We start from the raw sequence: 288358 nt of genomic DNA, 5'->3' as shown, positions 1-288358 counted from the left end.
GTTCAATTTATTTGATCCATTTACAAAAAGTGATCCTTAACTATAAAACACAGTTCAAACCCATCTTTTGTATATCCAACTACAAAATATAAGTAAAGTAATTGGTTACAAAAGAAATCCGACTTTAAGTTGTGTTTGATATATTTGATACAAATCTGTAACAAAAAATTATTTCTTTATAACACAAATGCTAGCACGAAAATTACTTAGAATACAAACAAAAAATAAATAAATTGCATGAGTAGGGCATTGCAAAAAAGATAATCATCACAAGATAAAAAAGTGATAGCGATGCTATTTCTAGATTGCTAGTGAAAGCAAAGATCTAAAAAACAAAATAATTTGAAGACATTTTTGGGAAAAAACAAATGAGGTAATTTAGCTGCTGGGATTCGAGCATGGGCGTTCAAGAACCCAATGCCAACATCTTACCACCACAATGCAGGAATTTAAAGTTAAAATATATTATATCTTACGTTTATAATATTTTTTATAAAAAGAGGCCTCAAAAATTTGGCAGCCTAAAGCCCTAGCTTTACTTGCTTAGCTTGTTGGGCCGGCCTTGCCAATAACGGTGACTGACTTACACGACAAGTAGTTACCAAATAAGTCATGTAATTAAAGAAGTACCCGAAGCAAAAACATATAACTTATAACATATAACGTGTGACGTGTAACATATAACTGAACTAGGATCGATCCGTACGCCCCTAAACAACCAAAGTACTAGTTAGAGATGCCGTGAACTTTTAAAAACACACTGTCACGAAAAGTGTTGTGCTCGGGTAACAGAGGACTAAACCTGAAAGGCAATATAACTACCTAAATATAACATATTAATACAAATTCGTATTATTATCCATATGAACATGCAATAATGAGTACGGGTTTATAAAATCTATTGCATGTTATAGGTATCTCTAACCAATACAGATAGCTAAACAAAACTATATTAAAGTTGACAACGTAAAAAAATGTCCAAAGACCAAACGGATCGTATCAATAGAGACAACTTGGTGGTACTAAAATATAAAATACCAAAAGTCCAAACAACAAAGTAACGGATTAGAATCTATACTATAAGTAAACGAAAACAAAGACCGTACTACAAAGTAACGGAATATAGTTAATATTATGAGTGAAAGAAACCAGAAACCGTACATTAACTTATCAAAGCAAAAGTAAGCAATTCGGGTCGTTTTCAAGTTGTTAACACCTACATTATAATTTCTTGAATTATGTTTATAAGTTTTGGTCTAGTTGTTCTATTCGTTTGCAACTTCGGTTCCAGCAACTTTTTAAGGTTTCCTTAACTTATTTTATTTATTTATTTATTTTAAAGGTTTATACTTGAAAAGTTCTGACGAGTAATAAGAAGTCCAAGCTTAGTTTAATATTAGTACCTTTGTATTATTCTTTTATTAATTAAACAAGTGCTACCAGCCTAGCTACTTTAGTTAGTGTTAATGGTGAAGGGTTGATTTATTTTACAAAACCTAGAATATAATAAAAGCTTATGTACATGTTCTTAACTAAATTAATTAATTAAGATAAGATTTTCAATTATAGCATTTATAAAGTATTCATAATGGGTAATTCTTTTGAGCTTTTTGTTCCGGCCAACAGTGGCTTTATTAAACTTTAATTTAGGATGAAAATCAGCATTTATAATGACTCAAGTGACTTATGACTGATCGGCATGGACCGATGTGTCTTATTCGGTTTAAGAACAACAAGTCATTTACATTCACACCGAACATGACTTCACATATAACTAGTATTATTTTTTCTCAATGTGACGATTCCAAATAACTAGGTCTGTATTGTCGGAATAAATCCAACGATCACATAAGTTACTCTTGAACAGATAAAGCATAAACAAAACAGAAAACGAAGGAACACATTCATTACATGATTTTAAGTTTTGGTTTTTGGTTCGTTTTTTTTTTAAGAATTGTGTACCATTGTTTTTAGATGCATGTTTCGTGCAGGATGATGATATTGCATGTCTTGTCAAGTAAGATTAGACAACATTTATCATATACAAAGATCTTATATGTTCATGTTCTACAACTTATATGTAATAATTACAAGTATGATACATTCATAGATGACGTGGGGCTCTCTGCTGGAACGGAGCTAGAATTGTGATTGGTTAGTTTGCATTCATCGTATTTATTTTGGCTATTCTTCGGAAGAGAGGTTACATGGAAGGAAAAGATAAAGAAGAGAAAGGTTAGAACATTATACATAGCCAAATCTAGTGTCATTCTTGGAAAATGAACTTTGATTGGGTTAGATAGCGGGTCAAAAATGTGTGATAGGTTGGGAGGTAAGATTTCGGTCCAGACATCACCAGTGAATAGAGTGTCATGGAGGCTGGTCGAATGACCTTAGGAGATAGTCAACAGACAATGAGCATGCCAACGTCGATTCAACCGTCTAGAGAACTTATATTTAAGACTTTGATGAACGCTTAATATACAAAGCACATAAAGTCTTAAAGAAGTTTAAACTTTTATACGTAATTTATTTACTTCATGTGTAATTATTTTAATTGATGCGTAACTAATTTACTTAATGCATAAGTATGACAAGGAAGGACTTTGATTGTAAGCTTAGTACAATAAGAAGCCTTTTTATTGGATTATTTGCCAAGATACGGATGTACAAATGTACATAATATATGATATAAGCTTGTTTTTATCAAATGCATACCGAAGTAACCAAATATTGCATAATAAGGTTGGACAGACCGGGTGCTTAGTACATGATATCTTCATAAATAATCAAATATTCAAAATTCCTATTATCAGACAACGACCGAGATTTTATTGTTTGGATTTTTGGTAAATTTCGGAAATTAAGATTTGAAAAGGTAATTAACATAATTGGTGGAACGATTGATTGATTGATTATTATTATTATTAGGGACCCATGAAACAACATTAACGATCATGTGATTCTCGAAAGGACTCATGAAAGTTTTTAAAAAAATCTGTCACATGAAAGTTTCAATTCTCAGAGCATGCATCTCCAGCCGGGGTTTGTACCCCTCGTTATGGAATGTGTGGCAGACAACAAACAAACGAGGAAGAAGTGGACCTTCACATTGTGGAGGATAAGTCCGTGGATGGCGTTTGGGACTGGAGACGAGAAGCGGATCATATCAGTGGCGGATCTAGACCAAAATCTCAAGGGTAATGTTTAATTTTTTTTTTACCGTATTTCATAGCGAATTTTTTTTGTCATATTTCATAAAATATATTTTTTTTGTTTGAACTTGGTGTTGGACCAATATGATCATTGTCTTGGAGTTTTTGTTTAAAACTATTGTTAATATGACTTTATCGTTTCATCTTCCAATTTCGTTAATTTTAGAATAAACAAAATTTAAACCATAAACACATAATCAACTCCAATGTACACATAAACCTAAATCCCTAATCAATTCCAATTTACACATAAACCCTAAATCTCTAATCAATTACAATTTTCAATTTACATTATCCAAATATCCAATAAACAATAATCAGTTATTAGAATATCAATTGCCATAAACGATTCCAAATTAATAAGTTTGTATAAACAAATTAGCAATTAAAAGTTTAGATAAAAGTAGAAGCATGCATACTTGAACTGAACAAGTAGAAGTCTAACCGTTCTTCAGCTACTTGGTTGCAGGTGTGGAGGTTCGATGACCAGAGGAACAAAGAACAATGGTTTTATTTGGTTTGGGCTTTGATTTGGTTTGGCTTTAAACTTTGGTTGGGCTTTTGGTTTTAGCTTTTAATTTGGTTGGACTTTAAACAAATAGGGTTAACGCTATATTTTTTCAGGGGTAGTGAAATACGAAACCCAACCAAAAAAATAAAATTTTGCACTATCGGTGAAAAGTTGAGAGGTGGCGGAGGCTACCCTAGTTATGAAGTAGGTCTGCCCCTGACACACACACACACACATATATATATATGTGTGTGTGAGTGTGTGTGTGTAATTTTAATCATTTTTGACAGGATTTATGGAGGTTTATATTATATAAGAATTGAGTGTTTTTAAATAAAGTTTGCAACATGATGTGGCGTCTAATGTAACGGTTTATAAGATTATGAGTTGAAAATGCCCTCATAGAGTTATTTAATTGTTAATAGTCATTGCCAACATTTAGTTGTCACACATTTTAGTTAACTTACACAATTAGCTCAGAATCGACTCTCACTCACATAACACACACACACACACACACACACAATTGTTACATCTATTAGGATAATTAAATAATTAACTTGCGTCACATATTAAAATAAATAATTTCATTTTACTTTGCTTCACATATGAACTCACACTATATTTAATTAATTGAATTGCAGGAGAGTGATCGTACCTCTTTACAATTCATTTAAGGAATGATGTTTTCAAATACAACAACCACTTTACAATGATGGTTTTGTGAATCAACAAATTCAATCAACTTTATATATTCAAAACACCAAAAGATATATATTGTGAATAAAAAACTTAACGTTCCTGATCAATCGTCAAGGGCATCGGCAATGACGTTCCCTAAAACGTCCATGACGGTATTCTAAATATCAAGAGTAACCTGGATCATTATGTCTTGAATCGTCCATTGGGTAGGCAATTTTAATGTAGGATAGAATGATAGGAAAGAACTAAAATTTCCTCTTTTGCTTTCTTTTTCTTTTACTAAAATAAATGGTAAATAGGATTTTAGGTTTTTATGAAAAAAGTTTACTTTTTTTTTTCAAGGAAACCCTCTTAGAAAAATAAATCTCTTTTTACACAAATACCGACATGCACTTTATGCAAATATCTAACTCCAAAAGCTTCTATAAATCCATAAAAAAACTCAACAATTCACATAACAAAATTAATATTTTCAATTCTCCATATATTCCACATTGTGGATCTCTCTCCTCAACACCACATGAAGGTGTGTTTCTATTTCTATACATGCAATATTAAAATTGTATTGAGATATTAAAAGGTGTTTAATTGGTTAGCCATAATCTTTCTTTAGGACTATATGGTTAATTAATAAACAACTAGATATCACTCGGTGTTCTAGTGATACGATGTTTACTCTAAACAAAAGTGGTGTGGCTTCAAATCATTGCAAAAGCAAGGTTACTTGGTATTTAGGTGTAAAAATATTTTTGTTAAAAAATAACTATTTAACAACTCATTTGGTTTGAAGTGGTTAGGTTGTTTTTTTTCGAACGACAACTTTCATTATTGTGTATATTACCGGTGGTATCATCTAACAACCAAATGATGAACTCTTTCATGGATTTGAAATGATCAGGGCCGTTGAAAGAAACCGTTTCATCAGTGGTGATCAAGCGACACCACAGTTGGCCGTTTATGTTGAGAATATGATGAAATATGAAAGTAAGAAGTTAGAGAAGGTGTTGAGTTATGATCATCATCATACACTACAAGGACCAACGAAAGTAGAACGCGGAAAAAGAACAACACTTTCAGAGCTGTTCCAGAAAACTAAAATCGCAGACGAAAAAAATGAAACTAAACGCAACATAGGAAAAAACAAGGAAAAGAAAACACAATCGGTAACAGATTCCGCTTCAGCTGATGAAAAAATGCACAAGGTGCATTATCATATCATGACATTATGAGCTCGTAGGAGCATCAAATGAATTTGAATTATTGATGCAATTAATCTAATGTTTGGTTCATATATATATATGTACAAATGCAGATTCTCCAAATGGTTCATCTTGAACCCTTGGCTATTGCTCAAAACATACGGAAATATGTGAAGAAAAACAGCGTAGTCACCAATGAGGAGGCGGAGGAGGGGTATAGAAACCGACATAATAATATGCTACCCAATGATGTTATTATGTTTCCTTGCGGGTTTTCTGAAAACCGGACAAAGGGCAAGGTGTCACATCCCACAAATGCGCCAAGTACCAATGGGAAAAGCGAAGGCTGGATCAAATCAGATGCAGAATGTAAGTATAGTGCACAACATTGCACCATCTGAGACAGACACAACTAATTTTGAAACATTAAATTATTACAGAACAAAACAAACATGCATAGTTTAATTTCAATCAACTATTGATACTTCTTAATATTGTGTTACTTGCATAGATGATACAAATGTACAGGCTCTATAGAATTATTCGTTACCTAACTAGAAACTTAAAATCAATGCATTTTCGACAAGCATAACTACAAATATGTATTACGTACTACATTCAGCACTTGCATCATAGTACTGATTCTAACAGCTCAGTGCTAATGTTTTGTATGCAGACCTGATATTGGAACTGTAGTATGTACAAGGAATCGAATAGTACCGTCTGTTGGAGAGATGGAAACCACGCGAAGACACTTTGGTTTTTATAAAACGAGTGATTAAGAGAAGGAGACGAATCAAACTAGCTTGCATGTTTTTCTAAGGTGAAATGAGATTGGTGGTTTACATATGGTACTGTCATATAATGAGTTTGTAAAAAAGTTGATAATAAATTAAGCTAGCGTCTTCGATCTATTTATATATAAAACGCATATGCTATGAATCGATCTCTGATCAAATGTAATTTGTATGCCTTGAACGTACTTGTGGCTGATTGTTTTTACTTGAATCGACTATTTAAACATGTGTAACAAGCAGTTATGTTACGCATTCATGTTGTATTGTAACAGTCGATTCTTTTATATACATGTAACTAAATAAGATGTGATCTCTTCTGTGATTTTTGAAGTTAAATTCTTCTTATTAAACACTTTCACATTCCTAGCTTAATTTCCATATAAATTACCAAAAATATTTAGTACAAGACAGCAAAGAAAAGCTTTCAGCCTCTAGATATATATATTAATAACATCAAATTTACCCTTAAATAGTTGCATCTATGTAAGATACCAGTTGAGTTAGAAAACTTACAAGATTTAATGATAAGGGTACTAGATGGAAAAAAATGCAGTAAACTACAATTATGCGTTTAGAAAGCGGACAGACATATCGGTGTAAATAAAATTAATTATGACTTGGACATTAGTTTGGGACCGACAGATCGAGGAGTAGGGATTCATGCTTCATCATTTAGCGCCACAATCCGTTACTCTAGGTCCAAAATAATAATCTTGTAAATAATTCAAACAAGTTCAACGCGACGTGCTGACTAAAATATACGTGTTTGTATGAGAGTTTCCGTCATGGTTTCCTAAATCCGGGGCCTAGACTATATATGATAGTAGATCGAAAAGCTCCAAGAGAAAAGAAACAAAAGAAACATGACAATTCATTGTGTTGTGATCAAAGTGTTATAATTTCTTAGTGGAATAACTTAACTTTTTCCTTTTGATTGAGTATGAATAAAGATCCCAATTTAAATTATGTTCGAGTTGTATGAACCTCACACGGCATCCATGTTCCTTGGGGGCATAAAAAGTTGGTTTTACACATCAATGTTCCGTGTACGTACCGTTTGCTTTTGACACCTTTGGCGCTCTCGGCCCTGACGCGGTTCAGTTCCTTAAGCGGGTTCAACGAGTGGTCAGCAGTAACTCCGCTCATGCTAAGGGGAGCATTGTGTTTAGTAGGGTAGGGTTTGCTATTTAGAAGGGAGTAGCGGCGCAGCTTGTTGCCCGTCTATCTTCCGTTAGTCTGTAATTGTCTCTGTTTTAATAGACAGTTAATTCATGTAAAAAAAAATCACAGTGGAAGTTACAATAAACGTCTTAGTCTTGTAAAATGAAATTACTTCATGATTTGTCTAATGCTAGGTATTTATGTAGTGTTTGTTACACATGAATAACAAGCGGAATGAAATGGACATCTGTAAGGAATTAAACAGGGGGTGTTTTGAGTCCGACTTCTTTTGAGTTAAAAAAGGGAGTAAAAAAAGGGGCACGCAGGAAAAACCTTCTCCGTTTATTGTTAACTTTTTCTTGAGTAAAAAAAACTAATGCATCTAAGTTCTTAACAAAAAAATGTTTGGTTGGTCGATATAATGAAATCAATGATTACATAAGGAATTGCATTCCATTGTTTTTTGTTCTTTGTTTTCATTGAATTCCACTTTCATCCGATGCCATCACCTGGCCACCATAGCCGACGTTTCCGCCACCACAACTTTTAAAAAGACCCTACATCCAGCTTATGAGGAATGCAACTTTTAAAAAGACCTGGTGTACATAAGCTTTTAGTGTTTGGTCTAAAGACCATATGACATTTTCTAGATAGAACACAACCAAAATCATCTCATTTACATGTGAACGTGCCTAAATTTACACCTTTAATAACTATTGACATAAATCAAATAAAATAATAGTTTGAAGCTTACTCGGTTTATCAATGACCTAGTAGTTTAGTGGTATGGTTTTGTCCCTTCAAAAGTGAGGTGATGAGTTCAAATTTTTGCAAATGTAAGGTTAAGTGATTTTAGATGAACATTTTGCTTAAATAAAAAAAAAATTTACCCAGTCATGTATGGTTTTGAAGTTCTAAGAAGAATTGGTGGTTGCGAAGATCTAGTGGGTCAAGAGAACTTTGAAAGGTTATGATGCTGGCTATACCCTCTAGCTTTTAGTGTAATACTTTAAACCGAAGCAGGCTGACGTGTTACTGTTACAGATATTATAAACCAAACAAACTCTATTTGAAAGAAGAAATAGAATCCAAACCAACAAGTTAAAACAAACTGAAAGAAATACTAAGTCTCATTTATATAAAGCTGAAATAAAAGAAAATAAATAAAGTCTTTATTCTTGAACTTCATTTTACTCTCATAACTGAATTCCGAATTACCTGTCTACAAATAAGATAAGCACAAACAAGAAAATACGGGTGAGCCAAAAGTTACACAGTAACAATAAGAACAATCAATAAGAACAATAGTAATGGCAATATGACTATAAACATAAGCAACATAATAACAAAATTTATCATAACCAAAATAAGTATGATACTGAAATCTGATACTTAGAACATATGACAATATAATACCAAAACAAAAACCGATACTAATCGTATTACTAAACCAATAACCAATGGCGGCCCAACCATTTCGGAGGCCTAAAACAAAGTAAAAATCAAGAGGCCTTTTGTATTGCCTTTATTCGATTAACTTTTGAAAGTGTTCAATTTATTTGATCCATTTACAAGAAGTGATCCTTAACTATAAAACACAGTTCAAACCCATCTTTTGTATATCCAACTACAAAATATAAGTAAAGTAATTGGTTACAAAAGAAATCCGACTTTAAGTTGTGTTTGATATATTTGATACAAATCTGTAACAAAAAATTATTTCTTTATAACACAAATGCTAGCACGAAAATTACTTAGAATACAAACAAAAAATAAATAAATTGCATGAGTAGGGCATTGCAAAAAAGATAATCATCACAAGATAAAAAAGTGATAGCGATGCTATTTCTAGATTGCTAGTGAAAGCAAAGATCTAAAAAACAAAATAATTTGAAGACATTTTTGGGAAAAAACAAATGAGGTAATTTAGCTGCTGGGATTCGAGCATGGGCGTTCAAGAACCCAATGCCAACATCTTACCACCACAATGCAGGAATTTAAAGTTAAAATATATTATATCTTACGTTTATAATATTTTTTATAAAAAGAGGCCTCAAAAATTTGGCAGCCTAAAGCCCTAGCTTTACTTGCTTAGCTTGTTGGGCCGGCCTTGCCAATAACGGTGACTGACTTACACGACAAGTAGTTACCAAATAAGTCATGTAATTAAAGAAGTACCCGAAGCAAAAACATATAACTTATAACATATAACGTGTGACGTGTAACATATAACTGAACTAGGATCGATCCGTACGCCCCTAAACGACCAAAGTACTAGTTAGAGATGCCGTGAACTTTTAAAAACACACTGTCACGAAAAGTGTTGTGCTCGGGTAACAGAGGACTAAACCTGAAAGGCAATATAACTACCTAAATATAACATATTAATACAAATTCGTATTATTATCCATATGAACATGCAATAATGAGTACGGGTTTATAAAATCTATTGCATGTTATAGGTATCTCTAACAAATACAGATAGCTAAACAAAACTATATTAAAGTTGACAACGTAAAAAAATGTCCAAAGACCAAACGGATCGTATCAATAGAGACAACTTGGTGGTACTAAAATATAAAATACCAAAAGTCCGAACAACAAAGTAACGGATTAGAATCTATACTATAAGTAAACGAAAACAAAGACCGTACTACAAAGTAACGGAATATAGTTAATATTATGAGTGAAAGAAACCAGAAACCGTACATTAACTTATCAAAGCAAAAGTAAGCAATTCGGGTCTTTTCAAGTTGTTAACACCTACATTATAATTTCTTGAATTATGTTTATAAGTTTTGGTCTAGTTGTTCTATTCGTTTGCAACTTCGGTTCCAGCAACTTTTTAAGGTTTCCTTAACTTATTTTATTTATTTATTTAGAGTTAATGGCCATTTTCGTCCATGTGGTTTGCTACTTTCGCCACTTCAGTCCAAAATTTGTATTTTTGTCAATTTAGTCCTCATAGTTTTAAATATTAGCCAATTACGTCCTATCCGTCTAACGGCATCCAGCTATGCCGTTAGTTTAAGGGTATTTTTGTCTTTCTTCTTTTTATTTTGAGTTATTGGTCATTTTCGTCCTTGTGGTTTGATACTTTTGCCAATTCAGTCCAAAGTTTGAAATTTTGTCAATTTAAGTCAGTTTTTTTTCTATAACCCTAGAGAGCATTATCCAAGCCCAAAACAAGTCTGCATTTACTCTGTCGACAACATTAATCATACCCCTCCTCTCGTATTTAGTTTCTATACGGTTCTTAAACTCTCCCTCATGGTGGAATTCAATGGTAAAGTGGTCAAAGCAATTCCGTTAAACCGAATTGTACGGAAAAAACTAAAAATTGTTTCTTTGATGAATGCATAATATTTAGGGTTTAGAGATTAACATATCATAACGAAAATCTGGGTCGTAATCAACTATTATACATTAATCAACAAAACAATTTTTAGTTTTTTCTGTATAATTCGGTTTAAGGGAATTAGCTTGACCACTTTACCATTGAATTCCACCATGAAGAAGATTTTAGGAAATGTATAGAAACTAAATATAAGGTGGGGGGTATGATTACTGTTGTTAACAGAGTAAATGCATACCAGTATTTGAGGTTGCTCGATGGTTTTGGGCTTGAATTATGCTCTTCAGGGTTATAAACAAAAAAAATAAAAAATAAAAAAAACTGAATTAAACTGAACATTAACTTGATAAATTTTCAAACTTTGGACTGAATTGGCAAAAATATCAAACCACAGGGACTAAAATGACCATTAACTGAAAATTAAAAGGAGAAAGACAAAAATACCCTTAAACTAACGGCATAGCTGGATGCCGTTAGACAGATAGGACGTAATTGACTAATATTTAAAACTATGAGGACTAAATTGACAAAATTAAAAATTTTGAACTGAAGTGGCGAAAGTAGCAAACCACAGGGACGAAAATGGCCATTAACTCATTTATTTATTTTAAAGGTTTATACTTGAAAAGTTCTGACGAGTAATAAGAAGTCCAAGCTTAGTTTAATATTAGTACCTTTGTATTATTCTTTTATTAATTAAACAAGTGCTACCAGCCTAGCTACTTTAGTTAGTGTTAATGGTGAAGGGTTGATTTATTTTACAAAACCTAGAATATAATAAAAGCTTATGTACATGTTCTTAACTAAATTAATTAATTAAGATAAGATTTTCAATTATAGCATTTATAAAGTATTCATAATGGGTAATTCTTTTGAGCTTTTTGTTCCGGCCAACAGTGGCTTTATTAAACTTTAATTTAGGATGAAAATAGCATTTATAATGACTCAAGTGACTTATGACTGATCGGCATGGACCGATGTGTCTTATTCGGTTTAAGAACAACAAGTCATTTACATTCACACCGAACATGACTTCACATATAACTAGTATTATTTTTTCTCAATGTGACGATTCCAAATAACTAGGTCTGTATTGTCGGAATAAATCCAACGATCACATAAGTTACTCTTGAACAGATAAAGCATAAACAAAACAGAAAACGAAGGACCACATTCATTACATGATTTTAAGTTTTGGTTTTTGGTTCGTTTTTTTTTTTTTAAGAATTGTGTACCATTGTTTTTAGATGCATGTTTCGTGCAGGATGATGATATTGCATGTCTTGTCAAGTAAGATTAGACAACATTTATCATATACAAAGATCTTATATGTTCATGTTCTACAACTTATATGTAATAATTACAAGTATGATACATTCATAGATGACGTGGGGCTCTCTGCTGGAACGGAGCTAGAATTGTGATTGGTTAGTTTGCATTCATCGTATTTATTTTGGCTATTCTTCGGAAGAGAGGTTACATGGAAGGAAAAGATAAAGAAGAGAAAGGTTAGAACATTATACATAGCCAAATCTAGTGTCATTCTTGGAAAATGAACTTTGATTGGGTTAGATAGCGGGTCAAAAATGTGTGATAGGTTGGGAGGTAAGATTTCGGTCCAGACATCACCAGTGAATAGAGTGTCATGGAGGCTGGTCGAATGACCTTAGGAGATAGTCAACAGACAATGAGCATGCCAACGTCGATTCAACCGTCTAGAGAACTTATATTTAAGACTTTGATGAACGCTTAATATACAAAGCACATAAAGTCTTAAAGAAGTTTAAACTTTTATACGTAATTTATTTACTTCATGTGTAATTATTTTAATTGATGCGTAACTAATTTACTTAATGCATAAGTATGACAAGGAAGGACTTTGATTGTAAGCTTAGTACAATAAGAAGCCTTTTTATTGGATTATTTGCCAAGATACGGATGTACAAATGTACATAATATATGATATAAGCTTGTTTTTATCAAATGCATACCGAAGTAACCAAATATTGCATAATAAGGTTGGACAGACCGGGTGCTTAGTACATGATATCTTCATAAATAATCAAATATTCAAAATTCCTATTATCAGACAACGACCGAGATTTTATTGTTTGGATTTTTGGTAAATTTCGGAAATTAAGATTTGAAAAGGTAATTAACATAATTGGTGGAACGATTGATTGATTGATTATTATTATTATTAGGGACCCATGAAACAACATTAACGATCATGTGATTCTCGAAAGGACTCATGAAAGTTTTTAAAAAAATCTGTCACATGAAAGTTTCAATTCTCAGAGCATGCATCTCCAGCCGGGGTTTGTACCCCTCGTTATGGAATGTGTGGCAGACAACAAACAAACGAGGAAGAAGTGGACCTTCACATTGTGGAGGATAAGTCCGTGGATGGCGTTTGGGACCGGAGACGAGAAGCGGATCATATCAGTGGCGGATCTAGACCAAAATCTCAAGGGTAATGTTTAATTTTTTTTTTACCGTATTTCATAGCGAATTTTTTTTGTCATATTTCATAAAATATATTTTTTTTGTTTGAACTTGGTGTTGGACCAATATGATCATTGTCTTGGAGTTTTTGTTTAAAACTATTGTTAATATGACTTTATCGTTTCATCTTCCAATTTCGTTAATTTTAGAAGAAACAAAATTTAAACCATAAACACATAATCAACTCCAATGTACACATAAACCTAAATCCCTAATCAATTCCAATTTACACATAAACCCTAAATCTCTAATCAATTACAATTTTCAATTTACATTATCCAAATATCCAATAAACAATAATCAGTTATTAGAATATCAATTGCCATAAACGATTCCAAATTAATAAGTTTGTATAAACAAATTAGCAATTAAAAGTTTAGATAAAAGTAGAAGCATGCATACTTGAACTGAACAAGTAGAAGTCTAACCGTTCTTCAGCTACTTGGTTGCAGGTGTGGAGGTTCGATGACCAGAGGAACAAAGAACAATGGTTTTATTTGGTTTGGGCTTTGATTTGGTTTGGCTTTAAAGTTTGGTTGGGCTTTTGGTTTTAGCTTTTAATTTGGTTGGACTTTAAACAAATAGGGTTAACGCTATATTTTTTCAGGGGTAGTGAAATACGAAACCCGACCAAAAAAATAAAATTTTGCACTATCGGTGAAAAGTTGAGAGGTGGCGGAGGCTACCCTAGTTATGAAGTAGGTCTGCCCCTGACACACACACACACACATATATATATATATATGTGTGTGTGTGAGTGTGTGTGTGTAATTTTAATCATTTTTGACAGGATTTACGGAGGTTTATATTATATAAGAATTGAGTGTTTTTAAATAAAGTTTGCAACATGATGTGGCGTCTAATGTAACGGTTTATAAGATTATGAGTTGAAAATGCCCTCATAGAGTTATTTAATTGTTAATAGTCATTGCCAACATTTAGTTGTCACACATTTTAGTTAACTTACACAATTAGCTCAGAATCGACTCTCACTCACATAACACACACACACACACAATTGTTACATCTATTAGGATAATTAAATAATTAACTTGCGTCACATATTAAAATAAATAATTTCATTTTACTTTGCTTCACATATGAACTCACACTATATTTAATTAATTGAATTGCAGGAGAGTGATCGTACCTCTTTACAATTCATTTAAGGAATGATGTTTTCAAATACAACAACCACTTTACAATGATGGTTTTGTGAATCAACAAATTCAATCAACTTTATATATTCAAAACACCAAAAGATATATATTGTGAATAAAAAACTTAACGTTCCTGATCAATCGTCAAGGGCATCGGCAATGACGTTCCCTAAAACGTCCATGACGGTATTCTAAATATCAAGAGTAACCTGGATCATTATGTCTTGAATCGTCCATTGGGTAGGCAATTTTAATGTAGGATAGAATGATAGGAAAGAACTAAAATTTCCTCTTTTGCTTTCTTTTTCTTTTACTAAAATAAATGGTAAATAGGATTTTAGGTTTTTATGAAAAAAGTTTACTTTTTTTTTTCAAGGAAACCCTCTTAGAAAAATAAATCTCTTTTTACACAAATACCGACATGCACTTTATGCAAATATCTAACTCCAAAAGCTTCTATAAATCCATAAAAAAACTCAACAATTCACATAACAAAATTAATATTTTCAATTCTCCATATATTCCACATTGTGGATCTCTCTCCTCAACACCACATGAAGGTGTGTTTCTATTTCTATACATGCAATATTAAAATTGTATTGAGATATTAAAAGGTGTTTAATTGGTTAGCCATAATCTTTCTTTAGGACTATATGGTTAATTAATAAACAACTAGATATCACTCGGTGTTCTAGTGATACGATGTTTACTCTAAACAAAAGTGGTGTGGCTTCAAATCATTGCAAAAGCAAGGTTACTTGGTATTTAGGTGTAAAAATATTTTTGTTAAAAAATAACTATTTAACAACTCATTTGGTTTGAAGTGGTTAGGTTGTTTTTTTTCGAACGACAACTTTCATTATTGTGTATATTACCGGTGGTATCATCTAACAACCAAATGATGAACTCTTTCATGGATTTGAAATGATCAGGGCCGTTGAAAGAAACCGTTTCATCAGTGGTGATCAAGCGACACCACAGTTGGCCGTTTATGTTGAGAATATGATGAAATATGAAAGTAAGAAGTTAGAGAAGGTGTTGAGTTATGATCATCATCATACACTACAAGGACCAACGAAAGTAGAACGCGGAAAAAGAACAACACTTTCAGAGCTGTTCCAGAAAACTAAAATCGCAGACGAAAAAAATGAAACTAAACGCAACATAGGAGAAAACAAGGAAAAGAAAACACAATCGGTAACAGATTCCGCTTCAGCTGATGAAAAAATGCACAAGGTGCATTATCATATCATGACATTATGAGCTCGTAGGAGCATCAAATGAATTTGAATTATTGATGCAATTAATCTAATGTTTGGTTCATATATATATATGTACAAATGCAGATTCTCCAAATGGTTCATCTTGAACCCTTGGCTATTGCTCAAAACATACGGAAATATGTGAAGAAAAACAGCGTAGTCACCAATGAGGAGGCGGAGGAGGGGTATAGAAACCGACATAATAATATGCTACCCAATGATGTTATTATGTTTCCTTGCGGGTTTTCTGAAAACCGGACAAAGGGCAAGGTGTCACATCCCACAAATGCGCCAAGTACCAATGGGAAAAGCGAAGGCTGGATCAAATCAGATGCAGAATGTAAGTATAGTGCACAACATTGCACCATCTGAGACAGACACAACTAATTTTGAAACATTAAATTATTACAGAACAAAACAAACATGCATAGTTTAATTTCAATCAACTATTGATACTTCTTAATATTGTGTTACTTGCATAGATGATACAAATGTACAGGCTCTATAGAATTATTCGTTACCTAACTAGAAACTTAAAATCAATGCATTTTCGACAAGCATAACTACAAATATGTATTACGTACTACATTCAGCACTTGCATCATAGTACTGATTCTAACAGCTCAGTGCTAATGTTTTGTATGCAGACCTGATATTGGAACTGTAGTATGTACAAGGAATCGAATAGTACCGTCTGTTGGAGAGATGGAAACCACGCGAAGACACTTTGGTTTTTATAAAACGAGTGATTAAGAGAAGGAGACGAATCAAACTAGCTTGCATGTTTTTCTAAGGTGAAATGAGATTGGTGGTTTACATATGGTACTGTCATATAATGAGTTTGTAATGAAGTTGATAATAAATTAAGCTAGCGTCTTCGATCTATTTATATATAAAACGCATATGCTATGAATCGATCTCTGATCAAATGTAATTTGTATGCCTTGAACGTACTTGTGGCTGATTGTTTTTACTTGAATCGACTATTTAAACATGTGTAACAAGCAGTTATGTTACGCATTCATGTTGTATTGTAACAGTCGATTCTTTTATATACATGTAACTAAATAAGATGTGATCTCTTCTGTGATTTTTGAAGTTAAATTCTTCTTATTAAACACTTTCACATTCCTAGCTTAATTTCCATATAAATTACCAAAAATATTTAGTACAAGACAGCAAAGAAAAGCTTTCAGCCTCTAGATATATATATTAATAACATCAAATTTACCCTTAAATAGTTGCATCTATTTAAGATACCAGTTGAGTTAGAAAACTTACAAGATTTAATGATAAGGGTACTAGATGGAAAAAAATGCAGTAAACTACAATTATGCGTTTAGAAAGCGGACAGACATATCGGTGTAAATAAAATTAATTATGACATGGACATTAGTTTGGGACCGACAGATCGAGGAGTAGGGATTCATGCTTCATCATTTAGAGCCACAATCCGTTACTCTAGGTCCAAAATAATAATCTTGTAAATAATTCAAACAAGTTCAACGCGACGTGCTGACTAAAATATACGTGTTTGTATGAGAGTTTCCGTCATGGTTTCCTAAATCCGGGGCCTAGACTATATATGATAGTAGATCGAAAAGCTCCAAGAGAAAAGAAACAAAAGAAACATGACAATTCATTGTGTTGTGATCAAAGTGTTATAATTTCTTAGTGGAATAACTTAACTTTTTCCTTTTGATTGAGTATGAATAAAGATCCCAATTTAAATTATGTTCGAGTTGTATGAACCTCACACGGCATCCATGTTCCTTGGGGGCATAAAAAGTTGGTTTTACACATCAATGTTCCGTGTACGTACCGTTTGCTTTTGACACCTTTGGCGCTCTCGGCCCTGACGCGGTTCAGTTCCTTAAGCGGGTTCAACGAGTGGTCAGCAGTAACTCCGCTCATGCTAAGGGGAGCATTGTGTTTAGTAGGGTAGGGTTTGCTATTTAGAAGGGAGTAGCGGCGCAACTTGTTGCCCGTCTATCTTCCGTTAGTCTGTAATTGTCTCTGTTTTAATAGACAGTTAATTCATGTAAAAAAAAATCACAGTGGAAGTTACAATAAACGTCTTAGTCTTGTAAAATGAAATTACTTCATGATTTGTCTAATGCTAGGTATTTATGTAGTGTTTGTTACACATGAATAACAAGCGGAATGAAATGGACATCTGTAAGGAATTAAACAGGGGGTGTTTTGAGTCCGACTTCTTTTGAGTTAAAAAAGGGAGTAAAAAAAGGGGCACGCAGGAAAAACCTTCTCCGTTTATTGTTAACTTTTTCTTGAGTAAAAAAAACTAATGCATCTAAGTTCTTAACAAAAAAATGTTTGGTTGGTCGATATAATGAAATCAATGATTACATAAGGAATTGCATTCCATTGTTTTTTGTTCTTTGTTTTCATTGAATTCCACTTTCATCCGATGCCATCACCTGGCCACCATAGCCGACGTTTCCGCCACCACAACTTTTAAAAAGACCCTACATCCAGCTTATGAGGAATGCAACTTTTAAAAAGACCTGGTGTACATAAGCTTTTAGTGTTTGGTCTAAAGACCATATGACATTTTCTAGATAGAACACAACCAAAATCATCTCATTTACATGTGAACGTGCCTAAATTTACACCTTTAATAACTATTGACATAAATCAAATAAAATAATAGTTTGAAGCTTACTCGGTTTATCAATGACCTAGTAGTTTAGTGGTATGGTTTTGTCCCTTCAAAAGTGAGGTGATGAGTTCAAATTTTTGCAAATGTAAGGTTAAGTGATTTTAGATGAACATTTTGCTTAAATAAAAAAAAAAAATTACCCAGTCATGTATGGTTTTGAAGTTCTAAGAAGAATTGGTGGTTGCGAAGATCTAGTGGGTCAAGAGAACTTTGAAAGGTTATGATGCTGGCTATACCCTCTAGCTTTTAGTGTAATACTTTAAACCGAAGCAGGCTGACGTGTTACTATTACAGATATTATAAACCAAACAAACTCTATTTGAAAGAAGAAATAGAATCCAAACCAACAAGTTAAAACAAACTGAAAGAAATACTAAGTCTCATTTATATAAAGCTGAAATAAAAGAAAATAAATAAAGTCTTTATTCTTGAACTTCATTTTACTCTCATAACTGAATTCCGAATTACCTGTCTACAAATAAGATAAGCACAAACAAGAAAATACGGGTGAGCCAAAAGTTACACAGTAACAATAAGAACAATCAATAAGAACAATAGTAATGGCTATATGACTATAAACATAAGCAACATAATAACAAAATTTATCATAACCAAAATAAGTATGATACTGAAATCTGATACTTAGAACATATGACAATATAATACCAAAACAAAAACCGATACTAATCGTATTACTAAACCAATAACCAATGGCGGCCCAACCATTTCGGAGGCCTAAAACAAAGTAAAAATCAAGAGGCCTTTTGTATTGCCTTTATTCGATTAACTTTTGAAAGTGTTCAATTTATTTGATCCATTTACAAAAAGTGATCCTTAACTATAAAACACAGTTCAAACCCATCTTTTGTATATCCAACTACAAAATATAAGTAAAGTAATTGGTTACAAAAGAAATCCGACTTTAAGTTGTGTTTGATATATTTGATACAAATCTGTAACAAAAAATTATTTCTTTATAACACAAATGCTAGCACGAAAATTACTTAGAATACAAACAAAAAATAAATAAATTGCATGAGTAGGGCATTGCAAAAAAGATAATCATCACAAGATAAAAAAGTGATAGCGATGCTATTTCTAGATTGCTAGTGAAAGCAAAGATCTAAAAAACAAAATAATTTGAAGACATTTTTGGGAAAAAACAAATGAGGTAATTTAGCTGCTGGGATTCGAGCATGGGCGTTCAAGAACCCAATGCCAACATCTTACCACCACAATGCAGGAATTTAAAGTTAAAATATATTATATCTTACGTTTATAATATTTTTTATAAAAAGAGGCCTCAAAAATTTGGCAGCCTAAAGCCCTAGCTTTACTTGCTTAGCTTGTTGGGCCGGCCTTGCCAATAACGGTGACTGACTTACACGACAAGTAGTTACCAAATAAGTCATGTAATTAAAGAAGTACCCGAAGCAAAAACATATAACTTATAACATATAACGTGTGACGTGTAACATATAACTGAACTAGGATCGATCCGTACGCCCCTAAACGACCAAAGTACTAGTTAGAGATGCCGTGAACTTTTAAAAACACACTGTCACGAAAAGTGTTGTGCTCGGGTAACAGAGGACTAAACCTGAAAGGCAATATAACTACCTAAATATAACATATTAATACAAATTCGTATTATTATCCATATGAACATGCAATAATGAGTACGGGTTTATAAAATCTATTGCATGTTATAGGTATCTCTAACCAATACAGATAGCTAAACAAAACTATATTAAAGTTGACAACGTAAAAAAATGTCCAAAGACCAAACGGATCGTATCAATAGAGACAACTTGGTGGTACTAAAATATAAAATACCAAAAGTCCGAACAACAAAGTAACGGATTAGAATCTATACTATAAGTAAACGAAAACAAAGACCGTACTACAAAGTAACGGAATATAGTTAATATTATGAGTGAAAGAAACCAGAAACCGTACATTAACTTATCAAAGCAAAAGTAAGCAATTCGGGTCGTTTTCAAGTTGTTAACACCTACATTATAATTTCTTGAATTATGTTTATAAGTTTTGGTCTAGTTGTTCTATTCGTTTGCAACTTCGGTTCCAGCAACTTTTTAAGGTTTCCTTAACTTATTTTATTTATTTATTTATTTTAAAGGTTTATACTTGAAAAGTTCTGACGAGTAATAAGAAGTCCAAGCTTAGTTTAATATTAGTACCTTTGTATTATTCTTTTATTAATTAAACAAGTGCTACCAGCCTAGCTACTTTAGTTAGTGTTAATGGTGAAGGGTTGATTTATTTTACAAAACCTAGAATATAATAAAAGCTTATGTACATGTTCTTAACTAAATTAATTAATTAAGATAAGATTTTCAATTATAGCATTTATAAAGTATTCATAATGGGTAATTCTTTTGAGCTTTTTGTTCCGGCCAACAGTGGCTTTATTAAACTTTAATTTAGGATGAAAATCAGCATTTATAATGACTCAAGTGACTTATGACTGATCGGCATGGACCGATGTGTCTTATTCGGTTTAAGAACAACAAGTCATTTACATTCACACCGAACATGACTTCACATATAACTAGTATTATTTTTTCTCAATGTGACGATTCCAAATAACTAGGTCTGTATTGTCGGAATAAATCCAACGATCACATAAGTTACTCTTGAACAGATAAAGCATAAACAAAACAGAAAACGAAGGACCACATTCATTACATGATTTTAAGTTTTGGTTTTTGGTTCGTTTTTTTTTTAAGAATTGTGTACCATTGTTTTTAGATGCATGTTTCGTGCAGGATGATGATATTGCATGTCTTGTCAAGTAAGATTAGACAACATTTATCATATACAAAGATCTTATATGTTCATGTTCTACAACTTATATGTAATAATTACAAGTATGATACATTCATAGATGACGTGGGGCTCTCTGCTGGAACGGAGCTAGAATTGTGATTGGTTAGTTTGCATTCATCGTATTTATTTTGGCTATTCTTCGGAAGAGAGGTTACATGGAAGGAAAAGATAAAGAAGAGAAAGGTTAGAACATTATACATAGCCAAATCTAGTGTCATTCTTGGAAAATGAACTTTGATTGGGTTAGATAGCGGGTCAAAAATGTGTGATAGGTTGGGAGGTAAGATTTCGGTCCAGACATCACCAGTGAATAGAGTGTCATGGAGGCTGGTCGAATGACCTTAGGAGATAGTCAACAGACAATGAGCATGCCAACGTCGATTCAACCGTCTAGAGAACTTATATTTAAGACTTTGATGAACGCTTAATATACAAAGCACATAAAGTCTTAAAGAAGTTTAAACTTTTATACGTAATTTATTTACTTCATGTGTAATTATTTTAATTGATGCGTAACTAATTTACTTAATGCATAAGTATGACAAGGAAGGACTTTGATTGTAAGCTTAGTACAATAAGAAGCCTTTTTATTGGATTATTTGCCAAGATACGGATGTACAAATGTACATAATATATGATATAAGCTTGTTTTTATCAAATGCATACCGAAGTAACCAAATATTGCATAATAAGGTTGGACAGACCGGGTGCTTAGTACATGATATCTTCATAAATAATCAAATATTCAAAATTCCTATTATCAGACAACGACCGAGATTTTATTGTTTGGATTTTTGGTAAATTTCGGAAATTAAGATTTGAAAAGGTAATTAACATAATTGGTGGAACGATTGATTGATTGATTATTATTATTATTAGGGACCCATGAAACAACATTAACGATCATGTGATTCTCGAAAGGACTCATGAAAGTTTTTAAAAAAATCTGTCACATGAAAGTTTCAATTCTCAGAGCATGCATCTCCAGCCGGGGTTTGTACCCCTCGTTATGGAATGTGTGGCAGACAACAAACAAACGAGGAAGAAGTGGACCTTCACATTGTGGAGGATAAGTCCGTGGATGGCGTTTGGGACTGGAGACGAGAAGCGGATCATATCAGTGGCGGATCTAGACCAAAATCTCAAGGGTAATGTTTAATTTTTTTTTTACCGTATTTGATAGCGAATTTTTTTTGTCATATTTCATAAAATATATTTTTTTTGTTTGAACTTGGTGTTGGACCAATATGATCATTGTCTTGGAGTTTTTGTTTAAAACTATTGTTAATATGACTTTATCGTTTCATCTTCCAATTTCGTTAATTTTAGAAGAAACAAAATTTAAACCATAAACACATAATCAACTCCAATGTACACATAAACCTAAATCCCTAATCAATTCCAATTTACACATAAACCCTAAATCTCTAATCAATTACAATTTTCAATTTACATTATCCAAATATCCAATAAACAATAATCAGTTATTAGAATATCAATTGCCATAAACGATTCCAAATTAATAAGTTTGTATAAACAAATTAGCAATTAAAAGTTTAGATAAAAGTAGAAGCATGCATACTTGAACTGAACAAGTAGAAGTCTAACCGTTCTTCAGCTACTTGGTTGCAGGTGTGGAGGTTCGATGACCAGAGGAACAAAGAACAATGGTTTTATTTGGTTTGGGCTTTGATTTGGTTTGGCTTTAAACTTTGGTTGGGCTTTTGGTTTTAGCTTTTAATTTGGTTGGACTTTAAACAAATAGGGTTAACGCTATATTTTTTCAGGGGTAGTGAAATACGAAACCCGACCAAAAAAATAAAATTTTGCACTATCGGTGAAAAGTTGAGAGGTGGCGGAGGCTACCCTAGTTATGAAGTAGGTCTGCCCCTGACACACACACACACACATATATATATATGTGTGTGTGAGTGTGTGTGTGTAATTTTAATCATTTTTGACAGGATTTATGGAGGTTTATATTATATAAGAATTGAGTGTTTTTAAATAAAGTTTGCAACATGATGTGGCGTCTAATGTAACGGTTTATAAGATTATGAGTTGAAAATGCCCTCATAGAGTTATTTAATTGTTAATAGTCATTGCCAACATTTAGTTGTCACACATTTTAGTTAACTTACACAATTAGCTCAGAATCGACTCTCACTCACATAACACACACACACACACAATTGTTACATCTATTAGGATAATTAAATAATTAACTTGCGTCACATATTAAAATAAATAATTTCATTTTACTTTGCTTCACATATGAACTCACACTATATTTAATTAATTGAATTGCAGGAGAGTGATCGTACCTCTTTACAATTCATTTAAGGAATGATGTTTTCAAATACAACAACCACTTTACAATGATGGTTTTGTGAATCAACAAATTCAATCAACTTTATATATTCAAAACACCAAAAGATATATATTGTGAATAAAAAACTTAACGTTCCTGATCAATCGTCAAGGGCATCGGCAATGACGTTCCCTAAAACGTCCATGACGGTATTCTAAATATCAAGAGTAACCTGGATCATTATGTCTTGAATCGTCCATTGGGTAGGCAATTTTAATGTAGGATAGAATGATAGGAAAGAACTAAAATTTCCTCTTTTGCTTTCTTTTTCTTTTACTAAAATAAATGGTAAATAGGATTTTAGGTTTTTATGAAAAAAGTTTACTTTTTTTTTTCAAGGAAACCCTCTTAGAAAAATAAATCTCTTTTTACACAAATACCGACATGCACTTTATGCAAATATCTAACTCCAAAAGCTTCTATAAATCCATAAAAAAACTCAACAATTCACATAACAAAATTAATATTTTCAATTCTCCATATATTCCACATTGTGGATCTCTCTCCTCAACACCACATGAAGGTGTGTTTCTATTTCTATACATGCAATATTAAAATTGTATTGAGATATTAAAAGGTGTTTAATTGGTTAGCCATAATCTTTCTTTAGGACTATATGGTTAATTAATAAACAACTAGATATCACTCGGTGTTCTAGTGATACGATGTTTACTCTAAACAAAAGTGGTGTGGCTTCAAATCATTGCAAAAGCAAGGTTACTTGGTATTTAGGTGTAAAAATATTTTTGTTAAAAAATAACTATTTAACAACTCATTTGGTTTGAAGTGGTTAGGTTGTTTTTTTTCGAACGACAACTTTCATTATTGTGTATATTACCGGTGGTATCATCTAACAACCAAATGATGAACTCTTTCATGGATTTGAAATGATCAGGGCCGTTGAAAGAAACCGTTTCATCAGTGGTGATCAAGCGACACCACAGTTGGCCGTTTATGTTGAGAATATGATGAAATATGAAAGTAAGAAGTTAGAGAAGGTGTTGAGTTATGATCATCATCATACACTACAAGGACCAACGAAAGTAGAACGCGGAAAAAGAACAACACTTTCAGAGCTGTTCCAGAAAACTAAAATCGCAGACGAAAAAAATGAAACTAAACGCAACATAGGAAAAAACAAGGAAAAGAAAACACAATCGGTAACAGATTCCGCTTCAGCTGATGAAAAAATGCACAAGGTGCATTATCATATCATGACATTATGAGCTCGTAGGAGCATCAAATGAATTTGAATTATTGATGCAATTAATCTAATGTTTGGTTCATATATATATATGTACAAATGCAGATTCTCCAAATGGTTCATCTTGAACCCTTGGCTATTGCTCAAAACATACGGAAATATGTGAAGAAAAACAGCGTAGTCACCAATGAGGAGGCGGAGGAGGGGTATAGAAACCGACATAATAATATGCTACCCAATGATGTTATTATGTTTCCTTGCGGGTTTTCTGAAAACCGGACAAAGGGCAAGGTGTCACATCCCACAAATGCGCCAAGTACCAATGGGAAAAGCGAAGGCTGGATCAAATCAGATGCAGAATGTAAGTATAGTGCACAACATTGCACCATCTGAGACAGACACAACTAATTTTGAAACATTAAATTATTACAGAACAAAACAAACATGCATAGTTTAATTTCAATCAACTATTGATACTTCTTAATATTGTGTTACTTGCATAGATGATACAAATGTACAGGCTCTATAGAATTATTCGTTACCTAACTAGAAACTTAAAATCAATGCATTTTCGACAAGCATAACTACAAATATGTATTACGTACTACATTCAGCACTTGCATCATAGTACTGATTCTAACAGCTCAGTGCTAATGTTTTGTATGCAGACCTGATATTGGAACTGTAGTATGTACAAGGAATCGAATAGTACCGTCTGTTGGAGAGATGGAAACCACGCGAAGACACTTTGGTTTTTATAAAACGAGTGATTAAGAGAAGGAGACGAATCAAACTAGCTTGCATGTTTTTCTAAGGTGAAATGAGATTGGTGGTTTACATATGGTACTGTCATATAATGAGTTTGTAATGAAGTTGATAATAAATTAAGCTAGCGTCTTCGATCTATTTATATATAAAACGCATATGCTATGAATCGATCTCTGATCAAATGTAATTTGTATGCCTTGAACGTACTTGTGGCTGATTGTTTTTACTTGAATCGACTATTTAAACATGTGTAACAAGCAGTTATGTTACGCATTCATGTTGTATTGTAACAGTCGATTCTTTTATATACATGTAACTAAATAAGATGTGATCTCTTCTGTGATTTTTGAAGTTAAATTCTTCTTATTAAACACTTTCACATTCCTAGCTTAATTTCCATATAAATTACCAAAAATATTTAGTACAAGACAGCAAAGAAAAGCTTTCAGCCTCTAGATATATATATTAATAACATCAAATTTACCCTTAAATAGTTGCATCTATTTAAGATACCAGTTGAGTTAGAAAACTTACAAGATTTAATGATAAGGGTACTAGATGGAAAAAAATGCAGTAAACTACAATTATGCGTTTAGAAAGCGGACAGACATATCGGTGTAAATAAAATTAATTATGACTTGGACATTAGTTTGGGACCGACAGATCGAGGAGTAGGGATTCATGCTTCATCATTTAGCGCCACAATCCGTTACTCTAGGTCCAAAATAATAATCTTGTAAATAATTCAAACAAGTTCAACGCGACGTGCTGACTAAAATATACGTGTTTGTATGAGAGTTTCCGTCATGGTTTCCTAAATCCGGGGCCTAGACTATATATGATAGTAGATCGAAAAGCTCCAAGAGAAAAGAAACAAAAGAAACATGACAATTCATTGTGTTGTGATCAAAGTGTTATAATTTCTTAGTGGAATAACTTAACTTTTTCCTTTTGATTGAGTATGAATAAAGATCCCAATTTAAATTATGTTCGAGTTGTATGAACCTCACACGGCATCCATGTTCCTTGGGGGCATAAAAAGTTGGTTTTACACATCAATGTTCCGTGTACGTACCATTCATTGAGAAAAGAAACAAAAGAAACATGACAATTCATTGTGTTGTGATCAAAGTGTTGTAATTTCTTAGTGGAATAACTTAACTTTTTCCTTTTGATTGAGTATGAATAAAGATCCCAATTTAACTTATGTTCGAGTTGTATGAACCTCACACGGCATCCATGTTCCTTGGGGGCATAAAAAGTTGGTTTTACACATCAATGTTCCGTGTACGTACCGTTTGCTTTTGACACCTTTGGCGCTCTCGGCCCTGACGCGGTTCAGTTCCTTAAGCGGGTTCAACGAGTGGTCAGCAGTAACTCCGCTCATGCTAAGGGGAGCATTGTGTTTAGTAGGGTAGGGTTTGCTATTTAGAAGGGAGTAGCGGCGCAGCTTGTTGCCCGTCTATCTTCCGTTAGTCTGTAATTGTCTCTGTTTTAATAGACAGTTAATTCATGTAAAAAAAAATCACAGTGGAAGTTACAATAAACGTCTTAGTCTTGTAAAATGAAATTACTTCATGATTTGTCTAATGCTAGGTATTTATGTAGTGTTTGTTACACATGAATAACAAGCGGAATGAAATGGACATCTGTAAGGAATTAAACAGGGGGTGTTTTGAGTCCGACTTCTTTTGAGTTAAAAAAGGGAGTAAAAAAAGGGGCACGCAGGAAAAACCTTCTCCGTTTATTGTTAACTTTTTCTTGAGTAAAAAAAACTAATGCATCTAAGTTCTTAACAAAAAAATGTTTGGTTGGTCGATATAATGAAATCAATGATTACATAAGGAATTGCATTCCATTGTTTTTTGTTCTTTGTTTTCATTGAATTCCACTTTCATCCGATGCCATCACCTGGCCACCATAGCCGACGTTTCCGCCACCACAACTTTTAAAAAGACCCTACATCCAGCTTATGAGGAATGCAACTTTTAAAAAGACCTGGTGTACATAAGCTTTTAGTGTTTGGTCTAAAGACCATATGACATTTTCTAGATAGAACACAACCAAAATCATCTCATTTACATGTGAACGTGCCTAAATCTACACCTTTAATAACTATTGACATAAATCAAATAAAATAATAGTTTGAAGCTTACTCGGTTTATCAATGACCTAGTAGTTTAGTGGTATGGTTTTGTCCCTTCAAAAGTGAGGTGATGAGTTCAAATTTTTGCAAATGTAAGGTTAAGTGATTTTAGATGAACATTTTGCTTAAATAAAAAAAAAATTTACCCAGTCATGTATGGTTTTGAAGTTCTAAGAAGAATTGGTGGTTGCGAAGATCTAGTGGGTCAAGAGAACTTTGAAAGGTTATGATGCTGGCTATACCCTCTAGCTTTTAGTGTAATACTTTAAACCGAAGCAGGCTGACGTGTTACTATTACAGATATTATAAACCAAACAAACTCTATTTGAAAGAAGAAATAGAATCCAAACCAACAAGTTAAAACAAACTGAAAGAAATACTAAGTCTCATTTATATAAAGCTGAAATAAAAGAAAATAAATAAAGTCTTTATTCTTGAACTTCATTTTACTCTCATAACTGAATTCCGAATTACCTGTCTACAAATAAGATAAGCACAAACCAGAAAATACGGGTGAGCCAAAAGTTACACAGTAACAATAAGAACAATCAATAAGAACAATAGTAATGGCTATATGACTATAAACATAAGCAACATAATAACAAAATTTATCATAATCAAAATAAGTATGATACTGAAATCTGATACTTAGAACATATGACAATATAATACCAAAACAAAAACCGATACTAATCGTATTACTAAACCAATAACCAATGGCGGCCCAACCATTTCGGAGGCCTAAAACAAAGTAAAAATCAAGAGGCCTTTTGTATTGCCTTTATTCGATTAACTTTTGAAAGTGTTCAATTTATTTGATCCATTTACAAAAAGTGATCCTTAACTATAAAACACAGTTCAAACCCATCTTTTGTATATCCAACTACAAAATATAAGTAAAGTAATTGGTTACAAAAGAAATCCGACTTTAAGTTGTGTTTGATATATTTGATACAAATCTGTAACAAAAAATTATTTCTTTATAACACAAATGCTAGCACGAAAATTACTTAGAATACAAACAAAAAATAAATAAATTGCATGAGTAGGGCATTGCAAAAAAGATAATCATCACAAGATAAAAAAGTGATAGCGATGCTATTTCTAGATTGCTAGTGAAAGCAAAGATCTAAAAAACAAAATAATTTGAAGACATTTTTGGGAAAAAACAAATGAGGTAATTTAGCTGCTGGGATTCGAGCATGGGCGTTCAAGAACCCAATGCCAACATCTTACCACCACAATGCAGGAATTTAAAGTTAAAATATATTATATCTTACGTTTATAATATTTTTTATAAAAAGAGGCCTCAAAAATTTGGCAGCCTAAAGCCCTAGCTTTACTTGCTTAGCTTGTTGGGCCGGCCTTGCCAATATCGGTGACTGGTGACTGACTTACACGACAAGTAGTTACCAAATAAGTCATGTAATTAAAGAAGTACCCGAAGCAAAAACATATAACTTATAACATATAACGTGTGACGTGTAACATATAACTGAACTAGGATCGATCCGTACGCCCCTAAACGACCAAAGTACTAGTTAGAGATGCCGTGAACTTTTAAAAACACACTGTCACGAAAAGTGTTGTGCTCGGGTAACAGAGGACTAAACCTGAAAGGCAATATAACTACCTAAATATAACATATTAATACAAATTCGTATTATTATCCATATGAACATGCAATAATGAGTACGGGTTTATAAAATCTATTGCATGTTATAGGTATCTCTAACAAATACAGATAGCTAAACAAAACTATATTAAAGTTGACAACGTAAAAAAATGTCCAAAGACCAAACGGATCGTATCAATAGAGACAACTTGGTGGTACTAAAATATAAAATACCAAAAGTCCGAACAACAAAGTAACGGATTAGAATCTATACTATAAGTAAACGAAAACAAAGACCGTACTACAAAGTAACGGAATATAGTTAATATTATGAGTGAAAGAAACCAGAAACCGTACATTAACTTATCAAAGCAAAAGTAAGCAATTCGGGTCTTTTCAAGTTGTTAACACCTACATTATAATTTCTTGAATTATGTTTATAAGTTTTGGTCTAGTTGTTCTATTCGTTTGCAACTTCGGTTCCAGCAACTTTTTAAGGTTTCCTTAACTTATTTTATTTATTTATTTAGAGTTAATGGCCATTTTCGTCCATGTGGTTTGCTACTTTCGCCACTTCAGTCCAAAATTTGTATTTTTGTCAATTTAGTCCTCATAGTTTTAAATATTAGCCAATTACGTCCTATCCGTCTAACGGCATCCAGCTATGCCGTTAGTTTAAGGGTATTTTTGTCTTTCTTCTTTTTATTTTGAGTTATTGGTCATTTTCGTCCTTGTGGTTTGATACTTTTGCCAATTCAGTCCAAAGTTTGAAATTTTGTCAATTTAAGTCAGTTTTTTTTCTATAACCCTAGAGAGCATTATCCAAGCCCAAAACAAGTCTGCATTTACTCTGTCGACAACATTAATCATACCCCTCCTCTCGTATTTAGTTTCTATACGGTTCTTAAACTCTCCCTCATGGTGGAATTCAATGGTAAAGTGGTCAAAGCAATTCCGTTAAACCGAATTGTACGGAAAAAACTAAAAATTGTTTCTTTGATGAATGCATAATATTTAGGGTTTAGAGATTAACATATCATAACGAAAATCTGGGTCGTAATCAACTATTATACATTAATCAACAAAACAATTTTTAGTTTTTTCTGTATAATTCGGTTTAAGGGAATTAGCTTGACCACTTTACCATTGAATTCCACCATGAAGAAGATTTTAGGAAATGTATAGAAACTAAATATAAGGTGGGGGGTATGATTACTGTTGTTAACAGAGTAAATGCATACCAGTATTTGAGGTTGCTCGATGGTTTTGGGCTTGAATTATGCTCTTCAGGGTTATAAACAAAAAAAATAAAAAATAAAAAAAACTGAATTAAACTGAACATTAACTTGATAAATTTTCAAACTTTGGACTGAATTGGCAAAAATATCAAACCACAGGGACTAAAATGACCATTAACTGAAAATTAAAAGGAGAAAGACAAAAATACCCTTAAACTAACGGCATAGCTGGATGCCGTTAGACAGATAGGACGTAATTGACTAATATTTAAAACTATGAGGACTAAATTGACAAAATTAAAAATTTTGAACTGAAGTGGCGAAAGTAGCAAACCACAGGGACGAAAATGGCCATTAACTCATTTATTTATTTTAAAGGTTTATACTTGAAAAGTTCTGACGAGTAATAAGAAGTCCAAGCTTAGTTTAATATTAGTACCTTTGTATTATTCTTTTATTAATTAAACAAGTGCTACCAGCCTAGCTACTTTAGTTAGTGTTAATGGTGAAGGGTTGATTTATTTTACAAAACCTAGAATATAATAAAAGCTTATGTACATGTTCTTAACTAAATTAATTAATTAAGATAAGATTTTCAATTATAGCATTTATAAAGTATTCATAATGGGTAATTCTTTTGAGCTTTTTGTTCCGGCCAACAGTGGCTTTATTAAACTTTAATTTAGGATGAAAATAGCATTTATAATGACTCAAGTGACTTATGACTGATCGGCATGGACCGATGTGTCTTATTCGGTTTAAGAACAACAAGTCATTTACATTCACACCGAACATGACTTCACATATAACTAGTATTATTTTTTCTCAATGTGACGATTCCAAATAACTAGGTCTGTATTGTCGGAATAAATCCAACGATCACATAAGTTACTCTTGAACAGATAAAGCATAAACAAAACAGAAAACGAAGGACCACATTCATTACATGATTTTAAGTTTTGGTTTTTGGTTCGTTTTTTTTTTTTAAGAATTGTGTACCATTGTTTTTAGATGCATGTTTCGTGCAGGATGATGATATTGCATGTCTTGTCAAGTAAGATTAGACAACATTTATCATATACAAAGATCTTATATGTTCATGTTCTACAACTTATATGTAATAATTACAAGTATGATACATTCATAGATGACGTGGGGCTCTCTGCTGGAACGGAGCTAGAATTGTGATTGGTTAGTTTGCATTCATCGTATTTATTTTAGCTATTCTTCGGAAGAGAGGTTACATGGAAGGAAAAGATAAAGAAGAGAAAGGTTAGAACATTATACATAGCCAAATCTAGTGTCATTCTTGGAAAATGAACTTTGATTGGGTTAGATAGCGGGTCAAAAATGTGTGATAGGTTGGGAGGTAAGATTTCGGTCCAGACATCACCAGTGAATAGAGTGTCATGGAGGCTGGTCGAATGACCTTAGGAGATAGTCAACAGACAATGAGCATGCCAACGTCGATTCAACCGTCTAGAGAACTTATATTTAAGACTTTGATGAACGCTTAATATACAAAGCACATAAAGTCTTAAAGAAGTTTAAACTTTTATACGTAATTTATTTACTTCATGTGTAATTATTTTAATTGATGCGTAACTAATTTACTTAATGCATAAGTATGACAAGGAAGGACTTTGATTGTAAGCTTAGTACAATAAGAAGCCTTTTTATTGGATTATTTGCCAAGATACGGATGTACAAATGTACATAATATATGATATAAGCTTGTTTTTATCAAATGCATACCGAAGTAACCAAATATTGCATAATAAGGTTGGACAGACCGGGTGCTTAGTACATGATATCTTCATAAATAATCAAATATTCAAAATTCCTATTATCAGACAACGACCGAGATTTTATTGTTTGGATTTTTGGTAAATTTCGGAAATTAAGATTTGAAAAGGTAATTAACATAATTGGTGGAACGATTGATTGATTGATTATTATTATTATTAGGGACCCATGAAACAACATTAACGATCATGTGATTCTCGAAAGGACTCATGAAAGTTTTTAAAAAAATCTGTCACATGAAAGTTTCAATTCTCAGAGCATGCATCTCCAGCCGGGGTTTGTACCCCTCGTTATGGAATGTGTGGCAGACAACAAACAAACGAGGAAGAAGTGGACCTTCACATTGTGGAGGATAAGTCCGTGGATGGCGTTTGGGACCGGAGACGAGAAGCGGATCATATCAGTGGCGGATCTAGACCAAAATCTCAAGGGTAATGTTTAATTTTTTTTTTACCGTATTTGATAGCGAATTTTTTTTGTCATATTTCATAAAATATATTTTTTTTGTTTGAACTTGGTGTTGGACCAATATGATCATTGTCTTGGAGTTTTTGTTTAAAACTATTGTTAATATGACTTTATCGTTTCATCTTCCAATTTCGTTAATTTTAGAAGAAACAAAATTTAAACCATAAACACATAATCAACTCCAATGTACACATAAACCTAAATCCCTAATCAATTCCAATTTACACATAAACCCTAAATCTCTAATCAATTACAATTTTCAATTTACATTATCCAAATATCCAATAAACAATAATCAGTTATTAGAATATCAATTGCCATAAACGATTCCAAATTAATAAGTTTGTATAAACAAATTAGCAATTAAAAGTTTAGATAAAAGTAGAAGCATGCATACTTGAACTGAACAAGTAGAAGTCTAACCGTTCTTCAGCTACTTGGTTGCAGGTGTGGAGGTTCGATGACCAGAGGAACAAAGAACAATGGTTTTATTTGGTTTGGGCTTTGATTTGGTTTGGCTTTAAAGTTTGGTTGGGCTTTTGGTTTTAGCTTTTAATTTGGTTGGACTTTAAACAAATAGGGTTAACGCTATATTTTTTCAGGGGTAGTGAAATACGAAACCCGACCAAAAAAATAAAATTTTGCACTATCGGTGAAAAGTTGAGAGGTGGCGGAGGCTACCCTAGTTATGAAGTAGGTCTGCCCCTGACACACACACACACACATATATATATATATATATATGTGTGTGTGTGAGTGTGTGTGTGTAATTTTAATCATTTTTGACAGGATTTACGGAGGTTTATATTATATAAGAATTGAGTGTTTTTAAATAAAGTTTGCAACATGATGTGGCGTCTAATGTAACGGTTTATAAGATTATGAGTTGAAAATGCCCTCATAGAGTTATTTAATTGTTAATAGTCATTGCCAACATTTAGTTGTCACACATTTTAGTTAACTTACACAATTAGCTCAGAATCGACTCTCACTCACATAACACACACACACACACAATTGTTACATCTATTAGGATAATTAAATAATTAACTTGCGTCACATATTAAAATAAATAATTTCATTTTACTTTGCTTCACATATGAACTCACACTATATTTAATTAATTGAATTGCAGGAGAGTGATCGTACCTCTTTACAATTCATTTAAGGAATGATGTTTTCAAATACAACAACCACTTTACAATGATGGTTTTGTGAATCAACAAATTCAATCAACTTTATATATTCAAAACACCAAAAGATATATATTGTGAATAAAAAACTTAACGTTCCTGATCAATCGTCAAGGGCATCGGCAATGACGTTCCCTAAAACGTCCATGACGGTATTCTAAATATCAAGAGTAACCTGGATCATTATGTCTTGAATCGTCCATTGGGTAGGCAATTTTAATGTAGGATAGAATGATAGGAAAGAACTAAAATTTCCTCTTTTGCTTTCTTTTTCTTTTACTAAAATAAATGGTAAATAGGATTTTAGGTTTTTATGAAAAAAGTTTACTTTTTTTTTTCAAGGAAACCCTCTTAGAAAAATAAATCTCTTTTTACACAAATACCGACATGCACTTTATGCAAATATCTAACTCCAAAAGCTTCTATAAATCCATAAAAAAACTCAACAATTCACATAACAAAATTAATATTTTCAATTCTCCATATATTCCACATTGTGGATCTCTCTCCTCAACACCACATGAAGGTGTGTTTCTATTTCTATACATGCAATATTAAAATTGTATTGAGATATTAAAAGGTGTTTAATTGGTTAGCCATAATCTTTCTTTAGGACTATATGGTTAATTAATAAACAACTAGATATCACTCGGTGTTCTAGTGATACGATGTTTACTCTAAACAAAAGTGGTGTGGCTTCAAATCATTGCAAAAGCAAGGTTACTTGGTATTTAGGTGTAAAAATATTTTTGTTAAAAAATAACTATTTAACAACTCATTTGGTTTGAAGTGGTTAGGTTGTTTTTTTTCGAACGACAACTTTCATTATTGTGTATATTACCGGTGGTATCATCTAACAACCAAATGATGAACTCTTTCATGGATTTGAAATGATCAGGGCCGTTGAAAGAAACCGTTTCATCAGTGGTGATCAAGCGACACCACAGTTGGCCGTTTATGTTGAGAATATGATGAAATATGAAAGTAAGAAGTTAGAGAAGGTGTTGAGTTATGATCATCATCATACACTACAAGGACCAACGAAAGTAGAACGCGGAAAAAGAACAACACTTTCAGAGCTGTTCCAGAAAACTAAAATCGCAGACGAAAAAAATGAAACTAAACGCAACATAGGAGAAAACAAGGAAAAGAAAACACAATCGGTAACAGATTCCGCTTCAGCTGATGAAAAAATGCACAAGGTGCATTATCATATCATGACATTATGAGCTCGTAGGAGCATCAAATGAATTTGAATTATTGATGCAATTAATCTAATGTTTGGTTCATATATATATATGTACAAATGCAGATTCTCCAAATGGTTCATCTTGAACCCTTGGCTATTGCTCAAAACATACGGAAATATGTGAAGAAAAACAGCGTAGTCACCAATGAGGAGGCGGAGGAGGGGTATAGAAACCGACATAATAATATGCTACCCAATGATGTTATTATGTTTCCTTGCGGGTTTTCTGAAAACCGGACAAAGGGCAAGGTGTCACATCCCACAAATGCGCCAAGTACCAATGGGAAAAGCGAAGGCTGGATCAAATCAGATGCAGAATGTAAGTATAGTGCACAACATTGCACCATCTGAGACAGACACAACTAATTTTGAAACATTAAATTATTACAGAACAAAACAAACATGCATAGTTTAATTTCAATCAACTATTGATACTTCTTAATATTGTGTTACTTGCATAGATGATACAAATGTACAGGCTCTATAGAATTATTCGTTACCTAACTAGAAACTTAAAATCAATGCATTTTCGACAAGCATAACTACAAATATGTATTACGTACTACATTCAGCACTTGCATCATAGTACTGATTCTAACAGCTCAGTGCTAATGTTTTGTATGCAGACCTGATATTGGAACTGTAGTATGTACAAGGAATTGAATAGTACCGTCTGTTGGAGAGATGGAAACCACGCGAAGACACTTTGGTTTTTATAAAACGAGTGATTAAGAGAAGGAGACGAATCAAACTAGCTTGCATGTTTTTCTAAGGTGAAATGAGATTGGTGGTTTACATATGGTACTGTCATATAATGAGTTTGTAATGAAGTTGATAATAAATTAAGCTAGCGTCTTCGATCTATTTATATATAAAACGCATATGCTATGAATCGATCTCTGATCAAATGTAATTTGTATGCCTTGAACGTACTTGTGGCTGATTGTTTTTACTTGAATCGACTATTTAAACATGTGTAACAAGCAGTTATGTTACGCATTCATGTTGTATTGTAACAGTCGATTCTTTTATATACATGTAACTAAATAAGATGTGATCTCTTCTGTGATTTTTGAAGTTAAATTCTTCTTATTAAACACTTTCACATTCCTAGCTTAATTTCCATATAAATTACCAAAAATATTTAGTACAAGACAGCAAAGAAAAGCTTTCAGCCTCTAGATATATATATTAATAACATCAAATTTACCCTTAAATAGTTGCATCTATTTAAGATACCAGTTGAGTTAGAAAACTTACAAGATTTAATGATAAGGGTACTAGATGGAAAAAAATGCAGTAAACTACAATTATGCGTTTAGAAAGCGGACAGACATATCGGTGTAAATAAAATTAATTATGACATGGACATTAGTTTGGGACCGACAGATCGAGGAGTAGGGATTCATGCTTCATCATTTAGAGCCACAATCCGTTACTCTAGGTCCAAAATAATAATCTTGTAAATAATTCAAACAAGTTCAACGCGACGTGCTGACTAAAATATACGTGTTTGTATGAGAGTTTCCGTCATGGTTTCCTAAATCCGGGGCCTAGACTATATATGATAGTAGATCGAAAAGCTCCAAGAGAAAAGAAACAAAAGAAACATGACAATTCATTGTGTTGTGATCAAAGTGTTATAATTTCTTAGTGGAATAACTTAACTTTTTCCTTTTGATTGAGTATGAATAAAGATCCCAATTTAAATTATGTTCGAGTTGTATGAACCTCACACGGCATCCATGTTCCTTGGGGGCATAAAAAGTTGGTTTTACACATCAATGTTCCGTGTACGTACCGTTTGCTTTTGACACCTTTGGCGCTCTCGGCCCTGACGCGGTTCAGTTCCTTAAGCGGGTTCAACGAGTGGTCAGCAGTAACTCCGCTCATGCTAAGGGGAGCATTGTGTTTAGTAGGGTAGGGTTTGCTATTTAGAAGGGAGTAGCGGCGCAGCTTGTTGCCCGTCTATCTTCCGTTAGTCTGTAATTGTCTCTGTTTTAATAGACAGTTAATTCATGTAAAAAAAAATCACAGTGGAAGTTACAATAAACGTCTTAGTCTTGTAAAATGAAATTACTTCATGATTTGTCTAATGCTAGGTATTTATGTAGTGTTTGTTACACATGAATAACAAGCGGAATGAAATGGACATCTGTAAGGAATTAAACAGGGGGTGTTTTGAGTCCGACTTCTTTTGAGTTAAAAAAGGGAGTAAAAAAAGGGGCACGCAGGAAAAACCTTCTCCGTTTATTGTTAACTTTTTCTTGAGTAAAAAAAACTAATGCATCTAAGTTCTTAACAAAAAAATGTTTGGTTGGTCGATATAATGAAATCAATGATTACATAAGGAATTGCATTCCATTGTTTTTTGTTCTTTGTTTTCATTGAATTCCACTTTCATCCGATGCCATCACCTGGCCACCATAGCCGACGTTTCCGCCACCACAACTTTTAAAAAGACCCTACATCCAGCTTATGAGGAATGCAACTTTTAAAAAGACCTGGTGTACATAAGCTTTTAGTGTTTGGTCTAAAGACCATATGACATTTTCTAGATAGAACACAACCAAAATCATCTCATTTACATGTGAACGTGCCTAAATTTACACCTTTAATAACTATTGACATAAATCAAATAAAATAATAGTTTGAAGCTTACTCGGTTTATCAATGACCTAGTAGTTTAGTGGTATGGTTTTGTCCCTTCAAAAGTGAGGTGATGAGTTCAAATTTTTGCAAATGTAAGGTTAAGTGATTTTAGATGAACATTTTGCTTAAATAAAAAAAAAAAATTACCCAGTCATGTATGGTTTTGAAGTTCTAAGAAGAATTGGTGGTTGCGAAGATCTAGTGGGTCAAGAGAACTTTGAAAGGTTATGATGCTGGCTATACCCTCTAGCTTTTAGTGTAATACTTTAAACCGAAGCAGGCTGACGTGTTACTATTACAGATATTATAAACCAAACAAACTCTATTTGAAAGAAGAAATAGAATCCAAACCAACAAGTTAAAACAAACTGAAAGAAATACTAAGTCTCATTTATATAAAGCTGAAATAAAAGAAAATAAATAAAGTCTTTATTCTTGAACTTCATTTTACTCTCATAACTGAATTCCGAATTACCTGTCTACAAATAAGATAAGCACAAACAAGAAAATACGGGTGAGCCAAAAGTTACACAGTAACAATAAGAACAATCAATAAGAACAATAGTAATGGCTATATGACTATAAACATAAGCAACATAATAACAAAATTTATCATAACCAAAATAAGTATGATACTGAAATCTGATACTTAGAACATATGACAATATAATACCAAAACAAAAACCGATACTAATCGTATTACTAAACCAATAACCAATGGCGGCCCAACCATTTCGGAGGCCTAAAACAAAGTAAAAATCAAGAGGCCTTTTGTATTGCCTTTATTCGATTAACTTTTGAAAGTGTTCAATTTATTTGATCCATTTACAAAAAGTGATCCTTAACTATAAAACACAGTTCAAACCCATCTTTTGTATATCCAACTACAAAATATAAGTAAAGTAATTGGTTACAAAAGAAATCCGACTTTAAGTTGTGTTTGATATATTTGATACAAATCTGTAACAAAAAATTATTTCTTTATAACACAAATGCTAGCACGAAAATTACTTAGAATACAAACAAAAAATAAATAAATTGCATGAGTAGGGCATTGCAAAAAAGATAATCATCACAAGATAAAAAAGTGATAGCGATGCTATTTCTAGATTGCTAGTGAAAGCAAAGATCTAAAAAACAAAATAATTTGAAGACATTTTTGGGAAAAAACAAATGAGGTAATTTAGCTGCTGGGATTCGAGCATGGGCGTTCAAGAACCCAATGCCAACATCTTACCACCACAATGCAGGAATTTAAAGTTAAAATATATTATATCTTACGTTTATAATATTTTTTATAAAAAGAGGCCTCAAAAATTTGGCAGCCTAAAGCCCTAGCTTTACTTGCTTAGCTTGTTGGGCCGGCCTTGCCAATAACGGTGACTGACTTACACGACAAGTAGTTACCAAATAAGTCATGTAATTAAAGAAGTACCCGAAGCAAAAACATATAACTTATAACATATAACGTGTGACGTGTAACATATAACTGAACTAGGATTGATCCGTACGCCCCTAAACGACCAAAGTACTAGTTAGAGATGCCGTGAACTTTTAAAAACACACTGTCACGAAAAGTGTTGTGCTCGGGTAACAGAGGACTAAACCTGAAAGGCAATATAACTACCTAAATATAACATATTAATACAAATTCGTATTATTATCCATATGAACATGCAATAATGAGTACGGGTTTATAAAATCTATTGCATGTTATAGGTATCTCTAACCAATACAGATAGCTAAACAAAACTATATTAAAGTTGACAACGTAAAAAAATGTCCAAAGACCAAACGGATCGTATCAATAGAGACAACTTGGTGGTACTAAAATATAAAATACCAAAAGTCCGAACAACAAAGTAACGGATTAGAATCTATACTACAAGTAAACGAAAACAAAGACCGTACTACAAAGTAACGGAATATAGTTAATATTATGAGTGAAAGAAACCAGAAACCGTACATTAACTTATCAAAGCAAAAGTAAGCAATTCGGGTCGTTTTCAAGTTGTTAACACCTACATTATAATTTCTTGAATTATGTTTATAAGTTTTGGTCTAGTTGTTCTATTCGTTTGCAACTTCGGTTCCAGCAACTTTTTAAGGTTTCCTTAACTTATTTTATTTATTTATTTATTTTAAAGGTTTATACTTGAAAAGTTCTGACGAGTAATAAGAAGTCCAAGCTTAGTTTAATATTAGTACCTTTGTATTATTCTTTTATTAATTAAACAAGTGCTACCAGCCTAGCTACTTTAGTTAGTGTTAATGGTGAAGGGTTGATTTATTTTACAAAACCTAGAATATAATAAAAGCTTATGTACATGTTCTTAACTAAATTAATTAATTAAGATAAGATTTTCAATTATAGCATTTATAAAGTATTCATAATGGGTAATTCTTTTGAGCTTTTTGTTCCGGCCAACAGTGGCTTTATTAAACTTTAATTTAGGATGAAAATCAGCATTTATAATGACTCAAGTGACTTATGACTATCGGCATGGACCGATGTGTCTTATTCGGTTTAAGAACAACAAGTCATTTACATTCACACCGAACATGACTTCACATATAACTAGTATTATTTTTTCTCAATGTGACGATTCCAAATAACTAGGTCTGTATTGTCGGAATAAATCCAACGATCACATAAGTTACTCTTGAACAGATAAAGCATAAACAAAACAGAAAACGAAGGACCACATTCATTACATGATTTTAAGTTTTGGTTTTTGGTTCGTTTTTTTTTTAAGAATTGTGTACCATTGTTTTTAGATGCATGTTTCGTGCAGGATGATGATATTGCATGTCTTGTCAAGTAAGATTAGACAACATTTATCATATACAAAGATCTTATATGTTCATGTTCTACAACTTATATGTAATAATTACAAGTATGATACATTCATAGATGACGTGGGGCTCTCTGCTGGAACGGAGCTAGAATTGTGATTGGTTAGTTTGCATTCATCGTATTTATTTTGGCTATTCTTCGGAAGAGAGGTTACATGGAAGGAAAAGATAAAGAAGAGAAAGGTTAGAACATTATACATAGCCAAATCTAGTGTCATTCTTGGAAAATGAACTTTGATTGGGTTAGATAGCGGGTCAAAAATGTGTGATAGGTTGGGAGGTAAGATTTCGGTCCAGACATCACCAGTGAATAGAGTGTCATGGAGGCTGGTCGAATGACCTTAGGAGATAGTCAACAGACAATGAGCATGCCAACGTCGATTCAACCGTCTAGAGAACTTATATTTAAGACTTTGATGAACGCTTAATATACAAAGCACATAAAGTCTTAAAGAAGTTTAAACTTTTATACGTAATTTATTTACTTCATGTGTAATTATTTTAATTGATGCGTAACTAATTTACTTAATGCATAAGTATGACAAGGAAGGACTTTGATTGTAAGCTTAGTACATTAAGAAGCCTTTTTATTGGATTATTTGCCAAGATACGGATGTACAAATGTACATAATATATGATATAAGCTTGTTTTTATCAAATGCATACCGAAGTAACCAAATATTGCATAATAAGGTTGGACAGACCGGGTGCTTAGTACATGATATCTTCATAAATAATCAAATATTCAAAATTCCTATTATCAGACAACGACCGAGATTTTATTGTTTGGATTTTTGGTAAATTTCGGAAATTAAGATTTGAAAAGGTAATTAACATAATTGGTGGAACGATTGATTGATTGATTGATTATTATTATTATTAGGGACCCATGAAACAACATTAACGATCATGTGATTCTCGAAAGGACTCATGAAAGTTTTTAAAAAAATCTGTCACATGAAAGTTTCAATTCTCAGAGCATGCATCTCCAGCCGGGGTTTGTACCCCTCGTTATGGAATGTGTGGCAGACAACAAACAAACGAGGAAGAAGTGGACCTTCACATTGTGGAGGATAAGTCCGTGGATGGCGTTTGGGACTGGAGACGAGAAGCGGATCATATCAGTGGCGGATCTAGACCAAAATCTCAAGGGTAATGTTTAATTTTTTTTTTTACCGTATTTCATAGCGAATTTTTTTTGTCATATTTCATAAAATATATTTTTTTTGTTTGAACTTGGTGTTGGACCAATATGATCATTGTCTTGGAGTTTTTGTTTAAAACTATTGTTAATATGACTTTATCGTTTCATCTTCCAATTTCGTTAATTTTAGAAGAAACAAAATTTAAACCATAAACACATAATCAACTCCAATGTACACATAAACCTAAATCCCTAATCAATTCCAATTTACACATAAACCCTAAATCTCTAATCAATTACAATTTTCAATTTACATTATCCAAATATCCAATAAACAATAATCAGTTATTAGAATATCAATTGCCATAAACGATTCCAAATTAATAAGTTTGTATAAACAAATTAGCAATTAAAAGTTTAGATAAAAGTAGAAGCATGCATACTTGAACTGAACAAGTAGAAGTCTAACCGTTCTTCAGCTACTTGGTTGCAGGTGTGGAGGTTCGATGACCAGAGGAACAAAGAACAATGGTTTTATTTGGTTTGGGCTTTGATTTGGTTTGGCTTTAAACTTTGGTTGGGCTTTTGGTTTTAGCTTTTAATTTGGTTGGACTTTAAACAAATAGGGTTAACGCTATATTTTTTCAGGGGTAGTGAAATACGAAACCCGACCAAAAAAATAAAATTTTGCACTATCGGTGAAAAGTTGAGAGGTGGCGGAGGCTACCCTAGTTATGAAGTAGGTCTGCCCCTGACACACACACACACACATATATATATATATATATATATGTGTGTGTGTGAGTGTGTGTGTGTAATTTTAATCATTTTTGACAGGATTTACGGAGGTTTATATTATATAAGAATTGAGTGTTTTTAAATAAAGTTTGCAACATGATGTGGCGTCTAATGTAACGGTTTATAAGATTATGAGTTGAAAATGCCCTCATAGAGTTATTTAATTGTTAATAGTCATTGCCAACATTTAGTTGTCACACATTTTAGTTAACTTACACAATTAGCTCAGAATCGACTCTCACTCACATAACACACACACACACACACAATTGTTACATCTATTAGGATAATTAAATAATTAACTTGCGTCACATATTAAAATAAATAATTTCATTTTACTTTGCTTCACATATGAACTCACACTATATTTAATTAATTGAATTGCAGGAGAGTGATCGTACCTCTTTACAATTCATTTAAGGAATGATGTTTTCAAATACAACAACCACTTTACAATGATGGTTTTGTGAATCAACAAATTCAATCAACTTTATATATTCAAAACACCAAAAGATATATATTGTGAATAAAAAACTTAACGTTCCTGATCAATCGTCAAGGGCATCGGCAATGACGTTCCCTAAAACGTCCATGACGGTATTCTAAATATCAAGAGTAACCTGGATCATTATGTCTTGAATCGTCCATTGGGTAGGCAATTTTAATGTAGGATAGAATGATAGGAAAGAACTAAAATTTCCTCTTTTGCTTTCTTTTTCTTTTACTAAAATAAATGGTAAATAGGATTTTAGGTTTTTATGAAAAAAGTTTACTTTTTTTTTTCAAGGAAACCCTCTTAGAAAAATAAATCTCTTTTTACACAAATACCGACATGCACTTTATGCAAATATCTAACTCCAAAAGCTTCTATAAATCCATAAAAAAACTCAACAATTCACATAACAAAATTAATATTTTCAATTCTCCATATATTCCACATTGTGGATCTCTCTCCTCAACACCACATGAAGGTGTGTTTCTATTTCTATACATGCAATATTAAAATTGTATTGAGATATTAAAAGGTGTTTAATTGGTTAGCCATAATCTTTCTTTAGGACTATATGGTTAATTAATAAACAACTAGATATCACTCGGTGTTCTAGTGATACGATGTTTACTCTAAACAAAAGTGGTGTGGCTTCAAATCATTGCAAAAGCAAGGTTACTTGGTATTTAGGTGTAAAAATATTTTTGTTAAAAAATAACTATTTAACAACTCATTTGGTTTGAAGTGGTTAGGTTGTTTTTTTTCGAACGACAACTTTCATTATTGTGTATATTACCGGTGGTATCATCTAACAACCAAATGATGAACTCTTTCATGGATTTGAAATGATCAGGGCCGTTGAAAGAAACCGTTTCATCAGTGGTGATCAAGCGACACCACAGTTGGCCGTTTATGTTGAGAATATGATGAAATATGAAAGTAAGAAGTTAGAGAAGGTGTTGAGTTATGATCATCATCATACACTACAAGGACCAACGAAAGTAGAACGCGGAAAAAGAACAACACTTTCAGAGCTGTTCCAGAAAACTAAAATCGCAGACGAAAAAAATGAAACCAAACACAACATAGGAAAAAACAAGGAAAAGAAAACACAATCGGTAACAGATTCCGCTTCAGCTGATGAAAAAATGCACAAGGTGCATTATCATATCATATCATGACATTATGAGCTCGTAGGAGCATCAAATGAATTTGAATTATTGATGCAATTAATCTAATGTTTGGTTCATATATATATATATGTACAAATGCAGATTCTCCAAATGGTTCATCTTGAACCCTTGGCTATTGCTCAAAACATACGGAAATATGCGAAGAAAAACAGCGTAGTCACCAATGAGGAGGCGGAGGAGGGGGTATAGAAACCGACATAATAATATGCTACCCAATGATGTTATTATGTTTCCTTGCGGGTTTTCTGAAAACCGGACAAAGGGCAAGGTGTCACATCCCACAAATGCGCCAAGTACCAATGGGAAAAGCGAACGCTGGATCAAATCAGATGCAGAATGTAAGTATAGTGCACAACATTGCACCATCTGATACAGACACAACTAATTTTGAAACATTAAATTATTACAGAACAAAACAAACATGCATAGTTTAATTTCAATCAACTATTGATACTTCTTAATATTGTGTTACTTGCATAGATGATACAAATGTACAGGCTCTATAGAATTATTCGTTACCTAACTAGAAACTTAAAATCAATGCATTTTCGACAAGCATAACTACAAATATGTATTACGTACTACATTCAGCACTTGCATCATAGTACTGATTCTAACAGCTCAGTGCTAATGTTTTGTATGCAGACCTGATATTGGAACTGTAGTATGTACAAGGAATCGAATAGTACCGTCTGTTGGAGAGATGGAAACCACGCGAAGACACTTTGGTTTTTATAAAACGAGTGATTAAGAGAAGGAGACGAATCAAACTAGCTTGCATGTTTTTCTAAGGTGAAATGAGATTGGTGGTTTACATATGGTACTGTCATATAATGAGTTTGTAATGAAGTTGATAATAAATTAAGCTAGCGTCTTCGATCTATTTATATATAAAACGCATATGCTATGAATCGATCTCTGATCAAATGTAATTTGTATGCCTTGAACGTACTTGTGGCTGATTTTTTTTACTTGAATCGACTATTTAAACATGTGTAACAAGCAGTTATGTTACGCATTCATGTTGTATTGTAACAGTCGATTCTTTTATATACATGTAACTAAATAAGATGTGATCTCTTCTGTGATTTTTGAAGTTAAATTCTTCTTATTAAACACTTTCACATTCCTAGCTTAATTTCCATATAAATTACCAAAAATATTTAGTACAAGACAGCAAAGAAAATCTTTCAGCCTCTAGATATATATATTAATAACATCAAATTTACCCTTAAATAGTTTGAAGAGGTAGGTCCTAGCAGAGCCCAGTTGGACCCGCAAGACTCACCTTGAAGAGGGACGTCTGCGCAAGGACCAACTGATTCCGCAGGACCCACCATGCTCAGAGATGAAGACCTTACGCGCAGTACGCCAGCTGTTCCCGCAGGGAAAGCCTCCCAATGGTGAAGTACCCCGCCTGTCCCCGCAGCTGCGGATACAAGCCATCAGGGAAGGCTACCCGCACTAATAGCAAGGCTACACGTACAAGGCACTAACTCTCAATAATTCAGTGTCACCTGAAGGAATGAGCAAGGCGGGAATACTCCCGCCCAAATGAGCCAGTCCGTATGCTTCTGGAAGATCTTTTGTACTATACCTGCCAAGGTATGGACAAAATAGACAAGATCTGACCAAAGCAGCCCATGAACCAATCACAGGGTGACAGCTCACCGACAACAGTACGAGGAGGAGCATGCTCTAGTACTGTTTGTCACTATTAGCCGCTGCCTACTCACCAACCCTTGTCGTGGCACGCACATAGCCTGCAGTTGGTGGAAAGGGAACAGTACACAGCCGGCCTTGTCACTATCAGCCGCTGCCTACCCACCAACCAGCATGGCACGTGCGTAGCCCATAGTTGGTAGAACAGGAATATTATACAGCTGGCTGTACCTGCTTGGAAACCTACCTTCGGCTATAAATACTCCAACACCTTGGAACGGTAGGATCATCTTGTATCTTATCTTCTCTAGCAATCTCTCTTTATATACACATATTCAGAGCAATCTAGTCTGATTCTCACGCCGGAGGGTGGTCACAAGGAGGTACCCCCCCCCCCTTCTAAGTGACGAGCTCACGGTGTCTGTTTTGCAGGTCACCAGAAGAACCATCTTTGCCGGACATAACCCCTCGTGGGAAACATCTATTTAACCCCCAGATTATCCGTAATCTGCCCGGGGTCGATTAGTGTTTCTTCATTGGCGTCATCCGTGCATAAAAGCTAGAACTAATTCTCAGTTTTTTCAAAACTTCTGAAAAATGGTTAACGTTACTCCGGTCCCAAGGCCAGTAAGTGACCAAGAAACCCCGGTAACCACAACCCCAGCTACTGGGGGGAACACCGGCGGTTACACAAATTTTACGAACACTACCCCGGTTACCCAAGCCGGGGCAAGTGCAGTAAACAATATTTCACTGGGGTTCACTGATGCCCAGTTGGAGAAACAGACGAGGCTCCCTCGCCAAACACTCGATCAAGTTAAGGCCTGGGCCGAAGCACGTCAGAAGGAATTCCAAGCTGAGTTGGATGAACGCTTGCGTTCACTCCAACAGGCTGACGAATTCGGAAGCACTCGACAACAGCTCAACATGAACAGTGAGTGCGAGTACTCGGACGATGATCGGGAGGAATCCGACACTGACGCGAACCCTCGCCATAGGGCGAAAGGGAAGCGTAAAGAAACGGACTTCCAACCAAGAAGGAATTTCGGAGAAACCTTCAAACCAAGGAACGCGGGGGGAAACCCACGCGACTTCTCTAAAACCTTTAGACCAACTGCTGCAAATGCGGGAACATCCAAGTTTGCAAGGGACATTGCGGAAGTAATCGCTCCGAGAAGTGCCAAACAGATGTCCAACATCGGCACTTATGATGGTCTATCCGACCCAGATGATCACTTGAACAGATTCATAGCGGGGGCAACCGTCAGTAACTGGACGGAACCCACGTGGTGTTATATGTTCCAGATGACGCTGGTTGGAGCGGCCAGGGCGTGGTTTGATCGTTTACTGGTCCACCACATCTATGATTGGGCGGACTTTCAACACAAGTTCAGCCAACACTTCAGTCAACAGAGGAAATATACTGAAGAGCAGTGGACGATCCTCAACTGCGTGAGAGAGGAAGATGAATCTTTACTAGACTTCATCACTCGCTTCAACTCCAAAAAGCTGAGTCTGGGCAACATAAGTGAAGATCTTGTTCGCGCCGCTTTCATCCAGGGCGCCGAATACCCAGAGCTTATCCGCACGTTGACGGGTAAGGACGGCATGCCATCCACATGGGATGCCATCATGACGGCGGCCAAGCGCTTTGCCGAGACGGATAAGCAACTGGGTAGGGATCTTCCCCAGAGTACACACCTCTACACGCAGAGGACCAGAGAAAACAATGTTCGGATCGCCCGGCAGAACAAAAAGAGGAAGCTAGGTATTTGGCAGTCAAGGGTAAACTTTGACACCTCATCCAGCTCTCGCCCTCTTGTTGGCGGAAGGGATAACACGCACCCTTCAAGCCGAAAACACCGGTGGACGCCACTCACCAAAAGCGTCACGTAGATATTTGCCACCGAAAAACTCCAATAACCAAAAGCTCCAATGATCCGGCAGCGACCTAATGCGGATCAGAGCAAATCCTGTGACTTCCACGGGACAAAGGGTCACAATACAGAGGAGTGTACATCCTTGAAGGATATTGTTGAAACATTCGTCAAGGATGGAAGACTTGCACACCTTGTGGCATCAATCAAGAATGGAGGAAGGAATGATAACCGGTATAAAGGCAACGGAGAAAGCCCGTTGACATCAGAATCCACATGGTTCATGGCAACATCAGAGGAAGAAAAAGACGAACGACAGAACCATGCGAATGGAAGGAAGCTGAGGTGCGCTTCCCGCGAGTGCCAGGAGGACCCAGCAAGGAAGGCCCTATCGTCATCAAAAGCCAGCTGGGGCATTACATAACTTCCCGCACTCTTGCTGACAACGGGGCCTTGTCAACGGTTATGTACAGGCAGTTCTTCGACAAGCTAGACGACGAAGACAAAGAACGCCTGGAAACGGTTTATGCCTCAATGGAAGGGTTCGACGGCAGCACAAACACCCCCTGGGTATCCTATCTTTCCCCGTCATTCTCACGGACGGGAAATACTCCCGCACAGAAGACGTGGACTTCGTCGTAATGAGGAAGCCACATCACACATACGACATTCTCTTCGGGAGAGACGGGATGGCAAGATTCAACGCCGTGGTATCTTCAGTCCACGGCATAATGGGATGGCCAACTGCTGAGGGTGTAGCGATGATCACCGGTATCCCCCCGGTATGCATCGCATCCGTCTCATCTAAACCCAAACCAAAGATGGCTAAACTGTAGGTTCCTGGACGGATCGTACACGGGATGTCGCTATCTGCGCAGGTGCGGAATCCCTGCGTAGGTAGATTCGAGCGTAGAATACGTATAAAACAAACATACGAGCAATAACCGAAACACGTTATATTGATAACCCGAACACGTGACACGTGGTCACTATTACAGACTCTGACTTGTAAACACGTAACTCTCGAACTAATCAACTGAAACTAACCTCGCGAACTCTCTCTAACTGTTACAGTGAACAGTATATATAAACACGACAACTTCGCCTCAGGCGAAGTTGTCCATAACTTCGCTTGTTCAACAAGTTCGCCTGAGCGAACTTGTTAACAACTTCGCTTGTTCAACAAGTTCGCCTAAGCGAACTTGTTGACAACTTCGCTCGTTACATAAACATAAACATAATCAAAAACATAATTACATTACAGACTCGATTACAAACGTTAGACTATGAACTACTGACATACATGTACCAACAGACTCCCCCTTGGCAGTAGCTTCATATCTTGATCTTCAAAGCTTGAGTCTTGTAATCTTGTATCTTTACGCGTGCGCTCCTTCTCTAACACATACCGACACCACCCTTTGATATTTCCTTGCTTGATCCTTCCAAGCAGGAATGTAGAAGATCTTCTTTTCGTTGAGCATCTTCAGATCAGCTTGCGATAGATTAACAAGATGCATCGGGTCGTAAACCCTAAGCACTTCCTGTTCATCCTCATCTTCCATTACCGCCTCCGCTGTTTCACAATCCACGAACCACCATTTTAGGTCTTTGAGCACGTCCTTGGGCATAAGCTTCATCGGTACTTCTTTAAGGCACCGGATCGGTTTATACTTCATAACCATCCAAGGCTTTCCATCAGCTCTCAAACCTCTATCCTTGTCTTCGACAAGTTTCCCCTTTTGTGGTTTCAGCAGCTCAAACTTCTTCTCCTTAATGCTCTCTTTCCAAACGATCTTTCCGATGACTCTAGCCATGTTATTGTCACTTCGATTTATCAACCCCAATCTGGCTAAGTCTTTAACCTCACATTCAGGTAGTGTGTTTAATGATCTCAAAGTTCTCCTGAAGTACTGAATCCCGTCATATCTTTTGATCACGAAGAGCCGCAGCTACTCATCATATATCCAGCAGATAATACCTTTCTTTGCTTCAGCGTATCCCTTAATATTGTAACTCTTTTTGAAATTTTAGGGACCGCCGGTTTCTTCGTCTTTACGAGCCATTGAGCACAACCTTCCTTCCAATTCGGCTGCTCTTCCCATTCAGTATCTTCCACAACTGTCTCATCACCCATATCGGGCATCTCAACCTCTGGAATCTCGTGTTCAATATCTTCATCTACTATCTCCCCTTCTTCTATCACATTTTCAACAATAATTTGCTCACCGATCTTCTCAATCTCATCACTCGGCAGCACATCTTCTTCAAGCATAAAATCATCATCATCATCTAGCTCTTTCAACGCGTCGATTACATCATCAACATCATCACCAGCTGCGCTTGTAGACTCCCCCTCAGCTGTGGAAGTACCAAGAGCTATAGAAGTTCTTGGCAGCTCACCACCTGCACCTTCCGGTGCATTGGGATCATCGTCATGATCTTCTCTCCGTTTTGTCCTCAACTCATCTCCCCTACAGCTCATCTCCCCCTGAGATGCCAAGAACGCTTTCATAGCGTCTATGATCTTCCCATGCTCGACCAGGAGGGAGGCCTGTAGTTGGTTTGCTTCCACTAGGCTTTGAATAGTCTTGGACTGCTCAGCTACTATCCGCTCTAGTGAAGCTATCCTTTCGGAGTCTGAAGTAGGCGTTGGAGTTGGCGGGACATCAGCAGCAGGAGTGACCGCAGGTGGTACACTTGGTAACCCTGCAGTAGTAGTGACTGTAGACTCAACAAATCGTGCTACTACCACCGATGGAGTAAGCAATTGAGGTGGTAGAGACACAATTGTTGGAGTCGACGTCTGGACGGTAGAAACCTGTGCTGTAGAAGGAATAAGAGACATACCAGACAAGGCAGGTGGAGCAAAACGTACCAGCCTTGAAGTTTCTCCAGCTCCCGAACCCATACCTGTCCGTTCTCTTCTTGAACGTCTGAGCACTAGCCGAACTGCTTCTTCTTCATCATCTTCCTCGTCATCGTCGTCAACCGTTCTCATCCTCTTCCCAATCGTTCTCTCCCTAGACACCATCAATCGTCTAGCTTCAGCAAATGTCTCATCAAGATCGGAGTCAGCTACCGAAGTAACTGCTCTAGTAACATCCATGGCCTGAGAACCCGAGACATCCATATCAAACAATCCTTGGCCGCTAAAAGCAGCATCAAGGTCGACGTCTTCAGCAGTAGGCACAGCAGGCGCAGCTGATACAGCATGAGGTGCTGCCGCCTGTTGTGGTCTTGGGTCTCTGAACTCGTCCCCACCAGCAGGAACATACTCCGGGTTGATAAGATACCCAAACAGTGGAGTATGCCTGGGACGCAGCTCAGGCTTGCTTCGTGCGATAGAAGTGCGACACTGAGCAAAGATACGCTTCGTCACACATTCAACGTATCTAATAGGGCGTCTCTGAGGTAGCAAAGGAGCCACATGATTGAGAATCATTTGTAAGAATCGAGGATACATAATAAATCGCTCACGCGCCACAGCCCTCCTCTGACGATCCATCTCGTAAAATATCAGCTGACTAAATGAATATCTTCTGTTGTAAGTCAGGGCAGTCATGGCAGACTGCATCGTCGCGCCCATTCCATCAGTTCCTGCCTTCCTCCCAGACATGCACACGATCAAGACGTGCATTAGGAAGCGCCACTGATCTAACAAAAATCCTTTTCTCCTCTGCGTGTCCCCCAACGGACCTGAATAACTCATCCTGAGAAATGCCCCATCACGAAAAGGAGCGACGAACTCCGTTGGGTCATCCCTCGTTTCTTCTCCAAACTGCAAAGCCAACCGTATATCTTCTGAAGAGAACTGCACAACATGACCATTTACGGTTGCTCGCATCACCGGGGGCTCAACCCGGCAATCATACTCTACCGACTGCCAAAAGTCTTCAATGTTAGGTAGTGAAATAGGCAGGGTATTCGTGATCGCATGGAAGATCCTTGAGCGCAGGAGAAATGTGATTATTTCCCTGTAGTCCTCCACGCCACTTGCGTCTGTGTCTAACATGATGTACTGGTTACGCGCTGGAAAGAACTGTCTTTGATCATTACCGTCATCACCACCAGCACTGCCAACAGCAGCCATATCTGCACTAAACGAACCAAGTTAGATAACTGTTAAGCAACTCACAAGTTCTCGTTATACCATGAGCGAAGTTGTGATTAAAACTGTATAGGCGAACTTAAAGGTGAGGCGAAGTTGGGAACAACTTCGCTTCATCTGTAAGTTCGTCTAAATAACTGTTAAACAAATTGGTTTAGGCGAAGTTGAAGATAACTTCGCCTTATCACAACATCGCCTCAGGCGAAGATAAGTGTTAGGCGAAATTAAGCTTCAGGCGAAGTTGTGGATAACTTCGCCTCAAGCGAAATTAAGCCCCAGGCGAAGTTGCTGATAACTTCGCCTAAACCCTAACTTCGCCTTCAACTGAAACGGCGACTGTTCAAATTCCAACACCGGAAATCCGGTGTTTTCGGCTAAGTCCGACAATCAAGGACATCAATACACATGATATTAAGGATGTGAAGTTGAAAAGGATGTCCATGCACACGTTAACACAAGTTTTTAAGATTTCGTTTTGAAGGTCCGACGACCCGAGGTCTTGAACCGGGTAAAAACGATCAAGAACGAACAAGTTTGTGAGAGATATCGACAACACATACCCTCAATGATAATAGAAACTAGAAGCAAAGATCGAAAACGGAGATAAACGCAAGTTCGCCGGAAATCTCTCAAGTTCGCCGGAAACTCAAGTTCGCTGATATAATAATGAAGTTTACTGTTTAGAAAATCACCTTATATAGGGTCAGAGTTGGTCAGGCGAAGTTAAGGCGAAGTTAAGCACAAGTTCGCCTGATTCAACAACTTCGCCTATATTTTCAGAATCAACCCTTTAAGTTTGAACATTTTGCAATTAACATTTGAAACTTCCAAAAAGAGTTAAACAAAAATGATCATGTCTAAGTAACCAGTTATAAAATAATACAACTACAAAAATAGAAAAACTTATAAAAATTTAACGAAATAAGGGATCAAATTTCAGTCTAGTCAGGGACACCACGTTTTAGAAAAGATCCTAACAGGAATCATACTAACTACGTGACTGTTACATAGATCCGTGTTTAGCCATATTATGACATAGAGAAACAGGTTGTAAGCATGTAAATAACTTAAATGGTTTTCATCGTTTCTGTGATACGGATTAAGGTTCAATTTAGCTCAAAATTTAAGTGGGCAACAACTCAGAGATAATGAAGCCTTCTATCTATTCTCAAAGCGTATTTGGCTATACCCAAGTCACCTCGAATTGACTTCGACCCATAGTGTCTGATTAACTTGTAGATACTCGTCGTCTGCTTCCCGTTCTCTTCTTACTCCAGAATTGAGAAGTCTTGAATGTTACAATAACTCATAAGTACTTAAAGATTTTTTTTTTTTTTTTTTTTATCCACACATACTTATAGACTTCGGAGTACTAAACCACTGCAAGTCCCGAATCCGGATCACTGCAGTGTCTTGAAATGCTTTCTTCACGGGAATCAGAACACTTACGGGCTCGTGTATGACTGGGTAGTCGCTTTTCTGCCTATCATTCGGAAAGAAATGCATGAAGACATTCAAAACTCTTAAGGAGTTTCCACGTAAAATCGAGTAATTTAAGTTAATATCACATACACTTTTACGCACCATAAAAAATTACCATGACATACAATGACTGTCCTAAAGTCTTTTAAGCCTAATAACTTCACTAGTTAAGCACACACAATCAGTATATATATCATTTTCCAAGGTTGGATCAACTTTCTGTTAAACATAGCACATTTACTTCATACGAAGTAATAGACTTGAAAAGTAATTTCATTTCCCAAAAAAAATTTTGACTTCAGTCACCCCGATCAAGTCAAAGTCTTCAGGTAAACGGCAATCCTGAAGATCCAATGGATCAACTGGACCGACCACATACAAGTATGTGTCCTTCTAACTATGTATGACCGACTAATTTTCAGCGACAGAAAGAAAACACATCATAACTGCCCCGGTCACTTTCAGTCATCTGGTTAATGGCGACCCTCATTTTCTAAGTAGAAACGAGGACCAAAACATATCCGTGGATATGTCCATCAAACTGAGGTAACCGACTAATTTTAAGCAATAGTGATTTTTTTTTTTTTTTTTTTAAATAAACACAACAACATGGTTACTCGGGATTGATCATCCCGTTCAGCTCAATTAGGTTTTGAAATCTGGATTTATCAAACGCTTTTGTAAATAAATCAGCCAAATTTTCCAGCGTATCGACCTTTTCGATCTTGATCAGTTTCTTCTCAGCACAATCCCGTATGAAGTGATGACGAATGTCAATATGTTTAGTTTTACTATGCTTCACGGGATTGTTAATTACTGAGATGGCAGCAGTGTTATCAATTAAAATAGGAGTGAGTAAGAAATTCAGACCATAGTCGCGCAATTGTTGCTGAATCCACAAAACCTGTGAACAGCAGTTGGATGCTGCCATATATTCAGCTTCACATGTTGAGATTGCAACTGACGTCTGTTTCTTGCACTGCCAGGAAACTAATCTTCCACCGAGAAACTGACATCCTTCTGTTGTCGACTTCCGACTCTGATTGCACCCTCCATAATCAGAATCAGTATAAGCAACCAGTTCCACGTCTCCTCCCTTCGGGTACCACAACCCTAGCTTCGGCTTGCCCTTGAGATACCGTAGTATCCTCTTTGCACCTTTCAAATGAGATTCTTTCGGATTTGCCTGAAAACGTGCACAAAGACAAACAGCAAACATTATATCAGGCCTAGAAGCAGTTAAATACATTAATGAACCTATTATCGCCCGATACAGAGTTGGGTCCACATCTGCGTCACCATCTGATTCAGCGCCCAATTTGTGATTGACGCAGATTGGAGTGCCATATGGAGAACTGTCCTCCATCTTGAATCGCTTGAGCACATCATGAACGTACTTCGTCTGATGAATGAACATCCCGTCCTTCTTCTGATCAACCTGCAATCCTAGAAAGAAAGTTAGTTCACCCATAGCACTCATTTCGAACCTTTTCTTCATGACATCCTCAAAATCTTGACACATGGAGACTCTTGATGCAGCAAATATGATGTCATCCACGTAGACTTGAACTAGTAGGAAGTCGCTTCCTTCTCTCTTCACAAACAGTGTGCTGTCAATTAAAACCCCTTTCAAAACCATTCTCGAGCAAGTAGTCCGATAACGTTGAATACCAGGCACGAGGTGCCTGATGTAATCCATATAGCGCCTTGCTCAACTTGTATACGTGATCTGGGAAGTCTGGGTCAGGAAAACCCGGAGGTTGCTCAACATACACAACCTCATCCACTTTCCCATTGAGGAACGCACTCTTCACATCTAGCTGAAAGACCTTCATCTTCTTGAACGCAGCAAACGCCAAAAACAATCGTATCGCTTCCAACCTGGCGACAGGAGCGAACACCTCATTGTAATCAATACCCTCTTGCTGATTAAAACCTTTAACAACCAGCCTTGCCTTGTTTCTAATGATAATCCCCTTTTGATCCCTCTTGCACTTAAACACCCATTTTGTGCCTATAGCATGCACATTCCTTGGTTTTTCAACCAAAGTCCAGACTTCCATCTTCTCGAATTGAGCCAACTCTTCTTGCTTGGCCTCGACCCACGAGCTGTCTTTAAGAGCCATTTGATAATTTTTCGGTTCAATCTGGCTAATAAAGCAGGAGTACAAACATTCGTTCATTATACCCGTTTCTTTAATGCTTGTATAAACACAGGTGTGCTCATTCAAGCTACTTCTGGTTTGTACACTGGAGGACACATCACCTATAATATTCTCCAATGGGTGATCTTTGTGAATTCTCGTGGTCGGAACAGCACCGACATGCAAATTATCTTCCAAATTTGAAGAGATCTCATCAATGGTTGTTTCTGGCTGAAAGTGAAATGGATTGATAAACTCATCTTCAGGTAAGGCAGCAGAGGTATCAATAGTGTTTGATGTGGAAGGTTGACTTTTCTCAATAAGCTGTCGTTGCAATAGATTCTCTTCCTCATCAAGTATCATCTTCGACACAATTCTTTCTTCTTCTTCAGAAATTTCCAAATTAGGGATGTTAAATGACTTAAACAGCTTAACATAGTCGAAAAGCTCAGCAGGTCCATTGCTTGGTTTTGGCGATTGGTAACTAGTAATGTCGGTGTTACACACCACCTCCACCTTGCAAGTCGACGTATTGAAGACTCGTCTGTTGGGAGTCCCAACAACATAACCGACTAAGATTCCTTCATCGGCTACTTCACCAAATTTCGAATTAGTCTTCAAAATCGAACAAGGAGACCCGAATGGTTCAAGACCGCTCAAGTTGGGCTTCCTTCCATGCATAAGCTCGTAACATGTTTTTCCAAGTCTCTTAACGGTTAACACCCTATTCAGAACATAGCAGGCTGTAGCAACTGCTTCAGCCCAGAATATCACAGGAAGTTTTGAATCTGCCAGCATAGTTCTGGCTCCTTCAATTAAAGTTCGGTTCTTCCTTTCAGCCACTCCATTCTGTTGCGGAGTATACGGAGCGCTGTATTGATGTTCAATTCCTTTCTGAAGACAGAAGATTTCCATTTCAAAGTTCTTGAACTCTGTTCCATTGTCACTTCTGATGTATTTAACTGATTTACTCATGACGTTCTCAACTTTTGTAATTAGATTCTTCACCATTTGAGCCGTCTCATCTTTCGATTTCAGAAAATATACCCACGAATATCGCGAGTAGTCATCAGTGATCACCAAGCAGTAAGAAGTACCTCCTAGACTTTTTACATTCACGGGACCGAAGAGATCCATGTGAAGTAGTTCTAGAGTACCGGCAATAGAGTTGACCTTCTTGGTGAGATGGGATTTCTTGTGTTGCTTTCCCTTCTTGCATGCTATACATTTGTCTTCAAAGTTAAAACTTTTTATGGGAACGCCCATCACAAGCCCATTCTTGACAATGAAGTTCATCTTCCGAAGATGAATGTGCCCCATTCTCCTGTGCCACAATTCAGACTCTGATTCGCTTGCTTTCGTCATTAAACAAGATTCTCTCGTGGCCATTTCAGTAGACCTCATATCCATCACATATGTATTTGTTTCACGTGGAGCTTTCATTACTATCCACTCGTCTGGTATCTGGAAACCAGGCTTCAACACGATCGCTTCATTCTTCGTGAAGTGGACAGTGTAATCTTTATCACAAATCTGCGACACACTCAGCAGATTGTGCTTCAATTCCTCCACAAAATTCACATTCTCAAGTGTCATCCTTCCATTTGACACTGTACCTCTACCAGTAATCCTTCCTCCGCTTTCACCAGCAAAACTAACTCTCGCTCCCTGAACAGGTTTTAAGTCTTGCAACAAGTGTTTGTTGCCCGTCATGTGCCGGGAACAGCCGCTATCTACAATCCAAAGACTGTGGGCAGCCCTGTTCAACTGTTCCTGCACAATAAAACAGAGAATTAGAATCTTGGGACCCAAGACCAATTGGTCTTGGATCGATACGTCCCGTACCCTGGCTTTCCAAAGTTAGAATCAGGATAATTCCTGTAAGTCCTGTTAGGAAATCTCCTTGAAGATTGAGTGTGATGCCTTCCAAACCTATGTGAATTGAAAGTGTTATATCTTGTGGTTTGGTTGAAAAACTGAGGTTTGTTTTTATGAAAACTTGAATTAGTTACATTTTGGCATTTTGAAAAGTTTTCATTTTTAGCAGTATCAAACTGATGCTTATTCTCAGTTTTATTTGGCCTCACACCTCTGTATCTCGGCGTCAGAGGGCAATCTGCAACAAGATGTCCTAATTTATTACATCTAAAGCAACACCTACTCTCCATTTTCTTTTCAAATGTTGGTTTGGATGTAGAGGCAGTGTTACCAACCGTTCGTCTCACATAAGGTGGGACATACGGGTTGAGTGGAGCACTCTTTTTAGAAGATTTATTTTTATCTCAACTAGTGGGTAACACTACCTTCTCTTTCGTCTTACCTGATTCGGACAACTTATCCGAATCCGATGAGACTGGACTCGTAACAGAAATATTTACACTAGAAACAGGCGAACTCGTTTCGCCATCACTAACAGTTGGTTCTTTACATGTAACCTTGATTGGAACTGTCTGAGGAACTTCAACATCCACAGATTTCTGAATACTAGGGTTGAAAGTGTAGTTGTGGTTATAAGGTGGTGGCACCTCGTGATAACCAATTCCTCCCCTCTTTGCAGAGGTACCTTGATCACTAACGAGGTGATCTAGAATAGCTGAGGAATTTCGGAACTGCTCGAGTTTTCGGTTCAGTTCCACCACTTTCACCTGGTGGTCAGCAATCTGCTTTTCACGTTCAGCAATAAGTTTAGTCTTTTCTTCTAAAACCTCATAACTTAGGTCAATTACATCAATTTTTTCAGCAAGTTTAGTTTTTAAGCTTTTGACATCTTTTTCACATGCTTTTATTTTAACTTTGTAACTGTTTTCTCTTGCCTTAGTAAAATGATGATCTTCTTTAAGAGTTTTAAATTCAGCATCTAAACGAACATACTGATCAGTTATGGTAGCAAGTTGCTCAGACAAATTCTCACACTTTGTACAAACAGGTTTAGAACTTACCTCGGAGGGTTGACCATCGTTATCTGCCATGAAAGCTTTCTCCTTACCAGTAGCTTTCTCCTCTCCAGTCATCTTCTCACAATCTTCATTTTCTACCTTAGCCATATTCGCCTGCTCACCAGTTTCATTCGCATGCAGGTTCCAGTTGTATTCACCGGCTTCTCTAGACAACATGGCATTGACTTCTTTACTAATCCCAGTAAGCTGTGCAGACCGGCCTTGACTCCGTTCAACTCTCTCGTTTCTGCATTCTCTAGCAAAATGCCCATACTGTTGACAGTTATAGCACCTCACTTTAGACTTGTCGAATCCGGGCCTACCACCAACAAACTTTCTCCCCGTCTTATTCATGAAACGCTTGACTCGCCTCACTATCATGGCCATTTGCCATTGCAAATCCATCTCCTCCAGATCATCAGCATCGATCTGGTCATAATCCTCATCCAAAACAGCAGGGTCCACAATATTCCCTTGTATGTAGTTCTCATATGAAGCAATAAAAGATGCATAGACTGCAAACTGCTCTTCAACAGATTTGACACTCATTGGCATCTTGGAATAGTTATTGCTTGAGGCACTGGGAGAGAAACTACTGTTGGATGTTTGAGGTTTCGAAGCACTTGAACCTCCAGCAACGAAGCAAACATCACCGTTCATGTTTACTGAAACGTTTCCTTCATGAGAAGAGTCAGAACCTGACTCTCCTTTGGAGTAGTAAGCAGCAGAGTCAGGCTTCGAACTTGAGCCTGAGTTAATTTTGGCACCATACATACCAGGGTCTTGAATCTGATCTGTTGGTGTCTCTTTACGAACCATATTAAGCTCAAAGGTTCTGAGCTTGTTTACTGCTGTCTCCAAATCACAATTAGGAAAGTCTCTGTCTTCCCTCATCAGAACTGTGTACATTTCCCACTTCGGTGGGAGAGCATCGAGAAGCTTTTCAACTATCTCCTCTTCTCTGTAAGCAATCGAATAGTTGTTTAGCTCTGTCGTTAGATGATAATATCGAGTGATAATATCATCCAGAGATTCGTTCTTCAAATATTTGAAGACAGAGAACTGAGTCTTCAACAGTTTAATCTTCGAGGCACGAATACCTACGTTCCCTTCGAATCTATTTTCAAGAGCATCCCAAAGCTCTCGAGCCGATGTATACTTTCTGAAAGTATGAAGGATCTCCTATGGAAGAGCCATAGTGATAGTTGCGTGAGCCTTGCTTTCAGCTTCGTACATCTTCTTCTCCTCTTCCTCCATCTTGCTGTACTTCTTAACCACATCACGACCTTCGTACACCATGGTCGGTGGGATATATCCATCCTGGATGCACACCCTCATATTTGCATCCTGGTATTTAATATACTGAATAAACCGATCCTTCCATGCAACAAAGTCGGTTCCTTTTAACAGCCTTGGGGCCTTAGTGGCTGACCCCGCTTCGACTTCCATTTTCACCAATTCAGAGATGTTAATTTGCGACATCTTTTCAAAAACCCGAAAAATTCAAAAATTTGTCCAAACAGTACTAAAGGCGAAGTTAAGAATAACTTCGCTTAAGTGTTAACTTCGCTGGAAAAATTCTTAAATACGTGTGACTCGGCGAAGTTGAGAATAACTTCGCTTATGGTAAGCGAACTTATCAGGTAAGCGAAGTTGAGGATAACTTTGCTTAGGTGAACTTAGCAGGAAAGCGAAGTTGAGGATAACTTCGCTTAGGCGAACTTATGAGGCAGGCGAAGTTGTGAATAACTTCGCTTAACCTTATATCTTCGCCGAAACCCTACTTTCAGTGACGGCAACTTCGCCTGAAGAACAGTAACTTCGCCCGATGAACACTGAAAATATTCAGATCTGATGTCGACGATTCTGCAGTTTCCGGTCGTTGTAAAGGCTTGAAAATGACTGTATATAGTGATTAGAACTCAATACGAACAAAAACTCGTCCCGTGAATAGGTCAAACGAGAAGTTTTCTACACCCGCGTGAAATCCCGAACCTCACAATCGAGCCGATGGCTCTGATACCAATTGTAGGTTCCTGGACGGATCGTACACGGGATGTCGCTATCTGCGCAGGTGCGGAATCCCTGCGTAGGTAGATACGAGCGTAGAATACGTATAAAACAAACACACGAGCAATAACCGAAACACGTTATATTGATAACCCGAACACGTGACACGAGGTCACTATTACAGACTCTGACTTGTAAACACGTAACTCTCGAACTAATCAACTGAAACTAACCTCGCGAACTCTCTCTAACTGTTACAGTGAACAGTATATATAAACACGACAACTTCGCCTCAGGCGAAGTTGTCCATAACTTCGCTTGTTCAACAAGTTCGCCTGAGCGAACTTGTTAACAACTTCGCTTGTTCAACAAGTTCGCCTAAGCGAACTTGTTGACAACTTCACTCGTTACATAAACATAAACATAATCAAAAACATAATTACATTACAGACTCGATTACAAACGTTAGACTATGAACTACTGACATACATGTACCAACATAAACCAACCATCACCGAACCAGAAAAATGGGCCCTCAATGGCAAATACCCTGACCAGGCTGTTACAATTAGCCCAACAATCACTGATCCTACGCGCACCTTGCTCAAACGCTTACTACAGAAAAACGCTGACATCTTTGCGTGGACACCAGCTGACATGACTGGTGTACCTCGAAGTAAGGCAGAGCATAAGCTCAAGTGTGACCCGGATTTTACGCCAGTCATACAAAAGCGCAGAGTAATGGGGGCGGAACAAGCTAACGCGTGTAGAACCCAAGTCAAGGAACTCCTTGACGCGGCATCGTACGCGTTAGTAGATATCAAACATGGGTTGCAAATCCCGTTATGGTACCGAAGGCTAACAAACAATGGCGCATGTGCATAGATTTCAAAGATTTAAACAAAGCATGCCCCAAAGATTGTTACCCGTTACCCGAAATTGACCTCAAAGTGGATTCATTAGCATCGTTTCGCCTTAAATGCTTCCTTGACGCATATAAGGGGTACCATCAAATCCACATGGCTGTAGATGATCAGGACAAAACCGCATTTCGGACGCCCGATGACACATTTTGTTATCAAATGATGCCATTCGGACTTAAGAATGCAGGGTCCACATACCAACGCCTGATGGACAAAGAGTTTCATGCCCAATTTGGGAGAAACTTGGAAGTCTACATGGATGATTTGGTCATCAAAAGCCCTGAGCCAGAAGCGATGTTGAAAGACATCGAAGAAACTTTCAACACGCTCAGAAATATAAACATGAAGCTCAACCCGAGCAAGTGTTCCTTTGGGATGGAAGAAGGGAAGTTCTTGGGAGTCATTGTTACTAAAGATGGCTTCAGAGCGAACCCTGAAAAGGTCGAAGCCATTATCAAAATGGAATCACCTACTACCATCAAGCAAGCTCAGACACTGAATGGACGCCTAGTCGCACTTAACCGCTTTTTGTCAAACCAAGCGGATAGGTCGTTCCCATTCGTGTCAACATTGAGAAACTGTTTAAAGAAAACGCACTTCCGCTGGACACCAGAAGCGGAAGCAGCTTTTCAGGAAATTCGGTCACTCTTGATCGAACTCCCAACGCTCACAGCACCAGAAGCATGGGAGGAATTAATCATATACCTTTCTGCCACAAATAGAGCAACCGGGGCAGTCCTGCTAGTAGAGCGAAAAGGTATCCAGATGCCTATTTACTATGTTAGCCGTGTCCTAACAGACGTAGAAACCCGGTACTCCACCCTGGAAAAATTAGTCTTAGCACTTGTACAAGCTTCACGCAGACTAAGACGATATTTCCAGGGTCACCCAATCACCATTCTCACCAACTTCAAACTCGCAAACGTTCTAGGCAAACCCGAGTTATCGGGACGTCTGGCCAAATGAGCAATTGAGTTGGGGGAATATGCGATAAAGTACAAGCCAAGACCAGCTATAAAAGACCAGGTCATGGCCGACTTTATTGCAGAAGTCCCCGCTTCGCGGGAGAAAAAGTGCCAGGAGGAGGCTCAACCCCCCCCCCCCCAGCACAAGACATCAATGATGTCTGGCGACTCTACACTGATGGAGCAGCCAGCAACGAGGGTTCAGGCGCAGGGTTGAAACTAACCAACCCAGCAGGCCAAGAATACACTTACGCTATTCGACTGGAATTTCCAAGTACGAATAACGAAGCCGAGTATGAAGCATTCTTGGCCGGGCTGAGAATTGCGCGTAAGATGGGAGTGAAAAACTTGGAAGCCCACGTGGATTCCATATTAGTAGCTAACCAAATAAACGGGACGTACACGGCCGTGAACGACACAATAGCCCTGTACCTCGCACAAGCAAAAACCCTTATGCGTGATTTTAATGATTGTAAAGTCATACACGTCAAGCGTAGTGAAAACAAATCTGCGGATGCGTTAAGCAAGCTTGCATCATTAGCCTTCACCCATTTGGGAAAGGACATCCGCATTGAACTCCTTGAAGCACCATCAGTCCCGCACAAGGAAATTTGTGTCATCCAAACCGGCACAGAAACGTGGATGACACCGATAATAATTTACCTTGCAGCAGGTATACTACCAGAGTCAAAAACACAGGCAAGAAAAATACGTTGTAAAGCATTAAACTATCAACTCATCGATGACATCCTTTACAGACGTAACTTTCTTGGCCCACTCTTAAGATGCGTGGACAACCAAGATGCTGACTACCTCCTAAGGGAAGTACACGAAGGCATCTGTGGAGTACACGCAGGTCCACGCGCTATTGTAGCTAAGCTAAACAACGCGGGATACTTTTGGCCGGGGATGCATATGGATGCGCTGGCATACATTCGAAAGTGTAGGGCTTGCCAGCTCTACGCACCCAACACGCATCGCCCGAAGAATGAACTTGTTCCAGTCACCTCTTCATGGCCATTTCAGAAATGGGCCATCGATGTGACAGGCCCATCTTCCACAGCAGCTGGAAACGTTCAATTTCTAGTGGTAGCCATCGACTACTTCACCAAGTGGATAGAAGCAAAACCCTTAGCCCAAACAACCGCAAAACATATTAAAAAATTTATTTGGGAATTTATTATTTGTCGTTTTGGACTTCCACAGACTTTGGTGAGTGATAACGGCACCAACTTTGCTGACAAGAAGCTACAAAAGTGGCTGGAAGAACTTCAAATCACCCACACCTTTACCTCAGTGGCACACCCGCAAGGTAACGGTGAGGTGGAAAGAGCAAATAAAAGCATCGTCGAAGGCATAAAGAAAAGACTCCTGGAACACAGATCCGGCTGGGTAGACGAAGTTCCACACGTCCTTTGGGCAAACAGAACGCTGAAAAAGGCCAGTACGAGAAAAACCCCGTTCAGCCTCACTTATGGCACTGAAGCCATGGTCCCAGTCGAAATTGGTTTACCCTCACCAAGGGTCTTGATTCAGCCAGAAGACAATGATGCGGAAAGACGGTTAGACCTTATGCTAACCGAGGAACGCAGAGACTTAGCCGCAGCGCGTGAAGAAAACTACAAGCGACAAATGCAAAAGTACTACAACACGCGGGTAAAACTCTGCAACTTCAATGTAGGAGACTACATATTGCGTAACAACGAGGCTTCAAACCAAGAGCGCCCAGGAAAACTGGCACCGGTCTGGGAAGGACCGTACATTATCAAAGAAGTTTTGGGAAAAGGCGCATACCGGCTCGAAAGGCTCGATGGCACTCCTATCCCAAGAACATGGAACGGAGCTCAATTACGCAAATGTTACATGTAGATCAATTCCAAACTTGTAAAGAAAAGGCCTAGAGCCACTTCTAATGGAAATGATTCTCCTTTATCACATTGTGTTGATAGCCTTACCTTTATACTTATGAACTTCCCACACTGATATGCCGGTATTCACCGCATAAATATAGGAAGAAGTAAGTCGTTGCGTGTGGAAGGCGGCAAAACCCGCATAAACACATAAAACGGTAAAAATTTCTAAGGAAAAGATAAGGAAAACCTTCACGCAGGTCAGCTATAGGTGAAGTTTGGTCATCCCAATAAATGAAAGTGACGGTCCTACCCGCACAATCATGATAGAGGAAACTGAACATTAACCTATTGGCAACCGCGCGTCGAAAGGTTAACTTATTCAAAACACTTAGAAAATTTCAAAGGAAAAGATGAGGAAAACTTCCACGCAGGACAGATATAGGTAAAGTTTAGCCATCCTACTAAGTGAAAGTGACGGTCTTATCCGCACAATCACGAAAGAGGAAGCAAAACTTTAACTTATTATCTGCCACGTTGAAAAGTTAACTTATCTAAGTACTCAAGAAATTGCTAAGTTAAAACAAAATATGCGCGAAATAAACAAGGCAAGGCATTAACAAATAATCTTTATTCCATCAACATTCAAACATTACAAGAATTGCTGGGTACATACCCGCATACAAGATTAGAAGTCTACAAACATAAAAATCTACTCTAATGGTGGAAAGGGATCTAAAGTATCAAGCTTCAGGACCACTCCCACTTGGACCCGCACCATCAGTAGAGTGTGGCGGTTCAAGGAAAGCTTTGAGGATAGCTAGCCCATCATCAGCAGCAGCAATCTCGTTTACCTTCTCCACCACCGGATGCGGGAAGGCGGCATACTGATTCACTGCTTGGTCATACGCAGCTTCAGTATCCACATTGTAAAGAGGGAAGTTGGAAGGCGGAATGCCTTGTTCAATAAACCCTAGTCCAAGCAGGAAGCCAGCATTTTCCCCATCCTCATGAGAAGCGTTGAGGGCTGCGCTCATCGCATCGTCATATGATGTGTTCGTGAACACCCGATGCACAACCTAAAAAATAGAAGTATATCAAAAACTCTTTTAAGGAAAAGCGTAAAGAAATTGTGAAACTGCGCATACCTGAGACAACGCTTCTCGGAGAAGCCATTCCTTGGTAACCAGAGCCTCCTGGAGGGCAGCTTGAGCTTCATTACGGGCGCGTTCGGCTTTGTTCTTTGTAAGGTTGGCAAGCAACACATCTTTGGCTGCAGCCTCTTCGACGCCCTTTAGCTTACGCTCAGTGTGGTCAAGCACCCCCCTCTGGTCCAAGATCTCTTGGAGCTTCTTGGCATCTTCCATGGCCAAGGCATCATGAGCCTACTGGAGCCTCTCTAATTTGGCTTTAAGTTCCTCATTCTCGATGCGTAGAGGCTCAGCAGCAGCTTCAGCCTTGGTGGCCCTCTCGGTTGCGTTCCGTGCAGTTTCCTTAGCCAACCGAAGCTGTTCATTAACAGCTTTGGCGGCCTTGGAACGGGCCTCGAGACGAGCCTGAACTTCAACCTCAAGGGCCTTGAAGGCCTTCTCCTTCTCCGCAGCAACGACGGAGAGCCTCCTGTTCTCCTCCCGGACAGCCCGCGCCTGAGCTACTTCTTGGATACGAGCTGCCTTTAACTTGTCGTTTTCACGACAAAAAAGCTCGACGCGCGGCTGCATCCGGGCTACGAGAATGCGGAGCTCATTTGTCAACCTACCCTCCTGGTAGCTTGACATTGCTTCCCCCAGCGCCCCACTTGGGGCTGTGTGGCGTGCCCACTCGACGCATTCCACAGGCGTCCGAAGGGTTGTTCCTCGGCGGATGTTCCATCGTTGAACATACACTTCATTGGAATCCGACACTGCAAAAGCAAAAAGCAGTTAGGAAAAGATGATAAAAAAAATATATAAAATAAAATAATAAAAGGCCAAAATAACCCTACGCACCTGTAGGGTCGACGACAGGCCTGTAGCCGCCAAACCCATCACCCGAACCTAACTGATATCCATCCAAGAGGTCAAGCAGATGGGAAGGAGGCAGAGATTGGCTTGACGCCCCAACCCCGGACATACCTGAAGGACCGGTCGTAGTCGCCGGCGCCGGAGGAGGCATAGCGGAGGCCGCCGTGGTAGAAACCAACGGAGGTGAACTCACCGGAGGTGAACTCACAACCGCGGCCGCGGCTGTGGAAGAATCCACAGAAACACTCACCGACGGCTCAGTGAAGGAATCAGTGAATATGGCACTGACAGCCGGCGGAGACGTCGTCACAGTTGGAACAGTTGGCTCAACCGGGTGAGCAACTGACCAACAACTGAAGCAGGCGCAGTCGCCTGGGTCATCGCCTCAGGTAGGTTGACCAAACCTACCGTCATGGGTCCGGAGGTGCTCCTCCCCGCTCCACCCTGGAATGCGGTAGCATCCACGCCTGCACAAAGAAGATATATAAGTATAATGGCGGAAAGTTATGCAGTTAAGTTAAAGGAAGTATACTTACGGGTCCTTTTGAGCTTGAAGGTGCGAACGGGCGGGGACGAAGCCGATGGAGCCGGCCTCTTCGTACCGGTCACCGTCGTTGTCCTAGGCTGCTCGGAGGTGACAGCCGTTTCAACCTCCAGAGCAGTGGTCTCAACACCACCCGGGCCCCCCGCCGCCTCTTCACTCTCGGTCTCCGACTCAGACCGGTTCGCCTGGTCGGCAGTGGAGGCTACTTTCGCCTTGCCCTTCCCGCCAGCCGCCTTCTTCTTCCGCGCAAGAAAAGGACCATCTGCGGATTCCTCATCAGAAGATGACAAGATTAGAGGAATTCCAGCAGAGGTTTCAGCATTCAGAGGGCGAGGGTTAAATAGTCTTTTACCTGGCCGCGTGGCGCTCAGTATTTCGTGGCCTGGCGGGTAGGCCTCCACAAACCGATCCGCAGTCTGCGCAAGGATGGGCAACTCGTTCTCGTCAAGAGCACGAGTACCCAACCGAGCGGGACCGTCAGCTTCCCGCGGATGCAGGAGGGACTGCAAGTCATTTCCCTCTGAAATAAAAAGAAAAACAGTTAGAAAAAACCTTAAATCAACAAAGAAGACGGAGCATACCGTAAGGGATAAAGTTCAAACCGTATTCAAGTACGATGGGAATCTGTGGCGCATCCGCCCCAGCATCCTTCCACACCCTGCTCATACCGAGCATCACCATCCCGGACTCCGGAAAGCGGTAAACCGGAGTCTGGATCCGGGAAATCTTGGAGAACCATTCCGCCTCCTGGTAGTTGGAGGCGTGAAGGCTGGGGAGAGCTCTCCGTTCTTAAATGTCATCGCTATAGGGACGACACGGGCAGAGATCTAAAAGAACTCCCGCTTCCAAGACCAAAGACTGCGCTCGGTAGCGCAGATCTTCAAACCCTTGATCCGGGTGACCAGGGTGTACCAGCCTTGGATGCACCTCCAGGAGTAGAAGGTCATCAGGCGGTCGACGTGGGGATCCACGCCAAGAATGAGGCACACCCACTCAAAATGGCGGATCTTGGCAATCGCCATTGGGTGTACCTCGGTCAGGTGCACACCGTGTCTATCCAGAACACGGTATACAAACTTCGTCAACGGGAACCTAAGATTCCCATAGACGAAGAAGGCGGCATATACCCCTATTTTGCTCTTGGGGGCATCGTACACCGTCTGGTGTGGCTCCGGAAACTCAGGCTCGAACGGCTCGAGCATGAACTTCCGGACGATGTACCGGTAAAGCTCGATGGGAAGAGCACACTGGCATTCGCCAGCAGTGCTCTTATCGTCCTTATCGGACGTAGACGTCGGGTTCTCGACATACAAGTCAGACTCCTCGACGGTAGCTTCTGGATCATGAGTAGACGACATGTTTTGGAGGTAAAGAACGATTTCAGGAGAATGCTCGACAGAAAGTTAGAGTATTCGCCGGAAATCGCTTAGAAGAAGAAGAAAGAAGTGAAAGTATGGATTACCGTGAAACCTCTCCCCCTTTATATACTCATCGCAATGAATGCGATGAATTTAATGCGCAGGAGAGAGAAAAGAGTTGGTGCAATGAAACTATGACACGTGGAAAAAGCAAGCTGGCAACAGCTGTTGACGGGACGCGCGCCGTAAAATCTGCACCCACGCGCCCGAAAAATCGCGTCCACGCGCCTGAAAAAGCGCCTGGAATGACCATATACTGTTACGTCGCCATAACTTCTTGCACGTCCTGACACTGTCAGAAGAAACCGTCGGACGACGTTTCAACAGTTTGGACTGTTCTTATCCTTTCACCAACTCTTCGAATTTCAAAAAGATTCAAAAGTAAGCGGGACTATACCCCTTACCTTGGCAACCAGGTAACTATAAGACAGGTGCGAGTACAGTGTCAAGGCAAAACCCTTCACATACTTAGCACCCGCAGGGAATGGACACCAAGAATACCTTGGAAGTAAGATAAATATAAGACGAGTGCGGGTACAGTGTCAAGGCGAAACCCTTCACATACTTAGCACTCGCAGGGAATTGAAACCAAGAAGGATCTTCTGGGCCATGCTTGCAGAAAGGGAAATAACATCCCTGCATAGTGGGAACGTTGAGAACTAGATTGTTTGAAGCTCCAGGATGGAATTGGTTCTATAACATAATTGATCAGTGTGTTTAAAACTACCAAAACCACGTGGAGAATCTACACAAGTGAAACTCAACGCTCCTGACTTGCGAGGAGGTTACACACCTACCCGCATCATACCCAAAGATCAAGCAGAAAAGTCGGGAATTTCTGCACATGACATTAGGGAAACCGCGGGAAGAATCCCCACGGACAACCTTAAAACTAAATCCTTTTCAAAACCCCTTGCTTAAGTCCAAAGTTCACCTCACTTATTAACAATTCATGAGAAGAACATTGGACTGGGGGGACTTGAAGAGGTAGGTCCCAGCAGAGCCCAGTTGGACCCGCAAGACTCACCTTGAAGAGGGACGTCTGCGCAAGGACCAACTGATTCCGCAGGCCCCACCATGCTCAGAGATGAAGACCTTACGCGCATTACGCCAGCTGTTCATGCAGGGAAAGCCTCCCAATGGTGAAGTACCCCGCCTGTCCCCGCAGCTGCGGATACAAGCCATCAGGGAAGGCTACCCGCACTAATAGCAAGGCTACACGCACAAGGCACTAACTCTCAATAATTCAGTGTCACCTGAAGGAATGAGCAATGCGGGAATACTCCCGCCCAAATGAGCCAGTCCGTATGCTTCTGGAAGATCTTTTGTACTATACCTGCCAAGGTATGGACAAAATAGACAAGATCTGACCAAAGCAGCCCATGAACCAATCACAGGGTGACAGCTCACCGACAACAGTACGAATAGTACTGTTTGTCACTATTAGCCGCTGCCTACTCACCAACCCTTGTCGTGGCACGCACATAGCCTGCAGTTGGTGGAAAGGGAACAGTACACAGCCGGCCTTGTCACTATCAGCCGCTGCCTACCCACCAACCAGCATGGCACGTGCGTAGCCCATAGTTGGTAGAACAGGAATATTATACAGCTGGCTGTACCAGCTTGGAAACCTACCTTCGGCTATAAATACTCCAACACCTTGGAACGGTAGGATCATCTTGTATCTTATCTTCTCTAGCAATCTCTCTTTATATACACATATTCAGAGCAATCTAGTCTGATTCTCACGCCGGAGGGTGGTCACAAGGAGGTACCCCCCTTCTAAGTGACGAGCTCACGGTGTCTGTTTTGCAGGTCACCAGAAGAACCATCTTTGCCGGACATAACCCCTCTTGGGAAACATCTATTTAACCCCCAGATTATCCGTAATCTGCCCGGGGTCGATTAGTGTTTCTTCATAGTTGCATCTATTTAAGATACCAGTTGAGTTAGAAAACTTACAAGATTTAATAATAAGGGTACTAGATGGAAAAAAAATGCAGTAAACTACAATTATGCGTTTAGAAAGCGGACAGACATATCGGTGTAAATAAAATTAATTATGACATGGACATTAGTTTGGGACCGACAGATCGAGGAGTAGGGATTCATGCTTCATCATTTAGAGCCACAATCCGTTACTCTAGGTCCAAAATAATAATCTTGTAAATAATTCAAACAAGTTCAACGCGACGTGCTGACTAAAATATACGTGTTTGTATGAGAGTTTCCGTCATGGTTTCCTAAATCCGGGGCCTAGACTATATATGATAGTAGATCGAAAAGCTCCAAGAGAAAAGAAACAAAAGAAACATGACAATTCATTGTGTTGTGATCAAAGTGTTATAATTTCTTAGTGGAATAACTTAACTTTTTCCTTTTGATTGAGTATGAATAAAGATCCCAATTTAAATTATGTTCGAGTTGTATGAACCTCACACGGCATCCATGTTCCTTGGGGGCATAAAAAGTTGGTTTTACACATCAATGTTCCGTGTACGTACCGTTTGCTTTTGACACCTTTGGCGCTCTCGGCCCTGACGCGGTTCAGTTCCTTAAGCGGGTTCAACGAGTGGTCAGCAGTAACTCCGCTCATGCTAAGGGGAGCATTGTGTTTAGTAGGGTAGGGTTTGCTATTTAGAAGGGAGTAGCGGCGCAGCTTGTTGCCCGTCTATCTTCCGTTAGTCTGTAATTGTCTCTGTTTTAATAGACAGTTAATTCATGTAAAGAAAAATCACAGTGGAAGTTACAATAAACGTCTTAGTCTTGTAAAATGAAATTACTTCATGATTTGTCTAATGCTAGGTATTTATGTAGTGTTTGTTACACATGAATAACAAGCGGAATGAAATGGACATCTGTAAGGAATTAAACAGGGGGTGTTTTGAGTCCGACTTCTTTTGAGTTAAAAAAGGGAGTAAAAAAAGGGGCACGCAGGAAAAACCTTCTCCGTTTATTGTTAACTTTTTCTTGAGTAAAAAAAACTAATGCATCTAAGTTCTTAACAAAAAAATGTTTGGTTGGTCGATATAATGAAATCAATGATTACATAAGGAATTGCATTCCATTGTTTTTTGTTCTTTGTTTTCATTGAATTCCACTTTCATCCGATGCCATCACCTGGCCACCATAGCCGACGTTTCCGCCACCACAACTTTTAAAAAGACCCTACATCCAGCTTATGAGGAATGCAACTTTTAAAAAGACCTGGTGTACATAAGCTTTTAGTGTTTGGTCTAAAGACCATATGACATTTTCTAGATAGAACACAACCAAAATCATCTCATTTACATGTGAACGTGCCTAAATCTACACCTTTAATAACTATTGACATAAATCAAATAAAATAATAGTTTGAAGCTTACTCGGTTTATCAATGACCTAGTAGTTTAGTGGTATGGTTTTGTCCCTTCAAAAGTGAGGTGATGAGTTCAAATTTTTGCAAATGTAAGGTTAAGTGATTTTAGATGAACATTTTGCTTAAATAAAAAAAAAATTTACCCAGTCATGTATGGTTTTGAAGTTCTAAGAAGAATTGGTGGTTGCGAAGATCTAGTGGGTCAAGAGAACTTTGAAAGGTTATGATGCTGGCTATACCCTCTAGCTTTTAGTGTAATACTTTAAACCGAAGCAGGCTGACGTGTTACTATTACAGATATCATAAACCAAACAAACTCTATTTGAAAGAAGAAATAGAATCCAAACCAACAAGTTAAAACAAACTGAAGGAAATACTAAGTCTCATTTATATAAAGCTGAAATAAAAGAAAATAAATAAAGTCTTTATTCTTGAACTTCATTTTACTCTCATAACTGAATTCCGAATTACCTGTCAACAAATAAGATAAGCACAAACAAGAAAATACGGGTGAGCCAAAAGTTACACAGTAACAATAAGAACAATCAATAAGAACAATAGTAATGGCAATATGACTATAAACATAAGCAACATAATAACAAAATTTATCATAACCAAAATAAGTATGATACTGAAATCTGATACTTAGAACATATGACAATATAATACCAAAACAAAAACCGATACTAGTCGTATTACTAAACCAATAACCAATGGCGGCCCAACCATTTCGGAGGCCTAAAACAAAGTAAAAATCAAGAGGCCTTTTGTATTGCCTTTATTCGATTAACTTTTGAAAGTGTTCAATTTATTTGATCCATTTACAAAAAGTGATCCTTAACTATAAAACACAGTTCAAACCCATCTTTTGTATATCCAACTACAAAATATAAGTAAAGTAATTGGTTACAAAAGAAATCCGACTTTAAGTTGTGTTTGATATATTTGATACAAATATGTAACAAAAAATTATTTCTTTATAACACAAATGCTAGCACGAAAATTACTTAGAATACAAACAAAAAATAAATAAATTGCATGAGTAGGGCATTGCAAAAAAGATAATCATCACAAGATAAAAAAGTGATAGCGATGCTATTTCTAGATTGCTAGTGAAAGCAAAGATCTAAAAAACAAAATAATTTGAAGACATTTTTGGGAAAAAACAAATGAGGTAATTTAGCTGCTGGGATTCGAGCATGGGCGTTCAAGAACCCAATGCCAACATCTTACCACCACAATGCAGGAATTTAAAGTTAAAATATATTATATCTTACGTTTATAATATTTTTTATAAAAAGAGGCCTCAAAAATTTGGCAGCTTAAAGCCCTAGCTTTACTTGCTTAGCTTGTTGGGCCGGCCTTGCCAATAACGGTGACTGACTTACACGAAAAGTAGTTACCAAATAAGTCATGTAATTAAAGAAGTACCCGAAGCAAAAACATATAACTTATAACATATAACGTGTGACGTGTAACATATAACTGAACTAGGATCGATCCGTACGCCCCTAAACGACCAAAGTACTAGTTAGAGACGCCGTGAACTTTTAAAAACACACTGTCACGAAAAGTGTTATGCTCGGGTAACAGAGGACTAAACCTGAAAGGCAATATAACTACCTAAATATAACATATTAATACAAATTCGTATTATTATCCATACGAACATGCAATAATGTGTACGGGTTTATAAAATCTATTGCATGTTATAGGTATCTCTAACCAATACAGATAGCTAAACAAAACTATATTAAAGTTGACAACGTAAAAAAATGTCCAAAGACCAAACGGATCGTATCAATAGAGACAACTTGGTGGTACTAAAATATAAAATACCAAAAGTCCGAACAACAAAGTAACGGATTAGAATCTATACTATAAGTAAACGAAAACAAAGACCGTACTACAAAGTAACGGAATATAGTTAATATTATGAGTGAAAGAAACCAGAAACCGTACATTAACTTATCAAAGCAAAAGTAAGCAATTCGGGTCGTTTTTAAGTTGTTAACACCTACATTATAATTTCTTGAATTATGTTTATAAGTTTTGGTCTAGTTGTTCTATTCGTTTGCAACTTCGGTTCCAGCAACTTTTTAAGGTTTCCTTAACTTATTTTATTTATTTATTTATTTTAAAGGTTTATACTTGAAAAGTTCTGACGAGTAATAAGAAGTCCAAGCTTAGTTTAATATTAGTACCTTTGTATTATTCTTTTATTAATTAAACAAGTGCTACCAGCCTAGCTACTTTAGTTAGTGTTAATGGTGAAGGGTTGATTTATTTTACAAAACCTAGAATATAATAAAAGCTTATGTACATGTTCTTAACTAAATTAATTAATTAAGATAAGATTTTCAATTATAGCATTTATAAAGTATTCATAATGGGTAATTCTTTTGAGCTTTTTGTTCCGGCCAACAGTGGCTTTATTAAACTTTAATTTAGGATGAAAATCAGCATTTATAATGACTCAAGTGACTTATGACTGATCGGCATGGACCGATGTGTCTTATTCGGTTTAAGAACAAGTCATTTACATTCACACCGAACATGACTTCACATATAACTAGTATTATTTTGTTCTCAATGTGACGAATTCCAAATAACTAGGTCTGTATTGTCGGAATAAATCCAACGATCACATAAGTTACTCTTGAACAGATAAAGCATAAACAAAACAGAAAACGAAGGACCACATTCATTACCTGAATTAGGGGTGAGCTAGAAAACCAAATTAACTGAACCGAAACCGAATTAACCGAAAACACCGAACTGAAGCATTAACCGACGGTTAATTTTTTGTTTTTTTGAAAAACCAAATTTTCGGTTTCGATTCGGTTTTCCATTTTTTGAAAAACCGAAAAAAACCGAACCGAACCGATTAATGGTGATGAAGAAGATTATGAAGACTGGGATTAAACTTTGAAGATGAAGAAGATGATGAATGAAGATTAGAACTAAACTTTTTAGTGTTTTTTGGTTAAGAACTTTGTTGAATTTTAAACTCTATTACTCTAGCAACTTTGTATACGTATGGTTCCACGTAACATGTGTGACATGCGTCAATATCGGGTCTCGTTTGCATTCGTTTATCATGTAAACGGACCCATTTTGTAAACTAAAGCTTATGATATAATCAAAATGATGGATTTTATGTTACAATATTGTTTTACACTTGTTGGGTCTTGAAAACATCCTTTTTAGCCATTAAAACTCCTTAAAAATGACTTAAACCAAACTTTGTGGACTATTATTTTTATTTACCAAAAACTTGTTTGACCATTTCAACCATCACATGCATCTTTACCCTATTTGTATGAACCATACTCTTACCATTATAAAAGCAAGGCTCCATACACAATTTTGGTTGTTCGTATTCTTCAAAAACTCTCTCATTTCTCCATAGATCCAAGGTTGTTTTATATATGAGTTCTTGAAGGTTTGACTTCCAAGAGTCAAACCAAGCTTCATCTTTCTTTCTAATTTACTTATATAGTCTTACTAATACTTAAATATGGTGGTACAACATATATATAATACACACCCCTTGTTTCCTTTGGTAGTTACTTCTCCGGTTCCGATCAGTTAAGTTTCGACCTCGTAAGGCAAGGCTTTATGAAGGATTTCGTGTTCTTGATATATATACACACACATAACTTGTTTGCACATATTATTTATGACTAACTTCTACTCATTTTAGTTTATTTACAAGTTCCATGGTGTGGGTTCTAAGAGTCTATGCTTCGGTTTAACCGTATATAGCTCTAAACCGGAAACCGAACTTTTGCTTACTAGTTTTGTTAAAAATAGTTGTTTAAACATGTTTAATGTTAGATTTGAGTTTCCAAAATCATTTTTACAAGTTCTTTGATATTAAGCATGTGGAATCCATCTATGAACTCGTTGGGAGATGGAAACCGAACCAAACCGAAACTTTTGCTTAAAAGACTTGTTGTTAACTTTTTAGTTGTAAACTTAAATATTTCTCATTTATAAATTATTATACAAGATCTATGATATTTGGGCATGTGGAGACCATCAAGGAACATATTGTGAGATGGAAACTGAACCAATCCGATTTTTACTCGCTTAAGACACACAAGTGTGGTTTTAGCTATCAAGACTTGTATATTTCTTTAAAAATGGTTTACAAACTGATTTTAATTATTTTCTTAAGTACTTGGAAATGTTGGATCCAACTCGATCTCGTAACAAAGTTTGGACCGACAAAACCGAACACTCGCTTAACGTGCGTTGTTAGTTCTAAAACAATAGATCTACATACTTGGTTAAGTGTTATTATGTTTTATTGAGTTATCTCATAATATTCATTATTTTGGAAAGTTGACTTTGGGTTTGACCAATTATCAAGACCCGAACCAACAACCCGAACACTCGTTAAATACCCGTTTTAGTATCTTTGTCCCAAAGGAACTTGCATTTAGCATTTTCTCACCTTATTACTTAACATAGGTTAAGTAAATATTAAGGTTAGATACTTTAACCCGGTTTTGAGCAAACATACATTTTTTAAAGGGTTATTATTATAAATTCTTAAATAGTTACATTTTAAACCTCGAACTTTAAATTGTTTACTTTTTGCAACAATTATTTTATTTAAAGATCTTCAAGGCAACCTTTTAAATCCAAGACTTCTTTTATTTTAGGCTTCATACGTTAACTCGTCGTTCCGGCAAATCTCCAAATAATCAAACTTTCAAGTGTATTACTTGAACGTGAGTACATTCATCCCCCGTTTTCCATTTTTTGTTTTGGGGGTGACATTTCATACTTATTCAAATTAAATGCTTTATATTTGAGTCTTAAACCACAAACGTTATTGTATACTTTACTTAAATAAATGCTGGATTTTGTGTTCTATGCTTACATGATTATATGCTTATGTGTTTACCGCTTTTGGAGAGTTGAATCATAAATCCGTGAACTATATGGTATTCTCTTATAGCACGGTGCTGTTAATGTATTCTTATTAACGACCTCATGAAATCCGAATCTATTTGGTATTCTCTAATAGACGATGCCGCTAATGTATTCTTATTAGCGACCCCATATTATCCAAATTATTGCTATTTATTTGTTGTTTCGTATACAAGATTGTGGTTTTTCTATTATATACATATATGCTCAAAAACTATGAATTGCTCACCAACCTTTATGTTAACAAACTTTATTTAATGAAATGTTACAGTTTTGCATCTAGGTTGATTTGATGATTGTGGAGGAAACGAAAGTCAAGACCTTTAAGTTATTAGCAAAAATGAACAATATTTGATTTGCTATATTTTGTTATATCTTGTTGTTGACTATCTCTTGAATATTGTTATGTGACATTTTCGATGTTGTGAAATGAAATGAGTGTGTTAAATATTGTCGCTTTAAATTAGTGTCATGCGCTTATGGGCAATCGTTACACCTCGGCATGTTCCGACGCCTTTGGTTGGGGTGTGACAACATGCGTCTAATTTTGTTTTTTGTGTTCAATATATTTGTGGTAGGGGTGTTCACGGTTCGGTTCGAAACCGTGAAACAGCCCAAACCGGTCATCGATTCGGTTTCATGGTTGGTTTTTTTTCTTAAGTTTCGGTCGGTCGGTTTCAAAATATTCAAACCGTAGCGAACGGTTTGGTTTACGGTTTATACCGAAAACCAACCGTATAAAACCGGACCGTTTTGTATAATTTAATTATGTTTAATTTCTTAAAATATCTTAGATTGTATGAATATATTTGTTAAACTAGTAATGTATATAATATATATTAACTGCAGACTTGCAATGAATTACAAAGTATGCTAAGTCAAACCGTTAACTTTTTGATGTATTTTGGCATATTAAAGTTTGTTCACATGATTATTTTAATATGTGTTTCGAACAACTTGTGTTTACACTTAGACCGTGAACATATCGTGTTTAAACATGTTTGATATTTGCAAATTATTGACAACTTTACTATAAATATATTATACCATATGTCGAACAATTTGTATAAAAACCCAAAAGGCCCAAACCGTTAAACCAAACCGGAACCAACCGTTAGTAACGATTTGGTTCGGTTCGGTTTAAATGTTCTACGGTTTGGTTATGGTTTGCAAAAACTAAAAACCGTTACTAACGGTTTGGTTCGCGGTTTGACCCTAAAACCGCGAAAACCGGACCGTGAACACCCCTAATTTGTGGTACTCTAATACACTCTTACAAGCTTAAAATTATCATCTTCATTTGTGTAATTATAATTTTTGCAATGTCTACACATAATTGAAATAAACCGATTATAACCGAACCGAAACCAAAAATAACCGAAAAATCGAAAACCGAAAAACCAAAACCGAACGGTTTGTATATTCAAAAACTGATGACTTCGGTTTCGGTTTTGCCTAAAAACCGAACCGAACCATGCACAGCCCTAACCTGAATCGTCAACAAAACGAATTCGGGAGCAAGGCAGCGGCTAATTAACGTACGTGTGATGACGGTTTACCGGCGGAATCGGAACGGGAGATCAAACGGAAGCCAGAGAGATTATATTGAGACGAGAAGTGAGGTCTTCATGATATCGTATGAAAGGTTGCAGGCCTTATAATATGTTGATCAAAGCAGCTGATAAGGGATTGTAATCCCATCTTTTCTAGAAATTCTTTCGTAGTGGATATGGTTTAAAGTTTTGAAATTTTGTTTCCATTAAAATAATATACTGCACTCAAATTCAACTTTTCCGCTGTGTTCTCGAGTCTCATTTAACAAGGGGAGGGGAAGGAAGTGGAATTATGACAGGAAAGAAAGGTAGGAGAAGGAAAATATGTGATTTTATTTCGTGTTCCCGAGTTTAATGAAAAGGAAAAGAAAGGGAGGGAAATTAAACAGTTTAGGTGTTCCCGAGTTAAGAGGAAAAGAAAAGAAAGATACATTTTCCTATTATACCTTTTAAGTAAACCATTAATGAAGTTAGATATAAGGGTAATTTAGGAATTGATAAAAGTTATAATTAGACATAAATATTTTCTCTCCTAATCTCTCCAATTTGGGAGGATGATAATATGCTTAAATATTCTAGCATTTTCCCTCCTTTCCCCTTCCCTTCCTTTCTACAAAAATCTCTGTAACATGAATTTTTTATATTTTCCTCTCTTTTCCTTCTCCTCCTCTCGTTAAATGAGACTCGGGAACACAGTGTTCGTGTTATACGTTGATGGATATATTATTAGATATCTTTTAATTATTTACCTTTTCTTCTAAAACTCAAGAGGTTTCATTTACGTTATCATCTAGATATTGGCTTCCGTTTAAATGGTATTTGAAGACGAAGAACCAAAATCAGTCGTCTTTCTCTATAAAAAAACAATAAACCTTAAATGCATAATTTTCAACACAAAATTCAACTTTATAGGTTAACCTAATAGTATCTAGCAAAGTCTAAACACATTACACATAAACATATAATGATATAAACTAGCAAAGTAGCAACACATACTTTTGCATAAAGATATAAATTGAACATCATATTGGAATTACCTTCGCTCAATCTGGTGATCGATTTGTGAATGTAATTGCCAATGTTAATTAATTGCTAATTAAGTTTAAAATGTTAATTGGGCCTAGATCTATTTAGTTGAATATTTAGACCATAGTTTGATTTGATATCTGGCCCAATTTATGGACATTACACTAATTGACTGATTCATTTGAGCCTTTTATTTTTCAATGATTATTTGAGTAATTTTTATAGTTTCGTTTTAGATTTTGTAAAAAAATATAAAGTAAAATTAAATTATTTACTAAATCATTTGCAGTCAATGGGTTCGTGATTTGAAACAACAGCGAGGTCATGGTTCACGGTTCTTCGCAAAACTCCAAATTATGACTAACGTTTAAGAGGACACTGACATTTTCGGGCTTGAGCATTGGATGACTAACATATAAATACATAGAAAAGAAAATAAATTTTCGGAGTCAAATCACTAGGAACAGAAAATAAAATTTTCTATTTTAAAACCTGTTCGAGAGTATCATTTATCATACCCGGCCTCTATTTTAAATTATGAAGCCAAATGCAAAATTTGTGAAAAGATAATTTTCCTGTCAATGTGTAATTGCATATCAAGTTGCAATTAACATTACATATAGTTTTGTGTATTAAGATATAATTTACTTGCTATTATCTTCTGATCTTGAAGATATCTTTTTACAAACAGTTTGTCCATGAGTAGTACTCAAATATAATTTTAAACGAAAGAGAATATCATATATTGAAACCAATGACTTCTTTTCCTTTATTAAAAAACATTTTGGGGAGCATTTAATAGATTATACAAGGACAAATTATTTATGAACAAGCTTTAGTTTCATTCAACTCTCTGAAAGGAAACTGATTTTCCCAAGCGTAGGTGAAGTGAATGCTTTCTTTAGGATATATTTTCCATCCATAGTTTAAGACACACACGTCACCTTGTTGAACCACGATATTCGGAACAATTCCTTTATGGGACTGGAACCCGCTACAAAATAAGGTTGCTTGTGTAATCGTACAAGGGCTTGTGTTTTCAAGTGTCACGTCCCACTCTCCGGGTGCACTTGTTGGCCCTTGACGGATGGCGAGGCTCAAGGCTTGACCATAAACATCTATACAATTACATACATTATATCAATGAACATATACATAATGAGAACATAAGAAATAGAAACAATGCATGTATAATTATAAGTATACCTCTGTACATAAGACAAATGAAGACAAGTAAACAAACGTGTTTGATCATGATGGCTTCTTTAGGGTTTTGGTGATTTTGACACTTATTTGATGAAGAAAACAATTTACAAACTCATGTATATATAGGTATAAAATCACTCTTCTGTTACAAAATGAATTAAATGATTTTAAGCTTTCAAATATATCAATTGTGTGTTTTAAATGATGACTTAAATGCTTTAAATTTTTAATAATGAACATTTAAAATACTATTCTTAATGAAAATAATCAATTAAATGTTATATTGAACGATTGGGTTAATCTCTGTGTAACTTCTAGTTTTTATTTTGTTTTTTTTAATGGCAATGTGTAGTAACTCGTAACTTTTGAAAGTATTCTTTCGTATAAAGTTTTAGTTTAAATAATATTATTAATTAGGGTATGTTTAGCACGAAACTTTTAGGAGCTTTTAGGATCTTCTACCTTCAAGCTTTTAAGAAAACGCTCCTATTCAAGCTATTTTACTAACTATATGTTAAGGGGGTGTTTGGCCTAGCTTTTTTAACTAAGCTTATAGTTTTTTTTAGCTTTTTTTATAAAATAAGCTTACCTTGGTGTTTGGCTTAGCTTTTTAAGCTTATGCTTATTAGCTTATATAAGCCCATTTGAAAAAGCTTATCTAAAAATGATTTTTTAGCTTATTTGATAGAAGCTTATTTGTTAACGGTGTAAATTACTCATTTATCCTCAAATGGTGATGGATTAGTAATTATTACTCTAACAAATTAAAGAATGTTGGATTTAACAACTTATTAAGACACATAATTAACTTGTAGAATATAAGCTAATCTAAATACTTAAAAAGAGCTTATCAAATAATAGAAAAAAAGCTATAAGCTAATTTTATATATAAGCATAAGCTTAAAAAGTGATCTTTTCATTATAATATTATAATATGACACAATGAAAGGCACTCAAAAGTGATCTTTTCATTTACACAATTACAATATTATATACAAATGTGATGCATGAAGTAAGGAGATAAGATCTCCTCGAATAACTCTAACTAATAACAAAGTTGACCACATTATCTTTCTTTTTGAATTTCAAATTATGTTGAGTGCCCTCCTTTTACCCCCCGTCAAGCGAAAAATGGTAGCGGACCAACGCGGAGCATTGTGCGGAAGCGTTCAAAAAGTGGTCTTGGAAGACTTTTGGTAAAAATGTCGGCTACCTGAAGCGTGGTAGGAACAAATTTTGTGTGAAGACGACCGGCGGAGACTAATTCACGAACAAAATGGTAGTCGATGTCTATGTGTTTGGCTCGTTTATGTGAAACCGGGTTTTGACTTAAAAATAAAGCACTTTTGTTGTCACATAGTAGAGTCGGGCGATCCGGTGGTAGAGCATGCAGTTCACGTAGGAGATGAGTTAACCAAATAATTTCAGCCGCCGTGTTTGCCATGGCTCTATATTCGGATTCACAGCTTGATCGTGACACAGTTGGTTGCTTTTTTGCACTCCATGAGACCAAGTTTCCGCATAAGTAAACAGAGTAACCATATGTTGAACGCCTGAGTTTCAATGCATTGAGCCCAGTCTGCATCTGAGTAACCAACTAAGGTTGTTTTTGTGGGTTTATCAAATGTTAAACCAAAGGATAGGGTGCCCTTGACATATCTTAAAATCCTTTTTACAAGCTGAAAATGTGAAGTGGTCGGGTTTTGAAGAAATTGGCCGCTTGGTTTACGGCGTATGAAAGATCGGGTCGGGTGATGGTGAGGTATTGAAGAGCGCCAACCAAGGAACGATATAGTGTAGGGTCATGAAATGGTGTACCGGTGGAGAGGAATGTATCAGTAGAGTTAAGAGGAGTGGTTGCCGGTTTGGAGTCAAGAAGACCCGCTCGAGAAAGAATGTCATATGCATATTTTGCTTGACTCAAGAAAAGACCGGATGGAGCGTTGGTTACCTCGAGACCAAGGAAGTAACTTAGAGAACCAAGATCCTTTATTTTAAACTCATTATGTAGACAATTTGTGAAGTTGTTTATAACATTTGAGTCATTACCGGTAATAATGATATCGTCTACGTAAACAAGTAAATATAGGAGAACTGAGTTGGTTTTAAAAATGAAAAGTGATGGATCCGCTCGACTACATTTGAAACCGAGGGAGGCAAGGAAGGAACTTAGGCGCTGGAACCAAGCATGTGGTGCTTGTTTTAGGCCATATAACGCTCGTTTAAGCTTGCACACATGAGTCGGGAACTGCGGGTTTACAAATCCAGGTGGTTGTTCCATGTAAACAGTTTCGGTAAGGTGACCGTTTAAGAACGCGTTGTTGACGTCAAGTTGACGAAGTTGCCAATTATAGATTGTAGCAAGACTGAGTACAACACGTATGGTGGAAGCTTTTACCACTGGACTGAATGTATGGGAAAAATCAAGACCGGGAACTTGAGTGACTAAACGAGCTTTGTAGCGATCAAGAGTACCATCCGCCTTATATTTAATTCGGTATATCCATTTGGAACCTACGACATTGGAATGAGTAGGTGGTTTTACAAGATCCCATGTGTGATTGTTCCGAAGAGCCGTTAATTCGTCGTTCATGGCGGCGACCCATTTGGGATTTTTAGAAGCGGTTTTAATACCTTTCGGAACATGTGTGACAAACAGGGAATGATGTAGCTGATTCGGTGAGATTTGCAAAATGTTTTGGTTTGAAAATACCAGATTTTGAACGTGTGGTCATGGGGTGGGAGGGAGGTACTGGTTGGGTTGGTGGAGAATTTTGTGGTGGAGAGGTGGGTGGGGTAGGGATGTTTGGATTATTTGTGGTTTGATTTTCGGTGGGAATAGGAATAGGAATAGGATAAGATTGAGGTTGAGTGTAGATGGGCATATGGGGCAAGTGGTTGGATGGCTTGAGGTTTGTGAACTGTGGGGCCATTAGTTAATGGATTTGAGGTTGTATGCTTGTGGGGTGATTGGTGTACGGATGTGGGAGCAGGAATAGAGTTTTCAAAATTTGAAACTAATAATTTGGTTTCATCAATCGGTGAAGTATTTCCAGAAAAAGGAAACGTGTCCTCATCAAACTTAGCATGGCGGGTTATGTATACCCGTGACGAGATAGGGTCTAAACATCTATAACCCTTGTATTTGGGACTATAACCAATAAATATGCATGGAGCACTTAGTGGTTCTAGTTTATGTTTGGCATAGTCTCTAAGATATGGAAAAACACGACAACCGAACACTTTGAAAGTGGAATAGGATGGGTTTTGATGAAAAAGTATTTCAAATGGGGATTTGTTATTGAGAATTGGTGTTGGTAAACGATTTATAATATAGGTGGCGGAGGTGAAGGCATCAAGCCATAAGTGGGCTGGAGCATGTGCGTTGAACATCATTGCTAACCCAGTTTCGGTTATGTGACAGTGTTTACATTCGGCACGGCCATTTTGTTGAGGTGTGTATGGGCATGATAACCTGTGTTGAATGCCATATTGTTGAAAAATATGTTGGACACGATTGTTTGTGAATTCCGTTCCACCATCACTTTGAAAAATTTTTACTTTACAAGAGAATTGATTTTCAAAAAAGTTTAAGAAAGTGGTGAGTATGTTGAAAAAATCGGATTTTGCTTTTAATGGATAAAACCAAGTAAAGCGTGAGAAATCGTCCACAAAAAGAACATAATATAAATAACCATCGGACGATAATATGGGCGCGGGACCCCAAAGATCACAATGAATCAAATCTAAAATATGTTGCGATCGTTTAGGATTTTCAAGAAATGGTAAACGATGCGCTTTAGATAATTGACAAGATGAACATCGGTAATATAGAAGTAACAAAAACATATCCAAGCTTATTTAAAACAGAAATAATATCAAACGAGACATGTCCTAATCGACTATGCCATTTATCAAACGATGCTTGGAGATGAGAAGCGGTAAGAGCCGCTACAAGTGACTTGTGACCTTGAGAGAGCACGTAGAAACCATTTTCACAAGTTCCTCTAGCGAGGACCGCTGCTGTTTTTCGATCCTGAATATGAAAGAAACTATTAGAAAACAGGACATCAACAGGTGAATCGTTAGTTAATCTACTTATAGAAAGCAGATTTTTTGTAAGATTAGGAACAACAAGTACGTTTTGCAAAGGTAAATTATCATTGATTTTTGTTGTTCCGATTTGTGTGACGGGTAACGATTGACCAATACCAAAGGTGACATAAGAGTTACCCGGGTCAGAAACAGGGTCCTCAAGGCCATTTGGGGTGCGAAGCATGTGGGTTGTAGCTCCGGAATCCACAGTCCAATCAGGGGTATTTTGGGCAATGTGGCACTGTGCTTGAAAAGCCTGTGCAAGATTTGCATCTAGAGGAATGGCTCGTTGCGCATAGCTTGCAAGATTGGGACAGGAACTTGCATAATGGCCCTCATTTCTGCAAAGTTGGCAGTAGTGTGACCTATGGTTTCAGTCATGGCTTCCTCCGTGAGGGAGGATTGCAAGAGAAGCAGGACCCGTTGGTCAGCCTCCTGCCATGTTGCAAAGGCAGGGTTGGGAGTCTGTTGGTTATTAAAAGTGATTGTGGATGGTGGAGCGATGGAAGTGCCATCAATATGATTTAGCAAGTTAAGGTAGGAGAGAAGAGGGTGAACTTGGTTTTTCCATAAGAGGTAGTTAGTTTGTAGATGAAAGCTTAATGGTGATGAAGAGGAGTAGTTGAAGAATCAGTGATGGAGGGGCTAGCCATACTGTCAACAAAGAGTTAAGAGAAAATAGGAAAGTGAAGGCTAGGTTGGACCTACTGGTATGATACCATGAAAGGCACTCAAAAGTGATCTTTTCATTTACACAATTACAATATTATTAACAAATTTGATGCATGAAATAAGGAGATAAGATCTCCTCGAATAACTCTGACTAATAACAAAGTTGACCACATTATCTTTCTTTTTGAATTTCAAATTATGTTGAGTGCCCTCCTTTTACACAAGATACTATGCTATTAGATAATGTATGATATGATATGATAGTACAAATGCTACAATAAATTTAAAATATAACCTTGATACCATATGATACGTGCAATATGCATATAATCAAATGTCATACGATACGATATGTCACAATACATTACGCTAAAATAGAATTATTAAGAATTTAGGATACGAATACAAAGTATTCGTCTCTGAACTAGAAATGGAGAAATGGCAACAACCACACAAATTTCATATGAGGAGTGATTATTTCTAGTGTTGGTGGCCACTCGGTCTTTGTCCTATGATTTGTTCATTTATCTAAACGAATGAATATGAACACACATTTTATTTATTCATTTATTTTCGTGAACGTTTCTTTATGTTTACGATCATTCATTTATATTTGTTTATTTAAGGTCACTTATTTCTGTTTGCTTATGTTTGCTTTAGTTTTAGTAAATACATAAGTAGTTATATTTACACAAATATAAACACAAAAAGGTTTGTTTAAAATAAATCATCTTGATCATTCACTGGAGTGTGTATTCGTGAATGAATTATGTATATTTAAATACTAATTTAGATGGGTTTTGGGTTGAATTGTACGTGTGGAGTGTGTATTCGTGAATGAATTATGTATATTTAAATACTAATTTAGATGGGTTTTGGGTTGAATTGTACGTGATGCATTAGACTTTTATTTGTGTTTTTACGCTTAAGTTTGGTCAGTTATGTTCATTTGTGTTTATTAATGTTTGTTCAATTATGTTTGTGTAAGTTTGTTCGTTTGCGTTCATTTAGATTCATGAATTGTTACTTTTGGTTTTAAATGAACAAACACGGAAATACTCATTTTCTTAATGAACAAAAATATTATTCAATGATATCTTCGTGTTCTGTTAAAGTTTTAAATAAGTGAATATGGCCATGTCCTCGTTCGTGTTCAGTCGGTTCATTTATAGGCGTAAAACTTTGAACAAGATTTCCCAAACACCCAATTGTCCAGCAACCAATTACCCGAATGCAATGGGATATTTACATTTACATGCAAAAATTTTACATGTTTGTTTGCCTTAAGGGGGGCATGAGATTTTTTGACTGTTGTGTCCATTGAAGGTTTTGAGCAACGGATGTCGGCAGTTGAATACAGAGTCATCCTTAAATACCGGCTCATGATTCCTATTTTCCCTCCAGACGAATCATGCCCCATTTGTAAAAAAACCTGTTTGGATAAATTTGGTGAGCATGTCCTCCACTGTAAGGAATTGCCGGGGGGTTCAAGTATCGCCACGACTGGGTTAGAGATGTCTTATGGGATGTGCTTAGGCGTACCGGGATCTCAGCCAAAAAAGAGACACCTGTTAACTTTCTGACTGATCCGAGAGTGGGAAGATCTACACCGCATCCTGCGAACGTTCTTGTGTTTGGCTGGGCAGGGGGTAAGCATGCGTGTGTCGACCTCACTGGGTTGTCCCCATTGGTGGGGCTGAGAGACAGTGGCTTCGTTCCGAGACATGCGGTTTTGAGGAAGAAACACTAATCGGACCCCGGGCAGATTACGGATAACCTGGGGGTTAGATAGATGTTTCCCACGAGGTGTTAGACCCGGCAAAGATGGTTCTTCTGATAACCTGCAAAACAGACACCGTGAGCTCGTCACTGAGAAGGGGGGGTTCCTCCTTGTGACCACCCTCCGGCGTGAGAATCAGACTAGATTGCTCTTGAATATAAATGTATATTAAGAGATTGCTAGAGCAGATATCAGGTATAATATGTAATACGAGATAGTATATGATGATAAGATGATATGATCATACCATTTGGGGTATTTATAGCCGAAGGTAGGTTTCCAAGAAGGTGTAGCCGGCTGAATAGTATTCCTGTTCTACCAACTGTGGCCTACGCACGTGCCATGCTGGTAGTTGGTGGGTAGGCAGCGGCTGACAGTGACCAGGCCTGCTGTGTACTATTCCTTTTCCACCAACTGCCGGCTATGCACGTGGTATGACAGGAGTTGGTGAGTAGGCAGCGGCTAATAGTGACATACAGTACCAGAGCATGCTGCTCGCCATACTGTTGTCACCATGCCTCCTCCGTCATCGGCAACGACGGCCGATCATTCAGGTATGCATGGGGCTTCTCGCCAACCTCTGCCTCCTTCCCATCTACCTGACCTCTTGGACGGATTTCCCTTGGGTTCAGGTGATGGGTTTGGCGGCTATCGGCCTGTTATTGACCCTACAGGTGCGTAGGGTTCTTTTGGCCTATTTTTATTTTTTTTTTATACATCATCTTTTCCTAACTGCTTTTTGTTTTTTGCAGTGTCGGATTCCAATGAAGTGTATGTTCCACGATGGAACATCCGCCGAGGAACAACCCTTCGCACACCTGTGGAGTGCGTGGAGTGGGCTCGTCACGCAGCTCCCAGTGGTGCGTTGGGGGAAGCCATGGCTAGCTACCAGGAGGGTAGGCTAACCAATGAGCTTCGGGTTCTCCTGGCCCGGATGCAGCCGCGCGTCGAGCTGCTTTGTCGTGAAAACGACAAGTTAAAAGCAGCTCGCATTCAAGAAGTAGCTCAGGCGCGGGCTGTCCGGGAGGAGAATGGGAGGCTCTCCGCCGCGGCCGCGGAGAAGGAGAAGGCGTTCAAGGCCCTTGAAGTTGAGGTTCAGGCCCGTCTCGAGGCCCGTTCCAAGGCTACCCAAGCTGTTAATGAACAGCTTCGGCTGGCTAAGGAAACTGCTAGGAACGCAACTGAAAGGGCCACCAAGGCTGAAGCTGTTGCTGAGCCTCTACGCGTGGAGAATGAGGAGCTTAAAGCCAAATTAGAGGCTCTCCAGCAGGCTCATGATGCCTTGGCGATGGAAGACGCCAAAAAGCTCCAAGAGATCTTGGACCAGAGGGGGGTGCTTGACCACACTGAGCGGAAGCTAAAGGGCGTCGAAGAGGCTGCGGCTAAAGAAGTGTTGCTTGCCAACCTCAACAAAAGTGAAGCCGAACGCGCCCATAACGAAGCTCAAGCTGCCCTCCAGGAGGCTCTGGTTGCCAAGGAATGGCTTCTTCGAGAAGCGTTGTCTCAGGTATGTTTAGCTTCATGTCTTCACGCTTTTCTTTGTAAATAGAAAAGGTTTTGATACTTGTAGGTTGTGCATCGGGTCTTCGCGGATACGTCTTATGACGATGCTATGAGCGCAGCCCTCAACGCTTCTCATGAGGATGGGGAAAAGGCCGGTTTCCTGCTTGGTCTAGGGTTCGTTGAGAAAGGCATCCCGCCTTCCAACTTCCCTTTATTTGATGTAGATACTGAAGCTGTTTACGACCAAGCAGTGAATCAGTATGCCGCCTTCCCGCATCCGGTGGTGGAGAAGGTGAACAAAGTTTCTGCTGCTGATGATGGGTTAGCTATCCTTAAAGCTTTCCTTGAACCGCCACGCTCTACTGATGGTGCTGGTCCAAGTGGAAGTGGCCCTGAAGCTTGATCCTGAAGATCCCTTCCCACTGCTAGGATAGATTTAGCTTGTATAGATTTATATTCTTGTAGGCGGGTAGTTACCCGGCCATTCTTGTAATGAATATTATGAAATATAAATCTTTGTGCGGGTAAGACCGCTATTTTCACTGGATTCCTTGCTTTATAAACGTTATATGTCTTGCATACTTTAGTTTAAATTAGCAATTTTCCAAGTGTTTAGAATAAGTTAACCTTTGAACGTGGTAGATAATAGGTTGAAGTTTTGCTTCCTCTTTCGTGATTGTGCGGGTAGGACCGTCACTTGCACTTAGTAGGATGGCTAAACTTTACCTACATCTGACCTGCGTGGAGGTTTTCCTCATCTTTTTAGAAATTTCTAAGTGTTTAGGATAAGTTAACCTTTGAACGTGGTAGATAATAGGTTGAAGTTTTGCTTCCTCTTTCGTGATTGTGCGGGTAGGACCGTCACTTGCACTTAGTAGGATGGCTAAACTTTACCTACATCTGACCTGCGTGGAGGTTTTCCTCATCTTTTTAGAAATTTCTAAGTGTTTAGGATAAGTTAACCTTTGAACGTGGTAGATAATAGGTTGAAGTTTTGCTTCCTCTTTCGTGATTGTGCGGGTAGGACCGTTACTTGCACTTAGTAGGATGGCTAAACTTTACCTACATCTGACCTGCGTGTAGGTTTTCTTCATCCTTTTGTTAGAAATTCTCTGTTTTGAATAAGTTATCCGTTCGACGCGCGGTTGTCAATAGGTTCGGTTTCCTCTCATGATTTGTGCGGTTAGGACCGGCACTTTCATTTAGTTGACCAAAGTTTACCTATGACTGACCTGCGTGAAGGTTTTCCATTTTTTGGGTTTATGCGGGTTTTGCCGCCTTCCCCACGCAACGACTTTTCACGTAATTATGCGGTGAAAACCGGCATATCAGTGTTGAATAAATTAACCGTTCGACGCGCGGTTGTTAATAGGTTAGTGTTCAGTTTCCTCTATCATGATTCATGCGGATAGACCGGCACTTTCATTTAGTGGGTTGACTGAACTTTACCTTTAACTGACCTGCGTGAAGGTTTGCCGTTTTTTGGGTTTATGCGGGTTTTGCCGCCTTCCCCACGCAACGACTTTCACACTTATGTATGCGGTGAAAACCGGCATCAGTGTTGGAAGTTCATAAAAGTATAAATGTAAAATCATCAGCGTCGATGTTCTAAGGAGCATCATTTCCATTAGAAGTGGCTCTGGGCCTTTTCTTTACAAATTTGGAATTGATCTACATGCAAACTGTGTAATTGAGCTCCCTTCCATGTTGTTGGGATGGGAGTGCCATCGAGACGATATGCACCTGGTTCGGGATCTCGTTGTTTGCGCAGTATGTAGTCTCCAACATTGTAGCTGCAATTTTATTCGTGTTTTCCCCAACTGGGGTTCTACACGCATCAGCCTGCTCAGCGTTCATTGCGCCACGAGGTGTGCGAGCGTCCCATCTCTGACAAATGCTTCGATCATGTCCTTTACGTCTGTGCATTCTTCAGTGTTGTGGCCTTTTGTCCTGTGAAAGTCACAGTATTTGCTCCGATCAGCATTGTGACGATGTCGGATTATTGGAGCCTTTGGCCATGGAAGCTCCTCAGTGGCGAATATCTCGGTGACGCTTTTGGTGAGCGGCGTCCATCTGGAGTTCTGGTTTGACTGTACGTTATCTCTTCCGCCTAACCGATGTTGCAAGCCGGATGAGGTGTCAAAGTTTACCCTTGACTGCCAAATGCCTAGCTTCCGCTTTTTGTTTAATCGGGCGGTAAGGACATTGTCTTCTCTTGTTTTCTGGGTGTAAAGGTTTGTGCTCTGGGGGAGATCTCTACCCAGTTGCTTCTCCGTTTCCGCAAAGCGTTTAGCTGCTGTCATGATGGCATCCCATGTGGATGGCATGCCATCTTTACCCGTTAAGGTGCGGATGAGCTCTGGGTCGTTCGCGCCCTGGATGAAAGCAGCGCGAACAAGATCTTCGCTAATATTACCCAAACTTAGCTTCTTTGAGTTGAAGCGAGTGATGAAGTCTAGCAAAGATTCATCCTCCTCTCGAATGCATTTGAGGATTGTCCATTGCTCTTCGGTATACTTTCTTTGTTGGCTGAAGTGTTGGCTAAATTTTTGCTGGAAGTCTTCCCAATCGTAGATGTGGTGGACCGGTAGACGATCGAACCACGCTCTAGCTGCCCCAACAAGCGTCATTTGGAACATGTAACACCACGTAGGTTCCGTCCAGCTACTGACGGTTGCCCCCGCTATGAACCTGTTCAAATGATCGTCTGGATCAGATATACCATCGTAAGTGCCGATGTTGGACATCTGTTTGGCACTTTTCGGGACGATTGCTTCCGCAATATCCCTTGCAAATTTGGACGTTCCCGCCTTTGCAGCAGTTGGTGTAAATGTTTTTGAGAAGTCACGTGGATTTCCACCTGTGTTTTTTGGTTTGAAGGCTTCTTCAAAATGCCTTCTCGGTTGGGAGTCCGTTTCCTTACGCTTCCCTTTCGCCCTATGACGAGGGTTTGCGTCACTATCGGATTCCTCCGAATCATTGTCCCAGTACTCTCCGAATTCGTCAGCCTGTTGGACGGAACGCAAGCGTTCGTCCAACTCAGCTTGGAATTCCTTCTGACGTGCCTCCGCCCACGCTTTAACTTGTTCAAGTGTTTGGCGGGGGAGTCTCGTCTGTTGTCTTTCCGCCTGGGTATTATTGAATCCTAGGGGATGGTTGTTTACTGCACTTGCCCCAGCTCGGGTAACTGGGGTAGTGTTCGTAAAATTTACTGCACTTGCCCCCGCTTGGGTAACCGGGGTAGTGTTCGTAAAAACTGTGTAGTCGCCGGTATCCCTCCCAGTAGGTGGGGTTGTGGTTACCGGAGTTTCTTTAACCATCTTTCCAGAAGTTTGAAAAAACTGAAAAGAAATGAAGTTCTAGCTTTTATGCACGGATGGCGCCAATGAAGAAACACTAATCGGACCCCGGGCAGATTACGGATAACCTGGGGGTTAGATAGACGTTTCCCACGAGGGGTTAGACCCGGCAAAGATGGTTCTTCTGATAACCTGCAAAACAGACACCGTGTGCTCGTCACTGAGAAGGGGGGGTTCCTCCTTGTGACCACCCTCCGGCGTGAGAATCAGACTAGATTGCTCTTGAATATAAATGTATATTAAGAGATTGCTAGAGCAGATATCAGGTATAATATGTAATACGAGATAGTATATGATGATAAGATGATATGATCATACCATTTGGGGTATTTATAGCCGAAGGTAGGTTTCCAAGAAGGTGTAGCCGGCTGAATAGTATTCCTGTTCTACCAACTGTGGCCTACGCACGTGCCATGCTGGTAGTTGGTGGGTAGGCAGCGGCTAATAGTGACCAGGCCTGCTGTGTACTATTCCTTGTCCACCAACTGCCGGCTATGCACGTGGTATGACAGGAGTTGGTGAGTAGGCAGCGGCTAATAGTGACATACAGTACCAGAGCATGCTGCTCGCCATACTGTTGTCAATGAGCTGTCGTATCTTTGGTCAGATCTTTTGCCCATACCTCGTCAGGTACAGTACAAAAGATCTTCCCGTATCGTACGGACTGGCTTATTTGGGCGGGAGTATTCCCCCTCCCGCCTTTGTGCGGGATTGTTCCCGGCTTTGCTCATTCCTTCAGGTGACAACTAAATTATTGAGAGCTGTGCCTTGTGCGTGTAGCCTTGCTGCGCGGGTGGCCTTCCCTGATGGCTTGTATCCGCAGCTGCGGGAACAGGCGGAGTACTTCACCATTGGGAGGCATTTCCTGCGGGAACAGCTTGCGTACTGCGCGTAAGGACGTCACGTCTCTGAGCATGGTGGGTCCTGCGGATCCAGTTGGTTTCTGCGCAGACGTCTCTCTTCAAGGGGAGTCTTGCGGGTCCAACTGGGCTCTGCTGGGACCTACCTCTTCAGTTATTAAGCATGAGGCAGCGTGTTTGGAGAATCAGCACGTGTTCATTCCATTTGCCTTCGACACATTTGGATCCCTAGCTCTCGAGGCGGTTCGCTTTTTAGAGCGGGTGCAGAAGGTGGTCCACAGTGACTCGCAGAGCCCGAGGAACCAAGGATTAATATTTAGTAGAATAGGTCTTGCGATCCAAAAGGGGATAGCGGTGCAGCTTGTTGCTCGCTTACTCATTATCAAAATGTAGTTTGGTTTGTTTTAAATGTTAATAAAAAAGTTTACAAGATCAAAAAAAAGTTAATAAAGATCACGCCTATTTGGTCTTGCTGTCGTTGACTTCGTTGTTGTTGTAAAATATAAACTCAGTTGTTGATTATGTTATTATTTTCGTTGTTGAACTACAGATGAACGATTGTTCAGTAAACGAATACACTTGTTAAATTATTTTCATGGTATAGACGGTTGAATGGTTGTTCGGTAATCGAATATCTTTATTAAATTATTTTCCTAGTATAGTCTAATCAAGTACTGTATATGTTACAAAAGTGTTATGTCGGCGATCAAAGTACTTCAAATTTAATTTGTTGCAAACTTTTTGGTGTTTTAAGACAATGTTTGGGTAGAAATGGGATGTGTCGCTTTCACGTGTTGAACTGTGTATACATTTTTCAATGTATTTTTTTTAATGACCAACTAAGTAACACCAGGTACTTTGCACGCAGTCTTCATTGGCTAAAGATAGTCCGAGCCGGCCTCAATGTATTGCTTTGTAATTTTTATTTTGTGATTTAATATTTCATACTAGCTTTTAAATTCGTGTATTACACATAATTTGTCAAAATATAAATAAGGTATTTATTTAAAATAAATGAACAAAGTTAAAAGTAAAAAAAAATGATATATATAGTACAAACAATAAGAAGTCTAAAAACTCAAATTTATAAATTTGAGAAAATCTCTTTATCTACTACCCTAATAAAAGAATACTGTTATGAAACAAGCCTAATAGCTAAAACATATGAGAATGAGATGTAGGGAGAAAGTGAGAGATTTGATTAATAATGTGTCTCTTACAATAAGATACAATAGAGTATATATAGGAGAGGGAAACTTGTAGAAGAAGCTAGCCTATTTTAGGTGTTGATAACCATAATAATAATAATATATATTCATAACACTCCCCCTTGGTTATCAACTTAATACGTTTGGAGATGCTGCCTCATTAAAAACCTTGCTAGGAAAACCCAGTGGGACGAAACCATAGCTAAGGGAAAAAGAGTGCAGCGCGTATTGTCTCCCCCTGATTTATATATCCGTTAAGAAAAACTAAATATGGATCTTCTGTGAAAGTTGCCCAAAACTTTTTTTAGTCAATCATTTACGTCTTCGTCTCTTGACATTCGAATTCTTAAGTTGAGTAATGTTGTATGAACTTCAGGTGAAAACTTCTATTACTTCATCTGATAGACACTATGATCCTGTTGTGTTTCTCTGCATAATTAAGACTAACCAAACTTGTTTGATGGGTTAGTAAAATATAAACACATATCTTTCATACCTGAAATATATGTTTTAACCCAATCTGATGTCTCCTAGCTGAACACATGCCGATAAAATAAATAAAGAAAATAATAATCATATATAACCAATAGTACGACATAATGCACATATGAATTTAATTATGGTACTTCCGAACCAATAATATTTCATATTCAGATAGAGAATGATATAGATTCATTGTTAGACATCCTTTAACATGCTAAAAGGATTAAATTTGCCCATGGTAAAATGTCTCACCATTTTCTAGATGCACTTTGATAGATTTATAAACATATACTCGAACTATAAGTCGAACAATAATCACATTGTGTCAATGTCTTTCAAAAAGAAACATCTCTTTAAAAGCTCTTAAGTTTCTCTCGGTGATATGTACAATGAAATCATTGTAAACTGTGATTATAATGACCTTTAAAGAGTGACATTTTGATAAAAGTATGACTAATTATATCCAACTTATCTCCCCCTTTATCAAAATATCTCTTGATTTGTGCCAAACTCAATTCGAATAATTTAGTCCATATGTAATATGCATAAATCCATGCATTCACCAATCCATCGTAGACTTCTTGTCAACTTGACAAATTATAGATACACATTCACTTTTTCGGGATTTTTGCTACATAAACTTGCTCATTAACACATAATTTTGTGTCACAAATCAAAAATCCATTTTGTACAATTTCTTTGTTTATTGAGATATTGTACTCATCATGTGCATTCTCTTCTATGTGTATGTTTATTGATGCACAAGAATTTCATCATTAATATGTATCAAGTAATGTTTCAAGTATACAACAACCTTAGGAAACTCTTCAGGAGTTCCATTTATGTTCAACATATTCAATAATCGTAACGTTTTCAAATATGACTATATACACAACAATAATCATTATGTTCTCGAGAACTTACTTTACATTATTTGATAATTCAAATCCTTCATAGATTTTCTTGTAAACTTTCAGTATCAACTTAATAACAATATTTATTAGACGCATATCAATTCTCTCTTTATATTACCAGACTGTTTTGTTATCGGAAAGTCATAGATTCCACCATTGGAGAATGTGTCTCCTCATAATTAATCATGGGTTGTTGCAAAATCCTTATGTCATCGATTTTGCCTTATATCACTTGATGAATTTTTTATAACTCATATACAAGACCCATTTGTATCTAACACATTTTACAACATTAGTCGTACGGACTGCTGGTCCAACAAACTTTCCGTTATTTAGAGAATTCAACTCTGCCATGTTTGCGTCTTTCCACTTTGGCCAATAATTTTTCATAGGCAGATTTAGAATCTTGATCCTCATCATCATTTCAAGCGCTAATTATATGTGTATAACGACGTCGACTTTATTTCGATTCCATATATCTTTATAGACATGATACAATATAATTTATTGAGAGCTCTTTGTTTTCAGGTACCTAAGGTTCCTCAAGAACCATCATGTCTAATCTCTTTCAAGAGACCTTTTACTGCACCTCGACTTGACCATCTTCATCACTTACTCCAATTTTCAAGGAAATTTTACATTTGGAACCGATCAGTCTACAACGCTACACGCGTGCGTTAGACTTATTATCAATACGTGTTTGTCCTTTTGGGACATTTATTAATTGGAGCCTTAGCAGTTCATATAGGTGTCTTAGTTAGACACTCTCTTTTGGTCAGTGAATCGTCTGGTAGATGATTCGTTAATCTTTATACATGAATTATCCTTTCAACTTTTAGTTCATATAATTTAGTTTGAGGATCAATGATAATTCATTCCAACTACTGCTTTCTATCTCCCCCCAAATGCTGGGAAAGTTGATTCACTAAAGTGAAAACCGATGAGCCTTAAACAAATATCTCACAATTGGCTCTAAGTATTTAATCAAAGATAATATTTAATACCCAACATAAATTCTCAACTTCCTTTGTGGTCTCATCTTTGTGTGTTATGGTGGATTAATTTCAATATATAACGCACACCAAATATTATTAGATGATAAATAATTGGTTCCTGACCAAAAACCAACTTTAATGGGGAGTAATTAATATAACTTATTGGCTTGATGTGAATTATGATATTGTATGTAACATACATGTACCCAAATGTAAACATGAATGCTCTTATAATCACTTGCTTTGAAATCAATTGTAGACGTTAAATAATTGTCTCACAACAAAAGCAATTTATTTGTGAACATAAAATATATGGAGTTCAACAATTATCCCAATGATTATTAATAACTTGGGAATCGAATTTATTATTATAACCAAAAATAAATATGAAAATCTAGAATTTTGTGCTTGCTATCTCATTAGCTAAGCCACAAATTACACAAATTTTAGGTTGTGAAATTGATAACCATTTAAACGATGCATCGATTTTGAAAACACTAAATGGTATCATGTTAGGATATGTGTATCATTTTCTCAATTCCATGACATTTAGGGGTTCACACCCTCCTTCATTTGGTAAATATATAACTCCATTGAGAGAAATATTACATTTATAGTTATTAGGAATAATCTTTTGGTTCTTCAATAAATTTCACATCATTGACTCGGTGTGGTCAAACCGATCATGCCAAATATATACATGATCCATAAACTTCAGGTTTATGATCGTATTTGTATCATGCTTCTTTAATACATGACTATATTTATGTGAGAACATTGTATCATCTTCTCAAGTGATCTTGTGGTTTCACTTATTTATTGTCATAATTTGTTCTCATATATGATCAATATCTTTGCCACTTCTGGTGGACGATCTCATTATTTACGTAAATATTTTTAAACTTCTGATGGTCGATCTCATTATTAACATGACCATCATTTCAGTTACTAAATTATATCCATGATCACAACGATTAATTATAGTCACAATCACTTCAGGGAATGATGTAAAACCAAACCATTTCCATTTTGAGGCATGAATACAAAATCACTTCAAACTTTTCATAGAAATATGGATATTAAATTATTCACACCTTGTACACTTCTTTTTTTATAATAATATGCTACTTCGGTAGCATATTTAGGGTGTGACAAACACCATTCATATTTTTCTTTTAAGTAATCTTCTATGCACATAATATAAAGTGAGAAGTGGTTACATGACCAAGTCACGTATGATGTCTCGGTCTTGAATCTTATGACCGTTTATAAATTTGTCTAAACATATTTGTACTTTTTTGTAAAAGTGATAATACATCCAGACTTTAGTTGAGTTGTTCTACTCAGAATTATCTTTATAAAAAAATGATAGCAATAATAACGATATAACTTTTCGCCATACAAAACTAATTATAATAAAACTTACTTTCATCATTGTATACAAACAAATATCTACATCAATTATGCATGATGATTTAATAATAGCATTAAATAACTTATGACTAAATAGTTTTATGTATTCATAAAAGCAAATTTTGATTTCAAGATATTCTTTAAATGCTAGAAGTATTCTTCTGACATAAAAGTATTTCAAATATTTAAATTTAAATCTTATACAATTGATAAGACTTTTAATGAAGTTTAAAATACAAATGCATATGATAACATGCACAAATATTATGGCATACAATTGATAACTTCTATAGATAAATAAAGGTATGCATTGAAGTTTCTCATATGTTTATATAACAACTAACATGATGGTTTAATTGTTCCATTAAATACTGCATATATATAAAAGATTGATAACATACACATAGTTCATTCTTTAAAAATAAATAATGCATGATCTTATAAGATGTCTTCATATAAAACAAGTTTTAAAACAGTATGAAAAAATATGTTCTTTGATTCATCTAATACAGGCAAATAAATAATTTATACATTATTTAAACTTTATATTTTGCTGATGTGTAACTAATGGAATATAGCTACTCAACTTTATTTGGCTCACATAATAACAAACCAAATAAACAAACAAATAGCCATATAGACAAATTTTATATGCATGTACGCGTAATTCAATAGAAAGGAAAATAAGCGGATAAAATTTTTTTGATTTTCGTTAAGTTTATTTTCTTAACTAGTTTTCAATTTCTTTTACTTTACTTAAAAGTAACAAGGTAGCGATATTCATGTTACTTATTATTCAAATCACTATTTTGTTCATTATTTAAACATTCACACAAAAGATATGCAAATACTTGCTAATTCTTTAAATATAAATCATCATACCCCAGATACTTTCTAATTCTTTAAGTGTTATATTAATCAAACAGATTAATAGCATAACTGATCATCACACATCAAATGAGGTAAATACAATAATTCAATCAATATTATTTATGAATGAACAAGTAGCACATTTTTCCTTTTTTCTTTGCTTTTATTAGAAAAACAAAAATTATTACAAAAAAATATCAATATTATTTTACAATATACATTACCAAAGATACACAATACCATGCTATCATATTTATACCATAATTATGATACATCTTTTAAAATATCAATACTATAATTAACTACAGAATACAATTACATAATACTTTAAGCCATAATTTATATAATAAAAAATAATCAAAGAAAGTTTAATACACATAAAAGGAATCACAAATAATCAATAAAATAATGCATCGTTTTAAATAATTAAATTTTGATTTATACTTGTAGTTTGCAAACTGTTAATAATATTAATTCTCTAATATTGCAAACATTAAATACCAATATCATAATGTATTACCAATCACAAAGCTGGCGATTAATAATTAAAATCTTATTGAACTCTAGTTTTTTTTTTATTTTAATAAACAAAGGTTTTTTATAGATTACCTTAAAAGACAACCATTAATGAGAAAGCAATCTGTAAATTAAACTTCAATGATTTAAGCATAAATTAAATAAATACCTGATTATATGATTAAAGCATCAACGTTGATTTTGTCACCATGAATTGGAAAACGATCCTACTTGATGGACGAATCTCTTATAGCAACTTTGATCGCCAAAGCTTAGTGGATAGCTTCGTGCTGATAACGTGTTATGAAACAAGCCTAATAGCTAAAACATATGAGAATGAGATGTAGGGAGAAAGTGAGAGATTTGATTAATAATGTGTCTCTTACAATAAGATACAATAGAGTATATATAGGAGAGGATAACTTGTAGAAGAAGCTAGTCTATTTTAGGTGTTGATAACCATAATAATAATATATATTCATAACAAATACCAATTTATGTCACTTGTCACTCTCTCAACCATCCTCATATTTTTAAACCCATTTTGTTATTTGGATCCCATGTGGGTCATTACCTAACCCAAAATAGTCTTATTCTTATGTTAAAGCAAGTGTGTTAATGTTTATTTATTTCTTTTTTTTATATTTTAACGTCATGTTTATCCTTAAGTAATAAAAAGAAACAATTTAGCTATAGAAAAAGAACATGCCAAATGGGATTGAAGTGGTCGTAACATTGCTTTATTACTATTATTATTATTATTTTTAGTATTTTCAGGTATATAAAATAAAAATCAATTAAAATACTTTATTCCTTAAAAATTTTCATTATACACATTTGAATACATTTTCATAAATTTGTTTATCGACATAGTAACCATTTAAATTTAATCTTTTGGTTTATTTTGAAAAGATAAAATCATGAAGCTCTTTTCTTAGCTATCATATATATAACTAGCTTTTATTCCATGTAATACGGAGTTGTTTTATATTATTCATTTCTAATATTAATATATTTTTTTAGATTTAAATTTTATTTATTTTAAGGAAATTATTAATATACTTAGGATTTGATGATGAACGGGTTTCACAAATAAATGAGATGTTATAACCCGGTTTAAAAGCTATATGATTTTGGTGAGACCCACAACCCGCTTTTTTTTTTACTATAAAATTGTTTATTAATTATAAATAATATTTTAAAAAAACGGATGCTATTTGTTAGTATATCCCTATTTTATAGGATTTTCATATCAAGTAATTGATGAGATTAATTTTTTATATATGAGATGTTATAACCCATTTAAAAGGTTGTCTGGTTTTTGTGAGACCCAAACTCGCGAATTTGATTTAAATGCATGAGAAACCTTCATTTACAAATGAAGCAATCTGATGGGTTGAGAGAATTTAATGAGACTTCATTTATATATATATTTAAGATAAGATTAAGATTTTAAACATAATCTTGTTTTAGTATTTATAGTTGGCTTGTACTTGAAAGAACATATGTTTTCACATGGGCATCTATACGTCGTTTTGTCAAGATTTACAGGCAAACATTAACTAAAAATTTTGATCATTGATAAACTAGGTATATTGACCAACACAACCGCAAACATAATGTACAAGGAAATTCTCTCTTATTAGTAAATATTTGTGTAATGTTTCTTTAGTAATTCCTATATTTTTAATATAAATTGTAATTTTATTAACAACATATGATAATTGTGTTGTCGATTGTATTTTGATAAATGTTCAAAATTTTAAAATTTTCATAAGTTCCCGTGTAATACACGGGGCTCAAACTAGTATCCAATATTTGTTGTTTATCACAAGTATTAACAGTTTTAGATTATGTATTCTTGTTACCCTGGATAATGCAAAATATGGTGTACATGGTAAAAAACTGGAGATCAAAGGAACAAACCAGCCGTATAAAAAGATTGTTATTGGCTATTTTTTACTTATTTAACTTTCATCTTTTTACTTGTTTGATCTTCAATAAATATTTTACTTTTAATTACATGACTATTTTATAATTCAATTGTCAAAATTGTTTTGACTCATGATTCATAAATAGCTAGGATGAATAACATGAGAGATTAAAAGATTATGAGAAGAAAGATGAAATGGTAGTGTGAAATTCATGATTTTTATTTATTTTATAATTAAAAAAACATCACATCAACAATATATACTAATGAGTAAAGACGTTGGGGTCCCATTAGTTTATAAGAGCATTCACAACACATTTTTCATCGATATTTATATAATTACATTAAAAATAACTATCTTGTCTCTTTCATTTTCAATTAAATAATATTTTTTATAAATTTCTCATTACCTTTTTTTTTCTCATTCACTCACAATGACTTTCAAAATATATTAAAAAAAATAAAATGGTGTGAAGTGTGAACAATATATTCTCAAATTTATTGATGAACCGTAATATTTTTTTCTCATTTACTCACAATCACCTTCTATGATTTACAAAGGCTCACATATATTTTTAGGGAATGGATTGAGAATGATCTTAGTGACAAAAGTAAGTCAAATGTGTTAGGTGATGTTTGTTTTTTTTAAATAGTCTGTGTAGGCTTTTTTGTCTGTGTCACGCTGTAGACTGTTTGTTTATTAGAAGACGCTTCATTATAACCGTCTATACGAACTCTTCTTAGTGTAGACTTAACCCATCTATTTCTAAGATCTTTTAAAATTTGCATATAGTTAAACACCACCACCTACCAACACCCACTGTCCACCATCACCCACCGTCCGCCGTCACCACTGTTCACCATTGTCGTCTACCACCATCACCGTCCACCACCACCACCACCCACCGTCCATCATCATCAGCACCACCACCACCACCGTACACTATCATCACCACCACCAGCGTACACCATCATCCACCACCATCACCACTGCCACCGTGTGGCACCACCACCCAGTACCACCATTCCTACACCACCACCAGTTTATTTTAACTGTCTATAGATGTTAAGAAACAAACAGTTTTCTTCTTACAGACTGCAAAGGTTTGATTCACCTCTTATTCTACAGATGTCTGCAAATTTGGTCCGCTGACTGCAGACATTTTACCTCTAAAAAAAAATAACAACTTAGTAAACATTTCGTTAGTAGAGAGAAAAAAAGTTGTAAGTGATGGTAAACATTTTGTTAATTGTAAGTTTTCCCTATCAATAAATGAAAGTTGAGATTATTTAAATCCAATAACTCTTAAATATCAAATGATTTCCATTGAAATATGGTTATCCTTGACAGTAAATGTAACATCCTAAATTTTATAATATTGAATAAAGAAAGTTACGTTTAGTGATTTCGCGTTATTAATTAATTAATATCGAGTTAAGAACGGATCATGGACTTAGATTAATTAAGGTGGACTAAGTGGTAATGGGCTTTAGGTCCATGGGCTTCAAGGGGTATAAATACCCTCTTAAACCAACCTAAAACCCTAAACCCTCATTTATATCCATCCAAATCTCTACACACTCAAAAACACACACCGCCATATTTCGGCCGAGAGAAAGAGAGGTGAGGTCCGAGCAAGCACACGCGATTCAAGATAGATACGAGATCTAGAGTTCCTAAACAAGCTAACCAAGATCGAACGAGCACAAAAGGTATGTTCTTGACCTTTAAAGTTTACGTTTTATTGAACGTTTAGCCTTGAAGCTTGAAACGGTGATAGATCGGGTTTAAACAAAATGTAAAGTAGCGAACTTGATTCTAGGACGAACCTAATAAACCCATAAACATGTACGGTTCGTTTAAGATAAATCGTAGATCTTGTATTGAACGTTCATGAAATTAAATGTCCAAACTTTACGTGTTTTCGGGTCAAATCTTATCCAAAAACGACCATAGGAATGATCGCGGGTTAGTCAAATACCATACCCATGGATTTCTCAGTAAAACGATGATGATTTTGGGGGATTAAGATTGAACAAAGGCGCAGCTGGGCAACTTCGCCTGCAGGCTTAACTTCGCATGCAAGCTAAGTTCGCCAAACCATAACTTCGCCTGCAAGCTTAACTTCGCTTGCAAGCAAGTTCGCCTAACTGATAACTTCGCTTGTTGACAAGTTCACCTATGATTAACTTCGTTGGACCCCAAGTTTGCTGATGTCTAACTTCGCCTGCAATTAAGCTTCGTCTGGTGATAAGTTCGTTTAATGTTAAGTTCGCTTAACACTAAGTCCGCTTACAGTAAGTTCGCTTAATGTTAAGTTCGCTTGATGTTAAGTTCGCTTAACACTAAGTTCGCTTAATGATAAGTTCACTGGAGTTAGCAAATTAGAAAATAAATTAAAAACCTAATGAAAAACGTGTTAAGACAGTTAATGGAAATAAAATTTTTCCAAGCTGACCTGGCAGCTTGACCCCAGCCAGGGGCTCTGCCCCTTGGACCCTGCTAGGGGCTACCGCCCCTAGACCCCGCTGCCAGGGGCGCTGCCCCGGACCCCCGTTCGTTGTGGGTTATATAAAGATAGAAATACAACATGAGTAGTAGTTAATTGATACGTGTAAATATTATACAGTTAGCCGTGCACAGCTCAAGAAGGGAATAACGATTAACGGAGAGCGTAACAGGATTCAGGTGAGTTTCTAGCCCCATTTCCTTGTTATGTTTTCGGGGCTGTGTGCATACTCGATGTGATAGTTAATACACTTATCTTAAGTGATAAGTGTATGCCTTGTATGATTTATGTATGATGATTGCTTGACGGTGCGTGAACGATCTTCGGATATTGCATGAACAGTCAGGTGGTAGTTAAGATATGATTGATAAGTATGATGAGAGATATGATGTATGTATGAATATATGATGTATGCATAATGTATGTATGTTATGATGATGGTACGTGAACGCTCTTCGGAGATTGCACGTATTGTCAAGGAAAGTATGTATGAACAGGTATGGTACAGTTACACGAAACAAAGGGACCAGACCCTAATAATATCTGTGATGTTAGGGACCAGACCCTTATAATATCTGTGATGTTAGGGACCAGACCCTTATAATATCTGTGATGTTAGGGACCAGACCCTTATAATATCTGTGAGGTTATAGGGCGAAAGGCTCTTTAAAACGTATGATTATGTATGTAAAGAAAGTATGAAGGTAAGAATGAAAGTATATGCACTTATGTGTGTATGAAAGAAAGTTAAGAGGTTAAGTATGAAATGTAAGAAGGTATTGTATGATTATGTGATTAACTAGAACTCACTCAGCGTAGCTGACTTTTAGTATGCACGCAGGTGAGTAGAATGAGGCAGGTAGCTTGAGGAGGACACATGGCAGAGTTGGACGAAGCTGGCATCTGAAGATTTTGCTATGATGTTTTATTTTACAAGACCATGATTTGTTTTTAAATGACTATGAATGCTCGATAAGACAAGAATTATGGTTATGGAATGTAATGGTTTGAATATTTTTAATGTTCCGCGAATGTTTTAATTAACTCTGATATTTAGAACTGCGTTTATGAGTAAATCCAACACGAAAGTAGGGCTACCGGTAACGGGGTCTTACAGTAAAAATAAAATTACTAGTGTAATCAGTTACATTGTCAGTATAGATTATTATTCTTAATTTTTTTTTGAACTGTGAACAAATCCTCTAAGTAATCATTCTGGCGGTCTCAAGTCCTACATCCACCAAGAACATTTCTTCCTTTAAGCGAAAAACTTCAAATTTGAAGGCCTTTCCACTGCCAGGCCGGCTTTTGGGTGTGCGTACGTATGAACCGTACGTCTCTCAAATTAGAGATCTTGGGACCCGGGAGAGCGTGCCATATCAACGTGTTCTAAGAGCGATCAATCGCGATCTGCTTCTACCATGTCGGGTCGGAGGCAGATGGGTTTGAGGACTCGTTGGTCAAAGGAAATGGGGTTACATATTAATCCTAGAAAATCTTTATAATTATCCTTTAAATTACTCATAAATATATCATATAATGGGCTATTGGATAAATTCATTATATCGGGATACACTCGTCTTCTGATCCGAAGAAAACCCTTCTAAAGGCAAGACAATGCGCTGAACGTCACCTAATCGCCTAGTCTTTTATTATTACACGGTGCTGCTGAAACTAAATAATAAGATCATAAATTAAAACCAAGTCACATAAAATGTTAAGTTTCTTTTTTACTACTATAACACCACCAGCTCATTGACATATGTAATATGTAATGAATAATAATAATAATAATAATAATAATATCAAGAAAATAAGAAAAAGAAATGGGCTTTTCACAGAGATCACACAACACATGAACGTTTCTCAATTTGCCACCAACCGCAACGCCACTGCCACACACACATATTCAACCCATAGATAAGGTAGCAAGTACAACTCTTTTCTTTTCCTTCATAAAACCAACTCTTTTGTCACTTCAATAAACCCCTTTGAGCCACTATTTATTCACATTCCAATTACACCAAAACCATATTTCTTGTCTTGTTTAACATATATCTTCTCAAGATTACACCTTTATGACTTTTTGGCAAATGGGGGTGTGGTTATTATCAAATTAGTGTAGTTTCCCAACTGGGTTTTTGATTTTATTGCATAAAGATTTGATCTTGGTGTGATTCAAGAAGATGATGCTGGCGACATGCCATAATCTAGAATTTGGTAAAACCGGGTTTGCTGATGTTGCTGCTTGTGGGTGTTCTTTCAATTCTTCGTTCGACCGGTTCCGGTCCAGAAATTATGCGCGGAAAGCGATTCGGAGTGGCCAGAGATTGATTTGTTGCCGCATGGATGATAATATTGCAAAGTGTAGAGTTGTGTCTACTGAGGCTGCTGGGACTTTGCTCAATGGTGGTTTTTGTTAATTAATTTGCATTTATGTTTACTGTTTATGATTTAATTTATAATTGAATTTGAATTAATATTGTGTTTTGTTTATAGGGGATGCACCAGGGCCTCCATCAGTGTTAAGTGGGAAGAAAGAATCGGCAGCCGATTTGTTCGAGATTGTTTCGGATGATCTTTTGACATTAAACAAGAATTTACAATCTGTGAGTTTGTTATCTGTTGTTTTTTTTCATTAGGTTTAGTGTTACTAATGTTTGAAGTTGAATGTTGTTGAGAATTTTGACTTTCTTGAGTCAAAGTTGTTAGCTTTAGGTACTTCAAGATTGAGGATGGTGAATTTGAGTTAGAATTAGAATAAGATATGTGTTTTAAGTGTTTAATAACATGCTACTAATAACTTTTCCAATGGTTTTGTGTTTACCAATATGTGAATTTGAATGCTGTTGAGAACTTTGACTTTCTTGAGTCAAAGTTGCTAGCTTTAGGTACTTCAAGATTGAGAATTGTGAATTTGGATTAAAATAAGTATTCGGTAACAAGCTATTCATAACTTTCCCAATGGTTTTTATTTTTTAAGGTTTATTATAAGCGTTTTGCTACGTGCGCGCTTCTTGTACATATCGGTCAAAAGTGGTCAAATATAGGGTCGGGAGTCGGGTGATATTTGAAAATGACCAAAAGGATGATTCGGATGAAGAGATAATGAATGGTTTATTTTATTAATGGTGTACATATCATAACTTTCTGAGGATATATTTTTTTTATGTTGTTTGTGTGTAGATTGTCGGTGCAGAAAATCCGGTTTTAATGTCGGCTGCTGAGCAGATATTTAGTGCGGGTGGGAAAAGAATGAGACCAGCCTTGGTTTTCTTGGTGTCAAGAGCCACATTAGCGATTACAGGTTTAGAGTAAGTATTTATTTTGTTAAATATTTATTTTTAGTCCTCAATGGTTCGATATTAATGTAATACGTTCGTTTGTTGTAACTCAGGGAACTCACGCGAGAACATAGGCGTTTGGCTGAAATCATTGAAATGATTCATACTGCAAGCTTAATACATGATGACGTGTTGGATGAAAGTGATATGAGAAGAGGTAAAAGCTTTTAGATACATACATATTTTTCGTGATTTTCTAAATTAAGCATTTTTTTTATTTGCAGGCAAAGAAACCGTTCATCAGTTATATGGTACACGAGTGGCGGTTCTAGCTGGCGATTTTATGTTTGCACAATCATCATGGTACCTCGCGAATCTTGAAAACCTTGAAGTCATAAAGCTTATTAGCCAGGTATATTATACTAATATTATCATTGCATTGTGTATACTTATAAAGTAGGGGTTTAAACGAGTCAAGCTGCTCGTGAGCTACTCGAGATCGGCTCACTAAACGCTCAACTAAAGCCTAGCTTAAACGTGCTCGAGCCTTAAAGTAAGATAGATAAATAAACGAGATCGAGATCAAAGCTTTACTTATCAAGCTCGAGCTGGCTTGCGAGCCTGATTGAGCCTATTATTCGTATAAGTTTTATTTAATGTATTAAATAGATGTTTGTATAACAATTATTATTGTTTATATAATTATGATAAAATAACAAAATAATATATGTTAAGGTATATAAAAATCATAACTAAAATATGCATATAAAATGTAAAAATACATATATAAATTAATTAATGAATGATAAGCGAACCAAGCTCGAGCTTTAGAAATAGAGCTTGAAATGAGCCGAGCTCTTGGATCGTTTACACCTCTATTCAAAAGCCTTGAAACCGTTAGAGCAACCAAAAACCGAAGCTAAGACTTGAACTATGACAGGTTATTAAAGATTTTGCTAGCGGTGAAATCAAGCAGGCGTCAAGTTTATTCGATTGCGACGTTAAACTCGATGAATATTTGATCAAAAGCTACTACAAAACCGCTTCCTTAATCGCTGCTAGCACAAAAGGGGCAGCAATCTTTAGCGGGGTCCACAACGACATCAGCGAGCAAATGTACCAATACGGGAAGAATCTCGGTCTATCATTCCAGGTAGTCGACGACATATTGGATTTTACACAGTCAGCAGAGCAGTTGGGGAAGCCCGCTGGCAGTGACCTGGCGAAAGGAAACCTAACCGCACCAGTAATATTCGCTCTTGAAAAAGAGTCGAAGCTGAGGGAGATAATCGAGACAGAGTTTTGTGAAACGGGTTCGTTAAACGAAGCTATTGAGATTGTGATGAATAGTGACGGGATTGAGCGGGCCCGGGATCTGGCTAAACAGAAAGCTGACGTGGCGATTCGGTGTCTGCAGTGTCTTCCTGAGAGTGAGTTTCGGTTAGCACTCGAGGGGATGGTTAAGTTTAATCTTGAGCGGATTGACTAGATTGTTGACTAGTTCGTGTGGGTTCGAGATGATGGATTGGGTTGGTGAAATGTTATGAAGTTATAGAAAATTTATATAATTGGAAGAAAGGAAATAAAAATTTATAGGTATTGTTGTATACTTGAATATATTCTTTGAAAATGATCATATTTTGTAAGTTCTTGGTTTCATAGAGCATATTATATGATCCATATATGCAAAGTTAAAACACAGTGTTATGACTTATGCATGGATATTGACCCATCAAGCAGTTTAAGATTTTAGGATATAAAACACAATGGTTATGAATGGAAATTAGAAAGTGTATTGAGATAAATCTTAGGGGTGTAAACAAGTCGAATTGTTCATGAACTACTCGAGATTAGTGCTAAAAACCCAAATCAAGTTAGTTTAAACGGGTTTTAGCAAGAGCTTTATACAACAAGTTTGACTAGGCGCAAGCCTAAAAGAGCATGCTACTTATAAAATAACATAATGTAATGTAATGTAATGTAACATAATGTGGTGTAATACAGTGCAGTACAACACAATACGATAATAATTTCTTATTACATAATAAACACCCTTATTGTTTCGGTATTTCACTATTTGGTACCAACTGAAAAATGTAGAATCTTGAGTATCAACTACCAGTGCTCGATATCAGGTACTAATATCCGTACCTTTCTTTCTTGTTTTTCTATCGAAATTGGCTTAGTTTTTGGACACTTTGTATGTTTTGGTTTTGATATTATGATTTCTTGATTACTAATGAGTTTGATATGATTTTTGGCTTCTCGATTACCCTTGGTTTCCAATGAATTTGATAAGACCAATGGAGATTAGAAAAAAAAAACCCAAAAGCAGTACCAAAGTGGGTACTGTACCGTATCAATACATTCAGAACCATACCGTGTTCGATACTCGTACTGTACCGATAACTCAATCCCATAAAATCCACTTTGTTATAGTTCAAACAACAACAAAAAAACTCAATTTTAGGTGTGAGCTACTTGAGATCTGCTTGTTTAAAAGCTCGATCGAGCCGAGCTTAATCAAGCTCAAGCTTAAAAGAAAGCTCGTTTAATAAACGAGCCCGAGCCTGAGCTTCACTTATCGAGCTCGAGCCGGCTCGTGAACATAAAAGAGTCTGTCATTTATATATAATGTTACGAAAAATAAAAACAAAATATATATTATTTTATACATAAATTTATAATTGAAAAAAAATATATTAAAAAAATAATTGATAGATAGTAAACGAGCCTCGCCCAAGCCGACCTCGGCTCGAGCTTGAAAATCTACTCACATGTCAAGTTTGTTTTAAGCTCGAAGCGAGTCAAGCTCAGGTTCGACTTAACTCGTTTCGTTTGCACCCTACTGAATCCCATAACTTTTGTCCCAAGCCTTACCCAATTTCAGCCAATTTGAAAATCCACTTTGTTATAATTCCAAAAAACAAACTCCAAACTTTAATAAAATTACAGTCTGTAACTTTTTTGACAAGCTTTACCCAATTTGCCAAAATACAATAGAAAGTAGATAACCATATCATTATTTCCCATTTGGATATTCATTCATTCATTCATTCATTCACTCATACAAATAACAAAAATGATGAAACAATTATTCGGCAAATGGTCCGCCATTGCTAAGGAATCAATCGACCGAGCCGCCATTGTTGCCAAACTCCTCTGCTTGCTTCACGTCACCAACACCTACATATTCTCACCTACTCTCGTTCGTACCTCTTGAATCCCTCAATATTATCATTATTATTATTATTATTATTATTATTATTATTATTTGTTGCAGGTGTACGGGCCGAGTATGCTACCGACGTTGAATTTGACGGGAGACGTTGTGTTATCGGAGTACGTGTCGCATAGGTTGGGGAAAGTGGGCCCCGGGGATGTGGTGTTGGTGCAGTCGCCGGAAAACCCTAGGAAGATGATTACGAAACGTGTAGTGGCGATGGAAGGTGATGCTGTGTCGTATTTGGTTGATCCTAGCCGCAGTGATAGATCCAGAACTATAGTGGTAATGTTTGTTTATATATTAATTGGTTGATTGAATGTTTGAATATGCAATTTAGGGCTTTTGTGATGAATTGAATAACTTAGGACGGTTTACGAACACCTGACTGACCGGAGTAATTTGTTTGTGTTCGTTTGTTTAGGAAATGAACTTGTTTGTGGATGGATCACTAACACAAATGAACACTAACAATGTTTTATTTTATTTGGTTAACTGAGAATGGTCAATGTCAACGGTTCGGTGCAGCTACTAGGGGTGCAAACGAGCTCGAGCTCGACTAAGCTCGGCTCATTTTACTTGCACAGAGCCCGAGCTTGAGCTTGACTTGTTTCAATCTTTATTTTTGAAGCTCAAGCTCGACTCGTTAAACTTGCACAGAGCTCGAGCTCGAGCTCAGCTTGTTTCAATGTATTTCTAAAGCTCGAGCTCAGCTTGTTTTGATTTGTATTCCTAAGCTTGAGCTCGGCTTATTAAACTTGCACAGAGCCTGAGCTCGAGCTCAGCTTGTTTCTATATGTATTTCTAAAGCTCGAGCTTGACTCATGAGTAGTTTTCCAAGCTTGGGCTCGGCTCGTTAAACTTGCACAGAGCCCGAGCTCGACTTGTTTTGATCTGTACTTCTAAGCTCGAGCTCAACTAATGAGTAGTTTTCCAAGCTTGGGCTCGGCTCGTTAAACTTGCACAGAGTTTGAGCTCGAGCTCGGCTTGTTTCGATCTGTATTTCTAAAGCTCGAGCTCGGCTCGTGAGGAGTTTTTCAAGCTCGGGCTCGGCTCGTTTACAATTTATTATTTTATTTTTATATATTTATTATTTTTATATATTTATAGTTATTTTTATATATTTTTTTCAATTAGAATTTTATAATAAACACATTATTTAGTTATTATTTCACAACATTATATATATTATAAAAATTATAAAAATGCTAGGCTCGTGAGCCAGCTTGAGCTCTCCAAGTTAAGCTCAAGCTCAGCTCGTTTATTAGACATGCTTACTTTTAGGGTTAAGCTCGGGCTCGTTTTGGCTCGGCTTGGCTGTTGGCTCGATCGAGCCTTTTCACGAGCCGGTCTCAAGTAGCTCGCGAGCGGCTTGGCTCGTTTGCATCCCCTACCTGCCACCAACTTACTGTTGGTGTTATTTAACATTCATATGTTAATATTCATATATATTTCTTTTATAGTTAATAATTTTGCTTTAATCTTTGTTATAAGACTAGGAAAGTCATAAAAACCCTTAATGAACACATTATTGAACATTCAGGAAAAACACAATTGAACGAAAATGGCATTTGTTCGTGTTCGTTTATTTATCAAACAAACATTATCGAACTTATCGCCGAACAGTTTGCTGAATCTACAGTTTGTTTGCTAACCAAACATAACATTTAGGGCTTTATATAACGGTGTATTGTTGATTCTGTGATTCATGTTTGTGATTTGAACATATAGGTGCCAAAGGGACATGTGTGGAATCAAGGAGATAACATTTATGCATCTAATGATTCCAGGAATTTTGGTCCAATTCCTTATGGACTTATTCAGGGCAAAGTTCGGTGTCGGGTGAGTGACTAATTTCATCGCTTTTGTGTTTCTTGATATTAATACGATCAACGAAATTCGGGCCGTGTTAATAGCTGATTGTGCATTTGCATGTGATACGAGTACAGGTGTGGCCACTTGACGGTTTTGGATCGTTATGACATCAAAATTGGCAGGATTTTTTGCGATATTAAGCATACCTTGGGAGTTCTAAAGGTATTACTTCTGTGCATCATGATTTTTAGGATATGCTAAAGCACTAGATTGAATGTAAGAACTGGAATAATCAACATTTTTTTAAGTACAAGGTTGTATATTTGAATAATAATATTTTGTTGTTGATAGTTGGTAGATCTTTTAATCTAAGTGCCTAGCATCTTTATCCCAAAGTTCATAATTTTGATGTCAAAATATAACTTGCATTTACTTGCCACAAGCGTACGGTTAGGTCCTTGAGTTTGGTCTCATTGTATGTGATTCGTGTGAATATGATCGCTGGAGAATATAGTCTTATAACTTCATATAGAAGTATCCGTGATCATCAATTTGCATTGATAGCATCACACCATCTTTTCCATGATTTTGCTTTGAATTGGCCATTTAGCCTACACTCGATTGTCGATTTTTTTCATCTTGTTCGTTTGAGTAGGTAAAACCTGCATATGTTTTATGGTTTTGCTAAGAACATTTGATTTTCATGGGGAAGAAACAACATTGAACTATTCTTTTTTGTTCTGAGATTCGTAGGGGTGAGCGTGAGTCGCTTGGCTATGCCTTATTGGTTAGGACTGAACTTATAACTTAAGTTTCGGTCTGGCGCTTTTTGGATGTTCAAAAAGGAATGATTTTGGTTACAACTTTTTGGATTCTAGGAAAGGCGGTCCGCCTGCTTTGGTTAATTGTCGTCGTCAATTCAGGCCCGTCCACTCCAACCATGCACTGCGGATCACAACTGGCGAAGTTAATGAGCTACATGAAACTAGGGTTGTTTCATAGTTGCATCAGGCTAACACAATCAACAACTAAGATCAAGAAACGTACATAACGCTTTACACGTTAATGCAGTATCCATCATCCACACTACAAATTCACTTAATAAGACAATCGACTGTATTGATTTCGCTTATACACCATTCAACTTCTTAGTTCTGTATACAACCACAAACGCCACCAGCTCATCACCTTGTAACGCCAAAAATCACAGCGAGTGTTCCAATAATAGCCTGCATTGCAAAATGACATATTTCAAAAGTTCGTCTAATCAAGGTTGATAAAAAAGCGTGTCCGCATAAAACTGGGGTTTCATAAACTGTGCAACCACCAAAGCAAGTCAGTCGCTTTGAGATTTGTGTCATTCGGTTTTGACAGTATGTAGGTTTATCGATCTGGACGTGGAACCGGTCATGTAAACCAAGCATGTTGTTCAGCCTTTATTTATTTTTTCATTTTGAAATATGTTATCATGTTTAATTGTTTTATGCATTATATTCATGGATCATGTTTATTAATTTTAAATTTTGATTCAAACAAAAGATTCAAAAAGATAAATAAGCCTGTCATGCAAATCCACCCAACTCAGGGCGGTTTGGTTTGTTGTTTTCCAAACAGTACTTAGAAAAAACCGACCGAACCAAACAGCAAACACCTCTACTAAAATATGAGAAATCTTACAGCAATTAGGCACGCAACATATCCAGGTTTCTCCCTGGGATCATATCGAGCACATATTAGAATGAATGCTCCAAGATACCAAGGGATTGCAGCTAAGAAGAAACCGATAATGAACCTACATGCACAAAAAAAATAGCAACATTAAGATCTTTGTTAAAATAAGTTTTTATTAATAAAAGGGATCACAAAAGTTTGGATTAAAAAGATGTATACCGAGACTCTACTAAACAACCCTTGTATCTACTAATATAAACCGAAATCTTTAGCAAGAATGAATAAATATTTGACTTCATTTAATGTAACAGGGAGATTATAACTTACAGGAACCATCCGATGCCAATACTGCAACATGGGAGACGAGGTTCATGTTCTCTCACAGGTGTTCCTTCAGCAATAGCATAACCTACAACACACCATAAACAATGTTATAAAAAAAAAGTTAACATATCCTCAATATTATTTTGATTGAGATTTGTGCAATGTGACCAGATTTATCCAAAATGCTATTCATCAACAATCTTCATTTTGTAACTCAAAAAAACTGATCCTTATTAACGGAGATTCTTTGAATTGATTGACGACCGTAACGGATGTTAGCCCAATCCGAAGGAAATTATGCGGAAGCTTTACATAACTATTATGAAGCTATGCGACTAGAAATTGATCCCTATGACCGAACTATAACATAGGACTTATCCACACAAGTAACGGAGAAAACACAAAAGCTTTAGAATATTATTTTCAAGCGCTCTAACGAAACCCATATTTTCCACAAGCTTTTAATAATATGGTCGTGATCTGTCATTACGCACGACTATCTTCACTATAGAAAGAAAAAAGTAAATACTAGAAAAAAGAGATTTCTACATAAGCATCGTCAAAAACAACGATTTTTATTAGCTGTAAAGAAGAAAGAAACTTCATAGAAGTTGAAATATGAAGAAAATTATATTATGATCATGCCTCTTTGGATGTCCGCATATTCCATTATCAAGAAGTGGAAGTGCAACCACAGTTTCTTGCAGCAAATTTTCCCTTTCCCTGAGATATTATTAATTCTTCTAGCGTAGCTATACTTGTTTGTTGTTAATAGGTCTTTTTTAATAGATCTGTAAGAGTATTATTCTGATAGATACCTCTTTCTTTAATATCCGAGGTCATTAGTTTATCCTCATCTGTATGATAGATGATCTCAGCTCAGAAGGAAGAATCGATAATAGACACAAAACCATCCATTTCACAATTATAATATTTTAAACTCCGCATACGATAGAACCTCTACAATTTAATACTCAGTAAATTAATAATGTCGATAAAATTAATAATTTGACCGCTCTCAACTTGGGGCTGGTCCAAAATCCCCTAATCAATAAAATAATAGTTTTTTTGAAATCCTAACGTAAATATATTGGTCCTAGCGAAACTATGAATTAATAATTACTAAGATATTCCAAAAATCTAGGATTGTCTAGCAATAAATGTATCTCTAGTCACTTGTATTTTTTGAACTTCAAATCTATATTGAGTTTATTTCATAGATCTATGTACATTTAACTTGACAAATTTATTAATGTGTGAATGACAGAATTTTAAAGGTCCTTGTTTCTATCTAATCTTAAATGGGTATAGTGAAATGACATTAAAATTTTCAAGGTTGATAGTAGCCTCGAGAATACAAGCCAACTCTTTAAATTAATAATTTATTAATTTATCGATACAACGATATCGATCTAAATTAATAAAATATCCCAGTCTCAAGATTATTAATTATTAATTTACAGAGGTTTTTACTGTATTATGATTTTCTTTTATACAAACTAATTTACTCCTAAATACTCTATAAATCACCTGCACTTTACGGGCTTTGACTTATTCGTACCTGGGACGCCTTGGTAGCCATGACCGTAAGGGTTGACCGGAGGTCCACCGGGTGCTCCGGGAGGCGGAGCAGGCTGAGGGAAGCCGGTTACCGGCTGAGGAGGGTAGATATGATCTCCTTGGAAAGTACCGTACGCATGAGGCGGTGGCGGTGGCGGTGGTGCTGACGGTTTCTTGCTATATGTGTCAGCTTCACTCATAATTTGTTGTTGGAGACAAAAGTACAAAACAAAAGAGAGTTTTAAGAAACACACAAAACAAGTTTTTCTAGGATTTTAGATTTTTGTAGACCCTGAAAATGAATCGTGATGAGTTTGTTTATGTTCAGAGAATTTATGTGTGTCAATTATTTGACGTGGACGCGTGGAAACCTAGCATTGGTTATTATTATTTTTTATTTTATAAATTAATAAATGTTATTAGTAAGTTTTAGTTGGTCATGTTTATACGCTAGTAATAAATAATATTATAATAATCATTAGATAATTTAATAACCGAAATGAAAAGCTTATATCAAGTGAGGTGGTGAGTTTCAATTTTTACAAGTATAAAGTTAAAGGAATTTTAGGTGGGAAAATTTGATGTTCAAACAGAGCCCGAGGAACCAAGGATTTATATTTAGTAGAATAGGCTTTGCGATTCAAAAGGGGATAGCTGCGCAGCTTGTTGCTCGCTTACCCATTATCCAGATGTAGTTCGATTTGTGTTATATATAAAAGGATTTACGGGATTAAAAAAAAATAAAATATTTTTAACTAAAAAATAATAATAATAATAATAATAATAATAAATAAATTAATGAGCAAATGTTTTATATAGATAGTGAAGAAACACTAATCGACCCCGGGCAGATTACGGATAATCTGGGGGTTAAATAGATGTTTCCCACGAGGGGTTAGATCCGGCGAAGATGGTTCTTCTGATAACCTGCAAAACAGACACCGTGAGCTCGTCACTGAGAAGGGGGGGTACCTCCTTGTGACCACCCTCCGGCGTGAGAATCAGACTAGATTGCTCTTGAATATAAGTGTATATTAAGAGAATGACTAGAGCAGATATCAGGTAATATATCAAGATATGAGATATGAGATAAGATGATACCATTCCAAGGTGTTGGAGTATTTATAGCCGAAGGTAGGTTTCCAAGCAGGTACAGCCGGCTGAATAGTGTTCCTGTTCTGCCAACTGTGGGCTACGCACATGCCATGCTGGTGGTTGGTGGGTAGGCAGCAGCTGATAGTGACCAGGCCGGCTGTGTACTATTCCTCTTCCACCAACTGCAGGCTATGCACGTCCTCCGACAGGTTGGTGAGTAGGCAGCGGCTAATAGTGACATACAGTACAAGAGCGTGCTGCTCGTCATACTGTTGTCAGTGAGCTGTCGTATCTTTGGTCAGATCTTTTGTCCATACCTCGTCAGGTACAATACAAAAGATCCTCCAGTATCGTACGGACTGGCTCATTTGGACGGGAGTTTTCCCGGCTTTGTGCGGGAGTGTTCCCGGCTTGCTCACTCCTTCTTCAGGTGACATTACTGAATTATTTAAGAGTTAAGTGCCTTGTGCGTGTAGCCTTGCTGCGCAGGTAGCCTTCCCTGATGGCTTGTATCCGCAGCTGCGGGAACAGGCGGAGTACTTCACCATTGGGAGGCTTTTCCTGCGGGAACAGCTTGCGTACTGCGCGTAAGGACGTCACGTCTCTGAGCATGGTGGGTCCTGCGGGCCCAGTTGGTTTCTGCGCAGACGTCCCTCTTCAAGGGGTTGCGAGTTTAGCCTTTGCGCAGACGTCCCTGTTGAAGGTGAGTCTTGCGGGTTCAACTGCGCAGACGTCCCTCTTTGAGGTGAGTCTTGCGGGTCCAACTGGGCTCTGCTGGGACCTACCTCTTCAAGTCCCCCCAATCCAATGTTCTTCTCATGAATTGTTAATAAGTGAGGTGAACTTTTGGACTTAAGCAAAGGGTTTTGAAAAGAGTTTAGTTTTAAGGTTTTCCATGGGGATTCTTCCCGCGGAAGTCCTAATGTCACGTGCAGAAATTCCCGACTTTTCTGCTTGATCTTTGGGTATGATGCGGGTAGGTCTGTAACCTCCTCGCAAGTCAGGAGCTTTGAGTTCCACTTGTATAGATTCTCCATGAGGTTTTGGTAGTTTTGGACATAGTGATCAATTATGTTTAAACAACAAATTCCATCTTGGAGCTTCAAACAATCTAGTTCTCGACGTTCCCGCTATGCGGGGATGTTATTCCCGTTTCCGCAAGCATGGCCCAGAAGATCCTTCTTGGTTTCAATTCCCTGCGGAGTGCTAGGTATGTGAAGGGTTTCGCCTTGACACTGTACCCGCACTCGTCTTATAGTTACTTTACTTCCAAGGTATTTTTGGCTTCAATTCCCTGCGGGTGCTAAGTATGTGAAGGGTTTTGCCTTGACACTGTACCCGCACCCGTCTTATAGTTACTTGTTTGCCGAGGTATTCTTGGCTTCAATTCCCTGCGGGTGCTAAGTATGTGAAGGGTTTTGCCTTGACACTGTACCCGCACCCGTCTTATAGTTACTTGGTTGCCAAGGTAAGGGGTATAGTCCCGCTTACTTTTGAATCTTTTTGAAATTCGAAGAGTTGGTGAAAGGATAAGAACAGTCCAAACTGTTGAAACGTCGTCCGACGGTTTCTTCTGACAGTGTCAGGACGTGCAGGAAGTTATGACGACGTGACAGTATATGGTCATTCCAGACGCTTTTTCAGGCGCGTGGGCGCGAGTTTTCGGGCGCGTGGCCGCGAAGTTTCCGGCACGCGTCCTGTCAACAGCTGTTGCCAGCTTGCTTTTTCCACGTGTCATAGTTTCATTGCACCAGTGTTTTCCTCTCTCTTCCGCATTAAATTCATCGCATTCATTGCGATGAGTATATAAAGGGAGGAGAGGTTGCATCTCAACTCACAGTTTCACCTCTCTTCTTCTTCTAAACGATTTCCGGCGAATACTCTAACTTTTCTGTCGAGCATTCTCCTGAAATCGTTGCCTTTCATCCTTCCAGAATGTCTTCTTCCCATGATGTTGAGGCTACTGCCGAGGAGTCTGACGTGTTCGTCGAGAATCCGTCGTCCACTTCTGATAAGGACGATAAGAGTACTGCTGGCGAGTGCCAGTGTGCTCTTCCCATCGGCCAGTATCAGTATATCGTCAGGAAGTTCATGCTCGAGTCTTTCGAGCCTGAGTTTCCTGAGCCACACTAGACGGTGTATGATGCCCCCAAGGGCAAAATAGGGGTGTATGCTGCATTCTTCATCTATGGGAATCTCAGGTTCCCATTGACGAAGTTTGTATACCGTGTTCTGGAGAGACACGGTGTGCACCTGACGGAGGTACACCCAATGGCGATCGCAAAGATCCGCCATTTTGAATGGGTGTGCCTCATTCTGGGCGTGGAGCCCCATGTCGACGCCTGATGACCTTCTATTCTTGGAGGTGCATCCAGGGGTGGTATACCTTGGTCAATCGGATCAAGGGTCTAAAGATCTGCGCAACCGAGCGCAGTCTTCGGTCTTGGAAGCGGGAGTTCTTCTATATCTCCGCTCGCGTCGTCCCGATAGCGACGACGTTTAAGAACGGGAGAGCTCTCCCGAACCTTCACGCCTCCAACTATGAGGAGGCGGAATGGTTCGCCAAGATTTCCCGGATCCAGTCTCCGGTTTACCGCTTTGCGGAATCCGGGATGGTGATGCTCGGGATGAGCCGGGTGTGGAAGAATGCTGGGGCGGAGGCGCCGCAGATTCCCATCGTCCTTGAATACGGTTTGAACTCTGTCGCTTACGGTATGCTTCATATTATCTGTTAATTTAGGGTTTTTGTTCTAACCGTTTTTTCTTTTGTTTTCAGAGGGAAACGACTTGCAGTCTCTCCTGCAGCCGCGGGAGAGTGATGGTCCCGCTCGGATGGGTACTCGTGCTCTAGATGAGAACGAGTTGCCCATCCTTGAGCAAATGGCGGATCGGTTCGTGGAGGTCTACCCGCCGGGCCACCCGATTCTAAGCGCCACGCGGCCAGGTAAGGAGTTGTTTAACCCTCGACCTGTCAATGCTCAAACCTCTGCTGGAGTTCCTCTAATCTTGTCATCTTCTGATGAGGAATCCGCAGATGGTCCATTCTTCGTGAGGAAGAAGAAGGCTGCTGGCGGGAAGGGGAAGGCGAAGGTTGCCTCTACTGCCGATCCGGTGAATCGGTCTGACTCAGAGACCGAAAGCGAGGAGGTGGCGGGGAACCCTGGTGGTGTTGAGATCACTGCTCCGGAGGTTGAGGCGGCTGTCACCTCCGGGCAGCCCAGTACAGCGACGGTGACCGGCGTAAAGAGGCCGGTTCCATCGGGTTCGTCCCCGCCTGTTCGTACCTTCAAGCTCAAGAGGACTCGTAAGTACAAACTTCCTTTACTTTTTAACTTCATATCTTTCCGCCATTATACTTATATATCTTGTCTTCGTGTAGGCGTGGATGCTACCGCATTCCAGGGTGGAGCGGGGAGGAGCACCTCCGGACCCATGATGGTAGGTTTGGTCAACCTACCTGAGGCGATGACCCAGGCGGCTGCGCCTGCTTCAGTTGGTTCAGTTGCTCACTCGGTTGAGGCAACTACTCCAACTGTGACGACGTCTCCGCCGGTTGTCAGTGCCATATTCACTGATTCTTTCACTGAGCCGGCGGTGAGTTCACCTCCGTTGGTTTCTACCACGGCGGCCTCCGCTATGCCTCCTCCGGCGCCGGCGACTACGGCCGGTCCTTCAGGTATGTCCGGGGTTGGGGCGTCAAACCAATCTCTGCCTCCTTCCCGTCTGCCTGACCTCTTGGATGGATATCCGTTAGGTTCGGGTGATGGGTTTGGCGGCTACAGGCCTGTCGTCGACCCTACAGGTGCGTAGGGTTATTTTGGCCTTTTATTATTTCTATATATATATATTTTTTTATCATCTTTTCCTAACTGCTTTTTGCTTTTGCAGTGTCGGATTCCAATGAAGTGTATGTTCCACGATGGAACATCCGCCGAGGAACAACCCTTCGGACGCCTGTAGAATGCGTCGAGTGGGCGCGCCACGCCGCCCCAAGGGGGGCGCTGGAGGAAGCAATGTCAAGCTACCAGGAGGGTAGGTTGACAAATGAGCTCCGGATTCTCCTAGCCCGGATGCAGCCGCGCGTCGAGCTGCTTTGTCGTGAAAACGACAAGTTAAAGGCAGCTCGGATCCAAGAAGTAGCTCAGGCGCGGGCTGTCCGAGAGGAGAACAGGAGGCTCTCCGCTGTTGCTGCGGAGAAGGAGAAGGCCTTCAAGGCCCTTGAGGTTGAAGTTCAGGCCCGTCTCGAGGCCCGTTCCAAGGCTGCCCAAGCTGTTAACGAACAGCTTCGGCTGGCTAAGGAAACTGCACGGAACGCAACTGAGAGGGCCACCAAGGCTGAAGCTGTTGCTGAGCCTCTACGCCTCGAGAATTAGGAACTTAAAGCCAAACTAGAGAGGCTCCAACAGGCTCATGATGCCTTGGCCATGGAAGACGCCAAGAAGCTCCAAGAGATCTTGGAACAGAGGGGCGTGCTTGACCATACTGAGCGTAAGCTTAAGGGCGTCGAAGAGGCTTCGGCTAAAGAAGTGTTGCTTGCCAACCTTAACAAAAGTGAAGCCGAACGCGCCCGTAACCAAGCTCAAGCTGCCCTCCAGGAGGCTCTGGTTACCAAGGAATGGCTTCTACGAGAAGCGTTGTCGCAGGTAAGGTTAGCTTCATAATGTCTTCACGCTTTTCTTTATACTTAGAAAAGGTTTTGATACTTGTATTTTTGTTTTGTAGGTTGTGCATCGGGTCTTCACGGACACATCATACGACGATGCCATGAGCGCAGCCCTCAACGCTTCTCATGAGGATGGGGAAAAGGCTGGCTTCCTGCTTGGTCTAGGGTTCGTTGAGAAGGGCATCCCGCCTTCCAACTTCCCTTTATATGATGTGGATACTGAAGCTGCTTATGACCAAGCAGTGAACCAGTATGCTGCCTTCCCGCATCCAGTGGTGGAGAAGGTGAACGAAGTTGCTGCTGCTGATGATAGGTTAACCATTCTCAAGACCTTTCTTGAACCGCCACAGCCAAGTGATGGTGCGGGTACAAGTGGGTTTGGAGGGAGTGGTCCTGAAGCTTGAACCTTTAGATCCCTTCCCACTGTTAGGATAGGTTTACATTGTATAGATTTATATTCTTGTAGGCGGGTAGATACCCGGCCATTCTTGTAATACTTGAATTATTATGAAATATAAATTTTTGTGCGGGTAGGACCGCTACTTTCACTGGATGTCTTGCTTTATAAACGTTATATGACTTGCTCATGCATACTTTAGTTTAAATTAGCAACTTCCCAAGTGTTCTGAATAAGTTAACCTTTGAACGTGGTAGATAATAGGTTGAAGTTTTGCTTCCTCCTTCGTGATTGTGCGGGTAAGACCGTCACGTGAACTTAGTAGGATGGCTAAACTTTACCTATATCTGACCTGCGTGGAGGTTTTCCTCATCTTTTCCTTAGAAATTTTCTAAGTGTTTAGAATAAGTTAACCGTTCGACGCGCAGTTGTCAATAGGTTAGTTCGGTTTCCTCTATCATGATTTGTGCGGTTAGGACCGGTACTTTCATTTAGTGGGATCACCAAACTTTACCTATAACTGACCTGCGTGAAGGTTTTCAGTTTATTGTGTTTACGCGGGTTTTTCCGCCGTCCACACGCAACGATTTCTTTACACATGCGGTGAAAACCGGCATCAGCGTTTTGAATAAATTAACCGTTCGACGCGCGGTTGTCAATAGGTTAGTTCGGTTTCCTCTATCATGATTTGTGCGGGTAAGACCGTCACTTTCCTTTAGTGGGAAGACCAAACTTTACCTATGACTGACCTGCGTGAAGGTTTGCCGTTTTTTGTGTTTATGCGGGTTTTGCCGCCTTCCACACGCAACGACTTCTTTACACATGCGGTGAAAACCGGCATCAGCGTTTTGAATAAATTAACCGTTCGACGCGCGGTTGTCAATAGGTTAGTTCGGTTTCCTCTATCATGATTTGTGCGGGTAAGACCGTCACTTTCATTTAGTGGGATGACCAAACTTTACCTATGACTGACCTGCGTGAAGGTTTGCCGTTTTTTTTTTGTGTTTATGCGGGTTTTGCCGCCTTCCACACGCAACGACTTACTTCCCCACTTATGTATGCGGTGAAGACCGGCATATCAGTGTAGAAAGTTCATAAGTATAAATGTAAGACCATCAGCGTCAATGTGATAAGGAGAATCATTTCCATTAGAAGTGGCTCTGGGCCTTTTCTTTTACAAGTTTGGAATTGATCTACATGCAGACTGTGTAATTGAGCTCCCTTCCATGTTCTTGGGAGTGTCATCGAGCCTTTCGAGCCGATATGCACTTGGTTCGGAATCTCGTTGTTTACGCAGTATGTAGTCTCCGACATTGAAGCTGCAGTTTTATTCGTGTTTTCCCCAACTGGGGTTCTACACGCATTAGCCTGCTCAGCGTTCATTACGCCACGAGGTGCGTCGGTGTCGGATTCCTCCGAATCATCGTCCAAGTACTCGCACTCATTGCTCATGTTGAGCTGTTGAGTGCTTCCGAATTCGTCAGCCTGTTGGAGTGAACGCAAGCGTTCATCCAACTCAGCTTGGAATTCCCTTTGACGTTTTTCCGCCCATGCTTTAACTTGTTCAAGTGTTTGGCGGGGGGGCCTCGTCTGTTGTCTTTCCACCTGGGTATCAATGAATCCCAGGGGAGGATTGTTTACTGCACTTGCCCCGGCTCGGGTAACCGGGGTAGTGTTCGTAAAATTTACTGCACTTTCCCCGGCTTGGGTAACCGGGGTAGTGTTCGTAAAATGTGTGTATTCGCCGGTGTTCCCCCCAGTAGCTGGGGTTGTGGTTACCGGGGTTTCTTGGTCATTCGCTGGCTTTGGCAACGGAGTAACCTTAACCATCTTTTCGGAGGTTTTGAAAAAACTGAATAAATTAGTTCTAGCTTTTATGCACGGATGGCGCCAATGAAGAAACACTAATCGACCCCGGGCAGATTACGGATAATCTGGGGGTTAAATAGATGTTTCCCACGAGGGGTTAGATCCGGCGAAGATGGTTCTTCTGATAACCTGCAAAACAGACACCGTGAGCTCGTCACTGAGAAGGGGGGGTACCTCCTTGTGACCACCCTCCGGCGTGAGAATCAGACTAGATTGCTCTTGAATATAAGTGTATATTAAGAGAATGACTAGAGCAGATATCAGGTAATATATCAAGATATGAGATATGAGATAAGATGATACCATTCCAAGGTGTTGGAGTATTTATAGCCGAATGTAGGTTTCCAAGCAGGTACAGCCGGCTGAATAGTGTTCCTGTTCTGCCAACTGTGGGCTACGCACATGCCATGCTGGTGGTTGGTGGGTAGGCAGCAGCTGATAGTGACCAGGCCGGCTGTGTACTATTCCTCTTCCACCAACTGCAGGCTATGCACGTCCTCCGACAGGTTGGTGAGTAGGCAGCGGCTAATAGTGACATACAGTACAAGAGCGTGCTGCTCGTCATACTGTTGTCAGTGAGCTGTCGTATCTTTGGTCAGATCTTTTGTCCATACCTCGTCAGGTACAGTACAAAAGATCCTCCAGTATCGTACGGACTGGCTCATTTTGGCGGGAGTTTTCCCGGCTTTGTGCGGGAGTGTTCCCGGCTTGCTCACTCCTTCTTCAGGTGACATTACTGAATTATTTAAGAGTTAAGTGCCTTGTGCGTGTAGCCTTGCTGCGCAGGTAGCCTTCCCTGATGGCTTGTATCCGCAGCTGCGGGAACAGGCGGAGTACTTCACCATTGGGAGGCTTTTCCTGCGGGAACAGCTTGCGTACTGCGCGTAAGGACGTCACGTCTCTGAGCATGGTGGGTCCTGCGGGCCCAGTTGGTTTCTGCGCAGACGTCCCTCTTCAAGGGGTTGCGAGTTTAGCCTTTGCGCAAACGTCCCTGTTGAAGGTGAGTCTTGCGGGTTCAACTGCGCAGACGTCCCTCTTTGAGGTGAGTCTTGCGGGTCCAACTGGGCTCTGCTGGACCTACCTCTTCAGATAGAAAGGGTCGTTTTGTCAAGGAACTATCATAAACTTTTATCCTTATCAGTCAACAGTCAGATACATATGTTCGATTTTGTTTTTAAATGATAGTGTTCTTTAATAATTCAAGACTTATAACTCGCTTGAAAGTTGAAATTCAAAACAACCTGAGCTCTGGTTTGCTGAAGCCAAAATGCCAAATAGAGCATTAAAAAGGTCCAACTTTAAAAAATATTCAGCTATATATACTTTTTGGTTATTAAATCTAAGTGATTTAATAAGTATTATTTTGTGTTTGTTATACTCGTCCATGTATACAAGAAATTTTATTTTTTTAGAAGTATAGAATTTGGTTCAAGCTTCATCCGAGCTCCAAGCTGATTCAATTTTAGCTTGGTTAAGAGTTTCCGAGTTGGCTCGGCTTGGCTCAGTGATCGTTAAATAGGTGGTCCTTAAGACGTTAACCTTGGGACTTGATGACCTTCGTTTGAGTCAATCAAAAACCTAATTATTCTAAATAGTTAGAGCAAGTAGGGTATCGTATCACAAGGAGTATGTGGTTAATGTAATTCGTGTAACATGTTTAATATTATGAAGTAAACGGTTTTAGTGTCGATCACACAAGCAATAGTTTAAATTAAGAGAACTAAGCAACGAACAAGTAAACGAGTATTAAGCAGTTAACAAAGCAAACCACACCCGGGAATTCAAGTAAGCAACCAAACAGTATCTCATACAACCTAACAAATTGATTATTAACGATTAACTAAAAACTGATCAACCAGACAAAACCTTAGACGTCAACAACTATTTTACACACGACACTGGTTATCAAACAGTCCTTGCCAGTGTGACTCAGTTAAGGGTAATTGTACGTTTTATCGTATTCAATCTAACGAAACAGTTATATGACTAATTATCTAGCAACTGGTAACAGATCGTTCAGACCAACGTAAACCTAAACCGACCGAACACACAGAAATACTAAACATCAATAATCATATATCAATCTTCAATAATCAAAACCTAATTATTCTTAATCACATGAGAAAAACTGTAAATAGTTACAAACTATACATCCCGGGTGCGATTCTAGGAGATTAGCCGAGCCGAGACATTATCAAATCTTCGATACGGATGATATGGACCATAGATATGGTCTTGACACGAGCTAGGATAGTGGAAATAGCCTCTTGGAGCTGCTGGAATCGCCTATGGTTCCTCAAGATGGAGTTAGGGTTCTTCCCAATGAAAAATAACATATAAACCTAAAATTCCCGTCTGCACTCCCGTCGCGTACCGCGACGGGTCTTCAAAGGTCAATCGCGTACCGCGATTGACCAAAAAGTCAAACAATAATTTACCGCGATGGGTACTTCAGCAGGCACATCGCGTACCGCGATGGGACCCTGTTACAACAATCTTTATTCTTTTCATCGTTTTGCGTGCTGAACATCCCGGGTCTTCATTCCGTGTCACAGCAGGTCCATAATGAGTACTTTAACGCCTGTGACCTGAAATCCAATAATACACGTATAAAGTATCGATAGTTCTAGAATAAACAGTTAAAACTAAATAATAAACGAACTAAAACATATACAAATTAACCGACCATCAGGACTTCTTTGTTAAAATATACTATTGTTTCAAATTAATATCAAAGATATACTATTTTCTAGTTGGTATTATTTTTTCATGAACACTCAAAAACAGTGTCAATTTCTCGTTGCTAAGCTATCTTGGGCTTGGGCATTAAGCTGGAGTTTATAGGCTTGGATATTGGGCTGATGTATATTGGCTTAATGGTTTTGGATATTGGGCTGGAGTAAACAATTCGTTAGTGTGTCTGTGTTTTTTTAAAGAAAGTGAGGAAGTGCGTTTCTAAAGAATAAAGAATGAGCTAGTGGTGGAGTGGTAAGGAAGAGACTTGGTGTTTTTGTAACCTAGGTTCGATTCATGCTCACAACATATAGTTTCAGAGGCACCAGGGTGATGATGAGAGACTAGATGAGTATGTGGCTTTCACTAATTGGATTCTTAAACTGAACGTGTTTTTTCTCACCGCACTTTCGTGCATTCGGGCGAGTGTTCACGGGCGTCGGCCTTAGGTGAGGGTTTTTCCCGGATTGAAAGACGAGTGTATCCTGATGTGGTAAATTTAGCCAGTATCCCATTTGGATGATTCGTTGGCCATTAAAAAAATCTTCTCAAAAACCCGTCACTTTACAAAGTTCAGTTACAAAAATGACTAAAAAAGTATTTTTTTTCACCAAGTGTTACTGTGATTGCTCGCCAACTTTGAACACAGATTTATATTACACTTTCGTTAATGCAAGTTCTAAGTTCTAACCACTTTGTTTGACTTCTATGTTGTGAGACTTTCGCAACAAACCAAAGCATGTTCAAAATAAAGCTAAGGCTAATGAGATATCAATGCTTAAAATTAGGTATATAAAATGTGAATATTAAGCAAGAAAACTAAGAAACAAATGGAAACTTGTCTAATATTGATGGAGAGACAAAACCTTGAGAGGTTTATAAAGAGACACATTCCTTTGGTTTTGATATAATTATAAAGAATAACAATTTGGTTTTTGTGATTTTCTTGATAAATCATATGTACCAAGTCATACCAACTTATTTAAAATAGTAAATATAATATCATAGTTTAATGGGAATAAAAGTATAAAAGTTGTAAAGCAAATCCAAAAAGGCTTGCCGACATGCGAAGCACCAAAATCCCGCTACGTCATAACATGTTGAATTATTCATTTGGGACCCTAACCTATTTGTGGTTAAGATAAGATATTTGTCACAATCTATTAATTTAATTAATCAAAAAATAGTGTTCACATACATTTATTCATTGAACATAGAGGTGTTCAAAAAAACCGGTTATAGAACTGGTTTGGTCGGTTTAACCGAAAACCGGTTAATAGAAAAACCGGTTATTAAAAAACCGGTTAGACCGGTTATTGAACCGCCGGTTAGTACTTCGGTTACTCATTCGTGGACAAAAACCGGTTATTGAACCGGTTAGTAAAAAAACCGGTTAAATTTAAAAACCGGTTATTAAAAAACCGGTTAACCTAAAAACCGGTTAACCGGTTAACGGTCAAAAACCGGTTAATAAAACGGCCATATGACCGTTTGGGTCCTTTTTTGCCCGTTTTTTCTTGATTTCTAGCCGTTTTTTTTAACATTTTACGCCCACAAACAACTATATATAGTTTAGGTTGGGTAGGTTAGCTCACACTCGATTATACAACTCTACTAGCTCTAAACGTTTATTTCATACGCGATTATTTTGTTATCTCACACTCAATTATACCACATTACCACTCCATACGCTCTTATTTCGTAGTCGTTTATTTCATACTCGTACTCGTTTATTTCATACTCGATTATACGCTCTTATTATCATGGCCTCCCAAAGTGCTGCTTCATCCGTCAACATGGGTGCCTCGAACACAGACATAACGGTCGTTCGGATCATCCCCACGAAACGAAACCAAGATGTGTGGCAACATTTCGACCTATGCGAACTGTCTAACGGTCGCCAAAAAGCTCGATGCAAGCACTGTTTGAAGTTCTATGCCAAAGATGCAAACTCCACTTTAAAAGCGCATATACAACAGCGCTTTTGCAAGGCCTTGAAGGACGAAGCGGGAAGTAGTTCGCAGCCGGAGATGACGAATCAAGGAGGGGTGTTTACGTACGACGTTGAAGCGGTACGTCAACAGTTTTCAAACTTTGTGATTCAACAAACACTTCCTTTCAACCACTTCGACAACCCTCAATTCACGGAGATGATGCAAAACTATGTTCAACCACGCTACCAACACGTAAGTCGTTCGACCCTTAGAAGAGATTGTCTTAAAGCATGGAAAAACAACATCAATGCTCACTCGAGGGGGAAATGGAGTATGAAGCGGGCTTGTATGAAGACGAGGTCAATGAAGGACACACTCAACCAATGACCGATGAAGAAGCCGCGTACGACGATTACCTAAGAAATAGCTCGGGATCGGGTAGCGAAGAAAATTAGTTAAAGAAACAGCAAACATGGAGGCAAATCATGAGTAAGAAACAGCAAGTTGTTCATGTAATCGTGTCTAAGCATTCTTTTTCCTAATATGTGCTCTTATTTACTTGTTGATTTGGATTTTTCTAATTAGTTAAAGAAACAGCAAACATGGAGGCAAATCATGAACAAACTGCGATTGGGAACAACAGGAGCATCTGCTAGTTCACGATTTAATGTTTGTATTTTTGAGTTAAATCATGAACAACAGTTCTTGGCAGAGATTTCTTCAGTGTTAATGATTTAATGTTTGTATTTTTGAGTTACGAATATGCGATAACGATTTAATGTTTGTATTTTTAATGTAAAAACTATAAATGAAAGTTATGTGTTTTTAATCTTTGGTTTGTTGAAAACACATTCACCAACACACACTCATACTCATCTTCCAAGCAAAGAACCCTAACAACGAAAGCAAAGAATGGCTTCGGTCAGTCCGTTTTGCCTTGTAGTTACCGGTTTGCCTTGTAGTTACCGGTTTGTTTATACTGTGAAAAAATAATGGTCTTCATTAAGTACAAAATATAAAAAACAAATATTCGTATTTGAAACCGCGAAATTTAAAAAAAAAAAAAAAAAAAACGGTTAATAAAAAAAACCGGTTAATAAAAAAACCGGTTTATTAACCGGTTTCTAAACCGGTCCTAACCGGTTAGACCGGTTAGGGTTTTGACAGAAAAAAACCGGTTATTAACCGGTCCGGTTATTAACCGAACCGGTTTTTTTCCGGGCCAAAAAAAACCGGTCCGGTTAATAACCGAACCGGTTTTTTTAAAAAAACCGGTTTGTGCACCTCTAATTGAACATAACAGTAAATGTTGAACATAACATCAAATGACTAAGAAACTTATTAAATGTTTAACATGAGAACATAACATTAAATGTTGAACGTAAGATTAAATATGACTAAGAAACCTATTAAATGTTTAACATAGGATTAAATAACACTTATTAAATGTTGAACGTAAGATTGCACTTATTTTGCGGAGTCGATGACTTACCTAGATAACAGGTTATGTAAGTTTTTTTTAATACTTTGACGTCGCAAAATATTTTTAAAAAAATGGAAAAATGTAGTAAAAATTGAGAAAAATTGCAACTTTTTTTTAGAAATTGCAAAAAAAAAAGAATAATTGCAATTTTTTTTAGATTTTATTTTTTTGCAATTTTCCTCAATTAATTTTTTTTTCTCAATTTTTACTAAATTTGTCAATTAAAAAAATATTTTGCAATGTCAAACTATTTAAAAATAATAAAAAAAACCTACATAACATGCTATTTAGGTAAAATATCCAGGATTAGAACAAAAAAGAAAACTTTAGTGACCTGCTTGGAACAAAACATTTTATGAGTGATTTGATTGAAACAATTTCAAAACCTGGTTACTATTTTTTTTACGAAGATTTTTTTTAATATGTATATATTAAGAAAAAAAAATAATCGTTACAGTTTATTCGAAACAACCGTCAATTTCCTAAGAAAATAAGTGAAAAAGAGAAAATAGACCCAAAATAGTACTTCTTTCTTATTCTTTTTCTCAAACAAATATTACAATATATAGAAAAACCAAAGACATAATAATTGAAAAAAATAAACAATAAAGAAACATAATTATAATACAAATAGTTTTTATCCCCCGTATTACGGGGTTTTTTTATTTTATTTGTTTATAATATTTATTTTATTTTTAAATTTTTTTTATTGTATAAAAATTAATAATATTCTTATGAATTGATGATAAATTGTTTCATAAATAAATGAAATGTTATAACCCGGTTTAAAAGTTATATGGGTTTGATGAGACTCAAGTCCCGTTTATTTTTTTATTATAAAATTGGTTTTTTAATTATAAATAATATATAACTTTTTTTAAATAAATCATATATTAATTTTGGGTATATCCCTACTTTATAGGATTTTTAAATCAAATATTTGGTGAGATTAGTTTTTAATTTAATGAGCATTTATAACCCGTTTAAGAAATATCTGGGTTTGGTAAGACCCATACCCATGATTTCGGGTCAAATGCATGAGAAGTCTCAATTTAAAAATCAAGCAAATCTGGTGACTCCAAAAAAGGGGAGTTTATCCCCCGTATTACGGGGGCTGTTTTATATTACTCGTTTTTAATATTTATATACTTTTTTTAGTTTAATTTTATTTATTGTATGAAATTTAAAATATACGTAGAGTTTGTTGATAAAAGGGTTTCATAAATAACTAAATTATTATAACACGGTTTAAAAGTTATATGGGTTTGGTAAGACTCAAGACCCGCTTATTTTTTTACTATAAAATTGTTTCTTAATTATAAATATCTTTTTTTTGAATTATATAATATTTTTTAGTATATCCTATTTTATAGGATTTTCACATCAATAATTTGGTGAGAATAACTTTTAATTTAATGAGATTTTATAACCCGTTTAAGGAATATCTGGGTTTGGTTAGACCCGTACCCGTGATTTCGGGTCAAACGCATAAGAATTATCCATTTAAAAATCAAGCAAATTTGGTGACTCAAAAAACAAAGAGAGCGACCATATCGCGACATATAAGATTTTTATGTTTTCATTTATATATATTATAGATTATTATAGATAAGAAAATTAAATAAAAAATAACCTTAATTAATATATTAAACTTAAATTATATTTATGATCATATCAATAACTCACTAATATGTTACGTTCAAGAAACCACATCTGTAAACAAAAAGATAACAAAGACGTATCTGATTAATATAGCTATAATAAATACAATTAAATGCTCTTTTTAATGAAACATCAAATTTATAAAAATGACACGTATGATAACTGATAGCAAACATAAAAAAAAACAAAATAACTGATTAACAACACGTCTCAAACCCGTCCAATACGGTGCCAAAAAACAGTAGCTTTAGCTGCGGTCAAAGTCAACCCACCTGATATAAAATAATAATCAATCACCAAAATTCAAATCAATGAGTAACTATATTCCAAATCTAAGCAAGACCCATTTAAATTGAGAGCCCTAGGATCATTCTTGATCAATCAATTCATCAAATTGATTGAATTTAATGGTTGAGTGAGAATCTTGATCGATGGATATAACAGAGGTTTCGATTATTCATCATGTGGGCATTGTGTTGTTGGTTATATGGTTGTTATCTTCGTTTGGTTATTGTCATCCGTTAGTTTACTTTGTGTCTTTGATCTATCTTTATTTGGTAAGCAATATCTTTTTAGTGTAGTTTTACTGTTTTCTTGATTTAGGGTTTTTATTTTTTTTATTTTTTATTTATTTATTATTTTTTTTTTGAAGGTTCATGAGAATTATGCAGAGAGGTTTAGGAGGAAGGTGAGGTTTGAAGAAAGAAGACAAGCCAATCAAAAAAGGGTGATTTTTTTAACTTTTTTTATTATGCATTAATTCATTTACAGTGAATTTATTAATTTAATGAATTGGTGTTGGATATTTTTAGATTTTTTTCTTTTTTTTGACTTAGTTTTTTTGATTGTTAGCTTATTGATGGTGATCAAGTCGGATAATCGAATCTTTAGCTGGAAAAAACTGAAATTTTGTTTTTGGTTTTGTTAGCTTATTGTTCATGATGATCAAGTCGGATAATCGAACCTTTAGCTGGAAAAAACTGAAATTTAAGTCTTTTGGTTTTGCTAGCTTATTGTTCATGGTGATCAAGTCGGATAATCGAATCTTTAGCTGGAAAAACTGAAATTTAAGCCTTTTGATTTTGTTAGCTTATCGTTCATGGTGATCAAGTTGGATAATTGAATCTTTAGCTGAAAAAAAAACTGAAATTTTGTTAACCTCTTTTAATTTTGTTAGCTTATTCATGGTGATCAAGTTATATAATTGAACCTTTAGCTCGACAAAACTGAAATTTTAGCTGGAAAAAACTGAAATTTTAGTTTTGCTAACTTATTGATGGTGATCAAGCTGGAAAAAAAATTATTATCACCTTTTGGTTTCGCTAGCTTGGATAGTTGAATCTTTAGCTGGAAAAAAACTGAAATTTAGCAACCCCTTTTGGTTTCGTTAGCTTATTCGTGGTGATCGTGTTGAATAATTGAGTCTTTAGCAGGAAATCAAGCTGAAATTTATTATCCTTTTTGGTTTTGTTAGCTTATTGTTGATGGTGATCAAGTTGGATAAATGAATCTTTAGCTGGAAAAAACTGAACTTTGTTTACACCTTTAGTTTCTTTAGCTTATTGATGGTGATCAAGTTGGATAATTGAATCTTTAGCTGGAAAAAACTGAAATTTATTAACCCCTTTTCGTTTTAGCTTATTCATGGTGATCAAGTTGAATAGTTCAATCTTTAGCCCGAAAAATTGAATTTTTGTTAAACCACTCTTGCTTTTGCTTATTGATGGCGATCAAGCTGGATAATTGAATCTTTAGCTGAAAAAAATTGAAACTTTGTTGGTTTGTTAGCTTATTCGTGGTGATCAAGTTGGAAAATTGAATCTTTAGCTGGAAAAAACTGAAACTTATTAACCCCTTTTGGTTTGTTAGCTTATTTGTGTCGATCATGTTGGATAATTGAGTCTTAAGCTGGAAAAAAGCTGAAAATTATTATCCCGTTTCGGTTTTGTTAGCTTATTCATGGTGATCAAGTGGAATAATTAATTCTTTAGCTGGAAAAACTGAAATTTATTAACCCCTTTTGGTTTTTGTAGGTACTATCTGATTCTGAATCGGTACGGTGGTTGAACCATTTGGTAGAAAATGTTTGGCCGACATGTATGGAAAATATTGTCTCACAGAAAATACTCCTCCCAATCATACCATGGTTCTTGGAGAAGTATAAACCGTGGACCGTGGTATGAATTGCATCTTTTTACTTTTTTTTAATAGAGTATTATCTTCATATGCTTTGAATCTGAATTTAGTTGGATGCTGCAATAAATGCTTGATATAGAAATATAGAATATTTATGTGAATATATGCATTGGGTTAGATTGAATCACATGAATGAAGAATTATAGATACTTTTTAGCTAACTATGGTTAAACATCACTTTTAGAGAGAAACTTGATATATTTTAAATTGAATTACAGGTTAAACATCAAGTTTGTCTGAAATAGTCAACTTCATCACCTAACACATAGTGGGATTAAAATAGATTCCATATTAAAATAGTCAACTTTCTCCTAAGGACCCTAACTTTGACCAGTTTTGACTCAACTACGTGAGGCACGCCTTTTTGCCCTTAATGCGTTTTCCTAAACGCCTCGTGTCTCAGGCGCGCCTTTTTAAACCAAGTGAAGAGATTACTTAAAACTACAAGTTTCTTTAACTTTAGCTAAATTTTTAATATTGGAACCTAAAAGACTTAAAATTAACCTTTAGAGATCAAATCGAGAAGTTGCTATTGGTTAATCTTTGTGTGTAAAAATGTTTGCAGAAAGAAGCTACCGTTCAAAGCTTATATATGGGAAGATCACCGCCTATGATCACTGAAATGAGGGTTTGTCGTCAATCTACCGGTGACGATCATTTGGTAAGTTAACTTGTCTTCATCATGGGATTATCTTGTAATAATCATTTCTCTTAATAGTGATTTCTGATTTTTTTTTTAAAGGTTTTGGAACTTGGATTAAATTTCAAAACAGCTGATGACATGAGTGCGCTATTAGCTGTGAAACTTACGAAAAGATTAGGTTTTGGCATGTCGGCTAAAATGCACATAACAGGAATGCATGTTGAAGGAAAGGTATAATCTTTTGGTAATAATCAAGACTTGCGAGGTTAATTATGTAATTTGTGATATTTGGAATTGGTTTTAGGTATTAGTGGGAATAAAGTTTCTCCCAAAATTGCCATTTCTTGGACGTTTGAGGGTGTGTTTTGTTGAACCACCATACTTTCAGATGACGGTAAAACCGATATTTTCTCATGGCCTTGATGTTACTGAAGTTCCCGGGATTGCTGGATGGCTGGTTAGTACCCGGTTTACTTAATCGATTGCGATTACAAACACGTGCACATGAACACGCTCGAACTGATACATGTTTAAAATTATTTTTCACTTGATTAGGATAAGCTTCTGCAAGTTGCATTCGAGGAGACACTGGTTGAGGTAACACGTTCATCCAGGTTGAAACGGGTCACATTGCGGGATGACTTGACCAAATACGCTTTTGTTCATTTTCTCCATTTTTATGTATAGTTATTTAGTTAATGACTTAATGCAATAAATATGATTACAATGATGGTTAAAAATGATATAGGATGCTATATAGTATATACACTATGGGTGACTTACAACCCGTTTGACCCGTTTTTGCCTCGTTAAATTTATATTTGACCCGTTTGACCATTATGTATATTTGACAAGGGTTTCTGAATTAAAAGTTCATTTTTTTGCAGCCTAATATGTTGGTGGTGGATCTTGCGAAATTTGTTTCACCAGAATCAGGTATAACACATTTTTACCACTCGAACATTAGCATGAGGTTGTCGTGTTTACATGTATTATGGTAGGTTTTAACTTCTATTTTTTTTGTTACATTCTAGACACTTTTTATTCATTTGTTGAAAAAGATCCAGTTGGTTATGCCATAGTGGAAATTATGGAAGGATCAGATATGAAACCATCCGACATGAACGGTAAGTTCACTTTAAAAATCGCATTAACTTTTCAACCCGTTTAGCGGACACACGGGCTAACCGAACCACTTTCCAGGGTTGGCGGATCCTTACATAAAAGGACAGCTTGGCACACACCGGTTCAAGACCAAGACACAAAAGAAAACATTAACTCCAAAATGGTACGAAGAGTTCAAGATTCCAATTGTTTCATGGGATGCACCTAATCTTCTTGAAATCGGAGTCCGTGATAAAGATCACCTTTACGATGACACCCTTGGGTTCGTTTATTCACTATTTCTTGTTCATTACTATAAAAGAAGTTGGGTAACGGTTTAGTGGGTCAAAATGTTTTTGTGCGGGTCAAGTTGGCATGATCTGAAACACTTTTTGTCTAATTTTTTTTTTATAAATAATGATAATATTTTTATTAAATAAATAACTTATTTATTTTATATAAAATATAAACTTTTTATAATTTATTTATTTTCATTTGCTTAATTAAGTTATTTACTTTTCTTATTTTTTATGATTTATATATTTAATCAAAGAAATGGAAATAAATTATAAAAAAAACTGTTAGATAGAATATGCTAAAGATATTAGAAATAATAATGTATTAGTGAAATTTACTCTAACTAGTAATAATTATAACAGTTACTTTGTACTCAAAATATATACAACTCATATTCATATGATTGGATTATGCTTGTTTCATGCAGTGATTGCTGTGTAAAGATTAATGATCTTAGAGATGGTGAAAGACATGACATGTGGCTATCTCTTAAGAACATTAAAACGGGAAGACTGCGTCTTGTGGTTAAGGTTATTGAAGCCGAAGAAAAGGTAGCTGAACAACCAAAAGTTAATGGCAATGCATCAAAGAGTGAGTTCAAGAAAGACAACGGTCCGGATAAATTGCCTGAAAGCACTAAAAAGGAGGCAGCCGATTATTTTGAACCGATTGATGTTGAAGGGCAACGAGAGACGGGCATATGGGTCCACCACCCGGGTGCTAACGTTGCACAAGTTTGGGAGCCAAGAAAAGGGAAGAACCGATCCCGTAAAGAAAGTGAGTCGGTGACTAGCAGCATCAGGTCTGAAACATCCCCAAACGACTCAAGCAGCACAGATGAAAGTTTGGAGGGTAACAAACCGAAATCAAGAAACGTGGTTAAGAGGGGGTTTCATAAAGTTGGCTCATTGTTTCATAGAAGCCCGAGACCCGAGAATAACGATAAAGATAAAGATAAATCAAGAAGTTTCAAGAAAACGGTTGATGAAGATTGTGATTCGCCACATGAAAACGTTCGGGCCGTGAACAAGAAGGAGATAGGGGTAAAGTTGGTAATTGAGGACCCAGAAGGTGGATTAGAAGAGAGCCCGGTGGGAAGTGAGCTCGGAAGCTCGGATCAAAGAAAAGTCAAAGGCACGGTCAAAAGCATTCTAAAGCATACGGTTTCGCGTAAAGGGTCTAATAAAGAACGAGATAATGATTTGGCGGTGCAGTTGGACTCATCAGGTGATGTCGGGTCAATTGGGTCAACTGGATACCGGCCTGATGGTGAAGGCGGTTTAGATGATCCGGGTAGCTTTAGAATCAATGGAGGGGATCTAAATGGATCAGATAAACCTAAAGTAGATGATTTTACAAGAACGGGCCAGGGCCCGGGCCCGACTTACCAGGTTACCGGGGATCAAGTAATATCTTCTCTTTCACCTAAATAACGCGTCTGTTTTTTAGCTGTAGATGAAAGTTTTTTTTGTAATATGTGTGTGTGAGTTGCATGATAGTTGTGTATACTATAGCATGTATATCTTGCAAATAGGTGAACTTGTGTGGAACAGTAAACTGATATATGCAAATAGAAAGATTTTGTTACTGTAATATACTTATGACTTAAACCACAAAGAATGGCTGTTATGTGCACTACTACATTATGATGTGATATGTTATATGAAATATGTATATCATGTACATGGAATCTTGAATGCAGTAAGAATCTATATATGTTTCTTTTTGGCTTTGAGAATCGGTTGAATCTGCAATCTCCTACTGTAAGCTCGGTTGAACAGAAACCGTGTCTGAAAAGCTGAAATGATTGGAAGCCATGCCAAACAAGCAATCGGTGTGAAAAGAATGACGCCCATTCCGTAATCATAAGCTTGAGCAAAAAGCCGTGTGAACTTCCACAGGACCGTGCCTTGAATCCATGGCCTGAATGCTTGTGCAACCTGGAAATCAAGAAAATTTGTTACTTGACATTCAAGAAATCAAGAAAGCTAGTAGCTAGTTACTTTGTGTTCTATAAATCAAGAAAGCTAGTTGATTTATGTTCAAAAATTCAAGAAAACTAGTTACTTGAGGTTCAAGAAATCAAGAACGCTAGTCGCTTTATGTTCAAGAAATCAAGAAAGCTAATTACTTGAGATACAAGAAATAAAGAGAGCCAGCAACTCGTTACTTTGTGTTCTAGAAACCAAGAAAGCTAGTCGCTTTATGTTCAAGAAATCAAGAAAGCTAGTTACTTGAGGTTCAAGAAATCATATGAACAAGATGGTAAGTTCGGTCATTAGAATCAACTCGTGACAACTTACAAGTATCAGGCCCCAGCCGGTGGGTAGAAACGCAAGACAGCAGACGATCAAATCGGTTACCGATAATTGACAGATGTATGAAAGAGTAATTATGGTTGCTATGACAGCAAGGAAAAGAGAAGCTTTAAATAGCCTGAACGAAAGCTGGTGGTTATCACTGAGATGGCGCCTGCCCAGACTTACAACCTGCATCAAACCGCATAGGGTTGTCTTATACAGGTCACAATAAATATAAATTATAATAGCTATAAAAACATGTCAAACGGGTCAAAGTTGTCCAAAGCGTATTTTTAATGCATAAAACCTCCTAAATTTAAATTAAAAATAATAGCTATAAAACAAAGTTGCCCAAAGCATATTTTAACGCATATAACCTCCTAAATTTATGCTTTTTTTTACAACAAAAATACACTATTTTTCAAAAAGTATAACTTATTTTTATCATATATGATATCATTATGTATATTGTTTTTTTTTTTTTAAATTAGCAACATGTGTTCTATACTGGCCAAAGTTTGGACAAAATATCATTATTTATAATATCAATATTTATAAAATAAATTTATAAAAATTTTAGACAAATATTATTATTTATAAAAAATTTTAGACAAAAGATTTTTCAGATCATGCCAACTTGACCTGCACAAAAACACGTTGACCCGTTAAGCTGTTAACCAACTTGTTTGACCCGTCCTTTTAACCGAATAAGCGTATAAATATATTTACGAACACGAGTTTACCTTGATTAAAAGGAAAATCATGAGAATAACAACCCAAGAGAGGATATAAACTGCAACAGTTTTATTTGTGCCAGCAATATCAAGATGATAAACAAGACCATATTGGTAGATAAAAAACCGCAAAGAAAGAAGTATCTCAATGAGCCGAGACCCCCAACCCGAATGCCTTAAATGTTCTTGTTCATCATACCACCAAGACTGCCAGCTTTTATCTTGTTGAATCCCGATCCCGCCTTGTTGTTTAATCCACTTATTCCAATCTTTCCAGTCATCCACTATCTTCCCCCAATCAAAACCCGAAGGATTAAACAAAAACGGAGCAAACAACCACGTTAACGATAAGAACCAAATGGCATACGTGATCAAAACATACGTCATGTGGTTTTTATACGCGCGTCTGATAATATCATGAACTATTAGAAGTAAAAGCAACTCAAATCCTTTCATGAAATGACTTCTCGAGTATAATCTATAGTTTTCGGTAAAACTCGCGTGAAAGACTACAACTTTTCTGCCCGTGGGTCGGTACTTGGCTCCACCGTGAAGGATGGTTCGACCAAAGTAATGTGTTTTTGTACCGAGTGAAAATGTGAAGAAAACTGCAGCTAACTGTAGCTGCATGAGAACAAAATCTTTAAGGGCGTTGAGAAAGCCTTTTTCGAGTGCTATTTCCATTACCATTGGTAGCCCGGTTAATAACCCGAGCTGAATAAATGATTGTGAGGCTAATGCTGTCTCTAAAGACCGTATGTTGTGCACTTTAGCCTCGAGAAGTAATGCCTTTTCTAAACCACTTAGCACGAGGTAAAGCTGCCCGTATAAGAAGACATATATTCCCATCACTGATATCTGCATGATTTCAAAAAGATCAAATCTTTATACTTATATGGGTTGAAAGAAATAATTTTCCATACGAAGTTGACCCGTTAAGGTTGACTAGCAACTGTCAACTTTTGAATAGCCATTTGATTGATTTTTTAAAAATTTATTTTTTTAGTTTGACCCTTTTGAGATTAAAGCACACCTTAACCGACCGTTTCTGAAGTAGAAACCGAGTGTTGTGAAGTTACAAGAAAGCATAGTTTCTTGCAAGATTTGAAAAAGATGAAACCTTTAAGCATATTTTCTTGCAAATGTTTGGACGGTTGACTGACGGGTCAAAATGGGCTTGGGTTGAAACAGATAATTTTCGATACGAAGATGACCCCGTTAGGGTTGTCTAACAACACTCTGTGTTTATTTTTGACATAAGCAACATAATTTAAAATAATAATCTTTTTTTCTAAAAAGTGACTTTTGACTAGCCAGCTGATTTTTTAGTTTGGCCTGTTTGAGATAAAAGCAAAACCTTAACTGGCCCGTTTACAACAACTTACAAGGCTGCTGAAGTAGAACCCGACTGTTGTGAAGTAACACGAAAGCATGCGGAAAAAGTCAAACCGACGACCAAGCCTGTAAATGTCACGGCTAAGAATCTGTTCACTGTTCCCGTTTGCTACCTTTGCTTCAAACTTTGAGATCTGATTCAGGCTTACATCACGACCTTTACCGACTTGTATATACTCGTGGTATGTAATATGTCCTCTTCGCAATGTAGTATTATATCCTACAACAATATAAACAGTCAACAAAATGATTCAAAGTTGATGAACTGATGAAGTAATAATAATAAGGTTTTGAACATAAGTGAAAACCTGCAAAAATGTCTTCACTTAAGTTTATAGTCTTTGAAGCTTTGCTTATGCCGCCTCTTGTTAGGTGAAAGATTCGGTCGAAAACATCCGGATGCCCGTAATGGAATCTAATCCTGTTTGATGAAGAAATCACATATGGTTTAGAAATATTCAAAATGTGACCGGCAAGTGCTGAAAAGAGTATATAGTTACAAAAAGGCGACACCTGAGCGGATTGGCTAGAAGCCGTTGACCGATTGTGACAAAACTAGTTTCCTGGTATGACATGAACCATGCTAAAGAAGAAACACTGCAAAGAATAAAGATTAAAGAGTAAAGACCATATACACAAGACTTTAAGAATGAAAAGTCAATGTTTGACTTCAAACGAAAGTCGAAACAAACCTTCCGGTGAATATGTGTTCTCTTAAACCAAGTATTTTAGGTTTTTTTCCGAGCCGTGGAAGGAATTCTTGCAGGAGATTTCTCATTTTGATTGCTTCTTCTAGATAGTTATCCTGTAGACATATGTTATGAGTTGACCTTTTGAAAGTCAAAATGATCTAGATTGAAAAATATTAACATACCTGATTCATATCGATTGCTTGTAGGGCTTCACCACGAGTAAATATTATGGCATGATTTTGATTCTCGGGTTTCCCTTCTCCAATATTAGGTGGCCCGGGAAGCTTCACTCGATACATCTCCTGAAAAGACATAACAAATGACCATGCAACATTATTTTTTGGGTTGGCTAAATAATGTTCATGTGGCTCGTATGAGGTGGTGTTCGCCAAGTCATATGGCATGTATAATATGCATGACTGACCCAAGAATGACTAATATGACAACTGGCAAACTAGTCATACTATTTTAAACTCTCGTACCTGGTCGAAACCGTTGACTGCTTTGACTAACACAGAAAAATAAGTAATGCGGGTTCTACTGTCGATTGTTTCATCCATTTCTTCAACGTAAGCCACGCGTAATGAAGGATATCTTATCATAAGATCCAGGATCTCTCGTGCCTGAGGGTCGCCAGACGCTTTCTGGGACCCATACATCTGACAAGAGACGACATGCGTGAATTTCAAGTCAGCTAGAGCGTCAAGCTGAGCGGACAATGTATCATTCCCCCTCTCGATCGCATCATAACCTTGAAAAATATCTGATAATGGCAATGGACATGAATAAGTAAATAAAAATATATGTGTTTGATATGTACACTTTAGTGTTTAATATAGAATTTAACTAACCATCATCTTCAGCCATATCAAGAAAAGCTTGCAGCTTTAAGGCTTTCTGGTAGTACATCATCCCGCGGACTGTAAACAATATTAGATATTCAAGCTAACATACTGATGTTGTCCCCAGTGTAGAAGAGCGGGCAATGGTGTTTCTGAGGCCCAATATCGCGTTTCAAAAGGGGGCGCACGAACTTGTGCATAACTTGGGCTACGGGCCTCCGTTTCAAGCGTGCTACCAGTCAAAACGACCGTTGGAACGTGGGCCACGTTATCCCGTTTATTTTTCCAAAATAAGACTTCTAGATACACTTTTGGGCCACTTTTGTGTTTTTCATCTAGTTTTTTGGTTTTCTTTTGAGCTCTTGTTGGGCCTGTGGTTGTTTGTGTCGGCCCAAGCCCATTTTGGATGTTTATTTAATATGTTAACTTACTTTGTGACTGATCATTGATCAGAATAGAATAAAAAAAATCTGGCTTTTCAAATTCTTGACTTTTGGGTCGAATTTGAGGGTTTGGGGAAGGATCATCACGGGTATTCGTAGAATCAACGTGATTAGCCTTCGTTCTCTATTAGTACGCTACATCACATACATATAAAGTTTTCTTTTTTGCTTTTCATTTGGAAAGTTTTATATTATTTCCTTTGTAAAAATCGATGATAAAGTGTTTGTGCTTCTTGCAACTCACCGGTCCTGCTTAGAGTTTGTCCACGAAACGAAGCCCAATCTCGAAGCTCCTCCTTGCCGTTATCGTCTAGATCCTCTAGGTTGGCAACACCCATTCTTTCCAAGAAGTTTTCCAATGCATCTAGAGAAAAAAAAAAGATAAAAAAAAGTTATAATCAAGAAAAGTGAGATAGTTACAAAGATCTTCAACTACGCATACCTGGATATATTTTCTCCATGTAAAAGCCGATGGAAACATTATCTTCGCTTGCATTAAGCTCACTTGTAGAGAATTTAACTTCTTCCCTTAGATGCGGAGTCAAAACACTATAACCATAACATAATTTAACGAACGTCAGTGTCAAGGAACAAAAGCGTTACGAGCTGGCAAATACCATCCGCATAATTTTTTTTCCGCTTTTTTGGTTGATTTCTTAAATGATCATAGTATGTCTAGCACTTAAATATCTTATTATCTTTACTAGTAGATTAAAACATTACTTTCTATGACCATTTTGTATAATATCTAGTCAAGATGCTTATAATGAATCTATGAAGAATGCAAACCTGAAAGATAGCATGTTGCGCACTTTGGGGGCTCGAGGTATATCCATGAATAGGGAAGTTGCGAAAAATGATATACGCCTTCGTGCATCAAGGTTCGAAGGTATGTCCATTGCCGTGTCTTTGACCGTAAGCAGCAAAAGGAAACGCTTGATCTACACAACCCCGGTTCATATTAATTAGTTTCCATTTCTAGAAAACATTTAGTGTTATATGTTGTTTAAAGACTTTGAAGAGAAAACCTTCTCATTTATAGAATCGCTATCCGGCAATGGGAAATGGATAGAATGCCTTGATGCAAATAATTGTGGGTCGGGTTCAACATCGTCAAAATATGTCTTTTCTTCCGTTTGTAGGTAACCGTTGATAGACTCCATTGTTCTGTATTCAAATTTTCAAAAATAATAATAAGCCGGACAATCAAGAGATAATAATACCAAAAATAATATGCGAACCTGGATCCGTTTTTCATCATATCGGTCGTGACGATTTCAAGAATATCTTGCAGAACTTTGACAAGTTTAGTATAATGTTTCTCATTGCCTTCAACCTAAAGATGACATAAAGTTACAAACATGCACCCGAAGAACTAGAAATGCGATTTATAGGGGTCGAGATTTACCAAAAGTTCAACCAATTCGATGCATTTCGTATGTAGAGCTAGAAGCTCACTTAGATTAAAATCTTTAACAAAGGTTGATCTCCTAATGCTTTCTTCAATCTCATCTACTATCCCGAATATGACTCTGAAAAAATAATGCAACTTTAAGACGCCGTTTAATCAAGAACTATAGACTTTATTAACGGTAGTACGGTACCTTCTCTCAAGATCCCCAACAACTAGTATATCGAGAATGTATTTCAGTGAATCGTAACACTCTTGTATGGTGATGTACATGTAAGCGTCTGTTCTGATTCTTTTTGAAAGACTTGCATCTTCGCCCACAAAGTCCTTTGCGATACTTAAGGCCAACGGCAACTATACATAGAAAGATGAATAGTGGGTTTTAAATTAAGATTTTGTGAACGAATAATGCGAAAAGTACCTGATGTGCTAGGAGGAAAACAGGCCATCGAACGAGGCCCGAAAGTAATTCAGATGATAAAGGGATCTTCATCAATTCAACCTCTCTATTCATACATGAATACACGCATTTGTTTCTTAATATGCATGCGAAAAATAAGGATCATTAATAAATTATAGTAAATGTAACTAACCTATTACTTATGAAATCCTCCTCCCGGAAGCTTTTGATAATTTCATTCCATACGACGATAAACTTAACTAGCCCATTCCTCATTTGCCTCTCGGAAATCTAAAAAGAGCGAATTACATACGTGCATAAAGCACTCGAATAATGAGCTATAGAAAGATTTAATGTAACATTTTACCTTTTGAAACATGTCTTTCAAGAATGATTTCCTGTTTAAATGTTTATCAGTTTTTGTAGGATGCGGGATAAGAGAATTCATGAAGGCCAAAGGTAGATCTTGAAATCTACTTCTCATCATACCTAGTGTGCGAATCTAGACACGAAAAGCGTGTTGGATTGTTTCAAAAACATGATATATAGTCATATATAGTCATCCATCAAGCTTTATACTTAATTTACCTCTCCAAGATGATGCAAGATTCCATATAGTCCTCCAAAGATAGCACAAAAAACCGAATACCAAATTTGTGTGTCCATAAAATATACCTAAACCGACATATATCACGTTAAAACATCGTATTGAAGCATATCTTAAGTGATGAGCATGAGATGTTCTTAAAGAAACTCACCATTATGACTGGAGCCCAAATGGCGGCAATCGCACCGGCGTTATTCTTTACTGGTTTGGATTAATTTGTTGTGAGATAAACGAATAATTTCGTATATCGTATATCATTCAATATATGAGAGAACATAAAGAAGTATACCTCTTGGGAAAAGTTCATGCCAGTCATACTTTGTAATCCCAATTCGCATAATTTCTCTTGTTGGTGTTATGAGCGGTTTTATCTAATCGTAACATTCCATAGAACATTAAAAATCGGCTAACGTACTTGAAATTTGGATCAAAGTAACATACTACTCACCTCAAAGGTGTAGCTAAATGTCAGTTTGCTTAACAACAATAACACCCAGAATAAACTATACCTGAAAACATAACCATATACACATATCGGATCACATATTCCGAAAGAAAATATTCTATAAGGTAAGGTTCATGTACATTTTAATCTTAACATGAGAACGAAGGAAATAATACTAATTTATAAATAAATGAGAACGTAAGAAACAATACAGCTACAATGTCAATCTACATAAACAATGATTTATAATTACAAAGACAAAAACCTAAAAATTACAACAAAATAATCAAAATCAACAACAAGATAATAAGAACAAATACCAGCAAATACTTATAACAACAAAAGAAAAAAATCTAAAATTAACAACAAAATATAAATCAGCAAATACTTATAATGTCCCATAATCGAAAATTAGCAAATACGAACAAACATAGCAGCAAACACCTATAAAAATAAACCTAATGATAACAGCAAATTGGTTCTCACTGTTTTCATGTTAAGAATAAAATGTATTTGATCATGTTTCTATATATGGTAGTAAGAGTTTAGAATGTACTTCAAAAGGGAGTATTGAGATTCTTGCATTCCGCGTCCCACGTATAATCTAGGCTAAAGAATAAGTATCCATGAAGAAGTTAGAACATATTCCAATCTAGAAGATTTGATAGTTCATTTGACACGTTTTCAGTCGATATTTATTATTACCTGAGTCAACCAAGATAAAATCGAAGAGATCCTGGAATTTGAGGTCTCAATGTATCTTCCAATCACAGGAACCGAAAAGAGGATCATATTCACCGCGTTAGACATCAAGTAGAACGCGACCACAAGCATGTAAGATGAATAACACCACTCTCCAAACCAGCTTCCGTAATTTGTTGAATAACAAGTGTACTTCCTTCGAGTCTTGGCGTAAAATATAGGTAACATGATAGTCCACATTCCTGCGAAGACCACCTTAAATGTATGTTTTCGTGTTCTTTTGTGGTCCATTGTTGGTCTAGCCTTCAATGTGAATACAATATCAAGAACGGCTGCAAGATTTATTAAGCGTGTGAGTAAACTAAATATGGTCACGAAAAAGGTGCAAACTTTATCATATCTTTATGGGAGTGTACCAAAGTTAAAGTAGCATAAGACCTTGAACTAGTTTAAGGACTGCAGATGTTATGAAGATGCTCATAATATCTTCGAGTACGGGTGTATAAAACATTTGTAACGGGGAGTCGAGATCATGACAAGCCATGATAATCATTGCCTGAAAAAGAAACGTAGTGTTGAAAAAGAAAGTAACTTTTTAATCGATGGTAGCGCGTTTTGGAAGCAGTGAATGCACCTGGAGAGATAGAACAAGAAAGGCCCACATTCTATCGAAGCTTCTGAAAACGTGCCAAAACGAGCGGAATTCGACAAAGTTTGTTTTTCCTAACCATGTTTTCTCTTTTTTGTCTTCCGCCTTAGACTCGTCCTCCTCGTTGAGCTAACAAAAACACAATCATTGCAAGTTATTAAAGATCTAAAGTGAGATATGTGATGCAGCGTACTATTAGAAACCGAAGGTTAATCACGTTGATTCTTGGAATACCCGTGAAGATCCTTCCCAAACCCCCAAATTCGACCCCAAAAGTCAAGAATTTGAAAAGCCAAATTATTTTTATTCAATTCTGATCAATGATCAGTCACAAAGTAAGTTAACATATTAAATAAACATCCAAAATGGGCTTGGGCCGACACAACCAACCACAGGCCCAACAACAGCCCAAAAGAAAACACAAAAAGTAGACAAAAAAACATAAAAGTGGCCCAAAAGTGTATCTAGAAGGCTTATTTCAGAAAAATAAACGGAATAACCAGCCCGATGGCTGGTTACCACAACGTGGCCCACGTTCCAACGGTCGTTTTGACTGGTAGCACGCTTGAAACGAAGGCCCGTAGCCCAAGTTATGCCCATATTCGTGCAACACCTCTGGAAGCGCGATCTTGGGCCTCCAGAAACATCATGGCCCGATCTTCTACACTTGGGCCCACATCAGATGGCTTGGGTAACGGTTCAAAACAGGTTTGGTTTGAAACAAGCATATTTTGGTATTGGTCAAAACAGTCCGGGCCCGGTTGGATTTATCCCAAACACTTTTGGCTTATTCTTAACAACTAAACAACCAATGTGTGAATTATGATTATTAAAAAAATATCGTTACAAATATAATCGAAGTTAAGAAAAATAGAGGTTGCATTCACTAATATAATAGGATCCAGTCGAGTTCCAACCCGTTTGACCTATTTGACAAATCTGACCCATAACACTTTTAGCAAATCTTATAAATAGTTTGACTCGTTTGAGATAAAAACAACCCAAATCGACTCATTATAATGCTAAATTAATAACTTTACCTGCTCTTCTTCATCATTATTTTCTTTTCTTTTTTCCCTCTTACGTTTATCCGATTTTTTTTTATTTTTGCTTTTGGTATCATCAGGAGGCTGCACATAAAAGAAGTCATGCTCCTTATCCATAGGCCAGCCTAGTTGGAAACAATCAGGAGACCTAATGATACAAAACAACCAATCTTTACCTTAATATATAAACATTACAATAACAATCATACTTTTTAAATAAAAACACAAAAAAAAATACCAGAAGAACTCGTTCAAATCATCGTAGTTTCTCCACTTTGAATAATCAGTCATCCCGTTTTGGTTTTTCGAAGCTTCCTTCAGTAATGTGACAAGCAAAATTAGAAACTAAAAAACCGAAAGAAACACAGAAAGTAAAAAATAATGAATTATTTTAGTGAAGTACCTTTTGAATAACTTCATATATTGGAGTGACAACATCATTAAGAAAAGCTTCTGGATCGCCACCGTATGCAGGCATGAAACTTTCACCAGCAGATAGAATGGTTGCTCCCATCAACATGCTATGCATGTCATGTGCCATCTATGAAAATAAAAATGCATTAATCATATATATAATTATTAAATGTTTAATAAACGAGCCCAAGCGCGAGCTTCACTTATCGAGCTTGAGCTGGCTTGCGAGCCTAAACAAGTCTTATTTATATAAATATTATTTAATATACTCAGTATCTATTTTTATAATTATTTATATAACGTTATTATAAAGATAACTAAATAATATAAATTTGTTATTATACTAAAATTATAATTAAAATATATGTAAATATAAATGAGACGAGCTTAAGCTTTAGAAACAGAGCTCGAAACGATCCATATTTGGCCCATTTGAGATAAATACAACCCAAATCATGAGCGCGTTTATAAGTAAATGAAATTGCCACTTGTAATTGACAATAATGAGTTTGAAACCTACATGATGAAAAATATAAGCAAGGCATTCTGGCATGAACCGTAAATTTGCAGCCTCGCCCCATATAAGTAGATAGAGTCCTACATACAAAATTTTATACTGTTGTGCTTCTGGTTCTGCGAATGGCAGCCTGCGTTAATTAGCGAAAAATAATAATTATTATTATTAGATGATATTATAATATTAAAAAAATATTAATAAGTATAATCTCTCTAACTTTATGCTGGTTTTCTTCTCTAAAAACTTGCACCATTCTGCATAATTCTTGAAGAATTTCTTCATCAGATCGTCTAAAGCGCCGTCTGCTAACTGTGAGTTCAAAAAGTTAACAAATGCATCTTGTAAAATAAAACAAGTTAATTAAGTTCATAACTTTTGTGCACCTTAGATGTATTTGCTGATTTATTACTCCTAATATGGACGTTTGCGATAAGTAGAATCAAATGCTCCCTCTGGTTAGCAACATTTCCTTTCTGAAATTAAATGATATTATTATTATTATTATTATTATTATTATTATTATTATTATTATTATCAGAAAGTGATGAACTTTGAAAAATAATGAATGAAAACAGAATGGTGATCTACCTGAAACCGAAAACAATGCTCTAGCCAGTCAAACAAGTCAAAATGAGGCGCATGATTGGTGAATTCCTCAATGAAAGGTATACCCGCAACATTACGTATAGCAACAACTGCAGCTTTAATCTGTATCATTTAATCACATGGTTAGATAGATTACTACACAAGTTTCTATATGCGAGTCAAACCGGTCAAACGTCGCACAAATGTGTAAATTTTTATATACATTCATAGATGATGGATATTTTTTTTTGGGCAAAATGTGTTTCGGGTCGCCCGACCCGACGCAGCCCGTTTTGAGATGTACAAAGTTAAAAGTTAAAAGTTGAATATTTTAACATCAAACCTCAGGGAGCTGCATAATTGGTTGATGAACACCTCCTTGATCAAGCGGAAGAATGTTATAATTATAAAATTCAGATCTTTTAACGTCATTATCAGCATGCGCCTATCAAACGAGTTAATCCAAATCATGAATGTAACTATTGAATATATATATATAACTTCTACCAAAACTTAGACAGCATAAAACAGACACGAACCTGTGTACCCGCAGCCTTACTAAGTGTAGTTGCCACTTCATATAACACGTCAGCAATCAGACGGGCTTTACTCAAAGCATCCCGGTTCTCCAAACTAGTTTGTCCACCATGTTTGATAATAAAATCTTTGTATTTACGGTACACGCGCCTGACTTCACGGACGTCACTTTTTTCCTTCCTTTTTCTGTAAGTAACCTCTTCATCCTATCATTCTCAAGTGTCGAAAGATGGTTAAAAACTTAATATCCAAGTTAAGTACTTTTGATGAAATATGCAATCTTTTTGTGTGTTTACCTGTTCAAGTCGTTGAAGAAGCGCAGTCTTGAATTGTCGTACTCCACGCCCACTCGAATTACTGTCTAAATCATGTGCAACAACAAAAGCATGAAAACGACCTGCACCAAGAATCCGATAAAGAGATTATTATGAACTCAGTTAAAGTTACATGGGACTCAAGAATCAAGATTAATCATTTTTTCAGTCAATAATCAAGAAAATACAACACAACTTCATTTGATCAAAAAAAAAAAGAAAAAAACTTAACAAGAATCATGCTAATTAGTTAAAAAATTTAGAATATTCACATATAGAGGTATGCTTTCAAGAATCATCTAATCATCATTGCAATTAAAGATACAAGAATCATGCTATATAATCCATTTTTGGCGTTAGTTGCAGGTCGACGGAAAACCGTTTAGGCTTGAAAACTTAAATTTTTTTTCCTGAAAACTCAACGTTTTCGTTCCAAACATCTTGGTAACTTTGTTTCCGGACCTTTAGGAACATTTTTCTAGTAAAAGCCCAAATTATTGAGGTCGCTGGAACCCTAACCATCGTCGGAATCGGTTGATGGTGCTCAAGTGGTGGTGGTTTGTTGGTGGTGAGTCAATTGGTGGTGGTGGCGGTGTTTTCTGGCAAAAAATGTGACTTTTTCGGCCAAAAACGTTTTTCCGGCGACCTGCAACTAACGGCGTTAAGATTCTGTTAGTCGCAGACCGTTAGAACAAATACGTTAAAAGTTGGGACCGCCAGGCGCCAGCAACCGATTCGTTAGTTGGGACCGGCAATGACCAAAATGCGATAGTTGGGATTGATAAAAACCAGTATTCCTTGGTTAAAAACTTAAAATTTATAGAATATTCATATATAGACGTATGTTTACAAGAATCATCTAATCATCATTGCATATATATAATCCATTTTTTAGCATATTCATAGAGGAATGATTTCAAGAATGATCTAATTCGGTTTTTTAAGAAACAGAATCTTGGACAAGTAAACATATAAGAATAATTAGTGGGAATCAAGAAGCATGCAAGAATCTTGACCAACTTAATTGAAGCTAAAAGAATTTTAAAAAATAATAATAATAATAATAATAATAATAATAAGGCTTACATAAACAAGCAACACGAGGCTCTTGTGCATCGATCAGATTGGCGACACGAAGAAACCTTTGAATTTCTGATTTCAAAGTGACAGGCAACTTCTCAGAATCAAATGGCTCAGGAACATAATCACGGCCAGAAGTTATCGTGTAAAACGGTTGTGTCCCGTTATTATTATTGTTATTGTTATTGTTATTGTTGTGATTTGCAGCATTAGTGTTGCTAGTACTTGCAATGCTAGGCTCCACCACCACAATTTCTGCCATTGCTAGAACATAAACATAAACATGAACATGAACATGAACATGAACATGAACATGAACATGAACATGAACATGAACCTGAACCAAGATTGCAAAGCAAGACTAAGAAAACAACAGTGAATATATGTATATGTATATGTGTGTGTGAGTGTGGTGGATCTTGTGTGTGAAGTATATACATGATTTGTTAATGTGTTGTATACTTTATGGAAAAAGATGGTGGCTTGCTTTTTTTTTGATTAATTAGTGGTTAGTGGTGGTGTGATCTTTTTAGCTTTTGCTTTCTTTGATGTTTGTGTGGGATTGCTTTTATGAGGTTCATGCAATGAAAAACAAGAAAACTTGTTCACAAATAATTGGAGTCTGTGTGCATGTTTGTGTGCAAACAGTGTGTGCTTGGATTTTGTGTCCTATGATGTTTCCTGGATGCGCGTTATTAGGGGTGACAGTTGCTAACACGACCCGAAGCAGCACATGAAATAAATTAGGTTTTGGGTTGTCACATCTAACCTGTTTTCATTTGGCATGTTTAGATAAATGGATAAAAGGATTGTGTTTGGGTCGATGTTTTCTATACGAATAAAAATATGGGTCATGTTCCGATTCATGGTTTTTTTCCGGAAATATATTCTTTCGCATCTTTTCGTGTATTAACTTTTATGTTAGTTGTAATATATTGATGATAATGAGATTATAACTTTGTTTTGATTATGATAAGATTAGGTAAGGACTTAAAAAGCAATGCAGTCATGAAACATGAAGGCTTCTACTTTTGAAGGTTTTTTTGCTTTAAACAAATGAATAAATAATTGCAACTTACTTCTTCCATTTTCACAACTGTTTCTTTTTATTTTTATAAATAAATAAATAAATAAATAAAAACTGAGAAAACATGAAAACTACAAGGCTAAGTAATGCAAAAAGGCTGGAATGCCAAATGGTCTAATATCACATGTATATTTTAACTTTGCCAAAAGCCTTCTTCCATACCTTTTTCTCTCTTTCCTTTGCTTAATGTAGTCTTGTTTCTATTAGATGTGTATATTGTAATAATAAATTAATAATCACTAATCACTTATGTTTAATTAATTATTAGTTATTAATGGAGTTGGAATTATTTATACATAAAAATGAAAATTAAACCAATAAGATATGTTATAAACAAGGCACATGAATTGTGATATGTCCAAATATTATGGAGGTGATAGTTCCAACTTATTTATATAACGTTTATTATCGGGTAAAACGGTTAAATCATTAAAACGTGTGATATGTCAAGAGTTGTTTAAAGTCTATCTTCAATGAAGTTAGTATTTGAAGGAATTAAAAAAAATTATGCATTTGGTTGACAAAATAATCATGTTTGATTTATAGACACTTTAAAAAAGTAGGGGACCCAAGTTCGAACCCTTGGGTCTGTAATTTTTTTCAAACAGAATCCGGGTGAATTACCGAACTAATACTGAGTGTGTTCCGCTGCAACGCATTAAAGCGACTACATTCAATAAAATTTATAAACATAAAATATTAGGAATGAAATTCCTATTCAATTCTATTTGTCCACTATTAGTCCTTGATCTTTCAACTCAAACAACCTTTAATGCCCTTATGTTTGGTAATTAACCAAAAACACCCTCATACTTTATTATAAGTTTTAAATGAACTAGACCTAAACACAATGGCGTAGCCATAAATTTTTTCCTCGGGTTCGGAAAATTTCGAGGGACGGACGACCGAGTGTTTATCACTTAGATTTGGGTTTTTTACGGGTTCGATGTTGAAATTTCTACGGGTATGATGTCAAAATACACTAATATATAACACTAAAACAAAAATTTGTACGGGTTTGGCCGAACCCATTTTATTATTTTTATATGCAGGTTCTTCATCATTGTATCCATTTGGTGGTAGGCGTTTTAATACCAAGTTAAAATCTATTTTTATGTTATTGATAAAGATTTTTATTTTTGCAAACCTTTTATTAAACTTTTCCTATTATGCGTTTGAACTCAATAACTAGAATTTAATTCATAAGATGGAGTATGCACTATGAAATATTTGATTTCTTTATTTACATAAAAATCTATAAAACTGCTCTCATTTTTCATTTTTTTTTAACAAGGAAACTAAAAAAACATGTGTTTTGTGCAACCGGGTTAGCACATTTTTGATATATGGCTAATCAAACAGGTACCAATGTATGTACCATTAAAATTAGTTGTATTCCGTATATCGACTACCTGTTAACACAAACACATCCGCACGTGGCAACGAACGAGTACAACCGTATAAGACCTTGTTTTTACTTATAATAATACATAGTGCATTTACTTGAACTTCCATCAATACATTAAGACTTATCAAGCCTTGTGCATGTTCTATGGGAGGGACAATATTTCTTTATAAATTTACATTTGAAAGTTGAAACAAAACAACATTACACACAAATTTAAAACATTCAGAGTCAACCATCATGCACCTTTAACATACAAGAGATTGGTCAAACCTTATATCAACCTCCACAACCACCTCCACAGCCACCACCACCACATCCGCCACCGCCACACCCGCCGCCACCACACCCACCACCTCCACTATCCCCACCGCCACCGCCGCATCCACCACCGCCACTAGCGCCAACAATCACAGCAGCTGCAGCTGCAGAAGCTGCAGCTCCTGCAAGAATAACCATTCCTCCATCTTTTACTGCAGTTTTACCTGACTCAAGGTCACGGTCGGTTCGGAATGACGGGTCATTGCGGATGGTTGGCAGTTTAGTGGTGGTTGGAATTTTGGTTTTCTTTTTCTTGCCAGTATTAAACAAACAGCACAAAACAATGACTGCTGCAGCAACAGAACCGCAGACTATGAGAGCGATAGCGTACGCTTTCATCTTTGATTCTATGAATGCATGATATTAGAATGTTGTGTTGTTATCATATTTATAGCATAAGGTTGCTCGGAGATTATATTGCTAATTTGATATATGCACCAAATATTCCAAATGAAAGTCAACTATGCAAGAAGACTTTGTCAAAACAAGGAAATGAAGGAGTAATGCTAACAAAAGTTATATGATTTGAGTAATTGATTTCAGGGAAATTTAATTATAAAGCAAATTCCTTTTATAATTATAAGTTTAGAAAATAAACAGGCTTGTTGTCCGCTTATCTGTCTCTCTATTGTAATTGGATTCTTTTGTGAAAGTATCAATGATACTAAAACATTTCATTCGGTTTGAACAAGTCAATCTACAAACCTACGCAAACTCGACCTTTTTTTATCTAAAGGTGTTTACAGGAATCAACCTAAGACTACTCGGACCAATGTTTTCATAATCGGACGGTCTACTGGTTCAACCGGTCGAACCGGTCAAACCGTCCGAACAACTTTGGTCAAAAAATGACGGGTCGGGCTGGAAAAAAGATTTTTCAAAAAAAATTTATTTTTTTCCATAGAAAACCGGTTCATCCGGTCCCCTGGGAGCCAAGCGAACTATATAGAACCGGACCAGTCGGTGGACCAAATCCTGGTCAGACCGGTTCGACCGGCCGGTCCGGTCTAGTCTCAACAACACTGACTCGGACCACCCGAACACGCCTAGCCTTATGCTATATTGATAGAAGTAGGGATCTTTAAAATGCTCGAGGCTTGCTTAAATCGGGCCTAGCAGGCTCAACTCGGTTTGTAAACGAGGCGAGTTCAAGCCAAGGTAAGCTCGTTTGTTGGTTCATTCATTGGCTTTTTAGTTGGCTCTTTTAAATTAAAGCCCAAATTTAATATATAAAAATTGTAGCACAAAAAGAGTACTCAAATTCTATACTCTGTGTGTTAAATATTTCTTTTTCCTCTTTTGAGTATTCATTTCATTGGGATATGATGAAAAACATAAAGTTTGGTTACGTTTTCTTTTTTACCAAAATATTCTTTTGAACAAACAATTCCACCTGATTAAAAGATGATTTCGCCTAAAAGATTAGAGCAAATTAATAAACAATAAGCAAACAAATAAATAAACTAATCAAATAGAATTTAGAAACTATAACCTTATTTATGTTAAATCATCTACAAAAGAATAAACTACAATAATAAGTATTGCACATTAGCTAAATGCTACAAAAACTTTCCACGTTCCAACAGGTAATCAACTTCAGAAGTACGCTATTGGGGTTTTTTTTCCCATGAGAAAGCCCAACAAATATTAGTCTAGGGTCTTTATTATTACTATTATTATTTTCTTTTAATGAGAAAAAGAAAAGGAATAAACTATATTTGTTGGTTATTTCATCCTATTGAAGTTATATTTGTCAAACTAGTTTACTTTTAGAAAATGTTGGTCAAACTAGCCTATTTAAGGAAGTTTCCCTTATATTTGGTGCGTTTTTGTGAAAACAAGAGAAGTAAAGAGATCGAGCAACAATTATTTTGGTGATATCTCTTACTTGTCTGTTGTATTTTATTCCATATACTTGATGTTCGCTTGTATCAATATGATGATTTGTGTATGCCTCTAGTATACCTAGAGAATACATAGTATTGATCTATTATTGGTGATAGTGGATTTGAAGCGTATCTAGTAATCCCGTGATTTTTACTCTCGGTTTTGAGAGATTTTCACGTTATAATTTTTGTGTCCCTTTTACATTTAAATACCCAATTTGGAGTCGGCAAGCCAAAACTAAAATAATATGTCCCCAAATGAAAAAATAAATAAATAAGATCTTATTTATAGAAACTGACTGTAATAGTTTCATTTAAGAAAACTTGTTCATTTGACTTTATTATACATGTGCATGAAGCTTGAACTTACATATAAATCAATGGAATATTGTACAAGAATAAACATATTTCATATATGATAGGTATCCGATTCAGATTAATGGCGATGGAAATTGAAAATGAATTAAGTAACATAAACCGAAACTAGAATTGATATGAAGAAAATGATCCTATCGGATCTTACAGACTCGATAGACTAAAACCGAAGTGTTCCCAGGAATGTGCCCTCTCTCAATGCCAAGCAAAGAGCCTAACAACTTACTAATATCATTCCTCCCCTCCCTAATGAGTTATTAACCTATTTATAGAAAAGGAAATTACACTTAATACCCTTCTAGAATAGACAAATGATACTTGACTAACTATAGCATGATTCCTATCCATATACAACTGGTCAAATGTTAGGAATAGTTTAATGTGATTTGGGCTATTGAATTTAGGCAACTCTTGACTCTTTCTACATTTGAAGGAAATTTAATTACAAGACATTAGTAGACACGACATTTACCTGAATAAAATGCCTTCTAGAATTCATTTGTTTATATGGTACAAAAATTCATGTAGAAGGCTTATGTCAGGTTGCTAAATGGGTCGTGTTAACAGGTTGATGAATTAAGCGACATGAATCATGAATCTGAGCAGTGAACACGGCATGTGTATTTGCTTGTTGACACAAAAACAACCAGAAGATGTAGATAAATGATTATGTTTAAACTATATATTTTTAAGATTCAGAAACCGAATAATACAAATATATGACAAATAATTTATAATATTACAATTTACAAATACGAAAAACTATAAAACAAAAGCTTAAGAAACAATAATAATCAAGCTACCCATATATTTAAAATCTATAACATATATCTAAAAATGAGGTTTCGCCTTGGTGGTTTTGTTCCAGTAAGTGTGACAACGATTTGATTTCCATCCTAGGTGAAGATGTTCATGCCCTGTTTCTCTCTATACGGTGCACCAGCATCATGTCGCAAAGCCATGCGCAGCAACACAAAGAAGATGTACAACTTATTGATTATAAGTCTTCCGAATAGTAAATGGAAGCATACATTTGATGATCCTTAATCCATTTGATATAATATGGTCTCAGCCCTCAGGTGGGGCTCAGTTGGTAGCTACTAACTTACTGCATCATAGTCACCAGTTCACCACAAACACTACATTTGTGGTCTATTTGACCACCTTGGCGCACAATTCTTCAAGTACTGGGTTGGTTCTTTCAAGTATTATGGTGGCCCTGGTCATCATTAAGAGGACAAAAGAAACCAACATGAATGTTTTATTTAAACATCACATAATGAAAAATTTTAGCTTTTGACAAAACGGGTCGGTCTTAAGAAAAAAAGTTACTTAAATAGTCAAGACATAAATCAACTTACAAAGACAAGTCAAGACATAAATCAACTTACAAAGACAACAGTTCAACCCAAACTAGGGATGTGCGTGAAACTCAAAAAACCGATCTGAAATCGAAATATCAACCAAACCGAAACAAAAACCGATGATTTGGTATTATGACTTCGTAAAAATCAAAGCAAACTTATTAACTTAAAAAATAGATTAACCCGAATATTTTAACCGGAATGTATAATAATCAATTAACTATTAACTAACAAAAAATTTAGGCCCAAATTCACTATTTTTTGCCAGCTATTAATTTTGGTCCAAAACTTTTAAAGCCCAAATCGCAAAACCGAACTGAATCAAAACCAAAATAACCGAAGCCGAATGTTTTTTAAAACTCAAAAACCAACATTACAGCTTTTGATTCAATTTTAGCCCAAAACCGAACCGAACCAGTTTAGTCTAAACCCAACCACCCCTAGCCTTACACTAAATTGACAGAAGGAATCAGCAAGCAATTGATATATAATCATTAAGCATATATATAACCTCAGAAGCTCGGCACAACTATAATAGCCACACCAGGATAACAACTAAAGCTATGATAATAATAATGCTTCATAAGTACCTGCTATATTTCATCATTTTCCATTCTGTCAAATTTAAAAAAAAAATCAAAACTTTTTAAATAAAACTGTAAAAAATGAACAAATGAGATGACTCAGATGAGTAAGGATTTATAATCAAATTCAGCCAGCCGTATAATAATATAAATCAAAACCACCTGCAGCAAAAGCTGGGCAGTAATAATTTATTTAGGCACTGAATCAGACAAATTGATCATCATCTTCATGGTCAATTAGCTAGGGTTTTGAATTGAAATCAAATTGGGATAAAAATGAAAATGATTTAGGGTTTAAGCGTTAGTGGTAACTTTATAGTTTGGGAAAGTTTCAGTAACACCCTTCATCTATATCTATGTTTCTAAAATTTAACCATGTTCGTGTTTGCGGGTTAGTATGTTAACATGACGCGTCTAGAAGTTTTACGCGACACAAATCTAAAAGTTAGGTCAGGAATATGAACCTAAACACGGTACGCATATTAGCGATTGACACTAACATGAATATGGATTATTTTTTTAGAGTATTTGTATTTTGTAAATGCTACCATTACAAGATAGTTTAGTGGTAAGGCACATGAATGGTATCCAAATGATCTCACTTTCGTTCAGGTAAACATGTTGAATAGTCATCGTCGTTCAGAAAAAAGGTATTTTGTAAATACGAAAATATAACCAAGAGTTATGACTTATGATGGTGGAGGAAATAAAGAAACGATGGCTATGTGTTGTGGTTTAACTAGCAATGGCTAGTTAAACCGTCGCAGATAGTTAACTTAAAAGTTGTGGGTTAACTAGCTAGTTATGATAGTGGAGGAAATAAAGAAACAAAAAAAAATGATTGGTTGTTAGTGGGTGGTCCCGCCTTCCATCCATTAAATAGCTTGTTGCTACATTAACATACTCCTCTTAGCGCCGCCCCCTTAAGTCTTGACATGGTGTAGCTAGCGTTAAGGAGATGATAGGACAACCAAAACACCAACGTTAACCAACCACAACAACTAGGCTAAATATGTGTAAAAGAGTTATCTTTAGGGAGAAACTTGAGAGTGAAGACAAACACAAATGTGAATTTCGGGTTACGTACACAATCCTTAAGACCACTTCTAAGGATATGCCCGAGTAGCGTCTAGCGATTTTACAACACTGCACTCGAATAACACTTGTCTCGAGGTCGTCTTTCGAGGCTCCACGCATAGCCCTTGGTTGGACGACAAGTCATTCCGTCCCACTTATTTATATAGGCCACTTGTTTCGTCCTGCCTTAAACTCATCAACTGACCTCAACTCGCAACTAGTGGTCATGTACACTTTTTCTTACCACACGCAAGAGTAGCCAACATAAAATATAACTTCTAACTATACTAATAAAAGAAAATAATGAGGATGATGTGGCAATCCCACATTCATTCTAGGCCTAATCTCTCTTCTCATTCTTCCTACCTATCCATGGGTTATGGAGCAAAACCATATTAACAAATGGGTTATAATTTCCTTTCTAATTCTCTAACTTATCATATCATTCATTTTAACTATCCATTGGTAATGGGCCAAAATAATTTTAGCAAATGGGTTATAATTTCATTTCCAATTATCTAATTTCTCATCTTATTTATCCTACATATCCATGGGTCATGAGACAAAACAGTTTTGAGAAATGGGTAATAATTTCTCTTTTAATTCTCTAATCTCTCATCTCATTTATCATAGTTATCCACGGGTAATTGGTCAAAACATTTTTTGCAAATGTTGTATATAAAAAAAATCAATTTTGTAAAGTTGAGATTTTAGACTTCTTATTGTTTATACAATTTATTTTATCTTCTTTTTACCTATAATTCTGTTCATTTCTTTTAGATAAAGTATCTTTTTATTATTATTTATTTGATAAATCCCGTGTAATACACGGGTTCAAAAGCCAGTAATATAATATAGCTTAACATTTTCAAATAAAAGTAACATGTTGGTGCTTAACCATATACCAACTTTAATCCAAAGAAAATAATAATAATAACTCTATAAATCCAAATGCCTCATTTACATAACAATTGGAAAATTTGAGGCACCAATACCTAACCACTATTCCAAAAATCTTTCAACAATTTCAACCACTTATACATACCAATATACCATTCATACATACCATCTATGTATATAAACCACAATGGTTATGATTATGGCTATGATTATGGTTACTACTACCACTACAAGGCGGGTTATGTAATCTATAAGGCGGGTTACCCGTTTCATAACTTTTCAAAACGGATCTTTTCTCCTCACCACCTTCCTCGACGAATCTCGTGTGGGCCCTACTTTTTGAAAACCTGCCACGCGAGACGACTGTGTTATGATTGAGGTAATCATGAGGGGTGTAAAGGGTGTTGAAGATTGAAGATATCGGGTCAGTGTTGTTGTTGTTGTTGCTGTCGTTATAGTCAACGGTGCTAAACGAGTCGCGAGTGCTTTCGGTAGTGAAAGATGCGTCGTCTGAGCTTGTGAATATTGACCAGTCGCTTGATGTGGCGTCTGAAAAGTCAACGTTTGATGGTCTTGTGTAGTTGTGATGGGTTCCGGTCAAACCTCCTTGGAAACATGTTGACTCTTGGTGGTGGTACAAGGTTGACTTTGGCGGTTTTGACTTTGTAAAGCTGGAAGCTTGGTGTTTAGAGTGTTTCCGGCTGTAACTTCTCGGGGGACGAGGGGATGATCTGCAAGAAACATCAAATATTTTCTTAAAAACTGACTAGTAACCGAAATAACCGACAAAACCGAACTCAACTCAAAACGTCAGTGTGGTTTAATAATTTCTAAAATAACAAACTTCCGGTCCGGTTTTGGTTTTGCATCCGAAAAACCGAATCACTAATAATTAATAAATGCATAAATGGTATGGCCCAAAAAAATTTAGCTCAAACGTATAATAATCATTTAATCATTAATTAACAAAAAAAAAAAAAAAAAAAACTTTAGGCGCAAAGTTTCAGGCCCAAATACTTTATTTTGGGCCGATTAACTCGGCCCAAGATTTTCAAGCCCATATGGCCAAACCGAAAAAACCGAACCAAACCCATTATGGAAACCAATATAATGGTTTTCAAAAACCTAAAAACCGATTTTTTTGGTTTTTAATTCGATTTGAGCCCAAAACCGACCTTGTGTACACCCCTAAATAAGATTGTTTACCTCATGTAAAACAGTATGTATGCACCTTCCGACATCACCTGGTTCAAAGACACTCGGTGAACCTGCAACTCAGGAAGACATTTATTGTAACTTGAAGACACAAAACAAAGTAATGAGCATGTTATACGATTATGAGGATGTTATATACCTGGGAATCATCTATTCTTGACCAATTGCCTTGAAGATCTTTCACATATGATATATAGTGACCTGAAAACGATGCATTCATCGTGTCTAAATGCACCACGACACCATAAAGCAAGTATAATGGAGGAATGTCATCTTTTCCCGTCATAAACGGGATCATGTCCAACATTTCAGGATACGCGATACACTTATTTAACTTTCCATAATTGCCCTCCTGATAATAACCGAAACGCTGAATCAAAATCTTTACAGAAACAATAATTTCTTTGAATAAAAATGAAGTCAAATACATGAAACCTCTTTAATACAATTGTCAATACATTTGGAGCTTCATGTATAGCCAACTGCTTTCGAGCACGAACATAAGAAGCACACCTTCAAAACAAAATAATTTAGTAGACCGTTACTTTTTAGATTTCAATATAAACAACAAACCGACAATATATAAAGATTCCAATATTAATAAGCAACAAACCTTCCACATCTATACATGTTTTCTCCATCCAAATCTTCCGGGCTTGTGAATTGGGCTAATGCATCTTCTAAAGAGTCGACCTGTCCGTATATCTCTAAGGTAAGGTCCATAAAGTTCTCAAATTTATCCGATTCATGACGACATTTCAGACATTCGACCTAGTATTCAAAATAATATTTTTTTTAGTCAACTTGAAAAGAAAAGTAATATATATCTACTACATTTGTCTTTTTTAGAAATTAATCAATAAAAATGCAAAAAAGACGTTCCACCTTTGACCGGAGTTGACCGCCGAAAGTATGTTGAATAAAGGTTGTTTCTTGCAATATAGGATCAACTACATCTTCCCCACCCAAACCCTCCAAACATATAGATTGCATCGTGGTGATCAAAAGCCTAAAAGAAAGAAACACAACAAATTAGAATTAATGTTACGTATGTAACACGAATTTACAAAAATGTTGTTTAAAAGCATTAACCAACCTTAAAAATTCATGCGCGTCTTCTTGACTTCCGTCACCAATTTGGAAACTATTACTTCGCATATGCAAAAGGATGTTGCTAAGAGACAACGGCTCGCTACTTAACATCATTACATAATGCTCAAGTTCACACATTAGGCACCAACTTTTTGCACAACCTAATGAAAACAAGATAAATAATAAAAAATGAATCAACGAAATTATAGTCCAAAATTAATTGACTTGCAAGAATGAAAAGTACTAATTACATGTTCTTGAATGTGATCTATGAAGCAAATAGATAGTCAAAGGCTTGGTAGTCATCAAGCATTGCATCACGGCATTTGCATTAACAACTGCAAGAATCATAGTTAACGAGTATTAAATGTTTTTCTAAATGAGTTAGATTGATTATTGAAATAAAAATGTAAAATTACCAAAATACCCCTAACTATAAGCATATAGATAGGCAAAGGCTTTATGGTAAAGTACCTATTTCCACAATTAATAAGTCCCCTCGGAGAAAAGTCAAAGTCTTCATACTCAAAGTACTTCAAAAATTCGTCATACGGAAATAGCATCTGAAAATGTGAAAAATTATCACTTTAGCAAGATTCGGTATAAATGAGGTATCGGTGGGCCCGTGAGTTAACAAAGGCCACTTAATCAGCATAAGCTGACTAGTTAGCAGGGTATTGGTAGGGCCCCTGAGTTGTCCCTGATGAGTTCCAACAATAGATATATGTATATATGTAAATGAGGTGCAAAAGGCAAACTTACTTTTATTTTCTTATGCTTGTCACCGTTGATTTCTGAAGTTTCAACTCTGCATGCTTTGTTGACTTCTTTAGACCAATCATCTTCATAAACCCTTACTAATAATACCACTGCCTTTCACATTACTCATTTGTGAACCATCTGCACCATAACATACGAAAAACGGGATTAATTTATCTAGATAAAATCAAAATTCATGATATCCTGAAACCTACCCGGCTCATCAGCAATTTGGCCCGAATTTTCGGTTCTTGAACACGTTTGATCGTTTCAGAATTCCACCGTTGATTTTTCTAACTTCTGCAATTTGCTTCCGGATGAATACAATCTTGACTTTATCATATTACTCTTCCTCGGTGGGCATCTCTCAGTTTCCACATCCAATGATTTCGCACCATTTTGACCAAATGTTATCGAGTCATGTTGACCGTTTGACTTCAACCCCTCATGCTTCACACCAACAATATCAGCATTGTTTCTTTCCGGAATAAATTCTTTCGAATGACTTCGTTTTGCCTGCATTTAGCAATTTGACCATAAAATCATAAAAAATAGTAAAATTACCATAAAAATATATGAAAAAAAAAACTCACCTTAAGTCTGATATGAGTTTCCTTAAATGGTGTATTATTATCATATGAGGTGGAACATGTGTCGGGTACCGAATCTAACACATCAGAATCTTCTCTTGAAACTTCCTTATTAATTTTGCAACGGTTTCGTTTATCTGAAGATTTTATTTCTGAAACAGGCCCACAAGATGCTTCAAAAGAATCATCTATTTCATGCCCAATATTGGAATTTAAGTTTTCGGTTATCGATACTTGCTCATTAACGGAAAATAAGTCTTCATTTGATGCAGATTTAGGAGATGAACAGCCACTATTAGCCTCTAATAGTTGACACTCGTGTTTATGAACTTGCCTCCAATGAAGTATTTGACACTTGCCCGAACTGCATAAATGTAGTGAATTAATAATAATAATAATACTAATAATAATAATAATAATAAAAGATCACATAATAAAAAATTTTAAAAAAACAAAAAAAACCACTAATGACCATCTTTTTGCAACTTTTTCTTTCAACATTTCAGCTAGGCCTATAAGCGAACCAGACAAAAGTTCGCTTATATTTGTTTATTTAATAAACGAACGAACATGAACAAAGAATTTTGTTCATTTAGTTAAACAAGTCTCGTTCGTTCATTAATGTTCAAAAATAATGTTCGTGAGTGTTCATTTAAGTTTGTTTGTGACCGTTGGTTTACGCTAATTTATGTTCATTAGTTTACTTTTGCTTAAGTTTGATCATTAACATATTCGCTTAAACTTTTAGGCCTGTCACAACTTAATCTAATTTAAATAACTTTTTAGGCCCAACACATTGTTGTTCGCATTAATTTTGAATTAGTTTTAGCTCAGTTATGTTCTTTCATAGTTATGTTCGTTCTGTTACATCCATGAAATGTTCACTTATATTGTTAATGTACAAACATAAACAAACATGAACGCGCACATTTTCTTAACGAACGAACACGAACATGCTCCGTTCGGTATGCATTATTCAAAGCAAATGTAAAACACAAACCGTTGAAGTAAACATACCAATATCGAACCATTTTGCAGCGTGCGCAACGAGTCGTCGCGGGATTACAACATCTAGCACATTCATGAAATCTATTAACAACCTTTGATACCGACACAACCGGTACATCAACGGCTGCAATCATACACTCAGCCCTCAAAGATTCTTGTGCAGCAATCTGAGCAAGAACCCTAATTTTATCTTTCTTTTTCGAAACCTCACTCCATTTTCCCAACAAAATGTAAGCAACAATCGGAAGCACAACGAACACTAAAAATAGACCAAGTAAATCGGTTTCCTTCGGATGGAGCATGGCCCCACCAGCATACTCATGTCCAACTTCACCCCCCAACAAACTGTTTTAACCGAATCACAAATCGGTTAATTTCAAGATTCTTATAATAATAATAGCAGATTAACCTCACTGAGTCACTGCAAATAAAGATAACTAAATTAGAGCATAAATCATAAAATCATAAAAAACCCTTAATTTAATTTGGGAAAAAACATATTCTTGAATTACAAAAATGGTAAACAACTAAGCAAGAATCCATTTTGACCTAATTTTTTATTTGGGTTTTCTTTCTTTTTTAGTGAACTAACAGAAATAGATAACTTCAGTTGGAGGAAACTAAAACTAAAACTAAACCTCTTCAGCTTCTAGGTCCCAAAGCTTCGTTTTTAGTAGGATTGACTTTGCTATTCAAAAGGGGGTTGCGGCGCAGCTTGTTGCCCGTTTGCCTGCCACTTTATTGTAATCGTTTTATAGTAAATTATATTAAACTTCGTTATATCAAACTAAACCTAAAGAAACAACTCAACAAGTAACAATCTTTCCAAGAAACCAGTAAACAATGGCATTTGACAAGACTTATCTAGGGTTAAAAATTGGGCAAAACATACAAAAATCAAAACTTTAAGTCAAAATTGTAAAAAAAAACACAAAACCCAAGATCAAGAAACAAAAACCCAGATGAAATCAAGCAAAAAAAGCAAGAAATGGGTCAAATTTAATTAGGGTTTTGATGGGTTTTGATAAAAATTGTACCTTTTTTTGCTCAAGAACAAGAAAATCTGAAACCCCTTCTTTCTTCTGCAAAAGAATCACAAATAATGTAAAAAGATCCTTTTTTTCCTCAAGTTTCGAGTGAATACATACAAATATTTTGTTTGTATAATTTTTCTCTCTCTAGACTGAATAAATACAAAATTTGTAAGTATAAAATTATAAAATGTACACTCACACACACACTGGCTATTTTGAATTGATACAAATGTTGTAAGCTTAAGGTCTTTTTTGTAAGCATTTGTTATAAAAAATTTAGGTGTTTTGCTGAGCTGGCACACAAGTAGTGGATAATTTTTCTTGACATGGTGGTGGGGTATCCTATGGTGGCCATGTATGTATATATATTGTTTATATAAATTTGTAATAATTTCTGCATCATTTTCATATTATTATGATTTGGATGTGACTTATGAGTTATGAGGAATGATCTTGATGCCCAATTCCCAAATCATGATTTATTTGGATTGATTAAAGCAATATCCTACTTGTAATTAATCATTTTTTGATTTTATTGATTGAGAATTATATAGCCTTAGGCTGAGGGGTGTGGAGCGCTAGGAAGGGCGCAAGAGGCCGGACGCTCGCGTCCCGGGGCGCGAGCACCACACCACCGAGGCGCGATAGGGGCGCGAGAGAGGCGCGAGAGCGGAAAACGAGGCAGGCGCCAGGGTGCTAGCGGCTGAGAATGGCGCAAGAGTTTTCTTGGAAAGCGTGAATAGCCGTTGGGGTGTGTTTTATTTAAAAAAAAACGTTTTTTTTTCCTATATATAATAACAAACCCATATCAAACCCATTTCAACACCCATATCAAACCTATTTCCAACTCGATTTTGTTTCTCTGTATTAAACATATATCAAACCCAAACCAATATCACATACCACACCCAAAACCCGAAATCACCCCATCTTCCAAACCTTTTTTTAAAAACATGGCTGGAAATTGGTACCCAAACCTAGAATCAGATTACAGTTACGACGATTTATGGTCGGCACCGGACCAACCGATGTTTTATTCGGGGTCGCAACAACCATCCGGCTTTCAACCATCCAACATACAACCGTCTCCTAACTTTGTTGTTCCGGAGACACAAGAACCAGAACCAGAAGGTGAAGCTGCGGGACAAAGAAGACGCGTCCACCGGAAAAAACAAGTTGCAACGGACGGGTCGGGTTCGGGTTCGGCTTCGACCGGAAGGGCGAAACGGAAAATCACTCCGTGGTCATCGGATGAGAAGGAAGCCCTGTGTCGGGCTTGGATAGTCACTTCTGAGGATCGGCGTTGCGGTAATTGTTTTAACGTTTTTAAAAATGATTTTTAATAAAAAAGTTAAATAAAAAAGTTAAATGACTTACAAATTTATTTATGCATTTTGCAGCGGACTACCAAAAGAGCAAGGTCTTTTGGACAAAGGTTAGGGAGACGTTCTATTCGCTCGTTGGGAGTACAGAGCGGACCGCCGATATGATTTCGGGTCGGTGGACCGAAATCAGAAAATTTGTCGGCTTGTTTACTAATCTGTTCAACAGGAACGCCGGTCGTATGAGACCAAGTGGCAGTGACGATTTGGCGGTTTATAATTTCACTGTCGAAGAGTGGAGGCAGGAGTGCCTGCGGAGGTATGGGACGGTGAAGACGTGGGACGATGTAAAGGTGTGGGAGAGGTTGAGAAGGTGTTCTAAGTGGGTTGAGCTGGTGGCGCCGGACGTTGATGCGGAAGTAGGGCCGAAACGGACTAAAACTAGTTCGTCTGGAGCGTACAGCACTTCCGCCGGGTCGGATTGCCGGGTTGGATTCGACCTAAACGTTGCGGGGGAGGAAACGTCTTCACCGCCGAGGAGACGGCCATTGGGAAGGGACGCCAGGGGCAAAAAACCGGCTGAGGGGGAAGCCGTAAACATCAACGATCTTGTTGAATCCCTCAATAAATTCAACAAAACCATGGAGGTGGTCTCTAATGACAAAAAGGAAAAAAAAAGAATGAGAGATTTGGACTTCCTTGCAAGAGACTTCAGCCACCTAAATCCGGTCGACCAAATGCTGATGGAAAAACAAAAGGAACGTATCCGGAAGAGGTTGATCGAAGAAGACCAAGCCGAAGAATAAGAATAATGTTTTTTTTTAGTACTTTAATTTTTTTTTAGATATTAATGTGTTTTTTTAATTAATGTGTGTTTTTTTAAATAATTTATGAGTTTTTTTAATAATACGTTTTTTTAATACATTTATAAAAAAATAAAAAAATAAACCGCTCGCGCCCCCTCTCGCGCCCCTCCACACCATGGCCCGGGGCGCTATCACCACTACCAACACCCATCTTATCAAGTTTCTCTCTCTGCCACACGTCACAATATTATTGGCTGGCGCCCCCACTCACGCCCCCTCTCGCGCCCCCCACACCCCTCAACCTTATAGGGCTCTTTGTCAACTCATGACCACACTTGAAAGTAGAGGTGCAAATCTTAACCGGTTAATTGAATAGAAAGTGTCGTTAATCCGTGTTTAACAGGTTAGAGGTGACACGATTAACACAAGTATTAAACATGAAAATGACTCGTTTAATAATTGATTTTGATGGTTTGAGAATGACAGTTATACATTTTATGTATCAAGAAAGAGAAATAATGTACTCCGGTGTCTTAATTTTAATTATTTTTTAAAAAAATACAAAATTGCATAGCGTACTTTTTTTGCTAAACAGGTCTTATCGTGTTTAAACAGGTGCCCATTATGACGGTCCTAAATAGAAACTGGAATCTTGTTACTAATCGGTACAGTAGAAACCGATTTGGACTTTTGAGATAGAAACTATTATGAACTTTTCAAAATCATCTCTCATTTTTAATCCTATAAAAGAGTTTACGGGCCGTGTACAGTAACTTATCGACGCCAAAAGACTTTAACTTTGTTTCAGTATGATCGGGTTTGCTATTCAAAAATGGGTGGCTGCGCAGCTTGTTGCTCGCTTACCCACATCTCTATTGTAATTGGATCATTTTATCTTATATACGAAGACACTTTTTGTTGCTAAATAAAAAAAATAAATAAAATCCTATAATTTAACTAAAAAATTGTATTTTTTTCTAAATTTGTTCTCACTTTTAAAAAAGTGATTACATCTCATTCCCCATGCATATCATCATTCAATTAAGTAATACTATTTTATTATTTATTTATCATGTTTTTTCTATTTCTTCTACTCATATCCATCATTAAAAAATGATATAAAAAAACACATGGAGAATAAAACAGTAATAAGTAAATTGAGATGTATGTTAGTTTTTTTCACAAAAATATGGAAGATGGGATATGAACGCTTTTTAATTCTTTATAAACTCTATTTTTTCCTAAAATAAAATCCTTTTGCTGACATATTTTATGATGTTTCATTTGAGTCTAAGTAGGGAAATAGCATGGCATCTTGGGATATTTGGCAAAGCATATCAGTGACATCCTAGAGACCTAGACTATGTATTTATTTTACAGTGGTAACTTATGCTGGGTGTGATATATAAATATAGTAGTAAGCCTTACTTTTGGGGTGTTGCAATTACGCATGTCGTAAGCAAATTATCACATTACGTATAAAAAGATAAACATGTATAGTATAGAAAATTAATAATACGCCTAGTATAGAATGTTGTAAAACTATTACATAATTACGCTTGTTAATTAAAAGTTTTACTATTACGTAACATGTATGAATGATTATCTCGCATAATAAAAAAAACGTGTTAAATTAAAACTGTGCTACTTGAGCGACTACCCCAAAGGACACACATATATTATTTCACCTCTTAGTAGTTAAGCTTTGTGTTATTTTCTTATTTCATATTTGATATGGTATTTAAATATGTAACTTAAATATATATTGACAACATTTATAAATATATGTAAATGGTTGACGTTACAATTTTCCATTATTGGTGGGTATTAATTTTTTAACCTAAAAAGGTTTATGATAAAAACAAACTATTTATCACATAAAAACGAAGGATGCTAATGATGGTTACTAAAACCTTTTGACAAAGTAATATTGCATGTGTCTCAGTCATATTTTGATCACATGTCACTTTCAAAGCGATGTCATGTGAAATCTTATCTTGTGGAGTTATATTACCAACTGGTCGATTGATTATATCCCCTTCTCCTAGAATATATAACATCTATTATTAGGCACAAGTGACATCCATTTTTACACACACATATTTATATATACGTGATAGCCAAATAATTGGATAAATAAAGTTTGAATAATACATCACATATCACCAAATGTTACATTTACAAAACATGATTAAAAATCTATGACTTAAGTTATCGTATAATAATCGTTTAACGCACAATAGATACGTGAATCACGCTCAAGCCCATTTTTACAAAAACGCTCAAGCCAAAAGCAAAAAACACTCAAATCGAATTCTAAACCCTGAATACGCTCAAGTGTAAAATGAAAATGCTCAAAGGTTAAATCTGATTGCATCAAAGTCAAAGTTGATCAATTACATATCCAATGATGATTAACTGGATCAATTTCAAAGTTTAATTGATCAATTGCTAAAAACAAACATGTGAACTGTATTATGGCGTTTCTCCGACAATTTGTAGGTTCTCGTTGCTAATGCCGGTGATGGTGACGGAGGAGTGTTTGATGCCGACGATTGGTAGATCTGTGGCAGTGGAGATGACTTGATGGAGTGGTGGATCGGTGGTAGTGGTGGTGGAGATCGTTGGGGCATATTTGTGATTTAGGTTTTTTTCTTTTAGATCAAAGGGTTGTGGAAGTCGCGTACATTATCGTATGATAAAGATTATTGTATTCTATTTTTTATCAAATATTTATAATCAAACTATTAATGTACTAGAAGATACATCAATATATATAAATAAGGTCTAAGAGGACATGTAGAGAATGAAAACTCATTTGAGTTGAGAAAAACCATGAAAACACCATGTAACATTATTTTTTTATTCTTTTTACATACGTAATATATGTTGTTACATTTAATACAAAACACTGAGAAAAAAAATTGTTTCGTAGTTTTTTTACATTTTTTTAAAAATTTTAAACATAAATGTAATTTTACTTTTACATTTTTTATTAACTTTAATTGTAGACCATAAGATTCAAACTTTTATTAAAAACATGTGGATGAGAATAGTTTTTTATAATTTTCTCAACTTAAATGAGTTTTTAATTTATTCTAACCCAAGTCTAAGATTGCTATGTTTATTACGCTCTACAATCATATTTTATATTATTATGGGATATTGGTTTTTAATACTTCCAACTTTCTCTCGTTGGTAGATAACACTCATAACTTTCACTTTGACTCCCACCACTCCCAACTTTCAATCTATTTGTTTCTTGCACTCCTGAACTTAACGGTCCCTAACTCCGTTAGTTGAGATGCTGATGTGGACGTTTTAAGGTTGAGTTGGCGTGTCTACATGGAAATACCCTTTTAAAAATAATTGAAAGTCAAAAAACAAAATATTTTAATATATAAATTATTAAAAACATAAAACCCAGCCCCACCTCCCCATCTCCCCTTTGTTCACAGGTCATGACCGCTAGAACTCTTCCCCCCTCCGGCGAGCCACCACAACCGTTGAAGATTGTCGTAAACCACCACCACCATAGCAGGAAACCACCACCACATCTCGCTTACCTCGTCTTCACCCTTCTACCATGGCCACCGTCTCCACCAACCCCCATCTGCAAATCATCGTCCAACATCCCACCCCCACATTAAAACCTTCATTATCTCTCTCTAGATATGTGTTTCGAAACCATGATTACAGTTGCTATCAGATCCGACAGTTTTATCAGCAAAGGGCTTTGATTACAAGCCATAATTGCTCCACCATTATACGATTTGACAGCCCTAGCGGCGTCGGCGATGCTGATTGGGAAGAAATACACCCTGATTAAGTTTTCGACAGTCATGATTAGAGTTCGTTTATGGTCCTAGGGCGTGGGGTTGGGTTTTTGCCAGCCATGAATAAAGTTTGTTTGGCCGGTGGTAGTACTGTTGGCGGCGGCAGTTTTTATAATATTTGTTTGCTAAAAAAGAAAAGAAAAAATACAATATCCATGTTGGTAGCCACGGAAGCTAACAACATCATCTCACTAAAATAACAAAATATTATAAAAAGCCACGTCAGTGTCTCAGTTAACGTCGTTAGCCTAAATTTAACGGGGGAGTGATAAGAACAAATAGGTTGAAAGTTGGGAGTAATGGGAGTCAAAGTGAAAGTTGAGAGTGTTACCTACCAACGAGAGAAAGTTAGGAGTATTATAAACCAATAGTCTTATTATTATATATTGTTTTTTTTAATTTCTCAATTCTTATATACATGAAGCTGCTATGATAATAGGTTGGTAATATTCGATCATGAATAAATCTAAAATGCTAGTGGTATAGTTGACTAAGTGAGCAATAGTATGTTCAACTTAAAGCTCGAGGCATGTGCTTCAACCTAATGTCATTGTCATCTATTAATGGGTTTTGTGTAGCTAACAAATCATTATGAGATCGGATCTAAATGTATTATTTTTAGTAAATGTCCAAACCAGTTGGTCAGAGTGACTAGTCGCTAAACCCAATTTATTTATTTATTTTCATAAGTAGTTTGTTGAATTACTTATCGAGATAGTTTCACCCACTTTACTTTTGGGGGAAAATAAACGAGTTGGTCTTAAGTGTATGCGTACTCCTCGTCCTCGTCGAACCCGAGTACTAAATTTCGCATGCTTCATAAAGGACTCGTACGGCACAAATATATATGTGTGTATGTTAGTTAGGTCGTTACGAATTCACTTTTCATCACGACATGTATAGTCGTGTACCATGTTTTTAATATAAATGTATTAGAATTATCGATGTGGATTTCTTCATAAGTATGCAAAGTTATAGCCAATATACAAATTTAATGTTGCAAGAAACAAATGTTTTAGGCTTAGGATCATCCCACACCATCTATGATCCTCACACACCATTTTTTCCGATATACGGCTCGTATAGGGCTATGCGGTCGTATAGCACCTGAATCATGTCAGTTTGTGTCTGATGTTGTCAGCCATCGATTATAGTGCCTCGTATAGCCCTATACGGCCGTATAGACATTTTTTTGAATTTTTTTTATATATTATCTGACTTGCATCATATTTTTTTAGCAATTTTAAACGTTCTTCTTTTCGACCCTTTCATGTGTTGTATAGTACCACTGAAAATTTGTTTATGCGGGCCGTATAACACTATAAGACTCGTATAGGCTCGTATAGTTGTTTTCCGGAAGCGATCAGTAGTGGTTAAAAGGCAATCTAAATTTTTCTACAAGTGTTTTCTATACGGTCGTATAGCCATATATAAATGTATAGGTTTAATGGTTTATCAGGGAGCAATACGAGTCATTTAATGCCTATACGGCTCGTACAGGTCTATACGGTCGTATAGGCCGCAAAAAGTTGTTTTTTTGTCCCCTTGTCAGTCATCCGTACCCTATACGGCCGTATAGACATGTGGGGGTGGTGTATGAGGGCCACGGTTTTAACATATACAAATGTGTGTAGTTTAAAAAAATAGAAAGTAAATTACGATCCATAGGCCATATCCATTGCAAAAGCCCAGTATCTTACCTTCGGTATAAACCTAAGAGCCCAGTACTATCTCTGGCCCGTATTGTTCTGCAGTTAGCCAGCCCATCAGGCCTTAATGGATATTCAGAAATCAGAACCCATCCAAATAACCAATCCAATTGTCCAAATAGCATAAATGATGCTAGAGCAATTAAAACTGGAAAATCAAAATTCAAAATATTTATATTTTGGACGGGTGTTTAGGTATGAGATTATGGTATGAATTTTTTTTTGATGATTTGGGATTAATATGATATCAGGCGGTATCCACCTGATTGTCCGAAATCAGCTTCATACGTGGTTACGTGCATCAAAACTGAATATATTATTAAGTCATAGTTCATAATAGTAGTATCTTGAAGAAGTTATAAACATGCAAATTATTAAAAATATAGAATTGTTATATGTGAGTACGGAGTATTATATATTTAAAGCCTAGCTTTTATGGTGATTTTAAGATGATTTAATATTAGAGTCACAACGGTTAACTTTGAACCAAGTACGATTATAAACGAGTATACCCGATACATGTAAGGAAACACCACTAGCCATGACGAAAGTGATACATTATACACATTAAGAAAGACATCCAAGTCATACAAAATCAAAAACCTATTATTCGAAGCCAAATCAGCTTCCATAAACAAAAGCAATTGCAGTGAATTAAGATCACTGATCGAGAACACATTATCAGAATAAGTGTCATGTTTGACGATTAACTGATAGTTATGTAGTATATAAGCATGTCAATCATTACATTTTTTATTATTAATCATGTTTATTTGATCTTTATTTGATCACTTGTTTGTTCATCATTTATATGATCCTAAAAAAAATATTATTTTGATACATATAGACAAAAAAATGCAAAGGCATGTGCTCTAGTGTTTATGAAGAATAATAAATGGTGTATCATTTAAGTACAATTACTACTGTTGTTTAAGATACATGAAAAGAAAACTATCGAACACGTGGAAGTCCCCGACAAGGGAAAGTGCTTTGTGTCATGGTCTTTATTTATGAATTATTGTAACATTTTTATTAACTATTTAGTTTTAGCTTTACGTGTGATTAACTTGTTAGTTTCTAGTTTGGGAGAGTAGTAACTAAGGTTGAGATAGATTTGATCAAGATGTATGGTGTAAGTTTATAAGTGAATTAATAGTAAGACCAAGCGTAATGGGCATCGTCTAAAACATCACCCACTTTCATCCCATTCGTTGTTTGTATGGCCTGATCCACCTTCACCCTCTTCCAGCGTCTTGTAGAAAATTTTGGGAGCCCTTTGACACCCAAAACGCCGCCACGACTCTCCCACTACTTGTAGTCTAATGGTCTGAATATCTGAGCTAATAATTTCTTTCATTGTTATTAAGATCCAGGCTCGACCCATAAGGTGGGCTGGGAGGGCAACGGCCCAAGGCCCAACATCTTTTAGGGACCATTAGTATTTTTTTTACATTTTTTATATAATATACAAACAAACCAATATAAGTTCAATATAAGTTCATAAATTGAATTTAGTTCAAATGGTTGGATGCTTTTATATCACATTGCTTGTTCAGATTCGATGCTTGCATCTAACGTTTTGTTGAATTTATTTGTTGGTAAGCACTAGCCTCACTAATAGTTGGGGTCTTAATTATGAAGGATTGTTAGTTAATTTAATATGCCCCTTTTTAATCTAGTCACCGTGTCATTGTTTGTTAATGTTTTTTTTTCATATTATTTTATTTTTTTATTTAAAGACCAAAATGACTTTCCATTTAAAATTAAAAAATGTCAGAAGAAACTCACAATTTGTTTAAGTATACAAGCTATAATTAGCTCATTGTTACGATAACTTTATTTCGTTAATTGTTATCATAACTATCGCTGAAATATTGACCTTTTATAAGCAAGTTATTAAGTTTTTATTTTCAGACCAAATGACATTTCATTTAAAATAAAAAAAAAACGTTAGAAGAGACTCACGATTTGTGTAAGTATACAAGTTATAATTAGATCAATGTTACAATAGCTTTATTTTGTTAATTTTATCATAATTATCGCCGTAATATTGACCTTTTAGATACAAGTTATTAAGTTTTTATTTTCAGGGCCCATTTTTCATTTGCCCCGAACCCTGGAATTTCTAAGGAATTCCGGGGATGGCCTTGTTAAGATCGGAGCTATTAAATAGCTAGTAACTCGAAGCTTAATCTTTTTAGATTTATAAGACGATATCAAGCAAAACTGATTGATTTATTTTCAAGCTTGAACTCAACTTGTGAACAACCTATTTATGACGCACATGAGCATCCCGAACAAAATTGTTTAATGACAACTTTGACATCCACATGTATACGTTTGGCTTGACAATAACATTTGCACGATATGCATGTATGTACAACAAATAGTTTTGGTAGGGGAAATGTCTCTACATGCACATGTACATGACTACATGTCAATGAAAACATATGCAACTTAATAAAGAATTAAAGATATCAAATAAGTGGGGACGGTTTAAATGATCGTATGGTTGTTTTTTACATAAAGTTTTCAAGAAAATAATAACAAATAACTAAGTGGATCCAAAACCTCTTATTCTCATGTAATTTTGATTTTCCGTTGCTTGGTTAGATTGTTATAACCAACCCATTTGCTGTTCAAATAAATATATATGTTTAAAAGTTTAAATTTACCTGTATATCCACAACATGTTTTTTTTTTTTAAAAAAACTTAATTTCTTTACCAATTACAGCCCAGAAAATACACTCAACCAAGATTTTGATAAAACGGATGCTTACAACGTGTATGTTTACAAGTGAATTAATATATGTATATTTGTACGGGTTGTGGTTCTGCATGGAAATAATGTGACGTCTATGCGTAAGTTTCCACACCATATAAAACCGTTTCACAAATCATAAAAAATTGCGGTGACAATACTGAAACAAGAAGATGAGTAAAAATTAGAATACTCATAAAGCTATTAGTATGTTATGAGGCAATATATGTTCACGGTGTGTTATTTGTTCTTTTTCACGCGGTGTGCTTAACAACAATTTGGTATATTTGAAAAGCAAAAAACAAAAATCATTCTAGACAGCCAAATTTAACGTGGAAAAGATGAAACGCTTTTAATTTTAACACATTGCAACGATTTTAATCTTGCTATAATTTTGATCTTGTTATAATGAATTTATTTTTTTGTTTGCTAAAAAAAGGTACATTATTTCTGTTAGAGAATATTGTAGAAGAATATATTATTAGAGTTTTAGTATAATAGTGTTATCATAATTAAGAGATTGTATTTGATTATGTTTCTTTGTATTTATCTAATTATACACTTATATATAGTTGATCAATAATACATTACACCTCACGGGGTTTTCATTATTCTACAATTTCATCATCAAAAGTATCATTGTGACTACCATCATGGACTTTGTGATTTCTAGCAACTGAGCCTTATTAAACCAAATAGTTTTACAATCATCATATTCAACTACATAATGACATTAACCAACCAAACATAGATCCAACATAAATATACTTAAACACATCATTGTACCATGATGATCATCAAACTAACCCCAACTGGAACAAAACATGGACTTTTAGAAACAAAACCAATACACCACAACATACCCAAACATAATACATTAACACAAACACCTTATTTTTGTCCTTTCTTTTTCCACAAATCACCAAACATCCTAATCCCAGACCCCTTCCTCTTCAACCCATCATCCATTTCATCCGGTGAACCCGGAAACCCGCCATACCCGTCAAACCCCCCACCGTACTGCTTATCCATCGAGCCACACCGCTCCACCCCACCCGATATTATAGCCGCAGCCGCATCCGCAGCCTTCCGCCACTGCTCGGTTTGCACCCGTAACCTCTTCATTTCGGTTTCCAACGCGTCTTTCGCTGCCTCGACTTCTTTTAACTTCTCCTTTAACTGAACCCCATCACATTTACTCTTCTCAAACTCTTCCTCGACTCGGGTCAACCTCAAGTTTGACTTTTGCTCGTTAACCATCAACGACGATACCTGCTCATTCGCTTCACCTAGTTCACGCTTCAAACTCTCGTTTTCTTCGCGAAACTCGTCTAACTTCTTATCTTTCTCTTCGACCGCCATTTTCAAAACTGTTATTTCTTTGTTCTTCGCGGCAATCACGTCTTCCACACGAGGCTTCTCGGGTGACTCGGGTGAAGCGTTGACTTTGATCTTAGTCTCGACACTAACCATCTCAACCGGAACCTCAAACACATCGGTTTCTTTCAAATTCTCATCCAAATTATCACCCCCTTCACCGATCTCATTCGACTCCCGATTCTCGCTCGGTGAAGACCGCGCATCTTGACCCTGACCCGAACCTGGACCCGAAACTTTAGCATTTCTTTTCTCTAATTCCTTTTGGGCTTCTTTCTTAGCAGCTTCAGCTGATGCTAACTGATCCTTAAGACTCTTAAGCTCACCTTGAGCTTGTTCTAGTTGAGTCTCCAAACCCGCTATTCGGGTTCCGAGTTTCTTTTGATTTAAAGGCTCCGAATGTGTGCTTCTTGGTGACCTACGGTCAGCTAGTTTTGGGCTCCGGTCAGTCACTGGCCTGTGGTGTAATGGGTCGGATTCGGAGCTTGATGTTCGGGTCGGGTTTCGGGTTGTAACCCTGGGAGCCATTTCTGACCCTCTGTGTTCATAAATTCATTAACTAGTTATATTAATAAATAATAATAATAATAATAATATGGTTGTAAATTATTCTAACCTTACTCTTGGCATTTAGAGAATCTTGAATCTTGAATCTTGAAGCTTGAAGTTGAACACTCTTTAATTAATAATAATAATAATAATAATAATAATAATAATAATAATAATACTGAAAGAGGAGACAAAAAGGTTAATAAAAAAGGAAACTTTTATGGTTAGTTTTAAGAACAAAACAAGACCCACAAATCTTGTGAAGAATATAGACAAAACCCATGTTTTGTAATTGCAACATAACATAGATTATGTGACTTAGCATGAAGATGTTATTTGAGATCTAAGTAATGTGTGTGATGATATGATAGTTTGAGCATGTTGGTTGGTATATTACAAGTTAAGAATCAAAGAATAAAGAGTATGAACATGTTACCTTAGTGATGCAACATTGCCAACAAGGAGGCTTGAAGTGAGAGAAAGAGTATGGAGTGTTTGAATTAAAGTGAATGTGTTGTGTTGTTGGGTGAGAGAGTATTTGGAATTGGTGATTGGAGAGAGAGGAGTAGAAGACAAGAGAACTGGTACATTATTCAATATTCATTCATCTTGGAAATCTTCTTTACTCTTAACTTAGAGTAATTAATTAGTGTTTGACTCCATACACAAAAAAAAAAAAAATAAAAAAAAAAAATTAACGGCTACACACGTATCTATTCTTACTCTTAAAAAATCTAAATTGCTTTATAAATAAACTACTCTTGAGTTAATGTTAGAATCTTCACTCTCAAAACCAAGAGCCTTTACACATACAAAAGCTATAATGAGTGATTAGAATGGCCTATAGAAACACATGCAAATGGTGGTCTATAGAGATGAGAATGAGACATTTATTAATATTCTAATCTTTATATCTGATTGTAAAAGGGTATCTTGTATACATAAGTTATACGTATTAGTTTGTTAAAGTTTAATTTTTAAGATTCGTAAATACATTTCTTGTTTATTTTGTAAATGATTAATTTTGTTTTTTTCTAATGCAAATTAGAAGTATAAAAACTTGAAAGTCGCAGATTTCTATATTGCTAAAAAAATTGAGAATAAATAGAAAATATTTTACATATATGACTCAGATAAACATGAATGCATATTTCGAGTAATCTGTTAGATATCATTTAACCATAAGTATCTTATACCCGTAAAATTTTAAAACCAACCTCATACCCAGTCTCATACACAAATACAAATCCTAAATTTTCAGGTTGTCCCATTGATTCGGGTACGTTTACAATCATCGATAGTTTTTTGTTCCACGTTTGTGACAATTTTAATGTCATCATTCTATTGGTTAATCAATATTTACTCGTGGATAAAAATGGGAATTCACAATACATGTAGGCACAAGTTAGAATATGTGGAGCGCGCTTTAAAATATAATTGTATTTAACAAATATATACTTCATACTTCCTAACTTGTACCAATGTATATTGTGATTCCTTATTTGGTATGTAAGTAAATCTCAATTATCCAAAATAGCCTTATAACACTATAGGGGAAGGTTAACACTATAATCGCTCATTTTTCTCCCATTTTGGTGTATCTTTGATTTACTTGAAATTAGTACAATCACAAAAACAAACTCATGATAAATGAACATATCTCATGGTTAAATTTTCACCTTAGTATATTAAGCGTTCCAGTTGTCACCAAGGATAAAACTCTTATTATTTGTCAAGTTAAACCTTTACTTAAAATGACTAAACTTCATGCTTTGCACTTGCCATGCAACATTTCAGAAAAACCTCAACCTAACATTGGTGTAGGCCTTGAACACATAACTTAAGATGATATATCACATGTGTTTCAATCTCTAGATGTAAAGTTATCCACAATGAATTCAACATCTAACATTATAATTATACTGTATGGGAATTGGGTATCTTAACATGAGAGATTTAAACGACCTTCAGTCCAATCCCGATAGCCAACTTGTGCACAAGATCTCTTTCTAATCCTTTGGTTAGATGATAAGCTCCGTGTGTTGAGTTCTTACAAACTCCCTTGATCATCATACCATACATGACGAACTCAAGAAGCATGTTTCGTCTAACACCCAAGTGTCTAGACTTTCCATTATATGATTGGCTACATGTCTTAGCCAAGATAATTGCACTATCATACCTGATAAAGATTGATAATATAAGTTTTGGTCATATAGGAATCTCACAGACCAAGTTCCTCGGTTGTTGCCAATGATACAAATTCATATTCCGTACCCAAAAGGGTCATGCTCGAATGACTTGTTTAATCGATTTAACTATAGTTCAACGTGTCAATCCATTCCAAGTTAAGAGTAATAAAAAAGTATTTGATAATGTTAGCATGCCAATTCATTTACGACCTATTTAACCCATTTAACATTTTTATAACTTAATTACAATTCATTTACAACAGGTCCGTTAATCTATCAATTCACTAAGATAAATGAAAACCAACCATTTCGAGGTATATGATTTTAAATGTGTCAAATTAGAGTCAAATTAAAGATAAATTTGCTTGTTGGAGTTTGTGGAAGGCTATAAACAAGAACATTCACGAAGGCAAAGACACTAAAATGGAGGAGGTTTTTGATGAAATTAGATCTTTGGGTTTTTTGTGGGTTATGAATAGATCTAATTTGTTTTTGGGTAATTGGGTTAATTGGTGTAAGCTTGTCTTGATGTAATTAGTTGTGTTGTAGTGGCTCCTCCAGACTCGATGGAGGGGCTTTGTTTCTTCTAGTGGCTGTTCGTTTTTGTTGGTTAATGAAATTTATCTTTCAATAAAAAAAATGTATATATTTTGCATGTCTTCATCATTAGAAATAATAACTATCAATTTATAGTAAAACTAGGAAACGAATATTTACAAGGTACTTTAGTACTTAAAAGTTATTATATAACTAAAAGAAAATGAAAAGAGAGGATGTGGCATGGGGTGTTTAAGTTGTCTTATTGTATGTGCAATATTGAGAACAGCTTTCTTGTTCATTGCAGTATCTTTTTCTTGCTTTTGGGGTAGCAGTTGCGTGTGCTCTGCACTCTGTACGTAATATCCATCTTTTCAGACATACATTTTTCATATTATTTATTTTTACAAAAATCTCTATTTCTTTGCTAATTAAGTAACCATAGCTTGTTTTCACGTCTATTTTTTTCTCTATTTTTACAAAAATCTCTATTTTTTTTACGGCTTAATGGTAAGTTTTATATTTCGGTCTAACTTTTAAAATCTAACATATGTGTATGGTTTAACAGACGCAAGTTGCGTATGTTTTTTGTTCTGTTTAACGGTCATGTCATAACGCGGGGTCCTAAATATGAGTTACTTTTATTTTCAAAACATTCGTATCAATATTGCAAGTAAACATCTTTCTAACTTGCAATTGATTTTATTTAATGAGTGTTTCATATTTGATTATTAAGTTAGTTTTATTAATAATATATTTATTAAAATCACATGTTTTATTTCTGACACACAGGACCGGTCGTTGTATAGTAAATTAAAACAAAATCATGTATAAATGACTCCTTTTCAGCAGCTTTGCTTTTTCTTTTCAACCATCAATTAATATTTCTTTTATTTTTATTTTTATTTTTATTTTCGAAAAATACAACCATATGTACACATATTTTGACTAACAAGCACATCCACATGTGAAGCAAAAATGAGCAAACAAAATCAAACATACACAAATATTTTGGGTTCAATAAACACCTAAAGATTTTGATTTTGGATTGGAGTCCTCGAAAAGTAGTAAAAATTTGTTAAAAAAGAATATTCAACCCGATTTAGCAAATCCACTTGTAAAACCCATATGTTGTATTAAAAACAGATAGTTGATACTGCTCAAGTAAATTTAAAACTCGTCTAAGTTTAGTGAAGTTGGACCTAAATGAGTGAATTAAAAATCTATAAACCAGTAAAGTTAGCTAATTCAATACATTGAATCTAATCTTTTCCACCACTTTGTATTAAAAGAATTTGCTTCCACAAGTTCCAAAGTGTAAAAAATGATCGGCGTACTCATGCAAATAACGATAATTCACGGTTTATACCCATGTTCTCATGAAGTCACGATTCAAATGCGTAATAGTTGAAATATTAATGATTTTTTACTAATCAGTTCAGTATTACATTTAGTATGGATTTAAAATTTTAACAAAATATTGAGCATGGAATACACAGTATATGAAATTTTGGAACAATTTTTTTATTATAAAATTTTGGACATAAGATCCAACCACCTATTTGGTTGTCCGGTTCAAATAGTTGTACCGGTATCTGACGGGCCCAAACAAATATGGCTCAAGAGCACTCAACCAAACAGTTGTGTAGGCGACTCTTGATCGGGTTTGAGTCTCTAATTTACCGGTCTAGTTGGATTCCTAAAACATTGTTATTGTTAATTGGGGACTAGGTGTTTTAACTTTTAAACCTATTGAAATAAAATTGATCTTTTTACAAGCTTTTCTCAATGTTATAAAACTAAATAAAACCTTTTATTTTAATTTAAAATGTGTTTAATAACTTGGAAACTAAAAAGAAACATGTGAGCTGATCATTTAATAACAATTAAATTCATTAATTGAAATTAACAAACTGTCCATAGTTGACTCATGCCTGGTGTACCATAATCCAGGTAGTTAATGCATTATATCACATGCTTATAATTCACTCTTCAATTTTCAATTAATTCCATTAAATGAATAGAGTAATTAATTAGTGATTATCAATTACTAGATTAATCAGAATGAGTGATTCATTTTGGGTTAGGCTAAATGTACCCTCCATGGTTGCTTGTCATACCCCTTGGAAAAACCAACTTTCATATTAATCATTGAAATCATATAATTACCAAATTAGCACAAAAGTAAGGATTTAATATTATTTTTTTACAAGTTGTGTTTTCTTTTTATGATTTTGAGTTTAGGGTTTTGGGTTTCGGTTTTAGGGTTTAGGGTTCGGTTTCGGGTTTAGGGTTTCGGTTTAAGGGTTTATGGTTCGGGTTTAGGGTTCGGTTTCGGGTTTAGGGTTTAGGGTTCGGTTTCGGGTTTAGGGTTTAGGGTTTAGGGTTTAGGTTTTAGGGTTTAGGGTTTCGGGTTTTGGGTTTTTGGTTTATTTTGTAAAAGATAAAGTGGTAAAATAAGGATATTATAAATATATATACTATTAAAATTAAAAAAAGATATTATAATTATTTAATATTAATATTAAAAATATAAATATTAAAAAAATAAATTAATAGTAATACTTGATAGTTTTTAATTTGATATATGTAGTGGATGTTATCAAATGAAAGTAATGTTATAGGGACTAATATGTATATAAATAATGTTAAGAGCTAATTGTAATTTATATAATAAATTCAGGGGGGGTATATTTAGTAAAAAGTGAGTAGGGGGGGTTACGTTTAGCAGCACCCTTAATTTTTTATAAATTGTTTAGCATTTCCTCAAATCACTTCTATTATAAGGGGGGACAGGGTACCGTGTGATGGAGCTCCCATCATGCGTGGTGGGTTTTTCCACACCGCCGCCGCTACCTTGTCACACGAAATCGAGGAGGTTTGCGTGATGGCCATCATGCGTGAGATGGGGTGGAAACCAATAAATCTATCCGTTGGGAGGGGGTGGTTATGACCGTTGGGGGGGAGCCGTCGCCGGAAATGATGGATCGCCGGAAGTGATGGGTCACCGGAAAAATAACAGGGAAGAAGGAGTGGGTCACTGGAAGTGATGGGTCAAAGGAATCAATGTCGGAGGTGGGTGTGGGGTGTTTGTTGGTGGATTGAATTGGGGTTTTAGATCTGGGTTTGGTGGGAGTCGGGTCGGGTTGATCGGAAGGTGGTGGTGGTGGTGGAGGTGGTGGGTCGGATTCGGATCCGTCGGATGAGTGTTCGGCTTCGTCGCCGGAGGATGTATTGGCGGGTTGGATCTCGGATTCGGATCCGGCCATTGGTGGTGGTGGTAGTGAGATTAGGGTTTGTGAGAATTTGGGGGGAATTGGTAGAAGGTGGTGATGGTGAGTGTATGTATATGTATATATAAATGTGGGTGTATATATGTATATGTGTGTGTGAGTGTTGAAGGCTAAAGGTAAACACGAGACATCGGACAAAAACAAAACAAAACAAAACAAAAAAATTCCATCATACACCACCACATCACACCATCACCCATAGTAAAAAACCATCACATGTGATGGATTTGGGGTTGGTGATGTGGCACCATTTAATTGGGTGGGGTGTGTGATGAGTGATGCCACCACATCCACCACCCCTCCCCCCTAATCATTTATATATTCCATCTTGTAGGATTTGAATAATAGACCTCTAAATTTTTATAAACTGAGATTTTTTATTACTTATATACATTAATATTCTATTTATAATACAAGATAAAATAAAAGAATCCATAGATATTTTTTTGGAGATATATAGTACATTAAAAAATTTATTGATCAGCTTTATGAGAAAGGAATGTTATTGGGGTCCAAATGAAAAAGAAATAAGACAAATATTTGATGATTAACAATATAGATTAAAAAAAACTACTACATAAAAACACAACTTGGTTTTTAATAAAAATTCAAATTTACAGTAACTTTTTTTTAGCAACAATGTACTTTTTTAACTAGACTAATTGGGGTTTCAAATTTAGTGTTTTTATTAATGTATTTTAGCTGCCATCAACGAACATTCTAATGATTAAGTGGTGTGGCTCATGTATAGAAAGCCGAGGTTCAAATCCTGTTGGATGCATGTTATAATGTGTTTATAGAAAATGTGATTTAATTATTCCCATTTAAAACTAGTATAATAATTGTCATGGATCCAAAGAAGTAGGTTAAGTTACTTTCTTTAAAATTTAAATCTATGAACATTGCATGTGAAGCTTAAATGTCACTCCAACTACTTCCATTCAACCAAGCTGCCCCTTTGGAAACAACTCTTTGGAAATTGTAGGACCAAATAAAGTAGAAAACATATGTCCCATTTTGAATTTGATTTTCACACTCTTATTATTTTTTTTATTATTTTACAGATAGATATGCCAGATTGCCTATATTCATTGAGGCCCTACAAAATATTTAATAAGGATCATGTCTTTTTCCTGCCTTTTACATATTATTTTTTATAAAAAAAATGAAGAAAAACTATGCCCAAAAAGTTGATTTTAAAATCCTTGTGATCAAATTCAAAGTTCAAACTCATGATGTGTAAATAATTATGGCTTCCCTTGGAGTACCTGTGCTATCTCCTCTGTTCTTGATTGAATACCTTTCAAAAACTCGACAATGATACGCTGCTGATACGAACCTCCCTCCTGTGTACATTTTACGAAAACAATGTATTGGTACTTTTAATATTAATATAAAACAAGAAGGTTATAATATAATAAGGGAAATGTGCAAACCGTTCGAATGAGTGTTCTTTCTATTCGTTTCTTTATAACCGCATACAGTTCATCGGGTGAAATATCCCCTTTGCCACCACTCAAATTATCTATCAACACCTTATTCCAATCTGATTCTGGAGCTGCAATCAAACAATATTTGTTAAAAACTGGCCAAAATATGTTATTTAATATTTCAGTACAATGTTTATTACTTTATTAGCACCTTTGATAATATCTTCAAGGCATTGTTCGGCTTTTAAAACTTCATTCCCTGGCAAGAAATGTTCCAACATTTGAATTAGTAAAGGCCAAAATATGTCTTTATACTGTCCATTTTATGTGTAGTCAAAGTAATAATATAATATTATAGAAATATAAATTTAGCACCTTTCATGGCGTAACTACGTTTTGATAGGACTCTTGATGCATACAATTGCAACACTTTTTGCAGCATTGCCTCAAGACCTGGTTTGTCTCCATCTTCCTTTGCCTGAAAAAGGTTTTATAAAAAAACGAAATAGTTATTTACTTCGTTAAAAAATTCTAATAAAAATGAAAATAAGAGTGAACGGTTTTACCTGGCGTAGTTGTGCACTGACTTCTGCTAGAAATCCCTCGTCTAACTGGCCTTCCTGCTCCCTTTGTCTTACTTCCTGTTGAAGGATGAAAAAAATACAAAAAGAAATTTTTTTCATTATCATAATTCGGCATACTATTAAGGATGAAAAAAATACCAAATAAAAACTTCCAGTAATGTTTAAAAATACTCTTTGATCCTAGCAAGTAGAGATGGAATTTGGACCCATTTAATTCTAAAAGTGTATATTTTTAACACATAAAGCACGTAAATAATTCTACTTAAACAATGAAATTATAATTAAACTAGCATAAATGCATAATTTGTAATCGAATTCAACATACTAACTTGGAATGGTCACTGTCCGGTTTTGGCGGTTTTGTCGAAAATTTTAAGTCAAACCAGTAACTACTGTTTTTGGAGAAACTAAACTAAACTAAACCAAACCGGCCCGGGTTGGCTGGGTCAGACAGACCAGCCAAAACGGTTTGGTTTTGGTGGTTTGCCATTTTTTCTAATGTTTTAAACACAGAATCATTACATTGGAATATTGGATCTTAATAAGTTCAGTGAAATGGCAATCTTAAAAAAAGGACTGAATGTTTTACCTTTTAAGTATTAAAGGGTGTACGAAAAAGTTGAAGAAAGTGTCGGTGGCACGAAACGGGTTAAATTAATAATATTGGAAGTTAATCATGAAACGGGTCATCAAGGGATTTAACGGGTCGGTGCTTTTAGTTTGGTATTTGAGTATGAGTTTATTATCTTTTTTTTAGTTTATGGTATATGTCAAGAGTCAAAGTCAAAGCAGTCAAGGTCAGGAGTCAATTGGTCAACCTTGATTTAAGCATATTGGTTAAGTTTTTGGTCAACTTAATTGGTGGTTGATTGCAAGTTTATGGAGTCAATTGTGCAAGCTTACACATAATAAACTAGAGCCATGATTTGTGTTTGATCATAAATTCCGTTTGTTTATGTGCATTTATCAAATCCGAGCCAACAAATAACACGTATTATTATTAAAAATACTAAATAACTATTATGATTGTTAGATTCTTATAATGAAAACTTTATTTTATTGTTTTTTTTTATTTTTTATTGAAACTACATGGATTAAACAAATACTTTTTATTTATTAATATCTCGGCCGGTTTCAAACCATAAAACGAACCGGTTGGTTTAGCTCGGTTTGGACAGTTCGGGCGGTTACAGCGGTTTTTGAACATCCCTAACAGGCTAACACTACCTATTTCTAGCAAACAATACCTTTTCCATGAGGCTGATGGCGTTCGGATCCCGAGGAGGCCAACAAATCTCTTCTACTTCATTCACAACGGGTCTTAAAATCCCCTTGAGAACGTCAGTAGCTGACTCTATTTTCTCCTACAAAAAGAAGAAAACTGCGATACGTGTAAAAAGGTATTACAGAAAAAATAAATAACAAAGCATTATAAAAATGGTTAAAGAATAGTACATTGGTCTTGTGTACAACGCGATCAACTATGGTCATGACAGATGAAGCCAATTCTTCCAAGTCTTGCTGCAAATATTTAAAAAAAAAAGTCAATATTTTGACTTATTAGAATGCAAGAATGAAAGTTTAATCAAGTGAAAGTATGTACTTTATCATCATCTGATTTGCAAGTGTCGGTTCTAGCCGCGAGTCGTATCCAAAAGCCCTCGTTGAAAGCAAGAATATTTTCTACAACAAGTTTTTGAAGCTGTTTACAAGAAAAACAAACGATATAAATATATAATAGTGACATGAAATTTATTAATGAACAAGTAAAGAAATGTGTGTTTAGTCTTTACTTCATGATCACTTGCATTTTTTAACATGTCTATAAGTCTATCGACTTCAACGGTCTTTTTAAATGCATCTTCGGCTCCTTTATTGACTGCACACACCAAACTTCTCCTGTTCATTATAACCAAAAATATGTGATTTAATAATCAACGGATTCACGTACCAAAACATAACAACATCTTTTTTAAAAGATCCATTGTAACCTTAAAACACTTTTCAGAAAATTCAACAACTTGCATATCTATCTGTTGCTAGAACGAACTCAGTGGCGAAGCTTGGACTCGAGCGTCGAGGGGGGGGGACTCAAAATGTATTAAAAAATCATAAACGAGGGGGCCGGCTCAAATTTTCAGCCGAAAACAGGTTAATTTACATTACGTTTAAAATTTTCGAGCGAAAAACGGATACATTTACACTGCTGAATTATGGAGGTCGAGCTCAAATTTTCTGACGAAAACGAGTAAATTTACACTATGTATAAAATTTTCGGGCGAATAACGGATACATTTACACTAATGCGCAAAAAAAAACAGGGGGGGGGGCAACCCTGGCCCTAATGAAACTTCGCCATTGAACGAACTTATCTAGCTTGTTTCTAGTGTGTGCAAACGAGCCAAGCCGGTGAACTTATCAAGCCCAAGCTGACAGATAAATTTCATTTAGTAATCGAGCCAGAGCTCTAGCCTTGTATGAGAACATCGTGTAGGGTCATCAAGCCTTAACGAGCCTACTGTATTGTTAAATTATATATCTTTTGGATTTCAATGTATTAATTTCACACTGCACAACCAACCTCGAACATAGTTTTTGCTTGTTTAAGCAGTGCACATGAGCTCCAGCCGAGCTTAGGCTCGTTAAGTTATGCTCTCAAAATATTAAAAAAATAATTAAATATGTATATAAATTACTGTAATTAATAAATAACAAACGAGCCAAACTCTAGCTTTCACAAGTCAAAAGGAGCCAAGCTCGAGGAGCTTAGTCAGCTCGGGCTCGGCACATAAATACCCCTAGGAGGTTAATCCATCCTATGGCAATAGCAATATGGTATCATTCCAGCTCTTAAGAATGCAAACATTGTGGAAATCAGATCATATCAATTAAACTAACATAGAAGCCCTAAAATTAGCAACTTAGAGGAATGAATGAATGAATGAATACCTTGTTCTCTTTGTATCAGTTCGAGTAATGAACGGGAATGCGTAAGTGTTGGGGATCCGAATATGCAGTGTACGAGGAGATGAAGAAGAAGACTGTAAACAGGAAGTAATAACAGATATTGTACCGGAATTAATGGAAGAACAATGAAGGTGTTGTTGGTGTGAAGATGGAGAAGAAAGCAGAGCGGTAGCCATGGATAGCTGACAGTTAACACCAACCAAGTAGAAGTAGATAGATTGCCTATTATTATTATTATTATTATTATTCTGTTTGGAACACGAATCTATCACCATTCTGTTTCGAGTAAGAAACCGAACTTTGATATATTTAGGTGAGGGTCTCTCGAAGCCACCTCTTTATCCTTTTGGATAGAGGTACGGTGTGCCTACATCTCACCATCCTCAGACCCTACTTATAGTTGTGCTATTAGTGAGACTTCACTGGGTATGATTGATTGATTGATTGAATGTTTTTATTTTTAACGGCTAAATGAGAAAATAGGTTTTTGGTTGATATATAAAATGAGAAATGAAATCAACGATAACACATCTGGTTTTTTCTTATCATTTCCTTCCAATTTTCTCTTTATTTTCTCAACACCACCATTGATGTCGCTTCCACCACTCCCGCAGCCCAGCATGGAAGAGGTGCACCAAGCGATCACGAGTGAAGACGTGTCCTAGAGAAACTGTTACTGTCTTGGTTGTGTTATCGAAGGTTATTCTCATCTAGTATAATTATACATTTACTCAAGTACATTGATTTTGTATCAATAGAAGCGAGTCCACGTCTATTTAGTTGTTTACATTTTCATAAGATTTGTAATGTCCATCCTTTACATATGAATTGTGATTTACATATCTATATATATAAAACTAAAACTTGTATATTCTCACCACCACCCGTGTTTGACAAACGCTATTTTTATACATGCTACAAGTACAAATAATTGATATTGTTTAAGTTTGAATATATTAGTTTTACCTTAAGATATTTATGCAAAATACAAAAGTATGATGTATTTGTTTTGAGTTTGTGTATGAAATGGTGAGAATGGTTGAATTGGTTTGGTATTTATATTAAGTTTTTAATTTTTTTAATTGTTTTGACCGTTCAACGGTCTTTTTTTTAAATTATTATTATTTTAAACGGGCGAGGAATACTCATCCCCCCTTTTATCGCCCCTATTGTCACTTGGGGTTTGGGGGGGGGGGGGGGGTTCTAAACAGTTATCGCCCCATATCGCCCAATATACTCGCTCACTATACTAAGCCTTAAGTTTAACCCAAAATACACCTTCCTTGACCGAATTTATTAAGCCACTACAAAAGAGCCTATGTTTTAACAACCAAAAGTTTAAATTTGATCCGTCCTAAAGTGGTTTGAGTTTATGCCATGTAGTAAACTTGTAATGGGTTTATTTTTTAGTGGAGAATGGAGATAGTCCACCACGAGCCCATTAGTAAAGATATAAAGTATGGGTAATCCTTAAAATATGTCAACTCCCCCTAAGTAAAAACTAGAAAATAAGACTACGAATGTTGGATTGGTTGTCGGAGAATGAGTAACCTTTTGGGTTAAGTTTCTGTTGCAGGTTTGCAAAATCCTATGTCCCGAAGTTATCAAATAAAGAAGCCAAAAAAATTGATAGAACTATTTTTGTTGAACTAGTATCTAGATTAATCCCATTTTCGTTTGTCCTCGGCGCCTTGCTGAGCTTGTAAAAACATAATGATTATGTTTTACGGTAGTAAAAAAAAACATTTTGAAGTCTTAAGAATGCCCTGAAAATAGGATCATGTATTTAACAATTTTGTTTTGTTTCTTAAAGGTGGGGAGTTGGAAGAGAGGTTAGGATAGGGTGATGAAGAAGACAACGTGTGTGGATGTAGAGTATAGGGTAGTGATAGCGGCGGCGGCCATAGGATTTTTTTCTTGGGTCGATTGTGGGATCTAACCTGAATTTTATGGGGCACGATTTGGATATTTAGGTATAAATAACACTGAAATGGAGATGGCTACCCCAATGATGTACATGTGACTACGCCTTCAAGTAGAGATAGAGAGAAGAAATTTTCATTATATATTATAATAAAATAATAATAATAGTAATAAAAATGATTATATGTATAAAATGACAAAATACCCATGATTTAGCTCAGAAAATTTGAAGGGTTAGCGAAATTATTGAAAATAACAATTTTAGATGAAAGCTCTGAGAGAATACAAGATTTTTGATGAAAGTGATGAAACTGATCAAACTGTATATCCAGTCATTTTTTATTTTGAAATTGTATAAAGCTTCTAGTAAATTTGGAGCGCCCCGATCTTATTTCCCGATCGATTATATATTCAAGAAAGTTTTTCATTTATTTGATCTTAACGTGCTATATGTCTAGATACCAAGATATTAGTTATTACAAACTGATATATTTTCTTTTTTGAAATCGGTTTGGTTAAACATTTTATGATCATCGTATAAATTGTCTACATACATATCGTGTGCGTCGGTTTGGTTAAGCATTTTATGACCATTATATAAACTGTCTAAATACATTTCGTGTGGATATATACTGACATTTCTACACTTTCAAAACTTGTTTAAAAAAAATTATTAAGAAATATTTTATGTGGATGTCGTTATTCGCACGGATTTATTACTAGAAATATGAGGTTGTATGCTACTTAAATATAACTATTACGAGTACTATTCTATTAATGCATCTAATGAATACGGATTTGAAAATAATTTTGATGTTGATTTTCAACACAATGGTGTTGATTTTCATTGTGTTGAAAATCAACATAGTTTTTTAAATAATCTATTTTTTTTGGCACGCCACATGTTGTTAATAGTAGTACTACAAAATTAAAAGTTAGTAAAGCATCTGCATCTTCACATTCTTTTATCAACATAATAATTTATAAAGACAAATAGGAACTAAAATTGGAACTAGTGGCGGATTCAGAAAATTTTTTTACAGTGGTCGGGAATTTTTATGGTTGGTACTAATACAACTGTCGGGTTGCATCGGGTCGGGTCGAATCGGGTAGTCGGGTCATAAATATTAAAAAAAAGATTACGAGACAAAATATTAGATGACAAATATATTAAAGTTGTTCTCTACGAGTTTTCATTTTTTGAAATCTAACCATTACATCATCTACTTTAACATTAACAAGCAAGTCTTTCTCAATGTAACAAATACAACTGTCGCTTAAATTTTCATCACACATTCGATTACGCAAATTGGACTTCACATACTTCATCGCCGAAAAGGATCTTTCAACGGTTGCGGTTGCGACAGGTAATACGAGAGCTAACTTTGTTTGAACCATCAATTGAACAAGACTTGCTAAACCATTCAAGTTTTTAAATCATTTATCTTCTTTCAAATTATCGATGTATGTTCGCGAGTTCAACCAGGAGTCTTCTTTTATCACTTTCATCAAAATCATATGGGTACAACTCGACTAATCGTAATATTTTTGAAATAGAAAATGCCTGAAAATTATCACAAGGAGTCAAACAACTCAACGAAACAACTAATTCGGATGTTACTCCCCCAAACTCTTGGATTTGCAAATCTAGAACCGCATTGAAGCAATAATACTCATAATACTGGCGATTTTTCGTGTTTGTTTTTTTCTTGGCGTTAGTATTTTAATGTAGTCATCATCCATCGAAAGGACAAAGTAAGGCAATAGAAGCGGTCAAAAAAATAAATTTTAGAAGTTAGAATGCGATTTTGGGTTTTGAGCTAAAAATTGAGTAGGGTTTGTATTGGGTTTGGGGCTTAAAAGTTGGATTGGATATTGGACTAATGGACTTGTTAATATGAAAGTCAAATTTAATTGGAAAAATTGTTTATATAACGTTTATATAATTATATTTTTAAAATTGTCATTGTATTTTTTGTTAGGGTTAGTCTCAAAATCTTATTGGGGTCGTCTCGAAATTATACAGTGAACAGCTTCAAAGTTTCACAGGGGTCGGTGCCAAAATTTTGCAGGGGTCGGTCGGGAATTTTTCGGTATATTAACACTAAAAAAATTCACAGGGACGGGGGACACCCCGCACTTGCTAGTAGCTACGCCCCTGATTGGAACTAGGGGTGATGGTCATAAACGAGCGTCATTATCAGCAAATATTGTAGTAGAATATGCAGGACTTGGACATTTACGAATTAAATGGGAACGGTTTAGTTAAACGATGTTTAGTTGATCTGTATACTTGAAATTATGGTTGTCGCAAGTGGAAGTTGTCGAGTTTACCTTGTAGTCAGTCATCTGATTGATGTTTCAAAAAATTTTAAACATCCAATTGACGTTAATGGGGACTGTGTTGGTTTAGAAATATATTCACGTCGCTACTTATGTAGAGTCAATAGATTCTGTCCAGATGAATAAAAAAGGTTGATATGCAAAAAATGTATTCTTTTACAAACATCGAATATGAATAAAAGACAAGGCGGTAGTCCACGTGAATCTAAACACATCTCATGTTTTGGTAAGGAACAGGCCCAACAATTTGCTCTCTGTGTCACGATAAGAGTGTTTGAAACTTGATCATGTAGAATTCCGTTCGCATCTCAACTCTATACTCACTTGAAAGTCCACCAAAAAAAAAAGAAATAAAAAACCATACCCAACAAACCACTTATGTTTATGTAGTCTGGTGGATAAATCATTTTTTTTTTCAAAATGTTTATACTTTCAGTATAAATGAATTTTAATTAAAAGTAGTTCAATTAATGTTTATTTCCTTTGTTTTTAATTTATTTCTTTTGATTATAAATTTAATTTATTTCTTTTGATTATAAATATTTACTTCTTATTAAAAGCTAAACAAAAAAAAAAAATAGTATCACAGTCAATGCCTTCCCATGTTAAACAAGATGGACCACGAGTTAATAAGATAAATCATCCAACTAAAATTCAACATATTTATCAGGACACAGTAAATAACGTTAAAAATAAAATTAAACAGACATTAACATCTAGTATGAAAACACATGTTTTTTTTAAAAAAAAAGTAATAAATCGCTAGTCAACTTTGGGACAACCGAGCATATATGTTTACCGATGGTATTTTCATTTGTAACAAAGCACCTTTTAATAATATTTGGGATTGGAATTAAAAAAAAACTTCTTTTTTTTTGTTTTCTAATTTTTTTTTTTCTAATTTACTATAAAATGATTACAATAAAGTGGTAGGTAAACGGGCAACAAGCTGCGCCGCAACACCTTTTTGAATAGCAAAACCAATCATGCTAAAAACGAAGCTTTGGGACCTAGGAGCTGAAGAAGTTCCGTGTACGACACGCTGAACCCTACTCAAAAAATTCATAGCTTCCGGGGCCAGAAAATCAAATGTATCAAAGAAAAATAGTAGAAAGATATGTTAATTATCTAAACAAGTTTTCTCGTGTTTAACAACTTTGTCCGACTGAAATTTAAAAAATGGTATGTGAACTAAAGACTTTCGTTTTAATTGTGTGCCCACTTGACTTATTAGTCAAGCCGTTAAGCCGAGCACTCTATATGGGCCCACCATCATGACATGACATCTAGCCGGTTCGGTCCAAAAAGGTTAGCCGAGCTGATCAGCCGCCTTTAGTCCCACGTAAACTTCCAAAACCAATTTCTCAACCTTTTATTTCCTTTTAATGCAACACAAATCATTATTATTAAAAAAAAAAGATCTTATTTATGAATTTCTTGAATTATCAAATTATTAAATATTATCAGAAATCTATTTTGTTTGCTCTAGATATAGATTTGTAAGAGTTTGTAAGTAGTTACTACCACTTTATATGACCGATTAATTGGTTGTCTCATTTTCAGCTAAAATTCTACTTTGTTGATATGACTTGTAATGAATAAAGATGTATAATCAAAGTTAGATAAATTTAAAAAAAATTAAAAGTGAATGGTTTTTTCTAATTTAACTATTTAAAAAAATCATAGAAATAATTTAGAGTGTTCATGGCTAATAATTGCTGGTTTAGACAATACGTTTGTGCTCGACCGTTATAAATATGGTTTTTATTGTATGATGGTCGGACAATTTAATTTTGGCTTTTTATAGTTTGAAATGATTTTTTTTTAATTTTCAAAATCATTAGTTTTTACTTAAGTTCATTTATATAACTATGTTTCAAAAATATAAAGCATAATGGTGTTATTTAAAAAAAAAAGTGAACTGCGGTTTTCGTCCATGTGGTTTTTCCAAATCTGTGATTTTAGTCCAACAGTTTCAAATTTGCGATTTCCGTACATGTGGTTTCATTTATCTTGCAATTAAACCTGAATTCATTAACCCCGCTAAGTCTGGTCGTTAAACGCATTAGTGTGCCCTTCACGTGAGAGACATTTTTGTCCGTTTTCTCCCCAAATAAACCCCAGCCGTAATTCGCAAGCCCCCCTCACGTGAGGGGCTGGGTGTATTTGAGGGGAAAAAGGACAAAAGTGCCCCTCATGTGAAGTGTACGCTGATTGGTTCAACAACCATACTTAACGAGGTTAATGAATTTGTGTTTAATTGCAGGTGAAATGCAGATTTGGACAAACCATAAGAACGAAAATCGCAGTTTAGTCTTAAAAAAACTAATAATAAATGTTAAATAGGCGGTTAAATTTATACGGTCGTTTCCTGGTTTCTAACTATCGGCTAGACCACTGAATTGAAAATCTCAAACGGCTTAATTGTTACTGTTTATGTTACTATCATGTCTTTTTTTTTTTTTCATTTGCGTAAACTCGTATTATATAAATATAAAATACATGATTATTACACTATGTTTGTATATAATATATTGAAGAAACAAAATTTAACGTTTTCTAATTTATCATCTGTTCTTAAAAAATAAAAACCGTAGTTGTTTTTTTATTCTCGTAATAATAAAAAGAACTAATAAATATTATTCAATTTCCTTCTCTATATATACACACAAAACCAACAAACTTGGATATCAATATCTTTATCTACTATAACAATGTGTAAAACACACACACAAACCACCATCTCCATTCCTAACACCACCACCACCATGCATGAGATCAAACCCACCCTACAACCACCATCCACACCACCGGAGGTTCACCTAACAAACACCCCAACAACCACCATCCACACCACCAACAACCACATTCTCACAACAATCAAATCCATTATTATTCCAATCATTTTAAAACTCCATGCAAGCTACTTTCACATACCTCTTTCCTTATGCTTCCAAACCCTCCTATGGAAAACCTTACGCGAGCCACCCGAACACGCGCATCATTATCGTAACATGCTACGAGTATTACCCTCCCATGCATTCATTCTCATGTGGTGTTTATCTTTGTTCATATTAGTATCAATTTCAATATTATATATTCTAAAATGTGCATTATTATCCAACTTGGTTAAACAAGAATACCTAAATAACATCAACGTAAATTACCTCTTTGCTCCATGGATTTCATGTCTCATTTTACTCCAATCGTGTCCGTTTTTCGCTCCCAAAACCGATAATAATAATAATAATTATTATTATTATTATTATTTCATTCTATGGTGTGTGTTCACTCTTCCTATTATTATTCTTAACGTGAAAATATATGGACAATGGTTAACTAAAGGAAAGAGGCTATTATCCACGGTGGCTAATCCGGCTAGTCAGCTATCGATGATTGGTAACTTTGTGGCAGCACGGGTGGTGGCGGAGATGGGGTGGAAGGAGAGTGCAATGGTTATGTTTTCTATAGGGTTTGTGCATTATGTGGTGTTGTTTGTGACATTGTATCAGAGGTTAACCGGAAACAGTTGCATGCCCGCGTTGCTTCGGCCGGTTATGTTCTTGTTTGTGGCTGCTCCGAGCATGGCTAGCTTGGCTTGGGACTCGATTTCTGGGAGTTTTGATTGTTGTTCAAGGATGTTGTTTTATCTTTCTCTGTTTCTGTTCTTATCTCTGGTGTGTTTAAAAGAGTCTGGATCAAATACAAATATAATTAACGTACAAAATGTGGGCATTAAGTAGAGTATTATATATATATACAAGTAGAGTAATTATATAATTACATCATAGAATAATAATTATTTTATGAGGTAATTAAATAATTACTCTACTTGAGTCTCACGTTTAGCAAACTAATTTTATATGAACGTTAACCTTTTCCTAAATAATAATATTCTAGTTAATTAACTAACTATTTAAACTTTTTTTACATCATAAATAACTTCATACACATGACCAACATATTTATTTTTAACTAAGTTTTACTATATTAAAGTCGTTGTTTCAATGAACTTGTTCTTGTAAAAATTTTTAAAAAGTTTGCAAATAACTTTGTGTTGAGGTGATGTTACATAAAGGGTAACTATTTTGATAACATGAAGTGTCATTTTATTAATTTTAAAAGATTGGAGTTTGCAATTTAAAATGGGCTAGCAGTGTAAATTGTTACCTGTTTGTTTTATGCTAACTTAATATAAGCTAACTTATATAATTAATAAATTATTCGCATCAATATTTTAAAAACTCGATCATAAAGTTAGGGATGTGTTATTTATACACCCTTTATAGGGTATAAATGAAAGATAAAATGTGTGTTAAAATGTGTATGAATAACAAAAAAGGTGTGTGAATAACCATCGCCTAAAATTATCCAGGGGACTTTAACTCAAAACCTTCCAACTTTTTATTGTTTTGATGGTTTTGTCTTAACTAATGAACCGTTTACCAATGAAACCTTGTAATATCTAAGAGCGCCAAAAATATTCTTAATAAGAAAAACGTTAGGGAAAATTCCCTAAATGATCTTTTTGAAGAGAGAGAAAAAATAAAAGACCCAAAAATTTCCAACTTTCCAATTATGATCCAATAATTTGTACTAAGGCGACACTTAGGAAATATAACCAACGAGATTCGAGAACCACTTAAAAGCTGACACGTGGCATGATTCTGACAAATCCGACCATATTTTTGAAAATCTTTGGGATTTCGTCCAAATCTTTTCTTTAAATTTTTTTGTAAAAAACAGTCTTTGCAGACGGTTTTTTTATGTTTTCTACCTGGTCGGTTCAAATTGTGATTATTCCTAACTTATTCATCTTCATCTTCATAATCAACATCTTCATCTTCATCTTCATCTTCATCTTCTTGGTGGCTGGCAACTCACTCACTAGAACATTAAAATTACTATTTGGTTGAGATTTGCAAGAGTTACGGTTCTTTACTTATTTTTTCAGATTTACGTTAAATAATTATCTGAACATGGGTGTTAGAAAATGCAATTCATATTATACGTGTGGTGTAAGTACATTCTCGTCTGAGTTCACCATGGATCAGATTTCATATGTATGTTTAAGCAGGTGTACTGTGTACACCCAATTGTCATTCACGGTTTATGAATAAGCTAACACTATAAAAACATACAAACATTCTGTATCACATATTCACATGCATGATACTCATAGGAAGAATAACATTGATACATGATATGAAATTGTAAAGAATACACAAATGTAACTTAGGGATAAAGATGAAGATGAAGAAGAAGATGAAGATAAAGAAAAAGTTAGGAATAATCATACTTTGAACGGACCAGACAAAAAACATAAAAAAACCATATTGAGAGACTGCTTTTTACAAAAAGATTTAAAGAAAAGATTTGGAGGAAATCCCCCAAATTTTCAAAAATATGATCGGATTTGTCATAATCATGCCACGTGTCAGCTTTTAAGTGGTTCTCGAATCTCATCGGTTATATTTCCTAAGTGTCGCCTCAGTACAAATTATTAGATCATATTGAGAAAGTTGAAAATTGTTGAATTTTTTTTTTCCTCTCTCTTCAAAAAGATCATTTAAGGAATTTTCCCAAAACGTTATTATCCCTAAAAGTTGGTCAACTTTGTCCGATGAAAGGGATCGGTGTACGGCCCTTTGCAATTTAATAATCATTAAAAGTTATAAAAATTTATAATCATTTCACTAAATTAATTTCTTATATTCTACACATTATAAAATCATAGATTCATAGGGATATACTTTTTCAGCAAACAAAATTTCCACACGAGCTAATTAAACACTTGTTAATTTTATGTTGAATTTTTAAGGTGTCAAGACCAAATTTATTCAAGAAATCTATGAAAAAATATAACGTGGTATGGTGGGCATATTCATATCCATTAACAATATTGGCATTGGCCTCAACCGAATATGCACAAGAAACGAAGACGGGTTTTGCTCATTTGCTCATGATAATACTCTCTGGACTCTCAGTACTCGTTTCACTCATTCTAATGGTGTATACAGCTCTCAACACTAATATCTTGATGCCTCGTGATGGTGACAATGACGATCTTATGTTCGTGTCCGTAAAATCAAATACTATGAATAGCAATAACCCTGACACTTTGACATGCTTGATGAGATATAGATATCTAGAAATTATGACATTAATTGTATTTATCTGTGATTAATCTTATTACAAAAGAATCCAATATATTTGATGTAAACAAATCAGGAAATTAATCAATACAAACAAGTAAAGAAATTACGGAATGACAAGCTAGATGACCTCGTTGATTATCGTATTTGCGTAGTTATACATCACAACTAGAAAAACGAGTATATATCACCGTTAAGTGTTTGATATAAGAGTTCATAATTAAATACCATATATATAGACCGTCCGTCAGAAATTTGTTCGTAAATATATCTAGATTGATTAGAAATGTTTGTGCACGATTTTATGTTATGCCTTTTTTATGCTAATTAAATTATTATGTAAATTTTTCATGGTGACGATTCAATATGCAATCCCGAGCAACCACCACACGATTCAATGTGCAAACCTGAGAAACCACCACAGCAAACAAGAAACATAAGATATCTTATTGGTCATTTCATGATTTTATTTTTTTGGGTTTACTTTTTTCGGTTACTCTAGCGTATAATGCAAGGACTGTATCAGTTTCATAACGAACCAAACCAATACTGATAGAATTCCCGTCATGTGTTCATCGGAGCGCATAGGCCAATACCACTAGTTTAAATCAATACTTCATGATTCCTCTTTGGTTGTCCATCCTGTCACCAAAACAAAGAACTTTGTCTTAGATATTATGCAATAACAGGAAGGATGAACGGGTAAAAAATTATATAAAGAAACCCTAAACATTATGGATAAGTACGCAATTACTTCTAAAAAGTTTCACGGATGTGAAATACGTGTCATATTAGGTGATACATGACTGCGACATTACCCGAGATGTGCATACTTATTTACCCGAATCATACCAAAAAACATTTTACATATTTTCCTTTTATCCTGCTATAATAACCTAGTTAATTCATTAATTTCTTGAATAATAAGGTTATGTAAATTTAAAGTAAATTGGATTTTTCATAAATCAAAGGCTCATTAACCGATAATAATCCACACTAATAATTTGGCTACCGACAGTCCCAACTTTTAATGTTGTTGCTAAGAACAATGAAAATGAAGGTTCCACTTGATTTACAATTTGACTGCTAACGGTCCAAGTTGCATAATCATCAATAATATACACTCGGTTTACATTTGATTTTCACTTGATTTCGCTAGTATATCTCCCCCATTTAGTTCATAATCATCCTTTTGAGCAAAATTGAACTATAATTAAATATAAATTTATAATTATTTTGTTACTAGGATTGTCCATAACACTCAAAGTGAAAGTTCATATTTTTAGTTGTCAGAGTGATAATGTGAATTATTATCAGTCAATGAGTCATATTTTAAATTATTAAAGTTCAATTTACCAAAATTAGATTCGAGAAGAAAAACTATTTGAAACTTCCAACGAGATATTTCTAAAAACTAACCGGTATATAGACCGATACCTCCAACGGGTAATTACGCTTTATTTATCCAACAAGTATTGAGAAAAGGTATGAGGCATAGTTCAATCGAGTATAAGACTACGGTTACCATTACTTTTTACAAATACGTGACATTCTCCCTAAAAATGAATTCTCCATCGGCAAAGGAGGTACCTTGCCAAACGAAAATTTTATCGGGGATTCGTCACCATTGAGGAGACAAGTTACCTAACTACAAAAGGATATATTGAATTTTTCAATATTTAGTTATCTATCACAACTTATCAAGAGATATCTTAATGACGTCTATTTATTTGTATATTTTTTCGTTAATCCAAATAACATATATAAAAGAATTTGAATATGACGCTACTTGTCGCTAATACATGTAATTACTAACAATTTATTGAATTCTGAATAAAATTTCCTTAGGTGTTTTTTCGTGCATGCTCATAAATTCATATTTGCGATGATTCATACGTTGATGATCCATGGCAAAATTTCAAAATAATGTTTTGAAACGAATATGATCTTATTTCTTGTAACTTTATCCTCACAAGTAAACTTGACTTTTTTTTTCAGAGATGACAAATTAAAGATAAATCATGTCAAGGGTACCATTTCTCTTATTTGTAGCAGAAGATATTGCTTTCATCCATCACGTTTCAATTAGGGGTGTTTTCGCAACTCTTTTTTGTTTTTCGTATAGAAAAACAATTCGTTTTCTCTACTTGAGAACCCGATTGACTGATTCTCCAAATAAGATGCTTTATTTTTGCAACGGATTTTTTCCTTAGAATAATTATCATATTATATTAGATATATAAATTTTTTATCACACATATTTAGGTACATTAATCATCCCTTTTGTACTCGTGACTCGTATCCATTTAAATGCATGTATTTGATACACCAGAAAACAACACTTTTATAAGTGATAGATTAATTGACTGATTGTGACGGATCATACAAAATGTTAAAAGAAAATATAAACTTGAAGATCATTAGCGGTCCTTAGGTGATTAATGACAAACCGAGCAGCATCATCCCTCCCCCCCCCCCCCCCCCCCACAAAAAAAAAAGAAGGTATTATCCACTATAGAAGTAGAACTGTTTGGCAACCTTGTGCTGAGTCATTAAGAAATCCGACCGATTAAGAGATAACATTTGAATCAGTTAGCATATTACTATAACTTGGTTATTAAGAGACTGGTTTGTAGAAATATGAAGATGATCTAAAAGCTCGGTTTTTGATCATACACATTATATTTTATAAGAAAGAAGAAGAAAAGAATTCTAGGTGTTACCCATTAAACCCGCACTAATAACTATTTGTTTTAAACCGTTGCCTAACATTGCCTCTTTCATTTTCGACCTCTAATTTCTAGGTTTGTAAAGTGAAGCAATTGTGCATTGAAAGAAAAAACATTAACATGTACGTTAATGTTATACACCACACTTGTGGTAGTGATGCGTCTTTCACAAGTCTTATATCTCCATTCATTGATAATAATAATGTTATATGGTCTCATCACGTAAGCATGCAATGATTTTAATTCTTTTTGTTATAGAGAACAACTTGGTATGGAATTATAAATACCAAACACCCTATTGTCTTACTAGACTATGATGGTTCATTGTGAGTGATCCATGTCTTCATATCTTATCAAGTACTTAACAAAAAGTTTTAAAGTTGGAGCTATTAGTTTAAAGTCTCTTTCATCTAAGTACTTAGCATTTGACATTACGTGACGCCTCTAATTACTTTTCAGAAACTACTAATGTTGGCAAGTGTTGTTACACTACATCCATCGGGTTGTCATGTTAAGTCGTTCATAGTGCTCTCGAGATTAGATCCAAGTTGCAGGATGTAAAACTCGTTAGATAACCCAAAACTGGAGCCCTTTGAAGACCCCTGACGCTCAAGTCAATAACCCGCCATTATATAAATGTGTTGGGTGTATATAGACATGTAAATAAGGGTAGGAGATTAAAGTTGGGTGTATATAGACATGTAAATAACCGAACCTAACTGATTAAGCATTACTTTGATCCTTAACAATCATCTTCTTCTAATGATATTATGTTTCAATACTTCAAATGATATTTATCCAACTTTCTTTGACTATTGTATACTTGATCGTCGATATTTCATTCCATTAGTAACATATATTAATTCGTTTCAATGATAGTAACTTTAAATTGCATTTATTTTCTTATACAATGTCTTAATAGTTAGCTTTTCACCTATTAAAACTTAAAACTAAGTTCACGGGTAATCATTTATGTATATTTTGGAAGTAATGTGTACAACCTAATTGTTTATTAGTCCGTGTTAAAAGTTTGGGTTTAGCATTTAATTAACCGAACCAAACCGAATTAGTTGCTAATAACCGACTCACCAAAACCGAAGAGCTATTGTTTTTAATAACTGAAGTGTTTGGTTATGGTTTCGGTTATTGCCATTAATCGAACTGAACCGAACCAAACTGTGCACACCCCTAACCTTGATACCTGAAACGGATGAAGGTTAACTTATTTTGTTAATTGAGTGTTTAATGACCAAAATACCCTTATTATTATAAAATAAAAAATAAAAGTATTTATTAAAGTCTTAGGGCCCACTCTAAGCCTAATTATAGCATAAAATTTGGGCTTAGTAAAACTGTGTTTGGCAGTCCACAACTCCACACAGAATAGGCCCAAAATGAGTTTACTTGAATGCCAAAATATTTATGGCTCAAGTTTTGTTATGTTCGTCATTGCGTCACATGATATGGTCAGTTTATATTCCTCAAATCTATAATTTTTTTAAAAGCCGAATATATAAGACCCAAAACGAAAATCTCTAATCAGTAGCTAGGCTAACAACTAAAAAAGTGCATTAAGATTTTGTGAGTACAGTAAATGTCTCGTTCGTTCATTTATATTCATGATAGTTCATTTATTTACGTCTATTTATGCTTGTTCGTATATGTTAATAATCAATAATGCATGTTTATTAACTACGTTCATTTAGTTATTCATATATTTTTTTTGGGCCCATTACAATTAGTCTAGTTTTTCTATTTTTCAGATCCAACAAACGATGTTCACGTTTACTTTTAATCGTGTTCTCTCGATTATGTTTGTTCATATATGATCAGTTAGTACCTCCGCGAACCGTTCATTTATACTATGGAGTATTAATTAACAAATGAACATGAATATGAACACGCTCATTTCTTAACAAATGAACACCGACTAGAAAACCGTGTTCATTATTGTTCATGTTTAAATGTTTGTTCGGTTAATGTTAAACGAGCAAACATAAACATGCTTATTTTCATTCTGTTCGTTTCCAAGCCTATAGAGTTTTGGTTCAAGTGGTTAACCCAAAACCAAGATCATTTTTTTTTGTCTTCACTTGGAAGTACATACAGTATTCCATGTGACAAATAACCCTCCACTTTCCTTATTTGTTCCTAAAATGAAAGGACCACAATTGGAACCTTGTACAACATTAGCATAAGTTTTTCAGCTGTCTTTTTCTAACTAGTGTGTAACAAATATATGATAAATAGTTTCCATCTAGAAAATGTTGAATTCATTACACAAAGGTGAAAAACATTTTTTAAAAATGTAACATGAAAATTGAATAAAGCAAAAGAATATTAAAAAAGGTTTGATGTGTATGCATTTGATTGGCCCTTGACAATTATTACACAACGTTTGCCTGCCTCACGCTCGTTGTTCGCTTCACCCTGTCGCCCCCAACCCATCTGTTTTGGTGTTGGGCGACGCCTTCATCCTAGGTGGGGCTGTTACGTATGCCCTAACAATGCTTTCATTTTACCGTTAGTGTTTAATGTAAGTGTTTAGCATTAAAAATGTTGTGACTAGGTTTTTTATAGTTTTTTCTGTTCAGAAAGACAATCAGATTATATTTAATTTGTCACCAGAATTGTTACTTTGCTCGTTAATTAGCAAACTGAGATGTGCATAATTGCATATAGCTGGTGTTGTAGATATCGCTAGACATTAATCGGGCGGTGGGGTAAACGATTAATCGGATTTGAATTTTATACGTAAAATTTTCAAATATACGTATATATACCAAATTTTCTATATAAACTCTTGACCGATTATGTCTAAATAGGGATAATCGGCGATTAGTACGTGAAATTAAAACAAACGATTAATCAGGAATTAATTTACGTCTAACATAATTTTTACAACAATTTATATAATTAAATATGAATAAAGAAAAGTAGGTCATAGATTCGAGCATTACATCATTACATAATCACGTGAAAGAAGATTTATGTAAAATATAGCTTCAACTTTTTAACTTTATATACCATCACACACGTATCACTTTGGTACGAACATCATATGATATTGTTATTTAATAGGCTTAATATATTTATTTCTTAACTAAATCCCACCTGTTTTGACATTTCATTAAGCATATTTGTAAATGCTAAACACAAACTAATCCACTAAAAAGATGAAAGCCTATAAATATTAGCAAAATGGATTCAACTTCAACTTATAGCAAGTAAAATGTCAAGAAAGTATGATAAAAAAAAACCGAAATAACAACAGTCAGTGCAAAAACATAGCAAACAGAACACAATAACGCAATAACCCTCTTCGTTCCAAAATAAACGAGCTTTTTCCTTTGTAACCACACAGGGAAAAGCTCGTTTAATTTGATACAAAAGTGGTGTTCGGTCAAGCACCAATGCAACCACCTTTACTACCGAAAAGATTCTTGTACGCATCATCCGCTGCTCTATTCACAGCGATTATCTTCTTCAACTTATAACACCCCCTCCCAATCATCTCATTTCTATATAAATCTCAATCTGCCCGGTTTTACTCCACAAATCAATCGCCTGCGGTTTGAGCCCACTCTTCAGGCACGCTTCATTAAACCTAGCCACCGGATGCTGCATTAAGTTTTCTGGTGTGGTTAACGGCTGCAACAAACGCTCAATAACCTGTAACAACCGAGTTTATAATCCATAATAAATTAGACAAGTCGAAATAATACGTAATATTGATATTAAATGCAGTATGTTATTACTTATCACCTTCCAGGTATCATCCATTGATGAATCTGTAACCAGAAAGATAGCACCGATCAGAGACTTGAATATATCAGCAAGGACTTTTGGTGGATCAATCATACCATGAGAGTGTGTAGGGTACTCTATAATCCCTTCCATGAATTCTTGAATCTGTTTTTTTTAACAAACAAATATTCACATGAAAAACTGGTCCCTGAATTAAAGCACTTAACAATCTTTAAAACTGTAAACAAACCGAATGTTTGGCGGTAAGTTCGTTGGTTTTATAAATGAACGAACATGAACAAGGAATTTCATCCAATTGAGCTGTCTCCGAGAATCGTTAAAAAAATTTTGGGCCGAAGACGAAAATATTTTTGGGTCTTAAGTAAAAGGGTTTATTTTTGTTGGTTTTAAATAATTAAATTATTAAATGGGCTTACTTCATTAAGATTTGGGTTGTGCAAAAAGTTGTTTTGTTGTTTTTTTAAATATATATAAAAATATGTTTGAATGAGTTCAGTAATTGAGTTTAAACATTAAAAATACATATTTTTTCATAAAAATCTATAAAAATATATATTTTTTTAAAAAAATTCCGGGCCTACCGGGTGATCAGGTCATCGACCACCCCACCCTCCTATCCAAGTCGGCCTTGCGAATAGAGGCAATGTTAGTTTAATTGTGTTCGCGATCGTTCGATAATGTGTTTGCCTACGTTTATTTACAACCGTTTTTGTTGTTTTTTCATTAAATGTTTTTAATTACTGTTCTAATCTTATCATATAAATTTTAAGCAAAACTTTCAAGTATAAAACAAACAATTAAGCAAAACTTTCAAGTATAAAACAAACAAAAAATACATTTAAATGAATAATTTTTAAGTAAATTAACATATAAAATATGGAGAAAAGATCAATCAATCAATCAATCAATCATACCCAGTAAAATCCCACCGACAGCAGAGCTATAGGTAGGGTCTGGGGAGGGTGGGATGTAGGCACACCGTACCTCTATCCAAAGGAATAAAGAGGTGGCTTCCAGAGAGACCCTCGGCTCTAAGAACATGTGTATGAAGCAAAAAAAGGAAATCAAAGTTTAACAGTTATATAAAAAACTACTACTAATTATAATAATATTAATAATAAGGTCACAGTTTAACCGCAATATAAAAGCTAATAATAATAATAATAATAATAATAAAATATGTAAGGGAAATACCATTATGGTATGTGACCTAAATAAGTTAAGTCTAAGCCCTAAGGTATTCAATTCTCTCTAAAAATCCTTAACTTTAATTCTACTTCTCCACGAATTCCTATCCTCAACCATGTCCTCGGAGAGGTTTAGGTCTATCAAATCATGCCTAATCCTCTCATCCCAAGTCAATTTCGGTCGTCCTCTACCCCTCCTCCCCTCTATAATAATGTTTTCTACGGATCTAACAGGATTCGTCGTCTGTCTTCTCTTTACATGTCCAAACCATCTCAATCACCACTCTCTTATCTTGTCTGCTATGTTCGCCACCCCTAATCTCTCGCGAAGCACAATGTTTCTTATTCTGTCTAGCCTTGTGTGCCCACACATCCAACGTAGCATTCTCATTTCTGCTACCTCCATCTTCCGCACTTGTGCCTTCTTGATGGCCCAACAATCTGTTCCATATAGCATTGCAGGTCTAACTGCCACCCTATAGAATTTTCCCTTCAGATTAGTCGGGAAACTCTTGTCGCACAATATACCTGTGGCTGCTTTCCATCTACACCATCCTACCTGAACTCGGTGGGTCACATCACTATCTAATTCCCCATCGCTCTGTACAAATGATCCTAAATACTTGAACTTCGTTACCTGCGGGACCACCTGCCCTTCAATTGTGATGTGTGCGTCTTCACTGTCGTTTATCTCACCAAAATCACAGTGTAGGTACTCCGTCTTAGATCGGCTAATCTTTAAACCTTTTGTCTCTAAGGTTGTTCGCCACTCCTCAAGCCTCATATTTAGATCTTGTTTTTTCTCAGCAAGTAACACAATATCGTCTGCGAACATCATGCACCACGGGAGAGTCCCCTGAATCGACTTTGACAACTCATTCAAGACTACTGCAAAAAGAAACGGGCTCAACGCTGACCCCTGGTGAAGACCTACCTCTACAGGAAATAAATCAGTATCCCCCACTGGCGCACGGACACTTATTTCACTCCTGGTATACATATCTATAATTATCTCTATGTATTTCCTGGGCACTCTTCTACCCTCCAAGCACTCCCAGAGCACCTGTCGTGGCACACTGTCGTAGGCCTTTTCTAGGTCAATAAACACCATATGTAGATCACGCTTCTTCTCCCTATACTTTTCCATTAATCTTCTTATAAGGTGTATTGCCTCTGTGGTGGAACGCCCCGGCATGAAGCCAAATTGGTTGACCGTAACCTGAGTTTCTCGTCTAAGTCTAACCTCAATCACTCTTTCCCATAGCTTCATAGTATGACTTAGTAGTTTGATTCCTCGGTAGTTACCACAACATTGGGCGTCTCCTTTGTTCTTATAGATAGGAACTACAACGCTGCTCCTTCACTGGTCTGGCATCTTACCTGATTTGAGAATACTATTGAACAGAGTAGTTAACCACATGACTCCTTCCTCCCCCAGACACTTCCACACCTCGATGGGTATGTTGTCTGGGCCAACCGCCTTAGACCTTCCCATCCTCCTAAGTGCGTCCTTCACCTCTTCTCGTGTGATCTGTCGGCAGTAGCAGTTATTCGATTGTTGTCGTTGAAAGTTTGTGTTGTCATGTTCTTCTTGGTAAGCTCTCCCATTGTTAAAAAGATTGTGGAAGTAGGTTTGCCATCTTAGCTTGATGTCCTGCTCCTTGACCAGTACATGCCCATCTGTATCCTTTATGAACTTCACCGGTCCTAGATCTTGCCTTCTACGCTCCCTGGCTTTGGCAATCTTAAACATAGCATGTTCCCCCTCTTTTGTTTCTAGACTTTCATACATCCGTTTAAAGGCCGCCTTCTTTGCTTCCGCCACTGCCTTCTTTGCCTCTATCTTGGCCGTTTTGTAGTTGTCCCTCAATTCCACTCGCTCCTCCTCATTCGTGCACCTCATTAGCTCCCTAAAACATCCTTGTTTGTCCCTTATCTTGTCTTGCACTGCGTCATTCCACCACCAAGACTCCTTATGCCCACTTGACTTTCCTGTTGTGACCCCGAGAAAAGATATAATACAATAATTGTTTAACGTACATTAGGTACAAGAATAATTAAATTCATGAAATCGATCCATGAAATCACATCACAAGATCTCGAAATCGTCAATACATATCCAATTAATCATTGGTTCACCTAAATAAACAGTTTTGGATCATTAATCGATCAGTTTTTTACTTTTCTTCACGAAAACTGTTTTTGAGCGTTTTAGTTTTTGACCAAGTGTTTTAGTATTTTTACCTTTGAGCGTTTTTGTTTTTGCCTTTAAATGTGTCGTATCATTAAACAATTATTGTGCAGTAAATTATGAATACTAAAATAAAACAAACACAAACTTTGTGCTAGCCAAATAAAAATAAAACACTGTTTGTTACGTTGGCTTCCTACCCAATTAAAATGGATCACGGAATAAAAGTGACAATATTTTTTGGGAAAAAGCGATCAAACTTTAATATTAAACCTAGATCCAAAACAGAGCATTATCTTCACAACAAATAATAATAATAATAATAATAATAATAACAAAAACCGTAAATTAACTTAACAAAACTTACCTGTCCATCAAGAAGCGGTTTCCGGTGGCGTAAATACTTATGCAACCCATACCTCAGCGCGGCTCGAGCCAGCGCCTCAGTGTCAACATTAGCGGCTCGTAGCCGAGTCAACTCACCAGGCGCCATATTCTCATACAGAGTATAATGCAGTTTAGCAATCAAGTGGTTCAAAACCGAGTCACCTAAATACTCAAGCCGCTCGTACGATATAGACTCGTCTGACTTGTACGAAGCATCGGTGAAGGCTTCGGTCAGGAGTTGTTTGTTTTTGAACTCGTAGCCGATGATGGTTTCAACCTCGGTTAGGCTCGGTTGGTGGTGGAGGCTTAGGGTTTCAAGAGAGGTCATAATATTATTATTATTATTATTATTATTATTATGTTGTTCCATGGGAAATGTTTGGTTGGTTTCTTGTTGGCGAAGGGTTTGAGGGGTGGTAACGTGCACGAGAGGGTGACTCGTGACGGTGACCTTTTTATAGAAAGAAATATTATTATTGTTATTATTATTATATTCTATATGATATTCAACGGTGAAACCGTAAGATAAAGACTTGGTATTTCTTGTAACTTAGGTAGGGATGACAATGAGTCGGGTTTTGGTCGGGTTTAGGTATTCTCAAACTCATACCCGGCTATTAAAGTTCATCTTAAACTCGTCGGGCTTTAATCGGGTAACTACCCATCGGGTTTCGATAAAATACCCGTCGGGTATACTCGGCTCAAAACCTGACGGGTTTTGACAAAATATAACTAATCGATTACAAAAATGGTTATCAAGACAAAATATCTCAAATAATTAACATAAACAAGTTTCGACAAATAACATATTTGGAATATAGTACATATATAATGTAATAAGCTATACCGGGTACATCAGGTACATAATCGGGGTAAATGGGTTTATGTTATCGGGTAATCGTGTCGGGTAATCGGGTATATTAGAAATCCCAAACCCGTCCCAAACCCGCGAAAAATTTTAAAACTATTCCCAAACCCGTCCCATTTTGTCGGGTTTCGGGTTTTCCCATCGGGTTCGGGCTTCATTGCCATCCCTAAACTCGGGTTTGATTCCTGCTTTAGAGGCACAAGAGTGATGATTAGCAACTAGACGAGTATGTGGCTTTCACCATTTTGATCGTTGAACTGAACGAGTTTTATCTCACCATGTCGTGCATTCAGGCGAGTGTTTATGGGTGTTGGCCTTATGTGAGGGTTTTTTCCGAATAAAAAGACGAGCGTATTCCGATGTGATGAGTTTTACCAGTAGTTTATTTGAAGGATTCGTTAGTTGTTAAAAAAAGAAAGAATAAAAGTGTAGGATATGTTATGGAAAAATCAATCTTTCATTTAAGAGAAGCAAATAATCAGTGGCGGATGTATGTTAACACTAGGGATAGCCTCCGCTACCCCTCAACTTCTCGTCGGTAGCGTGTAAAAAAAGATTATGTCAGTTTTCGTGTTTCGTTACCCCTTGAAAAAAATAACGTTACTCTTATGTGTTTTAAGCCCAACCAATTTAAAAATTCAACCCAACTAAAGTCCAAACAAATGTGTAAAGCCCAACTAGGGGTGCTCAAAATTTGATTCGATTCGAAACATTTGAAATTCGACTCGATTCGAATTCGAATATAAAGATTCGAATTCGATTTCAAAATATTCTAATTCGATTCGATTCGTATTCGAGTATAGTAATCGAATACGAATTCATGATTTTTTATTCGATTCGATTCGAAATTCGAATTCAAATTATATAATATGTTAATATATATTTAATTTATTAATTTGGGTCAAATCTTACATAATAAATGTCAAAACATAATAATATATCCCAACAACCCGTACTGATATTTCTTAATTTTGCTAATACTTAATTTTGAACTTATTTTCATGTGGTATTGTAGCTATTTTAAACTTATATTTATGTGTTTTACATTGATGATTATAATTTTTGAAGTTTTTGACATATGTGAATTTGTATCAATTCAAATTTATTCGAATTCGAGTTTCAAATACGAATATAATCGAATTTCGAATATGGGATGTAATACGAATACGAATACGAATCGAATAATCCAACTTTTAAACGAATACGAATCGAATACGAATACTAGCAAAAAAATAAATTATTCGAATTATTCGATTCGATTAACTTGAAAAATCGTTATTCGATTCGATGAACACCCCTAAGCCCAATCAATAAAACTCATTAACCCTTAAAATATGCTACACTTAAAATAATATATATACACTTGTTAGATGATATTTTAGACCTCACAAATGCTTTATCAAAACCTCTTAAAAAAATCAAGCCTTGTTAGAGGCGTCTAAGCTGATAAGCAGGACGACCTGAACATTGAATAATCTAAGACAAAACGGGTTTGACAATATGTTAGCTAGAGTGACATCTTTTGTGAAAAAAACAAGATTAAGATGTTTGATATGACAAAAAGTTATGGTAATCAACGAAACCGAAATTACTAATCGACATCATTTTGAGGTTGAAGTTTTTAATACCTTTTGGATATGCGAATTCAAGAACTTGGAAATAGATTTAGTGAGGTCTCAACTAGTTTGATAGAAATTATGTCCTGTTTAAATCCTTGTGATCCATTTTCTAAGTTTGATATATCGAAGATAGTGGCATTTTCTAATATATATCTGAATGACTTTAGTAATGAAGAAAGATGTGTATTTCGGTTTCCAACTTTCAAGCTTTTCAGTATCTACCAACTTTCAAGCTTTTCCGGTTTCCATCATTACAAGAGCAATGTCACATATTCCACACAATTTTGTAATTAATCAGTATTTTGGGTTTCCACAGTTAATCAGTATTTCGGGTGATCTCATGACCTTTTATCACACTTTAAATAAATATGATAAATTTACAAAATTTTGTGGAATATGTGACTTTGCTCGTGTAATGGTGGAAACCGGAAAATGCTTCACTTTTCCTTTGGTTTATCGTATATTGATGTTGGTTTTACCGGCTGCAAACGCAACCGTTGAAAGATGTTTTTCTAAAATGAAGTTTATCAAGACGGATTTGCGCAATTGAATGGGTTATGAGTATTTGAACAATGTTTTAATTTGTGCGGTCGAAAGAGAAACTCTTGATAAAGTAAAAAAAGAGGATTTAATGGCTCGATTTCAAGCTTTTAAAAACTGAATGAGAAAAATATGCAGCCCACATGTTTAAATTTATTTAAATCGTGCTTTTGTTTTTGTGTAGTTAGACAATATGAAATATGGTTAAAAAAATTTTGAACGTTACCACTGACATTTGGTTCTAGATCCGCCGCCACTGCAAATAATATGGTTTTATGAAGATTATAGTAGAATCGAGAATTAAGTCAGATCATCAATTGGTAATTGCATCAGATTTCTAAAAATTTCTAAAAATAAAATCTACTTGTTTTCATTTTTGGAAAGAAATTTTCATTAAATAGAATTAAAATATTGTTTTATGGTATTTACATTATAGAATTTTATTATTATTTTTTAAAGAAAGTTTTAAGAGGGTTTAGTTGATCAATGATTTAGGTTTCGTATTCCGTTTCCTTTTCGTTTGTTTCGATAAACATATCGATTAATTTGATTCTTTCTTTTTCTCTTGACGCTTTTCCGAACAAAATGTATAGATCTTGTTCATGATAGATTAACAAACGTGTGCAAAAGCTCTATTTGTCTATGTCATTATATGAGTTTATTCTCTTTTGCGTATGGCATTACCACTTCCTAGCTTTGGCAACATCCACTAAATCGGAATTCAATTTGAAAGCCATATTTCAACTTGGACGTTTTCGGGATGCCAATAATAACCAATGAATGACAAGTGCTTTTCCTTGTATGGATACTATGTAGTTCATACCCTTGGACTTTTAATGCCACTAATAACCAACGAATGATAAGTGCTTTCTCTCTCACCTACAAGAATATCTTGCCACCCTCCCGTCAGCTCCAACCACTGTAGTCAATTTGGCTATGAGGATAGGTTCTACCACGGATTACCGTTAGTATCAAATATAAATGGCCTTGGTGAAACATGGAAACCAATAGTCGAAAAGCTTAGCAATATATAAACTTAGCACTTGGAATATCTCTTATTTGCTGGGAGATTGACATTGGTCAAATCGGTGTTTGGGAGTTTCTCTTATTTTTTTTGTACAAGTTTTTGGTGTCTAAATCACTTATTGAAGTGCTTGAGAAAATAAGGAATAACTTTTTTTTGTGGTGGAAATAGAAGCAAATGGAAAACACATTGAATTGCTTGGTGTAATATCATTAAACCGAAATAACTTGGGTACTTGGTCAAAAATTCGTAATGTATTACACGAACTCATTACTAAAAGGAATATAGGATTTCATAATAAAACAAAATTTTGGAGAGTTGCTTAGCTAAGACTTTCATTAAAGGATATGTATCCTAAGCTATTTGAGCTTGAGTGCAAACAGACGTGTCTTGTGACAGATAGGGTTATAAAAGGGTACGGGAGAGGTTTTTGACTATTTGGAAGTGGAAAGTTAAAATCTCTTGACAAATGTTAAAACAAAATTTCATCGGGTTAGGATGGTTGTTCACGAGTTAAGAAATCAACGGGTATCTTCACAATGAAATCTTTAAGTAAAATTCTACACGCAATGGTATGGAGGATTCATAGATAAAAAGTTATGATTGGTTTACGTGCGAAATTAAATTAGTGTCTTGTTTAAAGTGGGGATTGTTGTAGTATCTGTACCATTAGCAAAAATAGCGATACATAGAGAGGTACATTTACAATCTGTTGGCTGCAAATTATGTTTATTGGGGGGTCGATGATGCATGTCATGTTTTCTATTTTTGTAAAGTTGATACTGATATTGGAGAAAAGTGAAACAGTGCCAACTGGCGGGTTGTGCGTGCAATTACAAGAAATAACTCAGTTGAGACACTTGTAGTGCACATCTCAAAGGCAACGATTGACATCAAGACCCATCAGGTTTGGCTCTCTAGTGTCTACATGACGTGTGCTGGGAATTATGAAAAAATAGGAACAAACTTGTGCTTAAAGGGTTTAACAAATCGTGCAAGAGAATTTTAATGACATTAAGAAGTCTACTTTCAATTGAATAAAACATGGATCAATGTGGAATTCATTGAACTAGGATATCTGGATTGGCAGCCCACTTGGAGCCTTTTGGGCACTAGATCTATATATGGAGTTTTAAGCGGGTGGAGGTGAGCAATTGTCCTTTTGGTTCAATCGCAAATCGCATGAGATGATGATTAAAGTCTGAAATATTTAAGATCTCAAGTTTAAAATCTGACTTAATATAGTTTTTTTTATAACGTGAGTTTCATCATTAATGATTAATGATGTTTATGAGTGATTTTTTTTCCTTTTTAGCTCGAGTGAGGTGACTCTAACCCGGCCCTAGGCCAACCGTTTACACTTTGTTCTTTCATGCAAGTGCATACCGGCCATATGAGTACATGACAAAAGAAAAACCCCTATCATAGGTATCTATTCCTAAATAATAGGACCACAATCTGATTTTTTCACAGTTGGAATCATCACATGTTCCACATCTTTGTCTTCTTCTCACCACGTGTAAAACAAATAGTAAAAGAAGATTCTATAACTTTTTAACTCAATGATCAATGGATTTAATATAAGTGTTTGATAATAAATATCAACATTAACTTTGTAATTAGGTTTTTATATCATATCATTATTATCGAAAAGATATTTTAGGTTATGTTTAACAAAACGTTAATATTTCGCTTAAAATCCTATTTAATTTAAACAATAGTCAATCAATCAAAAATATATGTCATAAAAAATGTTGTCGGAATATTTAAAATCTAGTTCGAATCAAAGAAGCACATGAGATCATTCGTAATGGGACATTGTAGGAGCCATTATAAGAGCGGATAAAGTCCTTTTATAATATAGTCCAATGTGGCTTGAAGTGGTAACGATTAAAGAAGTGATCCATTACAACCGTTTTTTATTTAAAAGAATGATGATGAGGGTGGAAAATGCTTGCTAAGAACATTAACAATTACACGTGACCTGATACTAAAATACCATTAAACAGTTTAAACAGAAAGGTTGAAATGATAACTTACACATAAAAATATATTTCATTTGATGTTTGACTACAAAATTGGCGCATTAATATTTTATAGTGGGCCCAATCAACTTCACAGGGTCCATGACATCACATAATATCATTGTCTACAAAACAAAAACAGGTTCAATACTAGTAATTTTATCTTGTGTCATCATGCTTCTTTCTAAACTTTCTCTCTTCTAATATATTTCTCCCAGTCATTTCTAAATAAATAAATAAAAACTTTAAGGAACTCTTTTATGTTAGTGCATGACCCAGCACCTTGCTAGATGTTGCACTAATCCTTTTTTTTTTTTAATATACGATGCTTTTAAAAAAAAGTTAACTAATGATACGGTTTCAACATTCAAATACAGTTTCACTTTCACACTTTCATTGGTTGGTTGCATTGTACAATCATTGGCAATAGTTGATTAAGCCCCAATAGCACTATCTTTGTTACCAACACTATCAAAAAAGTTCTTGTACGCGTCATCAGCAGCTCGGTTCATAGCTACCATCTTTTTCAACTTGTATTCTCCTTTCCCGGTCAACTCATCGTTTATATAGATCTCAATTTGCCCGGCTTTGTTCCATAGATCTTTGGCATGAGGTTTCAATCCGATTTTCTGACACGCCTCATAGAACTTTGCAACGGGATTCCTTATCAAGTTTTCCGGGGTGATCAAGGGGTGTAACAAACGATCCACAACCTGTTAAAAGTTCGTAGTCCACAACAAATTATGCAAATGGGTACTCCACAACAAGAAATTTGTGTCAACCAGACAATAATGAAATCAAGTTTAATATGTTACCTTCCATGTGTCATCCATCGAGAAATTTGTGTCAAGAAAGATGGCACCGATCACTGACTCCATAATATCCGCAAGAACCTTAGGTGGATCGATTAAACCATGCGAGGGTGATGGGTACTCCACAATCCCCTTGATAAATTCTTGAATCTGTATGTTTTGACAAATATATATATACAATAAGATCACATGATAAAAGTAACAAAAATACTTGTGCATTACCTCATAAAAATAAAATAAAAACAAAAGTAATGCTAAATCAATTGATTTAACATTTAAAACCTTCACCAACAAATCTTAGCTTTTCTAAACTAACAATATGATGATCTTGAGAAAGTAAATCTAAATTCACCTGTTCGTCGAGTTGAGGAGTCTGATGCCGAAGATAACTATGCAAATTGTATTTCAAAGCAGCTCGAGCCAGTGCCTCAGTGTCAACATTAGTGGCTCGTAGTTGAGTCGACTCACCAGGCGACATTCTTTTGTATGTAGTGAAATGAAGCTTCGCGATCAAGTGGTTCAGAACTGAGTCACCAAGATACTCGAGCCGCTCATATGATAAACAATCGTAATCTCCTTTGGTCGAAGCATGAATGAATGCTTCCATTAACAACTCCTTGTTTTTAAATTTATAGCCGATGATTTCTTCCACCTCTGTCAGGCTTCGTGGCAGCAACCTCTCTTCAGTATTCTTGTTTTCTTGTTGTTCTTTCATGTTGCCAACTCTTTTCTTTCTTTTCTCTTTGCATGTTTTGTAGAACAACTCAAGTGTGGTTTAAGGGTTTCTTTGTTACCAACCTTTTCAAAAAGGTTATTGTATGCATCATCGGCTGCTCGGTTTATAGCTACAATCTTTTTTAACTTGCATTTTCCTTTCCCGATCAACTCATCATTCACATAGATCTCAATTTGCCCGATTTCGGTCCATAGATCTTTGGTACGTGGTTTCAGTCGAAATTTGTTGCATGCTTCATTGAGCTTTGCCACCGGATTTTTCATCAAATTTTCGGGAGTGATCAAGGGGTGTAACAAACGGTTCACAACCTGTAAAACCCGAGTTCAAAATCCACATCAAATTACACAAAGGGTTCCAACAAATTAATCATGTAAGTATAAGTATATGACCAACATTCCCCCCTATATTAATTAGCAAAATTAATTCCTCACACATAATCAATAATCAAAATTAGCAAAATTTTACTTTATGTATGTTTCGAATACACTTTTACGGCCCTGGTGTGACGCGCGGGTCCTCACAACTAGTATTGAAATAAAATGCATTATGTTACCTTCCAAGTATCTTCCATCGAATAATCAACATCAACAAAGATTGCACCGATCAATGACTCAATAATGTCAGCAAGAACTTTAGGTGGATCGATCATACCATAAGAGTGTAACGGGTACTCCACAATCTCATTGATAAATTCTTGAATCTGTACTTTTGACAAATTAATTCATGTAAATTTAACCATATTTGCAATATGACCATGAGATAAAAGTAACAAAAAAATTTGGGCATTATCTCATAAATTGTGGAATAAAAACTAAAAGAAAACCCTAAATTTTAAAACAATCCACCAACAAATCTTATGATCATGAGAAACTAAACTTAAAGTTACCTTTCCGTTAAGAAGAGGCTTCCGGTGTCGGATATAACTATGCAAATTGCATTTCAAAGCTGCTCGAGCTAGCGCCTCGGTGTCAACATTGGCAGCTCGCAGCCGAGTCAACTCACCAGGCAACATTTTCTTGTACAAAGTAAAATGTAGCTTCGCGATCAAGTGGTTCAAAACCGAGTCACCAAGATACTCTAGCCGCTCATATGAAAAAGAATTTTCTTCTTTGCAAGAACCATGAGTAAATGCTTCCCTTAACAACTCCTTGTTTTTAAAATGGTAGCCGATTATTTCTTCCACCTCGGTCAGGCTCGGTGGTGGTATTGGTCTCCAGTGGCGGATCCAGGAATTTTTTTTAGGTGGTTCCCTCTTAATTTATAAGGTTGTTCCTACGCGTCTTCTATATATCCGTACACTATTATTTCGAAACTCGGGTGGTTCTGGGGAACCACCCGTTTGTATGCTGGATCCGCCCATGTTGGTCTCTCTTCATGTTTTCTTTCTTGTTGTTCTTCTACAAAATGAAGGCCTTGAAGAGAAGAAATGACTTGTTCTTCTTCCATGGCTACAACTTCCGGACTTCGTAACATTAAAGTCTTCAGTAGTAGAGATCAATATATTTAATTTGTAATATATTGAAAGAATGAGACACCCAAGTGTTATGTAATTATTTGTAATCTCCAGTCTCTTGGCTAGGTCTTTTGAATATATATCATACTTTTATGGCTGTTTGAAATATTAAATTAGAAGGTGTATTAGTGTAGTATACTAGTGTGTATGCTGCGGCCCAGTATATTTGGCTTTTACTTTTAGTTTTACCCGGTTACCCATGTATCCGTACTTCATGGCCACAGAGAGTGATGATAACACTTTCTATAAGTTGATAAAAAGTCAAGAAGCTAACTTTATAGAAATATTTCTACTTATGGTAACATGACGTTTTAAAGTTAGATTCCAACCGCCTTAACTTAAGTTTGAACCCAAGTCATTAATTTAGGGGAACATATCCAAAATAGGTCAAATGAAAGAAACTTTTTTTAGTCCAAACTTTTAAAACTTTTCAATAGTGATCCACTAAAACTTTCGAAGCCGTGACATTTGGGTTTGTGCCGTGTGTTTTCGCTAGCTAGCCACTAATTTTATGCCACATGTTTTATGTCTAACCCTACCAATGAGATTTCAAGCCAAACACGTTTGACCCGTGAGTTTTGATACAAAAACCGTTTCATTAAAAACCATCTCTCACGTGATGTTTCACCATGCTTTTATCTCCTCCGTGAGATTGGAAAATGTTTACATCTACCTTGTTCCATTGTTAAAAATATTACTAACTCTTGCCATTTGAAATGGCAAGAGTGTATAATGTGGTCACGTGAAAGACGTATCACTGTATCAGCCATCATCAAGTCAGATTGGTCAGACGAGAACATTGTTCACTCATGCCATTTGAAATGACAGAACTCAATTTAAAATTTTACTTTTTTTTATTACCTAAGAAATAAAAATTAAACAAAGTTTAAAAAGCCTTGGTTTTTAGCGTTAATAAAAAAAATTGTTCTCATAAAAATAAAAAAATGCTAGTTATTATTATACAAGAAAATTAAAAATGAAGCGTCAAACCCCAAAGACTTTGGTTTAAAATGAGGTCTTGAGTTCAAGTCTAACATGTGAAAGATATTAATAAAACGTGTATTTTTCAAATTAGCCGATTTCAAAGATACATGTATTTTTAACAAACTAAACACAAACTTAGTAGAATTTATTAAAATTAAAAAAAATAATACTGAAAAAAATAAACAAATTAATTAACTCCACTTTTGCCATTTGAAACGACAAGAGTGAACATTATTGTCAAAAATATGGAAAGTCTTGTCATATATGTCGGTGTCGATCACTGTTCACTATTGTCATTTCAAATGCAATAGGGACCAATGTGGTCAAAAAGATCCCGTTAGATGTGTTAATGTCGGTCACTGTTCACTATTGTCATTTTAAATGACAAGTCAAAAAGGTCACGTCAGAAGTGTCAGTGTATGTCACTAATTACTATTGCCATTTGAAATGGTGGAAGTCCAACAAATATATAGAGGTAGTCTAGTTCATGTTAGGGATACGTCAATCCAAATGGTGGATGAGGTATAGTTGGGTTCCGTCATTTGAAATGACGAAACACATGGTAATTAGCTCACGTCCACCATTTCAAATGGCGGAGCACCAGACAAACCTCCAGATCACCCGATAAACACTAACAGACTCTTAACAGACTCTGCTATCATTCTAGGATACGTCATTTCAAATAACAGATCACCTAGAAACCCAAAAAATTTTTTTTTCTTCGTGGCTTCCGAAGCTCTATTCTTGATCCATTATTCATCACGATCATCTTTATCATCAACATCATCATAACTTCATGAAAACTTTTGAAGTTTTTTTTAATTATTATTTTAGAACCACAAAACCCTGTATCCGTTTTGGTTGGTGAGCATATAATTTGATGTTGGCATAGAAAGCAGATGAAGATAAATGTTTATTGTCATAGTGTGAAAGAGATGGATATTGAAAACGGAAAAAACAAAAATTGATTTTTAAAAAGTGTATTATTCCAATGATGGCAAAAACTCTCGTGACATTTTTGAAATTTTATATATTTTTATTTTTTAAAGTTTTAAGTAACAAGTCAAGAACAATTTTAATTTCTAAGTATTAGCAAATAATAATATATATTTAGTCAACTTAGTATTTTAGAAAGGAATTATTCTCTCCTTGATTTATGAAGACATATTTATATATAATAATTGTATCAGTTAATAGAAAACATCAATTAATCATTCTTACATGGTATCAGCCAACCATCGATCCTAATCTCCATAACCCTAATTCCTAACAATGGCTGGTGACTCTTCTTCGGGCAACACCACCACCGTTCCAATCCATGCTCTTCTCCACCTTCTCACCATCAAACTAACATACACTAAGATTATTTTACACGTTCATCTTATCCCTTTTTACATGATAATATGAGAACACGCATTATAAATTATGTAAGCTTTATCACAAACAACCTCTGTAAATATTATCAGTGATAAAATCAAAACTTCTTAGTTAAAAGACAATCACAATGTTATTTTCTCATTTGACTATAACAAATAGGTCAAACTAATTTTCTTTAAAAAATCCGAGAGAACTTCTATTGATAGATATGTATCTCTCTCAATTCAATATCAAACATATATTATAACATGTCCTCGAATCTGAAATATATTTTTCTTTGTTTCATGTTATATTTTGAGGACATTAGGTTCGGGCCGAGATGTGTATGATTTGTTTAGAATTAACCGAGTCAGACCGGTCGAGTCCAAGCCTAAGTTTCTCATTATGGTGTATAGGATTAAGAGACTATATGGTAGTTGGCATTAACTAATGTAGTTGGTCATAACTAATGTAATTGTCATTAACTAATATAGTTGGTAATAAGTTTAGAGGTTAGATATTTATGTCAAGTAGATGTACATAAATGAATGTAGTTGTCCAGTTGGTTAATCACCGTATCTCATCTTACCATGCTACTAAAAGAAAATGTTGAAGCTTATGCGTCAATCATACAATTTTTCTGATTTCTAATCTCTTATCTTATTCCTTTTAACTATTCATGGGTCAAAACTGATTTGTCAAGTGGGTTATAATAGTGTGGATTTTATTCATTATTAAATTAAGTGTCATTTTTATACCTGGGGTTTGACCAACTAAGCAAATTTAGTACCTTTTATAAATTTCTTGCAAATCAACACCTGATGATTCCATTAAAATAGGTTATTTTAGTACTTTTCGTTAACCTCGTTTGTTTTTTCCATAATCTACATTAAATTAATTTATAAGTATTTTGAGGATCACAAATGAAATAACAGATCTTATTTATTTTTATTATTTGACAAATCTCGTGTAATACACGGGTTCAAAAGCTAGTTATAAATGTATCTACCAAGTAAGGGTTATATATCACCAATTCACCATCAATGTAACATTCATTATTATCGAACCCAAAAACCCGAACCGTTTAAATTTTTGGATTTTCATTCATTTTGTTTATGTTAAATTTTATTAAATTATGTTCATCTACACTGTTGGAATATTTTACAAACTCAATTTTAGGTATTTTATGTCAAAACTGCATTTAAATAAAGTCAAGGGGTCAAATATGTAAAAAAAGAAAAAGTTTTTTGATTTTCTAAACTCGCCACGTAGCGAGACGGGGAGTTCACCCCTTGGTCGTGTTGCAGACTAACCAACTCGTTTTTGAGTCATTTTCGCTTATTTTGGCAGTCCAATTTAGTGTATCTTCAATATTAAACGATTGGAATATGCTTTGGCATCATTCCAAAAATATTCTACTAATTCTAGGGAACAAGTTTTCCTATTTTCGTTAACATTTCGTTAATTTCGTGATCTTTGCAATTAATGTGTTGATAGACGTTTTTCTTCTTCCTCAAGCTGGATTGTGCCTATATAATATATCCAAGCTCTACAACATCAATTCGTTGCTCATCCCTTTCGTCTAATAACTCAAATTGGTGTTCTTGGCCATTTCGACTTTCAAAAGTCAATCTCGAGGTTATTCTTCAGTTTAAATTTCAAAACTTTTTACTCAAAGGATCATCACAAGGTTATTTTCTCATTCAACTACAACTAAGAGCTCCAACTATTATTTTTTTAAATATGAAATTTGTATATAAAAATTTAATAAAAATGGATTAGTTATGGCGTTCTGGTGCATGAATAGTGCTAGTAGCATATAACTCTCTGCTCCAGCTGAAATTTTGATTGATTATTAGTCTTAGTTGGATTCGTATCCCAATAACATTATCCATTTGTGATAAATATACATACTGGTCATGGCCCATTTAACTTGACTCTATGGCCCAACATGAAGTCATTTATACGCTTTTGATGAAATTAAACATTTATTTACTACAAGAAAGAAATAATAAATTAGATACGTGGCTCAAACTAGTAAGTTATTTCATAAGTTGTAAATTACGTTCGAAGAATATGTTTAAATAAAAAAAACCCGACGAAATCTGGATATCAACATTGTTTTTTTTATTTGTGGATTATGTTGGTAATAAATGACGGATTATGTCTGTCAGGGTGTCAGTAATACTTGTTTATTTAATAGTGAAGCGATACTCGATTGTTCAGTAGTGAATCATTATAAGTTTACATGCCGTTTTCTTTGAAACCGTGATACTAATTTGGAAGGAAATGTGAAAAAGAAAAGGAAAAAGAAAAAGATTATGAAACCACTTCGGTTGGCAAAGTCAAACATATCGCATTTAAATAACAATCGATGTGATGTGAGGAGCCTTCGAGTCTATATATAACCACCGATTTATCCGGTTTCAACCATATACTCAAGTATGGTGATTAATATAATATAATATAATCTTTCTTTTGTGCATAATTAATCACTTGAATCGATTATGTAATTTGAAAAATGTATAAAGTTCTATATATTTTTGTTCTTTAACAAGCAATAATGATATTGACCATTTTTACATTCAACCCAATGTTCAAAGCTTTGTTTTCTCAAAGTTTAAACCTTAACAAAATAGGTGTTTCGATTCATCTTTGTGTTGCTTGATCACCAAAGATTAGAGAACGAAAATATATAGTATTCTTACAACTTTAGGTTATTAAATTGAAAAATACGATTGATAACAATAATAATAACAATAATATTGTTGTTTGTATCTATACTATATTATAATATTTATGAAAATAGAAAAAAAATTACACGTGTAAATTTTAAGAGATTAAATAAGTATAAGTGTTAAAACATATTGCGCAATCATATAAAACATACAATCAATATTTTTGTTAAACGCTGAAGCAATACTCATTGTTTCTTTATCCCACATCAAAGAAAGAAAACATCATATATACTCTATAAAGAACCATATAAGACTTAATAACTTGTGTAGCTTATATACTCAGCTCTTTGACTCTAAGTTAAATTTTATCTTTAGCCATTTGGCAAGAATAAGTTATAAGTTTGGCTCTTAAGATAAAATAACTTGTAAAGTCGAGCTAAAATGGGTCAAGCGAGCTAGCTTGATTTTTAATCGAGTTGAGCTCAAGTTTAAGATTCCAGCTCAATTTTAAATCTAGCGAATTCGAGTTAGCTTGATATGAAGCTTTAAGTCAAGCTTAGCTCATTTAAAAGCTCTAACCTGGCGTATCACATGGTCAACCTACCAATTATATAGGATTTGATTGACCAGGTGGCCTAATTAAACTAGTAGTGTTGGCAATGGTTACATAAACTTTCGGTTACAAACAATTAAAGTCACAAAACTAAAACTCCAAGTTTAAATAAGAAAATTTCCCCCTTGCTTAAAGCATAAGCAAATAAATCTTTTAGTTCAAGTACTAAATGTCCAAAATTTTCATAATTAAATTTACAACCTATTTGAAAAAAAAAAGTTGAAAAGCTAATGTAACAACCTACAAATAGAATTTATAGAAGTGGGCATTTCACCACACCCTACCTTTCTATCTTTGGTCTTTAACTTTCCCTACATCTTTCTTTCTAAATTCTCCAAAACCATGATCATACGTTTTCACATCATTCTCTCTCTCCTCTTCATCCTCTTTGCCTCCACCGCGCTGCCGCCAGCGCCCTTTCTAGGCCACGAAGACTTCTCTCTATCGCCAACAACCATGCCAACTCCGGCTCCTATGGGTTTTCAGTATGAAAAGCGAAGAGTTCCCACCGGTTCAAATCCATTGCACAACAAAAGAAAACTCTAGAACAATAAGTTGGAGCTTGAGTTTGTATCGGTTAGTACGTGTATATATAATTGCTATAGATTGATGATTCAGAATCAGTTGTTTATCTTGCTGATCGATATATCATATATATATATATATATATATATATATATATATATATATATAAATTTTGAACCACTACATGATGTGTGTTGTTGTGTTTATAAACATTATATATAGACATATAGTTTAGGTTTTAGCATATATGTTTGAATATTGTGTTTGAAATAGTATGGTTTTGAGGAGTTATATATCTCTTGTGTTCTTTCTATGGTTGAATTCCGGTGATATGAAAAAGGCAGGCAAGATGATCTACGGGTAATTAAAACGACGTTTTAAATCGATCTTGAACTTGTTCATTATAATTTTTTACATGTTGTTTAATGGAGAGATCCATTGTTGTTTACTTATTCTTGATGCAATGATGCTAGGGTTTATTTGTATTGGCATATATATATATATATACAAGCTACTTTCTATAAGTTAAAACTCACTTTTAAAACTCAAAAGCTATTTTTTTACAATTATATATTCTTTTTATTGTGATACAAAAAACTTACATACGACATCAAATTTTAGATGGAGAAATGTCATAAGTTAATTCTATATTAAACAGGTCTACATATGTAAGACGTGGCCGGTGTTGTGTTAAACGGGTTGTGACTTGTGAACACGTTTATTTAACATGAACTCAAAGATGCGGTAAGTTTTAGAAATTTGGAATATGTACCTAATTATTTATAATATTATAAAACTACGTATTTCACATCGATAAATAGTCTTAACTCTTAAGTAGTTAAGCGTGTCATGCTGATGTGATAACCTATTTTACATGATTAATTAAATAGGTGATCATATACACGGGTTGAACATGTTTAAACATATAATGTTTTTAACTGTGTAAACTCGTTTACTCGTTAGGCGCAAGATCTCTGTATATGGTATGTATGTATATATGTACACGCGTGTATATATATTAGATTTGTTGTTTGAATATTTAAATTGGAGCAAAAAGGAGAAGGCAAGGGCCCTGAATTTTAATGGGGTGGTGTTAAATTCCAATAAATATAACATACAACTACCATGCACTTAATAAGAGAGTAAGAGTCGATGCTCTCTGTTTACAGCCTTACACAAATAAATTGCATGCATGTGTTTCCTTTAATTTCCTCATGTGTCCAGTGTCCTTTCAGCCTATCCATATATATTTTCAATGTTTAGGGTGTCAACTACTTTTTTTCTCCTTTCACCAATCATGCTTCTCCTGCTTGTACTTTGTGCAATGTTTGTTCACTCATCTGGTTATGTAGCTTGCAAACCGTATATCATGCTGTCCACTAAAGCCCTACTCACATCCGTCATAAAAAATGTCAAGATTTCGTGACATCTTTCGGTCATAATATATTTTTTCAAATGAAGAATTACCAAAATAGACTTAATAGAACGCGCAAATAGCCAAATAGAATAAGCGGGCTAAGCCAGGCCAGTCTAATCCCAATCATTTATTTCAGATCGTGGCCCGCATTTTGTCCAACGATAATTCAACATGTGTGCAAAGCGCCTAAACTTCAGCCGACATATACACATGTGCAGACGTCTAATCCACATAGATATAATGGCTAAACTAGCTCCTTATATCCCATAACGCCTACAAATTTTAGTTGGCTAAATAACCCATCGACTTTCTTTCTAGCGGGTCTGCTTCAATATGCACGATTGCACGGCAAAATAAAAGCAACTAACCTCAAGTTTACATATATATTATCACGACTTTACATATATATAATAGTTATGATTATTTAATATTTAAATATGTATTCTTTTATATATAACACTAACCTCTAGCCTGATTTTGTATTTGAATCCATTCATCTACTTCCATGTGATAATTTAACAACTAATCTAGCTGACAATCTGATATGAAGTTTTTATAATGTTTTTAACTTTTGATATGCATTGAGATTGTTGAGTTAGTTCCAAAATTGATATTAGCAGGACAACTTATACATAAATGATAAATTTAGTAAAGATTATTCTAGGCGGCTATATATATTATCCGGATGGTAAATATGAAAGAGTGAGACCTCGATCCTGAAGCCTTCAGAGTATCTTTCTATAGGCGCCTCTATTTGTATGGGGAATTCGCTTATGATAGATCTCGATTTGACTTTAGTCTATAAGTACTCGTTGAGTTTGAAATTCAATATTTGTCTATTAGTATTTTGTTGAGTTTGCAAGTCAAATAGTCTATTTTAGTAACTTTCCCATTTTCAAATATTTCCTCGTCTACCAATCAAGATACCATTAACCATGAGGGATCGGTTCATGCTATATTAGCCTATTGTAGTTTAACATAAAAAGATGTCAAAGTTTTATAGCAACAATATCATTTCACAATAACATTTTCATACCTTTTTTTTCTTTTTTCTGTTTTTGTTGGATTCCTATGTTAAGATTGCTCAATAAAAATAGCTTACAATGTTTGTTTGAAATCAACACGTATCATTTTCAAGTCAAGTAGTTGGTAGCCTAAATTTGATGGCAAGGTGAACAAATTCACTTCTTAATCCACCTTATAAAGATTCTATTTCATTCCATTGTTCATTGTTGCTTTAGTCCACTTAATAAAAGCCCAAGACAATTTTTATCATTCTTTGTGAAAAAAGCCCAACAAATGCTTACTTAGCTTATAATGTAACTTGAGGTCGTTTTGTGCTTGGTCATCAAGTAAATAATACTCCAATAGTCCAATTTAGGGCTGACAATTCGTGTCTTAACAGGTTTAACAGGTAAGAGGCGACGCGCGTGACACAAATATAAAACTTGAATACGACTCGTTTAACTACTTTATATGCCATGACTATAAGACAGTTTAAAGTTTTGTGTACCAATAAGGGATAATGAGGGAGTCTAGCCTACTAATTTCAATTATTTAAGAAAATAGAAAAATCACACACCACACTTTTTTAATTAACAGATCTTATCGTGTCTTTAACAGGTGCTCAATTACAATTTACTATGGCTGACTAAATAAAATAAAAAAAATATATCTGATCAATCATATAATATACATGAGGATAAGAGGATTGTTATTAGTCAATATTTCTTGGGCCAAACGGCAAGTAATGCGGCCTAATATTATGGTAATTAAAGAAAGGTAGTATTGTTGAATGTTGACTAGATATACTTATAGTTTAAACCCAACTTTTTAATCTAGATTTCAACTATAATCATGTATATACTAAGTTCATTTAAACGTCATATAATCATGATGATTAACATAATATATTCGCTAAACTATTATCCTATAGCTCTAGTTATTTAATATTGTCGGAATTCGTCTAATGTAATTACAAAGAGTATACATCTTTACAATAAAATTTCATTGGGAACATAAATAAAAGTGAAAGGTATATTGGATAAGAGAGAAATGATTGAATTCGAAACGATGAATATTGTAGGAGAGATGTATGATAACTGGATGTAACAATATAAAAAAGAAGCGAAAATATAAGAAATGAAGGCTCCATCCTACTTCAAAGACAAAGAAAGATGTGTTGGAGGGTTCATGAGGTCTTCGAAACTGGTTATACTCGAATGAAGAAAAAGTTAAGGTTTTACTAAGAAAAACGAATATGCCTAGGTTATGGGGACATCGCTTCTAGTTATTGCCATCAAGATTCTTCTTAAAACAGACCAGTTAGAAAAACTTTCTTAATGTAGAACAAGGGTGCTTGAGCCGTAGACCAAGAACCCGGATAAATTCGCGTGCCACCTAATCATTTACCCATACTTTCAAAACTACCCGAATGTATTGTAAGCCAATCATCCATCATCCTCCAATTTAATTCGGTTAATTTCACCAAACCGATTTCCCAGGTTCCGAACCCAATTTAATTGCGACAGTGATGCCGAGCAACCCGATAAAGTCAATGCCATAAATTGTGAACGCCCTAAGCACCCTAAACCTTATGAGTTAAATTTATATTTCTCTTGACATGAAAATAATTCAGTCTTGAGTAGTTAAGAGATCAATACTGGTACCCAAAACTCAAAACTTGATATTGATTCGGTACCGACGATATTAAATCGGTACCGGTCCAATATCGAATATGAAACTCAGGAAGTATCAGTACCACACCGATACCAAAAACTCAAAACTTAACACCGAATTCATACCAACACCGACGAAACATCGCCATATATTCAGTTTTTTTACCCTCACATACAAATTTATTTAACCAAACCAAAACATAACAACCCCCAAAATGAGTTTTCTCGTCGGAAGATTAGCCGCCGGTAAAGAAGGCGCTTACTTCCTACAAGAATCAAAACACGCCGTCGGTCGTCTATTTGAAAAAACAAATAAACCCACCGCCACTAATAACCCTCCGTCCGCCACAATTAACGACGCCGATATACTCCCAGAGATTCTGAAGCATAATTTACCGTCCAAGATTTACCAACCACCGTCCGATTCGACTCTGTCAACTGGGTCGAAGTGGGTTCTTCAGTCTGATGATATTAATGGCGTCTCGTCTGTGTCTCGTGATGCTATTAACCCCCTTAGGGCTTACGTGTCACTTCCTCAAGTCACTTTTGGACCCAAAAGGTACTTCAATTGTTTGTACTTGATAATGTTTATATATAAAATTCATAATTTTGTACAAGGAGATGTGAATTGAGGCTAATTAAGAGGCATAAACGAGCCGAGCTTGGCTCGCTTTGACTTACGAGAGCTCGAGCTTGAGGTCAGCTTGTTTCTAGATCTTGTTCTAAAGCTTGAGCTCACAGAGTTGTTCTTTAAAGCTTGGGCTTGGCTCATTATTATTTATTAAATTTTTATATAAAAAAACATGTATGTACATATTATACATATATGTACCATATAGCTAAACCGCGATTTTTTTTATGAAACCGGGATGATAAATAAGAATTTTGGTTTTTTTACTTTTTATATTTTTTGTTTTTTTTTTGTTTTATGATTTTTTTTTTATTTTGGGTTTATTTTTGCTCCAAAATGGCTCTCAAAGTTCTCGATTTTAAAATAGTTCTCACATGATCCCAATCCTTTAAATAATTATTTATAATCTGATAAAAATAAACCTTAAACGAGTCTAAGCTCGGCTCGAGCTTATGTAGTACATTAACGAGCCGAAGCTTGGCTCGAGCTCGACTGTGCAATGTGAAATTAATATATAGAAGTTCAAAAGAGGTAAAACTTAAATTACACATTTACGCAAGGTTTGTTAAGGATTGACGAGCCTAAACGAGCTTCCCATACAAGGCTATAGCTTGTGCTCAGCTTGTTAGTTGTTTTTTCAGTCTCGGGCTCGGCTCGTTTATTATTATTAATGAATTTACATACTTTTTTAATTATTTTTTATATATTTTGATAAAAAACTTAAACGAGCTTAAGCTCTGCTCGCGTGTAGTACCTTAAACGAGCCAAAGCTTGGCTCTTGCTCGGTTTTGCAGTGTGAAATTAATATATAGAAGTTCAAAAGAGGTCAAACTTAAAAATACACAGGGCTCGTTTAGGCTTGGTGTGCCTAAAGGAGCTTCCCATACAAGGCTATAGCTTGGGCTCGATGATTAAACAAGCTTTATTTAAGGTTGGGGCTCGCGCGAAGACAGTTTGTAATTAATAAATTTTATTGCAAATCTTGAACTGATTTTACTGTATTTGAAGCCATAGAGCAAGTTTCTTAGGGTTAGACATATGTACTGATTTTAAGTTGAAAATGAACCCTTTATGTAACATGCTTCATAGGTCAATTTTGTATTTAATTTTTTTTTCTGTGAATATTGTTTTTTCTTGATTTTAGTTTTTAACAGATCTCTAAAGTTTTTATCTTTCTTGCAGATGGCAGTTGCCTAACTCTGAGAATTCATTTTCTGCTTCAACCGCTAATGAACTGCGAATTGACAAGTATGCCCCTGTTAATCCCGAGAAGTTGAAGGCTGCAGCTGTTGGGTTGTCACAAAGTATGTAAAAACATTTCAAATTCTCATACTTTTTATAGCTTCATTGTGGTTTCTGAACTAATATGAAAATAGTGTTAACATGCTCATTGTTCTTTTATCTTTTATTAATCCTAGTTGCAAAAGCATTTGCTGCTGCCACCGCTCTCGTCTTTGGTGGGGCCACGTTGACTATTGGACTTGCAGTCTCGCAACTTGAGCTACATACAGTTAGTGATCTTTAATCTTTAATACATATGCTCTTTTATATGCTTTGTTAGCATAACATTGTTTAAGCATCTACTCGTGTAATCTGTTTCTTGTAGATGGATGATATTAAAACGAAAGGAAAAGATATTATGCAGCCAAGATTTGAGTCAATAAAGGAGCGAGTGACCCCGTTAAGAACTTGGGTATGTTAAATCAAATAATTTTAGTTTAAGATGTTAATTAAATGATTAGTTTACAATCTTAAGTGGTTTAGTAAATTATAGGCGGAAGATGTAACTAACAAATGGCATAAGAAGAGAGACGAAGACATTAAAGAGAGGCCTTTGATTAAGGAGCTTTCAAGAATGTTGGGTGCTAAAGATCTAGCTAAATGATGAGTAAAATTTACATTGTTCTTCATGATGTTATATATCTATCTATATATGTGTGTGTGTGTGTGTTTGTTGTAAAAATGTAAAATAAATATATTATTTAGTCAATGTTGTTGTATTACAGATTTATGTTTTATTAGAAAGAAAATATTTATATAAAAATGCATATTATTTAAGTAATTTGGGATTCGTTTAAGACCAAATGAGGAAATAGAATATACGTTGATTCAAGTTAAGAAGCCGTGCAAAGTGCACACTTGATCAAGATTGTTCTAGTAGTTCCTGATGTTAATATGAACCGTGTGATAGTCAAGTTTCTGATGTTAATACCATTTCGGAGGATGGTTAGTGCGGATCAATCATTGATGATCTCATCCTTGTGGCTTCGTGTAGGGCCGGCCCAAAGAATGTGCGGGGTGGTCAAACCGCTTAAGGCCCAAATATTTTGGAGGAAAAAAGGTAATTAGAAAATAATTAATAAAAGGTAATTCAAAAGCAAACAATAATATCCATTTGGAATCTTTAATAGACCCCACCCCAATATCTAACTTAAACTTTCTTTAAAGCTTCAGTTTCCAGGAAACCGTGTTTTACATTTTATAATATGTATGTTTGACCATATGATGACCCCAATACAAGTATATCAGATGATCAACAACTCTTGACCAAATATTTTGAGATGCTATCTTGATTCAAATCTAGGCAACTCTTCATAAATCAATAGCAAGATGTCGTTTCCGACCAGCCAGGAAGCTCAATCGTCCGTATCTTTAGATTGTGTACCGCAGTGTCGTCGGTTTACTTTTCACGAGATTCAAGTAGCAACCAAAAACTTTGACGAGTCATCGGTGATCGGACATGGCGGTTTTGGCAAAGTTTACAGAGGAACGTTTACTAATGGAGAAAGTGTTTTGGATGCTGCCGTTAAATGGCTGGAGTCAACTTCTGATCAAGGAGCTGAAGAATTCTGGGCTGAAGTCGAGATGGTCTCTAAGTTAAGGCACTGCAATTTGGTTTCTTTAATTGGCTACTGCAATGATGGAAACGAGATGATCCTTGTTTACGAGTATATGCCCAATGGAACTCTTTCAGATCGTCTCCACAAACGTCTATCTCCTTTAACATGGGTGCGAAGGCTCAAAATATCCATAGGGGCTGCTCGTGGGCTTGATTACCTTCACACTGGCACGGGTATTAGTCAGGGAGTTGTGCATCGAGATGTCAAGAGCTCAAATATATTATTAGATGGCAGTTGGGCATCAAAAGTTTCAGACTTTGGGTTGTCGAAAATAGTTCCAACGAATCAGGCGTGTACTCATGTCAACACGTTGGTGAAAGGTACATTTGGATACCTGGATCCGAATTACTTTCAAATCAGCAGGTTGACTCGAAAGTCGGATGTTTATGCCTTTGGGGTGATACTGTTTGAAAGAGTGTGGGAGAAAAGCGTTAGATACTAGTCTTGATGATGAGGAAATAAATTTGGCAGAATGGGCTCAAGCCTCCATTAAAGAAGGTAGGTTAAAGCAGATTGTGGATTTTAATTTAACGGGAACAATATCTTCTAAGTGTATGAGTAAGTTTGCACAACTAGCCAACGAGTGTTTACATAGCCATCCAAAGAAGCGTCCTACAATGGCCCAGGTTGTGGTGGGTCTTGAATCGATCCTAGCCTTACATGAGAAAACCAACAAGACGTTACTGCCTATGGACACGAAAATATTTGGTATAAAGGTACCTGCTTTTGGAATTCCATCTAGTAATGAAAACTCAGGTATTAATTTCGCTTCGTTTTGTCACATTATATATGATTAACTACAGGCTACAAATAGTGTTGTCCTTAATTTCCCTCTGATATATCCGCTTCTAACAAGTTATATGTTGAACTTGTAGTGGTAGGCAGCAGTTCAAAATCCCTGGAGTCATATCTTTATACTGTTGGAGGTGAAAACCGAATATTACGCCGATTTGATTTTAAAACTGTTAATATTGCAACTGAAAAGTTCTCTGAATCGAATGAAATTTCACGTGACGTATTTTGTGGTCCCATGCACAAGGTATCCATATAATCAGATATATAATTAGATTGAATTTAGGTTTGCCCTTAATTTGTTTGCTGGAATGCTAACTTTTTTTCTTTTTTAATTAATCAAGGGAAAACTGGAAAATGGTCAAGATATAACAGTTGTCGGGCCATATCCTCATGAATGCTATGACTGTTGTATGAATCAAGTGTCTATACTTGTAAAGGTTGAACATCCGAATTTGGCTCGTTTATCTGGGTGGTGCATTGAACGATCAAACATGTACCTCATCTATGATATCCCACATAATTACGCAACTTTGGAACATGTGTTACATGGTAAAACTTCAGTTTAAAATGTACTCATGATTGTTCAAGAACAAGCCTTATGGTTACTGTTCAATATTATACCAACTATGATTTTTTTTTTTAAATATGTGTACCGTGATCTGTCTTTGTAGATCACAACCGTGCTCCCTTGGACTGGGATGAGCGTTACAAAATATTACTATCTTTACCTTCATAAGCATGCTCCAGTTAGGGTATTATATTGCGATGTAAAAGCTGGGAACATTCTGTTAGATGAAGGTTTGGACCCGAAACTGCATGGTTTTTACCTTGCAGTGTCCACAGCAATCAACGAGACAGATTGCATCGACAATAATAAGATCCGTGGGACCAGGTAAGCACCTACCTCTTCAGCAAAGAACCATTAACTAGTAGTGATGTCTTATAGACTAATACCTTCATTGTATATGTGATGGGGGAATTTTAGCACCAGAGTATCTAATGGATGGTCGTCTGTCAACTAAGACTGATGTCTATGATTTCGGCATGTTAGTTTTGGAAACTATAGCAGGGTGTAGTCTGCATTCCTGCATGATCAAATCCAAGGAGATGTTTCATGAGTATAAATCTGTAAGTATGATTAGATTGGATCACAATAGACTTGTGCTTGAATAAGTTATCTTCCCTTCAATAGATGATACCCTGTCTATACTTTTTAAAAAATAATTAACATATATTTTGATATCAGTCTATGGACTTTCACTACATTTGCACATAAATCTTTGGACTGCATTTTTGTATTATTCAATCTCATAACTTGGAAAACTCAACAAAGAGGTTAATGCACTTTAGCTTTTAAATTTGACCCAAAAAATCATGACTTAAGTCTCCAAACAACTTAAAATGGCCATTTTCCTTAAATATTTAAAAGCTAATTATAAGTTTCTTTTGACATACCGTTGTTTTTAGTGGGATTGTGGAACTATGGGTACTGATAAGGTTGTTGAATTAATGCAGATATTGAGAAACTGTTTGGGTGGAACATATTTGAAGATTTATCAGACATTCTTTTATCTCACTGAAAGCTTGCTCGGCCTCAGGCGTCCACTTGAATTGGCTTTTCTTTAGGCAATTTCTCAATGTGTTAACAAATGGGGTAGATTTGCTTGCATGGTTCGCTAGGAACCTGTTAATTGATACCAATCTACAATTCAACTTTTGAACTTCCTTCATGGTGGATGGTGAGGGCATGTCAAGGATAGCCCCCACCTTATCTGGGTTCACCTTGAAACCATCCTTGGTGACCATTACACCTAGAAATTTCCCTTCTTCTACGCCGAATGTGCATTTGCTCGGGTTGAGCTTCATGTTTACTTCCTTTAGGCGCCAAAGGGTTTCTTCGATGTCTTTGAGCATTTGTTTTTCCTCCCTGCTTTTAATCACCAAATCATCTACGTAGACTTCTAGGTTTCTTCCAATTTGCTCGTTGAAAACCGCATCCATGAGTCTTTGGTAGGTGGCTCCTGCATTCTTCAAACCAAAGGGCATTTTTGTGTAACAAAAAACACCCTTGTCAGTTCTGAAGGCAGTCTTGTCCTCGTCTTGTGGTGCCATTTGAATTTGGTGATAGCCCTTGTAGGCGTCTAGGAAACATTTGAGCTTAAATGGCGCCACAGAGTCCACTTTCGCGTCAATGTTTGGGAGGGGGTAACAATCTTTTGGACATGCTTTGTTGAGGTCCTTGAAATCAATGCACATCCTCCATGACCCGTTGCTCTTCTTTACCATCACAGGATTGGCTACCCATGTTTGGTATCGTATTGGGCGGATGATATTTGCGCACAGTAGATCTTCTACTTGCTCATTCATGGCCTTTGCCTTCTCATCCCCCATCTCTCTCTTATTTTGAGCAATTGGCTCTACAGACTTGAAGGTGTTGAGAGAATGTTGCGCCAGGTCTCGCGGAACTCCAGTCATATCAGAATGTTGCCACGCGAAGACCGACATATACGTTGTGAGCAATCTTTTCATTCTCAACCTTGTGTCGTCTGATATCGTAGCTCCAATTGTGATTGTTTGCTCTGGGAATTTTGGGTTGAGAATCCATTCCTCTGGCGCGTTGTTTGCCATTGGAAGTTTCATTCTCCCTTCCCTCGGTATACTTGTCACTGCGCACAAATGATCTCGGTACACAAATGTTACACCTGTTGGTGTTGGGAACCCCAGCGCGCCGTGCGCTGGTGATGGTATGGCGTTGAATTGAGCAATCGTTCCTCTACCCAAGATCATATTGTGGCATGAAGTGGTGGGCAAGACCAAGAAGTTGACAATTTCGGCTCGCTTGTGTTTCTCATCCCCAATGGTTAGTTCAAATTGTATCTGACCTAGGGGGTGAATAATTTCATTTGAAACACCCGAGATTGGTGCATTCACAATTTCGAGCCTTGCTTGGTCTGCTGGATCCAACTTTCTGAAACATTGCTCATACATGATGTCTGATTCACTGCCAGTGTCCACCAGGACTTTTGACACTTCATAATGAGCAATGTGTGTAGTGATAACTAGAGGACTGCTGATAGACGGGCCTCCCCTGATTCTTGGGAAGATTACTTGTTGCTCGCGCCAATCTCCTTGGACTTGCGCGCTTCTCTTTCTCGATCTTTGCCCTTGCCTTCCTCCCTCGGCTACACAGATTCTTTTGAACTTTTTGCTGGCTGAGGCTCCATCTGGTTGTTCATTCTCTGGTCTTGGGTTTTTCACCAGGTGAGCCAACTTGCCTGATTTCACATCTCTTTCAATCGCATCATTCAAATGGTGACATGCATCGTGTTGTGCCCTGTGGACTTGTGAAACTCACAATACTTGCCACTGTTTGATGGTCCTTTGTGAAGTAATGGCTTGGGGCTTTTAAACTGGACATTCTCTGTGCTTAACACTTGTGACGGCGTTTTAGTGAGGGGAGTCCATATTCTTGGTAGAGGTCTGTTAGGCTCTCTGCCGCCCTTCCCTCTTGTCACTTTCTCCGCGATTACGAATGTCTTTTTAGGGCTGGGGTGAGCTTGGTTGCGCCTGCTTTTCTGCGGGAGAAAAACTGGTTTGTTGCAACCTAGACCATACGGAGTTCTGTTTGCCCCTCCTTTCATTGTTGCGCGGTGCTTCTGTTTGATGCCCTCTATCTCTTGCTCTATATTGGGCAATTTGTTTTTCATTTCGCGCGAAGACTCGCGATGCTTCCATTAGCTTGGCCCAAGTGGTTGGCATGCCATCTCTGCTCACGAGAGCTCTGCGGAGTTGATCACTGCGCGCACCTTGTATAAAGGCCACGCGCAAGAGTTGTTCAGTGATACCTCCAATTGCCAGAGATTCCTGATTGAAACGGGTTATGTAGTCTTCAATGGTTTCATCATTCTTGCGCACGCAGTGCATGATGTCATCAGGGTCGCGCGTGTGTCTGCGCTGCTGTACGAAGTGAGCCTGGAACTTCTCCAATAGCTCTTCGAACCATTCGATTTGTCCAGTCGGCAAGCTTTCGAACCAGACACGCACTGCGCCCGTGAGGCAGCGAGCAAACATGTGACACCATGTTGGCATCGTCCAGCTTTCTAGGTTTCCAGTGTTGTAAAAACCTTGTAGGAAATCGTCTGGATCAGTTGTGCCGTCGTACTTGCCCAAACCACTTGGCATCTTGGTTTTGTGCTGAATGGGAGCTTTCGCGATGCGCTCAGTGAATTTTGAATGCTTCACCAAGATGGCTGGCCTGTATGGTGTGGTTACGTCCACTTGCCCTCTCGCTGGTGGGTTGTACGGTGTGTACAGATCCATATTGGCTTTGGCCCCAGGCGCTATGTTCATGTGCGCGCGGAGCTGTGAGCCTTCTGCATGAGTATCTCGCGTCTTCCTCATGTTGTGCACTTCTTCATCACTAAAATCAGCGTGTTCAGTGTGAACAGAGTGACCATCTTCCGGCGCGCGCGCCCTTTTTGTTGTTCCTTGAATGGTTTGCTTATCAAACGCGAGCCTTTGTGTTAAGTCGGCTAACTTTTTGTGTTTGACCAGCTCATTGTATTTGTCCATTAAACGTCGTTGTTCGTTTATGAGCCATTCTTTAGGGTCATTGGTTTCAACTTCTGGACCCATTGGTCCTTTTTGTTTCGCGCCAGTCAGATTTTGAAACGTGAGATCGTCTGGAGGAGTTTCAGTCTGGCTATGAGGAGTTGTGATGAAGGGATGGTTACTGGTGGTGCGCGCAGAATCACGCGGCACCCTCAGAAACTGCTGTCCCTCATTAACATCCTCAAGCTCAATATCCTCCAGAACTTGATCGCTGTTTCGGACACCAGAAACCATGGTGAAGTTTTTCAGAGAGAACTGATGAGATGGTGATTTTGTTGCCGTTGTAACAGGTGATGACGCCAATGAAGAAACGTGGATCGGCTCACTGGTAGACGATCAACTTTCCTCGGGTATGAGTATGCTATTTCACCGATGGTTCTCCGGAGTATGAATTCTTCCACCTACAAAACGAGCAGCACCGTGAACTTACCCCTCAGAAAGGGACAGAGGGGTCCTCTTTGGGGTAACCCTCCGGTGTGAGAATAAGAGATTGTAGGAGAAGATAATAGTAATCTGAAAGTGAGTAAGGAATTGGAATGTATTTTCTTGCTTACCTCCCCTTGTGGAGGTGGTGTGGTATTTATAGTGTTAGGGTTTCCAATGATTGGGCTCAGATCCCATTAGGGCCTTTTTGGCCTTCTCCTGTTGCTTTGCGCCACGTGTCCTTAGGACACCTGGTGCTTTTTCATTGATTATTCTCTGACCCATGTATTTCACCTGACCCATGTGCAATCACGTGGTAGCACATGGGTTTTGCTGAGTTGTCCACCTTTCATTGGCAGCTGTCAACATCAGCATATTCTTATTCCTTAAAGGATACCTTCTGGAAGGTTGTCTGACGAGCACAATCAAGGTTGTCCTTATCCTGATTTGGATAAGGACGAGGTTGCTTATGTGCATGTGTGATATGCACCTATCATGAGGATGCGCGAGGTCTTCTCTTTATTCTCACGCGCAGATGTTTCATGCGCAGATGTGATATGCGCAAGCATATGTAATATGCGCCACGCGCAGATGTGATATGCGCAAGCATATATGATGCGTGAGCATGTGAGATGCGCCAAGCGCAGATGCGCCACGCGCAGATGTGATATGCGTGGGCATATATGGTGCGTGAGCATGTGATACGCGTGAGCATATGTGATGCGTGAGCATATGTGATATGCGCCATGCGCATAGGTTTTGGCTTTGTGCCTTCATGATATCTTGATTTCAAGCCTCTTGTCTATATCTTGTGGGTTGACCCGCCCCGCTCGATGTTAAGGCGGGTACATACCTCTTCAATATTCAAATATAATTGATAGCAGAATTTCTGTTGATTCAGGATCCATTAAAAGATTTATCCGCATCGGTTTGTGGTGTATTGAAACTGAAGCTACAAGTAGGCCAACAATGGAGGAAGTTGTTGGCATGTTTCTTGGCAGCTCATCTATCCATTTCCCTATCCCGGAAGATCCATATACATCATTTATGTGCTTACCTATTTATTCAAGTGATGGTGATGGTGATGGTGATGGTGATGGTGATGGTGGACGATGCGTTGTAGGTGTACTTGTCAATTCGGTAACATGATTTTAAGTACTAAAAGATGGACTTTAAATGCGTAAAATAGCAAAAAATTATTGTTCAATTTGTAATTCTAACTATTCCCAAATACTGTTAACAAGCGTTCGATGATGCTAAACTTATTAAGCTAGAATACGATATTTTTTTAAGAGAAAAATATAGTGTTTTCTAAGTTGTGCCAGGGAAGGAGCGTGGCTGGCTATTTTATGGGGGCAGGGATGGTAACCACTTAGGACTTGTTTTTATTAAAATAATATAAACTTTAATCAATTTACAATTAAACTTACTAAACTTTTTTGAAACCACTAATTATGTTCAATTTAAAACCAAAATATAACAAACATAGCTGAATAGTCCAACTATCCCGTGCACATTTGATCCATTAAACAAAATAGTCCATTAAAGTATTAAACATAAACAAACACAGTCCAACTACTAGGTAGTCCAGTTAAATTACTGGCCTAGTCGGTCCTACCATCCTAGGAATCAAACCATCGTCGGTAGCATATCGATAGGCTAGTAGTTGGTGAACAATTGTACATCGCAGGGCTTGATTACTTCAAATTGATATTATCAATCATATGGCTTGATTGCTCATTTGCTTAAATCACGAATATAACTCAATAAATACTTAAATTTAGGGTTGTCACTTTTACCCGAAACCTGAAACCCAGCCCGAGAAAACTCGTAACAAGACCCGGAAAATCCAAACCTGAGAAAATAATAACCTGGAACCCAACCAAAGTAATTCGGGTTGGTTCTCGGGTTTGATTTATAAGTTTCGGGTCAACCTGAAAAACCCGAATAAATTTTTAGTTTTGAAATTAAATATGTTTTTAGGTGTAATATGCTAAGTTTTAGCCACTAAAGTTATCAGATATAGCCCTAATCGTCGTCATACCAACTATTATAGATCGATTGTTTATTGTTAAATTATGTTTTCCGTTTATTACTAATAGCAACCGTAATCGAACAACCAAATCACGCTCGGCTAAAGACGATTATGGTTCAAGTTAGTTTTACTCTTCTTTTGAATTGTTTTATCAAGTTATGTTGGTTTCTTATTTAAACATTAGCGTTACGGGCAAAGAAGAATATGTTTTAATTTTAGCATAATAGTTTTAATTTTTTTTGTTTTGTTTTCTAAAATACTCGAAACTCGATTAACCCAACCCGAAAAAACCCGAACCCGAATAACCCGACCCTGAAAAACCCATGAGAGATTTGGGTTGGGTTTCGGGTCAAGATTTAAAACTTTGACACCCGAAGAATCCGACCCAATAAACCCGAAAAATGAACCCGAATAACACCCTTACTTTAATTGTATTAAAGGTAACTTTTTTAAGAATACTTCAATCTATAGAACTTTTTTTTGCAAATTTTTCTATTTTTTTTAGAACGACGACTTTCTTGTATGACATGACACCGTTATCTCTAAATTTGAAGAGCCCAAGTATGATGTCTTAAAGCATTCTCAATGGGTTATCCACACCCATCTTCATTTCTAAAATTTAGAAAAAACATCTAAATAATCTCTTCAACCTATTCTCTATCTCCAAACTACATCTCTAAATTTTAGTGAAATGATATAGGAAGCCTCCAAATTTAGTGTTGTCACAATACTCCATTTCCAACTACGGTTCTATGAATATAATAGAAATCAATTTATATTGAAAATGATAATACGACAAAATAGTTAGGAGTTAAGATTATAAATGGAAAAAAGAGAAAAAAAATATGTAAAGATGGAATGAAGAATGAGTTAGCAGAGGTTATTAGAAAATGATAATTAGTTAAATTTTAAAGACGGAGATTGCGAAATTGTTAAATTCATAGTGTAGTCGGGCCCACGGTAATAGTGGTTGTTAAAATGTTGTACTGAAGTTCTGGAAGATGATAAAAGCTGATTTATGCATAAGATACATATGCGTAATATCTTCACCTCATAAATTTGATCCGATGCTCGCCACCGCCACCGCCACCGCCACCGCCACCGCCACCGCCTGCCACCGCTACATCACTCCATTCTCCATCATCCGCATCCGCACGCCTCCGTCATTGACTCCATTCTCCTCACTTCACCTTCCACTTCGTTCACCTACCTCGTCAACAGTCAAACACTTAACCTTATTGCGTTAACAAATCACAGGTTCCAGAAGTCATCGATTCAAATTCAGGTATAACATAATCATCTATTACTTGACGCATATACTTATAAGGCTTTTAATCACATTATTATTATTATTATTTGTTTACTTTGGACAGATAATGATAATAATTTAGTGACGGAAGAAGATATTATTAATATTGATATTAATATTAATAATCAAAACGACGACGTTGGATGGCTACCTGCATTTCCTTATGTTCTACTTGCTTCCATGTCCAATTTCCTTTTCGGCTTTCACATAGGGTATGTTAATTAATTCCTATTTTATTTATTTATTTATCAACATTACATGATGAAACTGTGTGATTACTGATTACTTCAATTCTAGGGCAATAGTTTCGAATACCAAATCTGTTTTTGAATTACAACTAGTTAGTGAAACTGTTGCGACGAATTGACGAATTTTCGGTCGGTATTGGTTGAGTTCGTTAGTGGACCATCACAAAACTAATAAAGCAAATTAATGAACTTCCGAAATGGTATCGACGCTCATATAGCTTATGATACCGAAAATAAATGTCCAAAATAGTATCAGCACTTGTATAAGTTATGATACAAAAAATTAACATATTTAATTAATGCTTAAAATAGTATCTACACTTGTATGTATGATACGGAAAATAAATGCCCATATTAGTATCTGCACTCGTATAGCTTATGAAAAAAAAGATAAATGCCCAAAGTAGAATCAGCACCCGTATAGCTTATGATACAAAAAATGAACGCCCAAAATAGTATCAGCACTCTTATAGCTTATGATACAAAAAAAAAACGCTTAAAATTGTATTGACACCCGTATAGCTTATGATACATAAAAAAACATATTTAAAAAAAGTTAATGCCCAAAATAGTATCATCACTCGTATAGCTATAAAAAGGTGATGTTGAAAAAATAAATGCCTAAAATAGGATCGGCACTCGTACATATGATACAAAAAGTATACGTACAGAATTGTATCGGCACTCGTATAGCTTATGATACAAAAAAAATACATAGTTAAAAATACTATTTTTTGCTGGCGTAGCACACCCATAAGCTGCCACGTGGACCAATGGGAGTATTGCGCTTGCACTGACATTACATTTTAAGTCTTAAAATATAATTCCAGGGAAAAATTTTGAATATAATTAGATGCAGTGTGATGAATGGACCCATATTATCTATTGCAAAAGAGCTAGGGTTTGAAGGCAATTCGATACTCGAAGGGCTTGTGGTGAGCATATTTATTGCAGGTGCTTTTCTAGGAAGTGCAGGTGCAGGCTTTCTGGTTGATAAAATTGGTTATCGGAGAACGCTTCAGGTTGACACATTACCGCTGATTCTTGGTGCTATTTTAAGGTACTTTTGGCTGGATAGAAATCATATCACTCACTTTGAAATAACAAATTATTCACCAAATTCCAGTTGATCTTTCTTAATACAGTTAAAATCACTTTTTTGACAGTGCACAAGCTGACTCTTTGGATCAATTATTGTGGGGACGTTTTTTTGTTGGTCTTGGTATTGGAGCAAATGCGGTTCTTGTCCCTATTTATATATCAGAGGTATACTTATTGGTGTTCCTTTGCAATGAATTATTGGAGACGTTATTTAGTGTCTCTCGTTAATATATAAGAAGCATCTTCACTGATATATCTTATTTACACTTATAGTATGCCATTATGTTAATAGATAATAACATATTCACCATTTTTTTCAGGTGGCTCCAACAAAATACAGGGGTGCATTCGGAAGCTTATGTCAAATTGGTACATGTACTGGAATTATAGCATCACTCTGTTTAGGAGTTTTTTCAGAAACTGATCCGCATTGGTAACATGCTTACATGGAATTGACTTTTGTATTTGTTAATTATTGTTATTATTATTGTTGATAAATATATTTTATACACGTTAGTGAACTTTGGACAGGTGGAGAAAAATGCTTTATATTGCAAGTGTGCCTGGTTTAATTATAGCATTTGGTATGCAGTTTGCCGTAGACAGTCCCCGCTGGCTATGCAAAGTAGGGTTCCAAGAATTACTTTTTTTTATCTTTTTCATTGCTAAAGCTTGTAACTTTTTATTAAGAAAACAATTTAAGAATGTTGTATTCATTGATTGTGAAGGCTGGAAGGCTTGATGAAGCTAAAGAGGTTATCTCTAACCTGTGGGGCCCATCTCAAGTTGCTAAAAGCATTGAAGAATTCCAATCTGTTCTTAACAATGACGGTGGCGATTTGGACAGCAGTTGGTCAGAACTTCTAGAAGAGCCACATTCTAGAGGTATCATTATTATATGTTAATGACGATGAAATCGAATTAAAATTCACATTATTTGTCTTCAATGGTTTGTAGTTGCTTTCATTGGAGGCGCTCTATTTGTACTGCAACAATTTGCTGGCATCAATGCAGTTCTTTATTTTTCCTCCTTGACTTTCAAAGACGCTGGAGTTACAAACGGTGCATTGGCAAGCTTGTATGTCGGACTTACCAATTTTGCAGGTTTATAATGTTATTAACTACATAATTTTGATCACACATGCATGATTTCCAACTTCATCTAAAGTTATTGTGCGCTTTGTGCTTTATATTTGCTTGATAGGCAAGGAAGGCAGAAGCTTATAATTGGAAGTTATCTGGGAATGGTAACTTATTTTCATAAACATTGTATAATCTTTTATTTAAAATTAAATACTGTAATCGTTGCTTACATGTACAGGCAATGTCAATGTTTCTTGTTGCATATGCTATCAGTTTTCCTATAGATGAAGAGCTTCGTAACAACTTGTCTATTCTCGGGACCATATTGTAAGCTGAACCTTCAATATTTAAAATAGTAATAGTAATATTAATATATAGAATGTCTCTGATATTATAAAATATGTGTTTATGTAAGGTATATGCTGACTTTTGCAATTGGAGCCGGTCCAGTAACCGGTGTTATCATACCCGAGCTTAGCAGCAGCAGGACACGCGGGAAGATTATGAGCTTCAGTTTTTCAGTTCACTGGGTGTGTAATTTCGTGGTTGGGTTATTCTTCCTTGAGTTGACTGAGAAATTTGGTGTTGCGCCGGTGTATGGGAGCTTTGGTGCGGTTTCTATATTGGCAGCGATATTCTCTTATACTTTCTTAGTTGAAACTAAAGGGCGGTCTCTTGAAGAAATCGAGCTGTCATTAAACTCGAATTTTGTAAAACGTGATTAGGGTAAGTTTTCGTAATTTAGGTCCATGGAACCAAAATAGCATGTTTTGTATAGTTCAGTGTATAAGATATAAGATGGTTTTGTTTCCACATTCATTTGTGTAAATGTATATATAAACAATAAAGCCTGTTGTGTAGGTTGTACAAGGGATCTCTTATTATTTATGTCGAATTCTGACACATATGTTGTACCGAGTTTTTTTGTGTTTTTCATGTTCAATTATATTTCTATATTTTACTCCAGTAAATGGAATTTGTGATATCTTATATTTTATGAGTTGGAGTAACAACATAAGTTAGAATCGCCCTCAAGATGATTCGGTTGTAGAGGCATCGTGTTGCAACAAACAGGTCGCTGCCGAATTTATGATTGTTTTGTGCTCCAGGAGCCGATAAGGATACTGCAAGTCTGCAACACTCTGTCCCGACTCCAATGTGAATGTCCGTTCGTAGTTTGTGGTGAGTAAATTAACACAAGTTAACAATTGAGGATATTGAATGTTCTAACTTTTAAGTGCCTTATACATGGACGGCATCTAAAGGATACTATTGACAGTCTGACACGTTATCCAAACACTACTTACATGTCATACTAGTAGTATGGTCCAAATGGGCCGTTTGACAAGGAAAAAATCGTCATATGGGTTGTATGAGGTGAAAAATGGTCGTATGAGATGCAAATCATACGGCCTATATGATGTGTTTAACCGACAAAGAAATGACTTAGTGTCTACTGATTGTATGATGTGCACTGTGCAGTGCATATTTGATTTAACATCATTTGATTTGTATGACATTATATGACCCTATGATGTGACATGCACGCTGGTGTACACTTTTGTAGAAGTGTTTGTATAGCAGCCCTCTATATCTATGGTATTGGTTGGAACATTTATGACGAGTTTGCACCAAGTACAAGTGTGTTCTTTTACAATACATATTGCTTTCTTTGGTTTGTGCCCTTTCATCGGCTACATGTTGCGCTTGATGCAAGTTGTATTTAATCAAACCTTTAGCCTAGAATTTCTTGAGCAGCTTGTTTTCAAGTTTATTTGTTTTGAATAAAATGTATCTTAATTAGATTTTGATGTGAGAATTGTACTTCCTAAAAAAGGAAACATATTATAGGTGATTAAGGTCATATTCATTGTATTGACCATATTATATATGTCATTTTGGAATTTTTGTTTTTTAGCAATCAATGCTACTCAAAAGAATTAAAGATGCGTTATTGTACAAGAAATAGATTTTTCATCTTACTAGAAGCCTTTGTAATAAGTAGGGATGCAAACTGAACCTAAGAAGACTTTGTTCATGTTCGTCTGTTGAGCTTTTATCGGACAACTGAATAGTTCCTGAACACTACACTCAATACTGAATGAAATTGTGTGTCCATGTTCGTTCATTAGTAAATTGAGCTTGTTTGTATTTGTCCGACTATGTATGTGTCATTTCATTAAAAATATGCACAAATGGACACTAACAGACACAAATGATTGTAACCAGTCAGTAACTAACACAAACAAACATATATTAATTTGAGAATAATAATCAATAAATTAATACAAAATTACCTTAAAATATACAAGTACACCATATGATAAACAAAAAAAGCTTGACATAGTACTCATAAACATAATTACATGAGAATAGTAAGAGTAATAAATAAATCAATATATAATAAAAAAAACAATATTAAAATTCTATTAAACGGACATAACCAAGCAACGTAAACAAATGTAGTCGGATGAACAAACCTAAACACACCAATTACCGAACGTTCTCGAACACGACCAATATTCATGTTCTTCGTTAATTTTGCCAAACAAAATTCTTTTTCACGTTAGTTGATTTTAGGGTGAGCAGAAAACCGAATTAATCAAACTGAAACCAAATTAACCGAACCGAAACCAAAATAAAAAATCGACTATAACTGAATCAAAACACTGTTTTGGTTCTCGGTTATATAAAAAAAATTAAACATTATGATAATAAGTGCCTCAGTAATTGATACTCATAATTTTTTTTAAACAATTTAATGTCACACCACCTTTGTTTTAAGTTTTACAGATTTAGTATGCTTTCTTTTTTCTCTTTACCTTTTTTCAATTTACTGGCACACTATTTTGGTACGGTTAAAGTTAAACAACGAATTTTTGGTTCAGTTTGGTTATATAAAAAAAACCAGACTATAACCAAACTGAAACAAAAACTAACAGAAAAACCAAAAACCGAAAGGTTTGTATATTCAAAAAACCGACCACTTTCGTTTCAGTTTTGGTTTCGCCTAATAACCGAACCGAACCGAACCGTATGTCGGGCAGCCGGCTCCCTGACCGTCGATGATATCCACCAGTATACTGGACCCGTAAATCCAGCCAGGTTGGTTGACCGTTGGCATGTCACCACCCACAACTTCACATCATTGACCAATACACAAGTGTTTGTCTTCTTCTTCCTACAATTGCAAGCAAATTAAATTAAATAATAATAATAATAATAATAATAATAATAACTGACTGACTGACCTATTTAATTCTCTCAATTCCGTTAAGATCTAGGGTTTATGTTTCATGTACCACCGGAAATGGATACTACAGCTGTTAACGGAGCACAAGATCAAGAGCTATCTCATATCGTGGAATTAGTAGCAGCATCCAACGAACCTTCCGATTTACCTACACAAGACGACGACCAGATAACGCCTCTATTGGTTCAATCAGATAATATTAATAATAAGCCTAAAATCAACATATTCACCGTCTCTTACCCCAGGCGTAAGTCTAACAAGGTATTAATGCTTCACAAACCCTAGTTATTTTAATTGGTACTAATTATTACATTCGATGCTTACTAAAACTCTACATACTATAGGTAGATGTGCACTTCGGTTATTAGACTAAACCGAAACCACCGAAGTCATCGGTTAATCTGTTTTGTTGATTAATTGATTTTTGATCAATCTGTTCGGTGTATTTGGATAGTTTGTCGGTTTTCGATGCGGTTGGGCTAATATATTTGCTTAGAATTACATGAAATGGAGGTTTAAATACCTGAAATTGAGGTATAAAACATGAGATACATGAATTGGAGGTATAAAAACTAGAAACATATGAAAATATGATTGGTTCGTTTTGGTTCGGCTAGGCTAGGCTAGGCTAATTTTTAGTTAATCCGGTTTTCGGTTAACCGAGGGTACAAAAGACAAGAATCAATATATTTACCGTCTCTTACCCTAGGCATTGTAAATCTAACAAGGTATTCGTTCCACAAACCCTAGTTATTTTACTTGGTACTAGTTTGTAAGATGGTAGAAGACTGAATTGTGTAATATATTCAATAAAGAGTTACAATATATAGAGATAAACCGGGCGTTGGATCGATACTAAAACTCTATATACTATAGGTAGGGGTGTGCATGGGTTGGTTCGGTTCGGCTCAGTTATTAGCCTAAACGGAAACCGAAGTCATCGGTTACTCCATTTTATTAACCAGTCGGTTTTTGGTTAATTTGTTTGGTCTGTTCGGTTGTTTGTTGGTTTTCAGTTTGGTTCGGTTAATTTTTGGGCTAAAATTATTGCTTAGAGATACATGAAATGCAGGTATAAAACTATAAATACATGAAATTGAGGCATAAATACATGAATTGGAGGTATAAAAGCTAGAAATATACGAGAATATGAATGGTTCGGTTAATTTCGGTTAACCGAGGGAGCCATAAAATACCAATAAGCAATTTTCAGTTAATTTCGATTTGGTATCGTCAGTTTTGGTTAACGGTTTGGTTATTAATCTGTTCGGTTTATTTGGTTAGTTTGTCGGTTTTCGGTTTGGTTGGGCTAATATATTTGCTTAGAAATACATGAAAAGGAGTCATAAATACATGAACAGAAGGTATACATACACGAAGAGGATGTATAAATACGTGAAATTGAGGTATAAAACATGAGGTATATGAAAATATGACTGGTTCGTTTCGGTTCAGCTAATTTTGGTTAAACGAGGGTACAAAAGACAAAACTGATAACTGATTTTCGATTAATTTTGGTTTTCGGTTAATTTAGGTTTGGTTTTGGTTAACGGTTCAGTTATTGCTCACCCTTAAGTATAGGTTCCAATACTCCCCCGTAGTTAGCGCTGTAGAGAGTTGGAAGCTTGTATTGGAAAACAATAACAAAAGAAACATGATTATTCGCTTTGGTGTTTTGTTGATAACTTAATTAACCAATTGTGGCTAAAACAGGAACAACTTGCAAGATTGATTGAAGCAGAGACGTCACCGTTTACGCAGTTTGTTAGTTGGTTATGGGGTGGATCTAGGTATTCTGGATTGTTATGTATGGCATCATCGTCTACAATATACTGTATCATGGAAGTTCTTCTGGATGCTTTCTCTGGTTAGTAGTTTCTTGCTGTAATTGAACATTGACCTTTACTAAGTTACTAGAATGACAATAATTGTGTATTTTTATGTGATGGCAGCTCAGTCACTTCCTTTATTTGAGGTAGCATTTACAAGATGTGTAATTATTTCAGTATTATCGTTTATGTGGTTAAGAAGAAGCGGAGAACCAATATTTGGACCTGCAAATGTTAGGAATCTTTTAGCTTCAAGGGCTGTTACTGGATGTGTATCTTTGTTAGCTTTCATTTACTGGTAAGTCTTCCTAACCATCTGCAATTGAATTATTAACCCTTATCTATTGTGAATAACTAGTCGCGCTACTAATTTGTGCTTTCGTTAGTGCCAGATCATTCATGCTTTTTGGCATTTATAGTTCACATTCAAATCTGAAATCTATATGCGTTTTGTTAAGTTTCTACATTTGTATGCTCATTGTTATCTGTTTTGTGATAGAATCATTTTTTAGTATCTTGCCGTTGATGTTTTCTGGATTTTTTGCAAATCAAAATAGACAGTTTGAGGTTTATGCGGTTCAATTCATGGTTTATGTTTTGAAAAACTGGTTTAACGGTTCAGCCAACGGTTTGGAACTTAGAACCGGATGTTTTTAACTTTTTGTTATTAATATATTTTTTGGAATATGCATTGTGTAGATGCATTATATTCGTATACCATCTTTATCTTTAGAAAAAATTTGACACAAACTGTCATTATTTGGTTGTTGTTGTCTTTTGCCAACGAGCTCGTTATAAGTTTGTATAAGGTTTATTTCCTGTATATTGAGGGTTTCTCCTCCATTGTAATTACAGAATTCAGATATATTATTATTATTATTCCAGAGTTTTCTACACAAACTAACAAACTTGAGATAAAGAAGTGGTCCAAATCACCAGATTGACCTATTTTGGCCGGTCTGGTCGACCCAACCAATTCAGCCGATTTGGTTTGCCATATTTTGAAGCCGTTGTTAGCGGTGCGGCCCAGTTTTTTTTGTCAAAACCGTGTTTAAGCATGTGTTTAAGCCGTTGAAGCCGTTGTTACCTGAGGTTGTCCCAAACATGTGTTTAAGCATTTGTCCAATGCATCTGTTGGAAACTAATTGGATCGAGTATCACTCACAAACAACTGGTTTTCTGACTCCGCTCTAGGTCAACTCCTATATTGTTATTGATCGAAAACCACACTTTACAAAGATGTTTTAACCCTCTATTGATACTAACACTTGACCCAAACCTATCCTAACTCAAACTTCTAATGATAAGCAACAAATTCCTAATCACTATTCTTAGCTGTTTAACAACTAATAAAACAACCCAATAAGACTAAAAGTATAAACTAGATACTGATAATTATCTTGACCCATAAGTCGATAACCAACAATGCTTATCGGATTATCCCAAAGACTTTGACCCGTTTCACATACGAAATCAAGATTACATCCTTCATTTTGTCCCTTAATTTTATGGTGAAACTTCTCTTTGCAGTATTCAGAGACTGCCTATGTCGCAAGCTATGATATTAAGCTTAACAACTCCGTTAATGGCCTCAGTTGCAGCACGCTTCATTTTACATGAGAATTTGAAAATAACAGACATAGCAGGTACAATAACATCTCTACTTACGAAACATTTGATTCTGCTTAATACTTAATGCTTACCGATATCTGTTCTTCAGGTATTGCTTTCAGTTTCTTTGGGGTGCTCTTTCTTCTTGGATCACCTACCAGCATAGAAGGTACAGAAGTGAGTTAATAATCAAAATGTATCAATATTATAGGTCTTTTAACAGATTTTGTATTATCATATGTGTTTATATTTTCCGTGCAGGGGTATCAGTGGAACCTAAATTAGGTCAAGGGGTGCATGTTTTTGCAGTTTTGATTGGTTTAGTGTCATCGTTGGCTGGTGGAGTTAGTTATTGCTTTTTAAGGGCTGCAGCTAAGGCTTCTGACCAACCTGTGTAAGTATGGCTTCTCATTTTACTGTTTGTCAATATTATTTTACCAAGTTAAATCTTTTTTTTTATCTTTTTTCATTTTGTTTCAGAGGTACTATATTTTCATTTGGTCTACTCTCTACTGCTGCAGTGGCAATATGCATGATAACCACCCAAGTAAGACTGTAACTTGTTAACACACGTATGTATATGTTTCAAATTGTATTTTTACTGCCATTTAACGTATGTATTTAATATTTTCTTTCAGGAATTTGTGCTGCCTAGCTTTTATTCGTTTGTTCTTATGATTTTTCTCAGCGTATTGGCATTTTTTGCCGAGGTAACATACATGATCTACACTCTAAAGATCTGTGTTACGAGTTAAAAATAAATCTGAAAGAAATATAATATTCTGCTGCAGTTATTTCTGGCACGTGGGCTTCAGCTTGAGAAAACCGGCAAAGTTGCAAATATTCAATACATTGAGGTAACGCCACTTGTTTAATGAATTCGGTTTTTGTTTATAAGTTACACGACTATGTTTATTTTCATAATATTGCGGATTGATTTGTATTATAATATGTTGGTTTCAGGTTGCATTATACCAGTTATGGGGCATGGGTTCATTGCGAGTGGCTCTGTCATTCGGTAAAGTTGTTGGATGTTTACTTGTTTTTATTTCCGCTTGTTGTACCATGTATTTTGGACCAGAAAAAGAAATGGAGTAAGATGTGCAGAAATCAATGTGCACCCGTTTCTGTTTTTGCGTTCCAAAATGCAATTTTGAAATTCAAGTATTATAGTTTGCATACTTAAGTTTTTGGTTATATTGTTGTTTATGTTGGTCAAATGTTATATCCTTCATCTTAAGCTGTATATTAAGTCGAAACGTGATGTAGTTAATATGATTATGTAAGTGAATATTTTTGTTGAAAGTCGTTAATCTAGTTAATATGACCAACTTTACTTGGCTCAAATAAATTTCCATCTTTGATGTTCTTTCGCTATTTGTTAGTTTGGTTTTTTTAATCTGAGATTTGAATAATTTGATATTATTTTTTACTTCTTTTGACATGCATACAAAAAATATAGGCGGTCATATTTCTTTAAGATGGAATTGAAAACAAATCGAATACAAGTTCAGTTTCGTAATGTCCAAAGTGAAAGGAGAGAAGAACTAATTGACGAGTAACCACGATTCATACTCTGACCCGTGATTCGCTAACCCTGGAAACAGATTTAACAAACCTTTGAAGTGCTTGTTAAACGGTTAATAGTTGTAAATTGTAACTCTTGGCTATAATTATCATAAACCTGACCTCTCGGTCTAGTCCTTGGTAACCAGTGAATTCTTTACAAGCGTGAGGTTATGAGTTTAAATTCTTAGACCACTTGTGGTGGTAGCGTTTCCCTCCCAAAACAAGCTCCAAACTGCAACCACCCTCCCCCACTCCTCGTTTTCATGCTTGTTTTGCCGAGGCTTGTTATATGCACAAGGTTGTGTGGTTGAATGGTCAGATATGACCGTTACCTACGGTCCAATATTGCCTATATAATCCATTTAATTCTCAATCAAAACAAAACTCACAGTTTTATAAAACTCTACTCAGATTCTAAAAAAAACTACAAAACTCTATGGTCTCCGTCCTCACATTTATACCACCAGTTTTTTTTTTTTTTGGAATGACGATGGCGACACCAAGGAGAAGCGGTTACGAGTGCGAATACTCTTGCGGTAGAGTGTATGCAATCTCTTCGTTCTTCTCCACCCACGGGCTTGAAAAGAGAATATATTGAACGAGATCATTTGGTCGTGAATGCTTGTTTGATGACTGATTACTTCAATGACCCGCTAAAATACAAGAAACCGAAAATTTTTAGGTGTTGCTTTTGGATTAACATTTAATTTTGCACATTACCATAGATTTGGAGCGCAAGCTTGAATACTTTCAGCTAAACCTAGACGCTAGGATTCACCGCTGTTTAAAAAGACAACCGACATCAACGACGAGTACTTAAATATAGCAAAAAAAAGCAACACGAGACACATTGGAGTACTTCTGCTACGGTACATTTTATTTTTTATTTTTAAAATTATATCAATATCATGAAAATAAATTTTAATTAACAAATTGAAACTACCTACAACGGATTTATGAGGCACATGCTTGGATACATTGTTTTCCCAGCATGATTAGGAGTGTAGATTGTAAGAACTGGGAATGAGTTAACCGTCCAACCGCATATCCACATGGCAAGGTCAATTCACGCTTTTAGGTTTGGTTTGCATTTTTAGGACCCCCATGTCCAAAAAACGACATAAACATTTTGAAGGTGTCCCCCATGATAGAGAATTACATCATCTTTTCTATTAAAGCCATCTCATAGTACACTAGTTCAATTAAAATCCAACAAACAAATATAACATGGTTCATTTAATATTAACTTGAAGGTAAAAACTAAAGCATTTTTGTAACACCCACACGAGCCAGAGCCATCTCATCTTGCTAGTTTTATCTTCCCTCTTTAAATCTCATTGTGTAAGCCTTTGACTTTCAAGACTTGAACCATTAACATGTTTCTGCATCAGATTCTGAAGCTGATAATTATGACTTTCACCATGAAGCCAAAGAAGTTGACTTTTAGTGATGACTTCACTAGTTCTCCAGTTAAATTTCAAAACTACCGGTTTTGCCCTCGAGCACCAAATAGCCATACCTCTCTCTTGAGAAGGCATTGACACTCCAGTTGAGTTGACCATTGTCCTTGACTTAAGAGTTGACTTTGCCATTTTATCCATTCTAAACATTTCGAAAGTACAAATATGCCCTTGATAAGCTAATGTCCCAATTATGATCGATTTTTTTGGCTCAGCTAAATTTTGCACATCCACCAAAATAACTTTGGCTTAATGTAAACACCATTGACTGTTGTTTACAACAAACTCCATACATATCAGCATGCGCTCTTTGAAAGCTGCACTAGATTGTGGTGTTTATGTTCTTCTCTACATTGATTACTTCATCAAACAGGCAACAGAAAGAATAAAAACGAAATATTTAACAAAGGTACGTATTGATTGTTTTTGATATTTAGAAAAATTATTCTCATTCTATCAAAAATGCACCCGAATGAATGAAAACGAAACATTTAACAATGGTATATTCTGTCGATCTTTTACTTGACAAACAAGTTTCAAATATTTAGTATGACATTCGTACAAACCGAAAGAAGTCCGTGCCTCAAGAACAAGAAAGTCACAAATCTTTTTCAAAGTGCAAGCGTAGATACGGATGGTTCAGTCTTTCGTCCTTATTCCATTTTAACTTACAAAATATCTTAACACAAAAACAGCACGTTAACAATTGCACCACAATTATGCATAAGTTTAAAGTATAGCTTTGTATATACGAGTCATTTCTAATCATGGAAGCCTATGTTATAACATGCTACATTAAGTGTTGCAAATATTCATTTCACCATTATAAGCGTGTTCATAATATGGCCAATAAATAGATATGTTATGAATTTAAACAAAAAGTAATACTAACTTAACCTAAAACACAAAATTAATAGACCACCACGATTAGAATTGGCTCATATGTCCAAAAGCACACTTCAAGCTTATACACGAAGATAGTGCAATTGTTATCGTGCTCATTCTGGTTTAAAATATAATGGAAAAGTTACAGCGAACAAAAGCGTGAAAATTGCAAACCATTATCTTGCATTTTCAAAGAAATTTACGAGTAAAATAAGAATTCTTGTTCTTGATGCACCAACTTCTTTAAGTTCAAACCACTTCTCGCCAAACTGAAATTTTAAAACAGGTTAACCAAGTAATGATAAACATATATGATTGTTAAGTGTTACATTTTCATACTGAGACATGTTCAATATAAAAAAGAACATAAACACCATAATCACAAATATTTACTTGTTGACAAAAAAAAACCAATCACATTAAACCAAAGTTTTCCATTTTGTAAATATGTTTTTCAACAATTTTAAAATAAAAGCCATATATATTAAAAACAAATCAAACTTTATAAAAAATTGATTTAAGATATTAGCCACAGCATGTATAGCCAAAACAAAATCTAAAAACCAGTAAAGGCATAAACAAACAGCTGCAGCTACAAATAAATATAGCTTATGAATAATGTTAACTGCTGCCGGTATATATCTAAACAGCACTTGACCGTCCATAAGCACAAAACATTTAAAAACAAAAAAACAATAATAATACAAATATTTATAAAAATGTTTTTCTCACGGCCAATCCAAAGAGGTAATGGCAAAATATGCTACCTAAGGAGATAGGATGTGACAACGTCTTTTCCGGCAACGGAAACCCCCGGTGACGGGTGGATCAACCGATGATTGCCGGAGAAGACTCTGTTTACGACGATTTGTTATTGGACTTTACGAGAATTGAGATCTCGTTCCAATTTGTTTGTAAATATATCGTCGATGAAGAAAATAATATAATCTAATATCTAATTAAAGGATTTGTATTTGAAAGGATAAAAGAAACAAGTAATCAAAAACCCTAATTTGAAGCAGACGGTGGTTGAAGGTTGAACAATGGGTTGGTGATGAGAGAGGTTTATAAAGAACAAGTACGGAATGGATCGTGAACCCTAAGGCCATACTAGTGGGGCGAGAAGGAGGGGCGAAAAGGGGCGAGAAGTTTTGGAACACCGCCCCCCCCCCTTCCCCCGGCGATATTTGGGCGAAAAGGGGGGGGGGGGGCGTTATGTTTTTGTCGCCGGAAGAGTAAAAGGAATATTATTATTATATTATTTTGTGTGTGTGTTATATACATGTTTATATATATAGTGAGAGGATCATGTGAGAACTCCATTTTGTGGAGATAACTAGGGAATTAATAATGAAATGTTTTTAATTTAATTAAAAAAATATTTTTTAAATTTTTTTTCTTTCATCCTTCTTATATGTTGTTATTCTTCACCAAAAAAAAAATAAAAATAAAATAAAAATAAATTAACGAGTAATGCATATATGTAATACACCGACTTTTTTTATAATGTATATGTGCAATAATGTGCATTTTGATATTTTAAATAGTGTTGATAGCATATATATAGTTGTTTGTATTGTATATTTGCAATAGTGTTATATTATATACAAAAATTTAAAAAAATCGATATAGTGCATATGTGCATTAGTGTTGTATTACATATATGCGATAATGTGTTTTGCATACAAATATTAGTGTCGTATTTGCATATATTCAATGGTGTGTATTGGATAATGTAATTGTGTTGTATTATATGTAATAAAACACTATTGTATATATGCAATAGGCATTAGTGCACATATGTACTAAAGTACTACACCGACAAGTTTTTTTTTTTTAGAAACAATATCATCTTATTAGAAGGAGGAAAGAAAAAGAAATCACAAAATATTTTTTTAAAAATAGTTAAAAATAATTCTTTACTAGTTCTCTAGTTCTCTCTTTAAAAGGAGTTCTCTCTAGATCACACCCCTATATATATATATACATATATATTATTATATTACTATTTGTAGCCCCTACACCATTACACCCCAAAAACAAATTCTCACCCCTTGCTGACTGGGCGCCACACGGCGCAATTCGCCCCCATTTGTAGCCCCTCCACTACACATGGCCTAATATTGAGAATCCGTGTTGGATTAATCGGCCCATATAAAACTCGGGTCCAACAAACATAAAAGGACTAGGTATTTCATACGAGGTGACCTAATGGCAAAAGACCACCGCTAGCTGGCCTAATTAAGTCGTATGGAATCATTAAGCGTCTCTAAGTTATCGTCAGTTACGGAGAAACCACCCGCCCGAAGGTTCACTGGCGGTGAAACCCGGACGCCTCAAGATCGAAGTGAAAATCATAAAGATCACAGTCTTCCTTCATTGGGTCACCCATGTCCCCTCCAAAGTGTTGTAAGTGGGGATTGAAGATGGGTCTCCATTGAGAAACTCATGCTTCCTAGTTCCTGCCACTACACCACATTGGAAATGACATATCATATCGCCCTGCTTGTGGTGCGCGCATATAATGTGTATATGTGTGAACCCTCGGGTGGACAAAATAGAAATTGCACTAATTTTGACGTTATTTTACTATTCTTGTGAAAATAACGTTAAAAGTGGCGGAAGGTTAATCAGGCATCATGAGGTGGCGCTGATAGCCGAAAGACAAGGGTACATGCACTAATTAGTCGGTGTCCTAATGATTGAGTGTTATGTGCTTTATGTCCAAGGCTTAATGCAAAACTACCATCGAGTCGGGGGTCTCACTGGAAGCAGCTTCTCTATCTCTATGGGTAGAAGTAAGGTTGTCTACACCTTATCCTCCTCATACCCTACCATAGCTTTGTTATTGGTGAGATATAGTACGATGATGATGATGATGATGATGATGATGATGATGATGATGATGATGATGATGTATAGCCCATACAACTCGTACAGTCAGTCTTGGAAATTGTGGTTAAAGAACAAAAAGTTATCATATATGAAAATTCAAATTGTCTCGTACAGATCATACAACTCGTATTTGTCTCCGCTTGTATAGACCTTCTCGTATTAATTAATCAATAAATACTAACAAAAAGCTACCAACTATACGAGTAGCATGAGCCATACGACTCATATAGGTAAGTCAAGATGTCCGAACAACAATATGGATGTCTGAACATAAAAGGCCTTTTAAATGATACAATCATCGTATAAACACAACTACACAAAGTGTAAGTCAATGGCAGTAAAAACATTGGACGACTACAACTCACCAATACTCCCAAGGACTATACCACTATATTCCTGTATACATCAACACTCAATGGTAACTACTGCAGTTAAAAGTATTATTATTATTATTTTCAATTTCAATTTCAATTTCAATTTCAATTTTCAATCTTCAACGACCACTACAAGGCAAGCAACTCATTCATTCCCCAATTTCAAATCCAGAAAGCCGGCCACCATAAACTCTTCATCAACTCTCCGATCTGCAAATAATAATAATATTATTATTATTATTCAAAATGACGTCAATTCAGGGAAGTGACGGTGGTTGGGTGGGAAAGAAGCCTCTCCGGCGACTCGGTGGTATGTCCGATGCACTCTCCATTGCCGCTGACCTTGGCTTTTCGGTTGCTCCGCCTCCGTCTCAGGTCAATTTTAATGCTTGTGATCTAATTATTGTTATTATTATTATTATTGTTTGGTGTTGTTTTATGTTTACTTTTGGATTTTCTAGGGTTTAGATATGTGTGAATTGGGGATTATTATTAATATTAGTTATTTTGCCATAAAGCATAATTGCATTAGATTGTGAGAAATTGCTATTGCACCTTGATTCATTCAAAAAACTTTTATTTTATTTTTTATTTTTTTGTTCATATTAAATAAAATTGATTTCTCAAAAGGATCTAATTACAATAGAGAGGCAGGTAAGCGGGCAACAAGCTGCATCGCAAATTAACCAGAATTTGACTTCATACTTGAAACTTGAAAGTTGTTGTGATATAGTGAATGTATCTTTTGGCTTCCTTTTGATGTACTTCACTAGGAAAATGCATGGACCGGAGCAAATGTGTCGAAATATTCAACGCCAAAAATATGCGCATAACCTTGACTACAAGCTTTATTCACCCATCTAACCTCAGTTACCTTTCTATATTGAGGTTTATATTGATATTCTCTCAAGTACTATCGTAAACTACTGCATTGCATTAATATGGGGTCTTCTAGAGCTTCTCGAATAGCAGATCACATTTCTCAATATTGCATCTTTGATGTATGTCAGACTGATCATACTCTCTTTCATCAAACCATGAGTTTGTTGGTTAAGAGTGCTTGTAATTAGGAATGAGCAAAACTGGTACCGGGACCGAATTGGTACCAAGTTTCGAGTTTTCGGTACTAGTATTTTCGGAATTTTGCCTTCAATACCGGTACCAAGAATTTGGGAAAATCGGTACCGGTACCTGCTCATTTTTACTTGTAATTGATACATCATCATCCTCGGTTTCATCTAGCCATGGGTTCCTATTTGCTGCAAAGATCTTTGAGTCTTCATATTTCCACTCCGTTTTTCGTGAAGTGCGCATCTCTGCTGATAGTTATAGTCTTAGTTTCTAGGTGAAAGACATTATAATCCTTCCAAACTGCGTTAATAATAATATGTTAAAGCAAAGTGTATTGATTAACAAATTCCTGGAAATAGGACTACCATTTTGAGTACAGACTATCTAAAAAAATGCATATGCAGATTCTATAAGCATAATTTAAACAGAGTATAAACAATGTGGTCTGTCAAAACATAGAGTTACGGCGGTTGGACATTTGATAGAAGTTATGTACATGATGGTGTTTGTCATTTAATTTTGTTCTAACAGTTTCTTATATCATTAAACGGACTCCTCACTTTTGCCATTGACTTTATCCTACCTTATTTCCTTGTTTAGGAAGACTTGCAGAATTTATCAGCTGGTGGTGAAAAAGGTGATGACTTGATACGAGTCTTGAGGGAACTCACCTCTGTACAAAGAAAAATTGCAGATTTGCAGGTTGAACTTCAAGGCCGCAAGGTGAAGTTTTCAATTGTCATATTATTGACCATGTTATTGTGTGCTTTCCGTTATCATATTATTTGTGATTCGTTTCAGGAAGATAAGAATGTTGCTCACTTGACACACGTGAGTGAAATGGAAAAGAAGATAGAAACTTTATCAAGAATCACTACGATACTAAAAGACGTTATCCAGAATAAGGTAATACAGATGGAGAGTTTTCCTAAACGGGTTCTCACGGTTACAAAAAATAACCTAGTTTTTTCTTCATTTAATTTGCAGGATCGAATTATATCCCGTCTTCAACAACCATATTCATTAGATTGTATTCCTGTGGAAGCAGAATATCAGGCTAGTTATCACAGTTTCAAAATCCATTTTTTTATAATTTTGCAACATTTAATAATCAATATAATAATCTTTTTTCACATGGTATCTGCAGAAACAATTTTCAGAACTATTAATGAAGGCTGCCAGTGATTATGGTCTTCTAACATCATCTGTGGCAGATTTTCAGTGGACTCAAAACTTTAAAGAACCACCTACAGTATGGGGGGTACGTATAATTTTATATCAATAACAACTTACAAAACCGATGCGTTAATCCAGCTGCAAATTACTATATTAACATGATGCAGGAGATGCTTCGGCCAATCCCTGTGGCGTTGGCATCATGCACGCGGTATTTTGAAGCAATGACTGCAATGAGAGAATCTTTTGCGACCCTTCAAAAGTTGCGGTTAGTATCTTCTGAATCTCAACTGAAAATGACAAGCGGCGGGTCGGATTGTGTGACTCCTCCGCCTTTGGGAAAAGAATCCAGTTTTGATGATTTAGCGCTAACAACCTCGACTGAGGATGGGAATAGTAGTGATAACTTAGATGGCATGAGCAACCGAAGGTTATCATGGCCTTTGGGGAAGGCAAATGGTTTGTAATTGTTTTCGGGTTTGGTTTTATGATGATTTGATGTGGTTTTGTTTGATGGTTTTATAATTTCATTGTGTGCTTGTGTTTCTTGAGTGTTTGAATATGAATATGACTTATCAGATTGAGTCTATTGAGGTATCTTTGATATATTAGAAGACTAATTTTTTTTTGGTGTATATTAATCTAAACTATCATTTTTTTGTCGATTACGGTCCCAACAATTGAATTGGTTGTTGATGGTTCCATCTTTTAATGTATCCCATGCAGTTGATATCGCAGATAAACCGGTTATCCGTCCCTTGATAGAATATCAATCAAAATATCGGTTAGAATATCGGTACCGATAATATTGACAATATTGATCGATATTTGACCGATATATCACCAATATTAGTATTTTAAGTCTTTATCAATTTTTAGTGTTTAATATTAGTGATTTAAGTCTTAGGGGGTGTTTGGCCTAGCTTTTTTAACAAAGTTTATAGCTTTTTTAGCTTTTATTTACAAAATAAGCTTAACTTAGTGTTTGGCTTAGCTTATTAAGCTTATGCTTATTAGCTTATATAAGCTCATTTGAATATGCTTATTTAAAGATGGTTTTTTAGCTTATTTGATAAAGCTTATATGTTTAAGAGTGTAAATTACTCATTTGTCTTCAAATGGTGGTGGATTAGTAATTATTACTCTAACAAATTAAAGATTGTTGGATTTAACAACTTAGGGGGTGTTTGGGATTCCTTATTTTACCTCCTTATAACTTTTCATTAAGTTAATAAGTTACAAAAGTGTAACTTATGAAACTTTTCTCTCACAATATAAGCAATCCCAAACATCTTATTATTTTTCGAAAAGTTTTTAAGTTATAAGGAGGTGAAAATAAGCAATCCCAAACACCCCCTTATTAAGACACATAATTAACTTGTACAATATAAGCTAATCTAAACACTTAAAAAGAGCTTATCAAACAAAAGAAAATAATCTATAAGCTAAGTTTTTATATAAGCATAAGCTTAAAAATAAAAGCTAGGCCAAACACCCCCTTAGTTTCTAATTTATACGATTGTTAGTGTTTTGTAAGTTACAGTAGATTAATTTGTTAATGGTATGAGAGTTTCTTGAATTATTAGTGTTAAATTGCTATGTATATGAATTTAACATGATATGAAAATTTTCGATATCTCAAGTATCGGTCATTGACCGATATCTGATATTTTTTTCGCATTAACTGCTTAGATAATATTAGATAATAGCACGACATCATTAGTTGTAGCTTTGAATCATATATTTTTATGACTAAATTAACTATTAGAATCTAATATTAAATATTTCACATATTGGCAACAATTTCATCAACTAACCATATGTAGTTTACCAATTTAAAATGATCATCTAACTAGCATGTAACACTTAAGTCAAAAATCAACAAGCAGTACCACAACTCAAAAAACCAGCAAATAAACATAACATTCTTAACGACGAAAAATTCTCTTTGCTTGAAAAACAAAAGTATCCGACAAAAACAAACAAACAAAATATCAAACCTAAGGTTCAAAACACAAGATCTCAACATCGACGTCATCATTCTAATTCATCCTCCTGATCAACTCATTGACGAAATCTTCACGGTTTCCAGCATCTCCGCCTTCAACATAATGATTCCTCTTCTTTTTCAATCCACCCAACGGTGCCTTCAACTTGAATGGCCACAAGAAGTTGTTGGCTTCTTTGAAATGTGGGCCAGCGGTCAAAATCTCGTGAATGAGATCTTCAACACAGATGATACCAAACTTACCAAGACCCTGTTGCTCAAAAAGATAGTTTAACAATATTTATTTAAAAAAAATGTTACGAGAATGATGTAAGAAATAAAAACCTGTTCGACGATTGAGTTGTCGGTTAAGGGGATTCTTTGTTTGTTGAGTTTTCCGTATCCTCTCTTGTAGATCAACTCCTTGACGCTCTTCAAGTTAGGGTAACTGAGAAGAAACATATGTTTGATTTAAAACTAATTAAGTGAAATATGATTTGAAATTTATATAGTAAAGATATATACCCATAAGTAACATATGGCTCAACTCTGTGTAGCATGTTCAATGTTGCCTTGTTCACTTTCAAGAACACACCATTGAAGATCTGGTTGATAAAAACAGAAGATGTTAGAACGAGAAAAAAAAAGTCAATATACTACAAAGATATAGACTACTTTTTATAGCTTTTAGTTAATTTTTTTTAAACAAAATGTTTTTAGTAACCAATCAAACCTTAGTTATTCATTATGCTTAAGAGTTGATAACCATTAAACAAACAATTCAAACAACCTTAGAGGTGTATACAAATTCCTAAAATTGTTGATTACATTTACAAATAACAAGCAAAATCAATGTTTCAAAATTTGAAAACAAATCCATTTAAAAACATAACTTATTTTTATTCTTAGGTAAATTAAAAAAACCATATTCTTCATCAAAACTACAAAAAAATATATCACAAACTACCTTTGATGCACACAAATACACAAAGAATACGAGAAGATCTAAACTGTTTTATAACATATTAATATCAAACTTTGCTTTCTAGTGAATTATGCATCATGTTTTCATTTTTGTTCAAACATTTGAGCAAAAAAGCTCACTCCTTTCCAAAATGTAATTCTAGACGGTAAACAACTTGTTTATGCAGTAGTACCCAAAATGTTTTAAAACAAATGCATATAATCAACCAAAACAAAATCACCAATCCATAAACTAAAAAGCCATGACAAATCACCTGTCTGAGACGCAAGAGCTGCAAAATCTTCTTCGACTTCGGGTCCATAGCATTGATACTAAATGTTCAAATGTCAAAAAAATAAAATAAATAACTTCTACCACATACACAAAACAGCATAATATTTATACCCAAACAAACATAGTTATAAAAACCAAAAATGACATCAAAGCTTACCCTCGAATACGAATGATAAACAACATCTTCGCCTCCGGGTTGACATAAAACCCACCCTTCAACCTAGCCTCTCGTTTAAGCTGAATCAACTCCTTTTCCTATATTATTATAACCAAATAATCAAATCACCAATAGCCCAACAAATTAAACAACAACAACAACAATAATAATAATAATAATAATAATGCTAACAATAATAATAATAATAATAATAATAATAATAATCAAATGACAAATAAACCAACTCAAAACCAACATATTAAACAAACCAATAACAAAAAACACTAATAATAATAATAATAATAATAATAATAATAATAATAGTAGTACCTGTGCCTCATACTCCTTGGTGTATTGTTTGGCTCTGTTGAATATTATCTTCCTGTTAGCAGCATTCTTCTTCTTCAACTCAGCAGCCTCTTGGTTCTTAGCAAGGGCCCACTCTTCATTCCTCTTTTGCTTCTTCAACACTGACTCTGGTACAACTACTGATCCTGCCTTTTCAGCCATTGATTCAATCTAACACACATTTTATACAAAACTCATATTTCAATTTCATTCAATCACACATATTATTATTATTATTCATGACACTTAGGGTTTGCAGAAGTGTACCTGATGGAAGCGGCACCGGCGATGAAGATGATGATGGTGAAACGATGAATTAGGGTTTTCTAGTGTGTGTTTTAAAACCAGATGTGTGGATTTTGACTTGGGTTTGGGCTTTAGTCCAATGGGCTTACGTGAAGAGCTTGTAGCCCTTGGTCTAAATGGCCTCTAAACTTACAATAACTTTCTAAGAGTTAATTACATCATGTGGTTTGGGCTAAGGGGTGCAAACGAGCTGAGCTTTTTCGAGCTCGAGCCTTATGTATTTTTAAGTTTTACCTCTTTTGAACTTTGATGTATTGATTTCATAATACACAGCCAAGCTTGAGTCGAGCTTTGGGTCGTTTAAGGTATTACATGAGCCCGAGCCAAGCTTAGGTTCAATTAAGGTTTTTCTCAAAAAAAAATATATATATATAAATAAGATTAAAAGTTAGTATAAGTTAAATAATATACAAGAGACGAACTCGAGCTGAGACCTAGCTTGAAAATAAACTCATGAGCTGAGCTATAGCTTGAAAAGAAACTCACAAGTTGAGTTTGACCTTTAGGAAAAGTGCTTGAAATGAGTTGAGCTTGGGCTTTCATAAGTCAAAATGATCCAAACTCGAGCCTATTCGAGTTTGAGCTCGGGTGGTTTACACCTCTAGTTTGGGTTAAGTAACGCATTTAGGTACCAAGGTTTTAAAGTAAACAATTTGAGGTTGGTGGTTTTGGTTTTGTATCCAGTTTGGGTTCTAACACTAACCTTTGTTAATCTTTCTGTTAACTAACTCTAGGTAAAATGACCAAAATCAAGTATAAATCTATTAGTATGATTATGTTAGCAGGATTGTTTTTGGTAACAAAAATAAAAGTTTGTGTTATTATTGATCAAAGTGTAAGCACGTATTATTATCGACGATAAGATTATTCAAATCTAAATTTCCAATTTCATAAGTTATTTATTGACCGCCATGTCTTCACATTCGTTGTTTTACATGTCTTTTCTGTCACATAACTTTTCCTTTGAATGCGTTTTGATTTTATTTGTAAATAAATACATTTAACATATTTATAATACAACTTATTTTCATTAATTTAATATTCTATAGAAACTATAGCTTTTATAAACATGCTTTTGCAAATATGAAAAATGGTGTACAAGAAAGTCAAGAATTGAATCCGTTTTAATGATGAATGTATCCCACCATTTAAGGGTAGATTTGACAGCGGACTTTGTATGAAGTATACTCAGACAATATGTTGAGTTAAGTTCGCGTGTTTTATCCGGTGGCAGACCCATAAATTTTTTTTCATGAGGGGCAGAAATATTTAAAGGTCATTTACTTATCTTCATTCTCCATATAATATTTTTCCGGTCCTATTCGGTCCGGGTCGATCATATAAAATAAGATAAGCAAAAAAGTTATATAAAATCATTTGAAAAATCCAGTGTAATACACGGGTTCAAAAGTATAATGCACGGGTTCAAATGCAAGTAAAGTCATATATAATCAACATAAGTACATTAAACGTTATTACAAATGTATAACTAACTTACAATATTTATAAATTGTTCTGTATACGAAGAGGTAGGTCCCAGCAAAGCCATGTTGGACCCGCAAGACTCACCTTAAAGAGGGACGTCTGCGCAAAGACCAACTGGATCCGCAGGACCCACCATGCTCAGAGAGATGAAAACCTTACACGCAGTAAGCCAGCTGTTCCCGCAGGAAAGCCTCCCTTGGTAAAGTACCCTGCCTGTTCCCGCAGCTGCAGATACAAGCCAAGAAGGAGGGCTACTCGCACTAACGGTAAGGCTACACGCATAAGGCACTAACTCTTATACTTCAGTAATGTCACCTGAAGAAGGAATGAGCAGGGCGGGAATATTCCCGCCCAAAAGAGCCAGTCCGTACGCTTCTAGAAGATCTTTTGTACTATACCTACCAAGGTATGGACAAATAGACAAGATCTGGCAAAAGCAACCCATGAACCAATCACAGGGTGACAGCTCACCGACAATAGTACGAGGAGCAGCACGCTCCAGTACAAAATGTCACTATCAGCCGTTGTCTACCCACCAACTCCCATCGTGGCACGAACATAGCCCGTAGTTGGTGGAAAAGGAATATTATACAGTTGGTCGTACCTGCTTGGAAACCTACCTTCGGCTATAAATACTCCAACACCTTGGAACGGTATCAGGATCTTATCTTCTCTCTAGCTATTTCTCTCTATATACACTTATATTCAGAGCAATCTAGTCTGATTCTCACGCCGGAGGGTGGTCACAAGGAGGAACCCCCCCCCCCCCCCCTTCTCAGTGACAAGCTCACGGTGTCTGTTTTGCAGGTCGAGAAGAATAACCATTTTTGCTGGACCTAACCCTCGTGGGAAACATCTACTTAACCCCCAGATTATCCTTAATCTGCCGGGGTCATCTAGTGTTTCTTCATTGGCGCCATCCGTGCATTAAGCTAGAACTAATTCTTTTTCTCAGTTTTTCAAACTTCTGGAGAGATGGTTAAGGTTACTCCAACGCCAAGGCCACCGAGTGACCAAGAAACTCCGGTAACCACAACCCCAGCTACTGGGGGGAACACCAGTGAATACATGATTTTTACGAACACTACCCCGGTTACCCAAGCCGGGGAAAGTGCAGTAAACAATCCTCCCCTGGGATTCATTGATACCCAGTTGGAGAAACAACAGACGAGGCTTCCTCGCCAAACACTAGAACAAGTTAAAGCTTGGGCGGAAGCACGTCAGAAAGAATTCCAAGCCGAGTTGGATGAACGTTTACGTTCACTCCAACAGGCCAATGACGAATTCGGAAGCATTCGACAACAGCTCAACATGAGCAATGATTGCGAGTATGTGGATGATGAAGATTGGGAAGAATCTGACAGTGACGCAAACCCTCGTCATAAGGCGAAAGGGAAGCGTAAAGAAGACTTCCACTCGAAGAGAAATTTCGAGAAAACCTTCAAACCAAAGAACACGGGGGGAAACCCACGTGACTTCTCCAAAACTTTCAGACCAACTGTTGCGAATGCGGGAACGTCCAAATTCGCAAGGGACATTGCGGAAGCAATCGCTCCAAAGAGTGCCAAACAGATGTCCAACATAGGCACTTACGATGGCATATCTGACCCGGACGATCACCTGAATAGATTTATAGCGGGGGCAACCGTCAGTAATTGGACGGAACCCACGTGGTGTTACATGTTCCAAATGACGCTCGTCGGGGCAGCCAGAGCGTGGTTTGATCGTCTACCGGTCCACCACATCTATGATTGGGCAGACTTCCAGCACAAGTTCAGCCAGCACTTCAGTCAACAAAGAAAATATACTGAAGAGCAGTGGACGATCCTCAACTGCGTCCGAGAGGAAGACGAATCTTTGCTAGACTTCATCACTCGCTTCAACTCAAAGAAGCTAAGTCTGGGCACCATTAGCGAAGATCTTGTTCGCGCCGCTTTCATCCAGGGCCCTGAGTACCCAGAACTCATCCGCACGTTGACGGGTAAAGATGGCATGCCATCCACGTGGGATGCCATCATGACGGCAGCTAAACGCTTCGCCGAGACGAAGAAGCAACTGGGTAGAAATCTTCCTCAGAGCACAAACCTCTACACGCAGAGAACAAGAGAAAATAACGTCCGTACTGCCCGACAAAATAAGAAGAGGAAGCTTGGTATTTGGCAGTCAAGGATAAACTTCGACACCTCATCCAGCTCTCGCCCTCTCTTAGGCGGAAGGGACAACACGCACCCGTCGAACCGGAATCCCAGATGGACGCCACTCACCAAAAGCGTCACCGAGATATTTGCCACCGAGAAACTCCCATGGCCAAAGGCTCCAATAATCTGACAGCGTCATAACGCTGATCAGAGCAAATCCTGTGACTTCCACGGGACCAAAGGCCACACCACGGAGGAATGCACATCTTTGAAGGATATCGTCGAAACATTCGTCAAAGATGGGAAACTCACACACCTCGTGGCTTCAATCAAGAACGGAGGGAGGAATGGCAATCGGTACAAAGGCAATGGACGAAAGTCCGTCGACATCAGCATTCACATGGTTCATGGCAACGTCAGAGGAAGAAAACGACGAACAACAGAGCCAAGTGCGTGGAAGGAAGCTGAAGTGCGCTTCCCGCGTGTGCCAGGAGGGCCCAACAAAGAAGGCCCCATAGTCATCAAAAGCCAGCTGGGGCACTACATCACCTCCCGCACTCTTGCTGATAACGGCGCTTCGTCAACGGTCATGTACAGGCAGTTCTTCGACAAGCTAGACGACGAAGACAAAGAACGCCTAGAAACAGTTTACGCCTTGATGGAAGGGTTCGATGGCAGCACAAACACCCCATTGGGTATCCTATCCTTCCCCGTCACTCTCACGGACGGGAAGTACTCCCGCACAGAAGACGTGGACTTCGTTGTAATGAGGAAGCCACACCACACATACGACATTCTCTTCGGGAGAGATGGGATGGCAAGATTTAATGTCGTGGTGTCTTCGGTCCATGGGATGATGGGATGGCCAACAGCTGAGGGTGTCGCGATGATCACGGGTATTTCCCAGGTATGCATCGCATCTGTCTCATCTAAACCCAAACCAAAGATGGCTAAACAAACCATTACCGAGCCAGAAGAATGGGCCTTCAATGGCAAGTACCCTGACCAGGCCGTTACCATTGGCCCAACGATCACTAATCCCACGCGCACCTTACTCAAACGCTTATTGCAAAAAAATGCTGACATCTTCGCGTGGACACCAGCTGACATGACTGGTGTACCCCAAAGTAAGGCGGAACATAAGCTCAAGTGTGACCCGGCTTTTACGCCGGTCATACAAAAGCGTCGCGTAATGGGTGCGGAACAGGCTAACGCGTGTAGAACCCAAGTCAAGGAACTCCTTGACGCAGGCATCGTACGCGTTAGTAAATATCAAACATGGGTTGCAAATCCCGTCATGGTACCGAAATCCAACAAACAATGGCGCATGTGCATAGATTTTAAAGACCTAAACAAAGCATGCCCCAAGGATTGTTACCCGTTACCCGAAATTGACCTTAAGGTAGATTCGGGCGAACCATTCCGTCTCCTGGTAATTGGAGGCGTGAAGGTTAGGGAGTGCCCTCCCATTCTTGAATGTCATCGCGATGGGGACGACGCGAGCGGAGAGGTAGAAAAACTCCCACTTCCAAGAACGAAGACTACGCTCAGTAGCGCAGATCTTCAACCCCTTGATCCGAGTAACAAGGGTATACCAACCCTGGATGCACCTCCAGGTGTAGAAGGTCATCAGACGGTCGACGCGGGGCTCGATGTCCAAAATACGGCACACCCATTCGAAATGGCGAACTTTAGCAATCGCCATTGGGTGCACCTCCGTCAAATGCACATCGTGTTTCTCCAAAACACGGTATACGAACTTCGTTAATGGGAATCTTAGATTCCCATATATGAAGAACGAAGCGTAAACCCCTATCTTGCCCTTAGGGGAATCGTACACCGTCTGGTTGGGCTCCGGAAACTCTGGCTCATACGGCTCCAGCATGAACTTCTTGAAGATGTAATGGTATACATCGACAGAAAGAGTACACTGGCACTCGCTAGCAGTGCTCTTATCGTCCTTATCGGACGTAGACGTCGGGTTCTCGAGGTAAACGTCAGACTCTTCGACGTTAACCTCAGGATCATGAGTAGAAGACATTTTTTAAATGTTAAAGAAAGCGGTTTCAGGAGAATGCTCGCCGGAAAAGATGAGTATTCGCCGGAAATCGCTTAAAAGGAAAAGAAGAGTGAAGTGAAGGTATGGGATGAGATACACCCTCTCCCCCCTTATATACTCATCGCAATGAATGCGATGAATTTAATGCGGAGGAGAGAGAGAGCGCAGGTGCAATGAAACGGCGACACGTGTGGATAAAGCAAGCTGGCAACAGGTGTCGGAATGGCGCCTGACATGAAACTCGCGCCCACGCGCCTGAAAAAGCGTCCTGATTGACCACATGCTGTCACGTCGTCATAACTTCCTGCACGTCCTGAAACCGTCAGAAGACGCCAACGTCTCTTCAACCGTTTGGACTGTCCTTATCCTTTCACCAACTCTCCGAATTCCAAAAAGATTCAAAAAGATTCAAAAATAAGAGGGAATATACCCCCCTTACCTTGGAAAACAAGAAACCGTAAGACAAGTGCGGGTACAGTGTCAAGGCGAAACCCTTCACATACTTAGCACCTGCAGGGAATTGAAACCAAGAAGGATCTTATGGGCCATGCTTGCGGAAAGAGAAATAGCACCCCCGCATGGCGGGAACGTTGAGAACTAGATTGTTTGAAGCTTCAAGGTGGAATTGGTTGTTTAACATAACTGATCACTATGTCAAACTACCAAAACCTCGTGGAGAATCTACACAAGTGAAACTCAACGCTCCCGACTTGCGAGGAGGTTACACACCTACCCGCATCATACCCAAAGATCAGGCAGAAAAGTCGGGAATTTCTGCAAGTGACATTAGAAAAACTGCGGGAAGAATCCCCATGGAAAACCTTAAAAAACGAAAAACCCTTTTCAAAACCCCTTGCTTAAAGTCCAAAAGTTCCCCTCATTAACAATTCATGAGAAGAACAATGGACTGGGGGGACTTGAAGAGGTAGGTCCCAGCAAAGCCATGTTGGACCCGCAAGACTCACCTTGAAGAGGGACGTTTGCGCAAAGACCAACTGGATCCGCAGGACCCACCATGCCCAGAGAGATGAAGACCTTACACGCAGTAAGCCAGCTGTTCCCGCAGGAAAGCCTCCCTTGGTAAAGTACCCTGCCTGTTCCCGCAGCTGCAGATACAAGCCAAGAAGGAGGGCTACCCGCACTAACAGTAAGGCTACACGTATAAGGCACTAACTCTTATACTTTAGTAATGTCACCTGAAGAAGGAATGAGCAGGGCGGGAATATTCCCGCTCAAAAGAGCCAGTCCGTACGCTTCTAGAAGATCTTTTGTACTATACCTACCAAGGTATGGACAAATAGACAAGATCTGGCAAAAGCAACCCATGAACCAATCACAGGGTGACAGCTCACCTACAATAGTACGAGGAGCAGCACGCTCCAGTACAAAATGTCACTATCAGCCGCTGCCTACCCACCAACTCCCATCGTGGCACGAACATAGCCCGTAGTTGGTGGAAAAGGAATATTATACAGCTGGCCGTACCTGCTTGGAAACCTACCTTCGGCTATAAATACTCCAACACCTTGGAACGGTATCAGGATCTTATCTTCTCTCTAGCTATTTCTCTCTATATACACTTATATTCAGAGCAATCTAGTCTGATTCTCACGCCGGAGGGTGGTCACAAGAAGGAACCCCCCATTCTCAGTGACGAGCTCACTGTGTCTGTTTTGCAGGTTGAGAAGAATAACCATCTTTGCTGGACCTAACCCTCGTGGAAAACATCTACTTAATCCCCAGATTATCCTTAATCTGCCGGGGTCATCTAGTGTTTCTTCAGTATAGTTTTGCATTTTATATATGTTGATATATTATATAGTTAATGAAAAAGGAAAACGATGTAAACAAACCAAATATTGAAATGTACAATAATAAAGATAAGAACGTCACCACCGTATAGTTGGAATTTTGTAAAATAAGAAAATATATAGTGAAAGTTAATTATACTAATAAGTGTTAAATAAAAGCTAAATGATTAGTTTTAATTTTACAACTATTATATATTAATTATAAATAGTAATCTGCCCAAAAACAAAAGTTTTCGTAATTTATAAAATGTGGATATACACCCAATACGTTTGAACTTAAAAGTGATAATTTTCTAATTAAAAACTACTTTTAGTACATTAGTACACAGTACATGGACTTCAAAAGAATAGTAAAAGGAATTGACTTTTCTAAACTCTTTCATCTTCTTTATCAAAACAGACCTCCTGCAAATTCATAATGTGAGTCCGCCTCTGGTTTTATCTGGCGTTCATTGTAAAATCGTATTCCTTTTGCGTTAAATTTTATTCACATGGTATTACCATTCTATCAACACTATGCAAATTCTGCACCGTGGAGGTTGAAGCGGTACTTGGCATTTGTTTTCTTTATGCCCGTTTTTGGAATATGATGTTTGCCATATGGAGTGGTTTTGAGTTTGAAAAGGAGATATTATTTGATTACACAATTGTGAAAGAAAATTCCGTTGTAGTTATGGAACAAAATATCGATTTTTTTCTCCTTTCACGAATAACATGTTAATTTATTCACAAAATCAAAACATCATCAACTTTTCTGAATGACGACACACAAGGTTTGAACTATCATTTTAATGAACTGTGTAGTATTGAGTGCTACTTACCACATGTGGGACCCACCGACCCCAAGGCTCAAACATCATTAGTGTTTTTTTAAAATGACGACTTTTTTGTGTGTTTAGGTCATTGCACTCTCCAATCTAGAGAGACCCGTTGCTCCGCTCTGACCAGACTATGTTGGCATGGGCATTCTCCCGTGAAACATATCACAGACTGCCACTTGACTGTCGTTGTGCCGCCACAAGAGCAAAACTCTCTGCGTAACACGCAGTGGGACGTAAACCCGGGTGGGCCCGGGATTCAAATTAACAATCTTGCAAGGTATAGCTCAAATCCTTTATTACCAATATTCATAAAAAATGACAAGTAGTGATCGAACTTGGGTCTCCATTATAGAATCCAAGTCTTCCTATCACTCAGCTAAGATCCCAAAAAATCATTAGTTGATATTTGTAAATTTTAAAAATTATCATATTGTCTCTCTTAAACTATCAATATTTTCTTATTCTTATAAAAGTTAATCATATAATCTCTCTTAAACTATCAATAAATTATATAAATGTAGTTTCAGTTTTTGAGTTCTGATCATTATAAAGCTTATGGTTATAATCAGCTCCTTATTTTGTCATTTTAATTATCTCCAATCTTCATCGTTTGATAAAACCTTAATTAGACTCCCATTCAAACAGTCAACATTTTGCATCTAATAAAACATTCAACATTTTGTACAAAAATTCTACCTCCAGCTTTCATTCACACTCCACTTTCTTCACTATCAACCATGCTCTATTCCACTATTGCATGACACCTTACATTCTATATTATCATTATATCATAATATCATCTTCAACCTCAAAACATGAAGCCCACCAACCCGCGTCATTGGCCGTTATGGACCAACCTTAAACAACACCTTAAACAACTCAAACCAACCACGTCCATCCTAGGTTGTTGCGGTTCTTCATCTTCCAAGTATGTCCTCGAAAGTACCGGAGAACAACCATTAATGATATGTAATAATAATCAGTCTCCAACCACCGGCAATGACACTACAATGAGCCTTGCAATGGCATTGGCGGCTGACCGTAGGAAACCCACGCCGATGAAAACAATAGTTAGATTGTTTGAAGTGGAAGACAGTGGAGTAGTCAGTGACGTGTGTTGTTTGTGTAGTGATAGGTGCAAAGGTGCGGCGTTGATTCCATGTGGGCATACGTATTGTAGGGTGTGTGCTAGAGCGATGTGGTCGAAGCAAGAGGTGTGTCCGGTCTGTGGTCGTTCGATTACGGAGATCCTTGAAATATTTTGAAGTGTGAGGGTGAGAATGGAAAGTTTAATATCTTGAGGGGGTTGTTGAGACATGTTTAAAACGTTTGGGTTGGAATTTGGGAATATGTATACTTCAAGGGTGAAAATTGTATTCTTCAATTTGATTTTTGGTGATTGTTTTACATAATTGCATTCACATCTTTTCATTGATTATTTGGTTTTTGGGTTTTTTCATTTGTATGTTTTGGATTCGGATTTTTTCGATACCTCTACCATGGTGGTAGTGTCTAGTATGAATTAGTATGAATGAGCTCGGTACTGTACTCAAATTTCTTGATCCCGAATATTCTAAAAACTTGGTACCTGTACCGAAAATGCTTGGTTCGGTACTGGTATCGTAGGCAAAAGTTCAATGAAACCGGTACTGGAACCTGTACCGAAAAGGCAAAGTAAGTAAAAGATGCATGTAAATGCAATAAGTGAACAAGTTGGTGAGATTTCTCAATTCATCCAAGAAAGAGGCATAAACAATAAAAATCCAGCACAAATCTAGGTAAATTTTTCACTATATAATGCGCGGAAGGTTTCGAAGTCCCTTGAGGTTACCTTAGCGAAAATTCAACTATTCGGAAAACATATTTTTAGATGATTTAGAACTAAGAACAAGATGAAATCAAGAATCTTAATTTTTTCTCATGTGGCTTAAATATCATCCAAACTTTTGGATTCATGCTTTTATATGTTTCTTAGGAGTTAAATATGCAAGACAAAAATTATAACCATTGTCCAAAAAGTTAAAAACATGAACATTGATTCATCCTACAAATAACTCTAGCAACAAGACTTAATTAGAATCCTTTGATTGCATACAATCATAGAGGTCTAAGATTATCTTTTTGTCTTTTTAAATTTTATATTCACATATACTCAAATTTGTTTGCATTAATCTTTCCTCCCTATAATAATATGCAAGATTGATATACTTTTAGTCACATGCAACAAAACCATCTAAAATGGCCAACAGATTAATATTCACAATTACAAATGTTTTAATTCTGTTTTGTTCATTAGCTTTAGCTAACCGACCGCGCTTCTCTAGGAACGAAACAACCGCGGTTGTTGCAGCTTCTAATGCCGATGGCATTTGCGAGTCAATGGTGACGCCACGTGGCTACCCTTGTGAAGAACATAAGGTAAAAACAAAAGATGGTTATGTCCTAAGCATACAAAGAATACCATTAGGACGCGCGGGTGGCAAGAAAGGCAATCGGGTCCCGGTTCTTTTGCAACATGGTCTTCTGATGGTTAGTGTCTTACATATTTACACTCATGTATATATTAATGGGGCAAAGTTAAAATATAAAGGTAGACAAAAATGAGAAGTGTGAGAAGGATTTATGACCACACAAAAAACCCCTTTTAAAAGTAAATTAAAAAAATAATAAAAAAATCATAACTCAAAATATAAATAAAAAACGAAAAAACTAAAAAGCGAAAATGTTTCCGTCATCATTCCCGTTTAAAAAAAATACAAAAAAAATAAAAAATTTTGACGAAAAGACACAATGCCGAGATCAAAGACACAATGACGAAAATGAACAAAAGACACAATTATAACTAAAAAAGACACAATAGATCGCAAAATATAACACAATTCCGAACAAAATATAGCACAATGTTGACACAATATAAAGAAAAAAAGACACAATGTTAAAGAAAAAAATACACAATCAATAATGTAATAAACAAAAACACAATGATAAACAAAAAGACACAATGACTTTGTTCAGTTACCATTGTGTTTTTTTTATGAGAATGAGAAAGACGGAGGAAATATTTATGTGTTTTTACCTTTTTCGTTTTTTTATTAATTTTTGAGTTATGATTTATTTTTAATTTTTTTTGAGGGGTTTTTTTATGTGGCTAAAAATCCTTCTCATCTTTCTCATTTTTGTTTCCCTCTGTAGAATAACTTGACCCTAAATTAAGGTTTAAGTTATTCTATAAACTTACCTTAATGTTTCTAATGAACTAGGATGGTATAACATGGCTGTTGAGCCCACCAGACCAGTCACTGGCTTTGGTTTTAGCTGATAACGAGTTTGATGTGTGGATCGTTAGTTCACGAGGAACCAAATATAGTCGTGGTCATGAATATCTCAAGCCGGAAGATGAGGTTAGTTTCGTCTTTTCACTATATCTCATGTTAGGTATGCTATGCTAAACAATTTTATGTTACTTTGTAGGCATATTGGGATTGGACATGGGATGAGTTATCAGCAAATGATCTTCCAGCTACATTTCGATATGTTCATGGTCAAACAGGCCAGAAACTGCATTACGTGGGCCACTCGTTGGTGCGGGTTCAACCTTTTAACATTTTATGTGAGAACTATTTTGAAACTGAGAAATTTGAGAACCATTTTAGACCACAAAAAACCCAAAAATAAAAAAAATCATAAAACAAAAAAAAGCGCAAAAATAAAAAGAAGTAAAAAACCAAAATTCTTATTTATCATCCCGATTTCATAAAAAAAATCCGTCTCGGTTTAGCTAACTTATACATATATGTATACTATATGTACATACATGTTTTTTTTATACACATATGTACAATTTAAGGTAAATGATAATGTATATATGTGTACATTACGTAACTAGCGATTAAATGAAATTATACGCATGTGTATAATACGAAGTTTTTTTTAATGAAACCGGGATGAAATATAAGAATTTTGGTTTATTTACTTCTTTAAATTTTTTGTTTTTTCTTGGTTTTATAATTTTTTTAAAAGTTTTTTAGTGGTTCAAAATGGTTCTCAAAGTTCTCAATTTTCAAAGGGTTCTCTTAAGATTCTTACCCATATATATTGTTAACAAGTTTAAGATTTGACCAAGCTATGCATATTTGTATAGGGAACTTTGACTGCAATGACTGCACTTTCAAAAGGCGAGCTTGTTAGCATGCTGAGGTCCGCGGGTTTGCTTAGTCCCGTTGCTTATGTGGGCCAGATCACATCCCCGTTAGGCAGAACCGCTGCTGAAAACTTCATTGCTGAAGTAAAGATTAATTTACAATTTTATACAATTACTCAAATTGCATAATCTAACTGTTTTTATTGTAACAGAAATTGAAATGGTTGGGCCTTCACGAGTTCAATCCGAAAGGGTAACATTTCGTGAGTTGTCACATTTTTGGCGCGCGTTTTTCTATTATTTGTTAACGTGATTTTTCGTTTATGTGATCAGGGATGCAGTGACCAAGTTTCTCAAGAAAATTTGCGCGCTACCAGGCGTTGATTGTACCAACTTGTTGAATTCGTTCACAGGTATTTTAAGTTTGAGTGAACTGCGGTTTTCGTCCCTGTGGTTTGTCCAGATCTGTGGTTTTAGTCCAGTAGTTTCAAATTTGCGATTTTCGTCCCTGTGGTTTCATTTCACTTGCAATTAAACCCGAATTCATTAACCCCGTTAAGTCTAATCGTTAAAACCATTAGCGTGCCTCTCACGTGAGGGGCATTTTTGTCCTTTTTCTCCCCAAATAAACCCCAGTCGTAATTCGCAAGCCCCCCTCACGTGAGGGGTTGGGACTTGGGGTGTATTTGGGGAAAAAGGATAAACTGCCCCTCACGTGAAGGGTACGCTGTTGGGTTTCACGACCGTACTTAACGGAGTTATTGAATTCTGGTTTAATTGCAAGTGAAATGAAACCACAGGGACGGAAATTGCAAATTTGAAATTATTGGACTAAAATCGCAGATTTGGACAAACCAAAGGGACAGAAATAGCAGTTTACTTTTAACTCATAAGATATTGTTTTTGTCCCCAAAACATTAATATTGTAGCCTTGTAGGACTAAATCTCAAATTTTGTTGGGATGTAGGCAAAAACTGTTGCTTGAAGCCTTCGATAGTCGATGTTTTTCTAGACCACGAGCCTCAACCGAGCTCTACAAAAAACATGATGCATATTGCTCAAAGTAAGCTTCGTGTTAGTGTTTAACGCATTTTGGCGTCAAATATTGGTTAACGAACGATATTTATTTTTTAAAACTTTTTACAGTGATAAGAGATGGAACAATCCGAATGTATGACTATAAAGACGCGGGTGAAAACAGAAGGCGTTATGGGCAGCCCACACCACCGGCTTACAACATGGAAAACATACCGAAGAGTGTTCCACTTTTCCTCAGCCATGGTGGTGCGGATTCTCTTTCGGATGTCAATGATGTGAATCGTTTGTTAAGGACGCTTAAACATCATGATCAAGACAAGATTGCGGTTCAGTTCATTAAATCTTATGCTCATGCTGATTTTGTTATGGCCACAAATGCTAGACAAGTTGTGTATGAACCTCTTATGGCATTCTTCAAGCTTCATTGAGAGTACATTGGCAACAAATGATTTGATTATTTGGTTTTTTGTTTATGTTTGTTTTACTTTTGAGTTTATTTGTTGTTAATATATATGTACTGTTTTTTTATATGTTATGGAAATTAAAAAAAAAGAATTGAGCATGATTGTATAAATGGATTCACATCTTAAGGGTATGCATGAGTCGGTTCTGGGCCACAATCAGACCAAACCTGAAAATTTCATTTACTCGTTTTTAAAAACCGATCGTCTTTAGTTTCATTGTGGTTTGGTTTACGGTTTTGTAGCTCGATTTGGTACGGTCTTTGGTTGAAACCGAAATTTTTGGGTTAAAAATTTGATTTGGGCTTAAACTTTTAACTCTAAACCAATGGGCCAATATCAAGAATTGGAAAAGGCTTGGTTTGCTAACATATTTAGAACCTATGAGAGCTGTAAAAAAAACCGGTTTGGGACTGGTTTTAGGCAGACCGAACCGAACCAGTTTGGGTTTAAAACCGGTTCTCAAACCGACCCAAACCGCCAAAACATTCGGTTTTTGGAAATGTTTAAACCGAACCATAGGTTATTTGTGGCCTTCTGTTTTTATGGTTTGGTTTATGTTTTTCGGATACATTTACCCGTAATTCACCTAAAACCAAATGTTCTTTTTTTCTTATTAAAACATATTTGACACGAACTTATTTTCATCATTCATTTGTTACATGATTAGGCCCGACCCACCCATTAGGCGGGGGTTGATTGCTAATATTGTATCAAGGGATTTTGCCTTTAAAAACGGTGTATTCTTCGATCTGAAATAAAAACAGCCTTTGCCTAGATATGTTACATTTTTCCAACTTGATGTTGATTGATGTAGCTCAATTATTACCATCTCTCTTTGAGTATATATCTTTTAACTTATTACAAAACAATGCATTCAAAAGATCGAGAATTTAAAATTGGTTTGAGTTTGAACAGCAAAGTAATAAATGAATTCAAAGTCTTGTAGGTGATTCCATTTTCATAATGGCTTCGACCTTTTCAGGGTTCGCTTTGAAGTCATCTTTAGTAACGATAACTCCTAATAACTTCCCTTCTTCCATCCCAAAGGAACACTTGCTCGGGTTGAGCTTCATGTTTATCTTTCTGAGCGTGTTGAAAGTTTCTTCGATGTCTTTCAACATCGCTTCTGGCTCGAGGCTTTTGATGACCAAGTCATCCATGTAAACCTCCAAGTTCCTCCCGATTTGGGCATGAAACTCTTTGTCCTTCAGGCGTTGGTATGTGGATCCGACATTCTTTAGTCCAAATGGCATCATTTGGTAACAAAATGTGCCATCGGGCATTTGAAATGAGGTTTTATCCTGATCATCAACAGCCATGTGGATTTGATGGTACCCTTTATACGCATCAAGGAAACATTTAAGGCGAAACGGTGCTAATGAATCTACCTTAAGGTCAATTTCGGGTAACGGGTAACAATCCTTGGGGCATGCTTTGTTTAAGTCTTTAAAATCTATGCATATGCGCCATTGTTTGTTGGATTTTGGTACCATGACGGGATTTGCAACCCATGTTTGATATTTACTAACGCGTACGATGCCTGCGTCAAGGAGTTCCTTGACTTGGGTTCTACACGCGTTAGCCTGCTCAGCACCCATTACGCGACGCTTTTGTATGACCGGCGCAAACGCCGGGTCACACTTGAGCTTATGCTCAGCCTTACTTCGAAGTACACCAGTCATGTCAGCTGGTGTCCACGCGAAGATGTCGGCGTTTTTTTGCAACAAGCGTTTGAGTAAGGTGCGTGTGGGATTAGTGATCGTTGGGCCAATGGTAACGACCTAGTCAGGGTATTTGCCATTGAGGGCCCATTCTTCTGGCTCAGAGGTGGTTGGTTTAGCCAATTTCGGTTTGGGTTTCGATGAGACAGATGCGATGCATACCTGGGGAATGCCCGTGATCATAGCGACGCCCTCGGCTGTTGGCCATCCCATCATACCATGGACCGAAGACACCACGGCATTAAATCTTGCCATCCCATCTCTCCCGAAGAGAATGTCGTATGTGTGGTGTGGCTTCCTCATTACAACGAAGTCCACGTCTTCTGTGCGGGAGTACTTCCCTTCCGTGAGAGTGACGGGGAAAGATAGGATACCCAAGGGGGTGTTTGTGCTGCCGTCGAACCCTTCCATCGAGGCGTAAACTGTTTCTAGGCGTTCCTTGTCTTCGTCGTCTAGCTTGTCGAAGAACTGCCTATACATGACCGTTGAGGAAGCGCCATTATCAGCAAGGGTGCGGGAGGTGATGTAGTGCCCCAGCTGGCTTTTGATGACTATGGGGCCTTCTTTGTTGGGCCCCCCTGGCACACGCGGGAAGCGCACTTCTGCTTCCTTCCACGCACTTGGCTCTGTTCGTCGTTTTCTTCCACTGATGTTGCTGTGAACCATGTGAATGCTGATGTCGACGGGCTTCCGTCCATTGCCCTTGTACCGGTTGTCTTTCCTCCCTCCGTTCTTGATTGACGCCACGAGGTGTGTGAGTTTCCCATCTTTGACGAATGTTTCGACGACATCCTTCAAGGATGTGCATTCCTCAGTGGTGTGGTCTTTTGTCCCGTGGAATTCACAGGATTTGCTCTGATCAGCGTTTTGACGCTGTCGGATTATTGGAGCCCTTGGCCATGGGAGCCTCTCGGTGGCAAATATCTCGGTGACGCTTTTGGTGAGTGGCGTCCATCTGGGATTCCGGTTCGACGAGTGCATGTTGTCCCTTCCGCCTAAGAGAGGGCGAGAGCTGGATGAGGTGTCAAAGTTTATCCTTGACTGCCAAATACCAAGCTTCCTCTTTTTATTTTGTCGGGCGGTACTGACGTTATTTTCTCTTGTTCTCTGCGTGTAGAGGTTTGTGCTCTGGGGAAGATTTCTACCCAGTTGCTTCTCCATTTCGGCAAAGCGTTTAGCTGCCGTCATGATGGCATCCCACGTGGATGGCATGCCATCTTTACCTGTCAACGTGCGGATGAGCTCTGGGTACTCAGCGCCTCGGATGAAAGCGGCGCGAACAAGATCTTCGCTAATAGTGCCCAGACTTAGCTTCTTTGAGTTGAAGCGAGTGATGAAGTCTAGCAAAGATTCGTCTTCTTCCCGGATGCAGTTGAGGATCGTCCATTGCTTTTCAGTATATTTTCTTTGTTGACTGAAGTGCTGGCTGAACTTGTGCTGGAAGTCTGCCCAATCGTAGATGTGGTGGACCGGTAGACGATCAAACCACGCTCTGGCTGCCCCGACGAGCGTCATTTGGAACATGTAACACCATGTGGGTTCCGTCCAATTACTGACAGTTGCTCTCGCTATAAATCTGTTCAAGTGATCGTCCGGGTCAGATATGCCATCGTAAGTGCCTATGTTGGACATCTGTTTGGCACTCTTTGGAGCGATTGCTTCCACAATGTCCCTTGCGAATTTGGACGTTCCCGCATTCGCAACAGTTGGTCTGAAAGTTTTGGAGAAGTCACGTGGGTTTCCCCCCCGTGTTCTTTGGTTTGAAGGTTTCCTCGAAATTTCTTCTCGAGTGGAAGTCTGCTTCTTTACGCTTCCCTTTCGCCTTATGACGAGGGTTTGCGTCACTGTCAAATTCTTCCCAATCTTCATCATCCACATACTCGCAATCATTGCTCATGTTGAGCTGTTGTCGAGTGCTTCCGAATTCGTCATTGGCCTGTTGGAGTGAACGTAAACGTTCGTCCAACTCGGCTTGGAATTCTTTCTGACGTGCTTCCGCCCAAGCTTTAACTTGTTCTGGTGTTTGTCGCGGAAGTCTCGTCTGTTGTTTCCCCAACTGGGTATCAATGAATCCCAGGAGGGGATTGTTTACTGCACTTGCCCCGGCTTGGGTAACCGGGGTAGTGTTCGTAACAATCGTGTATTCACCGGTGTTCCCCCCAGTAGCTGGGGTTGTGGTTACCGGAGTTTCTTGGTCACTCGGTGGCTTTGGCATCGGAGTAACCTTAACCATCTTTCCAGAAGTTTGAAAAAACTGAGAAAAAGAAGAATTAGTTCTAGCTTAATGCACGGATGGCGCCAATGAAGAAACACTAAATGACCCCGACAGATTAAGGATAATCTTAGGGTTAAGTAGATGTTTCCCACGAGGGTTAGGCCCGGCAAAGATGGTTATTCTTCTCAACCTGCAAAACAGACACCGTAAACTCGTCACTAAGAAGGGGGGGGGGGGGTTCCTCCTTGTGACCACCCTCCGGCGTGAGAATCAGACTAGGTTGCTCTGAATATAAGTGTATATAGAGAGAAATAGCTAGAGAGAAGATGATGATACCGTTCCAGGGTGCTGGAGTATTTATAGCCGAAGGTAGGTTTCCAAGCAGGTACGGCCAGCTGTATATAATATTCCTTTTCCACCAACTATGGGCTACGTTCGTGCCACGATGGGAGTTGGTGGGTAGGCAGCGGCTGATAGTGACATTTTGTACTGGAGCGTGCTCCTCCTCGTACTATTGTCCGTGAGCTGTCACCCTGTGATTGGTTCATCGGTTGCTTTTGTCAGATCTTGTCTATTTGTCCATACCTTGGTAGGTATAGTACAAAAGATCTTTTAGAAGCGTACGGACTGGCTCTTTTGGGGGAGAATATTCCCGCCCTGCTCATTCCTTCTTCAGGTGACATTGCTGAAGTATAAGAGTTAGTGCCTTGTGCGTGTAGCCTTACTGTTAGTGCGGGTAGCCTTACTGTTAGTGCGGGTAGCCTTCCTTCTTGGCTTGTACCCACAGCTACGGGAACAGGCAGGGTACTGTACCAAGGGAGGCTTTCCTGCGGGGACAGCTGGCTTACTGCGTGTAAGGTCTTCATCTCTCTGAGCATGGTGGTTCCTGCGAATCCAGTTGGTCTTTGCGCAGACGTACCTCTTCAAGGTGAGTTACGGGTCCAACTGGGCTTTGCAGGAACCTACCTCTTCATGTTGGTTGGCAACTCTTTTGAAAACCAAACATGTCATCAAAAGTTAAAACTGATGGCTTCAACGGTTCACTCTCTAAAAGTCAATATCAAAATTATTTTATCAACCAAACTGGTTTTATCTTCATTTATATGCACACAATCTTTATCAATCAATCAGTCATACTCGGTACCCAGTAAAATCCCTACATAGAGTAGGGTCTGCTAGTCTGGTGATATGTGCACAATCTATAGCTATTAGTTGAACCCGATGTTTACAGATTTCCAGTTTAACTGAGTCGGAAGGTCCAGTTAAGTTTTCAAATAATTATTGATACATTTAACTTATTATTATCTTCCATCAATCCTCCTGTCCAACGTCTAGAACGGTTTCTAAAAACATAAATAATGTCACAATCATTACCAACTTTAATGACGGGGTTGTTGAGAAAGTCGTCTCAAAGATATCCATTTTTCAATTAGTGTATGTCCTTAACTATTTTTATAATTATTTAGCTTACTCCATTCTGGATTGCTGTCGTCATACACATTTTTATTCATGTAGGATGCATAAACTTTATATAATATTGAAGAGGTAGGTCCCAGCAGAGCCCAGTTGGACCCGCAAGACTCACCTTAAACAGGGACGTCTGCGCAGAAACCAACTGGATCCGCAGGACCAACCATGCTCAGAGACGTGACGTCCTTACGCGCAGTACGCAAGCTGTTCCCGCAGGAAATGCCTCCCATGGTGAAGGACTCCGCCTGTTCCCGCAGCCTCGGATACAAGCCATGAGGGAAGGCCACCCGCGCAGCAAGGCTACACGCACAAGGTACTTAGCTCTCAATCACTCAGTGTCACCTGAAGGAATGAGCGAAGCCGGGAACTATCCCGCACAATGGCGGGAGGGGGAATACTCCCGCCCAAATAAGCCAGTCCGTACAATACAGGAAGATCTTCTGTACTGTACCTGACGAGGTATGGGAAAAAGATCTGACTAAAGATACGACAGCTTATTGACAACAGTATGGCGAGCAGCATGCTCCTGCACTGTATGTCACTATTAGCCGCTGCCTACTCACCAACTACTGCCATACCACGTGCGTAGCCGTCAGTTGGTGGAACAGGAATAGTATACAGCAGGCCTGGTCGCTATCAGCCGCTACCTACCCACCAACTACCAGCAGGGCACGTGCGTAGGCTACTGTTGGTGGAACAGGAACACTGTTGCAGCCGGCCATACCTCTTTGGAAACCTACCTTCGGCTATAAATACCACAAATGGTATGACCATCTCATCTTATCATATCTTACTACATTATCATCATATTATACCTGATATCTGCTCTAGCAATCTCTTAATATACTTTTATATTTAAAGAGCAATCTAGTATGATTCTCACGCCGGAGGGTGGTCACAAGGAGGAACCCCCCCCTTCTCAGTGACGAGCTCACGGTGTCTGTTTTGCAGGTTATCAGAAGAACCATCTTCCAAGGGTCTAACCCCTCGTGGGAAACATCTCTCCAACCCCCAGGTTACCAGTAATCTGCCCGGGGTCCGGTTAGTGTTTCTTCATTGGCGCCATCCGTGCATAAAGCTAGAACTTTATCTCCAGTTTTTTCAAACTTTCTACAAAGATGGTTAGAGAAATTCCGGTAACCACAACCCCAGCTACTGGGATGAACACCGGTAACACAGTTTTTACAAACACTACCCCGGTTACCCAAGCGGGGCAAGTGAAGTAAATTTTACGAACACTACCCCAGTTACTCAGGCTGGGGCAAGTGCAGTAAATGATCGCCTACTAGGATCCACTGATACCCAGGTTGAGAAACGAAGAGTCCCCCGCCAAACTCTCGATGAAGTCAAGGCATGGGCGGAGGCACGACAAAAGGAATTCCAGGCTGAGTTGGACGAACGCTTGCGTTCCGTCCAACAGGCTGACGAATTCGAAGATTACTTGGATGACTCGGAGGAATCCGACTCCGACGCGAACCCTCGCCATAGGGCAAAAGGGAAGCGTAAGGAAATGGAATCCCAACCGAAAAGGCATTTTGGACAAGCCTTCAAACCAAAAAGCACAGGTGGAAGTCCACGAGACTTCTCCAAAACGTTCAGACCAAACATTGCAAATGCAGGAACGTCCAAGTTTGCAAGGGACATTGCGGAAGCAATCGCCCCAAAGAGTGCCAAACAAATGCCTAACATAGGCACATATGACGGTATATCCGATCCAGATGACCATTTGAACAGGTTCATAGCAGGGGCAACCGTCAGCAATTGGACGGAACCCACGTGGTGCTACATGTTCCAAATGACGCTTGTTGGGGCTGCTAGAGCTTGGTTTGATCGTCTACCGGTCAACCACATCTACGACTGGGCAGACTTCCAGCAGAAGTTTAGCCAACACTTCAGCCAGCAACGGAAGTATACCGAGGAGCAATGGACAATCCTCAAATGCATACGAGAAGAAGATGAATCTCTGCCAAACTTCATCACTCGCTTCAACTCAAAGAAGCTAAGTTTGGGCAATATCAGCGAAGATCTTGTTCGCGCTGCCTTCATCCAGGGCGCGCATGACCCAGAGCTCATCCGCACCCTAACGGGTAAAGATGGCATGCCATCCACATGGGATGCCATCATGACAGCAGCAAAACGCTATGCGGAAACGGAGAAGCAACTGGGTAGAGATCTCCCACAGAGCACAAACCTCTACACCCAGAAGACGAGAGAAGACAACGTCCTCACCGCCCGACTAAATAAAAAGCGAAAGCAAGGCATTTGGCAGTCAAGGGTAAACTTTGACACCTCATCCGGCTTGCAACATTGATTGGGCGGAAGGGATAATGTACAGCCGCACCGGAACTCCAGATGGACGCCACTCAGCAAAAGCGTCACTGAGATATTCGCCACTGAAGAGCTCCCGTGGCCAAAGCCTCCAATAATCCGACATCGTCACGATGCTGATCGGAGCAAATACTGTGACTTTCACAAGACAAAAGGCCACAACACTGAAGAATGCACCGACGTAAAAGACATGGTCGAAGCATTTGTCAGAGATGGGACGCTCGCGCACCTAGTGGCGCAGTAAAGGCTGAGCAGGCAGGTGCGTGTAGAACCCCAGCTGGGGAAAACACGATTCAAAATTACAGCTTCAATATCGAGACTACATGCTGCGTAAAGAACAAGATCCCGAACCAGGTGCGTATCGGCTCGATGGCACTCCCATCCCAACAACATGGAAGGGAGCTTATTTACACAGTTTGCATGTAAATCAATTCCAATTTGTAAAGAAAAGGCCAAGAGCCACTTCTAATGGAAATGATTCTCTTTAAGAACATCGAAGCTGATGATTTTACATTTATACTTTTCTGAACACTAATATGCCGGTTTTCACCGCATAATTACGTGAAGTCATTGCATGGGAAGGCGGTTCTACCCGCACGAACCCAATAACGTGACAAACCTTCACGCAGGTCAGTTGAAGGGGAAAAAGTTCAGAACCCATTAAATGAAAGTGCCGGTCTATCCGCATGAATCATTAAAGGAAACTGAACAAAAACCTATCAACAACCGCGCGTCGAACAGTTAAACTATGCAACACTGGTGACGGCACACATTACGTGAAGTCGTTGCGTGGGAAGGCGGTCCTACCCGCACGAACCCAATAACGTGGCAAACCTTCACGCAGGTCAGTTGAAGGGGAAGAGTTCAATTATCTCATTAAATGAAAGTGCCGGTCTATCCGCATGAATCATTAAAGGAAACTGAACACTAACCTATCGACAACCGCGCGTCGAACGGTTCACAACAATTCTTAAAAAGGATGAGGAAAACCTACACGCAGGTCAGATAAGGGTAAAGTTTTGCCATCCTACTAAGTGCAAGTGACGGTTCTACCCGCACAATCACGAAAGAGGAAGCAAAACTTCACACCTATTATCAACCACGTTCAAAGGTTAACTTATCCTCAAAGGATGAGGAAAACCTACACGCAGGTCAGATAAGGGTAAAGTTTTGCCATCCTACTAAGTGCAAGTGACGGTTCTACCCGCACAATCACGAAAGAGGAAGCAGAACTTCACACCTATTATCAACCACGTTCAAAGGTTAACTTATCCTCAAAGGATTAAGAAAACCTACACGCAGGTCAGATGAAGGTTAGAGTTTAGCCATCCTACTAAGTGCAAGTGACGGTTCTACCCGCACAATCACGAAAGAGGAAGCAAAACTTTAACCCATTATCAACCACGTTCAACAGGTTAACTTATTCTAAACACTTGGAAAATTGCTAATTTAAACTAAGTATGCAAGTCATAAGTTTATAAAGCAAGGAACCCAAAGAAGGAAATAACAATCTTATACGCAAAAAGATTAATATTTCACATGAATTATTACAAGAATGGCCGGGTAACTACCCGCCTACGAAAAGAAAATAAATACATCCGTACAAGACTATCCTAGCAATGGGAAGGGATCTTCGGATCAAGCCTCAGGGCCGCCTCCACTTGGACCCGCTCCATCAGAAGAACGGGGCGGTTCGAGGAAGGCTTTGAGGACAGCTAACCCATCGTCAGCAGCAGCTACTTGGTTCACCTTCTCCACCACTGGATGCGGGAAGGCAGCGTATTGGTTTACTGCTTGGTCATATATGGCTTCAGTGTCAACATTGTACAAAGGGAAGTTGGAAGGCGGGAAGCCTTTCTCAACGAACCCTAGACCAAGCAGGAAGCCAGCCCGTTCCCCATCCTCGTGAGAAGCGTTGAGGGCTGCGCTCATCGCATCGTCGTAGGATGTCTCTGAGAAGACACGATGCACAACCTACAAAGAAAATACAAGTGTCAAAACACCTTTTCTATATACAAAGGAAAGCGTGAAGACGTAAAGATAAAATACCTGAGGCAACGCTTCTCGAAGAAGCCATTCCTTGGCAACCAGGGCTTGGGTGCAGGCGCGTTCGGCTTCGCTTTTATTGAGGTTGGCAAGTTGCACTTCCTTTGCAGCAGCCTCTTCAACGCCCTTAAGCTTCCGCTCTGTGTGGTCAAGCACGCCCCTCTGGTCCAGGATTTCTTGGAGCTTCTTGGCATCTTCCATGGCCAAGGCATCATGAGCACGTTGGAGAGCCTCTAATTGGGCCTTGAGCTCCTCGTTCTCCATGCGTAAAGGCTCAGCAACGGCTTCAGCCTTGGTAGCCCTCTCAGTTGCGTTCCTCGCAGTCTCCTTAGCCAGCCGAAGCTGTTCGTTAAAAGCTTGGGTAGCCTTGGAGCGGGCCTCGAGTCGCGCTTGAACTT

At 36.4% G+C, this 288358-nt stretch overlaps 16 protein-coding genes, 1 long non-coding RNA gene and 5 pseudogenes across 22 annotated transcripts; 12 read left to right on the top strand and 10 right to left on the bottom strand.

Moving 5' to 3' along the window:
* Positions 1–105565: 105565 nt before the first annotated feature.
* LOC143537981 (solanesyl diphosphate synthase 1, chloroplastic-like) lies at positions 105566–108647 on the top strand. The gene is made up of 6 exons (XM_077031632.1): positions 105566–106120; positions 106211–106320; positions 106898–107025; positions 107109–107212; positions 107280–107407; positions 107936–108647. The coding sequence occupies exons 1-6, from the start codon at positions 105898–105900 to the stop codon at positions 108482–108484; spliced, it is 1242 nt and encodes a 413-aa protein (XP_076887747.1). The 5' UTR covers positions 105566–105897; the 3' UTR covers positions 108485–108647.
* Positions 108648–110047: 1400 nt separating this feature from the next.
* LOC143537961 (mitochondrial ATP-independent inner membrane protease subunit 1a-like) lies at positions 110048–112394 on the top strand. Its single transcript, XM_077031616.1, has 4 exons — positions 110048–110203; positions 110279–110503; positions 111950–112060; positions 112168–112394. The coding sequence occupies exons 1-4, from the start codon at positions 110078–110080 to the stop codon at positions 112198–112200; spliced, it is 495 nt and encodes a 164-aa protein (XP_076887731.1). The 5' UTR covers positions 110048–110077; the 3' UTR covers positions 112201–112394.
* A 662-nt stretch (positions 112395–113056) lies between these two features.
* On the bottom strand, positions 113057–115901 carry LOC143537970 (large ribosomal subunit protein eL20z-like). Its single transcript, XM_077031625.1, has 4 exons — positions 115590–115901; positions 114032–114113; positions 113711–113825; positions 113057–113262 (listed from the first exon to the last, which is right to left on the bottom strand). Exons 1-4 carry the CDS (start codon positions 115786–115788, stop codon positions 113218–113220), a joined length of 441 nt encoding a protein of 146 aa, XP_076887740.1. The 5' UTR covers positions 115789–115901; the 3' UTR covers positions 113057–113217.
* Positions 115902–131655: 15754 nt separating this feature from the next.
* On the top strand, positions 131656–137109 carry LOC143537953 (C2 domain-containing protein At1g53590-like). Its single transcript, XM_077031611.1, has 11 exons — positions 131656–131981; positions 132077–132151; positions 133458–133601; positions 134186–134281; positions 134363–134494; positions 134568–134720; positions 134819–134860; positions 135151–135199; positions 135298–135390; positions 135467–135650; positions 136092–137109. Exons 1-11 carry the CDS (start codon positions 131856–131858, stop codon positions 137095–137097), a joined length of 2100 nt encoding a protein of 699 aa, XP_076887726.1. The 5' UTR covers positions 131656–131855; the 3' UTR covers positions 137098–137109.
* A 264-nt stretch (positions 137110–137373) lies between these two features.
* Positions 137374–151066, bottom strand: LOC143537942 (putative callose synthase 8). Its single transcript, XM_077031605.1, has 39 exons — positions 150784–151066; positions 149680–149780; positions 149386–149589; positions 149190–149291; positions 148850–148969; positions 148645–148734; positions 148479–148570; positions 148265–148391; positions 147734–147871; positions 147569–147645; positions 147325–147478; positions 146270–146413; positions 146074–146191; positions 145639–145967; positions 145490–145542; positions 144937–144997; positions 144778–144859; positions 144640–144689; positions 144470–144556; positions 144249–144383; positions 144075–144172; positions 143903–143987; positions 143675–143835; positions 143479–143602; positions 143312–143406; positions 143099–143237; positions 142860–143011; positions 142513–142619; positions 142315–142434; positions 141637–141705; positions 141268–141548; positions 140968–141087; positions 140786–140898; positions 140607–140690; positions 140402–140514; positions 140084–140313; positions 138708–139556; positions 137968–138153; positions 137374–137604 (listed from the first exon to the last, which is right to left on the bottom strand). The coding sequence occupies exons 1-39, from the start codon at positions 151037–151039 to the stop codon at positions 137374–137376; spliced, it is 5877 nt and encodes a 1958-aa protein (XP_076887720.1). The 5' UTR covers positions 151040–151066.
* Positions 151067–156542: 5476 nt separating this feature from the next.
* On the bottom strand, positions 156543–157373 carry LOC143536756 (uncharacterized). Its single transcript, XR_013135934.1, has 3 exons — positions 157213–157373; positions 156953–157182; positions 156543–156893 (listed from the first exon to the last, which is right to left on the bottom strand). It is a non-coding gene; the product is annotated as an uncharacterized LOC143536756 (long non-coding RNA).
* A 2432-nt stretch (positions 157374–159805) lies between these two features.
* Positions 159806–165979, bottom strand: LOC143537937 (ubiquitin carboxyl-terminal hydrolase 15-like; annotated as a pseudogene). Its single transcript, XR_013136167.1, has 14 exons — positions 165478–165979; positions 164450–164849; positions 163436–163796; positions 163058–163358; positions 162846–162983; positions 162553–162646; positions 162335–162415; positions 162088–162244; positions 161877–162000; positions 161605–161762; positions 161420–161504; positions 161131–161343; positions 160983–161044; positions 159806–160507 (listed from the first exon to the last, which is right to left on the bottom strand). The product of XR_013136167.1 is annotated as a ubiquitin carboxyl-terminal hydrolase 15-like (transcript).
* A 10636-nt stretch (positions 165980–176615) lies between these two features.
* On the bottom strand, positions 176616–177944 carry LOC143537928 (interactor of constitutive active ROPs 4-like). Its single transcript, XM_077031597.1, has 2 exons — positions 177903–177944; positions 176616–177824 (listed from the first exon to the last, which is right to left on the bottom strand). The coding sequence occupies exons 1-2, from the start codon at positions 177914–177916 to the stop codon at positions 176801–176803; spliced, it is 1038 nt and encodes a 345-aa protein (XP_076887712.1). The 5' UTR covers positions 177917–177944; the 3' UTR covers positions 176616–176800.
* A 6904-nt stretch (positions 177945–184848) lies between these two features.
* LOC143536739 (uncharacterized) lies at positions 184849–189026 on the bottom strand. 2 transcript variants are annotated; one of them, XM_077030665.1, is made up of 10 exons: positions 188821–189026; positions 187665–187770; positions 187475–187573; positions 187327–187392; positions 187119–187235; positions 185854–185928; positions 185663–185765; positions 185499–185546; positions 185294–185415; positions 184849–185203 (listed from the first exon to the last, which is right to left on the bottom strand). In XM_077030665.1, exons 1-10 carry the CDS (start codon positions 189012–189014, stop codon positions 185105–185107), a joined length of 1029 nt encoding a protein of 342 aa, XP_076886780.1. In that variant the 5' UTR covers positions 189015–189026; the 3' UTR covers positions 184849–185104. The 2 variants fall into 2 exon arrangements, with proteins under 2 accessions (XP_076886780.1, XP_076886785.1); XM_077030670.1 differs by having other exon boundaries at positions 187665–187767.
* Positions 189027–195818: 6792 nt separating this feature from the next.
* Positions 195819–199291, top strand: LOC143535560 (S-type anion channel SLAH4 pseudogene; annotated as a pseudogene).
* Positions 199292–205181: 5890 nt separating this feature from the next.
* Positions 205182–209900, bottom strand: LOC143536730 (ribonuclease 3-like protein 3; annotated as a pseudogene). The gene is made up of 3 exons (XR_013135931.1): positions 209502–209900; positions 205754–205900; positions 205182–205660 (listed from the first exon to the last, which is right to left on the bottom strand). The product of XR_013135931.1 is annotated as a ribonuclease 3-like protein 3 (transcript).
* Positions 209901–216030: 6130 nt separating this feature from the next.
* On the bottom strand, positions 216031–217123 carry LOC143535549 (ribonuclease 3-like protein 3). Its single transcript, XM_077029776.1, has 3 exons — positions 216761–217123; positions 216412–216558; positions 216031–216309 (listed from the first exon to the last, which is right to left on the bottom strand). Exons 1-3 carry the CDS (start codon positions 217121–217123, stop codon positions 216031–216033), a joined length of 789 nt encoding a protein of 262 aa, XP_076885891.1.
* Positions 217120–218590, bottom strand: LOC143535539 (ribonuclease 3-like protein 3). The gene is made up of 4 exons (XM_077029766.1): positions 218521–218590; positions 218031–218386; positions 217698–217844; positions 217120–217452 (listed from the first exon to the last, which is right to left on the bottom strand). Exons 1-4 carry the CDS (start codon positions 218588–218590, stop codon positions 217120–217122), a joined length of 906 nt encoding a protein of 301 aa, XP_076885881.1.
* Positions 218591–229083: 10493 nt separating this feature from the next.
* On the top strand, positions 229084–231875 carry LOC143536714 (uncharacterized). Of its 2 annotated transcripts, none has more exons than XM_077030646.1 (5): positions 229084–229467; positions 230722–230843; positions 230958–231049; positions 231146–231232; positions 231314–231875. In XM_077030646.1, exons 1-5 carry the CDS (start codon positions 229124–229126, stop codon positions 231422–231424), a joined length of 756 nt encoding a protein of 251 aa, XP_076886761.1. In that variant the 5' UTR covers positions 229084–229123; the 3' UTR covers positions 231425–231875. The 2 variants fall into 2 exon arrangements, with proteins under 2 accessions (XP_076886761.1, XP_076886766.1); XM_077030651.1 differs by having other exon boundaries at positions 231304–231390.
* Positions 231876–232073: 198 nt separating this feature from the next.
* LOC143535521 (cysteine-rich receptor-like protein kinase 11) lies at positions 232074–233970 on the top strand. The gene is made up of 4 exons (XM_077029750.1): positions 232074–233195; positions 233315–233478; positions 233576–233783; positions 233906–233970. Exons 1-4 carry the CDS (start codon positions 232994–232996, stop codon positions 233968–233970), a joined length of 639 nt encoding a protein of 212 aa, XP_076885865.1. The 5' UTR covers positions 232074–232993.
* LOC143535531 (putative receptor-like protein kinase At5g38990 pseudogene) lies at positions 232150–232881 on the top strand (annotated as a pseudogene).
* A 7429-nt stretch (positions 233971–241399) lies between the features above and the next one.
* LOC143536710 (putative plastidic glucose transporter 1) lies at positions 241400–244917 on the top strand (annotated as a pseudogene). Its single transcript, XR_013135923.1, has 10 exons — positions 241400–241588; positions 241677–241824; positions 242720–242920; positions 243027–243126; positions 243282–243394; positions 243493–243586; positions 243690–243846; positions 243919–244208; positions 244283–244371; positions 244460–244917. The product of XR_013135923.1 is annotated as a putative plastidic glucose transporter 1 (transcript).
* A 2350-nt stretch (positions 244918–247267) lies between these two features.
* On the top strand, positions 247268–252045 carry LOC143536700 (uncharacterized). Its single transcript, XM_077030638.1, has 10 exons — positions 247268–247558; positions 249011–249164; positions 249250–249424; positions 250657–250772; positions 250847–250906; positions 250999–251131; positions 251218–251284; positions 251376–251447; positions 251529–251594; positions 251701–252045. The coding sequence occupies exons 1-10, from the start codon at positions 247334–247336 to the stop codon at positions 251833–251835; spliced, it is 1203 nt and encodes a 400-aa protein (XP_076886753.1). The 5' UTR covers positions 247268–247333; the 3' UTR covers positions 251836–252045.
* A 6011-nt stretch (positions 252046–258056) lies between these two features.
* On the top strand, positions 258057–260701 carry LOC143536691 (AUGMIN subunit 2-like). The gene is made up of 6 exons (XM_077030629.1): positions 258057–258295; positions 259592–259714; positions 259793–259897; positions 259979–260047; positions 260139–260252; positions 260335–260701. The coding sequence occupies exons 1-6, from the start codon at positions 258167–258169 to the stop codon at positions 260632–260634; spliced, it is 840 nt and encodes a 279-aa protein (XP_076886744.1). The 5' UTR covers positions 258057–258166; the 3' UTR covers positions 260635–260701.
* A 1364-nt stretch (positions 260702–262065) lies between these two features.
* On the bottom strand, positions 262066–264259 carry LOC143537920 (large ribosomal subunit protein uL30w-like). Its single transcript, XM_077031587.1, has 7 exons — positions 264185–264259; positions 263900–264088; positions 263570–263667; positions 263393–263450; positions 262680–262759; positions 262500–262602; positions 262066–262425 (listed from the first exon to the last, which is right to left on the bottom strand). Exons 2-7 carry the CDS (start codon positions 264077–264079, stop codon positions 262210–262212), a joined length of 735 nt encoding a protein of 244 aa, XP_076887702.1. The 5' UTR covers positions 264080–264088; positions 264185–264259; the 3' UTR covers positions 262066–262209.
* A 9093-nt stretch (positions 264260–273352) lies between these two features.
* On the top strand, positions 273353–273802 carry LOC143535513 (uncharacterized). Its single transcript, XM_077029742.1, has one exon. It carries the CDS (start codon positions 273353–273355, stop codon positions 273800–273802), a length of 450 nt encoding a protein of 149 aa, XP_076885857.1.
* Positions 273803–274547: 745 nt separating this feature from the next.
* Positions 274548–278188, top strand: LOC143536682 (triacylglycerol lipase 2-like). Its single transcript, XM_077030621.1, has 8 exons — positions 274548–275066; positions 275798–275938; positions 276009–276119; positions 276679–276822; positions 276891–276931; positions 277012–277091; positions 277646–277741; positions 277825–278188. Exons 1-8 carry the CDS (start codon positions 274776–274778, stop codon positions 278142–278144), a joined length of 1224 nt encoding a protein of 407 aa, XP_076886736.1. The 5' UTR covers positions 274548–274775; the 3' UTR covers positions 278145–278188.
* The last annotated feature ends 10170 nt before the right edge of the window (positions 278189–288358 follow it).

Source organism: Bidens hawaiensis, unplaced genomic scaffold (assembly GCF_021521415.1).
Source record: "Bidens hawaiensis isolate Kalapana, Puna unplaced genomic scaffold, B.hawaiensis_p1.1 tig00000780_1, whole genome shotgun sequence".
In the NCBI taxonomy this organism is placed as follows: domain Eukaryota; kingdom Viridiplantae; phylum Streptophyta; class Magnoliopsida; order Asterales; family Asteraceae; genus Bidens; species Bidens hawaiensis.
Note: the sequence above shows the minus strand (reverse complement) of the source record. Positions and strands in the feature narration are given on the sequence as shown.

Bases quoted from the DNA above. Each gene is read 5' to 3' on its own strand.
- LOC143537981 (XM_077031632.1), top strand. From the start codon at position 105,898: ATGATGCTGGCGACATGCCATAATCTAGAATTTGGTAAAACCGGGTTT. The intron at 107,026-107,108 runs GTAAGTATTTAT...GTTGTAACTCAG, and splicing joins TTAGCGATTACAGGTTTAGA to GGAACTCACGCGAGAACATA. The intron at 107,408-107,935 runs GTATATTATACT...GAACTATGACAG, and splicing joins TCATAAAGCTTATTAGCCAG to GTTATTAAAGATTTTGCTAG.
- LOC143537961 (XM_077031616.1), top strand. From the start codon at position 110,078: ATGATGAAACAATTATTCGGCAAATGGTCCGCCATTGCTAAGGAATCA. The intron at 110,204-110,278 runs GTTCGTACCTCT...TATTTGTTGCAG, and splicing joins ACATATTCTCACCTACTCTC to GTGTACGGGCCGAGTATGCT. The intron at 112,061-112,167 runs GTGAGTGACTAA...ATACGAGTACAG, and splicing joins AGGGCAAAGTTCGGTGTCGG to GTGTGGCCACTTGACGGTTT.
- LOC143537970 (XM_077031625.1), bottom strand. From the start codon at position 115,788: ATGAGTGAAGCTGACACATATAGCAAGAAACCGTCAGCACCACCGCCA. The intron at 114,114-115,589 runs GTACGAATAAGT...GGTGTGTTGTAG, and splicing joins TGGCTACCAAGGCGTCCCAG to GTTATGCTATTGCTGAAGGA. The intron at 113,826-114,031 runs GTAAGTTATAAT...TTGTGCATGTAG, and splicing joins ATTGGCATCGGATGGTTCCT to GTTCATTATCGGTTTCTTCT.
- LOC143537953 (XM_077031611.1), top strand. From the start codon at position 131,856: ATGGATATAACAGAGGTTTCGATTATTCATCATGTGGGCATTGTGTTG. The intron at 132,152-133,457 runs GTGATTTTTTTA...TGGTTTTTGTAG, and splicing joins GACAAGCCAATCAAAAAAGG to GTACTATCTGATTCTGAATC. The intron at 135,391-135,466 runs GTAAGTTCACTT...ACCACTTTCCAG, and splicing joins GAAACCATCCGACATGAACG to GGTTGGCGGATCCTTACATA.
- LOC143537942 (XM_077031605.1), bottom strand. From the start codon at position 151,039: ATGGCAGAAATTGTGGTGGTGGAGCCTAGCATTGCAAGTACTAGCAAC. The intron at 148,392-148,478 runs GTTAGAGAGATT...TAATTAACGCAG, and splicing joins GAGAAGAAAACCAGCATAAA to GCTGCCATTCGCAGAACCAG. The intron at 142,620-142,859 runs GTTTGCATTCTT...TTATGGTTATAG, and splicing joins CGCAACATGCTATCTTTCAG to TGTTTTGACTCCGCATCTAA.
- LOC143536739 (XM_077030665.1), bottom strand. From the start codon at position 189,014: ATGGCTACCGCTCTGCTTTCTTCTCCATCTTCACACCAACAACACCTT. The intron at 187,574-187,664 runs GTAAAGACTAAA...TCTTGTAAACAG, and splicing joins AAAATGCAAGTGATCATGAA to CTTCAAAAACTTGTTGTAGA. The intron at 185,929-187,118 runs GTATTGTTTGCT...ATCCTTCAACAG, and splicing joins CCATCAGCCTCATGGAAAAG to GAAGTAAGACAAAGGGAGCA.
- LOC143535549 (XM_077029776.1), bottom strand. From the start codon at position 217,123: ATGAAAGAACAACAAGAAAACAAGAATACTGAAGAGAGGTTGCTGCCA. The intron at 216,559-216,760 runs GTGAATTTAGAT...CAAAACATACAG, and splicing joins CTCCTCAACTCGACGAACAG to ATTCAAGAATTTATCAAGGG. The intron at 216,310-216,411 runs GTAACATATTAA...AACTTTTAACAG, and splicing joins CGATGGATGACACATGGAAG to GTTGTGGATCGTTTGTTACA.
- LOC143535539 (XM_077029766.1), bottom strand. From the start codon at position 218,590: ATGGAAGAAGAACAAGTCATTTCTTCTCTTCAAGGCCTTCATTTTGTA. The intron at 217,845-218,030 runs GTAACTTTAAGT...TCAAAAGTACAG, and splicing joins AGCCTCTTCTTAACGGAAAG to ATTCAAGAATTTATCAATGA. The intron at 217,453-217,697 runs GTAACATAATGC...CGGGTTTTACAG, and splicing joins CGATGGAAGATACTTGGAAG to GTTGTGAACCGTTTGTTACA.
- LOC143536714 (XM_077030646.1), top strand. From the start codon at position 229,124: ATGAGTTTTCTCGTCGGAAGATTAGCCGCCGGTAAAGAAGGCGCTTAC. The intron at 229,468-230,721 runs GTACTTCAATTG...TCTTTCTTGCAG, and splicing joins GTCACTTTTGGACCCAAAAG to ATGGCAGTTGCCTAACTCTG. The intron at 230,844-230,957 runs GTATGTAAAAAC...TATTAATCCTAG, and splicing joins AGCTGTTGGGTTGTCACAAA to TTGCAAAAGCATTTGCTGCT.
- LOC143535521 (XM_077029750.1), top strand. From the start codon at position 232,994: ATGAGTAAGTTTGCACAACTAGCCAACGAGTGTTTACATAGCCATCCA. The intron at 233,196-233,314 runs GTATTAATTTCG...TTGAACTTGTAG, and splicing joins ATCTAGTAATGAAAACTCAG to TGGTAGGCAGCAGTTCAAAA. The intron at 233,784-233,905 runs GTAAAACTTCAG...CTGTCTTTGTAG, and splicing joins TTTGGAACATGTGTTACATG to ATCACAACCGTGCTCCCTTG.
- LOC143536700 (XM_077030638.1), top strand. From the start codon at position 247,334: ATGTTTCATGTACCACCGGAAATGGATACTACAGCTGTTAACGGAGCA. The intron at 249,165-249,249 runs GTTAGTAGTTTC...ATGTGATGGCAG, and splicing joins TCTTCTGGATGCTTTCTCTG to CTCAGTCACTTCCTTTATTT. The intron at 250,773-250,846 runs GTACAATAACAT...TCTGTTCTTCAG, and splicing joins GAAAATAACAGACATAGCAG to GTATTGCTTTCAGTTTCTTT.
- LOC143536691 (XM_077030629.1), top strand. From the start codon at position 258,167: ATGACGTCAATTCAGGGAAGTGACGGTGGTTGGGTGGGAAAGAAGCCT. The intron at 259,715-259,792 runs GTGAAGTTTTCA...GATTCGTTTCAG, and splicing joins TTGAACTTCAAGGCCGCAAG to GAAGATAAGAATGTTGCTCA. The intron at 260,253-260,334 runs GTACGTATAATT...AACATGATGCAG, and splicing joins AACCACCTACAGTATGGGGG to GAGATGCTTCGGCCAATCCC.
- LOC143537920 (XM_077031587.1), bottom strand. From the start codon at position 264,079: ATGGCTGAAAAGGCAGGATCAGTAGTTGTACCAGAGTCAGTGTTGAAG. The intron at 263,451-263,569 runs GTAAGCTTTGAT...TTGAACATTTAG, and splicing joins TTTATCATTCGTATTCGAGG to TATCAATGCTATGGACCCGA. The intron at 262,603-262,679 runs GTATATATCTTT...GTTTCTTCTCAG, and splicing joins GAGCCATATGTTACTTATGG to TTACCCTAACTTGAAGAGCG.
- LOC143535513 (XM_077029742.1), top strand. From the start codon at position 273,353: ATGAAGCCCACCAACCCGCGTCATTGGCCGTTATGGACCAACCTTAAA.
- LOC143536682 (XM_077030621.1), top strand. From the start codon at position 274,776: ATGGCCAACAGATTAATATTCACAATTACAAATGTTTTAATTCTGTTT. The intron at 275,939-276,008 runs GTTAGTTTCGTC...GTTACTTTGTAG, and splicing joins ATCTCAAGCCGGAAGATGAG to GCATATTGGGATTGGACATG. The intron at 276,932-277,011 runs GTAACATTTCGT...TTATGTGATCAG, and splicing joins CACGAGTTCAATCCGAAAGG to GGATGCAGTGACCAAGTTTC.